The sequence below is a fragment of the Lynx rufus genome, unplaced genomic scaffold, assembly GCF_022079265.1.
Source record: "Lynx rufus isolate CCGP_SWC_20201006 ecotype Redwood Valley unplaced genomic scaffold, mLynRuf1.p SCAF_24, whole genome shotgun sequence".
NCBI lineage: Eukaryota > Metazoa > Chordata > Mammalia > Carnivora > Felidae > Lynx > Lynx rufus.
In genome coordinates this window covers 16,226,687-16,498,957 of record NW_025814839.1, presented here as the reverse complement: position 1 = coordinate 16,498,957, position 272,271 = coordinate 16,226,687, and the positions used below count along the sequence as shown (strand labels likewise).

General features: G+C 42.2%; 4 protein-coding genes, 1 long non-coding RNA gene and 1 pseudogene across 11 annotated transcripts; 3 read left to right on the top strand and 3 right to left on the bottom strand.

Annotated features, from left to right (window-relative positions):
• The first annotated feature begins 30,543 nt into the window (after positions 1-30,543).
• On the top strand, positions 30,544-54,203 carry DRG1 (developmentally regulated GTP binding protein 1). The gene is made up of 9 exons (XM_047087920.1): positions 30,544-30,665; positions 31,509-31,632; positions 33,541-33,716; positions 40,247-40,316; positions 43,831-44,000; positions 45,765-45,895; positions 47,581-47,748; positions 48,021-48,143; positions 53,757-54,203. Exons 1-9 carry the CDS (start codon positions 30,624-30,626, stop codon positions 53,854-53,856), a joined length of 1,104 nt encoding a protein of 367 aa, XP_046943876.1. The 5' UTR covers positions 30,544-30,623; the 3' UTR covers positions 53,857-54,203.
• Positions 54,204-59,713: 5,510 nt separating this feature from the next.
• EIF4ENIF1 (eukaryotic translation initiation factor 4E nuclear import factor 1) lies at positions 59,714-104,239 on the bottom strand. 4 transcript variants are annotated; one of them, XM_047087916.1, is made up of 19 exons: positions 104,148-104,239; positions 103,089-103,211; positions 90,927-91,000; positions 87,693-87,820; positions 84,670-84,956; positions 83,922-84,123; positions 79,070-79,245; positions 73,535-73,670; positions 73,142-73,321; positions 72,170-72,402; positions 69,245-69,316; positions 68,606-68,789; positions 67,553-67,632; positions 67,082-67,224; positions 64,315-64,399; positions 62,902-63,040; positions 61,479-61,823; positions 61,040-61,204; positions 59,714-60,468 (listed from the first exon to the last, which is right to left on the bottom strand). In XM_047087916.1, exons 2-19 carry the CDS (start codon positions 103,182-103,184, stop codon positions 60,227-60,229), a joined length of 2,967 nt encoding a protein of 988 aa, XP_046943872.1. In that variant the 5' UTR covers positions 103,185-103,211; positions 104,148-104,239; the 3' UTR covers positions 59,714-60,226. The 4 variants fall into 4 exon arrangements, with proteins under 4 accessions (XP_046943872.1, XP_046943874.1, XP_046943873.1 ...); XM_047087918.1 differs by having other exon boundaries at positions 67,082-67,221; XM_047087917.1 differs by lacking the exon at positions 104,148-104,239 and adding an exon at positions 103,851-103,929.
• Positions 104,240-108,737: 4,498 nt separating this feature from the next.
• SFI1 (SFI1 centrin binding protein) lies at positions 108,738-211,256 on the top strand. The gene is made up of 34 exons (XM_047088024.1): positions 108,738-108,860; positions 108,992-109,219; positions 117,907-118,030; positions 131,835-132,008; positions 133,902-133,973; positions 142,715-142,825; positions 147,478-147,572; positions 159,633-159,750; positions 162,035-162,137; positions 171,840-171,996; positions 173,360-173,521; positions 175,347-175,417; positions 176,736-176,828; positions 178,882-178,979; positions 180,425-180,491; positions 184,327-184,457; positions 196,980-197,061; positions 197,378-197,556; positions 198,324-198,399; positions 198,866-198,961; positions 199,158-199,270; positions 199,350-199,445; positions 200,453-200,555; positions 202,370-202,466; positions 205,363-205,523; positions 205,973-206,047; positions 206,918-206,992; positions 207,117-207,293; positions 207,371-207,630; positions 208,381-208,485; positions 208,583-208,814; positions 210,054-210,385; positions 210,862-210,973; positions 211,046-211,256. Exons 3-34 carry the CDS (start codon positions 117,933-117,935, stop codon positions 211,148-211,150), a joined length of 4,026 nt encoding a protein of 1,341 aa, XP_046943980.1. The 5' UTR covers positions 108,738-108,860; positions 108,992-109,219; positions 117,907-117,932; the 3' UTR covers positions 211,151-211,256.
• On the top strand, positions 132,080-132,871 carry LOC124518482 (60S ribosomal protein L32-like; annotated as a pseudogene).
• LOC124518191 (uncharacterized) lies at positions 196,869-199,949 on the bottom strand. The gene is made up of 2 exons (XR_006963636.1): positions 199,375-199,949; positions 196,869-197,545 (listed from the first exon to the last, which is right to left on the bottom strand). It is a non-coding gene; the product is annotated as an uncharacterized LOC124518191 (long non-coding RNA).
• PISD (phosphatidylserine decarboxylase) lies at positions 211,206-248,073 on the bottom strand. 4 transcript variants are annotated; one of them, XM_047088025.1, is made up of 8 exons: positions 247,998-248,073; positions 238,968-239,047; positions 235,243-235,418; positions 214,125-214,361; positions 213,820-213,958; positions 213,469-213,615; positions 213,088-213,248; positions 211,206-212,492 (listed from the first exon to the last, which is right to left on the bottom strand). In XM_047088025.1, the coding sequence occupies exons 1-8, from the start codon at positions 248,060-248,062 to the stop codon at positions 212,268-212,270; spliced, it is 1,230 nt and encodes a 409-aa protein (XP_046943981.1). In that variant the 5' UTR covers positions 248,063-248,073; the 3' UTR covers positions 211,206-212,267. The 4 variants fall into 4 exon arrangements, with proteins under 4 accessions (XP_046943981.1, XP_046943983.1, XP_046943982.1 ...); XM_047088027.1 differs by lacking the exons at positions 235,243-235,418; positions 247,998-248,073 and adding exons at positions 215,761-215,926; positions 217,470-217,718 and having other exon boundaries at positions 238,968-238,990; XM_047088026.1 differs by lacking the exons at positions 235,243-235,418; positions 238,968-239,047; positions 247,998-248,073 and adding exons at positions 215,761-215,926; positions 217,470-217,718; positions 221,922-222,006.
• Positions 248,074-272,271: the final 24,198 nt, after the last annotated feature.

The following is a 272,271-nucleotide window of genomic DNA, read 5'->3' as shown; positions in this document are numbered from 1 at the left end:
AAGGTCACACAGATCCAACCAGTTAACCTGAGTGTGCCCTTTCCATACCAGTGCCTCATGATCTAGGAACTGGCTCTCCAGTGCCTTGCTTAGAAGACCATTCTGTGACTGGCTTCATCCCAGAGGGTTTGCCCAGTGAAGATGGATTCACAGAGTGCGCTCAGGATGGACCCTCATCCACAGTGCAGTGAGGGTAACAGAAGATGCATCAGCCCCATTTGCAGATAGGAAGCCTGAGGTTCAGGGAGCTTGAGTGACTGGCCCAGGATCCCACCATGGAGAAATGGCCAGAGACAGATCAGATCTCAGTTCTGGCTCCAGCTGCATGTCACCTAGGCAGTAGAATTGTTAGGGGAGCACAGAGACTGTGATGATCTCTCAAATTAATCTCTAACTCGACCTTCGTTTTTGCCTATCTCTTTTAGGCTCCCTCCCAGGATTCCATTCTGTACTTCAGGCTACAAGGTGTGCTTAGAGAACATACTTTTTTTTTTTTTTTTTTGTAATTGAGGTGAAATTTACATAACAAAATCTACCCATTTTAAAGTGTGTAATTCAGTAGCACACATGATATTCAGTGTCCTACAACAATACCTCTATGAAGTTCCAAAACATTTTCATCACTCCAAGAGAAAATTCTGTACCCATTAGGCAGTCACTCCGCACTTCCAGCCCCTTTCAACCAGCAAGCTGCATTATGGATTTACCTGTTGTAGGTATTTAATATAAATGGAATCACACAATGTTTGATCTTTTGAACTGGGCTTTTTTTCACTTAGCATAATGTTTTTGAGGTTCATCCATGCTGTAGCATAAATCAGTACTTCATAATTTTTTATGGCTAAATTCCATTGTAGGGATATACTATCTTTATCCATTCATCCATTTATGGTCTTTTGGCGATTGTGAATAGTATTGCTATGAACATTCATGTACAAATAATTGTTTTAGTTCCAATTTTCAATTCTCTCGGATATATACCTACCAATGGAAGTGCTGGGACATAAATAAGATAATTCTACGTTTAACTTTTTGAGAAACCAAACTGTGTTCCACTGCTGTGGTACCGTTTTACATTCTTACCACACACATATGTTTATAAGTAATTTTACAGTTGGTCAAGCTTCCCATTTTATAAATGAACATGTTGAGGCTCAGACAGGTTAATCTCTCCAAGGTCACACAGCAGGGTCCAGACTAGAACCAAACTTTCCTGAGTCTCTAACCTTTCACCCACCAAGAGCCTCCCACCCTCTCTCAAAGGCCCAAACTACCATCCTGAGCATTCATTGATATATTTGACAAACCTGTCCAGTGAAGAACTAAGTTAACCGTATTTATGAAGCTCTTTCTCTTCTCTCAACATTTGTTGAAAGAGCCCACCACCATGTTCCCAATTTCCAGGCTGCACCTTGAAAAGATGCAGACCTTGCAATCCCTGCATCTGCCTCCTGCTGCTGGCCTGGCGGCCTCTCTTCTGTTGCCATGGAAACCACGCACCTCGGTTTTGGCAGTGCACCAGCTGGACAGGGAACTGAGAGCATCCTTGTCTCCCAGGCTAAGTGGAGCTGTCAAGGTTATTCGCTCACTAAGTCTGTATTTATTGAGCACCTACTAAGCACTAGGTTTTGGGGTTCTTTGTTTTAGACACTAGGGATATAGTTGTGGACAAGCTAGACCATGGATGGTGCTACCAAGGAGCTCACAGCCTCGGGGAGGAGACAGACAGAACACAAAGAAATAAAAAAGGCTTTTTCTGGCTCCTTTCCCCAGTTCTTCAAATTCTCCCATTTTTTCAAGCCCTGCTCAAATCCCATTTCCCCTGGGGCATCCTCCTCACAAGCTCAGATCCAAGTGATAGCTTCTCTCAGCTCTCACAGCGCTTTTTTTTTTTTTCTGATTGCAAGTGATATGTGCATTGCAGAAAATGTAGAAAAGACATGAAAACACAAAGAAAAATAAAGATCTCCTGAAATCTTACCACCAAGAGGTAAGCATTTCCTTCTGGTCTTTTCCCCTTTCTACATGTGTATAATATTTTTCGGGTTTATTTGTTGTTGTTGTTGTTTTTTAACAGAACTGGGTCCTATTTTAGTTATTGCTTTATAATCTTGTCTCCTAATAATATATTTTCTTCCCAGCACATTTTGAAGTTCCCCAAGGGCATGGACAGGGCATTGATAATAACAGAGAACATTTGTTGAACGCAAACTGTGCCAGCCACGGTACTGAGTGTATTACTTAGTGTACCCTCTGTAATTCTCAAAACACCCTTATGAGGTGTCTGCTCTGGGATTCTCATTTTACAAATGAAGAAACTCAGGACTTGGCCAGGTAAAGAAAGGAAAGTGATGGCCAAAAGCATGCATGAGACAGAGTGGTTCCTGGACCTTGATTTGCTCCTAGGGACTTCCTCATGAACCCCAGCTGCCAGTCTTTGTTGAATGATCGGCCATTAGCCAGGGACCCAATAGGAGGAGTTGATAGAATAAAGCACAGGAGAGAGGCACCCTTGTTTCTGCAGGACAACAAGAAGCCTCCCCACCTGCCTTTACTTCTTTTTTTAAGTTTTTAAATTTTTTTAGTAATCTCTACACCCAATGCAGGGCTTGAACTCACAACCCCAAGATCAAGAGTCCCCCGCTCTTCCAACTGAACCAGTCAGACACCCCCCACCGCCTACTTATCCTTATTGGGCTTGCTTAGAAGGCCTGTGAGGCCAACCCACCTCCTTCGATGACTCTCTTATGCTGCACTGTGTCTGGCTCTCTAATAACAATAAGCGACAAGATTATTCATGGAGTAATCACCTCCTGCGGGAGCAGAGCTCTGGGTTTGGAGCCAAACAGACATGAGTTCAATTCCAGCTCTGCCTCTTGCTAACAGTGTAGCTCTGGGTGAACTGGGCCAGTATACTTAGCTCCCCCAGTCTTTCTCTGAGACTAGAATGATTGCCCACTTTTTAGAGGTAACTGCAAAGTTAGGTGGTTCATCCAAGTCTGCACCGGTGAGGATGGGGTCCAAATTGAGTACAGCACCCCCTGACTCTGACAGCCAGGCTTTTTCCACTGAACCCTGGGCCTCTTTTCTTTCTGTTGACGATTGGGTTCCCTTTGTGACTGGAAAGAGTGTGCAAATCATCTGCCTGTTCTGTTCTTCCTGCTCTTTTAGCTTCACTAAGAATCATGCAAGAGGCACAGGCTCAGAAGCTCCTGCCTCCTGCCCCCACCAGGGTTATCTGGGGCCCTCTTGCTGTGGTCTTTGGGGGTGACAGTGCTCCTGTGGGCCATGGTTTATCATCTGCAGTCATTTCCTGCCTCTGGGTCACCAACAGGACCTTAACTCTTTTTCAGTTAATCAGGAACAAGAAAGGAAAAAAATCCTCATAAGCAATTGTTCTACATTTTCTGTATTCAAATTTATGAAGCCTCTCTTTTTTGTTCCTAATTAACTAAAGGACAGTGAAGGTGCTGTTGGTGACATGGGGGAAGGAAAACATGGCAGGTGGTAACCTGTGACAAACACGCCAATGGCAGAAAACTCTCTATGTATGTATGCATATATATGTATATATGTGTATATATATATATATATATATGTATATATGTGTGTATATATATATATATATATATATATGACAAAGAGTTAATCTCTTTAATGTAGATAGAGTTCTTAAAGATGGAGGGGCGCCTGGGTGGCTCAGTCGGTTAAGCGGCCGACTTCGGCTCAGGTCATGATCTTGCGGTCCATGAGTTCGAGCCCCGCGTCAGGCTCTGTGCTGACAGCTCGGAGCCTGGAGCCTGCTTCCGATTCTGTGTCTCCCTCTCTCTGACCCTCCCCCGTTCATGCTCTGTCTCTCTGTCTCAAAAATAAATAAACGTTGGGGCGCCTGGGTGGCGCAGTCGGTTAAGCGTGCGACTTCAGCCAGGTCACGATCTCGCGGTCTGTGGGTTCGAGCCCCGCATCAGGCTCTGGGCTGATGGCTCAGAGCCTGGAGCCTGTTTCCAATTCTGTGTCTCCCTCTCTCTCTGCCCCTCCCCTGTTCATGCTCTGTCTCTCTCTGTCCCAAAAATAAATAAACGTTGAAAAAAAAATTTAAAAAAAAAAAAAATAAAATAAATAAATAAATAAACGTTAAAAAAAATTTTTTTTTTAACAAGATGGATTTAAAAAAAAACTCAAGGTATTTTTTACTGTTTTTTAGACATTTTGTAAATTTGAAATTTTTGAAAATAAATTAATTATAAAAATTGTGAATGAACTTAAATGCCACAATGAACTTAAATGTACACTTTAAAATGGTTACAATGGTGGGGCCGCTTGGGTGGCTCTATCAGTTAGGCATTTTGACTCTTGATTTCAACTCGGGTCATGATCTCACAGTTCGAGAGTTCTAGCCCTGCCTCGGGCTCTGCACTGACAGTGCTAGGGATTCTCAATCTCTGCCCTTCCCCTGCTCTCCCTCTCAAAATAAATAAATAAACCTTATTGAAAATAATAAAAAAATAAAATAGTTACAATGGTGAATTTTATATATGCATATTACTTCAATTTAAATATTCTTTAAAACAAATTTTTTTTAATGTTTGTTTATTTTTGAGAAAAAGAGAGCACGAGCAGGGGAGGACCGGGAGAGAGGGAGACACAGAATCTGAAGCAGGCTCCAGGCTCTGAGCTGTCCGCACAGAGCCCAATGTGGGGCTCAAACTCACAAACCATGAGATCATAACCTGAGCCGAAGCTGGAAGCTTAACTGACTGAAACACCTAGGTGCCCCTCAATTTAAAATTTCTTTAAAAAAAAAATGCCCTGCTCAATCGGTTAAGCATCCAACTCTTGGTTTTGGCTCAGGTCATGATCTCACAGTCTGTGAGTTCAAGTCCCATATCAGGCTTGGGATTCTCTCTCTCTCTCTCTCTCTCTCTGCCCCTAGCCTGCTCATGTTCTCTCTCTCAAAATAAATAAATAAACTTAAAACAAAATAAAAGAATGCCCTAAAGGAAAAAAAAATGTGCAAAGGACACAAGTAGACAACTCCCCAAAGAGGAAATACAAATGGCCTATAAAAACTAAATATTAAGGACACCTGCATGGCTGAGTCCATTAAGCATCTGATTCTTGATCTCAGCTCAGGTCTTGATCTTAGGGTTGCGAGCTCAAGCCCTGCAGTGGGCTCCACGCGGGGCATGGAGCCTACTTAAAAAACAAAACAAGGGGCGCCTGGGTGGCTCAGTCGGTTAAGCGTCCGACTTCGGCTCAGGTCATGATCTCGCGGTCCGTGTGGTCCGTGAGTTCGAGCCCCGCGTCGGGCTCTGTGCTGACAGCTCAGAGCCTGGAGCCTGTTTCGGATTCTGTGTCTCCCTCTCTCTCTGACCCTCCCCCATTCATACTCTGTCTCTCTCTGTCTCAAAAATAAATAAACGTTAAGAAAAAAAAAAAAACAAAACTGAATACTATTTCCAACATACCAATTGGCCTCTGCAGCTTCCTCAAAGAGGCTGTCTCTCAGTTAAATCCTGTTACGTTTCCAACAGCGCCCTGAGCTTCCCCAACACTGACACCACTACTCTTTAAGGTAATAATTACCCCCTAAATTGGGTTCTCTCCCACTAGACTGAGTCTCCAAGGGCAAGGACTCTTACTATTTTGACCCCACAGCATCTCCATTGCTCAGTGGAGTCCATGGGTCTCATAAATTTTTGTTGGATCAATACATGGAAAATCATTTTTGGCTATCAAATTCTCAAATATTTTGCGACCTGCCACCATGGCTGGCAAGGGCCTAGAAGGATCCAGTGTTCTCATATCACACTGCTGGGAGGCTACACTGGGACAACTTTCTAGAAAGTGGTCTGGCGACACATTTTAAAAGCCTAGGAAATACACTTCCCCTTTGACCCAGCAATTTCACTTGTAGGAATCTGGTGAAATAAGCAGAGCTGTGCGTCATGATGTAGGTTCAAGGGTGTTCACTGGAGCACGGTTTTCAATAATGAAAACTGGATACCATTTAATGTCAACAGTAGGGGTCAGTTGCATGAACAAAGGTGATGGGGCTTGGACTGAGTTAGCTGAAGACTCGGGGTGATGTGTGATCCAACCAGCAGCCCCTTTTCGGCACTTTGTGTCAGCACAACCAGACTGTGAGAAGGCAGAATGGTCCCTTGGGTCCACTCTGACTCAGGAATTTGGAGTGTCAGTCCAAGCTGGTTAATGGTCAGTCACCTCAATCCTGGGTTGGGGACAAGGATACATAGGTGGCGATACAAGCAAAACTTTGTGATTCTTGGTTCACATTTACAAAAACATTGCCAAGCTCTTTGAGGTTCCTTCCTAGGGTGACTCCCAGCCCCCATCTGTGCAGACCTGACCTTTCAAGATTCACACAGAGAACCTGAAAAGTCAAGGTGATGGAGTAAACGCACATCTTCAGGCCTTCAGGTCTCATTTGGTTCTGACTTATAGCAACTGAGGTACAGAAAATAGGAAGAGCATCAGCTTCTTTTTTTTTTTAATTTTTAGATGTTTATTCATTTTTGAGAAAAAGAATGTGAGTGGGGGAGGGGCAGAGAGAGAAGGGGACAGAGGATCTGAAGCGGGCTCTGTGCTGACAGCAGCCAGCCCAATGCAGGGCTCTAACTCACAAAGCAGAGAGATCATGACCTGAGCTGAAGTCGGATATGCAACTGACTGAGCCACCCAGGCGCCCTGGAAAAGTATCAGTTTCTTGTCAGACAGAGGTCTGAACCCACTTCCAGCTGTGGGATTTGGGGTAAATTTACTTTACTTCCCAGAAGCTAGGGCATTCTTGTGGGAAATTAGTGAGAATATTATTATGCAGACTGCAAATGCAGAAGCAAATGGTAGCTATTTTGTTGTTATTGTTTTCAATTTAATGTTAAATGCTGTGATGAGGGAAGCACAGGATGAAAACTCATATCAAGGATGATGAAACCCAGTCTGGGGGAGCAGGGCAAGCTTCCTAAAGGATGCCGCCAACACATCCTGAATGGTAAAGGAGAAAGGCCCAGGGTATTTCTTTTCTGGCAGCTAGACCATTCTGAGAAAGAATGTACAATATTCTAATGCCAGGTGATTCCCAAACCTGGCTGGAGTAGGGGTGAGGAGGTGGAGGGTTTGGAGTAGCAGGTTATAGCAGGAACTGCTATTCCATTCTATGTGGGGCCCCTGGTATACAGTAGTCTTTTGACCTTCACTTCAGGCATGAGGATTCCTGCTTTTCTGGTCCATGGCTTATTCTCCAAAAGAAACAGAACTAGGAGTTGTACCCTGGAAAATAGTTGGAGTTTCCAGTCTTTGTGACCCCAGCTAAGTCCCTTCCTTTCTCTAGGATTCAGTTTCCTCACCTATAAAACAAGGTGGTCGACTCAGCTGAAGGGTCTCAAACTCACATTCCTCCGGGGTCCAAGTAACTTGGTGAAGTGTGGGGTCCATTGGGGACTTCAGGGCTGAGGAAGACACCACAGAAAGGGATGACCAGAGTCCAGCCAACAGTGGGAATGTGTTGTCAGTTCTTCCCAGTGTTGTCAGGACCCAGTGTTGTCAGGTCTTCCCATTTTTCATGAGAATCTAGAAACTTGAAAATCTCTCATTTTTAACAAGAGATTGGGTAACAGGTCCAACCTTTTTGCCAACATTCAGTAAAGTGGCCAGATGAAACAGGCCAGTGGGCCAGAGTGGGCTTCCAGCCCCCAATTTATCATCTCTGGGATGGCTCTTCTCAGAGGAGTCCTCTGACTCAGTTTGCCATTTTATGTGCCTGAAAATTGCTCCCAGAACTCCCCAATGGGCCTTTCTCTGCTATAGTATGTAATCTAAGACCTTGGACAGTGAGATCAAGTGCTTTGAGCCTGCAGGCTGTACCCCCACCATAGAAGCCCTCTGAGATGGGGCCTGGGCCTTCAGATAAGTCTCTGGTAGCCTCCCAGAAACTTATATCTTTCTTAGAAATCCCTAGAAACCTTGGCAGAGTCCCCCACCCTTGGAAGACTCATATAATCTACCCAGAGTGGCAGGCAAATTGTATCTCAGAACTTGGATTCACAGGAAGTAAGCCTGGACTGAGCCTTAGGTATCAACAAGTTCAATTCCATCACTTTATGGACCCAGAGTGGGAAGCAATCTGCCCCAAATCCAGGAGGTCCAGATCCCTGCAGAACGGATGGTGGTTACTAGTGAGCACTTAGAGGAGTCAGGTAGGCCCAGATTCAAATCCTGGCTTTGTCACTTGCCAGCTCCTGGTGTTAGCCCTTTTTCAAGATAAATAAGTTTGTTCCATAATCCACTTCTGTTTCTTGCCTCTACAGAGGCACTTTGCTTGAAATCCTACAGGAATTCCCCTTTTCCTACAGTGTTTTCTTCTAAAAAAAAAATCCTTCTTGTTTTTCAACAGTCAGCTCAGATTTCAACTGCTCTCTAAAGATATTCATCCATCTATTAGTTTGAATAGGTTATACATTCACAAACACACTCAAAATTCAAATGCAGCAAAGTCCTTCTTGATCTCTATCCTTTATCCCAGTAACTTTGACCTCTCCCACCATTAAGCCACTGCAGTATCCAGGATGGGGTCTTGCAGTGAAGGGGAAATGGTTGTGAAAATTAAGATTCAGCTCTGGGATGAAATCCTATGCAGCTGTTAAAAATGAGGTGAAAGAATTGTGGAAAATATTTACAAACTGTTCCTGAGTTAAAAGAGTAGGATTCTAATTTTATCAGGCAAAAAGAAGATAGAGAAAAAAAGGACCTTACCTATGGCATTTAGTCATGGGCAGAATTACAGGTGAATTTGTTTTCTACTTCCCTTTTCATGTTATTCTTTATTCAAAGTTTTCTACACAACTGGGGTACCTGGGTGGCTCAGTCGGTTAAGCAGCTGACTGACCCTTGATCACAGCTCAGGTCTTGATCTCAGGGTCATGAGTTCATGCCCCACATTGGGCTCTGCACTGGGTATGAAGCCTACTTAAGAAAAGAGGGGCACCTCGGTGGTTCAGTTAGTTGAGCGTCCGACTCTTAATTGCACCTCAGGTCACAAGCTCACAATTTGTGAGATTGAGCCCTGTATTCAGCTCTGTGTAACAGCATGGAAACAGCTTGGGACTCTCTCTCTTCCTCTCTCTCTGCCCCTCCCATCCCAAATAAGTAAATATACTTAAAAAAAAAGAATTTTCTTTATAACAATGTATGCACTTTGTAGTCATTATAAAATACCAGTTCTTTACATCATTGACTCTCTTATACTCTTTGATCACCGAACAATTCCAGTGATCAGTAAAGTAAGGACTATTATTCCCATTTTATAGATGCACAGACTAAGGTTCGGGGGGAACTAGGGCTTGCCCAAAGCCTAGAGCTAAGATGCAGAGCCAAGACTGAAACCCAGATCCTCCCAAGTCCTATTCTTTGCTTTCTTAAGGGAAATCCCCCAGTCACTTCCTGCATTCTCTTAGCTGTGCACATGTGGCATCTAAAGATTGTGCAGGGGACAGAGAGGCCAGTGAAAACAGTCATAAAGAGACATCCTGTACTAAGGCTGGGGGAGTTTTGTTCAATGTTGATTTCCACATACATATGGGCATATGTCCATACCTTCACTGTGTTGTTTCAGTCAAAGCTCCTTTGGAATCAAACAGCAAAGATCTAGTAAAGCTAGCTTAAGTAGGGGCACCTGGGTGGCTCAGTCGGCTAAGCGTCTAACTGGCTCAGGTTATGATCTTGCGGTTTGTGGGTTCAAGCCTCCAGTTGTGCTCTGTGCTGACAGCTCAGAGCCTGGAGCCTGCTTCGGATTCGGTGTCGCCCTCTCTCTCTCTCTGCCCCTCCCCAACTCACACTGTCTCTCTCTCTCTTTAAAATAACTAAACATTAGAGGCGCCTAGGTGGGTCAGTCAGTTAAGTGTCCAACTTCGGCTCAGGTCATGATCTTGCCTGTTGTGAGTTCTAGCCCTGCATCGGGCTCTGTGCTGACAGCTCAGAGCCTGGAGCCTGTGTCAGATTCTGTGTCTCCATCTCTCTCTCTGTCCCTCCCCTACTCGTGTTCTGTGTCTCTCTTTCTCAAAAATAAATAAACATCAAAAAAAAAACCCACTAAACATTAAAAAATTAAAAATAAATAAAAATTAAATAAACTAGCTTAAGTGAACAGAATATGAATTTACTGGAAGGGCACTGCCACATCTTGCCAAGCCCAAAAGTAATGGGCCCTCAGAGGCCTGCAATGAGACATTTCAGAAAGGAGTCAGGAGTCCTGAAAATCAGTTAGAGCTCTTTTGGGTACAGGTAATAAGGTCAGCTCAAACTCGGTAAAAGAGGACTTTATTCGAAAGACACCAGGTATCTCCTAGGACAAAACAGAAATGCCAGAACTTCCAGGAGAGAGAAGAGCACTTTGGGAACCAAGGAAGTCCTTTCTCTCCATTATTTGTCTCCAACATGTGCACCAGTTTCTCTGCTTCTCTGGTCTCTGTGGGGAATCCAATGTGCCTTGTTCCCCAGCATCCCAGTGTCATGTGTGTCATTCTAGCACACAAAAGACTGGACCTCTCACTAAATTCCTAGGGGAAAGACTAAGTGACCATACTTGGATCTGTTGCCACATGGGTCCAGTCAGCTCTGGTCACAGGCAGGATGGTACAAACAAAGCAGCCAGGAGCTGGCTCTTGTTTCTCCTTTCCCTGGAGCATCCTCACCCTCAAAGATTGGTTTCTCAAAAATTTTCTAAGTTTTGTTATGTTCCTCATCCCAGCCACACTAGACACAGGACTAGAACTGCTGAGCCCAATGCTGAATCCCTTGGGGAGAGAATTGGATGAGTCCCACTCAGATCTCAGTCCCTCAGGCTGACCGTGGTGCCAGTCTTTCTCCCCTAGGAGAAGGGGAGAGGTCTTGTCTTACCCCATAGCTGCCCTGACCCACACAGGGGGAGAAGGAAGTTCTCAGAAAATGTGGATTGTTATGAACTGGTCAGATACCTCACAAGATGAAGTTTCTTCCCAATCCAATTACATCATGTTGCACTGCTAAGCTTGAAAGCATCTTCATAAATGAGGCTCTCGCTTCATTATCTTCCATTGAAGCCCCAGAAAAACTAGGGCATCTTTTCATTTCAAAAACACCAGGGTTAGAAACCTTTGTGCACACCGACTAATTCAATTTGGCCAACATATTGAGCACCTACCTTGAGCTAGGCACTGTGCCAGGCCCTGACCATCCAAAGATAATGGAATATCATCTCTGCTCAGTAGATCCCTCCCCCTGCCCCCATTATTGTGTTTATATCAGTCAAGCTCATTTAGAAATCTGTTATTTCCGACCCAGCTGCTTTGGAACTTCCATCTGACTGCATTAGGAGGCACTAAATTGCATGAATTCATCTGAGAGTCAAGATCACAGGAACTAATAATGTACTTGATCTCCTTACTCTGAATCATCATTCTTTAAAACAAAAATATTATGAAGGCCATCGACAGTGGTGAAATTAATATCCGGTTGGGATTTCCCAAGCAGCCATGGAGGCCTGTCATTATGGAGTGGGATCTGGGCCAGACGCACTTGTGATGCTCTCTCTTCAATGTATGCCTTGGTTTGTTGTGGTATTAATGGTTCTGCTGAGGGCATGAGGGGAACACACTCAATATGAGAGGCATACCTATCTGGGTGTAAGTCCTGATTCCTCCATGTACTAGCTGGGATGGCTCACGTCCTCTCTCTGAGCCTCAGTTACCTCCTCTCTGGAAAAGGGCAGATTAGCTGCCGATTCTTCTGGGAGGAGTAGGAATTCCAGTGAGAAGCAAAAGGAAATTTTCTTTAAAAAAATTTTTTTTTTTACTGTTTATTTATTTTTGAGAGAGAGAGAGAGAGAGAGAGAGAGATAAAGCGCAAGCAGAAGAGGGGCAGAGAGAGAGAGAGGGAGACTCAGAATCTGAAGCAGGCTCCAGGCTCTGAGCTGTCAGCACAGAGCCCAAACCGGGGCTCCAACTCAGAATCGGCAAGATCATGACCTGAGCCCAAGTTGGATGCTTACCTAACCGAGCCATCCAGGCACCCCAAGGAAAATTTCATATATTACTTCATTAGATATTGTCTGAATGAACTATAGAGAGCTTGTGTTTCTGTTAAGATATTCAAAACAAATTTTAAAAATTCAGAGTAAAATAGACAAAGGTAAGTTAAAAAAAAAGTTGCATATGAGCTTTTTTCATTTTCTCATTAATCCAGCAGCATCCCATGTAGCAAGCAGAGAGATGCTCCCTACATATCAACTTTAACATGCCTAGGCACATATTACTGTTAATGTCACATTGTACTCAAGCCAAATAAATGGTGCTGCTGTCTCAGCTGGGGGTTTTTCTTTTACCGTGAGCACCTCATTCAAAGGCAGAGATCCTCAGATTTCTGGGATCTTGGCTGCCCCCGGGCTGGCTGAATAATCGGTAGGATCCCATGCAAAATGAAGATGCGGGGCCCCTTTTACAACAAGCAGAGAAGGGGCACCTGGGTAGCTCAGTCAGTTAAGTGTCCAACTCTTGATTTCGGCTCAGGTCACGATCTTATGGTTTGTGGGTTTGAGCCACGCATCGGCTCCACACTGACAGTGCAGAGCCTGCTTAAAATTCTCCCTCTCTCCCTCTCTCTCTCTCTGCTCCTCTCCTGCTTGTGCTGTCTCTCTCAAGATAAATAAATAAACTTTAAAAAAAAAACAAGCAGAAAAAAGTGCTGTTGAAAGTAATAACATGTTGGGGCGATTGGGTAGCTCAGTCAGTTAAGCATCTGACTTCGGCTCAGGTCATGATCTTGGGGTCCGTGAATTCGAGCCCCGTGTTGGGCTCTGTGCTGACAGCTCAGAGCCTGGAGCCAGCTTTCAGATTCTGTGTGTCCCTCTTCTGCTTGCACTCTGTCTCCCTCTCTCAAAAGTAAGTAAACATTTAAAAAAATTAAAAAAAAAAGTGATAATATGTAAAGCTTTTGCTTTCTTCTTGACTTGTTTTTTATTTGCTATATATTTGCTATTAATGTCTTTCTAAGGAAAGAAAAAATAAAATTTTAAGTTATTAGCATCAATATTACCATTTGGGTTTCTATTGTGCGATGCCAGTTTCCAATGCAAAAAATAGAATTTAACTCATGTGTGTGTGGAATCACCAAATTTACACAATAATATTTTATATCTTGTACACGCATTTGTGTTTTGTTCTTGCTATGACACTGGAAATCCTGCACAAAACAGACTCAACTGTTTTTCTTTCACTTCCTGATACATGTACATTCCATCAACACTCTCTCTCAGCTCACCAATGAGTAAAGAAAGACCGAAAGGGAAAGGAACTAAGCATTGTCCTATCTTTCCCTTTTTTTCTGGCATTTTCTGCATAAGTAGTCAGCTAATACAGAGAAGGCACATGAGTAAGAAAGACTACAATAGGGTTCATTTGTCATTCGTGTTTCTAAGAACGTTAGTGACTTCTAACTTTTTTTTTTATGTTATATTTACTTTGATGGGGGGATGGTGAGGGGCAGAGACAGGGGAGAGAATCCCAAGCAGGCTCCACGCTGTGCCGAGCCCAATGCAGGGCTTGACCCCAGGAACCATGAGATCATGACCTGAGCTGAAATCAAGAGTAGGATGCTCAACCGACTGAGCCACCCAGGACTGTGTTCTCTGTGTTCAAGCAAGTTCTGATTCAAATGGAAAACATGTCTTCCCAGGACTGTGCCCCCACTTACTCATTCTTAGAATACCCCATTTACCCTGTATTTGCTTTGAGTCTCCCTGAACTCCCATGCTCCATGGGCTCACTGGAATTCTGTGCTCATGGGGCATCAAGAATGCTATGACCTTTCTTGGGGTGCCTGAGTGGCTCAGTTGGTTAAGTGTCCGATTTCAACTCAGGTCATGATCTCATAGTCCATGAGTTTGAGCCCCATGTCAGGCTCTGTGCTGACAGCTCAGAGCCTGAAGCCTGCTTCAGACTCTGTCTCCCTTTCTCTCTGCCCCTCCCTGCTCCCACTCTCTCTCTGTCTCTCAAAAATAAATAAACATTTTAAAAAAATTTAAAAAGAATGCTATGACCATTCTTGACATATAAGTATATATAATTATATAAGTACACCCATATTGTACTTGTTTCATTTGGTCTGTTGTCCCATAGGACTTCAGTTACAAAATGTCATTTCAGAGGTAAGACTATTAAGAATTTCAAGACGGTGACAGCAGGGCATTACATTCCAAGCTCAAGGCCCTTCTTGTTTTTTTTTTTTAATGTTTATTTTTTAATATTTTAATTTTTTAATATTTATGTTGAGATAGAGACAGAGAGTAAGACCAAGGAAAGGGCAGAGAGAGAGGGAGAGAGAATCCCAAGCAGGCTCCACACTGTCAACACGGAGCATGATGCAGGGTTTGAACTCACAAACTGTAAGATCATGACCTGAGCCGAAATCAAGAGTCAGATGCTTAACCAACTGAGCCATCCAGGTGTCCCTCTTTCCTTTTCTTAAGTGACCTCTACATCCAATGTGGGGCTTGAATTCACGACCTTGAGATCAAGAGTTGCATGCTGTACTGACTGAGCCAGCCAGGTGCCCCTGTTTATTTTTTCTTTTTTAAATTGAAGTATAATTAATATACACTGTTATATTAGTTTCAGGTGTACAATATAATGGTTTAACAAGTCGATGCATCACTCAGTGCTCATCAGGATAAGTGTACTTTTGATACTCTTTATCTATATCACCCCTCACCCCGTGCCTCCTCTCTGGTATCCACAAATTTGTTCTTTGTTTTTAAGAGTCTGTTTTTTTCTGTCTCTTTTTTCTTTGTTTTGTTTCTTAAATGCCACATATGAGTAAAATCATATGGTATTTGTCTTTTTGTGATTGACTTATTTCACTTAAATTATACCCTGTAGGTCTGTCCATGTTGTTGCAAATGGCAAGATCTCATTCTTTTTTTTTTTTTTAATTTTTTTTTCAACGTTTATTTATTTTTGGGACAGAGAGAGACAGAGCATGAACAGGGGAGGGGCAGAGAGAGAGGGAGACACAGAATCGGAAACAGGCTCCAGGCTCTGAGCCATCAGCCCAGAGCCTGACGCGGGGCTCGAACTCACGGACTGTGAGATCGTGACCTGGCTGAAGTCGGACGCTTAACCGACTGCGCCACCCAGGCGCCCCAAGATCTCATTCTTTTTGTGGCTAAGTAATATTCCATTTTCCATTACACACACACACACACACACACACACACACACACACCCCACATCTTCTTTATCCATTCATCTATGGATGGAATGGACACTTGAGTTGCTTCCATATCTCAGCTACTGTAATTAACGCTGCAATAAATGTAAGGGTACATATATCTTTTCCAACTAGTGTGTTAGTTTTCTTTGGGTAAATACCCAGTAGTGAAATTACTGGATCATATGATAATTCTATTTTTAATTTTTTGAGGAACCTCTATACTGTTTTCCACACTGGTTATATCAATTTGTATTCCTACCAATAGTATACAAGGGTTCCTTTTTCTCTACATCCTTGCCAACACTTGTTGATTCTTTCTTTCTTTATTTTAAATGTTTTATTTATTTTTGAGAGAGAGAGAGAGAGAGAGAGCAAGCTGGGGAGAGGTAGAGAGAGAGAGGGAGACACAGAATCTGAAGCTGGCTCTAGGCTCTGAGGTGTCAGAACAGAGCCTGACATGGGACTTGAACTCTGAATGGCAAGATCACGACCTGAGCCAAAGTCAGACACTTAACCACCTGAGACACCCAGGCGCCCCATCATTTGTTGATTCTTGTGTTTTTTTATTTTAGCCATTCTGACAGAGGTAAGGTGACATCTCACTGTGGTTTTGATTTGCATTTTCCTGATGATAAATGATATTGAGCATCTTTTCAAGTGTTTGTTCACTGAGACCATTTTATTTTGTTATGTTTTGTTTTATTTTATTTTATTTAAGATTTTTTATTTTTAAGTAATCTCTACACCCAACGTCATGCTCGAACTCACAAACTTGATATCAAGAGTCTCACACTCCACTGACTGAGCCAGTCAGGAGGACCATGTTAGATTTACAGAAAATCTGAGGAGATAGTACAGAGAATTTCCGTATACTATACACCCAATTATTATTACACCCCTATTAATATACCTTTATTATTAACATATTACATTAGGATGGTACATTTATTACAATTAATGAGTAATATTGATACATTACTATTAACAAAGGTCCATAGTTTATTAAGATTTCCTTGGGTTTTTACCTAATATTCTAGATCCCATCCAGGATACCATGTTACATTTAATTGTCTTGCCTCCTTCGTTTCCTCTTGGCTGTTACAGTTTCTCAGACTTTCCATGGTTTTTTTTTTTCTTTATGTTTATTTTTGAGAGAGAGAGAGAGTGTGTGAACTGGGAAGGGGCAAAGAGAGAGGGAGATACAGAATCCCAAGCAGCCTCCAGGCTCTTAACCTCAGCACAGATCCCGACGAGCCAAGAGATCATGACCTGAGCTGAAGTTGGACGCTTAACAGACTGAACCACCCAGGGGCCCCTCAGACTTGCCATGTTTTTGATAACTTGACAGTTTTGAGGAGTACTTGTCAGGTATTTTATAGAATATCCCTCTATTGGGATTTGTCTGATGTTCTCCTCATAATCACACTGAGGTTATGGATTTGGAGGAGGAAGACTGCAGAGGTAAAGTATCATGTTCATCCTATCCTACCAAGGGCACATATTATGTACATGATTTAACACTGTTGATATTGACCTGAATCACCTGGCTACAATAGTGTTTGTCAGAGTTCTTTGCCAAGTTACTCCCCCCGACCTCCACCTCCATACATACTGTACTCTTTAGAAAAGTCACTATGTAGAGCCCACACTTATGTTCCCTTTCCTTGTTGAGGGAGTGTCTGTATAAATCATTTGGAATTCTACACAGATTTGTCTCTTCTTCCGATTGATGTATTTATTCAATTAATTATATCAGTATGGACTTGTGGACATATCTTACTTATGCTTTGGGTTATAATCCAATACTTCTATATTTATCTTGTTGCTCAAAGTGTTCCAGCTTTAGCCATTGGAAACTTGTATCTACAGGATTTTAGGTGAGGTTTTGTTTTGTATTTTTACAAAAATTAGGTAAACTGTACATATTAGTCTTAAATTGATTTTATATACTATATACAATGTCCATAACTCTTAGTAAAAATAATAAAGGTCTTACACATTCTTTTTTAGTAGTTATGTAACATATCATATTGTTCATATACATAATGGATTCTACTGTTGCCTTACTGATGGACATTGTTTTAGGATTTTTTCTTTTCTTTTCTTTTGTAGTCACAAACAATACAGCCATAAACATTCTTGTACTTATTCCCAAAGTGGGAACGTGGGGTCAAAGAGCACGTATGTTTTGCATTTTAGTAAATATTATCATTTCATTTCCCAAGAGGATTGTAACCATTCACCTTTCTAATTTTTTTTTCAACGTTTTTTAATTTATTTGGGACAGAGAGAGACAGAGCATGAATGGGGGAGGGGCAGAGAGAGAGGGAGACACAGAATCGGAAACAGGCTCCAGGCTCTGAGCCATCAGCCCAGAGCCCGACGCGGGGCTCGAACCCACGGACCGCGAGATCGTGACCTGGCCGAAGTTGGACGCTTAACCGACTGCGCCACCCAGGCGCCCCCCATTCACCTTTCTAATAGCAAGGAATGAAAGTGCCCTTTTTTCCACATTCTTGTTAGCAGTGGATATCATTTCTTTTTTTTTTTAAGATTTTATTTTTTTAAGTAATCTCTACACCCAATGTGGGGCTCGAAGTCACAACCCTGAGATCAAGAGTTACACACTTCAGGGGTGCCTGGGTGGCTCAGTCAGTTGAACATCTGACTTCAGCTCAGGTCATGATCTCACAGTTTGTCAGTTCAAGCCCTGCATTTGACTCTGTGCTGACAGCATGGAGCACGGAGCCTGGAGCCTGCTTCGGATTCTGTGTCACCCTCTCTCTCTGCCCCTCCCCTGCTCACACTCACACTCGCTCTCTCTCTCTTTCAAAAATAAATAAACATTAAATTTTTTTTTTAAAAAAAGAAAAGAGTTGCACGCTTCAGTGATTGAGCCAGCCAGGTGCCTTGGATGTCATTTCTGTATTTTTATTGATATGATGGCAGCAAAATGCTCTTTCATTGTTTCTTTAACTGGAATTTTCCTGATCAGTAGACAGGGTAAGGATTTTTTTATGTTTATTGGCCATTTGAGTTTCTTCTTGGAATTGCCTGTTCATATCCTTTGCTCACTTCTCCGTCAGATTGTTTAGCTTTTTTTTCACAATTTATAGAGGCTTTTTTGTATAGTAGTAATTGTAAATGTATGTCTTTCATATGTGTTGCAAATATTTTTTTACCAATTGGTCATTTATTTTTTACTTTGTTTTGGTGTTTTCTGCAGTCCAAAACTACATATTTTTTTTGGTAGTTAAATTTGCCAGTCATTTCCGTTAAGGCCTCTGGGTTTGCCTTATTTTAGAAGGTTTCTCTCACCCACGGTTTTATAAATGCTTTCTTATGGTTTCTTCTTATACTTTAAATTGTGGTCATTTAAAAAAGATTTAAGGGGCGCCTGGGTGGCTCAGTCAGTTAAGCATCTGACTTCGGCTCAGGTCATGAGCTCACAGTTTGTGAGTTCAAGCCCCACATTGGGCTTTGTGCTGATAGCTCAGAGCCTGGAGCTTGCTTGCTTCAGATTCTGTGTCTGCCTCGTTCTCTGCCCCTCCCCCATTCATACTCTCTCTCTCTCTCTCTCTCTCTCTCTCTCTCTCTCAAAAATACATAAACATTTTTAAAAAAGATTTAGTATTGTAGCATTTCATGTGAAATATAAGACTTATAACAATATATAGTTGACCGTTGAACAATGCAATGGTTAGGGATGCCAACCCTATGCCCAGCCAAAAATCCACGTATAACTTTTGACTACTCCAGAACTTACATATTCACCTATTGTTGATCAGAAGCTTTACCAATAACATAAACAGTTAATTAACACATATTTTGTATGTTGTATGTATTATATGCTGTATTCATACAATAAAGTAAGTTAAAGAAAATGTGATTAAATTCTACACCTGAAACTAATATTATACTGTATGTTAACTAACTGGAATTTATTTTATTAAAAAATTGTTTATTGTTTATTTTTAGTTTTGAGAGCGAGACAGAGTGCAAGGAGAGGAGTGGCAGAGAGAAGGGGAGACACAGAATCTAAAGCAGGCTCCAGGCTCTGAGCTATCAGCACAGAGCCCAATATGGGCCTCGAACTCATGAACTATAAGATCATGACCTGAGCCAAAAGACACTTAACTGACTGAGCCACCCAGGTGCCCCACTAACTGGAATTTAAATAAAAACTTGAAAAAAAAGAAAAAGAAAAAGTGTAAGAATATACATTTACAGTGCTGTACTGTATTTAGTGAAAAAAAATGATGTTTGAGTGGACCTGCTCCATTCAAACCCATGTTGCTCAAGGGTCAACTATAATTCCATTTACACCCCCAATATTTTCCTTTGTCCCATTGTAGTCTGATATTTCATGTATATATACAAACCTTGTAATACGATATTACTGTTTTTGCTTTAAACAATTGTCTTTTATTTTTTTGTTTTGTTTTTTGGGGTTTTTTTTGTGGAGAGAGAAAGAGAAAGAGCTCTTGAGCATGGGAGAGGGGCAGAAGGAGAGGAAGAGATAGAATCTTAAGCAGGCCCCACACCCAGTACAGAGCCTGACTCAGGGCTCCATCTCATGACTGAGATCATGACCTGAGCCAAAATCAAGAGTCAGAGGCTTAACCAATTGAGCTACCCAGGCGCACCTAACCAGTTGTCTTTTTTTTTTTTTTTAATGTTTGTTCAGTTTTGAGAGAGAGAGAGAGAGACAGAGACAGAGCAAGTGAGGGAGGGGCAGAGAGAAAGGGAGACACAGAATCCAAAGCAGGTTCCAGGCTCTGAGCTGTCAGCACAGAGCCCGATTCGGCGGAGCCCGAACTCACGAACTGCTAGATGGTGACCTGAGCCCAAATCAGACACTTAACCAACTGAGCCAGCCAGGCGCCCTTAAGCAGTTGTCTTTTAAAGAAATAAGAAAACAGGGGTGCCTGGCTGGCTCAGTTGGTAAAGTATGTGACTCTTGATCTCAGGTTGTGAGTTTGAGCCCCAAGTTGGGTGTAGAGATTACTTAAAAAAATAAGAAAATGTAAAAAACAAATTTTCCAGGTTCACTGAGATATATAGTTAACCTATAATTTAGAAGAAAACATTAAAAATATTTATCTATGTATTTATTATTTACAGTGCTCTTTTAAAAATTTTTTTGAAATGTTTATTTTTGAGAAAGAGAGACAGAGTGTGATCAGGGGAGGAGCAGACAGAGAGACACACAGAATCTGAAGCAGGCTCCAGGCTATCCGTGTAGAGCCTGACATGGGGCTTGAACTCAAGAACTATAAGATCATAACCTGAGCTGAAGTCAAGTGCTCAACCAACTGAGCCACCCAGGTGCCCCTTAAGATTTTGTTTTTAAGTGATCTATCTACCCAGAGTGGGACTCGACTTGAAACCACAACCCCAAGATCAAGAGTCACATGCTCTACCCGCTGAGCCAGCCAGGCACCCCCTAGTTCAGCAGTTTAAAGATATTGCTCTGATATCTTCTGGCATTTGCTACTGCTGAGAAGGGCGTTGTCACATTTATTCTTTTCTACCTATATGTAAATGTGTCTTTTCCCTTCTGGCTACTCCTTAGATTTTCTCTTTATCAGTGTTTTCAGTGCTTTGAATATTATGTTTTCAGGAGTGTGTTTGTATTTATCTTCCTTGAGGTTCGCTGAGCTTCTTAGATCTGTAGGATGATGTTTTCTGCCAAATTTGGGAAATTTGGGCCCTTCCTTCTTCACAAGGTTTTTCTATCCTTTTATCTCTTTTTTACATTTAAAAAAATTTTACATTTTTTACATATTATACATTTTTAATATTTTTTACATTTAAAAATTTTTTACATTTTAATATTTTTTACATTTTTAATATTTCTTATTACAGATATGTTACAGTTTGATATTACCCTATGGGACACTGAGACTCTTCATTTTTTTCTCAACTTTTTTCCCTTTGTTTTTCAATTTAGATCATTGTTATTGATCCTTCAAGCTTTACTCTGCACTTTTTAATCTTTTCATTTAATGATTTTTCATTTAATGATTGTACTTACCTATTCTATAGATCCCATTTTTTGTATCTTCCATTTCTCTGCTGGGTGGTTTCCTCATGTTTATAATAGTTGTGTTAAATCCTTTTACTAATTCCAACATCTGGGTCCTCTTGGGGTCTTTTTCCATTGACTTTCTGTAGATTGTGTGTCTTGTTTTCCTTCATCCTTGCAAAGGTAATAATTTTTTATTGTATAGTAGACATGAATGACACATTGTAGGGCATCTGAATTTTGTTGCATGCTTTTTAGTGGTTTGAGTTTTGTTCTGGTAGGTGGTTAAATTACTGGTGGAGCCTGTTGTACCTATCAGGTTTGGTTTTAAGTTTTCTTTGGGAGAGTCTCTTGGTATTGTCTTTGGTTCTAGGGCATGGCCCTTACTCTAGGACATAGTCCTTAGTCCCATCGCACGGCCTTTTGGAGTCTTAACTGAATGCCCAAGATGTTCAGCAGGCCTATTCTGGTTAGGTTTGAACTCTAACATGTTCCAACACTGAGCAAACTGTGGTATCTCTGATCAGCTCCCAGCCCTGAGCAGTTGTGCTCTGCTAATCCTCCCAGAGGCTCACTCTGTACACACATAGCCCACAGCCCAGCCTTCTTTGGTCAAAGACTCAAGAAGTCTGTGTAGACTTCTGCCTCCTCCTACTCCCTGTTGCATTATTCTCTGCTCTTCTGTACCCTGACCTGCAATTTCCTGCTGCTTCAGCATCTCTGAATACTGATTTCTGCCTCTTAAGCTTGGGAAGACCACTCCTTTGCTTGGGATTCACTGCAGTTGGGTAATTATCCCCAGGCAGAAAGCCAGGACAAATGTGGGACTCATCTAGTCTATTTCTCTTTTTCTCCAGAATCATAGTCTATGTTGCCTGTTTTCCAATGCCTGAAAACAATCCTCTCCAGTTTTAGAGTTGTTTAGTATTAGAGGATTAGCTCATCATCACTGGAGTGGAAGTTCTACTTAAAAAAAAATTTTTTTTTAAATGTTTATTTATTTTTGAGAAAGAGAGAGACAGAGTGTGAGCAGGGGAGGGGCAGAGAGGGAAGGAGACACAGAATCGGAAGCAGGCTCCAGGCTCCAAGCTGTCAGCACACAGCCTGATACAGGGCTTGAACTCATGAACTTTGAGATTGTGCCCTGAGATGAAGTTGGATGCTTAACCAACTGAGCCACCCAGGCATCCTACTTTCTTTTTGTAACATCTTTCTTGTCTTTTTGTAAACATCTTTTTAGAGGTATCATTGGCATACAATACATTGTATACATTTACTTATTTAAGTTTTATTTATTTATTTTGAGGCCAGGGGGAGGGACAGAGAATGAGGGAGAGAATCCCAAGCAGGCTCTGTAGTGTCAGCTCAGAGCCCAATGTGGAGCTCAAACCCACGAACTGTGAGAGCATGACTTGAGGCAAAATCAAGAGTCAGATGCTTAACTGACTGAGCTACCCAGGTGCCCCTACGTTGTACATGTTTAAAGTGTATAATTGATGCATTTTGATTTATGCATATACCCATGCAACCATCACCATAATGAAGAAATGAAGATAATGAACACATCTACTACCCCCAAGTTTCCTCTTGTTCTTTAAAACTGAAGACAGTTCAGTTGTAAAACCATCTGTACTTGGTGCTTCTAAGATGATTGATACTTATCTTTCCCATCTCTTTTATAGTTATTAATTTATTTAGGCCTTCTTTCTCTTCTTAGAGGAATTATAGGTTTTTGTTTTTTGGGGGTTTTTTTTTGGCCAGGATATATTTCCCCTAGATTTTCTAATTATCTGGCATAGAGCTACACATAATATCCTCTTTTAATTGCTATTATTGCTGGTTATATTTCCTTTCTCATTCACGATTACTGTTTATTATTGTTTTTTATATACTTTACCCTCTATTCAGGCTTGCCAAGATATTTTTTCTCTCCTATTTTATTGGTCCTTTCAAATTCTTTAAACTATTTTTGACAAATTGTTATTATGTTTAGTTATTTTTTAAAGTTTATTTATTTTGAGAGAGAGCAGGGGGAGGGGGCGGAGAGATAGAAGAGAGAACATCCCAAGCAGGCTCTGCACTGTCAGTAGGAGGCCCACGTGGGGCTCATATCTCACAAACCATGAGATCATGACCTGAGTCAAACTCAAGAGTCAGAGGCTTAACCTACTGAACCACCCAGGGGCCCCTATTTTGTTAATTTTAGATTTTAACTTTTTTGGAATTTTCTTTCCATTTTATTTGGGTTTACACAGTTCTTATACTAACTTTAAATTTTGAATATTTAATTCATTCATCTTTTTTTGAATAATAAAAACCTTTAAGACTCTAAAATTCACAGGGCACCTGGGTGGCTCAGTCAGTTAAGTGTCTGACTTCAACTCAGGTCATGATCCTGTGGTTGTGGGTTTGAGCCCCATGTTGGGCCCTGTGCTGACAGCTCAGAGCCTGAAGCCTGCTTCAGATTCTGTGTCTCCCTCTCTCTCTGCCCCTCCCCTGCTCACACTCTGTTTCTCTCTTGCTCTCAAAAATAAATAAAACGTTAAAAAAAAAAAAGACTCTACAATTGCCTGTGAGTACATCTTTAGCAGTATTCCTATGTCTGGTATGAAGTGTTTTATTCCATAAGATTACAGACAACTTGAAATTTCACTTTTTGATTTTACTTCTTTAGGAAAGTATTTCTTAATTTCCAAGTCGTTACATTTTCCTCCTATATTTGTTGCTGATATTTAGTTTTCCTGGATTATGTTCAGAGAATGCAGCCTATGTAATCTCTACTATTTGGAGTCTTTGAAAGATTTTTAAAAATATTCTTGTATTGGGGGACCTGGCTGGCTCAGTCACTGGAGCCTGAAGCTCTTGATCTGGGGGTCATGAGTTCAAGTCCCATTTTAGAGATAGAGATTACTTAAAAATAAAATCTTAAAATATGTATTCTTGCATTTTTTTACTACAGTGGTTTTTAGCACATTCACAAGGTTATGCAGCTATCATTACATTACATCATCACCTCAAAAATAAACTTCATACCCCTTAGCAGTTATTCCCCTCAGCCCTTACCCCCTAAAGTCCTAGGCAGCCACTAATCTACTTTCTGTCTCTATAGATTTGCTTATTCTGAACATTTCATACAAGTGGAATTATATAATATGTGGTATTTTTGGTTGGCTTTTTACATTCAACATAATATTTTTAAGTTTCAAGTATCTTGTAGCATGTATCAGTAATTCGTTCATTTTTTCATTGTTGCATAATGTTCTATTCATGGATATAACTACAGTTTATCCATTCATCAGTTGATACACATTTGGCTTATTTCTACTTTTTACCTATTATGAATAATGCCATTTGCTTTTTGTTTGCATTTATCTCACATATATATTTTAACATATTTTTAAATGTTTATTTATTTATTTATTTATTTATTTTGGGGGGGGCAGGCAGAGAGAGAGAGAGAGAGGGAGAGAGAGAATTCCAAGCAGACCCTACCCTGATGGTGCAGAGTTCGATATGGAGCTTGATACCATGACTGAGCCATCCAGGCGCCCCTATCTGGCATATATTTGACCATGTATAAATCTGTTTTCATTCATTCTTTTCTTTTAAGTAATCCACCCAACATGGAGCTCTGACTCATGTCCCTGAGATCAAGAGTCGCTTGCTCTATGGACCGAGCCAGTCAGGCACCCCCATTTGTTGAATTAATCAATCAATTAATTAATTAAAGTAAGCTTCACATCCAGTGCAGAGCCCAATGAGCTTGAACTCATGACCTCGAGATCAAGACCTGAGCTGAAATCAAGAGTCGGCCACTTAACCAACTGAGTCACCCGGGTGCCCCCCATTCATTTATTTATAACCTTTCGTTGTCACATTGTTTAGGCTAGTCTAAAAAAAAAAATCCAATTTAACAATATCTGTTTGAAAGGGGGAATTCAGCCTGTTTATTGTATAATAACAGATACATCGGATGTTATTCCTTTCGTTCTATTTTATGCTTACTATTTATTCTACTTTATGATTCCCTTTGTCCTTTTCCTTACTTTTATGCCTTAATCACATTTCCTTATCTCCCTGTTATGTTAGTAATCTATACACCCAAAGTGGGGCTCAAATTCACAACCCCAAGATCAAGAGTCACATGTTCTTCTGACCAAGCCAGCCAGGCACCCTACTCTCCCTGTTATTTTAGAAGCTCTACTATGCTATTTACTTCTACCATGGTTACCTTCCCATAACTGTATTTTTTTTATTAACATACTACAATTAAATAATGACTAAGTCTTTAGGGCACATTTATTTCTCTTTTCTTTCCCATTCTCAATGCCTCCATTTCGCTACACTAGATTGACATTTCTAGTCCAGGTTTTTTTGTTTGTTTTTTATATTCTACCATTTTAATTAGATTAATTAGATTTATCTTTAATTCATTTCTTTGTTGTTTTTTATTATTTTTTTAATTTTTAAATTTTTTTTTGTTTTTTAATTTTTAAAAAATTTTTAATGTTTATTCATTATTGAGAGACAGAAAGACAGAGCATGAGCATGGGAGGGGCAGAGAGAGGGGGAGACACAGAATCCAAAGCAGGCTCTGGGCTCTGAGCTGTCAGCACAGAGCCCGACATGGGGCTTGAACTCACAAACTGCAAGATCATGACCCAAGCCGAAGTCGGACATTTAACCGACTGAGCCACCCAGGTGCCCCATTTCTTTGTTTTTTAAAGAGAAGGGAAGATAATCTATTTTTTTTAATTAATTTATTTATTTTGAGGGAGAAAGAGACAGCACGAGTCAGGGTGGGGCAGAGAAAGAGACAGAGAGAGATTCCCAAGCAGGCTCCATGCTGCCGGCACAGAGCCCAATGCGGGGCTTGAACCCATGAAACCGGAAGATCATGACCTGTGCCAAAACCAAGAGTAGGATGCTTAACTGACTGAGCCACCCAGGCCCCCCCTACTAATTTTTTAATGTTTAGTTTTGAAAGAGAGAGCATGAACAGGGGTTGGGGAAGAGAAAGAGGATCTCTCAGAGGCAGAGGATCTGAAGCAGGCTCTGTAGGACTCGAACTCACTAACTCATTGAGTGAGATAATGACCCTAGCCAAAGTCATTGAAAAATTGAGCCACCCACGTGACTTTTCATTTCTTCCGTTTTGAACAAGTTTTTCTTTTCTTTTTAATTTTTTTTAAACGTTTATTTATTTTTGAGACTGAGAGAGACAGAGCATGAACGGGGGAGGGGCAGAGAGAGAGGGAGACACAGAATCGGAAGCAGGCTCCAGGCTCTGAGCCATCAGCCCAGAGCTCCACGCAGGGCTCAAACTCACGGACCGCAAGATCGTGACCTGAGCTGAAGTCGGACGCCTAACCGACTGAGCCACCCAGGTGCCCCTTGAACAAGTTTTTTAAACACTTTTACAACTTTCTCAGAAGGTGGCTAAAGAAGGAAAGTGAATTATCTTTTTTGACAAAGTAGTATTTTGCTTTTTACCAAAAAAAAAAAAAAAAAAAAAAGAAGAAGACTGCCTATGTGACCACAATGCCATCTCAGTTGGGTGAGCAGGATGTGTGTTGATGTTCAAGGATAATTTTCTGTTTGGGGAAGTCAGCATATACACTTACCCAGCCCAACAGTGCTCATGGAGAATACAGATGTGTGCTGTGCCTCCCTTTGCCCTGTACTTGTTCATCTGTCTGGAATGTTTCCTTTCTTCCACATCTGTTTCTATCTTCCCAGGCTCCTCTCTTTCAGAGCCCTTTTCTGACCCAAACCAGATGTGGGCACCTCCTTTGAAGCCCACAAGGTTCCTTGTTTATATCTCTTCTGATACTTACCTCATTCACTGGGCCTTGTATTACTGAGGTTTGAGTATTTTCATACCTTCACCTCTCCCCTCTTCTCTTTCTAGGAGAAAAACTACAAGGTATCTTGTCTTTGTATCCCCAGTGCACATAGTCCCTGGCACATAATACATGCTGAACTGAAATGACCAGAATGTATTATATGGGTCAAGGAATTGCCCACTTGGCAAGAAAAGAAAGAAAGAAAGAAAGAAAGAAAGAAAGAAAGAAAGAAAGAAAGAAAAAAAAAGAAAAAAACCAGACTTTGATTTAGTGAGAAGTCTTTTGTATTTTTATTATTTGCATCTAAGAGACAAAATGTTTGTAGAGAAGAATTGTCTTCATCATGCCTTAAATGAGCACATTCTCCAGAAACCCCCTTCTAGAAGCAAAACATTTATCATTCATTAATGATATGAATAACTATCCTTCATCAAGGGCTTCCTACTCTCTATTGCTACAGTATCCTGGGAATTTTGATCTGTTTAGAAAGTAGGCTTAAAAAAGTGGTAACATGGATTTTTCATGTGTCATTATCCTGTTACTTCTCATTCCATCAACTAGAACCAGGTGTTTAGCTCGTAATCACTATGGTGTCTGTAATGTTATAAATGCTCGTTTAGGGGAAAAAGGCATTTAAATATCTGTTCTGCTTCTTAAATTTTTTTTCTCTGTCTCTTTGTTCTTATTCTCATTTGTTTAATAAATATGTTTCAAGAGCTTGGTATAGCTGCCTCCATGCTGGTTCTGGAGATATACACTGCTTCTCCCTGTGGTCATGGGTTGGTGGGGAATCAGACAAGCAAACAAGCAGAGTGATTGCTCTTTGATGGGGTGGAGCCCTGTGACTGGAGAACCTGGAAGCGGACTCCTTACTAAGCCTTGAGTACCAAGGAAAGTTTCTCAAAGAGTTCAGAAGACTATGAGGTTGAGGAAGAGTTAGCTAGAAATGGGTGGTGGAAGAAGGAAAGGGTGGGAGAATAGGATACTGAGCAGGAAAAAAAAAATGCCAGCGAACCCCTGCACATTTGAAGAAGTGCAATTATTTCAGAATGGTTGGAGTGTCCTGGCAAGAGATGAAGCTTTTTTGTCTTTCTTCTGTTTCATTATATTTATTTATTTATTTATTTATTTATTTATTTATTTATTTATTTATTTTTAAAGAAATAGTTGGGGCGCCTGGGTGGCTCAGTCGGTTAAGCATCCGACTTCGGCTCAGGTCATGATCTCACAGTTCGTGGCTCAAGCCCTGTGTTGGGCTCTGGGCTGACAGCTCAGAGCCTGGAGCCTGCTTCAGATTCTGTGTCTCCCCCTCTCTCTGCCCCTCCCCTGCTCATGCTCTCTCTCTGTCTCAAAAATAAATAAAAACATTAAAAACATTTTTTTTCAATAATAATAATAAAAAAGAAATACAATGCCAAGGCACTGGTGGTTTAGCCATCTGGCAAAACAGGTCCTCTACTGCAGTTAGTACCAAGCTGACCTGAGTTAGCTATGGCTCTTAGGAGCTGAGCTTAAAGGCCTGGCCTTGGCCTCCTAACCTAGATACTTCTTAAGTGCAGAGACAGTGTCTGATTCACTTTGCTCTGTCCCCAGTTCTGGTACAGTGCCAGGCAGCAGTCAGACCTCAGTAAATATTAGTGGAATGAGTAAGACGGCCACCCAGAACCCTGGGGAAGATGAATATTACCCTTTGGCACACTTTTGACAGCTTGGGGCCCCCCAGGTGAGTCCTGGGGTGTCCTTGAGCAATGAGATTGTTAACTTAGTTGCAGGAGAACCTACTCACAGAGCAGCGATGCCCTTGATACTGTCAGCCAATTAATTCCTTAAGTACTTTGAGTTAGGAAAGACCTGCTGATTTGATTTTATCTGTCTTTTAAGACTGATCATCATATCCCATTCCAGCTGGACTTCCTCTCCTCTTCTTCCCTCCTCCATTACCAATGGTAGAAGATCTAATTACCTCATCACCCCTTAATTTATTTATGAAAAGGCTGAGGTTAAAAAAAAAGAATGAAACTACTAGGCCCTTTGGGGATCTAATGTAAAAGCTTTCCTTTCCCCATCCCCTCCCTTATGCCTAATAAAACCTCCTTTTCTGTCTCTGGCAAGTTGGACTTGTTCTTACTTACAAATTTATATAAATAAACTTCCCTCCCAGGGCTGAGTGGAGGCCAGCCTTGTGGGTTAAACCTAGCCCAGGGACTCCCAGTGGATAAACCAATCTATCAACAAGAATTCATTGATCCCACAGGAAGCTGCTTTCAAAACCAGCACTTAGCTCCTGGATGTCCTGACTTCCTCTGCACAAGACATTCAGGGAAGAGAATTGTCTTTTGCAATTTTTAATTTTATTATTACACAAGTAATACATGCATAACATTCATCTTTTTAAAAAATTCAAAAGATGTAGATGTAGAATAACAAGTTAAAGTCTTTCTTCCTCTCTCCTTGTATCCCATTCCACTGTTAGGAGCTTGAGACTGTATCCTTTTATTCAGACCTTTAAACAATGCACTTTCATACACGTATACCTATATAAACACCTCATTAAAAAAAATAACATAAATGGGATCACAACGTAGGTGGTTATTTATTCATTTTTAAACAGCATGTCCCGTACATCTTTCCAGTCAGACCTCACAGATCTATGTTTTAATGGCTCAAATAGTGTTTTACGTTATTTATCCATTTCCCTACTGATAGGCCTTTAACATAGTTTCATAGTTTTCAGTATTACAAGCTATGTTACAAACACTGGTACTGACATTTATCCATTCAACCATGCACTTATTGCAGGTTCACCATGTGCCACACACTGCACTCGGGGTTAGGGACAGACAAAACAGACACCTAAATATAGTTTTGAACGACTGAAAGGGGGCATTTTCTTTTTCCAAGAGGGCGAGACAGGCCGAAGATCAGTCTCTATTCAACCTAGGAGGCCGAGGGGTTCGCCGGGGACTGTCCCCAGCTGTGAAAAGGGGCCTCCGAACCCGTAGGTGCTGTTGAGGAAGAGAAGTAGATGGTTTGAGTGAGCTTTTCACTCACACCGGGCGTTGACGCCCAAGGTCGGAGGGCTGCGGCTCTGTCCGGCAGTAACCAGAAGCCACTATCACACACCAAGCGCGGGGGGCCGGGCGCGGAAGAGTACGTGGGCGCAGGTCCGGTGGGGCGGGGCCGAGCGGCGCGCGACCCTCCGCGCGCTCGGGGAGGTACAGACCAGGTCGGCCTCTCTGGCCCCCGCTCCCGCGGGCTCTATGACACCGCGCTGGCTCGCGGGACGGGGCGGGGTTGATTGAAGGGGAGGAGATTCCTCCAAGCTGTACATCTCGCGGTGAACCTTGCGCGAAGTCTCTCGCGAGAAGTAGGAAGTACCGCGCTTGCGCGCTGCAGTAACGCCTGGTGGCCTTAGCAGGTCCACAGGCGGCTGTGTGAGGGGAGGGAAGCTGTGTGCAGGCCACTACGCCCCCCGGTGACTCGCCGCCATGAGCAGCACCTTAGCCAAGATCGCGGAGATCGAAGCCGAGGTAATGGGCACAGCTGGCGCTTCACTCTCCCTCGGAGCGTTCCTTTTTCGGCAGTGTTGCCCTTGCCTGTACTCCCTTCAGCCGCGTCAGGACCGGGCCTGCGTTCTCCGACTCCTCTCAGCCCGGCCCCGTGTCCCCCCACTCCCCTCAGCCTCCGCCGGAGCCCCCCGACTCCCCTTAGCTCGGACCTTGCACCTTGGTCGGTACCCCGTTCCAGTGTTCGGCTCCTGTCCGAACATCGTTCCTCTCAGTCTTCCTTTTCTGTGGTCAACACCGAATCCTCTTCCTCTCTGTGGTCCAGCCCTGACCAGCTCACGTACTTCGTTCAGTATCTTTCTTCAGCGTTCAAAACCCTTCTCCCTTTCCCCCAATCTCTACTTGATGGCTGAATTTCCCAGAGTATTGCTCCCGGGAATGGATCTGGGATAACATCTGTGGTAGCTGTTGATTCCACACGAATTACTATGTGATTGTATTGTCTGAAGTGCTCAGAGCTCTTTAAAATCGGGAAAGTGGTGACCCTGTATCAGACGGTGCATATCAGGTACAAGCATTGGAAAAGGAATCCACAGCTCAGTTTTAGTCTGATCTGTGAATGCTAATTGTAATGACCTTGGTCGTGTCTTCTTTTTGGGCCTCAGTTGTTTGCTCTGTAGTGAGAATGGGCTGGGTGATGAAGAGAATGGATTTTTACACCCCCCCCTTTTTTAAGTCTGACTAAAATGGGTATACTGACAGTAGGATCTGGAAAAAAAATCATTCAGATTTGAGGGAGCATTCATTCTGGATATTTTAACCTGTGGGAACTGCTTCTGATTTATGACTGTGATTCCTCCCTTACAGATGGCTCGGACTCAAAAGAACAAGGCCACAGCACACCACCTAGGGCTCCTTAAGGCTCGCCTTGCTAAGCTTCGTAGAGAACTCATTACCCCCAAAGGTGGTGGTGGTGGTGGGCCAGGAGAAGGTTTGTGTTTTTCTTCAGCATTGGTTTGTTTTGTTTTGTTTTGTTTTTTGGTGTATTTTCTATCAAAATAATATAGCTGTATGGTTTAAAAATAATTAAAAAATTTCTATCAAAGTAGGTGCTTCTGGTTGGCTCAGTTAGTAGAGAATGTGACTCTTGATCTTGGGGTTGTGAGTTTGAGCTCCACATTGGGTGTAGAGATTACTTAAAAATAAAACCTTAGGGGTGCCTGGGTGGCTCAGTCAGTTGAACATCCGACTCTTGATTTCAGCTCAGGTCATGATCTCACGGTTTGTGGGTTCAAGCCCCACATCGGGCTCTGCGCCGACACTGCGGAGTCTGCTTGGGATTCTTTCTCTCCTCTCTGCTCCTCCCCTGCTTGCTCACTCTCCCTCTCAGAACAAACAAACAAATAAGTAATTAATTAAAACAAAAATCTTTAAAAAAGTCTATCAAGGTAGATTTGTATTTTCTAATTCTAAATTCTTGAGCTGTGCTTATTCAGTCTGCTGATTTCAAAGGCAAATGAGTATTTTCTAGGTAATGAACTAGGGTTCTATATATATCTTTTTTTATTTAAAAAATTTTTTTTATGTTTATTTCTGAGACAGAGAGAGAGCATGAGTGGGGGAGGGGCAGAGAAAGAGGGAGACACAGAATCAGAAGCAGGCTCCAGGCTCTGAGCTGTCAGCACAGAGCCTGACACGAGGCTTGAACTCACAAACCATGAGATCATGACCTGACCTGAAGTCGATTGCTCAACCGACTGAGCTACCCAGGCACCCCTATATATCTTTTTTTTTAAGTTTATTTATTTATGTTTGTAATCTCTACACCCAATGGGGCCCGAACTCACGACCCCAACATCAAGAATTGTATGCTTTTCTCAGAATGTAGGCATAACCTATGTCCCAGGAGTTCTACTTCTGGGGGCAAGCCTATCAAAAATGCATACATATAGTCATCAAAAGAAATGTACAGACTTGTTCTTAATCCCAAGCAGAAAAGTCCCAGATGACCATCAACAGCAGAATAGTTAAGTACATTGTGATATATTGTATTTATAAAATGGAATGCTGCACCAAAATGAGAAATCAAATGGGACTGATCTGTTGTCGTAGAAGTCAGAATGGCAGTTATTCTTTTGTCAGTAATAGCAGGATTGGGGGATGAGGGGGCTTCTGAAGATGGTGAATATGATTTCTTGTGGTGGATGCTGATTACTTAGCTGGTTTGCCTTGTGATAATCAGACACTTTTCTATGTGTATCTTTATGCTTCAATAAAAGGTTTAAAAAAAAAAAAAAGACAGCCAGACAGGAGCCCTTATGTATATCTTGTATTGATCCCAAAGAGGTTTTCGTTGGCTTACAGGAATATGTACATACATACATCAACAAAATAAAAAATAAGGATATTGGTGCAAAGGGAAATGTAAGTAGGAAGAATAAGTTGAAGCCAAGAGAGATAAGGTTGGGACCAAAAATAATGTCATAAAGTCTGTACACTTCCTAGAGGAGGGCCATAAATTTGCCTTTGAACTTGTTTGCAGCCATTACCAAAAAAAAAAAAAAAAAAAGCAAACCTAGTTAATCATACAGTTCTTAGAGTTTGTAAGACAAAAAAGAAACCCATTTTTTAGATCAATTATTATATAACCTTCGAGCCTAAAATACTATGGGTGCTAGAAATGTATATAACAGTGAAGAATAAAGTTTCTAAGTAAATATTCCATGTTAATTGCTCTAGGGAAAATTTTGTGTGCTTAAGTTCTGGAAAGGTAAACTGTAGAAAGCTGGAGAAATATGTCCTAGATGGATAGACTACTAGAATGTGAAAGGAATTACCTGAATCTCAACATTTTAAGAGATAACTTTCCTCTTCTTTTTGATATTTATTGATGTTTTAGGTTTTGATGTGGCCAAGACAGGTGATGCTCGAATTGGTTTTGTGGGTTTTCCATCAGTGGGGAAGTCAACACTACTTAGCAACCTGGCGGGAGTATATTCTGAGGTGGCAGCTTATGAGTTCACTACTCTGACCACTGTGCCTGGTGTCATCAGATACAAAGGTGCCAAGATCCAGGTGAGTCAGGCCTGCAGGCCACAGAAGGGAAGAAATCCAGTCTTTCGTTAATTTAAAAAGCACTTATGGGAAGCTGTGCGTATGCCAGGCCTAACCTTTGAACTACTAGGCCCTTTCTGTCTAGCAAGCATGATAGAGTAGTACATACAGACAGTAATACAGTGGGATAGTGCCTGTCAAAACGCATAGAAAGAAGGGACTGCTTTTTCACCTGAGTATATTGGGGGAAGGTCTGGTAGAACTAAAAAAGCTTCGTGTAGAAAATGACAATGGAGGAGTGTCTGGGTGGCTCAGTCGGTTGAGCGTCTGACTCTTGATTTTGGCTTAGGTCATGGTCTCATGGTTCGTAGGATTGAACCCCATGTTGGGCTCTGTGCCTTGGACTGACTGTCTCTCTCTTTCACAAAATAAATAAACGTTAAAAAAAAAAAAAAAAAGAAAAAGAAAATGACAGTGGAGGTGGGTCTTGAAGTTCAAGTAGAATTTTATCAGCCAGAGAAGGTGAAGGGCAATTTCAGGCAGCCATAATGGTAAATAGCTTGCTGTGGTACAAGCTTAGGTGTGGACAGGAGTGGTAGAAACTGAATCCGGAAAAGTAGGTTGGAGCTTAATTATGAAGGCCCTTGTGTGCCTGCTAAGGAAGTTGAATTTTATCTTATATGTAGCTAGGAACCATCAGAAGCTTTTAAAAAAATAAATAACATGATAAAATCCTTTTTGGAAGATAATTCTTATCCGTGAGGCCTGATGAAGTTAGTGTCCTGAGTTTTTCTTAGATGATAGATTTAGGGCTCCCAAATGAAGAGTTCCTTTGGGTATGAAAGAAGGTGTACTATAAATGTAAGATATAACGGAACATATTCTTGTTGGCTGCACAGCTAAGAAAGCAAGATTCTGATTTTTTTTTTTTAAGATTCTGAATTCTATGACATTTGAATCTAGGCTGGAGGTTCCCAGACTTGCTTGATTCACAGCACCCTTAGTGTCTTAGTAATTATTTCCTGACAACTTTTCTTCTCCCAGTAATTTTTCATGGCACTCCAGGCCAAAATAAATACCTCATGGTTCAGTTTGTTAGGTCCAAGCAACAACCTAAGTATTTATGTCCTTACAGCTACAGTTATTTATTAATGGGATGTGTGCACTGTTGGGTACCACATAACTTCTCAAACCATGGAATCAGATTGGATACCACCACATTTGTTTCCTTTTCCACATTGATTTTTGTGTGGTGCTTTTTATTATAGCCACTGATGAAAAATCTAACTTCCCAAAATTTCGATCTGACATAATTGAAAGCGGTGTAGTAGGCTGTAGTGTTGAAATTGTGAAGTATGTGGAGCTAGTAGTTTCCCCATTGTCTGACATATACCAAGAATTGCTGTTTCTCTTGAAAATTTAGAATATCCCATGGGACTCTGAGTTCTCTGTGGTGCCACAGAGTACCTTGGCTCATTGTTAGGGAACTCTTGGTATAAGCATTTGTTTTCCCTCTTGCTGAGCTATGCAGAGAGTTGTAAAGTGTATTCATACTTCTTTATTATAGAATCTGAAGTAGGAAGGGACCAGTATCTTGGTAATATCTTCTTTCCTTTTTTTTAATGTTTATTTATTAAAAAAAATTTTTTTTAACGTTTATTTATTTTTTGAGAGACAGAGAGAGACAGAGTATGAGCAGGGGAGGGGCAGAGAGAGAGAGGGAGTCACAGAATCTGAAGCAGGCTCCAAGCTCTGAGCTGTCAGCACAGAGCCCGACGCAGGGCTTGACTCACAAGCAGTGAGATCATGACCTGAGAGGAAGTTGGACGCTTAACCGACCGAGCCACCCAGGTGCCCCATAATGTTTATTTATTTTTGAGAGAGAGAGAGTGTGTGTATGCTAGCACTAGCTGGTGGGCGGGGAGGCCGGGTGGGGAGGCGGGTGCAGATCCAGAGGGAGACAGAAGATCCGAAGTAGGCTCTGACAGCTGACAGCAGAGAGCCCGATGCAGGGCATGAACTCATGAACCTTGAGATCATGACATGAACCTAAATTGACACTTAACTGAGCCACCCAGGAGTTCTACCTGGTAGTATTTTCAATGGCTTTTTTTTTTCCTGCTGGTTAGTTGCCCATGCAGATCTTTCTGGTACTCCATGTTCAAATGTATATAATAAGAGTGAGGATGCTTGGGCATATCTGGACCACTGCTTGATTGCATCTTGTTTCAGAGTCTTACTGATAATCACAGTTTTGGCAGCTCCTAGAATAACCTCTTCCCTGATGAGATGCCATTGACATCTCTTTTAGGGCTTCTGAGTGTATCAGAATAAAGAGTTACTTAGCCCCTTTCTTTACTTGTGTTTCCCACAAAGCATTCATTTCAGTGTCTTCTGACCTTTTAGGTGTTTTCCCCCTTTTTTGCATGGTGCTTTCTTTTCTGCCTGTGCACTCTCCTCTCTTTTTCCTTCCCTTCTGACTTTCTCCAGAAACCAAGTTAAGGAGTACACAACAGGATTAAGATGACTGCCCTCGAATGTGTTTTAAATGGTTGCTTTGTGGCAGAGCACTCATTATCTGTGACTTGGAAGGGAGAGGTGTACAAAATTAGAACCATTTACTACTAAGAATTATAAGGAGGGAGATTTCTGGGTTTTTTGTTAGGAAGGATGATGTTTTTTAATAGTAAAGGTGTCTAAAAATGGAATGGTATCTCCTGAGACAAAGAATTACTACGTCTGGAGGTGACTGAACCACCACTTACCAGGGATGTTATAAAGAAAATTGATGTATCACATAGGTGGAGATTAGCCTGCAGAGAGGATGTTCAGTTTTTAAAATTATGGGGCTTGTTTTCACCTTGCTAGTGTCCCTAGCACTCCTGTTATTCTATGTATATAATTGATTTGCATATTTAAGTTAGTTGCTTTAACCTCTAAAGGCATTTGAGTTTGAATTAGTTTAACATTGAATTCTTTTTTTTCAACGTTTATTTATTTTTGGGACAGAGAGAGACAGAGCATGAACGGGGGAGGGTCAGAGAGAGAGGGAGACACAGAATCGGAAACAGGCTCCAGGCTCTGAGCTGTCAGCCCAGAGCCCGACGCGGGGCTCGAACTCCCGGACCGCGAGGTCGTGACCTGGCTGAAGTCGGACGCTTAACCGACTGCGCCACCCAGGCGCCCCTAACATTGAATTCTTAAAATCCTACAGTTTCATGATTTAAACAAATATTTATTCTTTTCTTATCTCTTGGTTGTAATATGAAATTCAGATATGTTAAGCATGCGTTATTTTATTGAATGAAATTTGATTGCCACGTCTACAGCCATATCACCCTGAATGTGCCTTGATATTGTCTGAAATTTAGTTGCCACATTTAAATGGTTCATTCTAACCTTAAAGATATTTCCCTCTCAAGACAAGCTAAAATTAAGTTGTTTTTACTTTTCTAGGGCCTCAATAAATTTTCCCCTGCGTTTTAGTTGCCATAGGTAGAAAACTTGTGTTCTTTTCTCTCAGTGTAATATTCTCTTTCAGATGCTGTTTTATATGATATTATAGTCATATTCTATGTTTAAGAGTTTTAGATTATCCAGATGGATTTTCTTTTTGAGTTTTTGATAGCATCAGCGAGGTTCAGTGTATATAGTAAAGCCTTTTGCTTATGTTATGTATATACATATAATATATATATTATATTATACTTATATAATTATTATATAGAATATATATTGTGTAAAATATATAATTAGGTTATAATTATATAATTAAGTATAATATGTAATTATATATATTATATATATCATATATATATAGCAGAAAGAGATTTACTAAGTGTTAGATTATAGACTCTTTGGGAGAGTTGAAGTAGACTCTAGACTTAATTTCTAGGAACAACTGATGATGAACTTTTTGTTTTTTCAAACCTCTTTATTGAGGTGTAATTTACATACAATAGACTAGATAAAGTATAAAATTTAGTTAGTTTTGACATAACTATATACTGGTGAAAACATCACCACAATCAAGATCATGAACATACCAACCCCAGAAATTTCCAAATGCCCCCTCCCTCATGGTCCCCTTCATCTCCAAGCAATTACTTATTTATATTTTGTCATTGCAGATTAGTTTACAGGTTGAGTTGTGTATAAATAAGACCATTGTGTAAATATAAACGTACTCTCTTTTGGTTAGCTTCTTTCATTCAGCGTAATTATTTTGAGGTTCTCTTGTATCACTCATCTTGATGCCTCTTATGTTAATATTCTACATAATCACAGAAGAATTACTAGAGATAGATTAATATAGATGCAGTGATCACTAAACTACAGACTGCAGATTTTTACCAATTTTTCCACCAAATGCCTTCTCATTCCATGGTGCATTTAGTTCTTTTTTTTCATTCACCTGCTGTCTGTAATAATTACTCTGTCCTGTCCTTTAAGACCTTGACACTTAAAGAGTACTGAGTAATTGTTCTGTAGAATGTCCCTCAGTTTGGGTTTGTCTGATATTTTCTCATAATTAGACTGAGGTTTTAATATATTTTTGGTAAGAATGCCCTGAAGTGATGGTGTGTCCTTCTCAGTGCATCTTATCATGGGATTCATGATGTTACAGGTTTTAAATGCTGTTGCTGACCTGCATTGGTTGGTTAAATACATTAGTATCTATAGGATTTCTCTACTGTAAAGCTATTATCTTTCTTTTTTAAAAAGTTATTACCTTTCTTTTTGTAGTTAATAAGTATCTTGGGGGAGGTACTTTGAGAAGATGCAAATCCTGTTTCTCAAACTTGCCCACTCATTTTAGCGTTCATCTGTGGATCCTGTCTGCAGTAGTTATTACTCTGCTTCTGGCCTAATAGTGATTCTTTTTTTTTCTCTTTCCTACTACATGTTTTTAATTGGAATTCTGTTTGGAAGAATTTTTCTGTCTTATTTATTCAATAGTATGTATCAATGTAGGCTCATGGATATTTATTTTATGGGTTATAGTCCAGTACTGCCATTATTTTACTACTCGTATTGTTCCAGTTTTGACAATTAGGATCTCCTTCAGGTTGGCTCTTGTGTTCTTTTCCATAAGCCCCCATCTTTTTGAGAGTACTTATTTTTTGGCAAGACAATGCTAATCTTAGATTTTTTTCCCTGCTCTAGCCCTGAAGTCAACCACTTCTGAAGGAACTCTAGTTTCTTTTATTGGAGAATGATGTTTAGAAATCAAGATCTGGTGTGCTTATTACTTCCCATGTAGCCTTGTAAATCAGAGTAACTAAAGTTTCCAAGACAAGGTTGATGTATTCAACATGCATTATCTTTTGTGAAGAGAGAGGATTTTGTTGTGTTATATTAGTCTTAGAGAAGGTAACATTATTATGTAGTGAAGAATAGGGAGGAGATTTGAGTAGGTTCTTGAAAGGAAAAGTTGAACTGTTTAAACACCTTCTGAATTCTTTTTCATTGTGGTTTATTTAATGTGAAATATGTTTTTATAAGGTCAGATGGGCTTATAGCAAAAGCTAGTTTTAAATGATGTTTTGATGAGCTGCAACTCTGTTCCTTGTCCATTTATGTGGATAATTCAGTATTGGCCATGCAGTGGACCCTTGGTATTTTCAGATTTTGTATATGCTCTTAACTGTTTTCAGTGGACTCTTAAGGGCTTACGACTAATAGTTTGCAATTTTGCTGAGATGTGCATTTGATTTGTGTGCTATGAAGTTGGTTTTTATGTTCTTACTGTTAGGTATACACAGTAGGACTTCTCTGAAGTTTTACTTTACTGCATTTTCTGGGCATTTGAGCGGTCATTTTCAATTGGGAACACACATCAGAGTCACCCATGGAGCCTTTTGAAGTACATATCAATATGTGAACTTTGCTCTTCTAAATTAGAATTTGCAGGATGGGGCTCAGATATCTGCATTTAAAAAGGTTTTGCAGGTGACTATTCTGTGCTCACCAGCTTAAGAATGACTGCAGAAATTTTTGTGAATTGGGCAATTTGGAAGATTGGCAAGCTCTGAGTGTATCATGTGAATATCAAGATCTGGCTATTGTCTACAGTAAGGAATTGGTGTGGGGGGCTCAACCTTCTGAAAAGAAGGGGAATATTAGGGGAATACTAATGCAGAATAATGAGTTTGGCCCTCAAATGTGAGGGTTTTTTTTTTTTTTTTTTTTGATTTAAATTTTAGTTAGCCAACATACAGTGCAATATTGGTTTCAGAAAATTAAGATCTTACTTGATTTGGACTGTGATTTTGGGCAAATCACTTAACCTGTATGAACCTCAGCCAATATCCTGGTCTCAGGGTTGTTAGACATTTTAAACTAGATGTAAAGTATATAAAAAACTTGTAGCTGACATTTGGATGCATAGTAAAGTAATACACAGCTTATAAGGAAGATCAGATTTGAATCCTTTATATTTTGGATACTTGAAAAATAAATTATTCTATTTGATCTGTTTAGATTTATGACTGTTTTTTGTGTTGTTTTTTTTTTTTCCTTCTCTCCTTTCCCCATCCTTAATCTTGCAGCTCCTGGATCTTCCAGGTATCATTGAGGGTGCCAAGGATGGGAAAGGCAGAGGCCGTCAAGTCATTGCAGGTGAGTGGTCCAGGACTGCCATCATTCTGGGATATCATCCCTTTATCAGGTACTGTTGCTTTAGATGGGGACTGTTGGACTTAGAGATTTTACTACAATGAAGGGCATAGTTTTACTTGACTTCTTACTGGAATAGAATGTCAGAACCTGAAGGGACCTCAGAGAGTAACAATCCAGATCTCCATTTGAGGAGAAACATTAAGGACAGGAAAAGTGAAGTGCTTCAGTCCAGTGTAGCACTGTTTGTGGCAGATTCAGAAGGATTCAGAACTAGAACTCGGGTTTCCTGACTTCCACCCATGTCTTTCCTTCTTTTATGTAGAGTAAAATGTTACAGGGGTGCCTGGGTGGCTCAGTTGGTTAAGTGTCAACTTCTGCTCAGGTCATGATCTCGTGGTTTGTGAGTTCAAGGCCTGCTTCGGGCTTTATGCTGACAGCTTGGAGCCTGGAGCCTGCTTTGGATTCTGTGTCTCCCTCTGTCTTTGCCCCTCCCCTGCTTGTTTTCTCTCTCTCTCTCTCAAAAATAAATAAACATTTAAAAAAAAGTAAAAATGGGGGCACCTGGGTGGCGCAGTCGGTTAAGCGTCTGACTTCACCTCAGGTCACGATCTTGCGGTCCGTGAGTTCGAGCCCCGCGTCAGGCTCTCTGGGCTGATGGCTCAGAGCCTGGAGCCTGTTTCCGATTCTGTGTCTCCTTCTCTCTCTGCCCCTCCCCCCTTCATGCTCTGTCTCTCTCTGTCTCAAAAATAAATAAACGTTAAAAAAAAAAAATTAAAAAAAAAAAAGTAAAAATGTTATAAAAGGCCAGTCATAAATTGCAACAATCTGCTACTCCACCTCTCCTCACCTCCACCGTCATCCCCATTGGCAAATATTCAACGGTTCTTTCTGTTTTTTACCTTCATTTTTTTTTTTTAAAGTTCATTTATTTTGAGGGAGGGAGGGAGGGAGGGGGAGAGAGAGAGAGAGAGAGAGAGAGAGAGAGAGAGAGAGAGAGAGAGAGAACACACGTGTGAACTAGGGAGGGGCAGAGAGGGAATCCCTAGCAGACTCTGCACCAATAGCACAGAGCCTAATGTGGGGCTGAACTCAAGAACTGCGAGATCATGACCTGAGCTGAAATCAAGAGTTGGTTGACTGACTGAGCCACCCAGGCGCCCTTGCCTTCATATTTTTAAATATTATGCTTATGTTGCCATTTCATGATTAATTAATTAATTTTAGATATCATCTGTTGGTTTCATGTCATGGTTGAGAATTAGCTCTCTTATACTCCATATGACTTTTCCTATTTTTTTTTTTTAAGATTTTATTAAAAAATTTTTTTGTGTTTAATGTTTATTTGAGAGAGAGAGGTGCGCGTGTGAGCGGGAGAGCAGAGAGAGAGGGGAACAGAGTTTTCCGAGGCCAGTACTGCGCTGACAGCAGAGAGCCTGATATGGGGCCCTAACTCACGAACTGTGAGATCATGACCTGAGCTGAGTTGGATGCTCAACTGACTGAGCCACCCAAGGGCCCCAAGATTTTATTTTTAAGTAATCTCTACACCTATTTCGGGGCTTGAATTTATAACCCCAAGGTTAAGAGTCGCTTGCTTCACTGACTGAGCCAGCCAGGTCCCCACCTACCCCTTGTCTTTCAAAGATATTATATCACAGTTTGTAGTTAACTTATCAATTGTAATTTACATTATTATGTAATGAATATATAACTTTTGTTCAATGCTAAGATAAGTAGTGTGTTGTGACTTCGCTGCTTTTCTCTTGAATCTGTTTTTGAAATTTGTTTTTCATGGAGTAATTGTTTTGTTTTATTTACATTTCTGTGTTTGCTACTATTTTTCAAATATTCTAACAGATCAAATGCTTATCCATCAGTATTTTTCTAGATACTTAAATATAGCTCAAGAGTTACTGATTTCATTCTTTCCCCACAACCCTGACACTACTGTCCTGTACCCTGTCTTCCTTCTTTTTAATTTTATTGTCTTTTTTAAGTAGGCTCCACATGCAGGGTGGGGGTTGAACTCACAACCCGGAGATCAAGAGTCACATGCTCTACTGACTGAGCCAGCCAGGCACCCTGTCTTCTTGCTTTAATCTGGATTGGTTGCTTTCTAGATCAGCACTGTCCAGGAGTGCAATGTTCTGAATCTATGCTCTCCAGTATGGTAGCCCCTAAGCATGTGTGGTTGATGAGTGCTTTAAATGTGCCTAATGTGACTAAGGAACTGAATTTCAATTTTTTTTCACTTTAATTAGTTTAAATTTAAATAGCCCAGGTGGCTAGTGGAGTCTGTATTGGATAGTGCAGTGCTAAACTCTTTTGCATGGCTGTCATCCTGAGACTTTCTTCTGTGTTCTTGTGTGGAATCCTCTGTTTCCTAGAGTCGGTGTTCTTTTTGGGGGTCATTTTTGTTTTGCTGAAGCACATTCTTTAGTAAACTACCAGAAAAAAGATAAATTGATAGGTAAATTTTTCTGTTTTTTTCATGTTTGAAAGTGGTTTTTTTTTTTTTTTCAACGTTTATTTATTTTTTTTGGGGACAGAGAGAGACAAAGCATGAACAGGGGAGGGGCAGAGAGAGAGGGAGACACAGAATCGGAATCAGGCTCCAGGCTCTGAGCCATCAGCCCAGAGCCCGACGCGGGGCTCGAACTCACGGACCGCGAGATCGTGACCTGGCTGAAGTCGGACACTTAACCGACTGCGCCACCCAGGCGCCCCTGTTTGAAAGTGTTTTATTCTGCCTTTATATTGAATTACTAATTTTAACTATTTATAGAATCATATGTTAAAAGTTATTCGTGGATGAATATCAGAAACATTATGCTAAATTAAAACGGTCAGGAACAAAAGACTGTATTTTGTATTATTCCATGTATATGAAACTTTAAAAATTGCCAAACTAACCTATGTGACAGAAAGCAGATGAGTAGTTGAATGGGAATCAAGAGGAGGATTGATTTCAGAGGTGATGGAAATGTTCTGTATCCTGCTTGCTTATGGTGGCCATACAGGTATATATATTTGTCATTAAACTGTATGACATGGACACAGTTTATTTTTTTTTAATTACACTGATAATATATAATATATGTAATATATGTGTATATAATTATGCTGGTAATAAAGTTGACTAAAAATATGCTAAGCAGATGATCTTTTTTAGAATTCTTACTGTTTTAAATCTTTCTAAACTTTTTCAGGGATTTAGGTTATTGCCTGGTTCTTATCTTCATTCTGACTTGTTTTTCTGCTAGTGTATCTAGAAGTTAACACATCTTTTAGAGATACCAGGAGAAAACAAGGCATACATTGCAAATTGACTTCTGGGATAGAATTTGGTAACCTTAAGAACTTCATGTGTGTCTTTATATTAATAGGAAAAAAAAAAGTCCTTTGTTTCTAAATGGAATTCTACCCCTCTCAGTACTCCAGCTTTTGAGTATTTGGCTTAGTTAAGTCTTTAGTGACCTTTGCTTACATATAAATTATTTTTTCCATTCTTCAGTGGCCCGAACATGTAACTTGATCCTGATTGTTCTGGATGTCCTGAAACCTTTGGGGCATAAAAAGATAATTGAAAATGAGCTGGAAGGCTTTGGCATTCGTTTGAACAGCAAACCCCCTAACATTGGCTTTAAGAAGAAGGATAAAGGAGGCATTAATCTCACAGCCACCGTAAGTGGAGGTGACATGGGTGGGACAGGCTGCTGAAGGAACTAGGGTGGAAGGATGTTGACATTTGGAAGTTACCTGGCTTCTAGCACTAACTGAGGTAACACAACAACCTTGTAATGACTGACAGAGTAGGACAAGAATCAATCTCAGACTTACCTTTGCAACTTCATTTCTTCTTTTAGGTTATTTTTTGGTATGGTATGGGAGTATAGACCAGTCTTAATGCTTGCATAAAGTAGATGCCTACTAATATCAAGTGTTTTCATTCATTCAACACAGATTTATAGAGCGCCTACCATGGGCAAAATGTTGTTTTAGGCCCTTGTTGGGAAGGGAGGGAGGTTGGAAGAGGGAGCAAAATAGACAGAAATCTCTGTCCTTACATTCTGTGTGGAAAAGTAACGAACAAAATTAATGAGTCCATACAGTATATTAGATGATGATAAATCTAAAAATTAAACTAGGGAAAAGGGATGGAGAGTGTTGGTGGGGTTGTAACAGTGGGGGAGATAGAAGTGCTTGATTGTCAAAAGATTTTGGAAGTAGCTGGTAGGAATTACACCTGATTTGGATGTGTGTTGTGAGAGAGAGGACTATAAGATTTTTTCCTCAGCTGGAAAAATAGACTCTTATTATTAAAATGGTAGCACTTTGGGTAGGATAGGATTGGAGGGGAGGGGAAGATCAGGACATTCGGTTTGAGATGTTAGTGAGACATCCAAGTATTACCATCAAATAGGCATATGAGGAATAATCAAGGCTGGAGGTACAAATTTGCTGGTTAGCAACTGTAGAGCCATGGGCTTAGCTGAGATCACTAGGAAGTAAGTATAAATAGAAAAGAGGTTCAGGGATGGAGCTTCCTCCCCAACTCCCACCCCATGATTATAGATTGGGGAGATAGGAAGAACCAGCAAATAAGACTTCTTAGAGAAAGAAGGAGGAGAACCAGAAGAGTTTGAAATCTTGGAAGCCAAGTAAAGAAAATGTTTCATATTGGAGGAGTAATCAGTTTGCTCCATGCTGCTTGCTTCTAAGTCATATAATTGAGGTCTGAGAATTTCCTACAACATTTAACATTCTAGAGGTCCAGATAATATGACTAGCATAAAGTTAAGCTGTCCTGCCCAAAAGATCTTTCCCGTTATCCTGTCATAATTGAATTTGAACATTTCATATTATTTCTGAATTTTTTGCTAAGGCTGCCATAATAAACTGCTATATAGATTGGGTGGCTTAAACAACAGAAGTTTATTTTCTCTTAATTCTAGAGGTGCTGGGTATCTGAGATCAAGGTACGAGTAGGGTTGGTTTCTTCTGAGGCCCCTCCTTGGTTTGTAGATGGCTGTCTTCCCTTTTTGTCTTCAGATGGTCTTCCTTCTGTGTGTCTGTATCCTAATCTCCCTCTCTTGTAAGGATATCAGTCACATTGAATTAGGGCTCATTCATATGACCTCATTTTAACTTAGTTAACTCTTTCAAGACCCTGTCTTTAACCCTAAAGGTCACATTCTGAGATACTGCGGTTGGGACTTCAACATATGAATTTGGGTGGGAGTGATTCAGTCTATAGCACCTTCATTTGAGTTTAGAAAGATTATTAGTTTTCAAGTATTTGCTAATAAAAGTCATTTACTCTCATCCAGGATAACAGACTTCAGAAATGAACTTGCTCCTTAGCTAGAATTATTCGGGTACAATGATGGATACTCTTGGGAGATTTTTTTGCTCTGTGACCAGTTACTGTCTTCTGTGCTCATTTAGTGCCCTCAGAGTGAGCTGGATGCTGAAACTGTGAAAAGCATTTTGGCTGAATACAAAATTCACAATGCTGATGTGACTCTGCGTAGTGATGCCACAGCAGATGACCTTATTGATGTGGTGGAAGGAAACAGGTACTGACTACATGTACAGTCTGGTGCTTGAGTTTCAATTTAAGCCTTGTAGTGGAAACATTGGATTATGAATCTGGATATTCTAATTCTGGATATCTTGATTCTAACTCTAGCTGTGCTAGTATCTCAGATAAATAGTGGGCCTTGGTTTTGTTAGCTGTAAATTGATTTTGGTTTTTGTAAATTGAAATTGGTTTTGATTTCTAACATCCTTCTTTGCTCTTAAATTTGGTTATGATGGTTAAATTCCCCATTTCAGTTACTTGCTGTGAACTAGGTTGTCCCCTAAGCTGTGTCATACAATGGTGGAAGGGAGTAGTTCACAACCTGCTGTCCCAGAATTAATCCATCTGAGAAAGCCTGTAGGCTGTCCTATAGAACTCAACATGCTGGGCTGTATCTGTTCTCTCTAAGGGTAACCTAAGGGTATGTAGCTAAAGCCCTATTTCATGAAAAAGTACTATTATTAGTATTTTAAATTAATAATTTAAGCTACTGTAAAAATTTTTCCTGGCATTTGAGCATAGTATTTTTTATTTTTTATTATTTTTTATTTTATTATTATTTTTAAATTTTTATTTTTATTTTTATTTTTTCTTTTTATTTATTTTTTAAATATATGAAATTTATTGTCAAATTGGTTTCCATACAACACCCAGTGCTTATCCCAAAAGATGCCCTCTTCAATACCCATCACCCACTCTCCCCTCCCTCCCACCCCCCCATCAGCCCTCAGTTTATTCTCAGTTTTTTTTTTTATTATTTAAAAAAAAAATTTTTTTTTTTTAACGTTTATTTATTTTTGAGAGAGAGAGAGACAGAGCATGAACGGGGGAGGGGCAGAGAGAGAGGGAGACACAGAATCTGAAGCAGGCTCCAGGCTCTGAGCTGTCAGCACAGAGCCCGACGCGGGGCTCGAACTCACGGACCGTGAGATCATGACCTGAGCCGAAGTCGGACGCTTAACTGACTGAGCCACCCAGGCGCCCCTATTCTCAGTTTTTAAGAGTTTCTTATTGAGCATAATATTTTTTAGTTGCTTTCCTGTTCATTTGTTTCTATTTGTTGGATGGATTTATTTGATTTTCATTTGAAAACAAGCAAAGGCTAATTCTTTGAGTTAGGCCATTGTATAAGTGAGGCATTTGAAGCATGAGAAGTTGTGGCTTGCTATCAATAATTAGTAGCCTTGGCTGCCCTATTGATTGGACATTAGGATTGTGACTTTGCCAGATGTTATATTTTTTATTTAAAAAATTATCATGAAACATGTTATTAAAAGTTTATTTACATTTATAATTCATAAAACAACTTTGTAGGAAATTGACTCTGAGACTTTCCCAGGGACTTAACATCTAGGAAGTGACAAAGGTGGGAGTAGATTTAGTCTGTGTGACTCCAAAGCTTGTGTTTCTTCTATTGCAGTATGATCTCTCAGTAATTAGCTGCATGGCTCAGACTAGGGCCTGAGTTTTGTTACTTCTCAACCCATAGTTTACTTTTTCAGACATTTGACCTTATTTTGGTAGGAAGCCTTTCGTGGGGAGGGATTGAGGGGTTGATCTGCCTCTTGCGCCTCTTGAGAATCTCTGATTTGGGGTCCTGAGCAAGGAGATGCTAATAATCACACTGAGAGTTTTGTCAAAGGCTCCAGACTAATGTCTTATTTTATTCTATTTCTGTAGAGTTTATATCCCTTGTATTTATGTATTGAATAAGATCGATCAGATCTCCATTGAGGAATTGGATATCATCTATAAGGTGCCTCACTGTGTCCCCATTTCTGCCCATCACCGCTGGAATTTTGACGACCTATTGGAAAAGATCTGGGACTATCTGAAGCTAGTGAGGATGTAAGTCTTAGTGGAAAGGGTCATATTGCTGTAGGAATTAAACCAGACTGTCCTAAAATGATACTTCCTGGAACTCATTAACATAATTTGTCTCTTTTTGGGATACAAGTATATTAATTTCTATCATGTGCCAGGCCATATTGTGGGCACTTTCTTCCTCAAGTTGAAAGTTATCTGTGTCTGATCTTCTCAGGGGTGATGGAGGGTTGATTTGCATTTAACACATGAAACGTTCCAAGAAGTAAGCAACCTCTGCTCCCTCTCTGTCCTAGTTACACCAAACCCAAAGGCCAGTTGCCAGATTATACATCCCCAGTGGTACTGCCTTACTCTAGGACCACGGTGGAGGATTTCTGCATGAAGATTCACAAAAATCTTATCAAAGAATTTAAATAGTAAGTATCATGGGCATGTAGTGCCTTCTTTTCTATGGGAGCTACTGATTCCACTAAGTACCAATTCTTCGGGTAGCATTAAAGAAAACGGGCATCAGGGAGACTGCTGAAATGCTTGCTTGGTTAGAACTCTGCAATGTCTTCCTAAAACCATGCTAAGTTGGAGCAGGAAGAGCTCTAGAAGCCTCATCGGGTCAGGAGAGCTGACAGTACAAAGGGCTCTGACTTTATTCTGTTAATTCATATTCCTCTTGGCAAACACAAATGTGAATTCTTCTTGCCAGCATCATATTGGCCTCCAGTGGTTACTGAGACCCACTCTAAACCTTAAGCATGGGTAAATTTCCCTAAATCTCTTTCATATACTTTTCATTGCTGATACAGGCTGAAAAAAAAAATTCTAACAGGCTGAAAAAAAAAAAATTCTAACATTATATTTTGAGCTAAGTGAGCTAATTTTAGACTTACAGAAAAGTTGAAAAATTAGGTAAAGAGTTTCCTTATATCCCTCACCACTTTCTGATGTTACCAGCTCACATAACCATAGTACAGTTATCAGGAATAGAAATTAGCATTGGTATAGTATTAACTAATTTTTAGGCCTTATTTGAGATTTATTTATTTTTTTTATTTAAGTAATCCTACACCAAACATGGGGCTTGAACTCACAACCCTGAGATCAAGAGTCCCATGCTCTTCTTTTTTTTTTTTTAATTTTTTTTTTTTAATGTTTATTTTATTTTTGAGAGAGAAAGAATGCGAGTGGGTTAGGGCAGAGAGAAAGGAGACACAGAAGCAGAAGCAGGCTCCAGGCTCTGAGCTGTCAGCACAGAGCCCAATGCAGGGCTCGAACTCACGAGCCGTGAGATCATGGCCTGAGCCTGAGTTGGACGCTCAACCGACTGAGCCAGCCAGGTGCCCTTTATCTGAGTTTTAATACCTTTTCTACCAGTGTCCATTTTGTGTTTCAGGAATCTACGTGGCATATAGTTGTTACTTCTCCTTAGTCTTCCAGTTTTTCAGTCTCCCAGTAATATTTCTTTAGCCTTTCACTGTCTTTGATGACCTTGGCACATTGAAGAGTACTGGTCAGTTATTCTGTAGAATGTCCCTCTCACTTTGGGTTTGTTCAGTGTTCTCTCACGACTGAAGTGACATGCATTTTTGGTAAGAATATCACAAAAACTATGACATATCCTCAATGCATCCTATCACAAGAATCATGATGTCAGTATATCCTATTGATAGTGATATTTACTTTAATCACTTGGTGAAGTTGGTGTTGGTTCGGATTCTTTACTGTAAAAATAGTACTTTTCTTTCTTTGTATTTGATAAATATTTTGGGGGAGTTACTCTGAGACTATGCAAATCATGTTTCTCTTCTTGCTGATTTTAGTACCTATCAGTGGAGCTTGTTGGCAACTTTTATTGCAGTGTTGTTTGTCTAATGGTGATTCTTTATTTCCCTCTTTGATTTTACATTTATTTACTGGAGTTCTGTGAGTTAGAGCTATTGCTTCTCTCCTATTAATTTAATTCATAATTATATTGGTATGAGCTGTTGGGTATTTTTTCCATGGGCCATAATCCAGTACTACCATTATTTTGTTACTCAAAGTGTTCTAGGTTTGGCAGTTAGGAACTCCTTCAGTTGGCTCCTGTGTTCTTTTAGTAAACTGCCATTTTTTTTTTTTAAGCATTTCCTTACTTTTTGGCACTACTAGATGTTCCTGATTCATAATGATTTTTCCCTGCACCACCCCTGGAATCAGTCACTTCTCCAAGAAGCCCTGGTATACAAGATGTGTGTGCTAGGTGTGTTTGTTCATTGTTAGTGGGCTATCATTGTTTATAGGCCGTTTCAGCAGACAGCTAGGAAGTGTATGTATGGATACTAACCCATGCTTACATCTTTATTTCTGTGTCTCTCTTGTCCTTCCTATTTATCCATCTGTTTACCCACCCTCGCATCCTTATCTTAAAAACCATGAACTTAGGGACGCCTGGGTGGCTCAGTCAGTTAAGCATCCGATTCTCGTTTTTTGGCTCAGGTCGTGATCTCATGGTCGGAGATCAAGCCCTGCATTGGGCTCTGCACTGATGGTGCTTCTGTCTCCCTCTCTCTGCCCCTCCCCTGCTGATACACACACAAACACACACACACATTTTTTCTTTCTCTTTCATAAATAAATAAATAAGTACATGCATACATACATAAATACATAAATAAAAACCAAAAACCTGTGAGCTTATATGGTTACCTCTGATTCCAGTTCGACACCACAGGGTTTGTTTTAAAGCCTTTTCCTTTTTCTTATTTTTAACATCTTTCTTCAACCATGAGAAACCTGGCTATCATTACTTAATCTACTTATTTACTTAATTCTAGTGTGTGTGTGTGTGTGTGTGTGTGTGTGTGTGTGTGTGTATACACATATATATATGTAGTAGTTCAGAATTGCAACCTATAACCCTATGAGAAATATTTTAACTAACTGGATTATAGTATCTATGAATAGTTCTTTTCAACTCTATGGGCTGAAATTTAAAAAGTTGTTTTAAAATTGAAGAAAATAGAAAATCATTGTAGAAGATCTGGAAAATATGGAAATAATGACATTTTAAAAATACTTGTTTTTTGTCCATTGATTGATGAATGGATAAAGAAGATGTATACACACACATACATGCACTGGAATATTATTTGGCCATAAAAAGGAATGAAATCTTGCCATTTGCAATGATATGGATGAATCTAGAGAGTATAATGCTAAGTGAAATAAGAGAAAAACATACCATATGATTTCACTCGTGTGGAATTTAAGAAACAAAACCAATGAGAGAAACCAAGAAACAGATTCTTAATTATAAGAAACAAACTGATGGTTACCAAAGGGGAGGTGACTAGGAGGTGGGGGGATGAGTTAAATAGGTGATAGGGATTAAGGAGTGCACACTTGTCTTGTTGAGCACTGGGTGATGTATGAATTGTTGAATCACTATATTGTACATCTGAAACTAATATGACACTGTTAACTGACTGAAATTAAAATAAAACTTGGGGTGCCTGGGTGGCTCAGTTAGTTAAGCACCTGACTTCAGCTCAGGTCATGATCTCACGTTTTGTGGGTTTGAGCCCCATAGTGGGCTCTGTGCTAACAGCTCAGAGCCTGGAGCTTGCTTCAGATTCTGTGTCTCCCTCACTCTCTCTCCCCCTCCCCTGCTTGTACTCTGTCTCTCTCTGCCTCTCAAAAATAAATAAATGTAAAAGAATAAAAAAAAAAATATACGTAAAAAAATAAAAATACTTGGGGTGCCTGGTGGCTCAATTAAATGTCTGACTTCAGCTCAGGTCATGATCTCGCAGTTTACGAGTTTAAGCCCCATTCACCCTCTGTGCTGACAGGTCAGAGGCTGGAGCCTGACTCAGATTCTGTATCTTTCTCTCTCTCCCTCTCTCTTCCTTTCCCTGGCTCATGCTCTGTCTCTCTCTGAAAAATAAACAAAAAAAATAAAAATACTTGTTGCTGATCCTAAGAATATTAGAAGAGTGAAGACCTTTATTAAGCCTGACATTCCTTTAATCCAAAGTAACTAAATTCCATGTGCAGGTGCTAATTTTCACTATCCTCAAACCATTATATTTTAGCATATATTTCAATTAAGGCAGGAGAGTCTTGTGAAGTTAGATATTTTCCATTTTCAAATGTGATAGATTTCTAGGTAATTCTTACCTTCCATGGTGGCAGGACGCTGTTCTAAGCCTCTAGAGAACTGTGTTAGCCAGGGAATTAAATGAGGAGGGAGAAAAATATTTTGGAGAAGAGACCTATCAAAGCAAATAGAGGGGCACCTGGGTGGCTCAGCTGGTTAAGCATCTGACTTCAGCTCACGTCATGATCTCACAGTTTGTGAGTTTGAGCCCTGTATCAGGTTCTGTGCTGACAGCCTGGAACCTGCTTCGGATTCTGTATCTCCTTCTCTCTCTGCCCCTCCCCTGCTTGTGCTCTGTCTCTCTCTCCCTCAGAAATAAAATAAACATTTAAAAAATTAAAAAAAATTTTAAAAAAACCAAACAGAGTTTTGTTTGGTTGCTATTTTTCTGTTTTCTTTCTTTTTTTTAATTTTTAAAGTTAAAAAATTTTGTAGCACATGCACTGGGAAGGGGCAGAGAGAGAGGGAAAAAGCATCCCAAGCAGGCTCCAGGCTGTCAGTGCAGAGCCTGATGCGGGGCTCTATCTCACAAACCTTGAGATCATGATTTGAGCCGATATCAAGAGTTGGATGCTTAATGAACTGAGCCACCCAAGGCACCCATCTTTTTTTTTTTTGATGATTAAACAAAGAGCATTTTAACCATCTTAATAAAAATTCAGCTTTAGGCCTACTAATTATAACATTTGTCCTTGTTGCATTCTTTTTATGTCCTTGACCACATGTACATGTCCTTTGATCATTTACTACATGTTTTCTGTGTGTTGCAAGATTCACATCATTTTTATAACCATGTTTTTTGCATTTTTTGCTACTTTACATAGTTTTCTTGTCTTCATACACAGACCTTTCCCTTTTAATTACTTTAATCTAGGATTAGTAATAATATGGCCTTTGATATGTTTTGGTGCATTGCTCTCCAAAAGGGCTGAACCTGTTTACACTGCCATCAATAAAATAGGAGGCACTGATATTGCCGCAGGCATTGAATATGATTATTAAAAACTAGTTTTCTAGTTTAAGATTATAAAATGGTCACCTTGCATTTATCTTGCTTGTTAGTGCATTGAAAAATTTTACGTATATTTGTTTTACTAATGGTGTTGTATCTGTAACTGTCATTTATCTGTTTTCCACAAAGTGAAATCTCGTTCAGTGATTTCTTTTTGGAACATAGGTTTTTAAAGATGTTTTGTTGCAAAGACCATATAATAACAACATGGCCACCTTTTTCTATCGCTTGGTACAAGATTCTTAGCCTCTGTGAGGCAGGTCTTAATGTTTTGTTCAATTTCCGTTACTAGCACAACAAATTTTTAGTATTGGAGGCCTGTAGATAAAAATTATCTTCATAAATTCAAAAAATCAGGAGAACATACTAGTTACGGTGTCTTGGGAGGGAGGAAGAATTTTCCTAGCATGGCTGAGGAGGGAGGTGCTTTATGGTTTTAGTAGACCCAATAAAAACTGGTATTCAGTAATAGTCTGTAACTGACAGTATAAGAATCAGTTTTCAGTCTGAATTATTTCAGTGTATTTTTCTATAACCCTTATTTTTTCCTTTTAATTTTAAATTAGTCTTGTAACATTTCTCATTTGTGTTTTTTCTCTTTGACTTTCCTAAATTGGCTCTGGAAGAAGAGGAACCACACAACTTCCAAAATTTTTTGCCACTTTGTATCTGAAGGTGCCATTGTGCTATACTGCCGGGAAAGCTAATACCTCTGGGCTTTGAATTTGGTCCTTGACTCTGGAGAGGGGATTTTGGCTGTTGTAAGCCTATAGTTCTTAAGAGCTAGAATGCTAAATCTGAGCAGAAAGGTGGCATCCAGGTAAATAGGGTAGAAGCTAGGTGATTATTTACACTGACTATTTTTTTTATTTCCCTTCTCTACAGCGCTCTGGTCTGGGGTCTGTCTGTGAAACACAATCCTCAAAAAGTGGGTAAAGACCATACGTTGGAAGATGAGGATGTCATTCAGATTGTGAAGAAGTGAAACCTATCCCTCTGCCAGGCCAACCACAAGAGCTTTCCCCATGACTAAGCACCCTACCCAAGACCCCTTCTGGCTTTGGCAGCCAGTGGATCAGGATTCAGGGGAGGGAAATGGAGGCACCCAAACTGGAACTTTACTTATCTTAACTTGGTGTCACCTTGTAAATTCAACTGCATAAAGGACCTGGTAAGCCAGCCAGCTATATGCAGTTCACGTGTCATTGTCAGAATTTGTTTTGGGATGGACTGAATGAAGATGACTATGTACAGTGAGGCAGCTGCAGAAGGGGTTATTTGGGAGCTTGGTTTTGAGTGTGAAATGGATAAAAATGTGACTGCAACATCTTACTTGATGTTTAGTCATGGGAAACCCTTCCAACTGGATGTGGCCTTCACTCTTCTCAAGTGGCCTTTTGCAGATGATACTGGAAAGAGGAAGGACTTGATGTAAGTTAACTGATTATTCCCTGCAAGGCTAGCCCATGTGGGAGATGGTGTTATGTAGCAGTTGAGTAAAGTACTCTGACCAGACGCAAGATTTCGAATTGCACGGTTACTTCTAATTAGCTTTGAAACCCTGCATAAATTATACAACCTCTATAACCATCAGTTTCTTCATGTAACATGGAGATGGTAATAGCACTTGTGTTCTAGAGTGGAGATTGTTAGTATTAAGGGAGATAGTACTTGTCAAATACTTAGCACGGTATCTGGCATGTAAGTACTTAGTGAATGTTGGCTCTTATTGGTCTCTTTCCTTTACCTGAGCAGAGGTTTGTGTGTCCACATATGTGTATGTATGAAGGTGGGATGTTAGATGGAAAGGTGAGGTCAAGACTATTTAAGAGGGCACTAAGGGCATAATCAGAGGTTTTTGCTGGAAAGACAGGAATATAAAGGGATTTCCTTGAATATTGGGAAATTTATTGGCAAAAATTTTTGTGCAGTAGACTGGGTTAGTGAGAATAATGGCAAAGGGAAGGTGTGGGCATGTACGTACCGAGATTGACTTGCTCTGTGGAAGAAGAGAAGTCAAAGATTATTTCAGTATGGATTACAGGGGTGATAGAGAAGGGTAGTCCCTGAGAAAATTAGGAAGGGAAACAGATTTGCAGAAAGTTTGATTTTAGGTGAAGTGAGCTAGAGCTTCTAACAGGTTGTGGGGGCTGAGGATGTGGGATTATCCATATACTCAGCCTTTTCCAGTGCTTGTTACTTATGCTACCTGAGTGACAGTTGTTTCCCTGATAGTTTTCCTGGAGCTTGAGCTCACCTCTGTCCCCAGACATAGGAGATAAGCCCCTCAGGCCTGGTGTCCCAGTCACTTTGCAGGATATGGACCTTGATATCCCTGGTGCATTCATGATAGAGGCCATACTCTAGAGCCTACCCCAATTCTTTAGAGAAACATTGACTTTCTGAGCTGTGAGATTTCCAGCAAGGTTTGCTCTCCAACCAGAGCAAATACTGTGTTCCAGGGGAGTCCTCATGTTCAAATTCACATCATTGGGCAAGAATTTAGCATTGCTAGGATGTTGGGTAGGGAAGGTTGCTGAAATCCAGTTCATCCAGGGACTTCTGATGCGCTTTGAATAGGCCTTGCTTCCATCATTCAACATCCTCCCCTCCCTGCATCATTGGCCCCTTGATGCTTGAGGAGAACATTACCTTACCTTTTTCCTTTCTTCCTTTTTGGGCTCAGACTTGAGAGTTCTGGGAGAGGAGTATAGTTTTGTGTTAGAAATGCTGTCTGGGGTAGGGCTGCTAAGGAGAGGCATTCCCATAGTAAAGGCTTTCTCTTGAACTCCAAGACTACAGTGGTTTGGCTTTCAAAGCTTGAATTCCCTGTACAGTTACATACTCCATTTCTTTCCTGGTTTTTAAAAACATAATTTTGTTGTTGTTGTTGTTTATTTTTGAGAGGAGAGGCAGACTGCAAGCACAGGAGGGGCAGAGAGAGAGGGAGACACAGAATCCGAAGCAGGCTCTAGGTTCAGAGCTGTCAGCACAGAGCCCAATGCAGGGCCTACACCCACGAGCCGTGAGCTCATGACCTGAGCTGAAGTTGGATACTTAACCGACTGAGCCACCCAGGTGCCCCTTTAGTTTTTTTTTTTAAGTTTGAGAGAACTTGTGTGTGCATGCCCGTGGGGGAGGTGTAGAGAGAGAGGGAGATAGCGAGAATCCCAAGCAGGCTCTGCACTGTCAGTGCAGAGCCCCACGTGGGGCTTGAACTCGTGAACCGTGAGATCATGACCTGAGCCATAGTCAAAAGTTGGACACTTAACTGACTGACCCACCCCGGCACCCCTTAAGTTTATTTAAACAATCTCTACATCCAATCTGGAGCTTGAACTCACAACCCTGAGATCGAGAGTCACATACTCTAATGAGTGAGCCAGCCAGGCACCCCTTTCCTGATCTTTTTTATAGCACAGATAAGCAGACTCAGTGTCCTGTGCCTTTAATGTTAGAATGCGTTTAGTTGTATTTTACAGCAAATACTAACTAAACCAGCTGAAGTGGAAGGAAACTTGGTGTCTCACATAAGTTGTCTGGAACTCACTCAGATGGGCTCATGGCAGCTGTAATGCCATTGAGGATCCAGATTTTTTTTATCAATCTACTCTGTCCACTGTAGTTTGGGTTTGCTGAGCAGCTGGCTCCCCTCACAATCACAGAATACGATTTACATTGATGCTTTACATCAGCATCCAGAGGATACTAAAGAGGGCTGGTTTTTATCTTTTTTGGGAAGCTATTTCCCAGAAACTGCCCAATTTGTCCTGTGTCTTACGGCCTTAATTGGGTCACATGCCTATTACACAGGGTTTGAACCCACAGACCGTGAGATCATGACCTGAGCCAAAGTTGGACGCTCTACCAACTGAGCCACCCAGGCACCTCGCCTATCCTTGAATCTGTTGTTGGTAAAGGACATAGAATTATTGAAGAATCAGAGTATACACCTGTAAGTTATCTTCATTCCTGGAGTTTGTGCTCTTCTCTTTCATTTACAAAGAAGTCAGTGGACATGACTTCGGTTCAGTCTTAGAGTCTGGCTTATAAGGTATTCAACTATGTTTTGAAAAAGGGTTGGCTGTACTTGCCAATTTTTTCCCCCACTTCTCATTGCTTGCACTGACTTCCCAAGTACTGGCTGCTCAACCGCTTCCTTTTGGAGGCACTGTTCTTTCCTCCTACCTGACCACTCTCCTTAACAGTAGGTCTTCCATGAGGTTCTTTGTGGCCTTCTTCTGTTTTGCACTGAGGAGGCCTTCCATATTCCTTAGCTCTTAACCTTTTTTAAAATTTTTATTTTTGGGGCGCCTGGGTGGCTCAGTTGGTTAAAGCATCAGACTTCGGCTCAGGTCATGATCTCACGGTTTGTGGGTTTGAGCTCCACGTCGGGCTCTGTGCTGACAGCTCAGGGCCTGGAGCCTGCTTCGGATTCTGTGTCTCCCTCTCTCTCTGCCCCTCCCCTGCTGGCATGCTCTCTCTCAAAAAATAAACATTAAAAAAAATAAAAAATAAAAAAAATTTTTTTTTTTAAAGATTTTTGAGAGTGAGAGCACAAGTCGGGGAGGGGCAGAGAGGATAGAGGATCCGAAGTGGGCTCTGCACTGACAGCAGTGAGTCCAATGTGGAGCTTGAACTCACAAACTATGAGATCATGACCTGAGCTGAAGTAGGCCGCTCAACCTGCTGAGCCACCAGGTGCCTCTTAACCGTTTTGTTTTTTAAATTTAAGTATAGTTGACACACAATGTTACATTAGTTTCAGGTATACTACAGTGACCCAGAAAGTTTACATGTTATGCTATGCTCACAGTTGTAGCTGTCCCCATACAGCATCATTGCCTGTATTCCTTGTGCTATGTTTTATTCCCATGACTTCATAACCTCTGTGTTGCACATCCTTCTAATCCTGATTGCTTCTAATCTCATGCCTGCTAGACTTCCCAAAGTTGGTCCATTTAAGACCTCTCTCCTGTTAGCTTAGACATCACTTCCTCCTGCTCTAACCCTTTTATCAGGTTCTTAGCTCCTTAAAGACTGAATTAGCTTCCTGTTTTGCTTCCGCTCCCCCCACCCCAACACCAGAATAGTTTTGAAATCTGTAGGTCTACTTTGTAATGTGCTAGCGTTAGCAGCATTCCCTTATTTCCTTCTGGCTGTATCTTACCAATCAGTGGCTAATGGCTTTGCCTATGTTCATTTTGATCCCTACTAGCTTCTAGCCTGAAGAGAAACCCTTGGGGCGCCTGGGTGGCGCAGTCAGTTAAGCGTCCGACTTCAGCCAGGTCACGATCTCGTGGTCCGTGAGTTCGAGCCCCGCATCAGGCTCTGGGCTGATGGCTCAGAGCCTGGAGCCTGTTTCCGATTCTGTGTCTCCCTCTCTCTCTGCCCCTCCCCCGTTCATGCTCTGTCTCTCTCTGTCCCAAAAATAAACGTTGAAAAAAAAAAATTTAAAGAGAAACCCTTATTGGCAGCTCCAGCTGAATTCTTCCCACCCTACTTCTACAACTCTTGGTTCAACACCAAGGGGAAAAGAAGTCAAAGAGGACAACACAGGAAAGGTAGAACTGGATTCAGGCATCTGTGTTCTCCCATTGTTACTTGAGACTGCTTTCTAGCTTACACCTGTGGCATTTGTAAGAATTCTAAACATAGGATCTGTTTCTGAAGCTATGGCATCCCACTGAGTAAATCCCATGGGGGTTTGGGGAGCAGGAGGGTTAATGAAATACTTCCTAGGAAGACTTCATGCTCAATCCACAAAGCTAGGTTTAAGGCAACCTGTTTTCTTATATTCCTGGAAGTGATAGGGTGGACAGCTCCAGGTTTATAGGCAATGCGCCTAACACTGAAGACTCAGGCTGTTTTTTACCCTTGCAGTCAAAATCCAACTACCTAGCCCTTCACCTGTGAATCCAAGAACAGCCTCATTATTTGACCCTCTAGCATGAAGTCAAAGTAGTTTGATGGCCCTAAATGAACAAGTACTGAGAACTAGGGCAAATTAACTTGAGAAATAAGTTACCACCTCAGATCACCAGGACTGAAAAACCTTCAGTCAGGAAAGGGGACTCAAGACCATAGCTATAGTATTCTTGTAGAATCCTGTTCTCTAATGCTATGCATATAGTTAAGGTGAATAAAAATAATTGTGAGCTGAGGAATGAGATACAAAACACAAGGAGACTGCATCAGTCTTAAGGATAGTTTCGTATGGAAAAAGAATGGGTTGAATGAGAACTAGGAGGCCCTGTTTTTCTTTATAGGTGACTTTGAGCTGGAGAACAGGATGCCAACAGACTATTCAGTTCTGCCCTAGTAAATGTGGATTTGTTTGGGAAAAGCTACCATATGCATGATTACCCAATAAATTGTTTTCACTAGGTGGTTTTAATCTAAGATATTATACATTATAATCTGGTGTTAACCACAAGTCTTTCTATAGGGCCATTCCAGCCTAAGCTGTCCCATTAGAGTCTTCAAGGCCCAGAAAATGTGGACAATGTTTCCTCCTCCTAAATGAGATTGAGCTCAATTCTGAGTTTTAAAGGAAAATTAAGGGGCACCTAGGTGGCTCAGTCAGTTAAGGGTCCGACTTCAGCTCAGGTCATGATCTCGTGGTCTGTGAGTTTGAGCCCTGTGTTGGGCTTTGTGCTGACAGCTCAGAGCCTGGAGCCTGCTTCAGATTCTGTTTCTCTCTGTCCCTCCCCTGCTCACACTCTCTCAAAAATAAACATAAAAATTAAAACTTCAGGTTCCCTAAGGGAACTTACTGAACCTCATAGGTCAGCTGGTGGTAAATGAGAAGGAATGAATTGAAACACAACAGCGCCATTCACTTCATTCACACACTTAGCATATGCAACTTTAATTAACCAAAAGAAAAAGTCCCAAATGTACAAGTGAAAAAAATCCAAACTGTTGACACAGGCTTAACTAATACCAGCTACTTTTATATACAGCTGTATAAGTTCAAAAAAGCTATCCTATATGTATATACAAAAGTTGTTTATACACAAGTCTGTACATAGGGTCTATACATTTATTTCCTTAGAACCCTTAGGTGCCACCTCTTGGTGAAGACACCAACACTTCATTCACATATCTTACAAAAAAAAAAGACTATTTCCAGGACCGACAACACTGTGCATCCTATATTCAGACCATGTAGGCTCCATTCAATTGGTTAAGATCCTTCTGTCAATGCAGACCACACCAGGTGCCTGGGCTTCCCTAAACAGCTTTGCACAGAATGCTCCAAAGTAAAAGCCTGTAAATCAACCCAAGATGAAGCAGAATCCTGATCAGGGTACCACCATAGGTCCAGGCATAGGTGAGCCTGCCTGCCCTGTTCATTGTCGGTATTCCAATTCATCTACACTGATGACTTTGGCAGGCATGGAGGGTAGGGGCTGCTGTAGCACATCTGAGCCAAACCACTTGGCGAGGCCCACTGGGGAGCTGCTCCTCTGGCTGGGGCGGTGCTCCAGCTGAGAGTGCATGTGAGGCAGGCCTGATCGGGTGGGCACATTCTGAGGGTTTGTCTGAACGCTGACACCTGCTGCCTGGGAACCAGAGCCTGGGGGATGAAGAACTATGGGGATAAGAAAGAAGGGTTATCACTCAGCATGTAGGGGAAAGTAGTTCTGTATCAGAACTTGCCTTACTCAAATCCTATTCATAAAACTACAAATAGAATTTTTTACCAGAGGATTTATTATAGGGCTTAACTCCTTTACAAAATACCTTGGAAAGCAGGGCTATTCAGAAGTCATCCACATTGAGAAGCCATCCTAAATGGCACGTCCACTACTTACCATGACAAGCAATCATATCATAAAAGTACTAACATTAGATGGGGAGAAGGCATCTACTCTGTACAGTCCCTGTGCTGAACCTCTGTCAGGATTCTCAGCCTCCTCTCTTCAAGAGGCAAAGGACAAAAATGCCAGAGCATCATCAGCTCCCATTGTCTTTACAGGGACAGGAGTTCCAAATCCCACAGAAGTGGGTTCGTATTCTCTGATTATCCCCTTATCCCGATCTTGCTAGGATAAGTTTAAAGAATGAACTGTGTTAATTCATCCCCTCCACTGGAAACTGGTCCAAAAGCTTTAAGCCTGTTCAGCCCATCCCCAGCTCCCCTGGCCCATTCCTGAACCTACCTGAGCGCTGTAGCTGCTGTTGCATCATTGCCAGATGCAGAGGTGTCCCAGGACGAGGGTTTAGGAGAGGGTGACTAGCTGCAGGTAAAGGGTAGAAGGGTTGACCCAGGATTGGGCCTGATATTCCCTGTAAATGAGCCAGGTCCATCCCAGGAGGAAGCACACCTGTTGGACAGGGGGAAAAAAAGTGATGAGAAGTAATCTACCTGGAAATTTTCAAGCTTTGCTGATCTACAAGTTTAACAATGAACAGTGCTTAAGTTAGGTTCCTAATATTTTAATGGACTAAGGGATAGACTGGATTGGACCCACTGCCCACCAGTTAGATGGAAAAATCTAGCAACATCTTTCTAGAGATAAGAAACAAACAAAAAAACCTCTCATAGTACAGTACTTCATCCATTCTGGCAAATGCTGTCATGCCAGGTCAGAAACTTACCAGCTTGGAGCAAACTTGGAAGATGCTGTGGATGTACTCCCTGGGCCAGCATCCTTTGGACCAACCCTGGGTGAAGCTGGTGAGCAGGCCGAACGATTGGAACGTGGGGGACAAGGGGAACTTGGTGGACAGGGCGGAGAAAAGGTGTTCCTGGAACTGGGGATGCCAAGGTGGGTGTTTTTCTCCCAGTTGCTTTAGGTCGATAATCTTGCTCTTTGGTGTAACGGTTGGTCTGAGATAGTGGGGTAGAACATGAAGACCGCTGCAATGTTGACAGTTTGGGATTTGTAGTGGGAGAAGAGTCTCGATCAGCACTGGGCACAGAGTTGGAGGACACTAGGTTCTCTGTAAGGACCCAGACAGAGAATATTTTGGTACTGGCAAACTTCTCCCAAACATGCTGTCTTCCCAACGATCCAGTAAATCTCACTTCTTAGGAAGTTTACAATCTTATTTGATCTTACAAATTCAGAGGATTGTTTCATAGGAAACACCATGTACCTTATGAATAGGCCTAGTCAAGGACACAGGGGTAGTTTGTCAGGGACAGAGCTGGAACAAGACCACAAGTTTTCTAGTCTCCAAATACATTGCTGGAACAGAGTTTACCCTTCTAATCTTCCCAACCCAGGAATAGCTATGGGCAAGTGAATCTGGCTTATGGTCTGGTGGTCTAACTCAGGCACCTTGCTTGCCTGCCCATATGGTTGTGGTCTGGATCTGTGTGGGAGCTAGTACTATCCTAGATTAACATGCTTTTTTAGCCTAAGGGGAAAGTCAAGTGAAAGTAAAATTATGCAAATCCACTGCAATGGAAATTTAAATTACAGACTAGTGAAGAAATCTGAATTGCCTTTTAGTAGAACTGACAGGATTTTTTTTTCAGAAGCTTTCTCACAGGCAAAAAGCTCTCAGACCAAGACTCTAGACTTGTGTAAACCTATTAGAACCACTTCACCATGTCCTTGACAATCCCAACTGTGCAATTCCTAAAAGCCTTGCTCACATTTTCTATACACTTCTAAAAGGCTTTCCACACCTTATTATTCACCCATTGCACAGATTTTGTTGGATACTTAGTCTCTGTAGACCAGAGAGAATCTTTCAGAAGTAAAACTGCTTGTACCATGTTAATTTAATTTGCTGAATGTACTAATAATTCAACTATGAAGCCTCAATAAGGATTCTAAACGAAATCTCATTCTTCATCCTGTACCACTATTAGATTGGTCAGAATTTCAAGTGGTTAAGCAACCGTGAAGCTGGTTGAACACTTCTCATTGTCAAACACAGAACTGTGTATTCCAAAGCAGGCAGGGGTTTTGTGCAGGGATTTGCAGAAAATCAGGTCAGCTGATTAGCACTCAAGCCCGTGCTCTGTCACATACTCTTAGGCAGTACACCCTCAACAGCTCTGCAGTACCTTCACTGGCCTTCTGAGTGTCCTCTTTACTGTCACCAAGAGCTGCTGCTGCTTTTCCAGATGCTGGCTCCTCCTTGCTTTTCTCTTTGCTCTCATACATCTTACGGATCACTGAGGTAGGGGTGAAGGAAGGAGAAAGCTGCAGAGAAAAACAGTATTAGCACATTCTCTAACTGCCTTTCCTAATCAAGCCAGAGTTAATTGGTCAAACTGAAGAGTCCCCTTACTGGCTACACGTGCAGAGGCCAACTCCAATGTTCTGGTGTTTACCCGCTAGAGGAAAAGAAATAGATGGGCCATATGGGTGGTGTCCCAAGTGCATCATCCCTTGCTCACATCTCACTTTCACCAAAACCTAGACTTAGCTCTAGCACAAAGGTAGTTAAAGCATAGAACTTCAACCTACCTGTCTGTGTCTGTGTTGATAGGGACCTACCTATGCAACCTCTGCTTCAGCCATTTTCCCAGCCTGGGATTAGGCTGAGAACAGGGGAAGAACATGGCCAGAAGTATACTCTAGAGCAAGAGCCCTGTCAACTGGGAAAGGATAATTCAGAGACAACCTCAGAACCTAAATTCCTCTATAGTCTTAATTATATCCCATCTTAACTTGGCTACCAGGAAATTCACAATTATCTTAATAATCTCCTCAGGCCCTAGGACTCACCATTTGGGGTCATTTTTTTCCTCATCTCTTCACTGCCTGTTTTTACTTTGATGATTTTACTGTGCATGTGACTTTTCTCATTAACCCTAAATCCTTGATGGTAGGAGACAGGGCATGAATTATGAACACAAGAGCCCCTTCTAGTAATGCAGAGACCCATTTGGGGTCCGGAAGCAGAGTAATAGTTTTTCCCTTTGTCTATCAGCTTTAACTAGGTGATAAAGATCTTTGGGGGATAAAACTTAAAAAAAAAAAAAAATGCTGGTACATGAATGAGTCAGTGGTAAAATTAGATTTATCGTCATAAAGAAGCAAACTCCTTTGTCCTAGCCTTAATTCATATCACTGAGACCTGAATCTGAATTTGTGAAGTCTCCACTGTTTCACTGGACTCCTCATGATCCAACCCCATTCACCCCTCCATCTCACCTATCTTTGGCCCCTATCCTCCCCTACTCCCCAATCCAACTGTTCATTTGTTTGAACACACATTACCTTATATGTTATAGATCATACTCCTCTATCTGCTGGAACAAACTTTCCCCAATGTAGGGGCTTCACTAGAATCTTAAGAGTTAGACTGTATCCTGAAAGGGGAAGACCTAATAAATAAGCAAGCGTAAAAGACTGAGTCAGTTATTCCTATGGAAGGCACTCAAGGACACTTTGGGGCACAGAGTGATACAACATAGGTACAATTGAACGGAGAAGCCTTGAAGTTGTTCACAAAAGCAAATGTCACTGACCATGCTTGTGATGGAGGCAGCAGGGGCAGGGGAAGAGGAATTCCCTCGGTGCACGGGTGCTGGTGACTTGGTCACTCGTTGTTGCCTGTGAACAAACCAAGTATCAGTATGAGCTCCAAGCTGCTCCAACTCCAAATCCTAAAACCACAGAATACTCAAGACCAGCTTAGAACTTTAATATCCTGTTTCCCTCATCCATTTCAATTTCCCAAGCATTTATTAAGTGCCTAATATATGCAAAACCACGTGCTAAGTTCTAAGGGAAGACAAAAGATTAAACATGGTCCTGGGCCTTGCAGGAACTCTTTTGTCCACTGGGGAGACGCAAACCTAGGGGAAACTAAGGTATGTACATATTAGATACTAATAAGGTGTAATGGGAAAATGAGGTATAGAAGGAGTGACAGAATACTCCTACTGAAGGGACCATGGGAAGGAACTGCATTGAATTGGGTGTGACCAATGAGAAAGCTAGAAGATGGAGAACAATGATTCAGGTAGAAGGATCAGGTATACGGTCTTGGGAATGTAGTTATCCAGGGCTGGCATATACTTTACTTGTAGACTATGCCAGTGAGGTAGGCTAAGGAGGGCCTTCGTTCTGTGGTCCAGGTTGTGCTCCAGAGAGTAGGGAGCAATACTGATCAGCACAGGGCCTGGCACAGAATTGATGCTTCGTAAGACACTGGTTCAAATAGAGGGCCAAGAGCTTCAGCTATTTTAAGACCCAGTTACATGCAGCATTCCCCATCACTCTTGGTCCACACACAAAGTTGATCCCAAGTCTTCCAAATAAAGTTTAAAACAACAGACTTCTCTTTTCTCCCCGTTGTATCCATTCTCCCTTAACTTGGAGAAAACAGATGATGAAGATGTAAACAGGCTGAGAGAAAAATGAATTATATGAGCTCACTGGCTAATGAGAGTTTCACTGCATTTCAGCTGTCAGACCTTGTGCCATGAGGGCCAAAGCCTTAGTGATTCTGGAAATTCCTAAATCATAAAGATGAGAATGCTAAACCATGGCTTCTTTCCAGTCAGTACCAGATAAGCCCCACTGCTGCCACAGAGAATCTGAGCATGACAACAAAGAAGAAACAGATCAGTAGTACTCTGAGTGATCATGAGGAAAACCCCAAGTCTGGTGGTTCTGCACAACCTATCATATATTCCTTCTGATAAACATTTTTGTGCTAGAAACTGGGGTAAGTGCTGGCGATCCAGCAATAAACAAAACAGACAAAAAAAATCTCTGGCCTCATTACATTCTTTTGTTTGTAGGGCAGAAAAGTTACTATAGGCAGAGAAATAGACAAAACATAAATAGTAACCTGGAAGGTGATAAGCACAATAAGAAAAAATAGAGACAAGGAGAAAGGCATATCTGTTAGGGGACATAACTGTATACAGGGTGTTCAGGGAGGGCCTTAGAGGTTGACATTTGATCCAAACAACATAAAGGCTCTACTGACACTGACTTGGGTCTTCATTTTGAGTAACTTGCATTTTAAAAACCTAAGTTTCTGTATCTGTAAAATGCAGTTATTTACACCATCTACCTCAGGATTGTTGCCAAGAGCAAATAAAATTATGGATATCAAAAGTGCTTTGAAAGTCAATTAAATCAAGTCAATGAATTATTAAGAAACTACATTATATTACAGAGAGAAATCCAGTGACGGGTTCAATAGACCAGTCCTGAGATCTCCCTTTAGGGTGAGGGCTGCTATATATAGGATGCATTTATGCAAGAATACACAGTACTTCACTAAGTCTCAGTGTCTTCTGAAAGGGTCAACATATAAAAACAGATGAAGCCAGACAATGAGACACTGATACAATTTTAAGAAAAATACCAAAACACAAGTACCTCTTAACTACCAAGTATACTGTATGGGCAGGACTTAATGTTTCAGGGATAAACATTTTGGTGATAAAATTGAAGAAATGAAGGTGGCATTTCCTTTTATTTTTCTTCAATTTTTAAAAGTTTATTTTTTTAGTAATCTGTACACCCAACGTGGGGCTTGAACTCATGACCCTGAGATCAAGAGTCACATGCCCCTCCTACTGAGCCAGCCAGGTGCCCCAGTATTTACTTTTAAAGGCTGGATGGGATGACTTCTGAGGGAGGAAAGGGGTATTACTGGGACAGGGCACATAGCTTCTGGGTAGCTAACAAAGGATTTTCTTGTAATAAGCTGTACATTTGTTTAATGCAGTTTTCTGTTTTATTTTACAACAAAAAAGAACAATATTGCTAGCCCTTTCCCCCTAAGTAATGGCTTGTTTTACTACTTGTTGCAAATATCGGAAGGAACAGGAGGAGACTGAAGTCATTAATCATTTGTTAATAGCTTTGATCAACAAACCTTAACTCTGACCAACAAACCATGGATCAACAAACCTGCATCAAAGGACAGCTTGGTAACTCAACAAGGAATCTGTAGGGGAAGAACCTAGGTGGAGTTTTACTAAATTTTCATCATCTAACAATTATAAATAAGGAGCTATATTAGCTAGCTACATTTGTAAAAATGAATCCTTTAAATCAAGAATATAAAAATCCTATATAATGAAAAAAGCCTATGTCCCTGCAGAATTCAATCATATCGCTTCCTCTACTGAACACTTGGGAGACAGAATTCTCACCATATATTGTACAATGTAGCAGTGTGTATCACAGAATTTTACTATGGATAACCAATTTGCTAATCTGATGAAAATTAATATGCAAATCCCCACAAGGGCAGGATTAGTAACTTACCTGTTTCTGAATCCGTCTCTGGTTCTGTCCACCTGTGGTTTGCCAAAACCAGGCTGGTAGAAGTTTGCTGCCTGCACCGCAAGGTCATGTGGCAAGGCCAGCCCCTCCAAAGCTGCCTGTTGTAATTCTAGCTGGCTCATCTGCTGAGCAGAAGAGGCAGAGGAAGATCCGAGAAAAATGAGGACAGTCAATGCACTTTCTACAAAGGTCTCTCTTCACTCTTAGAAAGGTATGTTTATGCAGCAGCTGAGAGAAATTAGATACTGCAAACCTGACTAAACTGTGCTGCCACCCACCGAACAAGATTTTAACAAAGTGTGACTTTGTTCACCAATTTTCTGGCCTTCATTGAGCTTGGTTTATAGTTCAAACTCACTTCTAAGCATTGCAACAATTTAATTTTCCATCCCACAGTCAACAAGAAGGATGAAAAACAAGCGAAAAATTGAGTTAGAGAAAGTTCAGACTGACCTGGGCCGTGACTGGGCTCATGGGTTTGCGCATGCCTTGGAATGGATCTCCGAGTAGCTGCTGTGGTCCTGGTGTAAAACCTGATGGGAAAGTTGCAGATTCAATGAATGTCAAGAGAGCACACATCCATTAGAGAGACGTTATCACTAATGCATGCTGCTTCTTACTGAACACCATCTCTTTCAGGGAAGTGTTGACTTCCAGGCTGATGATGTCCCTCTTCTGTAGTCCACACTGGGTGATGTGGACCTTAATCAGAGCACTTAATGATCCAAACTGCTATATTCACATCTTCCCCACTAAGCTTCAGCTCTGTCCCTTCAGAGCTGAGAACTCTCAGAGAAGTGCTTTTTACTCAGTGATTTGGCTCCTTATCATGGAAACAGCTGACAACCAGAGTCCAGTGCTTTGAGGTTTACATTCTTTCCATTCTATCTTGCGAATTGTGGAAGGAAGATTACAAAAACTTACTCTCAAGGTATGACTGGCAGGGGCCAGAGTGGCCAGCAGCCTAATGTGGTCCAGGGTGACAGAAAACAATGAGATTTTGCTCAACACTTATGTTAGACCGCTTTCTAGAACTGCTTCTTCTATTTACATTCTGTATCAGCGCTCACAGTTAACTGCATACCAACTTCATTAGGTTGGTAGAGAGCCACTAGCCTGACTTCTACTCTATTAAGGAAAAACCTAGTAAGCCAAATTAACTTTTTTGGATTGAATTCCCAAAATAGGGAACAAGACTAAAGAGCTAGATCCAATTTATATAATTGTGATCAATCTTAGGAGAGAAAACTATAATATGAACATATTTATCTAGAAGGGCAGCCAGATAAACTATCTTCCAATTTTGTGCCTCACCATACCCCCCCCCAAAAAAAGCATAATAAATTCTCAGATTTCTTTTTAAATTCTTCAAGGATACCCATGAAAAAGACTTTGCCAGTTCTAGGGGACAAGTATAACCTTTGTGGTGGTTTAGGGGAGAATGGACAGACATCTGTGCACAGCAGCATTTACCACCCAGGCGCCCCAATGCACAGCAGCATTTACCAATTGGTGATGGTATTCTAGGACGAAGGTAGTCTGCTGAGGCTGCTCGCGTTTGAAACACCTGTGACAAGGGAGGAGAAGGTGCTCTTTGGCCTAATAAAGATGTTGTAGGCTCCAAACTCCCCATAAGGCCACTGAGAAGATTGGAAGAAGCCGGTCTCTGAACTGGTGGACCCAGAAGTTCCTAAAGGCAGAAAAAGTAATCCTTGTGAACAAGCCTATTTCTTTCTCCTAGTCAGAGGCTATGAATTATGGATTAACTTTTGGAAGCCAACGATGAATCTCTCTCATGCTCCACTGAAGGAATTGGCACATGTACATGCAACACATTTCTCTCATTGTTCAGCTAGCAACATTTGCTTTAAGTTAGTGCTACAAATATAGGTTAGATACATTAAATTTCTATAGACACTGCAAACCTGTAAACTGGAAGTCAAGAGCTTTGTCATCTTCAGCCACCTCCCCACCCCACAATGAGATGAACAGTGACACAGAACTATGCCAGGTAGCAACACTGTACCCTCAACTGTCAGACCACATGGATCATTCTCTAAGGCCCAAAGTTGGACCACTACACAAAACCAGTTCAGAGGACTAGTGTTCAGGACTCCGAGGCCATGATATAAGATGGTGAAGTACCTGCAGGATGTTCTTAGGGACAGGCTGGCCTGGAATCTCAGCAGGGGACATCAAATGGCTTTCAAGGTTTCGCTAAAAAAGTCAAAGGAAAACTTATTTTAACCTTCTTACACACACAACTTACAGATTAATTGGGGACCACAAGAAAGCATTAAAAACTCCCCAGGGAGTTGGCACTTAAGCAGAATGATGTCAAAAGCACAGAAATCTAAGTTAGATCAACCTGTTCCACTTGCTCATCACACACAGGTCCCAAAGATCTGGAAATGGAAAGAATCTGCACGTGTACATGCAAAGTCCACTCAGAGACCCTCAGATGGTCTTTTCCTCCCTGTGGTAACCCTAGTGCATTTCACTGTCTCTACTACTGTGACCCAAAGAAGAGAAAAAGGAAATGGTGAAATAGAGGAGCACCTAGTAAGAAGCAACAAGAAGGAAATTTTGATAATTTATAGATTTTAATTTTCAAGGCAACCTTTGCTACCCATTATCTTTGAAACAGGATTTATAGACTACAGATGGTAGTTAAAAACCTAGTAAGCAACATTAAAGGTTGGCCAGGATTGTTATATTTCAGAGTTTCACATTTCAGGAAATTTAAACTTTAGTATTTTTAATGAGCTGTTACAAAATGGGTCTCATATACAGGACAAAATTCAGATCCTCCACTTCTTGTGCTTTTAATGCAGCAGCAGTCATCCAAATGACATTACCTCCTGCACTTCAGGACATCCTTATGTCCATTTAGCTCTGCGTGAAGTGCTTTCTCTGGTACACAGTTTTCTTTTCTACTAGATGAAGCTGCCAAGGTCCACAGCAATGTCCTCAGGCATGACAAACAACCCAAAGATCTCCAAGTGTTTTATTGTTGGTTTTGGAATTGGGACTGCAGAGGATTTTAATAAGAGATCTCAAGAGTCATTTAATTCCATCTAACAAAAAAGGGCAACTTTATACTACATGGCTTACTGTATTTGGAGGATAGAGTCTCTACAATTCAATTTGAAATGGAGGTTAGATGGAACCAACATATCCTTTTTTGGTGATGAAACAATATGGTTGAACCTAGACAGATGGACGCGGATAATAGTATATACATAACACACACAGCCATAGTAATTGACTTGATTTTAAAATAGACCATGAGTTAACAACAACATGCAGCTCAAGCAATACGTTGGGATAATACCTGGTGTGCTAAACATTAGTTTCCTTGTTGCTTTCTTTTCTAGGTTAGGTTGAGTTTGTGTTACTTTTTGTGTAGCAACTTGAATTATATCATCCATCCCTTTACACAGGTGTTTGAGGCTCACTCCCTTGGCCAAATATTATTTCAGACCACTGAAACCCCAACATCAAACCAGTTACCCTCACAAGGCAGGGTCAACTGTGTCAATATCAAACCCTAGCATCACATCTGAAACGAAATGTTCAAAAGCATCAGGTAAACTTTTGAATCCTCCTGTTCCCACTTCTTTACTCATTTACACTAAAAGAAGGCACTTAACAAGACTTGACTCAAGCACTTGACTTATAAGCACACAATCACCGAGACACAGATGAATGAGAAAAGTATAGTTTGCAATCTTTTAATCTGGTGCTCATGTGAAAGCATCTGGATCTAGTAATTCTTTGTATGGACATAACTCTGAAGCAGTTTAAGAGAAAACATTCCCTATAACTGGCATGGTGTGGTCAGATACAAAGGAATGAGTCTACTTAAGATGATTTCTTCCCGAGGTAGTCAGTCCTGGCATTAAGGCCAGGAACAATGGCATCTCTGTTGGAATCTGTCAACTGCTGGTCAGATAAAAAAATTCCCACAATCAATTGCGCCTTCCCTTGGTACAAGGCACGATGAATCAAACAGTTACTGATACCATGACCAACTTGTAGTTCCCAGAAATGATGATGTTAGAAGAAAACAAGAGGCTGGGGCACCTGGGTGGCTCAGTCAGTTAAGTGTCTGACCAGCTCAGGTCATGATCTCACAGTCCGTGAGTTCGAACCCCATGTCGGGCTCTGTGCTGACAGCTCAGAGCCTGGAGCCTGTTTCAGATTCTGTGTCTCCCTCTCTCTCTGACCCTCCCCCATTCATGCTCTGTCTCTATCTCAAGGATAAATAAACGATAAAAAAAAAAGAAAAAAAGAAAACAAGAGGCAAAACTCAATTTAATAAATTTGCTGTAACTTAGCAACAAATCTATGTTTACGTTTTTATTGTTCATGTTTGCCCTGCTTCCCTTATCACGTTGTATCATCAAGGGACAGCAATACTGACACAGGCCATGGCTAAGAACCACCGCTAATGTGTTATGACAAAGACCAGTACGCACTATACACCTGCATCTGCTGGCATGCAGTCACTACCTAACCAACTTCATGCCCCAGGATGGTTTTACATGTCACAGCTTTTTCTAGTTAGTAAATTAACAGAATGCAATAATCTTGAAAAATCCATCTTAGATACTTTACAAGTTATTCATAGCACTGTCAATTGCCTGATCAAGAAAGCAGGTAATTCCCGGTGTATAGGAGTGATTAAAAAACGTAAAAAGAAAGATGTACTGTAAACATATGGTGAATTATTTTGGCTTAAGTAGCTGAATAAATAGGAAACTTTCTTTAGAGTACAATCCAAAAATATTTTTACACCTTTTTTTGGCAATGACTTAAAGTTATATCTGAATTTTTCTATCTTTATAAACTATCACCTATAAAAGATCCATCAACCACAAGCTGCTTTTTCTAGTAACAAATAGCACAGTGATAATTAAAGAACACACAAAAGCATCAAGGACCAAATGCCTATTAAAGAACTTCCAACTTAGAATACCATTTTTTTAAAAGTCCATTTATTATAGGGGGAAGTGGAACAGAAAGAAGGAATAGGAGAAAAGGCTTGGGTTTGTGCCAAATACTTACGCTGACTTTGGGCTGAGAAGGCAAAGTCCCACTTGCCTTCATGGTGCTCACTAGTTTGTTGAACGCGGTCATATCTCCATCTTTTTTGAGTTGTCGATTGCTGGTTACAGCACTCAGGGTCTCCTCTAAGTGTTCTGCCATGAAGGGAGTTGAATTCTTCACTTGCTGGTCCACCTTCAAGCCCTTGAGCCCTGCTTCTACCTCTTCTACTGACAGCACAACTCCTGAATGCGCTGAAACATTGAGAAAATCCAGATTAAGCCAAGTAAGGGAGTATGTGGTAGGAGTTCTCTGGGGCTATCATGATGGTTAAAGTGAAAATTTATTTCACAGTTGAAGTGAGGTTGCCAGAAAAGGTTGATGCCCTAAATGACAAACTGATAACCCTTAAAATCACAGCTGCACAGTGGAAATAAGGCCATAACTATGTACTCAGTACGAAATGGCATAAATAAACCTTAAGTGTTACAATGCTAGAAACGGGAGACCACTTGGGGTGTAATGCTTTAAGACTTGATAAGATCTTTAATGTGCATCTTGCAGGAGGACCTCTCATAATAAGTCTTCTGGAGACTTGTTATCAGGGACAAGAATCCCAGATAGCCTAACATCAGTAAGGTTGCTACCTTCGCTATGGTTATTTTATCATTAAGGTTTTATGTTGAGAGTGCATAACATAAGAAAATGGCAGACTGGGGCAAACGTGTGAGAAGCTGCCAAGTTATGCCCAGGAGAACTATAACATTAGTTGGAAGTGTTATGATCAGGATCCAGGTAATAAGGAAGACTTGGATGGAAAGTCTACTGACTACCAGATTCTCAAAGAGGTGGTACTGTTTGATAAAAAGTTTTTTGAAAAATATTAAATAGAACCCACTATCTGACTTTTGATGAAACAGCAGTATGTTAGAACCAACTGCCTGATATCCACACTTTTTCAAATGCCTAAAGCAGACTCTAATAAACACTTACAGCTCTCCTTAAGCTTTTCTTTATTTGCAGAAAGACTGGAAAGAAGAGGCTTTAAATCCACTTTGGCTTTCTGTAGCATTTCTAAAATATCCACTTTATTTTCAGCATGGTCTTCCAGTGGGATAGGAGCAAAATAATTCCCCGAGTTCTGTCCAGGAGAGAGGATGGCTTGTTCCAGACCTAATATTGCAAGTAAATACATTTATAATCAATTAGTCCCAATAAAACACAGAAACAGATCTTCAACAGTATTAAGAAGGCATAAACTGAAGGGGTTTTTAAGTATCCAGAGAGCCTTTAACCCTAATGGACCCTAACTAATGAAGACAAAATGAACCATTATCAGAGAAAGCTCCAATCTACATTCAAGGTCAGAATCTGAAGCCATTTTACCTGCTAGTCTCTCCAGTTCTTCATGTGGTGTTGACCCGAGACTGCTGGATCGGCTTCCTGATCGGCTCGGGTTAGAGAACCACCTACTGAACCGACTGGCAGAGACTGACCCTTCTCCCAAAACATCTTCTATCATCTAAAGGGAAAGACAAAAGGAGCTAAGATAACAGTTTCTAGGTGAAAGGGACAACAAGGTTCAAATTTTAAGAAAAGGTCACTTACTTTGAAGCTTCCTTTGATGCTGCTGACCTGAAGGTAAATACTCTCAGAAATTACGATTTTCAACATCTTTAATTTTTCTTCCCCTCCAAGGTCATTTGAGTAACCCAAAGGTAGGCGTTACTGATCATGTACTTTCTAAGCATATAACGAAAAATCTCTTGCCATATAATGTGTTTTGGATTTCTATCCTTTGCCTCATTAGAAACTCCATGAACTACTTAATGTTCTCAGAGGACATAGTTTCAAAATCAAAATTACCATAGTAAAGCATTCCATTGCCAAGCTGATGAGTGGTCTTCAACTAAATATTAAGTATAGAGAGATGATGACAGCCCTTACTTCAAACTTCAACTTTCTCAAGGCTGTAATGAACATCAGAAAATTCAATGGTGACAATTTCGGAAGCCAAAAGCTAAAAAGTAGAGCTCACAGAGATCATAATTGCAGTCAAAGTTTAGAATGTGTCAGGATGTGAAAGATTAACTTTTAACTGTCCTCTAATATTGGTTTATTTTTTTAAACGTTTATTTTTGAGACACAGCGCACGAGCAGGGGAGGGGCAGAGAGAGAGGGAGACACAGAATCCCAAGCAGGCTCCAAGCTCTGAGCTATCAGCGCAGAGCCCGACGTGGGGTTCAAACTCCCAAACTGTGATATCATGACCTGAGCTGAAGTCGGAAGCTTAACTGACTGAGCCACCCAGGTCCCCTTGTCGGCATGAATTTAATAGGGAGTTTGCAGGTGTTTGTTTTCTTTTAACCCCAATCTCAACAGTTTTCAGTTTAGTAAAAACAATTAAATGATGCATTATAATCAGAAATAATTTCTCAACACTATTTCATAATAATTTCCATGATCAATCCTTCTTAAAAACTAGACTGAAGCATTAAAAAAATGCATATTTTAATTCTATGCTATCATAAATCCAGTTAAATATCCAAACTGATCTTTATGCAGTGTTCTCATCCATATTTAGAAAAGACAAGGTAAAGCAAATGTCAATCCAAAAAATGAGGCACATCCTTGAAAGTAAGGCATAAACTTTCATTTCTATACCAATGATAAAGAGAAAACAGGTTTTCCCCAAAACTGGTACACGGATGGCAAAGTTAGTGACTCTGTTTCATCTAAGGCCTGGAACCCCCAATTTCCAAAGTGCAGCAACAGCAGGTTAGATTCTTTTATTCTCACCTGGGAGAATTTCCTTATAATGTACCCAAACTAAGCCACAGAGTACTTCTCTTGAACACAAGAATGAAGGATTTTAACTCATGACATTTATTATTTGTGGCACTTCTATTTTCTGATTCAATTTCAATCACACTTCACTTGTAAGACTCACACCCCTTCAATATTAATGCTGTCAAGTGTAAATTTTTTGCAATAATTAAAATATAAGAGAAACATTATTAAATATTTTTTCACTGAAAAATTGAAAATTATATCTAAAGTATAACCATGTCAGTGACAAATAGGAATTATTTTAAAACTAAAAGCTATAGCCATTAAAAATGTTATAATGTTGAAGAGTTTGACATTTTATAAATAGCAAAAATCTCTTTGCATTTTAATCCTTTTATTTCCTCTGACCATAGTGTATAGGAAAAAGGTCAGAAGATACACAGGAAGAACATGAAAAAGGACATGAATATAAAGTAACTGGACATTTTCTAAAGATACGACAGTAAGTGTTGAGAAAGTCATTTCCTTCCATACTTCGATCAATGACCAACTTTGTTTCTGTTAGAGTGGTTTTATTATAGCTAAAACATAAAAAGTAGAAACAAAGTTACTCATTCAATTAACTTTTATTTATTAAGTAGGCTCCATGCTCAAGGTGGGGCTTGAACTCATGACCCTGAGATGAGAGTCATGTGCTCTACCGACCGAGCCAGCCAGGCACCCCTGACACTAAGTTACTCTTACACACATTTATTGGAAATTCCACTTTCAGGAAAGTAAAGCATTTTAAACCCCAAAGGAATCCTGAGAGGATTCATCCAGGCAGTCATTATTACCACACAGCAAGCAAGGATGATCTAGCAGTAGTTAGATTTCCTGCACCTTGGTACAGGAAATGGAGAGCTGGACCCACTGCTCTGACTTCTTGGTTAAGACATCCTCTGTGAACATTCTTATCAGCTATCAGCTGTTCAAGAAGAGGAGCCTATAAATGTAATCTGGTAGGTTTCATCTGCTCTTTCTAGATTTTTAATAACCTTTCAAAGTAACTTATGACTGTTAGTCTGGTCCTTCAAACAAAAGTCATTTGATAAGTCTTATCTTAGGATTCGTATTATTCTGATCAGATACTGTAAAATATTTTCTTTGACAATGACTAGTAAATGATTAACATTTTTCTTTTTTTTTTATTAAATTTTTTTTTCAACGTTTTTTATTTATTTTTGGGACAGAGAGAGACAGAGCATGAACGGGGGAGGGGCAGAGAGAGAGGGAGACACAGAATCAGAAACAGGCTCCAGGCTCTGAGCCATCAGCCCAGAGCCCGACGCGGGGCTCGAACCCACGGACCGCGAGATCGTGACCTGGCTGAAGTCGGATGCTTAACTGACTGCGCCACCCAGGTGCCCCAACATTTTTCTTTTAGTACTTTCCACTTTTATGGAAATTTCTATATTTTTGTATTTGTTTCACTCTAGTTTGACTTTGGGGATTTGCAATTAATGTACCTAAGGCTATACCTTTTCTTCTGAGCATACTTCTGATCACACCACCAAGCGTTTTTTCTGTGTCATGGTCCTTGTTCATCACTCTAAATCATTTACGATTTCCACTTTGATTTCCTTTTTCTTCATTCAACATACATAATCACCTGTTACATGTCAGGCCCTATAGTAATAGTTGCATCATATCTAAAACAAACTTATTTTTAATTATTTAACTGAAATTACTTGCACATGTGATCCAAATTTTCAGTTTGCATAGATTTTTATGACTTTCAACTTCTAATGTGATGTAATCCCAGTAAATATAGCCTACAAATACAGGTATAATTCTATTTTTATCTATTAATACCTAACACTGGTAGAGCTTACTAAGTGCCATGCACTACTTCAAGCACTTTACATAACACTTGTCAACTGATGCTCAAATCCTATATAGTTCTTATTTTTCCGAATTGGTCATTTAATGAGCAAATATTAGAGTTATACAGCATAATCAGTATTTTTAACTGATCCCAGTTTTGCTTTTAAGTGAACCTATAGAATATACACCTTAATGAGCAGGACTTTCATGAAAAACATGGAGACCTCTTAGCCTAGTAGCAACTACTGCTCAGCTTTAGCCAAATTTTGGTTGAGGGTGAGGGCCAAATATAGTGTGAAGTTCCTATTCCTCCTTTTATACTTTAGAGGCAGTATAGTTACGGTGAACTGAAAACAAAGACTCTTAACTGAAACTGCATGAATCAAAATTCAGTTTCTACCACTTACTACATGTGTGACTTTGGGCAAGTTATTTAAACCTGTGCCTGTTTCCTCGTCTATAAAATGGAAACTGTAGTAATTAATTTATAAGGGTTTTGTGAGTATTAAATGACTTATTGTATGTAAAGCCTATAACAATCAGCACTCTATGCGTGTTACCTATTATCAGGTTTAGTTTTGGATTCTTCTTCTACGTAGGCACACGCGTTAAGCTTCACAGGTGCTCACATTTGGAGCCATAATACGCCTATAAATTTTTACCTTTTGCTGTGAAAACTTTTTATAGTAAGATTTCCACCTAAGAGAGTGAAGGGGGGGGGATGGGGAAGCCACTAACATCCCCTCAAAAGCTAAGAATTTTACACCAAAAAAATTAAGCTCACATCTGAATGCAACATTTCTGCTCACAGTGAGCCAAAGGACTACTACTGACTGGCTGACTGTAAGTGAGAACCAAACACACAGTTACCTGAAGAGTGCTCTAGACAAGTGTGTTCTTGGATCACATGGAGGTAAGTTGAGAGAATGAAAGTAAATGCTTAGAAACTGCAGCAATTTGGCACTGCTGTGACTTTTGTACTTTATACTCAAGTATTGGTTTTCAATGGACTGAAAATAGAACCTGGCCCCTCACCACAGAGAATTTAAGAGGTACTGCCCTAGAACTCACCTGCAGCCCCATACCTATTAGTGCTAGGCAGTGTCTGCTCACCTGTTCCAGGTGGCCATCTTTTGAGGACTGGGACCACAAATGACAAAGGAGACAAGCCAATATTCTTGGGTTCTGTCACACCCAGTTCTCTCTGCTCACGGGATAATCAAATAAGGAGCCATCATAGTTAGGAAGTACAGTCATTTAAATTCCATGAATAACCAATTTTAATTTTTTTTTTTTCAACGTTTATTTATTTTTTGGGACAGAGAGAGACAGAGCATGAACGGGGGAGGGGCAGAGAGAGAGGGAGACACAGAATCGGAAACATGCTCCAGGCTCTGAGCCATCAGCCCAGAGCCTGACGCGGGGCTCGAACTCACAGACCACGAGATCGTGACCTGGCTGATGTCGGACGCTTAACCGACTGCGCCACCCAGGCGCCCCGAATAACCAATTTTAAAGGACAGGTCAAATGTATTTGCTATTGTAAATGGGACCTCTAGAACATACAGATGCTTTTGGGCAAATGTTTTTAAAATTCTGTTTCATCATGGTTCTCTGCACTCTTTCAACAACCACAGAACAACTTCATTTCTGTGTGCACAGGTCAGAGTGCTATCTTTTCTCCAATTTGTTGAGGCTATAGTAATCCCTAAATGACCAAAGGGGCGAGGAGCAAAGGCAGCAGCAAGTGAGGATTTGGGATGCTTACTGATTCTACTTTGAAAGTTGAGAAAAACTGGACCTCAGTAGTTTAACAGCAACACTGAAAGTATTCCAAGTTGCTTTTCATTGAAGATTTTCAGAACCATCACACCACAAAGTTATCACCTAACAAGTCAACCTTACCCAAGGAATGTACATCAGCATGATACTAATCACCAATTATAAAAATCCACCTCTGCAGCAAGTCTAACAAACACTTAACTACCTAAAAATAAAAGCAATGTTCTTAACATCTAATGATTTCTTACTTCAATGCTACCAGACTAGAAAAAGAGGTAAGTGGTACAGAATTCTCAACTTGGTCATTTCCACTCAGACTCCCAAAACAAAGCCACAAAAACTCAAATAATATTTAAGAATAAAAGCCAAAATCCCCAAAACATCTGCCAGAACAATACTTTAAAAAGAGGTATCTGAGATACTTAGGTCAAATTTAACCATACAGTTGCTCCATCTCATTTATAAGCGTGCTGCTACACTCACCGAAGCCAAGCATGGCACCTTATCAAGGTTAAAGAACTCATTAAAGTCAAATTCTCCTGGGGACTGCTCAGGCAAGACGGCGTCCCTTGGCACTTCCTGATCAGCAGCAGGCTCCTGTGCCAGGATGACCTCCACCTCATCCTCTTCGGCCACTCCTCCATTGCACTCGACTATGCCTGAAAGCAAAACCAGGACAAAAACAGACTTGATCAAGTGAACTGCTCTAGACTTATTCTGTGGCCTCAGCCATCATCACACATGCAAAAGAGCCATAGCTAACTTTAAAGACAGACCTTAGGTGCCGATATAGTATTTACAACAGTAAAACCATTCGCTTCCTATGGGAGCTAGGAAAAAAGCCCTAGTAACAAGCCAGAACACCAACACAATGCAGGAAAGATTATGGTCCCTCCACCACCCATTCTTCAAGTTTTCCGTAATGCAGCAGGTTCTATTTCTAATGGCATTTTTTTTTTTTTAAAGATAGTTTTTTCAAGTCTCTTGCTGCTTAAAAATGGAACCAAATTAATTTGGCTCTGCCTTCACCCATGTAATCTATACCACTGCTTTAAGTCAGGGTTCAACAATCTAAGGTATTTATGTGAAATCTGGCATGAGGGCAATTTTCACTTGCCTACAGGTTGGTTGTAGCTCATCCTTCAAGGCAAACCTCAAATGGTACCTCTTCTGGGAAGGCTGACCTGCCTACCTATATTTACCCTGCCCAGAAAAATTAATCACTGCCTTCTCTATAATCCTTGTGTTGTCTCTCAAAGTGTCTACTGATACCGACCTTCCTGAAGGCAGGTAATCTGCTCTAATCAGTTTCGTCTTACTCTCAAGTGCCTGGTATATCTAAAACTTAGTATTGTTTGATTGTTGTTATTAGGATAAGAAGGTAGGGTCTAAATGAAACTACCAAGTGTTAACATTTGAGGAATCTAGTATCTTCGTTTTAGCTGGGATATGGGCAAAAGGCAAAATACTTAGGATAAAAAATTTTTCTTCTTTTAAAGAAATGCCCTGAGATATACTAGACATTCAACTTTTTAAAAAATGTTTATTTACTTATTTTGAGAAAGAGAGCATGAGTGGAGTAGGGGCAGAGAGAGGGGGAGAGAGAAAGAATCCCAAGTAGGCTCCATGCTGCCAGTGCAGAGCCCAATGTGGGGCTCAATCTCACCAACTGTGAGGTTATGACCTGAGCCAAAATGAGTCAGATGCTTAACCAACTGAGCCACCCAGGTGCCCCTAGACATTCAAATTTTTTTTTTTTTAACATTTATTTTTGAGACACAGAGACAGAGCACGAGCAGGGGAGGGGCAGAGAGAGAGGGAGACACAGAATGTGAAGCAGGCTCCAAGCTCTCAGCTGTCTGCACAGAGCCCGAAGTGGGGCTCAGACTCACGAACCATGAGATCATGACCTGAGCCAAAGTCAGACGCTTAACCGACTGAGCCACCCAGGCGCCCCATCAAACTTTTTAGTTTGAAGGACAGAACTCCCAAAGCCCCATGCTGCAAAAGTACCAATGTAAGAACTGCCTGTACTTTCAAGATCTACAGCAGACACGAAGCCTTCCCATTAAAAAAAAAAAAAAAAAAAAAAGCGCCAAATCTTGGACCCATCCCTTCTCAAAAGTCCCTAATAGTTACCTCAGTCTTGTTATTAATCAGACCAAGAGACACTAAATGCCATCAGCTGCTTTCATTCCAGTAATGCTTCAAACACTGCACAGCAAAGCAGGGAATTCAATAACTAAAGGGTTAAGTGGCTTGCTTACCCAAGGTCTCAATACTAGCCAAGTGGCAGAAGCTTTAACCCTAAGATGGCCACCGATACTCTACCACACCAAGCTCTGAGTATTACAGCAGCACTGCTCCTCCACAGGGGTGGCTGCCATCTAACTACCGTGAGCCTTCTGACAACCAGTGAAACAGACAAGGTTTGTGAGCCATCGATAAAGCAATCAGCAGTCTCTCCAGTGGGTTAGAACATACTTACTGAAAAGAGAAGCAAATACTATCCCTTAAAAACTGACATTTAAACTAAAATGACTATTTGGTGGAGGTATCCTCACTTTACAAAGAAAATGGGCCCTAGAAGAATTAACAATAGCCTAATCAATGCCCAGTTTGTGTCCTTTTCCATTAGAGCAGTGCTTCTGCCTGATCCATTTTGCTAAGCAGAACCTGCCAGCCCACCTCAGGATCACAAGTGATAATACATTTTGCTGTAGTTTTGGGTCCCAACTTAAGGATGAAAGCCAGAAACAAGAGTCTGTACTTGGTTCATACATTTACAAAAGAAATTTTAATATTTCTCCTATGTCTTTTATTTTGTGTTGAGATGAGAAGATCTCTTAACAGATAAATAGCTTTTGCAGATAACAAGAATGTTCCACATGCAATTTTATGCCAGTGTCAAGGTTTCTGGAAAGCAGACAGGGTCTGTCAACTGAGAATGGGTATGAGTGGGTAGGGATATGCATTAGTAGACAAACACAACTGGCCATTTATCATGGTAGACTCAAAAGGCAGAGGCCCAGAAAAGATAACTAGGGGCAAGTTTTACCACATTCAGAAGGACCACATACTTTCATTAGAGAGAAAAACTGAAATTTTCTTTTCTATCAATGGGGGGATTTAGCTATTTCTGACTTCTACATAATTTATTTTCTGGTTACAGGTGTAATGCACATTCAAATTGTTTCGTTAATATTACCATATATGCATCACCTAACTGTCTAAAGTGAGTACTCAATACACATCAATTTTAAAATCATACAGGCAGTGAACATGTTTGTCCTATTAACTGCTACACTGCCAGCACTAGTATGTGCCTGCAGAGAACTGCTACATAAAAAATTCAGGGGAGGGGGGCCTGGGTGGCTCAGTCAGTTAAGTGTCTGACTCTTGATTTCAGCTCAGGTCATGAACTCACAGTTGTTGAGGTGGGCTCCCCACTCAGCATGGAGCCTGCTTGGGGTTCTCTCTCGCCCTCTCTCTTTGCCCTCTCCGCTTGTGTGTGCATATGCACGTGCTCTCTCAAAATAAACATTAAACAAAAATTCAGGGTAAAGTTAGAATACAAATAAAAACTGGACTAAAAGGCACTCATCATCCCTCCCCTCATTTTTGTAGCCAAGATGAAATTACGGGGTACCTGTTTATCCTAAATACAGTGGTTAGGACAGCCTAGGGACCACTGGCAATTAACTACTGGGATGAGTGAGCTAGGGCTCCCGGATTCCACATGGGGCTCTGCCATGAAATCCATGTGACAGGGTCTTGGGTTGTCCCCTCTTCCAGGCCTGTCTCTCTCTGTATCTATAAAGTAAGGAGGTGATACTCTCACTCCTTTTGTTCATCCACTTGTTGATACAAGAATGGTTGAAATTCACATTGCAGTTGAGTTATGAAAACATGTGCTTCTTTTCCCCAGAAGCCTTATCTTTATCATTATGTGAAAAGACCACACTGGGCTGGTGCTCGTTAGCCTGAGAATGACACAAAGCCATGTCTCAAAGGTTATTTAAGAGCAAAGCTTTACAAGTTACCCACTGATGTCATGCATCACTCTAGGGAACAACATGTAACAGCATAAAGATAATGGTAATGTCTACTGTATTTTAAAGATATTACAAAAAAAAAAAAAGTGATTTCTCCCTTTCCTTTCTCTTAAATTCCACTAGCTCATTTTCTACGCAAATATATCTTAGCCTTATAATTTTAAGGTGGCACTACACATTTATGTATCAAAATAGCTTTCTTTCTTTCTTTTTTTTTAAGTAATCTCTACACCCAATGTGGGGCCTAAACTCATAATCCTGAGATCATGAGTGGCACACTTTACCAACTAAGCCAGCCAGGCACTTCTAAAATAGCTTTCCACTTTTGTTGCCTAGTAGCTGCCAAAAGGTATTTTCCAACCAAACGTGAAGGCTGAAGAGAACTGGAATTTACTGAAGAAGTGCCCACAAGAGGCTGAGCTCTGATGTTCACATTCAATCTTTAATGCTAAGAGTAACCCTTAAAGTTATAGAGTAGGCAGTCTTCACCTTACAAAGAAACAAGTCCACCTATAAAGAGTTTTATCAAAGATTATCCTTTTTGTAAGCAACTGCCCCAATACTCAAATCCAGGCTAGCCAGCCTGGCCACCTCAAAGCCAGGCTACCGGAAAATGACTAATGGGACCCCCCAACTCTGCACCAGGCACCTCTCACACTGTTAACTCTGGCTTTTCAGTTTAGTATGGGAGCTACCTGACCTTATCTCATAGTTGACTGAGTCTGGGAGAAGCCAAGTCAGAAACAATTGATGTAGGAAGTCTAACAGTATGGTGAAGAAGGTGGGCTCTGAAGTACAAAAGAAGTTGCTCAATTCCCAATTTCACTACTTACTTCGTTAGTGTCCACAGACAAGTCACTCAAGCCTTCAGTGCCTCCATTTGCTGATCCACAAGATGGGGAAACAAGTACCTACCTCATAGGGTTGTTAGAAGTAGGATTACACAGACAAAACACTTATCACTGGGTCTAGTGCTCAATGAATCAAACTCCTCCACTATTTTTACCACATTTCTTATCTCTGGGGAACCCTTTTATGTACACAGTACTCTTACAGGGGAATGTGAGACTTTTCTGTTTAGCACCACAGGCAGAACAAGTTGAGGATATAGTATCCACACCTAATAAATTCAAACTTAGCAGCTTCAAAATCAGGCTGCAATGTTAGAAACTTGCTACTTCCTTGCAATGGGTACAGTTGTTCCTAAGTGCACATTCAGGCCAATTACAAGCACATCTCATTTTAGAACAGTGAGCTCCCCTCTCAAAGTTTTTGCTGACCTTCCTTCACAGAGGTTGTCCGTCGCCTTGTTCTTTTTCTCCCCTTGTGATCTTCTTCCAGTATCTTATCATCAAAGCCAGTCAGCTCAATGGTTTCAGACTGACTTGTGGGTCCAGCTGAGAACCATTCTGGTTCTTCTTCTGTGTAGGAATCATTTCTTCTTCGCTCACCAAAGACACGTTTACTATCCCCAAACTCCCTCTGGAAAAGTACACAATCAAGATAAAAAAATAAGGTTCTAGTTAAGGCATTTCTACCTCAGTCAAGGTCTTGATGAATTAGGTAATGCTCAATAATGTAATGAAGATACTATGCTGCAGACTTGAAGCACCCCCACCCCCACCCCACCCCACCTCCAGCACTCTTTCTGCTCCTCTCTATCTGGCTTAAGAATGGGCTCTGTTCGGGGCGCCTGGGTGGCGCAGTCGGTTAAGCGTCCGACTTCAGCCAGGTCACGATCTCGCGGTCCGTGAGTTCGAGCCCCGCGTCAGGCTCTGGGCTGATGGCTCGGAGCCTGGAGCCTGTTTCCGATTCTGTGTCTCCCTCTCTCTCTGCCCCTCCCCCGTTCATGCTCTGTCTCTCTCTGTCCCAAAAATAAATAAACGTTGAAAAAAAAAAAAAAATTAAAAAAAAAAAAAAAAAAAAGAATGGGCTCTGTTCATCCAGCATCTCAAAATAACCTGGTATAAACAAACTGCATATCAAGTCCCTAAGCACATGAGGGGCCAGAGGATCTAGAAGACAAACCCTAAATCGCTTGTCCTTATAGTCCCTCTCTCGATCTCGGTCTCTCAAGTCCCGCAGGTCCTTATCACTGAGTCGGTGATCCTTCTCAAAGGTCCGAGCAGAGATTATTCTTCCACTGCCAATCCTTCGTCCGCCAAGCAGGCGAAGCCCATCACTGTCTTTTTCCAATGGACTTCCTGAGTGCCGGGAACTAACAGCGGCTGTCACATGGCAGCCCCCTCCAAAGCTTCGTCTCTGTGGGCTGAGAACAACATCTAAGTCATCTTCTTTCACACGCTCTCGTGGATCTGGAAAGGTGGCAGAAAGGGAAAGTTAAGCAAACCAGTAGGGTATTTTTATTTTCTCACTGGTATGTCCGTGACTAGTGGTGGTGAGAGTATTGGAAAAGAATTACCACTGAAATAGTTACAGAGTGATATGTACATTACATATTTAAATAAGACTGAGTCTTTTGCTTTTTCTCTTTGGAGCAATAAATGTACTTCATAATAATTTTCCAGGATTACTCTCCACAATCCCTAAGACCTTATGTATTAGAAAATATCTTGTCAATTAAAAAACTATATTAGGTGTCAGTATTTGAAAGAATAACTGAAAAGTTGAAGTGTTTCAAAAACAGGTTAAAGTGTTTCTTCAACAAATGGTATTTAATAGGTGTATACCCATATGAAGAACTTGAACTGATACCTGGTACCACATACAAAACACAAAATAGATCATAGATCTAAACTATCTAATGATAGAAAACTTCCAGAAGAAAATATAAGAGGAAATCTTTGTGACATTGGGTTAAGCAGAGTTTTCTCAGGCACAACACCAAGAGCACAACCCACTAAAAAGAAGAAAAAGCAGGGCGCCTGGGTGGCTCAGTCAGTTGGGCATCTGACTTCAGCTCAGGTCAAAATCTCACGGCTTGTGACTTTGAGCCCCACATTGGGCTCTGTGCTAACAGCTTGGAGCCTGGAGCCTGCTTCGGATTCTGTGTCTCTCTTTCTCTGTCCTTCCCACTTGTGCTTGGTCTCTGTCTCTCTCAAACATTTAATAAAAAAAAAAAAAAAAAAAAAAGATAGACTGGAGTTGATCAAAGTTTAAAACTTCTGCTCTTTGCAAGGTACTATTCTGAGAATGCAAAAACAAGCCACAGACTGGGAGAAAATATTTAGAAGTGTACATGTGATAAATGACAGACCTATATCCAGTACGTATAAAAACTCTTCAAATTTAAAACACAATCGGATTTAAAAATGGATAAATGCTTTGACCAAACATTAAAGAGGGTATCTGGATGGCAAATAAACATATGAAAAGATACTCAACATCATTAGTCATTAGGGAAATGCAAATTCAACCATAACGTGATACCACTACACATCTATTAGATTGGCTAAAGTCGCAAAGACTCATCATTCTAAGTGGTGACAAGAATGTGGAACAAACAGAACTCTCATACACTGCTGCCAGAAATGTAAGGTGGTATAGCCATGTTGGAAAACAGCTTGGCAGTTTCTCAAAACGTTAAACATACATTAACTATAGGACCCAGTCATTTTACTCTTAGGTATTTACCCAAGAAAAAAGTGTATGCCTATATAGAGAATTGTATATGAATGTACATAGTTTTGGTTAATTGTCAAAAACTGGAAACAACTCAAATGTTCACCAACAGATATATGGATAAACTGTGAATTCATACAATGGAATACAACTAGTCAATAAAAAGGAACTATACACCCAACATCACGACTGAATCTTAAAATAACTATTCTGAGTGAAAGAAGCTACCCAAAGAGTGTATACCGTAGAATTCTATTTATAATGAATTCTAGGAAATGTAAACTAATCTGTAGTGATAGAAAGCAAATCAGTGCTTGGCTGGAGGGGTGGGAAGTAGGAGTTGGGACTCACAGAGATACTAGAGAACTTTTGGGCATGATGGAAATGCTTATTCCTTTGATTGTGGTAATGGTTTCACAGGTGTATACACTGTCAAAACATCAAATTGTACACTTTATGTGCAGTCTATTGTAGGTCAATTATATCTCAATAAAGGTGTAAGAAAATCAAACATGTCACCACACTAAAATTCTTCCTAGAAAAACCAGAAAACCATAGTCCAAGTGAGGAAAAGCTCCTTTAATCTTCTCACCAGAAATAATACCTAAAATGGTATGTACTTCTCCAGAATTTCTGTGTAGTGTCTCCATGTTTTCCAAAAACCAGACACAGTATGGACAAGCTTCCAATTTACAGTTTAATACTCCTACATATGGATGTACCAAAGTTTACACAAACCATTTCTACCACTGGCCATTTAAGTTGTCTAGGAGTTTTCATCACTTAATAAAATCTCCATGCACATCTTTGATGATTCTCCTAAAATTCTGTTTGAGGGACATTACTGCACTAAGCATACTGTACAATTGTGTAGAAGGATCAAATATCTCAAGGTAGAGTCACCCCTATCTTCTTTGCCAGTTCCAAATTTGTTTTATGATGGTATTTCCACTTATCACAAAAGAAGCTCCCTCTGCAACAAGTTCCTTGACTAGTTTCTATACTGCCAGCCTCCATTTCACTCTTCAGTATCTTTTCTGGTTTAAATCGGTAAAGGTACGGAAAATCTAACTTCAGTCCAGTCTCAAACCATATCCAAACCCTGTATTAAAATTGTAATCTACTATTAAGAACTGCCAGACTGTTTAATACCTGAGGACTAGGTCTCATACATAAGACTAAGCAGAACCAGATTTCCAGCACAGCATTATGCTCACTACCCTTACTCAGTTACCCTATCGATGAAAAACATCAGTACTTTTAATTCCAAAAGCACATAGTCTAATACGGTCTACTTGTCACTGCTATATAGGAAGGCCAAGATTTTTCTCTGTTAATCAGGAAAAACCCAACTGATAAATCAGTTTCCTGATCATGACATTTTCCCTGAATAAAACTCTCCACTAAGAATGAAACTAGCAGCAAAGAACACTGTCTCCAAAATTGCTGCCCCACTTCTACATGCTCACCTACTATCCTGCGCACAAGGGAAGGCCGGTCTGAATCCAACTCTTTCTTCAGACTTTCCACTGGTGAGTTCCTCCCTGAAGCTGGATAGAGAGAGGCATGCCACTTTTCAGGGTCCCAGACGCCATCACTATAAGTCAAAGGGTACCAACAGTTAGCACTTACACCCATAGATTACATGTGTGGTCTGATTTCTAAACTTCTTCAGGCAGTAAGTCATGGAAACCCCTTTCCAATTTAAAACTTCATGGATACCATTAGAATGGTTAGCTCTTTTAAGATGGAAACAAAAACAGCTACAGACAGTCCCTGTGGTTCACCTAAAGATGGTTCCATTTTTCAATGGTACACATTCAGTAGAAACTGTGCTTTGAATTTTGAAGTTTGATCTTTTCCCAGGCTAGCAACATGTGATCCAATAACCTCTTGTGATGCTGTGTACCAGCAGTAAGCCACAACTCCTAGTCAGCCAACGTGAGTACAAGAGTAAACCACACCATTCTGTACCCAACCATTCCGTTTTTTACTTTCAGTATTTGTATATATATATTTTTAATTTTTTTAAATGTTTTTATTTTTGAGAGAGAGAAACAGAGTGCAAGCAGGAGAGGGGCAGAGAAAGGGAGACACAGAATCTGAAGCAGGCTCCAGGCTTTGAGCTGTCGGCGCAGAGCCTGATGAGGGGCTCGAACTCACAAGCTATGAGATGATGACCTGAGCTGAAGTCAGACATTTAACTGACTGAGCCATCCAGGAGCCCCTCAGTACAGTATTCAATAAATTATATGAGATATTTAACACTGCATTATAAAATAGGCTTTGTGTTCGATGACTGCCCAACTGTAGGCTAGTGTAAGTGTTCTGAGCACTTTTAAGGCAGACTAGAGTAAGCTATGATGTTTAGTAGGTGAGGTGTATTAAATGCATTTTCGACTAATAATATTTTCAACTTATGATGGGTTTATTTATTTAAAAAAAATCTTTTTTAATGTTTTTTTATTTATTTTTGAGACAGAGAGAGACAGAGCATGAGCAGGGGAGGGGCACAGAGAGAGGGAGACACAGAATCTGAAGCAGGCTCCAGGCTCTGAGCTGTCAGCACAGAGCCTGACACGGGGCTTGAACTCATGGACTGTGAGATCATGACCTGAGCCGAAGTCGGACGCTTAACCAACTGAGCCACCCGGGTTCCCCTCCCTAAAGGCTCTTAATAACGTAAAGTGTGTGCTTTGGGTTCTATTCTGTTACTCCCTAATGATAAGGTGGCAGTTGGTACAGCGTGCAAAGCAGAAACGTTACAGCCCAATGATTTGGGATCAAATTCTAGTTTTGCCATTACCACCATGGACCTCCAGGACAAGTTAATAAGCTATGCCCTTCACTATTCTTTTGAAAGGACTTCCCAAACCCCAGACTAGACCAGGCTGTGCTATACACTAGCAGGGTACTCTGCACTTGTCCTTCACAGTCTATAATGGTGGTAATGATAAACTCTTGAGTATCTGACTGTATCCTTCCATGGACCAATGTTCCATTAAGGCAATTTCTGATAGTACCTGACATAGTATTTGCCACCTAACAGGTTCCAACTGAACATCTCTTGAATAAGTGAGTCAACCTCTCAATCTCTAACACCTCACAATAAAGGAAATATCACATATCTTCTGGTATGTTGTGAGGATTATTTGGAGTTTAAGAATCAAACAAATTTTAATTCTGAGAAGAGAAATACCAGGATGACAAGCTCTTTCCTCTTTCTCTCTTATTTTCATTACTATTACTAGCACATCTTTACTTAAAATAAAAGTGAGTAGGGGCGCCAGGGTGGCTCAGTCAGTTAAGCGTCTGACTTTGGCTCAGATCATGATCTCACGGTTTGTGGATTTGAGCCCTGTGCTGACAGCTCAGAGTCTAGCTTCAGATTCTGTATCTCCCTCTCTCTTTGCCCCTCCCATTTGCGCTCTCTCATTTTCTCTCAAAAATAAATATTAAAAAAAAATATTTAAAAAATTTAGAATAAAAGTATGTGGACCATAATTTTATTTTATGCCAAGAAGAAATAGATCTAAGAAAATTCAACTTGAGGCATAAAAAAGATTGACAGCTTTAATGAAGGAAAAAACCCAAACAACAGCTTATCTGAGACTTATCAAAAAATCCTAACCAACTGGAACCGCCTTTATTCAAGTATCATCTTCATCAGCAGAAAATGGTGAGGAGTCCAGACTTAGCAACCTTCTGAGGAGTAGATATACAAATAAAAACAGTATGCCCTATTCAACAAAGAAACTAAACATAATATATACTTTATATGTTAAAAATGTGGGCCATATGAACCATTTACCTTGATATTTAAGAAGTGACCTTATAGTCTTAAGATGACCATAACAAGTGCAATGTAGGGTGATTGTAAACATTTTCAGACCGTAATTTGGCTCTAGTCTTCTCAAACCAAAGCGTTCTGCTTATGAAGCAGCCCAAGATGCAAAAGGGCTCGTCTGAGTGGCTGAATGGTTTTTTCGTTTGGGAACAGGAAGGATGGGGTAATGCTACATGGCTCAGAGTCCTCCTGATCAGCTTTCTCTGGGCAGGCCCTTGAAGGACCCCCAAAGTACAGTGTGAAAACCACCACTGACAGAAGACCCTGGAGAGGACTCATGTGTTTAAGTCTTAAAATTGCTTTCTCACTATTGTCTCTGACCAAGTCATTTTCTAACTTTAGTTTCATTATCAGTTTGTTGAAAGGAAATTGGGTCGGTTGTCCTTAGAGTCCTGTAAAGCTCAAAAAAATTTTTTTAATGTTTATTTAGAGAGCACGTGTATGAGAGAGTGCACGCACAGAAGCAGTAAGGGGAAAAGAGACAGGGAGACCGAGAATCCCAAGCAGGCTCTGTGCTGTCAGCACACAGCCCAATACAGGGCTTGATCCTACAACTGTGAGATCATGATCTGAGCTGAAATCAAAAGTTAGACAACTGACTGAGCCACCCAGGCATCCCCTCAAATTTTTGAATAGTTTAAAGCTAATTAATAATGAAACCAATGAGGACAATGCAGGAAACTATTTAGTTCATAACTTATCTAGGATATATTTGTGTAGAAGCCCTAAATCATTATCCCTGAAGTCTCCCCCACTCATCATTCTACCAAAAAACTCCAAAACAATTCTTAAATTACCATGTTTGGTAAACAAGACGTTGACTAGGAGGAGCACTCCGCTCCCCCTTCACCCATACCTGTCATATTTTTCAGAGAGGCATGATGGCCTCTGTTTGGAATGAGGGCGTTCTTTTATATCCAAGAGCTCCTCCTGGAAAGAGAAACCAAATGGTGATTTTGAGTAATATTTCTCATGCCACATATTTTCAACTTATATTTGTTCTCAGTAATGACTGGAGTGCCTATCTTAAGCATGTCACACAGTTCTTATTTTTTTATGCCTTGACTTATTCCAGAAAGGACTGGAGTTAGCTCAAGATTCTTACAAGAAGATGCTCAAGCAGAATTGGCAAATAATAGTGATTAGCTTTTTTCTAAAACAATTTTCTCACAAATTGCCATCCAATTACATAGTTATAGTCGACCACACTGAATGTTCATCAAGGTACGGAAGCTTCAGGCTTAAATAAAATTTCCAGTTAATTTTTCTACTCTTAAATGTATTAGAGGCCAACTTACAAGTAGATAGTTTTAACATAAATTTGCAGAGAAAAAAAAGCACAAAGCACACACCCATTTACCATTTATCTGATCTGCCTGTTAACATTTTACTTTAGCATTTGGGTTCTCCACACCTTTTTTTGTTTTTGTTTTTGTTTTAAACCATATAAGTGTTACTCCTCAATACTTCAGTGCTTATTTCCTAAGAATGAGGATACTCTTTCATAGTCTCTTATCTGGTTCCATGAGAAAATTAAGCCTTATAAAAAATAATTTGAGTGACTAGTTTTACCATTCTCCCAAGGATTATGCTTGGCCTGTATCATTGCAGATGCCTAAGAGAGAGGCAAATCCATTACAAACAACACATGCCTGAGGGCCTAAGGGCTTACTTCTGAAGAACCTAGTTAAAAAGGGCTGTCAGTTTTATACAATTATAAATGATACTTTTATCTAACCTACCCCTCCAGATTCCAATTTGTCAATTGACCCAACAAGGTCCTTTATATTGTTTTACCCTCCAACACAGGACCCAGTCTAGAATCAGATATTGGTTGTCCTATTTCTTTGGAACATTTCTACAACTGGAACATCTCTACAACTTTTGTCTTCGATGACACTGACATTTCTACAGAGTGCAGCCTTTTTTTTTTTTTCTAAGAGAACATTATTCATTTTGGATTTATCTACTGTTTCCTCATGATTAGATTGAGGTTAAGTATCCAAAGAAGAGAATACTGACCCCAGAGATGTTGTGTCCATCTCAGAGCATCACCTCTGGACACCTGTGATGTCCATCTGCTGCTTAGTAGTGGCAGTATGCAGTCTGTAGGGAGACTGCAAATATCCTGGTCTTCATCAAAATTTCCCCCTAAATTTAGCATCTATTGATGAATCTTGCCCAAATTGATCGTGATTTCCCAACTCTAGGCCTCTCTCCATATTGACCAGTCAGCACTTGGCATTTCACTGGTAGGGCAAACACTAATCCTCCCCTTTCCCCTCCCTGTGTGTTTACCTATTATTGGCATGGGCTCACAGATACCTAATTTTTCCAATGGTCTATAATTCATTAATACCCTTAATTGTTCAGGGGCTCAAATTAGGAGCCTCTTCAAGTTGGTTCCTGGGTCCTCTGTACATTCCCCATCATTTTCTAAAAAGCCCTTCCTTACTTTCTGTCTTATCTTGTACCATCCTAGCCCTAGTGTCAGCCATTTTCTCTGAGAAATCTGAGTTCCTTTAAGTGAAGCATGGTATCAGAAACCAAGGTCTGGGAACTAAATATTCCCATTTGCTTCTCGGTTCTCTCAGAACTAGGAAACATGTGCAATTACACATGCACACATATACCTATGTGTTAATGCACACACATTTGCTCATACACCTGCATATACACAAAAACCCACGGCCTTTTTATTTACATTTCAATACTTTTACGATAAAGTAAAAAAGGCAATTCCCAACCTTTCACTACCAGTAAAACGCTACAACTACCTTGCAAAAAAGTATATACATACCACTGTGCCGGGGCCTCTGCAAGCCTCACAATAGAATGCTTGCTGTTGCTCTGATCACTGCTTCCCATATCTTGGGGTAAATATGGGGGAAGAGACTTACTCTTTCAGCCTATAGGAATCATTGCACGTAAGCATGCCATGAGTTCACTCAGTGTCTTCAGACACTTGAAGCATCTAAATATTTTCTCCATGATCGCAAAATGCCCTATGCCCAGATGACATTTTAATTTTTAAAACCAGACTATCAATCATGCATTTGCATTGTTTTAGGATTTATGAATTATAAACAAATAATTTGGGAAGAAATACCTAGAAAAATGAAGAAGTCTGAGATAAACAAAATTCCAAATATAAGAAAGTATCTAGAGAAGGCCCCAAATTCTGAAAAAATTGTCAAAGCAACGACCTACAACCTAGAAATCATCAGTAATGACTCAAGTCCAGTGAAATCTACAGGGCAAGCGCGGTGTCAGTGGCGCAGGGTGACACAAATTTGGCAGTGGGTGGAGGAAGGGTGGATGGACCAATAGTAGTTACAATGAAGTAAATATTACAAGAAAGAAATCCTGAGGACAGGAAGGCTTAAAACATTTTCCAGCAGAAACAGGAAAGATCTTACAATACAGGAAATACTTATACGTATACTACAGGAAAAAATATTGCAAAGCAATTTTCTGTTATTAGAAGCAACCCAAAGATTATTTCATATTCCCTTACTCCACCACCCTCAAATACAAATATTGAACTGAACCCTAGTATACTATTAAACTAAGGGCAATATATTTTATACTTAAATATGTATGCTTCATGTACTCAAATTTCTAAACAATAAGGCTTTGTTTGAAACTTTTAATCCCCAAAGGTAACAGGGAGCCCAAGTGATAGGCGTTTTCTATTACTACAGCTGTCTGCTGAAACTCATGATTTTACTGATTTATTTAGGAGTCAACTGGAAAAGATTTAACATTTTAACATAGCCACAAAACATGCTGGAGGACCAAATGTTCTATTTGTGGGGAATCAAAAAAAATATTTTCACAAAGGTAACAAACAGTCTTACAAAAGGGAAATGGGGAGACTAAGGAGAGAGGATGACAAATTGAATGTGGAATCCCAGATGGGATCCTGGGACAGAAAAAGGACATTAGATAAAATAAAGGACAGGTAAGTAAAGCATGGACTCTAGTTAATAACATGTATCAGCATTGTTAATTGTAACAAATAGACCATACTAACATATTAACAGGGAAAACTCTACTATATTCCCAGTTTTTCCATAAATCTCAAACTGTTCTAAAAGATAAAGTTTACTTCCTTCTACCTCATACCATATACAAAAATGAACTCAAAATATATCAAAGACATAGATATAAGAGCTATAATTATAAAACTCTTTGAAGAAAATGCAGGTGTAAAAAGTTCATGACCTTGGATTAAGCAATGTTCCTCTAGCTGGGACACTGAAAAAGGGTAAGCAACCAAAGGAAAAAACATATAAATTGGATTTTAAGTTTAGGAACTTTTGCGCTTCAGATGACTATCAAGAAAGTAAAAAGGCAATGCACAGAACAGGAAAAAATATTTACAAATCATGGATCTGATAAGGGTCTAGGGTCCAGAATACAGAGAGAACATGTAAAATTTAACAACAAAGGGGCACCTGGGTGGTTCAGTCAGTTGAGCTTTTGACTCCAGCTCGGTGATGATCTCGCAGTCGTGGGATTGAGCCCTGTGTTGGGCTCCACACTGGGCATGAAACCTGCTTGGAATTCTCTGTCTCCCTCTCTGTCCCTTCCCAGCCCATGTTCTCTTTAAATAAAACAGATAAAAGATTTCAATAGATTTTTCTCCAAAGAAGATACATAAATGACCAACAAGCACATGAAAGATGTTCAAAATCATTTGTCATTAAGGAAATGCAAGTCAAAACCATAGTGAGATACCACTTCACGTGTACTAAGTTGGCTATTAAAAAAGAAAAATGGGAAAATAACAAGATTGACAAGGATGTGGAGAAACTACAGCTGCCAGTGCAGCTGCTCTGGCAAACAGTGGCCGTCTCTCCAAAAGTTACAGTTACTATATGACGCAGCAATTACAGTCCTAAGTATATACCAAAAGGAACTGAAAAAATTATGTCCACACAAAAACTTGTACACAAATGCTCACAGCAGCATTATTTACAATAGCAAAAAAAATAGAAAGCCGTATGCCCATCAACTGATGAATGGATAAACAAAATGTGGTAAATCCATACAATGGAATATTATTTGGCAATAAAAAGGAATGAAGTACTGATACATGCTATAACACAAACCTTGGAAACATTACGTTAACTGAAAGAATCCAGGCAAAAAAGGCCACATGTGGTAGGATTCTGTTTATATGCAATGTTTAGAATAGGTAAATCCATGGTCAGAAAGTAGATTAAGGCTTGCCAGGGTCTGGGGAAAAGGGATAATGAGAGTGACTACTAATGGGGGTACAGAGTTTCTGTTTGGGGTCATGAAAATATTAATAGTGATGGTTGTACAACTCTGAATTTACTGAAGACCACTGAATGGTACACCTTTAAAGGGGTGAATTTTATGTTAATTATATCTCAAAAAAATATTTTATTTTGAGAGAGAGGAGGAAGTGGGGAGGGGCAGAGAGAGAGAGATGAAGGGAGAGAGAGATTCCCAAGCAGGTTCCAAACCCTCAGTGCAGAGCCTGATGCAGGGCTTGAACTCCCGAGCCGTGAGATCATAACCTGAGCGGAAATCAAGGTTGGATGCTTAACTGAGTCACCCAGGCACCACTCGATAAAAAATATTTTTAAGTAAATGAAACTAAGGTGTTCAGTTACCCAGAGGTTAATATTTTATTTAATTTCTTTCTTACAGACTTACTGCTCTAACCACAGACTGATAAATGCCAACTATCCTCAGATGAGAGTTGCTTAGGTTGGTAAAAATGTTTTAATTTTCCTTCCCAAGTTATTCCAGTTTTCTTTGTTGACTTTATATGCTTAACATATACTAGGTGTTAATAAATATTCCAGGGACTGATTATACAACTTGACAGGCCTATAAGAGCACAGGGTAGAGCAGTGAGCCAGCTGTATACACTGGCATTAACCATGCCAGCAGCACAAATGGTGCTGCTGACCAAGTGCAATGGCTAAAACATCGCCCACCTGTCTATAGAGGATGAAGAGCCATTTTGTTTAACAGGCTGATAACTGGGAAAACAAAATGGTTCTTGGATTGTAAAAGCTGCTGGGAATAACTTTAAACATCTAGATAAAGTTCTACTTACTGTTCTTGAAAGCAGGGCTTCTTAAACCAATTTCATGGCCTCAAGGAAACCATATGCAACACTGCATTTGTGCAATTTCTGCAGTGAGTACTCACACCTTCAAAAGATTTCCGATGGGCCCCAAAGAAGTTAAGAAGTGGTACTTTAAATGGTTGTTTCTGAAAATGTGGCCCAAAGTGCACTTGGACATTTAGGGACAATGAGAGCTCCTCCTCGTGGGGTTTAGAGAGTTAGATCTGTTATACCTTCCACCAACATCTTAAGTGGCATCAGATGGTATCCCAGACTAAGAAGGTTCCCCATTAAGGTGGGGAGGGGAGAAAACATGAGCTAATTCAATACAAAAATTGCTTTTTTCATAGCTGTACACAGAACATTTCCTGCGTACCAGGCTTAGTATCTAGAATACACAGATGACCCTTGGCCCTGACCCCATAGCTCTCCAGTTTCTCAAGAGAAGTGTTCTTGAACTTGCCATTTCATCAAGAGCCCTTTAAGAGCAATATTCCAGAAAAGGCAAACTCTTTGGGATATTTTCAAAGAAAACCTTCAACTTTGGCTAAAGGCAAAATACGTGGAAAGTGTTCTCTGAGCTGGGAATGCTCCTTCCCTAAGAATATTTCAGGGGGTAATGGGAGATTACCCTTTTGCAGACTCCTACGAACCCACAGGAATTTACTAATTATAAACAAATTCACGGGGCGCCTGGGTGGCTCAGTCAGGTAAGCGTCCGACTTCGGCTCAGGTCATGATCTCGCGGTCCATGAGTTCGAGACCCACGTCAGGCTCCGTGCTGACGGCTCAGAGCCTAGAGCCTGGAGCCTGTTTCGGATTCTGTGTCTCCCTCTCTCTGACCCGCCCTCGTTCATGCTCTCTCTCTGTCTCAAAAATAAATAAACGTTAAAAAAAAAATTTTTTTTTATAAACAAATTCACTACAATTACCATCTGGACAAGAGAACAGTTAATATGTGAGACCTTACTTTTTGCACAGGTTTTAAAACCTGACTAGGCAAGAATAAGCTGCTAACTGCCCAACAGCCATTTTCTTAGTTTTAGCAGCTAAACTAACATTTTCCTTAAAGAAAATGTCAAGCTTCCCAAAACAATTTGAGAAGTACTAATATGGGCACCCACTTTTAGTGATCAATATTAAAGTAAAAAGCAAATGAATGTGAATATAAGCCCAAAACAACAGTGGTTAAAATCCACATCCAGTTTCTTGTTGCAGAAATCTCATGCAGAAGCAGCTGCAGGTTCCGATGACATTCTTATGTTCTAGAAGAATGTCACATGAGTCACTGACATAAGATGAAAGGGGAAATATTTACCTTTGTGAGTTGAATTCAATTCACAAGAGCAAAAAGCTCAACTTTTAAAATATTAAGAGATATTTTATAAAAAACCCAAAGTTTTATTTCATTGTTAATGGTCAAAGCACTGTAGAAGTGACCCAGTACCTTATTAGTGTGTGTGTGCCTGGCTCTTCCTAAAGAGGCTCTGCCTAAAGAAGGCAAATGTCCCCAGAACAGTGTTTATAGGTTGGGTCATCTGCCTTTGACCTTCTCTCCCAGTCCCCACCCTCAATACAACCACTAGCACTGGGACTGGTCATCGGGCTCTTAGATGGTTGCTGACTGACCAGATATTCGTTCTGTTGAGTCAGATGACTTTTCTGAAAGGATTAGAAACCTGTTAAAAATAGATCACAACGAGGTAATGGTACCCACAGATGATAGCCGGGGCAACGGTGAAGTAACAACATAGGGAACACATGGGATACATTCCACCATCCACCATTTATGAAGTTTGTTGCTGTGGGCACCATTTATAACAGTTCTTACAGGTAGGTCAGAATTCAAAGGATCCTGCAGAGCTGTTAAGCAGGACCTCAGACCTGGATTCATCCAAGCATCTAATGGTGGCTGATCTGATGCAAAGACTTTCGCCTACTGAAGGATTTGAAACTAAGAAAATGCGAATGGGGGAAAAAAACCCACCAAAGTCTGTTTTCTCCATTAATCTGGCCAACACAAAAAAATTAATCTTGGCTTTTAAATGTGTTTATACAATGGATAAAAAACAATATAAAATGTTAAGTAGGTAAATACTAGAAGAAAACTTAAAACCATTTTTAGGGTAGTGACATTACATCTTCAATAGGGCTTTCTGGTTTCATATTAAACTGGAAATAGTTACTGTGACATTTAAAAATTAAGCATCTTGATCTGAAGTTGGTATCTAAAGAAGATATCTTTTAATACCCTCCTTATTACATCCTAAAGAGTTTTTAGCACTTACTGTGCGTCAGCCACTTTTCTAAACACTTGACGTGCATTTTCTCATTTACTCCCCACAAAAATCCTATGAAGTAGATACTATTCCACTTGCATTTTACAGAGGAAAAGGATGAGAACCAGAGAAGCTAAGTACGTGACTGAAGGCCACACCAGGTAAGTAAGTGGTGATCCTAAATCAGGCAGTGGGGCTCAATGCCCCTGATCCTCTTGTCTTCACTGCTTCTCTGGGGAGGACAAGGAAGGTGCATGACACCTCCCAGCAGCTGCCACTCAGTGTTGGGTTTGTCCCCGTCCAGCGGGACTACCAGGAACCCTGAGCCAAACTGCCACATCCTTGGGTAGGCTTTCCTTAAGTCAGCCTCCCTTCATAGCATCCTTCACTGAATCAAAGGCCCAACCCACAAATCTTAATGTTAACAGTTCCAATTGTAAAATGACCGGTTTCTTATCTAGCTAGAAGTTCCCACTGTGAGCAAGGAGGAAAGTATACTCATGGGGGCAAGAGCCCTGAATCCCCACTTTTCAAGATGACTTAGAATTGGAACAGGTAAGAAAGAACAACCATAAGACAGTATCTATGGTGTTGCCAGCTGACCCCCTGTAAGAACTTGTAGTTACCTAGTTTTCTGAACAGCTGAAACATTAAGATTGTATGATTTTTCATACCATAATTCCCCAATATAAACAAATATCCTTAACTTTTATATTAGCTTAAGTTTGTAGCTAAGTATGTCACTGAAATGCGACCTGTTAGAGGTTACTTCTCAACTTGGTTTATGAAAGGTATCTACGAAGTTATCAAATTAGATATCTAAAAATTAGATCAGGTATAGTTAAACCTGATCATCTGACTACCGATTTCAAGCTAGGACTTAAATCATAGCCCCTCTTTTCTCAGAGGCTGGACTTCAAGTCTTATAACTGATTCTCTCCAAGAAGGCTAGGAGAATTACTCAAATTAGTCCACTTCTGGTGCCTTTTTTTTTACCGGTTTAAATTTTTTTTTTTTTTATATTTATTCTTCAGACAGAGAGACAGAGCATGAGCTGGGGAGGGGCAGAGAGAGGGAGGAACACAGAATCTGAGGCAGGCTCCAGGCTCAGAGCTGTCAGCGCAGCTGTCAGGGTTCAAACTCACGAGCCGCAAGATCATGACCTGAGCTGAAGTCGGACGCTCAACCGACTGAGCCACCCAGACGCCCCTTTTAAATGGTTTTAAAGCAAAGATATAAACATGGCTGTATCACGGTGATTAAGTGCCCATCAGCCACAAATCAGGGTGGAGTGCCTCCTCTGAAGATCCCTACAGACACCAAAATGGTGCCAAGGCAATGAGCACACATGAAATTAAACTCAGTAAAATCCAATCCCTACTTTTTTTAGCTGGTAGATTGGACAGGTATGATTAACACTGGGCAGTACTAAGCTGAATGTTAGCAGTGCCCCTGCTTTTATACCCTGTTCAACTGGCAGGTGATAAAATTTGATAAGGAATCAGTGACAAGACACAGGAGCAGAGAAGGAGCAGCACCAAATATGTACATCCTAAAATCAGTCTGTCTACTCAAAGAAAAAGAACATGGATCTGAATAGTGGAACAGTCCAAAGCATTTCCACTTTGTGTTTGAAGCAGAAGATGGTGTCACCAAGAGCAGGTACCACACCTCAAGAACTAGTAAACAACAAGGACCTCTGATGAAGGTAAGAAAAACTTGAATAGGCCTCAAAGTCTTTCCATTAATAAGCATGACCACCTTATCTTGTTTTCCTAAACCAACAGTTCTCAAACTTGAATCAGAGTCAGAATTCCCTGAAAGACTTGTTATATGTGGACAAGGCCCTATCCCTAGAATCTGATTCAATACCACTGAAATGGGGCTTGAGGTTTTATATTTCTAAGAGGTTACCAGTTGGTGCTAAACACTAGTTCAGAGACCACTGTTTGAGAACCACTGTCTAAAAACACTTTTAATCCATGACTTTGAGGGGGAGATCCCACTGTGTAACCTCCAAAAGCCCTTCAACATAATTCAAACACTTTATACATGCACATTTAAGTGTTACCAAAACATAGCTTTTGGTCTTGGGAATCTGGCCTAGCGAAACGGACCTGAGTGAGCTTATAGCTTATAAATTAAGGGCTCAAGATTCCCAGAATAACAGGTGCATATGATACATCCACTTATAACCATTCCAGTTAATCATCACTGAGGCTTAGGGGTAGGCCTGAAAGTACCTAATGTGATTCTTAACTTGACTTCCTAATACATTCATGGAAACACAATGGACACCAACAGAACCCTAGGGAGTAATTATGCATCTGACTTGCTTGACAACATCAAGACCATATATCAAGTTCTCCAAGGAAGACTAAAGACTTGCTATTCAAAGCATGGTCAGTGGACCTGCAGTAAGGGCACCACCTGGGAGGTTAAAAAGCCAAAATTTGAAGCCCACTCCTAACCTAACAGAATTCACACTTTATAAGGGTTCATAGGTAATCCCCAGACAAACCAACATTTAGGAAGCAAGATGGACAATATAGCACAGGAGACTCTGATATGTTACTTTTAAAAGCACTAGGACAAATATCTGGACTTCTCCACCTTCATGGAAAAAACTCTAGAATTCTGAACAGACTACTAACATCATCTCATAAAACAAATGAATGCTAAACTAAGAAGGGTCAAAGTTTAAGAAGCCCTCTCATCTAGCCAATATGTTTTTTAGTCTTGTAGTTAACATTCCACATTTACAAGTTCTCACAAACACATCACCTATAAAAATCACTGAGGACAGTTTCCTTCTATTGCTTCTAAACTTTCTAGCCCATGCAGAAACATTACTATATGCTTTATTCCAACAGTTTGATCTCAGTATGTAGGTAAGGAGTAGGATGGCTGAAGTATTATTCCAGTTGTGCAAAAACAGACCACTTACTATAGTTCTCAGAACACAGGATTGTTTCAAGCTTTCTTCAAAGGAGAAAGGCTTAGTTTGCCTCAAGGACTAGATTAAGTAGACTGTGAGAAACACATATGCATGAAACCACTACCCTAACACTGCCTAAACATGATCCTAAAACTGCCATGAACTAAATCTTCTCGAATGGAATGGACAGTAAGCCAATTTCCAATCAATTTTGGTAGAGAAGACCATTAAATCTAAGATTCACTGTCATTAACCTAAAAAATGTTCTTAATCAGGGGCGCCTGGGTGGCGCAGTCGGTTAAGCGTCCGACTTCAGCCAGGTCACGATCTCGCGGTCCGTGAGTTCGAGCCCCGCGTCAGGCTCTGGGCTGATGGCTCAGAGCCTGGAGCCTGTTTCTAATTCTGTGTCTCCCTCTCTCTCTGCCCCTTCCCCGTTCATGCTCTCTCTCTGTCCCAAAAAAAAAAAAAAAAAAAAAAAATGTTCTTAATCATTTCTTTGAGGCACATTTATCTAAGTATGACAAAATTCTAAGACTATATTATCAAAAGTGGGCAAGACTGACCTTCTTTATCTTTACTGTAGACACACACAAGTTCTAGCCTAAGAGAGATCAATAATACCTTCCCTAAAAATGACTTAAGCCTAAATATGGATATACATATAAAGATGGTCTATACATGCCACCCTTTGATCATTATGAAAGTGATTCAAAAGCCTCTCTGCCTGGATTCTACAAGTAGAATACCAATTAAGAACTTTTATTCAAAAAGTGCTAGGAAAGTTGAAGTCACGTAAGCATATAAAATAAGCAGTTCAAATCAGTTTCTCTTCATTTAATAAGATTTTCTGCATTTGGAATTCAACTATCAACATTTTAGATAATGAATTTAAATTGTGAAACATGGCTTCAGCACTTTCAGGTTTGAGAAAAACTACATTTGGGAAGACCAAATCTGAATGAAAAAATGAAATGCTTTCAGATTTTAATACTAAAAATGAATATTACTCTAACAGCACTTGATACTTTACCAAGTAGTGGCACCAGTACACAAACAAGGCCTGACTTCAAAATATTAATCATTATCCTGGAAAGTCAGGGATAATAACCACATCAGAACCCTTGATTGGGTCCATACTTAGGAAATACAGATATGGGACCAACTAGAACATGACTCTTCCTGTCAACAGTCCCAAGCACATTTTTTGTACTCCGGCCAATACATTTCAGGGAACGAAAAATGAATTCACAGCTGAGTCCTGTCAACCTCTTCAGAAACATTTAGGAGCCAGTAAGATACTGAGCAGTAGCTTTAACAAGTACAGAACCTTGAGTGATTTGCATGCAAAACTGGAATCCTTACTCTACAGTATATAAATCAGTAATATACCAGTTATGGTTGTTATAGAACATTTGAGCCAACATACACTGATCCACAAATTCATATGCCATCTAAGCCAATATTCCCTTCACGTGAAAACTACTCAGAAGCAAATTCTAGTTTAAATTGCGTATTCACACTTCCAGAAAAAAATTCAAAGAAATGCTTTACTAAATTTAGTAATATTTAGTCCATATAGTGAGTCAGAATGAGACTCCCACTTTTGATAATACTAATGGAATATCTACACAATGTTACCAACCTCCCCCACCTATAAAGAAACACTATTTCATTAGTAACAAAGCTTACTTTTGTATAGCGATGGGGGGATTTGGAGGCTGGTTGCTTCTTCAGGTCAAGAAAGGCATCTCCGTTTTCTGTTTCTCCCACACTTCTCCTATCCATGGCTCCTTGGTCTACAATTCTTTGCACCTGGAAGATAAATCAGCAAAACTGTTACAGAGAACACTATGTTTTCAGAAGACTGTTTGAAACTCTTTTATCTCTTAAAATGACTACCTTTTAAAAACAAAGTCTCATTCAACAACTATTCCATAAACCAGAACCCACTTGGAAATAGAACGACTGGTACTTAGCTCTTCTAGTTAAGTGTTCTAAGCATCAAAGGGGTAAGGAAAGCATAAGTAGAAGGTGCCCAAATCAGGGTACAGCCTTCAAGCAGCTTTAAAACAAAAAGAAACCAAAATTAGTCACTGCCACCCATGAGGACCTTTCAGACAGCAGTGGGGAAGTTTTCCGAGTGGGGGCAGGTAGGAGACTAGTTGGGGCTAGGGATCCGGGAAGTCGGACTGTGGTAAAGTGCCTGTCACTTGCCAATGGACGGCGCCAGCTGCCCCTTGTTATCCAGAGGCCAGGGGCTGGGGCCCGAGCGCCCCCCACCCGGCCGGCGGCACCTGTGGCCATGTCAGGGCCGCCCGTAGCAAGGAAGGGGCGAGATCCGGCTTCAGCTCCGAAACTCGGCTTTCCCGGGCCGCGACCCCAACCACCGGCCCCTCGCGCAGGCCGCGGCCCAGCGGCCTCCTTCGGAGGAAGGGCGGGGACTGTACTCACGGAGGGGAAGCGGGCCGAAGGGAGCGGGGAGACCGAATCCCCCGGCCCGGCCGCTCCAAGCTGGAGCCGGCGCAGGCCCGCCGCCGTCCGCCCCGGCCCGGCGGCTCGGGCCCCGCCAGCCCGCCAGCCCGCTGTCCGCCGGCCGCCCCGCTGGCCTCGCGTCCCTGCCCGCCCCCCGCGCGCGCCCCGGCGCTCGCGCTCACGCACGCGACCCCGGGAGCAGCGCGCCCGCGCCCCTGCCCTTCCTGCGGCCCTTGGCGCGCGGCGCCTCGGCTCCCGCCGCCACCAGGCCCTTACTCTGTGCCTCCGCCGCTCGGCGGCCCTTCGCCTCGGCCGCCGCTCCCCTCCCTACTGCCCGCGCCGGTCAGAGGGCTGCTCCGCGCGGCCTTCGCTCTCGCCCCCCCCTCCCCCCGCCAGCTCGGACTGTCTCTCTTCAGCCGCCGTAACCACGGCCCAGCCCTCCGCCCCTCCTCCCGGGCCCCCTCCCCCTTAATAACTCCCTCCACGCACCCGGGCCCCAGCACCGCCTTCGCCGCCGCGCGCCCGGATGTGAGGTGGCCGCGGCAGTGCCGGGCGGAAAAGAGAAACATCTCGGCGCGCTCCTGGGGCGCCGGCCCTTGCGTGTGTCCGGCGGCGGGGAAGCGGAGGCGCGGAGGAGATGGCGGCGGCGGGGAGCGGGAGGCGGCGGGGACGGCAGAAGCCCTTACCGGTGCACACAGGCGGTCGTCCTGGGCAGCCCTGAGGAGGACTCTGCGTTCCCACGCGCGCTTCGGGGCGGAGCAGAACGGGCGGGCGGTGCTGGGAGGCCGAGGCCAGAGGCTGGCAGTTCTCCCTGGAAGGCGGTGGCACCAGCGAAGTGGGCCGGGGTCTGCGGCCTGGTGCGACTTGGGAGCGCGTCGACTTCGACGTTCGCACAGTTCGCAACGGCGGAGAAGCCTGGGGCTTCGGCAGTGGCAGTCTGAGGAGAACCTGGGGGCTTTTGAGCTTCCCAGTTGTGGGCCCGAATCTCAAGTTTTTCATTAGTGGGTGTAATGTTGGGCAAAGCCCGAACAACTTTTGAGTTTTCGCTCTCCTTTCTAAAACGGCCCCTTTCTATAAATTTATGAGATTGTGCGTTGTTGCATTAACAAACTTGCCGCGACTGCTTTCGATTGAGCGAAGGGCGACTGACAGATTCATTGAAAGGGTTTTTTCCCCCATCATAACTCGAACCTTTCCATAGCTTGCACAGGAAGGGGAAGGGCGAGTGTCAAGCGCTTAGCACAGTGGCGAGACTGCAAATGGGAACACAGATGCAAACATAATTTCCCTACTCTGAGACATAAGAGTAACTGCCGTGCTTGGGAGGAGCGATCAGTAAAGGTATGACGGTGATCACCTGTGAGCCTGATCTGCGGTAATATCACGAGCCCCAGTCTCTGTCCCTTGCGACCGCCTGGGGTTGATGTGAAATGATGTGTGGGCGTAGATTGGGATTGGGCATTGAGTGATCACTAAATTCCCTTCCTAGGAGTCTTGCCAACCGAGAAAATTATGAAAACGTTTTTCATCTGGAACACGGAATAAAGTGTATACTATCTTTGCAGGCAAGAGGCAGAGGGAAACGTTTGCAAATTAGGCCTGAGTTCACATCCCAGCTCTACCACACACTACAGGCTGGGGAGAATTAGGCCATTTATTTATCCTTAGCCTTGGTTTTGTAGTCTGTAAAATTGGAAAGATAATCCACTCACAGGGGCTGTTGTCAAGATTAAAAAGGTTAAGGTGGTTAAAAAGCCTGATACTGGTTTTGTGTGTGTATGTGTGTTTTAAGCCTATTGAGAGACACATTGTAAGTAATGAAACATTGTTCGTCTTAATATTTTAGAAATCAAGCTGCTTTTGGAATCCAGGTTCTTCAGAAGACTGAGGAACTGGTCTAATCCCATTGCTCTCAGGAGTAGTGAAGAAGGCCTATTCTTTCAAGCTCTTAAATCCTGGCTCTGCCACTTAGTGTGAAACCTAAGTCAGTCATTTCACCTTCCTGAACCTGTTTACTCCTCTGTCAAAAAGGGACAGCAGTACCTATTTTTCAGGCTTATAGTGGGAATTAGAGATAACATTAAAAAAATTGCTCTAGTCAAGTATGGCTGTATAATCAACCATCCCCAAACTCCAGTGGCTTAGCTCAATACTTATTTGGTACCCAAACCTTCAATTTAGGCCAGTTCTACTGGGGACAGCTAGAACTAAATGGTCTCTGCTCCATTTAATAGGTGGAAAGCTTGGGGCTAGGATCATTTAGTGGCTCGCTTACTCACATATTTGGTGTTTGATGGTGGCTGTCAGCTGGGACTACTGGAGCAGTTGGATGGAAGTTTACACATGGCTTCTCTCTGTGACCTGAGCTTTTCTTACAACATAGTGCCAGGATTCCGAGGGCAGCCAGTTGCTGAATTGTCTTTTCTAATCTAGCCTTAGAGCCACTCGCTGTTCTGCCACAAGAAACTATCTGCTCCTTAGATAGAAGTCACCAAGGGGAGGGGACTTAGACTACTTTTATATGGGAGAAGTGTCAAAGAATTAGTGGGCATATTTTCAAATTACCACAAATACACACAAAATCTGCTCGAGGCAATGTAGCTACCATGATAGAGGCCTGGTGCTAATTTTCTGGGCCCTCTGGTCTAGTTGGGATGCAGTCTTCCACCAGGCTCTTCTTCAGTACCTTGTAGAACCTTGGTCTTAACTCCCTTATCTTTCAGAGACTCAATTTGTCCTTGTGAAAAGAGAAGCAAATTAGTACCTGGGAATAAAGGTAATAAATAAAGGAGGGCATCTATAAATGTCTTTCACCTGTGCCATGCAAAAGCTAGATGCTTGCAAGTCCTTGTTGCATTGTAGCTTTCAAGTATCATTCTCCTTGGTAAGAATGATAGTTTGTAATTCTACAGTGCCCCTCTTTGCAGTTAATAATGAATTTTCAAATATCAGTATGAGAAGCCTCTTTGAGAGAATAAGAGAAATTACTCTTGTTCTTTAATACATATTTGTAAGGTCTTAGTTTAGGTTCAATTGTTGGCTCAGTTTGGCATAAGGGGACTCAAAAGGTCAGTCTGTTGGGGAAATTAGCAGTCCAAGGGCAGTAGAGAAGCACATGAAAATACTAAAAACCTGGTAATTTTGAGAGCAGCCTCATCTCAGTTGGGATTACACCTCAACTACCCAGCACCTCTCTAAGTGGGCTTTTCTTGTTCATTTTTTCCTGCTCCAAGGGTAATCCCTGGTTCCAAGAAAATAAAATTTCAAGTTTCACAGGTATGTGGCATCATGTACTCAGGTTAAAGACCATAAAGAAATTAAGGGACTTTTAGAAGACCACACAACAGGGGCACCTGCATGGCTCAGTTGGTTGAGCATCCAACATAGGCTCAGGTCATGACCTCACAGTTCTGAGTTTGAGCTCCGTGACTGACTCTGTGTTGACAACTCAAAGCCTGGAGTCTGCTTCAGATTCTGTGCCTCCCTCTCTCTCTCCCCCACTCACATTCTGTCTCTCTCTCAAAAATAAACATTAAAAAAAAGAAAAAAGACCACACAACAAATTCTTTGCAGAGCCTCTACCATTTCTGGGACTTTATATCTTTGATTTTATTTATGGGAAGTACTTAAAACAGAAACGGATGAAATCATGCAAGTGCTACCGCACTATTATTCTATACAGTTATGTTCTAATCTTTCATGGCAGGAGTAATTATATGCATCATAATAACTCAAATGAAAATAACCCTTCCTAAGTTAGAGTTGTTGGTAGTAAAGGCACATGACAGGAATAAAGTATCCACAAATCATCTAGAAAGTATAAAGTACTCATAGGACTAATTTTAGTAAATGTTAGTGTTAATTAGGACTTTGAAACTCACTCAATTAGTCATCCCTAAAAGATTGGTTTCACGTGTCCAGCTAAAGTGGAACGTCTTTTAAACAACTTGTTTTTGGCAACAAAAATTAGCACACGTAAAAAGCAGAGCAGAAATGCAAATTACCTGCGTGATTCTAATCCAGGGATATTCAACAAGTTATTTTACCTCATGTTTGTAATATATAATCTTCCAAGCATTTAAGTACAAAATGCTAGCCTTTGCTCTCTCCACCAGAAATCTCATGTGCTTTCAAATGTTTTATAAAGCATAGGAGAAAAGCATACAAAGATGCCCCACCTACTTTCTCTCACCCCTATTTTTAAAAGATCGGAATAGACTCATTTAAAAAAATTTAACGACTGTTTACTAACAATTAGTGATTGCTAATTACAATTTTAAAGGAAGAGTTAAGAGAAGATACCAGCTGGGGATAAATTAAATTCGGGGGCTGCGGAAAGACATCTCCCTCCCTCACCCTTCCAGATTGACTTCGTCCCTGGTCCACGCGTGCGCGTCCTAGTCCTTAGGAGCTGGCTCGCACTCCCTGGGAACGCACCGTGGAGAACCAAGAGCCAGAGAGGCTCACGCGGTAGCCTGAAGGTGGGGGGGTGGGGGGAGGAGAACCTTCGTCATCGTGGGCCACCAGACGGGAACCTCATACCTAGTGCTTGCCGCACGAGGCGTAGCTCCGAGATCCGCTTCGAAACAGCTCCTACCCTTGTCTAAAAGTAGCTGTAGGAAGCTGAGCTGTAAAAGAAGCGAATGGGCCAGGAGGCCGAAAACTCTCCTTGGGGTTGCCCAAACGATGCATTCCTCCCCACACCTTGGGACCAGCTCGGCATTGCAGGTGCCCCTCGACTGCCAGAGGGAGGCGTGTCATCTACCGGACGGAGGCTGCGCGAACTACAGGGTCCCAGATGGGGCGTCTCACACGCTTGCCGCGTCACCGTGGAGACGGGGGCGGGGCCGGCGCAAGACTCCAGAGCAGAGGCGCGGGAAGCGCCAAAGGCCGGCGGTGGCCGCGGGGGGCTAGAGCAGCGCCAGCTACGTCTGCCCACTCCCGCCGGGGCTTCTGGAGGCGCGAGGCCTGAGGGCTCGGCTTGTCCAGGTATGAGGCTGGATCGAATCGTCCCCAGCTTGTGAGTGGCTCGGCCTCCTCGGTTGGGCGGCGAGAGCATGTCCCTCCGAGTTGGGCCCAGTAACCTACTCTCCTCTCTGAGCCTCCGCTTCCTTCCCTAGAAGTAAGTGCAAGCGGTGCTGCCTACCCACTGACTGTGATTCGAGTGTGGAAGAGGTGTGAAGAGAGCGCGTAGGAGTCGCGGAATCCGCCTTTCTCGCCCAGCGCGGAGCTCGCGTCCTTCTCGTCCGGGGCTGCTTCCGGTCAGCGACTTTTTGCTCAGGCCCCGGGGCGCCGCATCCTCCCGCGATTCTGGTGCGCTGAAGGCGGGTGCGGGTGCGTGCGTCCGGGTAAGGCTCTTTAGCTTGCGCGGTTCCCTGCTGCGTGGCCGGGCCAGGGACTTCTGTGCACAGACCTCGGGTCCCCGTCTGATCCCCGAAGGGCCTAACAGAGCAAAAACAGTGAAGCCTCTCCAGCAGTGGGAGACCAGTGCTTCGTTTTTATTTCATAAGAGGCTAGTCAGGTTTCCTGTCAACCTCTGTGTAGATGCAGTCAATGTTGAACGGATGGTGTTAGGGACCTGAGTACCAGCCCTACAGCTTAGCTAGTTACCTCAATTAGATACTTCGTTGGTAAAATGAAATGGCTACCGCCCGTTCAGGTGGTTGTTAAAAAGCAGGTAATTAATGAAAAATGCTTAGTACCATCTATACTTGGCACAGAGTACCCGCTTCATTAGTGGTGTTTTGTTTTGTTTTGTTTTTGGTCTATTCGTTTTAGATTTAGTGGTACCCGCCTAACTAAGTGCGTTGAAGGTATGAGACTTCTAATGTCAGAGAAGCCTTCCTGGAAGAAGTAGTTGAAACTTATTCTGGGGCTTAAGATATAAACATAGGCCTTTCATCGCTTTTCTTTCGTAGGATCACTCATTTCTCATTGTCAGCAGTCACAAAATACTGTAGAAACTTCTTTTTTTTAATTGTTTCTTTTTTTTTAACGTTTTTATTTATTTTTGAGACAGAGAGAGACAGAGCATGAATGGGGGAGGGGCAGAGAGAGAAGGAGACACAGAATCAGAAGCAGGCTCCAGGCTCTGAGCCATCAGCCCGGAGCCCAACGTGGGGCTCGAACTCACGGACCGTGAGATCGTGACCTGAGCTGGAGTCGGATGCTTAACCGACTGAGCCACCCAGGCGCCCCTAGAAACTTCTTTAAGAAGTTAACTTCGTCGGAAGGACATGCTCTCGCCGCTCAACCGAGGAGGCCGAGCCCTCAGGCCTCGCACCTGGAGAAGACCCGCCGGCAGTGGGCAAATATACGTGATTTTTAAAAACTAATATTAAAAGTTTGTAATAGAAAATAGCCCTATTCCCCAGTTATAATTTCCATTCTGCTAGCTCTTTCTCTGGCTCTTCTAGAAGTTGGAAGTAAATATCCTTATGGGTGATATTTCCTGATTTTTTGGTTTTACACATAAAGTATTGACTGCTTCTTGTGGAAGATAAGTGCTTAGCTCAGTTTTCCTTCCATCTTATCGCCATTGTGGTTATGTGTTAATTTAATGTTAAATTAATGGTCGGGGCTCCGGGGTGGCTCAGTTGGTTAAGCATCTGACTCTTAGTTTTGGACTCAGGTCTGATCTCATGGTTGGTGAGTTTGAGCCCCGCATCAGGCTCTGCACTGATGGTGAGGAGCCTGCTTGGGATTCTCTTTATCTCCCTCTCTCTCTCTGCCCCTCCCCCGCTCAGGTGTGCACGCACACGCTCTCTTTCTCTCTCTCTCTCAATAAATAAATAAACTTAGCAAAAAAATTTTTTTAAATTAATGATCAATGTTCTATAACATTTCATAGCTAAATCAAGTAGAGTACTGCAACTCTTTCTTGTCCATCCCATTATTTTTTCTGAGAATTAATAATTATCTTCTTTTCTCATTTGCCTGGTATTCCATACACAGATCATTAATTTTTTTTTTCTGAGTGATTCAGCATTTCTTTTATGCCTATCAGTAATTTTCTGCAAAATTACTCTAAAAATGGTCAATTTCCTCTCTTTCTTGGAGATCCTCCTCTTCTCTAATCTGAACTGGTTGCTCTGCGCCTGCTGTACTCAGTTCTAATCTGGAGACTTCTTTTCACATCTATCCTGGGATTTTCTTCTTTTTGATATTGTATTGAATTCATTCTTGCCTGTATTCCTGTTTTTTCCCCCCTTAATTTGCTTCCTTGGTTTTTGGGATACCTTTTCCTGTAATAACTGCTACTTCTACTTCCTCCTTCTCTTTTTCTTCCTTAAACAGCTTTATTGTGATGTAAGTCGCATATGATACAATTCACTAATTGAAAGTGTTCAGTATTTTTTAAATCTATTGTTATGCCACCATCTCACCATACTCAATTTTAGAACATTTTCACCATCCAAAAAAGAAACCCTTATTTGTTAGTAGTAATTCCCTTTTCCCTTCAATCCTCCCAGCCCTAGACAGCCAGGAATTTACTTTATGACTCATCGATTTATCTGTTCTGGACATTTCATATAAGTGGAATTGTATGATGTTATAGGTCTTTGTAATTGGCTTCTTTCACTTAGCATGTTTTAGCATGCAACCATATTTTAACATGTAACAGTACTGTGTTTCTTTTTATGGTTGCATAATATTTCATGGTATGGTTATACCATATTTTGTTTGCCCATCCATGAGTTGATGGACATTTGGGTTTTCACTTTTTTGGCTATTATTAATGTCGCCGTGAACATTCATGTACAAGTTTTTGTATAGACGTTTGTTTTGAGTTCTTTTGGCTATGTACATAGGAATGGAACTGCTGGATCAAATGGTAACTCTGTTTATCTTTTAGAGGAACTGCCAGTTTTCCAAAGTGGCTTGCACCTTTTTATATTATCACCATCAGTGTATGAGGGTTTCACTTTCTCTACATCCTCACCAACACTTATTATCTTTTTGTCTTTTTATTTTGAAGTTTAATCTCTACACCCAACATGGGACTTGAATTCAAGACCCTGAGATCACATTGCTCCCTCCAACTAAGCCAGCCAGGTGCCCTAATCTTTGTCTTTTTGATTACAGCCATCCTAATGGTTATCTTATTTGATTTGCATTTTCCTGATGGCTAATAATGTTGAACATCTGTAATGTGCTTATTGGCCATTTATGTATTTTCTTTGGAGAAATGTCTATTCATATCCCTTGTCCATTTTTAAATTGGGTTTTTTTATGGAGTTGTAGGAATTTTTAAAAATATAAACTAGATGTGTCTCTTAGCAGATTTGCAAATATTTTCTCCCATTCAGTGAGTGGTGTTTCCACTTCCTTGATGGTGTCCTTTGGAACACAACTGTTTTTAATTTTGACAATGTCTAGTTTTCCTGTAACTTCTCAAGAACCGGGTAGCCTAAGCTTTTTCTCCCTGCACGTGGGAAAAAGTGTTTGATCTACTCTGACATTTAGCCTCTGTGCGGGACCTCTCATCTGAGGATTTATTTCAATTTTGAGAGACTTTCTTCTCATTTCTTTGATCATTTCTTCCTCTTTCACTCTCATCTCTCTCTGGAATACCTGCTAGTTGCATATCTGATCCCCTGGATTGAGCCTCTGATTTTCTAACTTTTTTTTCCTTTTGTCATTCCCCCCTCCCTTTCTCTTTCTGGGACATTTCTTCAATGTTATCAGCCACCTCCTAATGTTTTAGCTCTCCTGTTTCTTGCTCTTCTTTTGTTTTCTTTTAAATAACCCTTATTTTATTCAATGGATTATATTATTCTATAGTATGTACTCTTTATGTTTTTGAGGATATTAACTATAAGAGTTGTCTTTTTGTTGTTGTTGGTTTTTTCTTGTGTTCCCCATATTGTCTTTGTTTCATCCAGAATTTTAAGAAACATTTTGTTATGAAATGTTTCAAGCACTTATAATATGTACCCATCACAGAGAACCCCCCCCATATACCTTTATCCACGTTTACTACTTTCCCTCCCATTTTAAAAAGTCTTTTCCTTCATGATGGTTGCAAGATGGGGTTTTTCCAACCCTACCTCTTCCACATTTCTCAGTGAGCATTCTGTGTATGGATGAGCGCTCCCTTCTCCCACATGTATCTGTCTCTTCATTTGTTTATTTTCAGCCCTGACTCATGAATAGCCATTTTATTCTATGGGTTTTATTACTGTCCTTAACAATTTTAGTGCTCAAATTTATCCTATCTTATCTGTAATTTTTTTGGTATATTCTGTAAAAGATGAGGTGCTGTTTTAAAAAACAACCAACACTGCTATCACAGTAAAAACCTTAATGGTAATTCCTTAATAACTTATTAAAATATTTTTTAGTGTAGAAAAAGTTTAGGGGTGCCTGGTTGGCTCAGTCAGTTAAGCTTCTAACTTTGGTTCAGGCTATGATCTTATGGTTAGTGAGTTCGGACCCTGCATCAGGCTCTCAGCTGTCAGCACAGAGCCTGCTTCAAATCCTCTGTTCCCCTCTGTCTCTGCCCCTCCCCTGCTCACATGTTCTCTCTCTCTCAAAAAAAAAAAAAAAAAAAGTTTAAATGTCCCTGATTGTTCCATGTTTTTTTAAGTTTATTTTTCTTTTTTCTTTTTTAAAGTAGGCTTCTTGCCCAGTGTGGAGCCCAAAGTGGGGCTTGAACTCATAACCCTGAGTTCAAGACCTGAGCCGAATTAAGAGTTGGATGCTTAACCAGTGGACCCACTCAGGTGCCCCCAAAGTTTATTTATTTATTTTTAGTAATCTCTACACCCAGCGTCGGGCTCGGACTCACAACCCCAGGATCAAGGGTCACACACTCTTCCAACTGAGCCAGCCAGGCATCCCTGTTTCATGTTTTTTGTCTGACAGTTGGTTTGTAGTTAGATTGTTAAAATCAAGGTCAAAAATCAAGATCCAAAGTCAAAGTCCATATGTTGCATTTGGTTGCTATGCATCTTAAGTGTCTTTTTTTAATTTTTAAAGTAATCTCTACACCCACTGTGGGGCTTGAACTCACAATCCAAGATTGAGTCACATGTTCCCCTGACTGAGCCAGCGAGGCACCCCTTTAGTGTCTTTTAATGTATAAGTTTCCCTCTCTTTCCTTTGCTGTTCACTTATTGAAGGAACTGGTTGTTAGTCTTGTGGTTTCCTACATCATTGATTTTGCAGATTGCAGAATCATTTTTATTTGTTCCCTCCATTTTTTATAAGTTGGTACTTCATTGTAGATGAGGCTTGTTGATATTTAGATTCAAGTTCTTGGCAGGAATACGTCATAGGTTGTGGCACTTACTCAGATTCCTGTTTTTGGAATTGGAGGTCACATCTTATTGGAGGTCACATCTACATGTCTTGTGATTCTTGATTGTCCATTCGTACTTAAGTGTCAGCAACTGAGAAATGATTTGGAAGCTCCTAGTGTCTGAGCAGGACTTGTAGGTTTGTGAGCTTTTCTCTAAGGGCAAGCCTACGTTTTCACTGAGGGAGGTGGGCACAAGTATGAGAATCTTCAGGGCTGTTCGTTCTTAGCATCTTCTGCAAAAATTCTTCCCATCTCCCATCTCTCCTGACTCCTTCCCATCTTCCCATCTCCTCCCTGATTGGGAGGTACCAGTCTAGCTGCCAGAATTCTGGAAGCAGAGTGTGGAGAAGGTGTTGGATACCCTGTCTGGCAGGGGTTGGGAGGAGACCAGGGCCCCCAAATGCTCACCATATAGACTTTCATTCAGTCCCCTCATTTGTGGCCTATAGCTATGATTGTGGGAGCCATTCCTTATTCCTTCTAGTTCTCAGCTCTTCTGGGATTCTATGGGCCTGCTGTCTTTTGTATCCCACACTGTAGATATTCACTTCTCAAAATGTTAGGCCAGTTAATTTTCCTCCTTTTTCTTGCAAAGATTTGTGGAAATCTTTTCTATGATCTCTTCTCCTATCTCTTGGACCTTAGGGTTTATACCCTTTTATCCTTTACTATCATCTTAGGATGTCAATATATAGGTTTAACTGGGAGTCCACACTTACTAATCTTGTTTTTCTTGGATTATCTTTTGTATTTGGTTGTTATGTGTATTCCAACTCAGGAGCGAGTTCATATTCATACATACCCTTACTGAGATCTGTCTGGGTCTTTCCAGTATTTATATATCTCATCTGTCAAGTTCCAGACATTGCTTTAGATATTGGAGATTATAGTGGTAAGAAGGTCAGATATGTTTCTGTTTTCCTGTTTTCATGGGATTTATATTCTAGTAGGGAAAGCAGATAGTCACAAGTAGTTGGAATGTTGGCACAGAGTATATAACAAAAGGGAATCTTTGACTGCAGATAACATTCCATGGAACCATTATAACAAGACATATACCCAAGGCAATGACCCATTTATTATAACAGTATTTAGCCAAAAATCCCTATTTGATTATCCTTTAATTTACAGAAATAGTTGCTAATGGTGACCTTTGTTACTTGGAATGTGATACTAGAAAGAGTAGGAGGACAAACGTTTGATGTCAGTAAGGACTATTTTTTGTACAGATTAACTCTCTTCTCTAGCTAATTCCTTTTCTGATTGTCATTGAAATATATGACCTTGATTATAAGGGTGATTTTATTCTTTTAGAATGAATGTCTTTTTACGAATGCCTCACAATTACTCGACATAGGACAAGTCCGCCCTATTAGCTTTCCTCCACCATGTACTTAAATCTTACTCCTTTGTCTTACCACTTGAATTAGTTTCCAAAGGCTGCTGTGACAAAATGGTATACACTGGGTGGCTTAAAAACAACAGAAATGTATTGTCTCATAGTTCTGGAAGCCAGAAATCTGAAATCAAGATGTCAACAGGGCCATCCTCTTTCTGAAGGCTCTGGAAGAGGGTCTGTTCCATGTGCTTTTCTTAGCCCTTGGTGTTCCTTGCCAGCAGCCCTTGGTGTTCCTTGGCTTATGGACACATCATTCCAGTCTCTGCTTTCATCATCATATGCTGTTCTCCCTGTGTGTCTGTATTCACATGGCATTCTCCTTTTGTGTATATCTGTCCCTGTTTCTCATCTTTGTTTATAAGGATGCCAATCATATTGGATTAAGGGCCCACCTTATTCCAGTGTGATCTCATCTGAATTACATCTGCAAAGATTCTATTTCCAAATCAGGTCACATTCATAGGTACTAGGGGTTGGGACTCTAGCATATCTTTGGGGAGGACGCAATCCAACCCACAACATGGCTATTCTTTGCATCAAGAAATAAATATGGGGTGCCTGGGTGGCTCAGTCGGTTGAGCGGCTGACTTAGACTCAGGTCATGATCTCATGGTTTGTGAGTTCAAGCCCCATGTCGGGCTCTGTGCTGACAGCTCAGAGCCTGGAGCCTGCTTCACATTCTGCCTCCGTCTTTTTCCCTCTGCCCCTCCTCTGCTCTCTGTCTCTCTCTCCTATAAATAAACATTAAAGAAAAAAAGAAATAAATAAAAACATGTTATTTAGTTTGTAATGAATATAACTAGTAGAAATTATCACCCACTGAAAATGGGGACTGTATATAGTAATTTACTATTGACCAAAAACTGCCTGGAGATTCTTTTTTTTAAAAATTTATTTAAATTTATTTTTTATTTTAACTTGTTTTATTTTTTATTATTTTTTTAAATTTACATCCAAATTAGTTAGCATATAGTGCAACAATGATTTCAGGAGTAGATTCCTTAGTGCCCCTCACCCATTTAGCCCATCCGCCATCCCACAACCCCCCCCATAACCCTCAGTTTGTTTTCCATATTTATGAGTCTCTTATGTTTTGTCCCCCTCCCTGTTTTTATATTATTTTTGTTTTCCTTCCCTTACGTTCATCTGTTGTGTCTCTTAAAGTCCTCATATGAATGAAGTCATATGATTTTTGTCTTTCTCTGACTGACTAATTTCACTTAGCATAATACCTTCCAGTTCCATCCACCTAGTTGCAAATGGCAAGATTTCATTCTTTTTGATTGCTAAGTGATACTCCAGCATTTTCTTTATCCATTCATCCATCGATGGACATTTGGGCTCTTTCCATACTTTGGCTATTTTTGATAGTGCTGCTATAAACATGGGGGTGCATGTGTCCCTTCAAAACAGCACCCCTGTATCCCTTGGATAAATACTTAGTAGTGCAATTGCTGGGTCATAAGGTAGTTCTATTTTTAGTTTTTTGAGGAACCTCCATACTGTTTTCCACAGTGGCTGCACCAGCTTGCATTCCCAGCCTGGAGATTCTTAAAAAAATTTTTTAATGTTTATTTATTTTTGAGAGAGAGAAACAGAGTGTGAATAGGGGAGGGGCAGAGAGAGAGGGAGACACAGAATCTGAAGTAGGCTCCAGGCTCTAAGCTGTCATTACAGAGCCTGACATAGGGCTCAAACTCACGAACCACGAGATCATGACCTGAGCCGAAGTTGGACACTTAACAAACTGAGCCACCTAGACGCCCTTCCGGCTTGGAGATTCTTATACGTAACAACCAAAAGAATTAGTCTAGGCAAAAAATAAGAAATCTTGTCTTCTGCTGGTGTTCTTATGAAGGGAAGTTGGAGGTCTTGTAACCACCTGGACAGGAAGAATGAGCCACTTATAGCCTTTTTTTTTTTTAATGTTTATTTATTTAGAGAGAGCAAGCATGAGTTGGGGAGGGGCAGAGAGGGAGGGTGAGAGAATCCCAAGCAGGCTCTGCACTGACAGCATGGAGCTCGACCCTGGGCTTGATCTCAGGAGCCATGAGATTATGACCTGAGCCAAAATCAAGAGTTGGATGCTTAACTGGCTGAGCCATCCAGGGGTGCTGCCAGTTATAGCCTTTTGGTGTCATTTTCTCTCCTCCCAGTTTCCTTTCTTATAACTTTTCAAAAATGCAAGTAAAAAAAATTCAGACTTGCTATGTTCATCTGTTGTTGAGTTAAGGGAGGGCAGGAGATTAGAAGCTGGCATGTACCTGTTCAGAAATGTGGCTGCTAATAGGCTTCAGGTAATTTACTCTCCTTTTCCTTCTTTTTCTTAAAAGGGGAAGATAAAAGACTTTTTTGATTCATGAAGAATCTGCTCACTAAGAAGCATATATCAAGCCGCTGGTCAAATTTCCATACAAAAGGAATTAAGCAGAGAATGCAGAGGAAGGTGGACTCTAGGTGAGTAATAGGACTTGACAAAAAAAAAAAAAAAGATAACTGAAATTATGGCCCGTATAAAAACCTGTAAACATTTTGTCTATAAAAATAATAAATAATAAATAAGTAGTTTTTTTTCCCTAAATCATGAATGGTGAGAAAGGAACTTCAGGTAAGGATTTTTTTGTTGTTTTAGGTTTCTCATCTAGAATGTAGAGTATAATGCACATTTCATACTTTATGTTACAGTTCAAAACCATTTTGAGTGTGTGAAAATATCTGTCATTAAAATTTTTATTTTGAGCAAGAATGACGATTTTCCCGTGGAAGTTATCCACCCCCCCCTCCACACACACAAGTGCTTTATTGAATTCAATTGTAGACTGACATGTATATAAAATGCTGTGGAAGGAGTGAGAGCCTCAGGCTATTGGCAGCTGCTGATAGCTTCTGTAATGTTTTATGATCTCTGAAATTGCTTCGAAAATTGTCAGTGAGCCAGTGGCGAAAGTAATAATGTATTGTAATGGTCAGAAGGAGGCCCAAGCCCAGGACCCAGATGTTCAGGCACTTGGTGGTGGAGGTGTAGACCTGGGCCCCAGCATCACCCGCCATCTTTCGGTACTTAGACTTCATGAAGTAGGTGAATGCCATGAAGGCCAGGCAGCACAAGTTCATGAAGATTGTGTTGAACAGGGACCAGACAATGTGGACGGGCACCTATGTCTTGATGTGAATCACAGTAGTTGCCACAGGACCTGAGCTCTGGGGCACCCTGAGTACAGCCACCTTATGCTTCATCTTGAACATCTCATGTGTTGTGGGGACACTGGTGTGAGTGCCAGGGAAGAAGGGCTGGGAATTGCTGTTTGTGGTGCAAGACGGAGCAGCTGTGGTCCGGATGCTGGATGGTGCTCTGGGCCCTCCCTTTCCCCAGGAGTTTTGATTTCTCTTAACATTCCTTTTTTGGTGTTTGGGGAATCCTGAGGTTAGAAGTTCTAACATCAAGGCTCACTGGCTGTTGTATCTTTCTCCTACTTCTTACCATGGTTGCTTATAGCCTATACTAAGGTTCTTTTGATTCCAAATAGCAGAATCAGCTCTGGCTAACCTTGATGAAAGGAAGGAATTTACGAGAAAGACTGCGGTTTACTAACCAAGCTGAGCCGCCCAGGGTCTCCTCCTTTATAATTCTTTTAATTTATGAGAAGTCAGTGGTAATGCCCTCTCTTTTATTCCTACTTTTAGTGATCTATATCTTCTCTCTCTCTCTTTTTTTCCCTAGCTTGTCAATTTTGTTGAAGGGTTGTTACGGTTATACTCTTTTTTCCTTAAGCTAATTTGAACTGGGTTTTTACTGCTTGTAGCCTATGATGCTAACTAACCTGTAGAAATTTTTTATAGAATCTATTAGGCCTTGGGGGCAAGGTAGAAGCCAGGGTATAATGGGAGGAACCTATTCAGCAGTGGTTTGGACCCTTCCTCTGAGTGGTCCTTATTGGTACTTCAGCCTCCAAAGCCTGTTCAGTCTGTATCTCAGCTCAAAATTCAGTCCTGGGAGAATGAATCTGGTTGGTCCAGTGTGACTCAGGTTTCTTCTTCTGTCCTAATCCACTGGGACTTGGAGGAGGGTCACAAGAGTTCCAGCATAGCTGCTGAGGTCTGCCCTTCCTGATCCCACAGAAAAGGGATCCAGCACCCTGACTGTGTTTACTGTATAATTTGTAGAGTACTCTGCAGGCCTGCCTTATTTCATCCTCTGAAGCAAGTTAACCATGGCTTAAAATGAAGTTCTGTGACCTCTAACTCTTGTTTAGTTTCGCTAATTACTGTACTGCTTTAGATGTGGGACCTTGAGAAGGGAATATGTTTGCTTAAAAAAAAAATTAAACTGTTAGATATAACACAGGTGCAGAAAGGTGCATAAAATGTACTGTTAATTATATAATTTTGAAATAAACATGTAATCATCATCCTCCACCCCGGGTAAAGAAATAGCATATTGTCAATACCTCAGAAGTCACTTTTACGTATCCTTTCCTTTTTTTTTTTTTTTTAAAAAAAATAAGTAGTGATTTTTTTTTTTTACATATCCTTTCCTAATCACACCCACTCCTTCTTTCCTAGAGTAATCCACTGTCCTACCTTAATAGTAATCATTTTCTCAAATTTGTTTACATTTTTACCAGTTAAGTTGCATTACCAAACAATATAGTTTAGTTTGGCCTCTGCCTTTATATAAATGAAATTGTATGTATTCTTTTGTGTCTCGAATTTTTTCTCTCAAGATTTTTTTTTAATGTTGATTTATTTATTTTGAGAGAGAGAGAGTAAGGGGAGCAGGGGAGGGGCAGAGAGAGAATCCCAAGCAGCCTCTGCCCTGACAGTGCAGAGCCCAGTGTTGGGCTTGAACTCACAAACCACGAAACCATGACCTGAGCTGAAATTGAGTCACACCCTTAATCGACTGAGCCACTCACCCAGGTACCTCTCTCAAGGTTTCAAGATTCCTTCATGTTATTGTCTATAGTTGTAGCTTGCTCATTTTTCTTGTTCTAGAATACCACATTATAAGAATATTCCACAATTTATCCATTCTGTTGATGGGCATTTGGGCTGTTTCCAGTTTTTGAACGTGATGAACACTCTCATATGCATAGTTTAGCACACAGTGGTTCTCAAGTTTGAGCCTGCATCAGAATGCCATGGTGGGCTTGGTAAACAGGATTGCCGGATTCTACCATCACTTTCTGATTCAGTAGGTCTGGAGTCATGCTCAATTTGTATTTCAGGTAAGTTCTCGGTTGATGCTGTTGGTCCAGGGGTCACACTCTGATAACCATTATTTTAGGTATATAATTGGGAACAGGTTGCTGGTCAAAAGATAAGAGAATCTTCCATTTTGTGAAGTAATGGCTTTGTAAATTGGTTGTACTAGTTTGTGCTCTCACTGACCATGTTTGGATTTGTTACCCCACATCTCACCAACACTGTGCTTTGTGGTGGGGGTGTAGTCATAGCTCACTGTGCTTTATATTTATATTTCCTAATTCCTGTTGCTGTTTAGGACCTATTTTGAGGCATCTGTATCTTCTCCCTCTTTGTGGCTCACTTTTTTCACTCTGGTATCTTTTGATGAATTACAGTGTTTTAAACTTTAACTTAGTAAAAATGATCAGTCTTTTTTATATGTCTTTTCTGTCGTGTTTTAAGGGATCTTTTCATTTCCTGAGGTCATGAAGATACTCTGTATTGCCTTCACTGCTTTATTATTTTGCCATTCATACTTCTTTCTCTAGACCATTTGAAAGTGATTTTTGTGTGTCATGTGAGTTTCTTTTTTTTTTTTTTTTTCCATGTGGATATCCAGTTGTGCCAGCACAGTTTACTGGAAGGACTTCTCTGTATCCTCACCTTTATCATTCATCAAGGGTCCATTTAAGCTAAGGTCTGTTTCTGGGCTTCTACTTTGTGCCTGTGGTTGATTTGTCCCTGCTACAAAATCACTGTGTCCTGATTATATAGCTTGACAGTAAAGCCTGAGATTTAAATTTAAGTAAGGTCTCACCTAGTAATTTTTTTAATTTTTTTTTTCCTGAGAGAGAGCATGCCTGAGCAAAGGAGGGGCAGAGGAAGAGAGAGAATCCTAAGCTCTCCACACTGGGTGTGGACCCTGATGTGGGGGTCAGTCTCATTGATTGTGAGACCATGAGACCAGGACCAGAGCCTTTTTTTTTTTTAAGTTTATTTATTTATTTTTGAGAGAGAGCAAGCAGGGGAGGGGTAGAGAGAGAAGGAGAGAGAGAATCCAAAGCAGGCTCCACACTGTCAGCACAGAGCCTGACATGGGGCTCGGATTTACAAACCATGAGATCATGACCTGAGTTGGATGCTTAACCAACAGCTACCAGGCACCCTGAGCCTTTTTGTATTTTTCAGTTTTTTTAAATGTTTGTTCGTTTGTTTAAGTTTTAACTTTATTTATTTTTAATTTACATCCAAATTAGTTAGCATATAGTGCAACAATGATTTCAGGAGTAGATTCCTTGGTGTGCCTTACCCATTTAGCCCATCCGCCCTCCCACACCTCCTCCTGTAACTCTCTGTTTGTTCTCCATATTTATGAGTCTCTTATGTTTTGTCCCCCTCCCTGTTTTTATATTATTTTTGTTTCCCTTCCCTTATGTTCGTTTGTTGTGTCTCTTAAAGTTCTCATATGAGTGAAGTCATATGATATTTGTCTTTCTCTAATTTCCCTTAGTATAATACCCTCCAGTTCCATCCACATAGTTGCAGATGGCAAGATTTCATTCGTTTTGATTGCTGAGTAATACTCCATTGTATATATATATATACCACATCTTCTTTATCCATTCATCCATCAGTGGACATTTGGGCTCTTTCCATACTTTGGCTATTGTCTGTAGTGCTGCTATAAACGTGGGAGTGCATGTGTCCCTTCGAAACAGCACCCCTATATCCCTTGGATAAATACCTAGTAGTGCAATTGCTGGGTCATAAGGTAGTTCTATGTTTAGTTTTTTGAGGAACCTCCATACTGTTTTCCACAGTGACTGTACCAGCTTGCATTGCCACCAACAATGCAAAAGAGATCCTCTTTCTCCGCATCTTCACCAACATCTGTTGTTGCCTGAGTTGTTAATGTTAGCCATTCTGACAGGTGTAAGGTCGTATCTCATTGTGGTTTTGATTTGTATTTTCCTGATGATGAGTGAAGTTGAGCATTTTTTCATGTGTCAGTTGGCCATCTGGATGTCTTCTATGGAGAAATGTCTGTTCATGCCTTTTGCCCATTTCTTCACTGGATTATTTATTTTTTGGATGTTGAGTTTGATAAGTTCTTTATAGACTTTGGATATTAACCCTTTATCTGATATGTCATTTGCAAATATCTTCTCCCATTCTGACGGTTGCCTTTTATTTTTGCTGATGGTTTCCTTCACTAGGCAGAAGCTTTTTATTTTGATGAGGTCCCAGTAGTTCATTTTTGCTTTTGTCTCCCTTGCCTCTGGAGACATGTTGAGTAAGAAGTTGCTGCGGCGAAGATCAAAGAGGTTTTTGCCTACTTTCCCCTCAAGGATTTTGATGGCTTCCTGTCTTACATTTAGGTCTTTCATCCATTTTGAGTTTATTTTTGTGATGGTGTAAGAAAGTGGTCCAGGTTCATTCTTCTGCATGTCACTGTCCAGTTTTCCCAGCACCACTTGCTGAAGAGACTGTCTTTATTCCATTGGATATTTTTTCATGCTTTGTCAAAGATTAGTTGGCTACACGTTTGTGGGTCCATTTCTGGGTTCTCTATTCTGTTCCATTGATCTGAGTGTCTGTTCTTGTGCCAGTACCATAGTGTCTTGATGATTATAGCTTTGTAGTATAGTTTGAAGTCTGGGATTGTGGTTACCTCCTGCTTTGGTTTTCTTTTTCAAGATTGCTTTGACTATTTGGGGTCTTTTCTGGTTCCATACAAATTTTAGGATTGTTTGTTATAGCTCTGTGAAGAATGCTGGTGTTATTTTGATAGGGATTGCATTGAATATGTAGATTGCTTTGGGTAGTATTGACATTTTAACAATATTTGTTATTCCAATCCATGAGGATGGAATCTTTTTCCATTTTTTTGTGTCGTCTTCAATTTCTTTCATAAGCTTTCTATAGTTTTCAGCATATAGATTTTTCACCTCTTTGGTTAGATTTATTCCTAAGTATTTTATAGTTTTTGGTGCAATTGTAAATGGGATCGATTCCTTGATTTCTCTTTCTGTTGCTTCATCGTTGATATATAGGAATGCAACCGATTTCTGTGCATTGATTTTATATCCTGTCACTTTGCTGAATTCATGAATCAGTTCTGGCAGTCTTTTGGTGGAATTTTTAGGGTTTTCCGTACAGAGTATCATGTCATCTGCGAAGAGTGAAAGTTTGACCTCCTCCTAGCCAATTTGGATGCGTTTTATTTCTTTGTGTTGTCTGATTGCACAGGCTAAGACTTCCAATACTATGTTGAATAACAGTGGCGAGAGTGGACATCCCTGTCTTGTTCCTGACCTTAGGGGGAAAGCTCTCAGTTTTTCTCCATTGAGAATGATATTAGCGTTGGGTCGTTCATATATGGCTTTTATGATCTCGAGGTATGATCCTTTTATCCCTACTTTCTTGAGGGTTTTTATCAAGAAAGGATGCCGTATTTTGTCAAATGCTTTCTCTGCATCTGTTTAGAGGATCATTATGGTTCTTGTCCTTTCTTTTATTGATATGATGAATCACATTGTTTTGTGGATATTGAACCAACCCTGGGATTTGTATCCCAGGTATAAATCCCATTTGGTTGTGGTGAATAATTTTTTTAATGTGATGTTGGAGCCAGTTGGCTAATATCTTGTTGAGGGTTTTTGCCTCCATGTTCATCAGGGAAATTGGTCTATAGTTCTCCTTTTTGTGGGGTCTCTGTCTGGTTTTGGAATCAAGGTAATGCTGGCTTCGTAGAATGAGTTTGGAAGTTTTTTCCTTCCATTTCTATTTTTTGGGACAGCTTCAAGAGAATAGGTGTTAATTCTTCCTTAGATGTTTGGTAGAATTCCCCTGGAAAGTCATCTGGCCCTGGTCTCTTGTTTTTTGGGAGATTTTTGATTACTAATTCGATTTCCTTACTGATTATGGGTCTGTTCAAATTTTCTATTTCTCCCTGTTTTAGTTTTGGTGTTGTGTATGTTTCTAGGAAGTTGTCCATTTCTTCCAGATTGCCCATTTTATTGGCATATAATTTCTCATAATATTCTCTTATTATTGTTTTTATTTCTGCTGTGTTCGTTGTGATCTCTCCTCTTTCATTCTTGATTTTATTTATTTGGGTCCTTTCCTTTTTCTTTTTGATCAGACTGCCTAGTGGTTTATCAATTTTGTTAATTCTCTTAAAGGACCAGTTTCTGGTTTCATTGATCTGTTCTATTGTTGTTTTTTTGTTTGTTTTTATTTTTTTGGTTTCGATAGCATTGATTTTTGCTCTTTATTATATCCTGTCTTCTGCTGGTTTGTGGTATGTTTATTTATTTTTGAGAGAGGGTGCATGCATGAGTGGGGGAGGGGAAGAGAGAGAGAGAGGGAGACAGAGGATCTGAAGTGGACTCTGCGCTGACAGCAGAGAGCCCCATGTGGGGCTTGAACTCATAAACCATGAGGTCATGACCTGAGCCGAAGTCAGATGTTTAACCGACTGAGTCACCCAGGAGCCCTCCTAACCTAGTATTTTTAAAAGACTGTCTGTAAGCTATTCTTGATCTTTGCAATTATATATAAGCTTCAGAATCAACTTTCAAGTCTTTTCCCCTTCACACAAAACAAAAACTGTTGGGGTTTTAATTGGGATTACTTTGAAGATATAGATCAGATTGGGAAAAATAATTGTATTTTGGTGAGTCCTAAAATTTTCCCTGTAAGAATGTTTATAACCTTACCCCCCCCCCCCGTAATCACTACACCCAACATGGGGCTTAAAATCATAACCCCAAGATCAAGAGTCACGTGCTCTACCAACTGAACCAGCCAGGTGCCCCAAATGTTTACAACTTTCGTTAGATTTACTCCTGTGCTTGGTGTTTATGGTTTGAAAACAGTATATAAATCTAAATAGTTTTATTTTTGTTAGTTTATAGAAATACACAGATTCTGAATTTCTGAATTCACATAATCTCCAAAATTTCTTTTCCCCTAAATCTCTTGGTGTTTTCTCAGCACTCTCAGAGTCATTCTGAGACATGTGTAGAGCCTTATAAAATTTGACTTGCTCAACAGGCACATTCTCTACTGAGATGGTACAAGGAATGCTTTGCCCTTTCTTTTCCTTTGTTTTTATTGAGGTATAATTGATGTACAACATTATGTTAGTTTCAGGTATACAGCATAATGATTTCTGTGTTTGTATATATTGCAAAATGCTCACTACAGTGTCTAGTTAACATCTTTCATCATACATAATTACAGAATTTTTTTGTGATGAGAACTTTTAAGATTTACTCTCTTAGCAACTTTCAAATATGCAGTCTAGTGTTATTAACCATAGTCACCATGCTGTACATTATATCCCCATGACTTATTTATTTTATAACTAGCAGTTTGTAGCTTTTGACTCCCGACACCTGTTTTGACCACCCACCCCACCTCTGGCAACCACCAATCTGTTCTGTGTATCTGTGAGCTTGTTATTTTGTTTTTTGTTTTAAGATTCCACATATAAGCAAAATCATATGGCATTTGTCTTTCTCTGTGTGACTTGTTTCACTTAGCACAATGCCCTCAAGGCCACTGATATTGCAAACGGCAGGATTCCATTCTTTTTTATGACTGAAGAATATCCTATTGTATATATTATTACCACAATTTCTTTGGTCATTTACCTGCCAGTGGACACAAGTTATTTCCGTCTTATTCCTTTATAATATATGCTATATATATATACATATGTATATGCTATAGTGAACATGGGGTTGTGTATATCTTTTAAATTTTTTTTTTAACGTTTATTTATTTTTGGGACAGAGAGAGACAGAGCATGAACAGGGGAGGGTCAGAGAGAGAGGGAGACACAGGATCTGAAACAGGCTCCAGGCTCTGAGCGGTCAGCCCAGAGCCTGACACGGGGCTCGAACTCACGGACCGCGAGATCATGACCTGAGCCGAAGTCGGACGCTTAACCAACTGAGCCACCCAGGTGCCCCATGTGTATATCTTTTAGAGTTACTTCAGATAAATCCTCAGAAGTGGAATTGCTAGATCATATGGCAGGTCTATTTTTAATTTTTCTTTTACCTTATAATCAATTTATTAAAAAGGTTGATTTAAGCATCTGTAATGGTGATGTCAACCTCAATTCCTGGCTCAATACTGATGGAAGTAATCTGTTTAAAAATCTCAGAAGGATTGTGCAAATCAGTGAGTCGCTTATGGATCCTCATATGAAAACGACCTCAAGTCTTAGAACCGTCACCACAAGGAGTTTCTCTTGTAATGATTCTGAGAGTCTTGGTAGGCATCCAAACTGGTCCTTTCACTTTTCTTTTGTGCCTCTGATCAAGTCAGCACGTACCTTCTCCAAAGATTTTACATTGTGGCTGGTTATAGTAATTCTAATTTGGAGAATTGCCACCTCTTGTTCCATGGGTGTCTTCCTGGTGTCTTTAGAAGCCATGGCTGCATCATGGCTTCCTGAACGACTTCTTCCTCAATAAGACAAACAGCGATGAGTCAGGAGCAGTCTATCTTAAATTTTTTGAGGAACTTCCATATTGTGTTCCACAGTGGCTCCTGGAGTTTGCATTTCCACCAATAGTGTACAAGGGTGTTGTTTTCTCCACATCCTCACCAACGGTTATTATTTCTTATATTTTTGATACAGCTGTTCTCACAAGTGTGAGGTGGTATCTCATTGTGGGTTTTTAAAAAGTTTATTTATTTAGAGAGAGAGAGAGAAAGTGTGCACGAGTGCAAGGGAAGGGCAAAAGAGAGGGAGAGTCCTAAGAAGGCTCTGCACTGAGAGCAGGCTCTGCACTCAGCGCAGAGCCCAATGTGGGTCTCAGTTTCACAACTATGAGATCATGAGCTGAGATGAAACTAAGAGTCAATCACTTAACATACTGAGCCACCCAGGCACCACTCATTGTGGTTTTGATGTGCATTACCCTGATGATTAGGTATGTTGAGCATCTTTTCATGTACCTGTCCACCATTTGTATGTCTTCTTTGGACACATGTCTATTGAGATTCTCTGCCTGTTGTAAACTAGGAGTCTGGAGTTCTCTCTTGTCCAGCAAGAGAGTGGATGCAGAATTGAATAAGAGAAAGGCTAATGTCTGGGAGGAGACAAGAGCCCCGAATGGGATTTCGTCTCTGTATTTATTGAGCTCTCATGATCTTACACATGTGGTGACGTGAAGAAAATAGTCAGGTAGTAATCATTAACTTGTGTGTGTAAAAAGCAAGGGCCTGGGTGGCAAGTGGCATTTGTGATCGGAGCACAATAGTATATTGGTGCCAGATGGAAAGTAGTTTACTATAACGAGTTACTTGTGATCCCATTATAATATCTTGCTAACTAACCTTGAGCACTTTCACCCTGTGGTGGCGACTTTCAGCCTTAAGCTTTTTTAACTCATTTATGTAAGTATAAGGAATTCTTGAACCTGTTTCCCCACATCTGCCCATTTGTAAATTGGATTGTTTTGTTTTTTTTATTTTTATTTTTTGCTGTTGAGTTGTAGGAGTTCTTTATATACTTTGGGTATTAACCCCTTATCAGACATATGATTTGCAAATATTTTTTTTCATTCAGTAGATTGTTTTTGCATTTTGATTATTTCAGTTGCTGTGCAGAAGGTTTTTAGTTTGATTTAGTCCCATGTGTTGATTTTTGCTTTTGTTGCTTTTGCTTTTGGTGTCAAATCCAAAAAAATCAGTACTGAGACCAGTGTCAAGGAGCTTACCATTTATGTTTTCTTCTAGGAGTTTTATAGTTCCATGTCTTATGTTCACGTCTTTAATTCATTTTGAGTAATTTTTTGTGTATGGTGTAAGATAGTGGTCCAGCTTTATTCTTTTGCATGTAGCTGTCCAGTTTTCCCAACATCATTTATTAAAGAAACTTTCCTCCACTGTATATATTCTTGGTTCCTTTGTCATAAATTAATTGACTATATATGCATGAGTTTATTTCTGGGCTCTCTATTCTGTTTCATTGTTCTGTATGTCTGTTTTTATGCCAATGCCATACTGTTTTGATAACTATAGGTTTGTAATATAGTTTGAAATCAGGGACCAGGGGGTCTCCAGCTTTGTTCTTTTTTCTCAGGATTGCTTTGACTACAAGGTCTTTCTTGGTTCCATACACATTTTAGGATTATTTGTTCTATTTCTGTGAAAAATGCCACTGGAATTTTCATAAGGATTGCATTGAATCTGTAGATGGCTTTGGGTAGTAAAGATATTTTAACAATATTGATTCTTCTGACCCATGTCATGGAGCGTTTGAGGTGACTTGATAGAATACTGCAAGTAACAAGAATCGACTGTATATACATTTTTGATATTGACTTTGTATCAAATAGTCTTGACAGATTCTTATAAATTTTAGTAATATACCTGTAGGTTTTTTGGGGTTTTCTACATGCATAATCATGTCATATGCAAAATGACACTCTATTGCCCCCTCTCTAATCTTTATGACTATAGTTTCTCTTTTGTGCCTTAGTCTGCCAGCCAGGACCTCCAGTACAATGTTGTACAGAAATGGTATTGGTCTTACTTGTCATATTCATAATCTCCAAGGGAAAGCTGTCAATGTTTCACCTTAAGTATGGTATCTGCATAAGTTTTTCTTAGATAGCCCGTAGTAGATTAAGGCTAGTGTAAGATTTTTGTCATGAATGGATATTGAAAATTTTTTAGTCAACTCTGTTTTCTGCATCTATTGAAATGACTATATGATTGTCTTTTCTTTTTTAAATCTTTATTTAATGTTTAATGTTTATTTTGAGAGGGAGAGTATGTGTGCAAGCAGTGGAGGGGCAGAGAGAGAGGGAGATCCCAAACAGGCTATGTGCTGTCACCAAAGAGACTGACACAGGACTCAAACTCATGAACCATGAACCATGAGCCATGAGATCGTGACCTGAGCTGAAACCAAGAGATGGATCCTTAACCAACTGAGCCACCCTATATGATTGTCCCCTATATGATTATCTTAATGGTTGATTTTTCTTTTCTTTTCTTTTTTTTAAGGTTTTATTTTTAAGCAGTCTCCACACCCAGTGTGGGGCTTGACCTCACAACCCTGAGAGCAAGAGTTGCACTCTCCACCCACTGAGCCAGCCAGGCTCCCCTTCATGGTTGAATTTTCTAATATTAATTAACCTTCTCTCTTTCTGGAATTAATCCTCCCTCATATTATATTATCCTTTTTCTATGTTGCTGACTTAAGTTGGCTGCTATTTTGTTTAGATTTTTATGTATATATTCATTAATGAGATTGATATAAATTTTTCTTTCTTCAAATGTCCTTGTTAGGTTTTGTGTTAAGGTTATGGCTAGTCTCCTAAAACCACCTAATTTTATATAGATTTTGGGTGGGTAGTGTTCCTTTTTTAAAAAAGAGTTCTCAGAGTAGTTTATGTGAGATTGGCGTGAATTTTTCCTTAAATTTTGACAACAAATCATCTAGGCCTAGAGTTTTCTTTGTGGGAAGGTTTTTATTACTGTTTATTGTTGCTAATGGTTATTGGACTGTTCATATTTTATACTTCTTGTGTGGTTTTGATAACTTTTTTTTTGTAGCTGTCTATCCATTTTACCTGCATCTTCATATTATTTGTATCAAGTTGTTTACAAGTATATTCTTAGGATCTGTAATGATGTTTCCTTTTTCCCCCTAATATTGATTTATTTGGCTTTTTCTCTATCTTCTTGACCAGTTTAATTGACTATTTGTCAATTTTATTAGTGTTTTTGAAGAACTAACTTTTCTTTTTGACCTTCTCTATTTTTGTTTTCTATCTATGCAAAAAAGAATTAACATCGCAGGCTGGAGACTGCTATTCTTAGAAAGTCCTGCTTGCAGGGGTACCTGGGTGGCTCAGCCAGTTAAGCGTCTGACTCTTGATCTCAGCTCGGGTCATGATCTCAGGGTTGTGAGTTCAAGTCCTATATTGAAAAAAACGTAAGATAAAAGAGGGGAGCCTGGGTGACTCAGTCAGTTGAGGGTCTGACTTCTCTTCAGGTTATGATCTTGTGGTTCAGGAGTTCAAGTCTCACATCAGGCTCCCTGCTGTCAGTGTGGAGCCCACTTCAGATCCACTGTCTCCCTCTCTGTGCTCTTTCTCTCTCCAAACAATGTAAACATTTAAAAAAAAGAAAAAAGAAAAGAATGTCCTGCTTACAAGGTTGGCCCCTGACGTGTCTAGAAACTTAGATTTGAAGACGGTTCTCACCAATCCCCAACTGATAAGGATAGTTAACTGTGCCTGAACTGTTTGTGCAAACAATGTGGTATATGCTGAATACCTGCTCTCCTTCTAGGAGTCTAGAATTTTGGTATGTGATCGGTAGAGGGTGCCTGTAGGACCAGCACCCAGTAAAAACTTCGGGCATTGAGTCTCTAAAAAGCTTCCCTGATAGACAATACTTCACACATGTTCACACAGTTCGATGCTGGGGGAATTAAAGGTATCCTATGTGACTAACCTGGCAGAGGACTCTTGGAAGCATGCATTTGATTTCTAGCAGCCTTTGCCCCATTCCCCTTTTCTCTTTTCTGATTTTGCTTTGTGTCCTCTTGCGGTAATAAATCATAGCTATGAGTATAACTATATGCAAGTACTGAGTCCTTTTTTTTTTTTAATGTTTGTTAATTTTTGAAGGAGAGAGATAGAGCGTGATGGGGGGAAGCTAGAGAGAGAGAGGGAGACAGAATCCAAAGTAAGCTCCAGGCTCTGAGCTGTCAGCACAGAGCCCAATGCGGGGCTCGAATTCACAAACTGAGAGATCATGACCAAAGTCGGACGCTTAACTGACTAAGCCACTCAGGTTCCCCCTCTGAGTCCTTCTTTCTAATCATCACTGAACCTAGGGTAGCCTTGGGGATGTTTGACACACCATTGTGAATGGCAGGTATTTCTATCTGAGATTGGGCTACTTATTGTCCATATTTATCAGTCTGTCTCATTGAGCTTATCTATTTAATTTCACTTGTGCATTAAAAGAGATTTGCATCACATACAGAGATAATTTGTATCCCTTTTCCCCGTTACTCTTCAAATTTAAGGTCTTTTAGGGATGGTGCAGTTAAGAAACCTTATCCTCCAAAGATACTGGCCAACAAGAAGTCGTCTGCCTTCTCTGGGATCCAGAGAGAGCTACCTAGTGCTGGTCATCCAGTGCAGTATCATGCCTCACATGGTTGGACCCGAAGGAACCAGTTACGAGAATTGCGCATCAGGTGAGCTTGTGAGTGGTCATCTGCCTGCAATGATGTTTCCATTGTTCTCCCTTCTTGGTTAAAATGAGGGAATGATTCTTCTTTTCGTATCTCAGTTATTTAGGTGGGGACTTTGATGCCTGCTCTTTGTGGCAGAATGTTCAGGAGAAAAGGACATTTAGGAATCTGCAGACTTAAAATCTGTCATTCTGTGTTTTCATTCACATTCTCTAGTTGGGCCCCACAATGTGTTAAGCTATAAGGAGTCTCCAGAAAAAGTCTAAACATAGTCTGAGAGAAATTAGTGTTTTCCACTACTCTTGATTAGGTCTACCAAAGGCATTCATTTATTCATTTAACAAAAATTTATCAGGCCTTCTCTTCCTTGGCGCTGTCTGTGACAGCCATTTCCGGTTGGCATCATAGCTGCCCTCGGACCTCTGGTGAAGCCCAAGGTCATTTAAAAGAGGACCAAGAAGTTTATCTGGCACCAGTTAGACCAGTATGTCAAAATTAAGCGCAACTGGCAGAAACCTAGAGTCATTGACAATAGGGTGTGCAGGAGATTCAAGGGCCAGATCTTGATGCCCAGAATTGGTTACAAGAGCAACAAGAAAACAAAGCACATGCTGCCCAGTGGCTCCCAGAAGTTCCTAGTCCACGGTGTCAAGGAGCTTGAAGTGCTGCTGATGTACAGTAAATCTTACTGTGCAGAAATTGCTCACAGTGTCTTCTCCAAGAACTGCAAAGCCGTTGTGGAAAGAGCAGCCCAGCTGGCCCTCAGAGTCACCAATCCCAATGCCAGGCTGCACGGCGAAAAAAATGAATAGACAGCTTATGTGCACATCATATTTGGGTTAATAAAACCATAAAACTACAAAAAAGATTTGTCAGGTACCTATTTAGCCAGGTGGTGGGCTAGATGCTGAGCATACAAGATGAATAAGACATTCCTGGTCCACGACCTCATGAAAGCTTAAAATCATGTGGGCTTGACAGACTGTTAAACAAGTCACAACAAAGCATGGTAAGTGCCATAAGAGGATGTGGCACTGCGTGCCACGTGGTTATAACAGTTCCACTGGTGTAGCCAGCAGGAACTTCCCAGAGGAAGTGGGGTTTAAGTCAAGTCCTAAAGGATAATGTAAGAATAAGCTGGATAAAGGGCAGAAGGAAAAAGAGTGTTCCAAGCCAAACCTGGAGACTAACTGGCCAAGACAAGCCAACTTTTTTTGTGTATACCAGGTACTGTGCTGGGTACTTGGGATGCTATAAGACATGGTCCCTGCTCTCAGGGGCTCACAGTCCAGAGCCAACAACAGGCACCCTGTGAGCCCATTACAGTGATTTGGTGTCATAACTTTACATTATACTAAGGGTTGAAACAGAGTTTTGAGGGTGTAAAGCTATTCACTATGTTTGGTTTGGGGAAGGTCCAGGAAGGCTTCACATAGGAGCAAGCATTGAAGATGAGCCTTGATAGGTAAGTGGGCATTTGCTAGGTATTTTAGGCAATAAGAAAAACATGAATAAAAGTATTATCATGTACTTCCTTTTCCTCAACTCTGAAGTTTCATTGACAAAATACTTTGTATTGAAAATATTTTTTGAAAATAATCTGCTTGGGGTGCCTGGCTGGCTCAGTAGGTAGAGCATGCAACTCTTGATCTCAGGGTTGTGAATTCGAGCCCCACAGTGGAGGTAGAGACTACTTAAAAAAACTGCTTGATCTTGGTTTTATAAGTCTGTCCCATCCTATGCTCTATTTGCTACAAGATCAGCTATGATTCACCTTTTGACTCATGCTAGCATCTCTCCCCCTGGGACCTTAGTTTCCTTCTGCTTTCCAGAAAGTTGATAACATAAGTCAAATGGAGTTTTAAAATGTGTATATCCTTTCTTTGCTTCTTTCAGATGCGTGGCCAGAAAGTTCTTATATTTGTGGATTCGAGTAACTTTTGGAAGAGTATTTCCCTCTAAAGCCAGGTAGTATTAGCTCAGAACACCAAACTTCTCTGAGTTTGTTCTAGGTTTTATTTTATATTAAGCTCATGTGTAACCTTTGTTATGGCATGTGTTACATTCTTCTCCTGCTGCCCTCCAGTGTCCAGCAGGCATCTGATATAATGGTGACCTAGCAGAGAGTAGTTTGAATGCATGTGTGAAGCAATCGGAAATAAACCAAGATAGCTAAGACCCTCTGTGAAAAGGTATTCTGAGTATTTGCCCAGAAATAAACAAGTTCCTTCAGGACACTGTTGAGACTGACCACATTGACATGATCTAGGACAGGACCTGGGGGAAAAGTTGCATTGGCAAGGGGAGTGAAATTTTAGTCAAGAGAATGTCCCTGTGCCGCACCTTCCCTCTGTATGGGCCACTGCCCCCTGCTACAGGTTTTGGTTAAAATTGCTTTAACTGCAGTACCCAGAATGGATTGCTAGGGGGAGCCACCAGCATCAGGGACACATGCAAGAGGTAGTGGGGTTGGAGAGAAGGGGCCAGTGTATGGTATATTTCAGAGGAAGAATTGGCAGCTGTTGAGATGTAAGCATTTAAAAAAAAAAAAAAACTGGAATGTTGTGGGTTCTTAACCTCTCTATTCTTCCCTTATCACAACCTTTCGTTTCATTTTTCTGACATTGTCACTTTACTAATATGAAACGTCATCCAAATTTTTTGATTCAAACTCCTTTAAGCAAATTTGGCCTGTGGGTGTTCTCTGAAATCTTTTTTTTTTCACTTTTTTTATTTCACTTTCATTTTTGAAGGATATTTCACTCCATAGAGAAATCTAGGTTGCCAGTTTCCCCTCCAGCATTTTGAAGATATTTCATTGTCTTATGGCTTCCATTTGTAAGTTGTTAGTCTAATTATTGCTGTTTTGAAGATTCATTATCTTATTTTTCAAAGTTTTAATATGATATGCCTAGGTATGGATTCATTTTCTTAAAGTCTTAGCTCATGCTGACATAATATGTCACAGGGTTTTGGTTTTTTGCTTTGTTTTATGTACACATCTTCCTGGCATACTTTCTTTGTCCAAAGTCATGTTATTCTCCTTTTCCTTTCTCTTACAATCACTTGCATGAGATTTGACCTCAGATACTTTGTTGCTCTTTTTATTTTTCTTATTTTTTAATGTTTATTTTTGAGACCAAGAGAGTGAGAGAGAGCGAGAGACAGAGAGAGAGAGAGAGAGCGCATGAGAGTGGGAGAGGGCCAGAAAGGGGAGACAGAGAATCAGAAGCAGGCTCAGCACAATGAGCACAGAGCCTGGTGCAGGGCTTGAAACCAAGAGTCGGACGCTTAACTGACTGAGCCACCCAGGCGCCCCGTTGCTTTTTTTATTTAAAAAAAAATTTTTTTTTAACGTTTACTTATTTTTGAGACAGAGAGAGACAGAGCATTAACGGGGGAGGGTCAGAGAGAGGGAGACACAGAATCTGAAACAGGCTCCAGGCTCTGAGCTGTCAGCACAGAGCTCAATGCGGGGCTCGAACTCACGGACCGCAAGATCATGACCTGAGCCGAAGTCGGACGCTTAACCGACTGAGCCACCCAGGCGCCCCCCCCCCCCCCGTTGCTTTTTATGTGGAATTAATCTCTCTGAACTTCTAGAGTGAGGCAAGGTCAGTTAACTTTCCTGATTTCACAGAGATGTCTCATTTGTAGTATTAAAAAAAATCATGCTGTCTTGCTCTATAGGATATCCTGGTTCTGTTCTCCTAAAATACTTGGTCTGATCCTCTCTTTCCTCTTCTCGATTGTCCCTCTCCTCAATTTCTATTCTACTCCCCGCAGCTTTTTCTCAGTATGAAGCTCTGTCCTAAAAGGGAGCCTGGCATGTTGGGTCTGAGACTATAGGCACTGGACTGCTCCAGCTCTTTCGGTTCTTTCTACATGAGCCGTGGTAACTGAGGGGACAGAGTTCCTCTCAGGTTCAGCTGCTAGTCTCAAATTGGGCCTCTGCATTTTGCAGTGACTGCTTATTGGTGTTTGGAGGTTTTCCCATTCTCCAGCTCCTTAGATGCCATCCTCATTGTTCTTTCTTCCTCCTGTAGAAATATTAATACTATGCAGGTCTTTTGACTGTGGATGGTTTGTCCCTGTCTGCTTGCATTTTGGATTTATGGCGATACCTTGTCACCTGGTTTTGTTGTAACTGATACATGAATTTTTGGTTTTGCTACGTGGTTGCCATGTGTGTTTTACAGGGATTCAGAGACAGGAAAACTATGTTGCGCCCTCTACTATCTTCACCAAATTCTTTTCCTACTTAATTTTACTTTACTTAATATTTGACCCATATTTAAGTGGAAACCTTTTTTTTCAAGTAATACTCATTTATATTCCAAATACTTGGGAAATGCTGATTATATCAGTTAGAAATGCATTATAGGGCCCCTGGGTGGCTCAGTCTGTTAAACATCGGACTTCGGCTCAGGTCATGATCTCGCAGGTTGAGAATTTGATCCTGGAGTTGGGCTCTGTGCTGACAGCTCAGAGTGTGGACCCTACTTCAGATTCTGTGTCTCCCTCTCTCTCTGCCGCTCCCTCTACTCACGCTGTCTCTCCCTCTCTCTCTCAAAAAAATAAACATTAAAAAAAAAGAAATGTATTTGATTCTAAATAAGAGAAACTCTGGCAATAGCTTTAACAAATTGGGATTTGCTTTTTCTCATAAGCAGTCTGGAGGATGGTGTTGGTTTAGCTGTTCAGTGATGCCATCAGAGACTCAGGCTTTTAGTACCTTTCAAGTTCACCATTCTTAATATATTGCCCCTTTGTTCTCAGAGATGACACTGCATAGTTGCAAAATGAGTGTTCTATTTTACACAGGAAGGAATAAGGGAAGGGTGGTGTCAGCTAGATCTGTCTCTTACGCAGGAAAACAAAACTTTCCTGAAAGCCCTCAGCTGCATTCTGCTTCTGCCTCATTGGCCAGCAAAAAAGCTGGCTACCTTTTGCTGCAAATCAGGCTGGGAAAGAAACCTTTCCAGCCTCTGCAGTTGGATGCCTGTGAGGAAGCAAAGGCTTGACTCTGGATGTTGGGTTAGCCAGTGACAGATGTTGGCCATACTGCTTTGAAATGATCACATTATTATACTCTTTACTTTCTTTGCTCTTGAATAGTAAGGGTATGGAGGAAAGAATACTGGACTGGAATTGGGGAGACCCAAGTTTTGGTCCTAGCCCAGATCCTAGGTAATTGTTTGGTCTAGGATAAGTTATGGCTCTGGGCCTTCTCAAATTGTAAAAAGAGAGAGTGAGAATGCTATTTGTTGTCTAAGCATCTATCAGAGTTAGTATACTGATACTGTGTTTCCATTGACTTAGAAATTTGTGATTTTTTTTTTTTTCAAGTTGTAATCTCTCTTTAAATCAAGTGGGTTGTTATTTGGGGGAAAATTTTACATACTGATCTTTGCTTTTTTTGTTATTGTTTTGGTCTTTTTCCATGTTATTTATTCCTCACTTTTAGGAATATTAGAGAATTATTTCATACCAGAAAATGCAGAATAATGCCTTTATATTCTTGGAAATTTTTTTAACTTTTATAAACTGGCATTGTTTTGTCATTAATAAACTGAATCAAAATGATCATTGAATTAGTAGGATGAAAATAATGCAGTATATGTCCATTTATAAGGTAGTCATAAATATGAGGTAGTTAGCTATTTTTCTGAAGAGGAGATCTAAATAAAAATTTTTGGCTAACTTGGGAAGTAGGTAAAATGCTCTTGTCTATTTATAGTATTTATTTATTTTCTAAGTTTATTTATTTATTTTGAGAGAGAACAAGTGGGTGAGGAGCAGAGAGAGAGGGAGAGAGAGAGAATCTCAAGCAGGCACTGCAGTGTCAGTGCAGAGCCCAACACAGGGCTTGAAGTCACAAACTGTGAAATCATGACCTGAGCCAAAACCGAGTTGGACACTTAACCAACTGAGCCACCCCAGCACCCCTATTGTATTTATTTATTTTTATTTACAATATTTAATTCATCAATATTTCTTTCTCATTCTTAGCTAATGGCCTTGCTTCCTATTTTCTTGATAGAAACAACAGAAGAGACTTGCACAAGCTCCCTCCACCACATCCACCCACTCACCGTGAGCATCTATCACCATGCAACTTGCTTTCCCTACTGTTAGGCCAGTGACCTGTCCTTGCTCTCATCTGCGGCAAAATTTTTGGCTTCTGCATTCGGTTGCCTTTGTGCCTATTCAAGGCCATCACCCTAGCAATTTTTTTTTCTCTTTTCTGCATTATCAATGTTTTGCTCTCTACTGGATCATTTGCACCAGCATATAATACCCTTTATTTCTCTTATCCTGAAAAAAATAAAATCTCTTTGGCTGTAGGTCCTCCTGCAGCTAGCACTCTGTATCTTTGCTCCCCTTTACATCAACTCCCCTGGCCAGACTCAGTGTGTCCAACATGTCTTGTAATCTACCCTTAAATCTATCCCACTAGGCTTTAGATTCTACTCCTCCACCAAAACTATATTTGTTAAGGTCATTGCATTTGCCAAAATTAGTGGTAAATTCTGAAACTTCCTCTTACTTGGCCTACCAGGAAGCGAGACAGTCTGTCATTCCCTTCTCTGAGAAGCCCTTTCTTCTTGCACCTTCCAGGTTACCATCCTTTCATGGTTTCCCTTTTCCCTCTTTGACTGCTCCATCTTTCTTTTGTGGATTCCTCCTCACCTAAATACCCAGTGCCACATCTTTGTGCTGCTTCTGTGTACCTCACAATCGTGATAATCTCATCAACTCTCAGGATGATTCCCAAATATATACACCCCACCCAGACCTCTCTCTTGTCCAGATGCTATGTATGTGACAGTTCCACTGTGTGTCTAATAGATGTCACAACTTAACTGTGTCCAAACCTGAAATCTAGAGCATCCCCACAAACCTCTCTGCTGAGCCTTCTCCCTCTCCGTTAATGGAAACTCCCATATTTCCAGGGACTTGGGTCAGAAACCCGGGAGTCACCTTTGACATCTCTCTCTCATACCCCAGTTTACAATGCCAAATGCCCAAATTGTGTTGACATAACTTTCAAGATGTATTCAGACTCCACCTCTCTTCAGCACTTCCAGCACCACCCTGGTCCAAGCCATCATCATGTCTCCCCCTGAATGACTGCAGTAACTTCACTGGTCTCCTATTTCCAGCCCTAGTCCCAGTCCGTCTTTTCACAACTGGTATTCTGAGTAAATCAAGTCATGTCCCTCCTCTGCTCAGATGGCTTCCCTTCTGGCCAAGAGTAAAAGCCATAGTCCTTATGGTGCCCTATAAAGCCAATTGACTTTTTTGTTACCTATCTATGGATTTTTTAAAAATTTCTGCTGTCATATTTAAAATTCCCAACATCTCTTTTTTGTTCTCTGAATATTCCTTTTTTTTTTTAAGAAATAGCATCCTGTAGGTTCATAATCTTTTGAAGTTAATGTAGCTATTTGTTTTTAGGATTTTTGCTTATATTGTCTGTTTCTTCTGAGCCCTTTTTTTCTCTGTGCTTTTGGTCATTGTCTCATATTGGAGCCTTTCCTCAAATATCAAAACGTCCTTTCATTGTCTATTCATATTTAAGAGTTAGGCACTAAAATGCTAATTTTGGAATCCTTTCTATGTATGCATAAGGACTTATAAACTGAAGGCTTCACTTTAGGCTTTTGAGGTAGAGACTGGACAGTTTCACTGAGGAACCTTCAGCTGTCACTATCCAGAAGCCTTTTCTGTTAGGTGGTTGATCATGTTCCCCAGAGGAGAGGAATCCTCCAAATTCTTTCTGGGCTGGAGTGGCTTGGAGGTGGGTGGTAGTGATTATACACTTGGAATGTGGATCTCACTGTGAGTATGTGGACTCTCCATTTAAGACCCTCTCCAGATCTCTGCTGATATTCTGCAGTCCAGTGTTCCTCTGTTGAGCTTCTCCAGAGATAAACCCAAGTCTCTGCTTGGGTGAATAAAAGGATGGAGGGGCCTAATTGCTGCTTATGCCCAGGCTTGCAAACAATCCTGTGTTTTCATCTCCACCCAGGGCTCCCTCATTCCTGATGCCTCATGTTCCCATGCCTCTCTGAGGTCTGTGCCACCAGCTGGTTGCTTCTTGACTCCCACAGGACAAGATACTTAGTACTCTCTTGGCTTTCTCTGATATGGTATGATATGTTGATTCAGTTCTCTGATATGGTGATTCAGTTTCCTGCGCTGTCATTTAAAATATGTTGACATCTTGGGGCGCCTGGGTGGCTCAGTCGGTTGAGCATCTGACATCGGCTCAGGTCACGATCTCACGGTTCGTGGGTTCGAGCCCCGCGTCGGGCTCTGGGCTGATGGCTCAGAGCCTGGAGCCTGCTTCCGATTCTGTGTCTCCCTCTCTCTCTGCACCTCCCCCATTCATGCTCTGTCTCTCTCTGTCTCAGAAATGAATAAACATTAAAAAAAAATAAAAAAATAAATTTGTTGACATCTCTAATCTATCATTGTTGCTCCTATTCTCTTTGTGAGTTTACACCTTTTGAAATGTATGTGCTGTTATTTTAGTGGGGTTTAGGAAGAGAAGGAGGTTGATGGATAGTAGTAGATGATGGAAGGAAGTACGTGTGCACATGGAAGTGGTTCTTTTCCATGAAATTTTTTAAAAATTGTGATCAAAGTTGTTGTTTAAAAATTCTTCAGGGGCACCTGGGTGGCTCAGTCAGTTAAGCGATCGACTCTTGATTTCAGCTCAGGTGATAATCTCACCGTTTGTGAGACTAAGCCTTGCATCAGGCTCTGTGCTGTGAGCTTGGGATTCTTTCTCTGCCCTTCCCCCAGTCATGCTTTCTTTCTCTCAAAATAAACAAACATTAAAAAAAAATTTTTTTTTAACTATAGACACATGTAATAGGAAACACTAGTCTTCTGTAATCTTCCTGAGAGAAAACCACTGGTAATAGTTTGGTATTGTGGAGATGTTTTCAGGCTTTTAATATGTATAATATAATTATTTTTATGTATGCAGAGTACATGCATATATAGATGTATATGTTTTTATGTATGTCTACAAATATGTATGTGTGTGCATACATTATATATGTGTAAATATATACAAATTTGTATGCATTCTAACATAGGAGTAGTGGAAATACAAAAAAAATGTAACTTTAGAGGTGCCTGAGTGGCTCAGTCGGTTAAGTGTCCGATTTTGGTTTGGGTCAGGATCTCATGGTTTGTGAGTTCAAGCCCCACATTGGGCTCTCTGGTGTCAGTGCAGAGCCTGCTCCTGATCCTCTGCCTCCTTCTCTCTCTGCCCCTCCCCCATTTGTTCATGCTGTCTCTCAAAAATAAATAAACATGAAAAAAATTAACTTTAGAAAATGGTGTCATACATACTATGAGGTAGCTTTATTTTTTCACCTAACCACTTCTCTGGAACATCTCATTTCAGTATCTTTAGCTCCACTTCACAAAAAATGACTAGGTGAAGTTAGTTGAATTTAACCTATCCATCCCTTTGAGGGACATTTGTTGACTTTTATCCTCTTTTATTATGAACAAGAGCGAAGTGAATTTCCCTATGAATATTTTTGCTAGCTAGTTTTTTAAAAACTGTGAGTGGTGAGGAGGAAGCACATGGTAATAAGCTGCAGAACTATGAAAAGAAATTCAAAGTGACTGACAGGCACAGAGTTCTTGAATTATCAGTCACCTCCACAGTGCCTGTTAGCATCAACACAATCTGCCATTGCTCTTGTTTTCTTTCTTATTACCTTTGTCCCCTCTTTATTGCCTCTACATATCTTCTGCTGTGTTTATAACTCTCCTGGACAGATTTCAGTGAAACTAGTATGCTCTGTTCTTATTAAGTACTAGGAATAACATTAAGTATTTGCTTATTTTATAACTTTTAATCTCCTCTATACATAAATGTGAAGTGTAGTTACTACTTTAAAAATATTTTTTAGGGCCACCTGGGTGGCTCAGTTGAGCATCTGACTTTGGCTTAGGTCATGATCTTGTGGTTTGTGAGTTTGAGCCCCACATAGGGCTCGCTGCTGACAGAGCCCGCTTTGGATCATCTGTCCTGCTCTCTTTGCCCCTCCCCTGGTTGTGCTCTCCCCAAAATAAATAAATATTAAAAAAATAATAAGAAGAAAAACATTTTTTTAGTCTGATGAAGAAAAAAATGAATAATTTTCAACTCATGGTATTTGAAAAGTCAGATTTTTATTTTACTTTAACCTCCTCAATTGGTAAGATCTGTAGTATAACATTTTTAGCTTTTTTCCTAGTTTAAGTACTTTTTTTCCCTAGTTTAAATACTTCTAATACTTTATTTTTTTTTTCAACGTTTATTTATTTTTGGGACAGAGAGAGACAGAGCATGAACGGGGGAGGGGCAGAGAGAGAGGGAGACACAGAATCGGAAACAGGCTCCAGGCTCTGAGCCATCAGCCCAGAGCCTGATGCGGGGCTCAAACTCACGGACCGCGAGATCGTGACCTGGTTGAAGTCGGACGCTTAACCGACTGCGCCACCCAGGCGCCATCCTAGTTTAAATACTTCTAAATATTTGATCTGAAAATATGTTTTTATTCTATTCTGGTGTTATCAAATAATGAGCCATGCTTTTCTATGAGAATGTAACAGCAATATGAAACTAATTTGGGAACAAATACCAGCTCCCACATCATCATGGATTTTTCTCTGATTTTTGTTCATTGCCAAAGGTGTTACTATGAGCAGAGAATACTACGGAAGGTCTTTGAAGAATGGAAAGAAGAGTGGTGGGTTTTCCAGCGAGAGTGGAAACTCTGTGTTCGAGCAGACTGCCACTATAGGTCAGGTTTCATGTTATATTACTTTAATTTTGCTGATTCACATTATGAAATAGTTATCTGTTGGCATATTTCTGGTCAAAAGGAGAAAGTTTTTTTGTCCCCCAGTTTTATTGAGATATAACTGACATATAACTATGAGTTTCAGGTATACAGCATAGAGGTTTGACTTACATATATTGTGAAATGATTACCACAATAAGTGTAGTTAACATCCATTGTCTCATAAAGATACAATAAAAAGAAATGGAAAAAAAAAGAAACAAGCTTTTTTTAGTTATAATGAAAAGTCTTAGGATTTATTCTCTTAACTTTTACATATATCATACAGTAGTGGTAACTATAGTTATCATGTTGTACCTTTCATCCTCAGGACTTATCTATTTTATAATTGGAAGTTTGTACCTTTTGACTACTTTCCTCCAATTCCTTCTCCCCCTACTCTCCCACCCCCACCTCTGGTAACCACAAATCTGATCTTTTTCTATGAGTTTTTTTGGTTCGTTTTTAGATTCCACAGGTGAGTGAGATCATACAGTATTTATCTTTGTCTGACTTAATCATTCAATATAATGCCCTTAAGGTTCATCCATGTTGTCACAAATGGCAAAATTTCTTTGTTTTTTATTCCATTGTATATATAGACCACAACTTTATCCATTCATCCATCATGGACAATTAGGTGGTTTCCATATCTTAGCTATTGTAAATAATACTGCTATGAACATAAGGGTGAAAATATCTTTGCAAGTTAGTGTTTTTGTTTACATTAGATATATTCCCAGAAGTGAAATTGCTGGATTATATGGTAGTTCTACTTTTAATTTTTAAGGATCCTCCATATTGTTTTTCATAGTGGCTGTAGCAATTTACAGTCTCCACATTCACACCAGCATTTGTTATCTTTTGTCTTTTTGATAATGGTCATTCTAACAAGTATGAGGTGATAGCTCATTGTGGTTTTTCATTTCCCTGATGACTAGTGATGTTGAGCATCTTTTCATGAACCTGTTGACCTTACATAGACCTTCTTTGGAAAAATGTCTATTCAGGATCTTTGCCTATTTTTTTTAAAATGGGCTCCATGCCCAGCGTAGGCCTTTGACTCATGACTTCAAGATCAAGAGTTGCAGGCTCTACCAACTGAGCCAGCCAGGTACCCCTTTGCCTATTTTTAAGTTAGATTATTTGGGGGGTTTGCTCTTAAGTTGTATAAGTTCTGTATATATTTTGGATATTAACCCTTTATCAGAATTATGGTTTGCAAGTATTTTTTCCCATTCCACAGGTTATCTTTTTCACTTTCTTGATTGTTTCTTTTGCTGTATAGAAGTTTTTTAGTTTGATGTAGTCCTACTTGTTTATGTTTATTTCATTGCTTGTGCTTTAGGTGTCATACCAAAAAAATCATTTCTAAGATGTGAAGGTGCTTTTTCCCTATATTTTCCTTTAGAAATTTCATGGTTTCAGATCTTATATTTAAGTCTTTAATCCACTGCAAGTTAATTTTTTGCGAGTGGTTTAAGATATGTGTCTGGTATCATTCCTTTACATGTGAATATCCAGTTTTCCCAACACCATTTATTGAAGAGATTGTCTTTTCTCCACTGAGTAGTCTTGGCTCCTTTTTCAAATATTAGTTGACCATATATACTTGGGTTTATTTCTGGGCTTTTGATTCTGTTCCATTGGTCTGTTTGTTTTCATGCCAGTACCATATGCTTTAATTACTATAGCTTTACAACATAGCTTTAAATCAGGAAGTGTGATGCCTCCTGCTTTGTTCTTCTTTCTCAGAATTGCTTTGGATATGTGGAGTCTTTTGTGATTCCATAGAAATTTTAGGATTGTTCTGCTTCTGTAGAAAATGCCATTGGAATCTTGATAGGCTTACATTGAATCTGTAGATGGCTTTTGGTAGTATTACTTTAATAATTTTAATAATATTTTATTAGTTAACACTTAATTACATAATTAATTAAATTACATAATGTAATATAATTTTAATAATATTCTTTTAATCCACGAATGGAATGGATACCTTTACATTTCTCTTTTTTAATGTTTATTATTTTGAGAGAGAGAGTGTGCACATGTGTATTCACACAAAGGGGAGAGGTAGAGAGAGAAGGAGGGAGAGAGTCCCAAGTAGGCTCTGCATTGTCAGTGCAGAGCCCTACATGGGGTTCAGTCTCACGAACTGTGAGATTTTCACCTGAGCCAAAATCAAGAGTCAGACACTTAACTGACTGAGTTACCCAGGTGTCCCTACCTTTCCATTTCTTTGTGTCTTTTTTGATTTCTTTTGTCAATGTTTTGTAGTTTTCAGAATAGAGATCTGTCATTTCCTTGCTTAAATTTATTACAAAGTATTTTATTGTTTTTGATGTATTGTAAGTGGAATTGATTTATTTCTTTTTTAGATAATTCACTGTTAGTGTACAGAAATGCTACTGATGTGTGTGTTGATTTTGTATTCTGCAAAGTTTAATGAATTTATTTATTAAATATAATAGTTTTGAGGCCGAGTCTCTAGAATTTTCTATGTATAAAATACATAGAAACTGCAAATAGGCAGTTTTACTGCTTCCTTTCCAATTCTGATGCCTTTTACTTTTTCTTGACTGCTTGCTCTGACTAGGACTTCCAGTACTATGTTGAATAGGAGTGGTGAGAGTGGACACTTTTGTCTTGTTCCTCATCTTAGGGGAAAAGCTCTCAGGTTTTCTCCATTGGGTATGATGTTAACTGTGGACTTGTCATGTATGGCCTTCATTATATTGAGATATGTTTGGTCTATGCCTAATTTGTTAAATGTCTTTATGATGAGTGGTTGTTGAATTTTGTCAAATGCTTTTTCTGTGTCTACTGAGATGATCCTATAATTCTTTTCTTTTATTCTGTTAATGTGATATATCACATTGATTTGGAGAAAAGTTTTGAATCATATTCTGTTTTGCTTCAAAATATTTTTAGAGTAAGTAAGATCAAATTCCTAAATTAAACCCAAGCACATGTGCATGTGGGCACACACACACACAGACACCTTTTTAATGTAAGTTACCATTATGTGTTGGTAATGTTCATGATTTCAATAGTGTTTTCTCACTGACACTTCTGTATAATTTCTAATTCTGAGAATATTCTGTTTTTTAAACTAATAAGTTGATTTCATTTTTATTGATTATGGGAGACAATATATGCCCAATAGCAGACAGTAAAAAAATAGAAATGGGAAGGAAAAAAAAACTCTAAATCTTGATGTTGGTCAAGGGATAAGTAGAGGAAAATGTAAAAATGGGAATTATATTAAATACACATTTTTATACTTGTTTAATTTATTTTTTTTAATGTTTATTTAGTTTTGAGAGAGAGACAGAGCATGAGTGGGGAAGGGGTAGAGAGAGAAGGAGACACAGAATCTGAAGCATGCTTCAGGCTCCAAGCTGTCAGCACAGAGCCAGATGCAGGGCCCAAACTCACAAAACATGAGGTCATGACCTGAACTGAAGTCAGACACTCAACCAACTGAGCCACCTAGGCACCCTTTTTATTATACCTTTTCTAATAAAAGATTAATGTACCTTATACATCATACCTTCTTAAAATAGTATTCACTCTCATAATCTTCTTTATTTAGGTTCTTTGGGTCAGAGTTTCTGATTTATAGATATTTCAGATAAAATATAGACAATGTTGAATCATTCTAATAAGGTGGTAGAGTATGAAATCAAGTCTTAGTCGGGGCGCCTGGGTGGCTCAGTCGGTTAAGTGTCCAACTCTTGGTTTCAGCTCAGATCGTGAACTCAAGGTTTTGTGAGTTCAAGCCCCACGTTGAGCTCTGTGCTGACAGCACAGAGCCTGCTTGGGATTTTCTCTCTCTGTCTCTCTCTCTCTCTCTGCGCCCCTCCCTGCTCATGCTGTCTCTGTCTCTCTCAAAAAAATAAATAAATAAACTTAAAAAAAAATCAAATCTTAGGACATGAGATAGTGAAAATATGGAAGGGCTGATAGTCTTTCTTTTTAAAAAAAAAAATGTTTATTCATTTTGAGAGAGAGAATGCAGGCATGAGCAGGAAAAGGGCAGAGAGAGAAGAAGAGAGGGAATCCCAAGGAGGCTCCGAGCTGTCAGTGCAGAGCCCTATGTGGGACTCAGTCTCCTGAATTGTGAGATCATGACCTGAACCAAAATCAAGAGTCAGAGACCCCCAAATGAGCCACCCAGGTGTCCCAGGACTGACAGTCTTAATGGGTACAGTGTATGTCTTGAGAAGGAAAAGACAAAGGAAAAGTGTCATTGACCATGTTTTAGTGCAGAGGAAAGGTGTAATGTTTTATATAATGTGGATGATTAAGGTGATAATATTACTGTCATTCACAGCTTTGTGAATGCTGAAGGTGAAGTTATTCTTGGATAATTCCAGCCTATTTTTCCTTAATGATTCTATGTGGTGAGGAGAATGACTCTGCATTAAGGAGAATAGGTTTCACTTTGATTGTGGGAAATGAAATTTTTAGCTTAAGAGATAGGTGAGACTTTTTTATATCAGAATCATCCATGTTAATATCTCCTGAGTACAGAACGGATTTGGTATATTGAGTTAGGAGTTTTTTTGGTTTAAAGAAATACCATTTGCTTTTTTTCACCTCCTCAGATATTACTTGTACAATCTGATGTTCCAGACCTGGAGGACCTATGTGCATCAGCGGCAAGAGATGAGGAACAAGTACATGAGAGCTGAGAATCATGGTGAGAAAAGGAAGTACATGTCTAAAAAAATTCCTTCATTTATTTGATTTTTTTTAATGAAGACTTAATTTTTTAGAGCAGTTTTAGTTAGGTTCATAACAAAATTGAGAGGAAGATTACCCAGTGATTACCCATTTATCCCCTTCCTACCATATGCATAGTCTCTCCCACTATCATCATCACTCACCAGAGTGGTACATTTGTTACAATGAATCTGCATCCACACATCGTTATCACTCAAAGTCCATAGACCTCAGGGTTCACTCTTGGTGTTACACATTCTATGGACATGTATCTCATTACGGCATCAAACAGAATATTGTCACTGGTCTGAAAATCTTCTGTGCTCTGCCTGTTTAGTTCATTTCCTCCCCCTTGCAACTTTTAACTGTCTTCATAGTTTTGCCTCTTCCAAAATGTCATATAATTGAAATCATCTAGTATGGATGTAGCCTTTTCAGATTGGCTTCTTTTACTTGGTAATATGCACTTAAGGTTCCTCCATATCTTTTATGTCTTGATAGCTCATTTCTTTTTAGTGCTGAATAATATTCCAATGTCTGGATGTACCACAGTTTATCCATTTCTAAGAAGGACATCCTGGTTGCTTCCAAAGTTTGGCAATTATGAATAAAGCTTCTGTAAATCTCCATGTGCAAGTTTTTGTGTAGATGTAAGTTTTCAACTCCGTTGGGTAAATACTAAGGATTGCAGTTGCTGATCATATGGTAAGAGTATGTTTAATTTTGTAAGAAACTGCCAAACTGTCTTCCAGAGTGTCTGTACTGTTTTGCATTCCCACCAGCAATGAATGAGAATATCTCTTGTTCCACATCCTCACCAGCATTTGGTGTTGTCAGTGTTTTGGATTTTGGCCGTTCTAATAGGTTCGTGTAGTGGTATCTTGTTTTAATTTGTATTCCCTGATGACATATGATGTGGAACATCTTTTCATATGCTTATTTGACATTTGTGTATTTTTGCTGAGGTATCTGTTAAGGTCTTTCGCCCATTATTAAAATTGGATTGTTTGTTTTCTTGTTGAGTTTTAAGAGTTCGTTGTATATTTGGGATAACAATTTTTTTTTATCAGATGTGTCGTTTGCAAATATTTTCTCCCAGTCTGTGACTTGTTTCCTCATTCTCTTTACATTGTCTTTTGCAAAGCAAAAGTTTTTAATTTTAATGAAGTCCAGCTCCTCAAATTTTTCTTTCATGGAAGATGCTTTTAGTGTTGTATCATACCCAAGGTTATCTGAGATTTCTCCTATGTTATTGTCTAGGGGTTTTCTAGTTTTGTGTTTTACATTTAGGTCTGTAGTCCACTTTGAGTTACTGTTTATGAAGAATGTAAGGTCTGTGTCTAGATTCTTTTTTTGTTTTTTGGTTTTTTTGCATTTTTAAATCGAATTTTTTCCGCACCATTTGTTGAAAAGACTGTCTTTACTCCATTGTAATGCCCTGCTACTTTGTCAAAGATAAGTTGGCTGTATTTACATGGGTCTGTTTCTGGACCTTCTGTTCCATTGAAGTGTTTGTCAGTTCTTTTACCAATATCACTTTGTTTTGACTACTGTAACTTTATAGTTAAGTCTTGAAGTCAGGTAGTGTCATTCCTCCAACTTTCTTCTTCTTCTTTAATATTGTGTTGGCTATTCTAGGTCTTTTGCCACCTATAAACTTTAGAATCTGTTGATTTTGGTTGGAATTGCACTGAGTATGTAGATCAAGTTGGGAAGATCTGACATCTTGACAATATTGAGTCTCCCTATCCATGATAATGGGATATCCCTCCATTTATTTAGTTCATTGATTTCGTTCATCAGAGTTTTTCAGTTTTCCTCACACTGACATTGTATATATTTTGTTAGATTTATACCTATTTCATTTTTTGGGGTGCTAATGTAGATTCTATGGGATTTTCTATGTAGATAGTTAAGCCGTTTGTGAACAGAGACCGTTTTATTCCTTCCTTTCCAAATTATTTTTATTACACTGGCTAGAGCTTCCAGTAAGACATGAAATAGGAGTGGTGAGAGTGGACACCCTTGCCTTGTTCCTGATTTTAAGGGAAAAGCATTCAGTCTTTAACCATTAAATATGACGTTAGCTGTAGGGGTTTTTTTTGGTAGATGTCCTTTATCAATTAAGGAAGTTATTTTTTATTCCTAGTTTTCTGAACACTTTTATCATTAAGAGGTATTGAATTTTGTTGGATGATTTTTCTGTATCTATTGAGATGATTCACGCTTTTCTTTTTTAGTCCTTTAATATGGTGAAACACATAGAGCAATTTTCTAATTTTGAACCATTCTTACATTCCTGAGATTAATGCCATTCTTTATATATTCCTGGGTTCAGTTTACCAACTGTTTTATTGAAGATTTTTACATCATGTTCATGATGATATTGGTCTATAGTTTTCTCTTGTTGTAATGTCTTTGTCTGGTTTTAGTTAAGCGGTAATCCTGGCCTCATAAAATGAGTTGGGAAGTGTTTCCTCGTCTTCTATTTTCTAAAAAGGATTTGTAGAATTGGTATTATTTCTTCCTTCAATATTTGGTAAAATTCTTTAGTGAACTCATCCGGGCCTGGAGTTTTCCTTGTTGGAGAATTTTGAAGTTTGAATTCAAGTTTTTGAGTAGATGGAAGACTATTTAGGTTACCTATGAAGCAGTTTTGGTAATTTGTCTTTCAAGGAATTAGTCCATTTTAAATATGTTGTTTAATTTATGGCATAGAGTCATTTGAAGTACTCCATTATTATAATGTTAATGTCTGCAGGGTCTGTAGTGATAGCTCCTCTCTCATTCCTAATATTGATCATTTATATCTTTAACCTTTTATTCTTGGTTAGTGTGACTAGAGCTTTATCAGTTTTATCCGTCTTTCAAATAACCAGCTTTTACATTCATTCTGTTTTTCTGTTTTCAAGTTCCTTGATTTCTGCTCCTGTCTTTATTATTACCTCACTTCTGTAAGGTTTGGTTTCAATTTGCTTCCCCCCCCTCCCCAGTTTCTTAAGATGTAAGCTGAGATTACTGATTTGAGGCTTTTCCTTTTTTCTAACACAAGCATTTATGGTAATAAAGCTTCCCTTAAGCATCGTTTTAACTGCACCCCCCCCCTGATTTTAATATTTGCAGTTCTGTTTTCATTCAATGAGAAATGTTTTCTAACTTCTGTGATGACTTCCTTTTTGACCCACAAGTTATCTAAAAGTGGGTTTAGTCCTATATTGGAGATTTTCTAATACCTTTCTATATTTATAGAGATAGTTAAAAATAGGAGAGGAGTTAAGATGGCGGAGTAGTATGGGGACCCTGAGCTTGTCTCATCCCTGAAATGCAGCTAGATCAGCATCAAGCCATTTTGAACACCTAGGAAATTGATCTGAGGATTAATGCAACAGTCTGCATGATTTGAGCCAGAGAACTTGGCAGGTATGCAGTGTGGAGAAGTGAATTGGGGGAGAGAAAAGCCATGGGGCTGCTGAGGGTTGAGAGCCATTTTGACGGAGAGAGGACAGAGAAAGAGAAAGGAGGAAAGTGTAGTGTATCAAGATCACACACAAAAAAGCACTCTACCCTAAAGTAGCTGGAGAGAGAGAAAGGGTGAGAACACTCACGGGGGACTGGACAAGAAATCTGTTCCCCAAAACCATTGATGAAGAGAAAGGAGAGGGTTTCAATATCTCCAGGATTCTATAAACAGTCGAGCACAGAGTTTGAAGTTTCAGAGCTCCAGTGAGGAAGATGGGCCAATCCCCAGGAGGAGGCAGTGTGATCTGAGGGGTCCATGTGCCACATGGAGAAAAGTAGTTCCCCTACTTGGAAAGCATTTGGTAGAGGCTATATAGCCTTCCCTGTGGGCAAAAATCCAGCAGACCCCAGAGAGCTGTAAAGCTTACTGATATTGGAACAAAAACACCAGAGTGCGGCAAGACCTGGTGGTGGCTGTGTGTTGTTATTTACTATAAACTCTGAGTCTCTGCCACCATCCAATCATGCAAACGTTTTCTGGGGCAAGTCAATACCTGGCCATTTCTCCACTAGACACTCCCCCAGAGAATCACCGTGGGTCCAAGCCATGGGGTCTCTGAAGTATGGGATTTTGAAACATCCCCATTTGAGATAAAACTCTGAAGGGAGGTGCCACCTGGCTGGCAGACAGCTTGGACACAGACAGGGTAAAGGAGGGGGGAAGACAGATGCCTGAGACAAAGGAGAAGTGCTTGATCATGTGTTTGTGAGGGCACGAAATTCCTGCACCAGAGACTAGAGAGCTGGGTGAAGCCATTTTCACCTCTAGCACACACACAGATCAATCCCAGTGAGCTAAGCAGCACCACCAAGTGGAGAACAGAGCCATCATGCCAAGCCCCACCCACTTGTGCCCTCCAGGCACATCCCCCAGAATAGGAGCACAAATCCCTTCCACCTTCTTAATCTAGGGACTATAATGTGCAGAGTTTCAATTCTAGGGGAAACTGGATGTAATTTCATCCAGATTTCATTCTGTTGGCTTGTTCGTTTTTGTTGCTTCTGTTTCTGCTTATGTTGTTTGCTTTTTTCTTTCTCTTTCTTGGATACAGAAAGAGCAAATTAATTTTTTGGTTTTTTATTCTAGTTTATTTTACTCCATTTTATTTAAAAATTTATTGGGGCGCCTGGGTGGCTCAGTCGGTTAAGCGTCCGACTTCAGCTCAGGTCACGATCTCACGGTCCGTGAGTTTGAGCCCCGCGTCGGGCTCTGGGCTGATGGCTCAGAGCCTGGAGCCTGCTTCTGATTCTGTGCCTCCCTCTCTCTCTGCCCCTCCCCCATTCATGCTCTGTCTCTCAGTCTCAAAAATAAACATTAAAAAAAATTTTTTTTTAATTTATTTAAACTTTTTTTTTTTGTCTATTTTTTCTCTTTTTTATCAAGCTTCTTTCAACAATCAGACCAAAACACATCTAGGATCTAGATTCATTTATTTGATTTTCTGCTTTGTTTTTTATTTAAAAATTTTTATTTTTTATTAATTTTTTTCTTCCTCCAAAATGACAAGATGGAAGAATTCATCCCAAAAGAAAGAACAGGAAGAAATGATGGACAGAAATTTAACCAACACAGATATAAGTAAAATATCTGAGCTAGAATTTAAAACCATCATTATAAGAATACTAGCTGGGGTTGAAAAAAAAAAAGCATAGAAGACACCAGAGAATCTCTTTCTGCAGAGATAAAATAAATAAAATCTAGTCAGGCTGAAATTAAAAATGCTGTAACTGAGATGCAATCTCTGATGGATGCCATGATGGTAAGGATGGATGAAGCAGAGCAGTGAATCAGTGATACAGAAGATAAAATCATGGAAAATAATAAAGCAGGAAAAAAGAGGGAAAGAAAGGCAAAAGGTCACAATACAAGACTTTTTTTGGTCGTTTATTTATTTTTGAGAGAGAGACAGAGCATGAGTGGGGGAAGAGCAGAGAGAAGGAGACACAGAATCCAAAGCAGGTGTTAGCACAGAGCCCAACATGGGGCTCGAACTCATGAACTGCAAGATCATTACCTGAACTGAAGTCAGACTGAGCCACCCAGGTGCCCCAATCACAATACCAGACTTACAGAACTCAGTGACTTATTAAAGAGGAATAACATGTGTATCATAGGAGTCCCAGAAGATGAAGAGAGAGAAAAAGGGGCAGAAGGTTTATGTGAGCAAATTATAGCTGAAAAACTTTCCTGATCTGAGGAAGGACACAGACATCAAAATCCATGAAGCACAGAGAACTGCCATTAGATTCAACAAAAACCGACCATCACCAAGGCATATCATACTCAAATTCATAACACACACAGACAGGGAAAGAATCATGAAAGCAGCAAGGGGAAAAAAGTCCTTAGCCTACAAGGGAAGACAGATCAGGTGCACAGCAGTTTTGCCCTCAAATACATGGCAGGCCAGAAAGGAGTGGTGGGATATATTCAGTGTGCCCAGTGGGAAAAATATGCAGCCAAGAATTCTTTATCCAGCAAGGCTGTCATTCAAAATAGAAGGAGAGATAAAGTTTCCCAGACAAACAAAATCTAAAGGAGTTTGTGACCATTAAACCAGCCCTGCCAGAAATCTTAAGGGGGACTCTGACTGGAGAAACAAACAAAACAAAACACCAAAACAAAACAGACCAAAAGCAACAAAGACTAGAAAGGACCAGAGGACATCACCAGAAACATCAACTCTACAAGCCACACAATGGCACTAAATTCATATCTTTCAATAATCACTCTAAATGTAAATGAATTAAATGTTCCAATCAAGACAGGATATCAGAATGGATTAAAAAAAATAAGACCCATCTAAATGCTGCCTATAGGAGACTCATTTTAGACCTAAAGACGTGCAGATTGAAAGTAGGGGGATGGAGAACCATCTATCATGCTAATGGACATCAGAAGAGAGCTGGAGTAGCTGTACGTCTATCAGAAAAACTAGATTTTAAAATAAAGACTGTAACAAGTTGAAGGACATAATATCGTAATTAAAGAAGAGCTAACAATCATAAATACTTATGCCCCCAACTCGAAATCACCCAAATATATAAACCAATTAATCATAAATATAAACTCATTAATAAAATGCAATAGTAGGAGACTTTAACACCCCACTTACAGCAATGGACAGATCATCTCAGCAGAAAATCAACACAGAAACAGTGGCTTTGAATGATAAATTGGACTGTATGGACTTAACAGATATATTCAGAACATTTCATCCTAAAGCAGCAAATACCCATTCTTCTCGAGTGCACATGGAACATTATCCAGAATAAATCACATACTGAGTCACAAAATCAGCCCTCAAGAAGTACAAAAAGATTGATATCATACCATGCATATTTTCAGACCACAGTACTATGAAACTTGAAATCAACCACAAGAAAAAATATAGAAAGACCACAAATACTTGGAGGTTAAAGAATATCTTATTAAAGAATGAACGTGCTAACCAGGAAATTAAAGAGGAAATTAAAAAGTACATGGAAGCCAATGAAAATGAACACATGACAGTCCAAAACCTTTGGGATGCAGCAAAGGCAGTCATAAGAGGGAAATACATAGCAATCCAGGCCTTCCTAAAGAAGGAAGAAATGTCTCAAATACACAACCTAACCTTATACCTAAAGGAGCTGGAAAAAGAACAGCAAATAAAGCCCAAAACCAGCAGAAAACGGGAAATATAAAGATTAGAGCAGAAATCAATGATATAGTAAAAAAAAACAAACAAACAACAGAGCAGATCCACAAAACCAGGAGCTGGTTCTTTGATAGAATTAACAAAATTGATAAACCCCCAGCCAGATTTATCAAAGAGAAAAAGGAAAGGACCCAAATAAATAAAATCACGAATGAAAGAGGAGAGATCACAACCAGCACCACAGAAATACAAACAATAATAAGCGAATATTATGAGCAATTACATGCCAACAAATTGAGGAATCTGGAAGAAATGGATAAATTCCTAGAAACATATAAACTACCAAAACTGAAACAGGAAGAAATAGAAAATTTGAACAGACCCATGACCAGAAAGGAATTGAATCGGTAATCAAAAATCTCTCAACAAATGAGTCCAGGGCTGGATGGCTTCCCAGGGGAATTCTACCAGACATTTAAAGAACAGTTAATACCTATTCTTTTGAAGCTGTTCCAAAAAATAGAAATGGAACGAAAACTTCCAAACTTATTCTATGAGGTCAACTTTACCTTGATTCCAAAACCAGACAGACCTCACTAAAAAGGAGAATTACAGACCAATTTCCCTAATGGACATGGATGCAAAAATTCTCAGCAAGATGCTAGCAAACCAAATCCAACAATATATTAAAAGAATTATTCACCACGATCAAGTGGGATTTATTCCTGGGCTGCAGGGGTGGTTCAGTGTCCACAAATCAATCAATATGATTCATCACATTAATAAAAGAAAGGATAAGAACAACATGATCCTCTCAATAGATGCAGAAAAAGCACTTAACAAAAAATAGCCTACTTTATTGATAAAAACCCTTAAGAAAGTAGGAGTAGAGGGAACATACCTCAACATCATAAAGACTATATATGAAAGACTCACCACTAATATCATCCTCAATGGGTAAAAATTGAGAGCTTTCTCTCTAAGGTCAGGACCCGTGACAGGGATGGCCACTCTCACCACTGTTGTTCAACATAGTACTGGAAGTCCTAGCCTCAACAATCAGACAACACAAAGAAATGAAAGGCATCCAAATTGGCAAGGAAGAAGTCAAACTTGCACTCTTGCAGATGACATGATACTCTATGTGGAAAACCCAAAAGACTCCACCAGACAACTCCAGAACTGATAACATGAGTTCAGCAAAGTCACAGAGTATAAAATCAACATACAGAAATCAGTTGCATTTCTATATGCCAATAATGAAGCAGCAGAAAGAGAAATCAAGGAATCGATTCTATTTACAATTGCACCAAAACCCATAAGATACCTAGGAGTGAACCTAACCAAAGAGGTAAAAGATCTGTATGCTAAAAACTATAGAAAGCTTAAGAAGTTGAAGAAGACACAAAGAAATGGAAAAACATTCCATGCTCATGGATTAGAAGAACAGTTATTGTTAAAGTACCTACACTACCCAAAGCACTCTACACATTCAATGCAACCCCTGGCAAAATAACACCAGTATTCTTCACAGAACTAGAACAAACAATCCTAAAATTTTTATGGAACCAGAAAAGACCCCAAATAGCCAAAATAATGATGAAAAAGAAAACCAAAGCTGGAGGCATCACAATTCCAGACTTCATGCTATATTACAAAGCTGTTATCATCAAGACAGTATGGTACTGGCACAAAAACAGACATATAGGTCAGTAGAACAGAATAGAGAACCCAGAAATGGACCCACAAATGTATGGGAAACTAATCTTTGACAAAGCAGGAAAGAATATCCAATGGAAGAAAGACAGTCTCCTTAGCAAATGGTGTTGGGAAAACTGGAGTGACATGCAGAAGAATGAACCTGGACCACTTTTTTACACCATACATAAAAATAAACTCAAAATGGATGAAAGACCAAAATGAAACACAGGAAACCATGAAAATCCTAGAGGAGAACACAGGCAACAACCTCTTTGACCTCGTCCACAGCAACTTTTTAACTAGACATAGCTCCAGAGGCAAGGGAAACAAAAGCAAAAATGAACTATTGGGACCTCATCAAGATAAAAAGCTTCTACACAGTGAAAGAAACAGTCAACGTAACTGAAAGGCAACCAACAGAATGGGAGAAGATATTTGCAAATGAAATATCGGATAAAGGGTAAGTATTCAAAATCTATAAAGAACTTCTCAAACAACACCCCCAAAACCAAATAATCCAGGGAAGAAATGGGCAAAAGACATGAACACTTTTCCAAAGAAGACATCCAGATGGCTAACAGACACATGAAAAGATGCTCAACATCATCACTCATCATCAGGGAAATACAAATCAAAACCACAATGAGATAAATACCTCATACCTATCAGAATGGCTAAAATTAACAACTCTGGAAACAACAAATGTTGGCGAGGATGCAGAGAAAGGGGAACACTTTGGCACTGTTGGTGGGAATGCAAACTGGTGCAGCCACTTTGGAAAACAGTATGGAGGTTCCTCAAAAAATCAAAAATAGAGCTACCCTGTAATTCAGCAATTACACTACCTAGGTATTTATCTGAAGGATACAGAAATGCTGATTTGAAGGGGTACATGCACCCCAATGTTTATAGCAGTACTATTAATAGTAGCCTGAGTATGGAAAGAGCCCAAATGTACATTGATGGATGAATGGATAAAGACGATGTGGTATATTTTATACGATGGAATATTAGTGATCAAAAAGAATGAAATCTTGCCATTTGCAACAACGTGGATGGAACTAGAATGTATTATGCTGAGTGAAATAAGTCAGAGAAATATATGATTTCACTCATATGTGGAATTTAAGAAACAAACAAATGAACATAGGGGAAGGGAAGGGAAAATAAGACAAAAACAGAGAGGCAAACCGTAAGAGACTCTTTTTAAAAAAAAAAACATTTTTTTAGGTTTACTTGTTTATTTTGAGAGAGGGAGAGGGAGGGAGGGAAGAGGAGGGGGGGATGGGTGGGGGGAGGGGCAGAGGAGAGAGAGAATCCCAAGTAGGCTCAACACTGACAAAGCAGGGCTTGAACCCATGAACTGTGAGATCATGAGTTAGACACTTAACCAACTGAGCCACCCAGGCCCCCCAATAAGAGACTCTTAAATACAGAGAATAAACTGAGGGTTGCTGGAGGGGTGTTGGGTAGGGGGATGGGCTAAATGGGTGATGGACATTAAGGAGGGCACTTGTTGGGATGAGCACTGGGTGTTGTATGTAAGCCAGTTTGACAATAAATTATATAAATAAATAAATGTATGTATGTAAGTGATGTAAGTGATGAATCACCAAATTCTGTTCCTGCAAACATTATTACACTATATGTTAACTAACTTGGATTTAAATAAAATGAAAAATATGAAGAAATATTCAAAATATCTTTATTGATGTTCTAATTTACTTCATTATGATCAGAGAACTTAGTATGACTTCAGTTCTGTTACATTTGTTCAGGTTTGTTTTATTTTGTTTCAGAACATGCTTTGTCTTGTGAATATTCTATCTTTGAGGAATGTGCATTCTTCTGTCTCATATTATTTAAAATTATAATGAATACAGCTATATTATGGGGTAGAAAGAAAAGTCACTTGAATTCTTCAGATAAAAAGAGTTGTTTCTGACCTATGACAGTTGTCTCAGGCTATGCCCACAGACCTCAGGGAGTATCTTTTCACTCTCATACTGTTAAGTAAAAAAGTAACAAGTACTTTTAGGCCTTTGGGAAGTGTGGTTCTCTAAATTGTCTAGAATCATGGCAGAGACCATTAATGCAGATTCTTGTATACCACCCTCAGGAAAATAACAGCTTGCGTTTATTGGAGACACTTTTCATAGATGATCTCATTTACCCTTGGCAAACATACCTTTAAAGAAGGCGCCATTTTATAGATGAGGAACTTGTATGATGTTACTCAGCCCAGTGATAAGCTCAGTATTCACACCTGGTGTGTCTTACTCAGGAACCCAAACTCTAAACCACAGCAGCATTGCCCGAGGGGCCTAAGGAAGCTACACGTTGTATTCTCTGTGTTTTGACTTGATTGGTTAATTGCTATGAAATAGAAATAAAGCTCTTGTCTTAACACATTTTGAGAAAGTCTTGAACACGGTTGACATAATTTTGTTTTCTCCTTTGTGTTCTGAAAAGAACAGAAATTAACTTCATTAGTGATGGCTTTCATAATGAAAATGGCATTACTTCAAAGGGAGACCTATGGACCTTTACACTTCCTGTATTTATTAAATTCTCTTTCTTCCAGGAACACTACTGGTCCTTTTTATTCTGTTTTCCAAGCAGATACAGATAGTATCCTTTTCTTTTGTCTTGCTTATTCTACTTTACAATTATTATTTCAAGCAGCAAGTTTTAGAACATAATTTTTTCTCCTTTAACTTTATTCTGTGGGAAGTTTTAAATGTCTACAAAATTGGAAGATGAAATAATGAACCTCCATGTACCTGTCACTCAGCTTCATCAGTTACCAACTCATACCAGTCTCACTTCTCTGCTTTTTTGTGTTATTCACATTATTTCATCTGTAAATATCACAGAATATATATCTAGAAAGAATGTCGTTTAAAACAGAAGATTTCTGAACAGTGTAGTATATTTATTTTCCTTTAAGTGGTTTGTAAATGTCATCACTTGTATAGCCATTCTTCACCTGTCCTTTTGTCTTTATTCATTTTGTAGATTTTCACAACTTTTCCACCAGGGGGCACTTGAAGGCTGGATGAATTTAGATATTCAAAAGGAGGGTGAATACAGAGAGCCCATGAGCTTCTCGATAACCCAGAAGTACTCTGTTATCTTTCCCTACTCCTTTTTGAAAATCTTTTTGATGCATCTAGATGCAAAGCAAAAGATGCGGCAGGCCTGGAAGTCCTGGATGATCTACGTGGTTTTTCGTAGAACCAAACTTCAGATGCAGACCACTGCCCTGGAGTTTAGGCAGCGGAGTATTTTATGGTGAGTGTGTTCAATTGCTCTGCAAATCAGCAGCTGTCATTTGACCTCTGTTTTGTATTATGCACATAAATACCCACCTTAGGGGTGCCTGGGTGGCTCAGGTGGTTAAGCATCTGACTCTCAATTTTTTCAGCTCAGGTCATGATCTCACCGTTTGTGAGATCCAGCCCCCTGTTGGGCTCTGCACTAACAGCATGATGCCTGCTTGGGATTCTCTCTTTCCCTGTCTCTCTGCCCCTCCCTTGCTCGCTCTCTGTCTTTCTCAGAATAAAAAAAACATTTTTCTAAAAACCCACTGCAGGGTGTCTGGGTGGCTCATTCAGTTAAGTGTCTGAATTCAGCTCAGGTCATGATCTCACAGTTCAAGGGTTTGGGCCCTGCATTGGACTTCACGCTGGTGGTGTGGAGATTGCTTGGGGTTCTCTCTTTCTTCCTCTCTCTCTGCCCCCTCTCAACTCATGCTTTCTCTTTCTCAAAAATAAATTAATTTTTTTAAAAACCACCTTAAAACAGTGTTTCAAACATAGTTGACCCTTAAATAAATATTTATTGACAACTTGTTCAACTACACTATCAGGTTTTCACATAATCAGCAGTAACAGTAATTGAGTACTTACTGTGTTTGAGTAAACACTGTTGTTTGTGTGTGTTAATTTTTTAATGTAAAGTCTCATTTCGTCATCACCATAAACTAAAATAAGTACTTTTTTTGTAAATATTAAGATACACAGAGTCCAAGGGCACCTGGGTGGTTCAGTCATTTGAGTGTCTGACTCTTGATTTTGGCTCAGGTCATGATATCACAGTTTGTGGGTTTGAATTCCACGTCGGGCTCTGCACTGACAGCATGGAACCTACTTGGGATTCTCTCTCTCCCTCTCTCTTCTCTTTCTCCACTTGTGTGCACACCTGCATTCTCTCTCAAAGTAAATACATAAACTTTAAAAAAAAAAAAAAAGATAACACAAAGGGTCTCAGAAAGGTTGAGTAATTTGCCCGAGCCCATATAAGTTGTAATTGGTAAAATAGGGCTCAGCTACCCTACCCATCTTTCTGATGCTAAAGCCCATTTTCATAACTGCCCTATACAGCATTTCATCAGCATTGTCCACACCTTGGAGGGACATGAATTAGTTGACTTTGAAAACCAGACATGTGTAACAATGAGCTGCTTTTATAGTGGGACTGATCCCACTGAATGTTGTCTCTGGTTGGTCCTTTAGGTGTCCTGAATGGCAGCATATTAAAAGCTCAAAAGAGGTGGACCTTCTGATATAGATAAGAGCAGAAGCTTTGCAGCTAGACTGACTTGTGCTCAAATCCATGTTCCCACATGTATAGTTGTGTCCTTTCACCTCCACATTTCACTTTCCTCACTTGTGAAATAGGTACACCTTGAAATGTCTTTCAGGGTTGTCATGGGAGATAAATATGATGACATCCGAAGTATTTAGCATGATATCCAGAACATCAGTACACCTAAAAATTCTTTTTTGTTTTAAATAACCTCTTTAAGTTATTTAAAATTTATTTGGCAAATATTTTTGAATGCTTAATAAGTGTACATTTCTATCAGAGTCTATGGGGGATGTTTTTACATAATTTTACTTATTTACGGGGCTTAAAATGTTCCTAGTCCTGTACTGGCTGCTGGGACTGAATTCAGGCAACTTGTAATCCCCTAAGTGCTTATAAAGGTAAGTAGTAATGTAAGATAGCTTGAGATTTTGAAGTCAGTGATGCTGCTAAGCATGGCCCAGGTTAGGACGACATAAAGATTTTGCTAGGTTAGAGTGACCAAAGTGAGTGCTTCTGTAAAAAGCAGAGGTTGCAAACTCTCATTTCCTCATTACTGTTTTCCTACAGCTAATTAGAAAATAAGCAGAAAGGACGCCAAGACTGGAGATCTAAAAGCCATGTTTTTTGTAATTTGTTTTGTGAAATCTCCTGATTTTTTTGTATGTTGGCAATAATTCATATTTTTAAATGTGTGTAGTTCCAAATAGAGCATGTCTGGAGTTTCTAAGACTGGAGCTGACCTTAGGAACCATCAGTTTCCAGCCCTAAATTAGCTGTTCTAGGACTGCTTCTCGTTTTTTTTTGTTGTTGTTGTTGTTTTATTTTTTTATTTTTTTCAGCAGTGGCTCCAACAGATGTCAGTCGAGATGGTACAGTGAGGGAATAGAGACTTGAGACAAGGGTCCAAGGCCCAGCCCTCATTGACCTTCTCTTTTCTGGGTGGCTTTTTTTTGACTGGTTCTATCTTTGGTTTGTTCTTTGACAGGGTGTGGTGGAGCCACTGGAGGCAGCAGCTGGGATGGGTCCGTGTGGGCCATGCCCTCCATGCATCAGCTGTGAAGCACAGGGCCCTGAGCCTCCAGCTGCAGGTGAGCGCAGCAGACTTTGGCATAGGTGTCTTCTGTCCATGTTGTCAAACCCCACAGCCACAGAGGGCAGGGTTGGATTCCCAAGAAGGCTGGCCATCATGCTGCTCCCTCTCTCCTAGGCCCTCCCTGCAGCTAAGGGGGTCAGGGGCGGTGGGCGGGGGTGGAGGGCAGAAGCAATATGGAAGGCTGGGTTCAATGGATAGAGGCTGCTATTAGGAATATGCTAGGGTCATCTGGGTGGCTCAGTCAGTTAAACATCCGACTTTGGCTCAGGTCATGATCTTGTAGTTGGTGAGTTCAAGCTGCACACCAGGCTATGTGCTGACAGCACGGAGCCTGGAGCTGCTTCAATCCTGTCTTCCATCTCTACCCCCACCCTCCCACTCAGGTGCACAGGCACACATGCACTCTCTCCCTCTTTCAAAAATAAAATAAAAAACATTTAAAAAATATGCTTAAATGTGATTACCAATGGTTTGTATGGTGCATTTGCTAATCATGGAGCTGGAAAGGCATTTATGAATTAGTTACAAATATGATTAAAGAAACAACAGTATATTCTTTATTTCTTTATTGCTGTTTTCCTATAGCAAGTTAGAAAATAATGAGGGCAGAAAAGAAACTGAGACTGTAAAGAAAACCTGGCTTCTAAATACAATTTTGCTTATATTGAGGTTTCTTTTGAGGATGCCACTAGCTTTTGGTCAGTAATAAAGGCCTAACATCTGTACTAAGACTATGCTGTGGTGAAGCTTTCTTATGACCTTTGATAGACTCTGAGTTTCTCTCAGTTCTTTGGTCTGCTGAGTACTTCTAGGGCTGCCATGTCAGTTATAGAGAATAGAACAGGGAATAGGGAAAAAAAAGAAGTGACCTTTACTATATATAGGAGTAAATCTCTTTTTAATCTGACAACATGTTACATCGTCAGTGCAAAGGTGTGCAGTATATGGAAATCACATGCAAATAGCATATATAATCATCTAGGTCAGGGGTCCACAGAGTGGCCCACTGTCATATTTGGCCTACAGTCTGTTGTAAATAAAGTTTTATTGGGATGCAGTTATACCTGCATTGTCCAAGGTTGCTTTCAGGCTACAAGGGCAGAGTTGAGTAGTTCCCACAGAGACTGTGTGTCATGCAAGTCTAAAATAGTTATTAATTGACTTTGAAGAAAAAATTTGCTCAGGGCACCTGGTTGGCTCAGTTGGTTAAGTGTCAAACTTCGGCTCAGGTCATGATCTCTTGGATCGTGAGTTTGAGCCCCATGTTGGGCTCTGTGCTGACAGCACAGAGCCTCTGTGTCCCCCACTCTCTCTGCCCCTCCTCCTCTCACCTTTCTCCCAAAGAGCCACTCCGAGAGCCTATAAACCCATTCTGCTGGTGCTATTGCTCAGAACACTTCAGAATTGTCTTTTGATTGTTGTCTTCAAAGCTTGCAACGACAGATTTGACTGAATAATTTTAGTGAGAGCAGGTTTTCATGGTTAGTGGTTGGATTTAACATATAAAACAACCCAAGGTCATTCAGAGTCAAATTCAGTGAAAATTATGAATCATCAAGATCATATTAGTATATACGGGGCACGGGGTGTCTGGGTGGCTCAGTCAGTTGAGCATCTAACTCTTGATTTCAGTTTGGGTCATGATTCCACAGTTTAACAGGCTCTGCACTGATACTGTACAGCCTGCTTGGGATTCTCTCTTTCTAAATAAATAAATGAACTTAAAAAAAAAGATATTGATATGGACCAAAAGCTGTGTGAAACTCTAAGACCAGATTTTATTATGCAGATTATGAGTAATAGTGCATTATGTCTAGTAAGTACCATATGGTTTACCAAGAATTATACTTAAGTCATTTCTTTTAAGCCTCATGACATCTCTGAACTAGGCAGCATAGACATCATGAGATATGTGAAATTAAAAAAATGTTTTTTATCAATTTGTGTACCTCAAACATAGAAACACTGAATATAAAACCTTTATAAAAACATGAGCAGATACCCAAGTAACCACTACCCAGATTTAGAAGGTGTTCGCATTTTCCATACTTGTTCAAACACTGCTCAAGCCCTGCTCTTCCTCCATTCTGCCACCATCCATCCTCAGAGATGTCCCCTGCACTGATACAAGGTTATCATTCCCTTGTGTTCTTTTTCACTTGTAGAAATGTGTGCATACATACCACAAAGAAGAAATGTTCTGGTTTTGTGTAGTTAGGAAATTGATGAATGGTGTCATACTGGGCATTACTATGCAGCTTGCTTTTTTTATGCAACAGTATATTTTTGAGGTGTATCCTTGTAGGTATGTAGAGATCTATTAACCGTACACTATGCCATTGTATGAATAAGGTACAGTTTATCTGCTTCAATAGTAGTCAGTATTTATGCTAATGATGGACTATTGATTACTTCTACATATTTTCAATTACAAATGGTTCTGCAGAGAGCATTTTTAAACATATATTATTGTGCAAGAGTCTGAAAGATTCTATATTCTGGTTCCTGGAAATGACCTTGTTGGTTCATTGGGTATTCATCTCTCTGTCTTTATTAAGGATTGCCTAGTTGCTTTCCAGTGTTGTGCCGATTTAAGTGCTAACGTTTCAGTTCTCATTTCTTTCTGCCTCCTTAGCACTGTGCATTGCCAGACTTGGTCATCTTCACCAATTTGATAGGTATGGAACAGTAATTCACTGTTGCTTTAATTTGTGTTTCACTGATTCCTGGTGAGGCCCAGCATCTTTTCAGATGTTTGTTTGCATTTGGGTTTCTGCTTTTGAGCTTGTTTACATTCCTCACTCTTTATTATGTTGGGTTATTTGACCTTTTTTTTTTTTTAATTTTTTAATGTTTATTTTTAAGAGAGAGAGAAGGAGATAAATAAAGCATGAGCAGAGGAGGGACAGAGAGAGAGGGAGACACAGAATCCTAAGCAGGCTCCAGGCTGCTCAACGCGGGGCTCAAACTCATGAGCTGTGAGATCATGACCTAAGCCAAAGTCTGATGCTTAACTAAGCCACCCAGGCACCACCCCCCCTTTTTTTAAATACTGATTTGTGGACATTGTTTTAGACTCTGCTTACTAATCTTTTGATGTTAGGGGTGCCTGGGTGGCTCAGTTGGTTAAATGTCTGACTCTTGATTTCGGCTCAGGTCATGATCTCACGATTTGTGAGTTTGATCCCCATGTCAGGCTCTGTGCTGAAAGTGTGGAGCCTGCTTGGGGTTCATTCATTCATATTGTCTCTCTCTCTCTCTCTCTCTCTCTCTCTCTCTGTCTCCCTCCCTCCCTCCCTCTCATCTTCCTTCTCCCTCCCCCCTCAAGAATAAATAAATAAATTTAAAACAATAAAAACCAAAAGCTAATCTTTTGAGTGTTATATACTTTACACGTACTTTTTTCCAGTCTATAGCTTTTTAAAAAAATTTTTTTGCTTTGCTTATGATGCCTTTTTTTCCATACAGATATTATTAATTTCACCGTAGCCTAATTTATTGTTGTATCTTATGGTTTGGTCTTTAATATATTTTGGGTTTAATTTTATAAATTGTGTGAAAACGGTCTTAATTTGTCATTTTCCATATGGATAATGAATTGCTGCAGCACTATTTGCTGATTCATCCATCCTTTATCTTTTTTTTTTTTTTTAAGTTTACTTATTTATTTTGAGGCAGGGAGGGGCAGAGAGAGAGAGAGGGAGAGAGAGAGACTCCCAAGCAGGCTCTGCATGGGGCTTGATCTCACAAATTGTGAGATCATGATCTGAACCAAAATCAAGAGTCAGATGCTTAACTGATTAAGCCACCTAGGTGCCCCTGTCCTTTATCTTTTTTATATGATTATTAATCTACTTTCACTATAAAGTCCCAGTTATTCATGGGTCTGTTCTGGGCTCTTCATTCCATTGGTCTGTATTTCTCTCTCTGAGCCAATACCACACTATTAATTGTGATTGAATAAAGCAGGTAAGAAAGACTACCTAGGTTTCCACCTCAATCACCTATTTGCTTTGTACCTTTTAATGAGTTACCTACCCTCCCTGTACCTTAGATTTTTTTTATCTGTAAGTAGATAATAATAGTGCCTACCTCATAGGTTTGTTGAAGATTAAGTGTGATGATACATGTACTAGGCTTAGAGCAATACCTAGAATATGGAAAGCTCAGTAAGTGTTAGCTGTTTATTACTGTTTCTACTTTTACGAGCTATCTCTTGTCTTTATACATGAAAAAGGATGACCTGTTTTATTCTCGATCTTTGTAAAATCACCTTACCTATTCTTTTTACTCTTTCTTACTAATTTTAGGATCAACTGTCAAGTTCCACCTCTAAGCCTACTAGGATTTTTACTATAACGCACTGACTTTTTACATTAGATTGGGGAAAATTGTCATGTTTATGATACTGAGTCATCCCGTCCATGAACTTGATCCATCTTGTGATATGTTGATGAGCATGAGAGGGAGAGTAAGAAGGATTAGGTCATGAAGTACATAAGGAGGCAGAGACTGTAGGTAACGTCTTGCAGGCTACGCCCATGAAGGCTTTGGTTCTTATTCCAGTGGAGGTAAGAAGCTGCTGTCTTTGAGCGAGGGTGATATGATCACACTTACTTCTTAATGGGATCCCTTTGGTTCATCATGTGCTGCCTTTTGGGAAGAAAGAGAGGTGTGTGTGTGTGTGTGTGTGTGTGTGTGTGTGTGTGTACACACGTGTGTTTATATTTTTGAGAAGAACTAAGGGAAAAATAAGCCCAAAACTAACAAAAAGTGGTTTGTTAGTGGTAGGGGGTTGCAGGGAATAGTGTGGAAACAAAATATTTCTGTGATTTTACTTTCTTATACAATTTTAACTTTGAACCGTGTAGATATTTTATATAATTAAAAAAAAAACACTCAAGTGAATCAAAAAGGAAAAAAAGCAATCCCTAGAATTTTGAGGCACACTAAAACAAACTTAAATTTGTAGCCATGACTATACAGAGAAAATAATTACTTCAAATAACTTTAAAATAGAATATTTTGACTGTTCATCCCTAGTGGGATGCATTCTAAGGACACAAAGAACTTCTAGGAAATCCAAAACCCGCATTCAGTAGTCTTATTGTTCATGGCAGGTTTAGAAACTATTATAGCTACATTGTGAAATAGAGCAAATGACTATGGCAGTGGCATTGGGAATCATGATTTTCAGTTTAAAAGAAAAGATTACAAATATAAACGAAATTAACTAAAAAGCCCTGTCATCTGAGATTGGAAATGTAAATATCAATATGGACTTAAGATGTTTTTTAACTTAAAAAATGTATTTCTAGTTCTGTTTACTGAAAAATTAGAAGTAATGAGTAGCAAGAATGTACGGCATTTAGCATTCCCAGTGCCCAAGTTATGGTCTCTGTTATGTCCTGGCTGAAAGGAACTGAGGCTTTTTGGAGAAATGGCTGATTCCAGGTCTAGAGCAGGATATGGACATCATAAGCCCAGGATATAGTCTGCTGGAAAGTGAGGAAATTAGCAAAGGCTAATGGAATTGTGTCAGAACTCAGCCAAAAGACTCATAGACTTACGATAGAACAATTGGGACCTTAGAAAGTAATGACTGCAGTGAATGAAAACACATCAAATATATAAAAATCCATGCATGTATAATGGGGGAGGAGGAACTCACTGGTCACATATTTGGGTTGTTAGAGCATTTACTCAATTAGAAAATTAATGAAAGCCTAGGTGGCTCAGTTGGTTAAGCATCCGAGTCTTGATTTCAACTCAGATCATGAGTGAGTCCCATGTTAGGCCGAGCACTGGGCATGGAGCCTGCTTGGGATATATTCATTCTCTCTTTCTCTCTCTCTCTCAAAAAAAAATAAAATTAATGAAAGCAAAAAATCAAGCATTTTCCCTGCCTTTCCTGTATAAACTATATCTTTGCAAAACCAGAGGGTAGGCCTCTTTACAAAATTCCAGTTAGTAGATGCAGAAGGATTACTAGAATCAGAAAATCAGTTTTGCCACCCCTAATGAGAAAATGGATCTAAGCAGCAACCACTGACTGAGAAGACCATGAGGAAAAGTAATGGAGGGATCAGGCTAACTTCATCTGAAGCCACTGACAGTCTTGACATGGCTAAAACTGGGGCAGCCAGCCATGATGTGCCTCATGATGCGAGGTAGTGGGAGGCCCCAGCACCACTTGAGAAATGTTCTTGCCTAAAAATTTGAACATGACTCCAACCAAGTCTAACATGAATCTAACTATCAGTTCCCAGGAAATAGAGGGATCAAGGAGAAAAGTCAAAGACCCTTGCTGAGACAATCAGCCAAATCTAAAATGTGGGACATGTTTAGTGTCTCTGAAAAATTGGTGGCATGAAAGAGGAAAAGAGGCAGGGAAGAAAACTGTCCCATAAAAAGGAGAGATTTAAGTGACATAACCAAAATAAACCAAAAAGGATCGCTCTGGCTATGTAACCAAACCACACAAGTGTTCATCCATCCAATGCACAGCAAGCCAATAAAAGCTGATACCAAACTTTTGCTGTGAAGAAAGATAGGCTACTTATTAGCGTGGCACCACCCAGGAGAACGAGAAGGTAATGTTCAAAAGTCCCAAACTGTTTTGGGCACCTGAGTGGCTCAGTTGGTTAAGCATCCGACTTCAGCTCTCTGGGCTCTCTGCCGTCCGTGCAGAGCCCACTTTGGATCCTCTGTCCCCCCTCTCTCTGACCCTCCCCTGCCTGTGCTCACTTGCTCTCTCTCTCAAAAATAAACATTAAAAATAAATAAATGAAACAAAAGTCCCAAACTCTCTAATGGCTTTAAAGCAGGGGTTTTTAAAGGGTGAAAATTCAGGGTAAGGGTCTCAGGGTCTTGGATCACACTTGATTAGAGTTAGGTCAGCTATCACATTTCCTTCCTTGATCATCTTGTCCCTTTTGGCATCTCCCAGTCTGGTTTCAGTGTGATTGTAGTGAGATGGTCGTTCTGCTTCAGGGACCCGGTTGTTCTGCATTATGGGCCTGGAACTGCAAAACATTCATAGGGATTGCATTAGTGATGTCATCTCTAGAGTACAAAGGCAAAAGTTCTACATCCTGTGACTATCACTAAGCTGCAAATTATTATTTTTTTTTCTGGCAAACACAGCACATTGTTTTTGTTATCTCAGGCAGAACAGCATCCCACAGAGTTGTTGAGAGGCAAGTTTATGTTACTCCCTGAGGCATCTTTACAGGTTTTTTTAAATAGTAAGTAGGGGCTACGTGACTCTGGTCAGAGGCAGCTAGAAGCCATATGTCTAAATTGTGGGTTCCAGGGAGGCTTGCATCCCTGGTTTCAGCTGTTGTGTTAAGAATAGACCATAAAAGATCAAGAATGAAAGCAGGGAGAGCAGTTAAGAAGCTATTACAAAATCCCAGGTGGGATTCTAGACAAGGATGATAGCAAGATGGTGTTGGATTCTGGGTATACCTTGAAGGTAATGCTGACAAGACTCGCTAATAGATGGTTAAGACGTAAAGCTTCAGAGAAAGAGTCCAAGGTGACTCCCAGGTTTCTGGCCTAAGTAACTGGAACAGTGGAGTTGCCATTTAGTAAAATGGGGAAGATGGAGGGGAGTTAGCTCCATTCTGAGCTTTGTGTCTTCAGCCTATATTATAGGCCTTTTGAACATCCTCAAGGAAATGTGAAGGAAGCAGTTGAATATATGTGGAGTATGGAGGACAGGTCCAGACCTGAGATGTAAATTTGGGAGTTCTTGGCATGCAGTTGGTATTTAGTCATGAAACTGCATCAAAGGACAAAGGGAGTGAGTATAGCTTGGGGGGTCGGGGGGGGGGGGGGGAGGGCGATTAGTCCCAGGACTGAGCCTGGGAGGAATAAAGGCGAAGGTAGCCTGGAGAATCTGCAGGCCTGATTGGCCATGTCAGATGCTTCTGGCAGGTCAGGGAAGGTGAGGAGTGGAATTTGACCTTTGGATTGAGCAACGCGGAGATCATTGATGCTCTTGGTAAGAGCAGTTTCAGTGAGCTTGATGGGGAGAGGATTCATGAAGGCCTTCCTGGGAAAAGAGAAATTAGAAAATAGACCCTTCTTTTGAGGAGTTTGGAAAGAAAAGAACTCCAGTGTTAGCTGGATGGCAAAGTGGTGGTTTGCTTAGGAATCTGATTTATTCCTTTCGGGTAGTGTTTTTTGTGACAGTAATCTCTTCCCCACAGCTTTTTATTTTTGACAAACACCAAATGACAGATACTGTATTCTCTTCACTGGTTTATCCTATTGCTAACATCTTCCTACATTTGCTTTCTCTAAGTATATCAATATATTTCTTTATATTTTCTGAGTAGCTTAAAGTTGCAGACATAAAAGTTTACACTAAATACTTCAGCTTCTATCTCCTAAAAATAAGGATGTTCTTCTATATAATCACAATATCATTATCATATCTAAGACATTCAATATTAATATGGTAATATCTACAATACAATTCATATTTAAACCGTAGATTATTGCTATTTTAGTGTCAGGTCCAGGGTCCAATCAGAGGTCATCTGTTGTTTTCGATTGTCATATCCCTGAAAGGATTTGCGTTTTAGGATTGGAGAAATAATAGCACATTCATACGCTGATTTTAAAAACTTAGTAGAGGGTGAAAACCAATGATGCAGAAGGAGGGGAAATTGCTAGTGATGAACCTGAGAAGGTGAGAGACATGGGATGTATCCATAGTGGGGGGTGAACTTCTGATGGAAGGGAGTATGGATACTTTATTCAGAGTAGCCAGAGAGAAGGCAGAGCCTGTGGGCAGGTGGGTAGGTAGATGTGAGAGAAGCTTGAGAAAATTCTCTTTTGATAGCTTTTATTTTCTTGGTGAAATAGGAAGAATGGTATTCAGCTGAGAGGAAGGAAAGGAGAATAGGTGTTACAGGTTTAAGAAAAGAAGGTATGAAGTTGTCATCTGAGACTGTCATCTTCAAACTAGGGCATGCATATAGCTAGGCACACATGAAGACTTTGCTAAGGGTGCACAATTATGGATAGTCTTGAGGGAATCCTTTTGTAGACCCTCAACTTCTGCAGGTCACACTTCCCAGAAGCTAATGTGCCTGAGACGATAGGCTTCCTCCCACTTGGGAGAGAAAGGCAGACCCTCGCCTATCCCAAATCTGAATTAAATATATCACCCCTTGGATTGTCACAGCTTCTTGTCTGTTCGTTGATTTTATTATTCCTCTTTTTCCTTGTTGTTCTTTTAAAAAAATTTTTTTAATGTTTATTTTGAGAGAGAGAGAGAGAGAGACAGAGCATGAGTGGGGGAGGGGCAGAGAGAGAGGGAGACACAGAATCTGAACCAGGCTTCAGGTTCTGATTCTGAGCTGTCAGCACAGAGACTGACATGGGGCTCGAACCCACAACTGTGAGATCATGACCTGAGCCATAGTCGGACCCTTAACCCACTGAGCCACCCAGGCACCCCTCCTTGTTCTTAATCCAGAAAATAAATTACTTTCTGGAAGTAGAATGTCCTTCTTAAAGAGCCTTTCACTGCAAATTTCTATAGCTCATGATCCTGCTTGGGAGTTGTTACTTCCTTGTTTCTAGTTTTAGCTTTGTATCTCAGTTTCTCTTTTCCCTCACCAGTACTTCACCTCTGTTTTCCTGCCTCTCCTTTGATTGTTGCCTTTTCTCTGGTTTTCAGGCTTGGTCACAGTGGCAGGAACAGCTCCTGTATGTCCAGAAGGAGAGACAGAAGATGGTCTCCGCAGTGAAACACCATCAGCACTGGCAAAAGTGGAAATCCCTGAAGGCCTGGCTTGGATACCTGCAGGTCCGCAGAGTGAAGAGACAGCAGAAGGGTGAGCAGGAAGTCCCAGGCTCCAGAGACAGAGGATCATGTCACAATTTACAGTTTTCTGCCAGTGGTGCTGCTCTTTATTAGGAGAGATATATCCAAAGGAAAAAAAAAATAGAGATAACCACATTATGCCACAAATTTTGGAAAAAAGAGATTGAGGAGGAACATACATCATCTTCAATTCACATTTAAGTTATTTCCTTCTGGCCTTTTCCACTAAAAATATTTTTTTTTCAACAGGGTTTAATTATTACATAAATACTGTGATTATTTATGATTAATAGGATACATACAACTTTGTATCTTTTTCTACACAACTAAACATTTTCCTATGTCTTTCAGTATTCTTCATAAATGTTATTTTTTTAATGATTGTCTGCATTTTGTAGGATGGCTTACCTTAATCTATTTAGCCACTCTTGTATCTATAGATATTTGGATTGTTTCTACTTCTCCCCAAATTATGCAACCCATGTGATATAGGATATTGAGGGTTTTTTTAACCACTATTCTCATGGTTTAGTTTCCCAATTAGAGTTCAGAAGTAATAACACACTGATCATGATCGTTGGTACTTTCTGTACTTTGGTTTCTGGAGCCCACACAGAAGTGAGTCAAGCAGCGTGCTAGACGTGGCTGGCTTTCACCCAGGCCTCCCTCCTGGGCTGCCAGGCCAGCACTGCCTTTTGGGAGAGTTTGAATGTGTCTGTCTGAGGATAATGAAGGAGACCCACTGTCTGGTTGCCCAAGCCTGGAAGGTGAAGGCATGAAGCTATTTAGCATGATAAGCTGTTACTTAGGCACTGACTAATGTGCCCCTCTTTACAGCATTTGAATTCCAGGACCAATTCCCTTCCACTTCCTGGACTTCAGTTCATCAGGCCATTAGCTAATTAGTGTTAAAAGCAGGTGACTGGCAGCCAGGATCAGTCTGGCTAAAAGCTCGAAAAACACCTTTGCCAGCATGGTGACCAAGTTGTGTCATTGAGTCAATCCCTGAAGTCCCACCCAGGAGACATCAGTAAAGAGGCAAATGTGAAAGAGTCTTCTTTGAAAGCAGCCGCCACCATTCCTGGTCATCAGTAGTTAAGTGGAAGCCTCAACTCTTTAATAGAACTGATTTTGTAACATCCTCCTCCCTAAAATTACAGGCCTTTTCTCTTTCCTTGGAGAGAAGAAGTGTAGCTAAGGGCTTCCAAATTACCCTCCCCTGCCTAAAAAAAACTTTTATTTTAGAATTCTTTGTAAAAACATCCTCGAATCCCTGCTGTCTGCCAGTAGTAGGGTGCAGCTTATCTTAAAGATGCTTCCAGCTCATCTCTCAACCTTGCAGGGGCAGCACGTAGTTACTTTCTTTGTTGCAGACATGGCTGAGCGATTCCACCGGGTCACTGTGCTCCAGACACACTTCTGTGATTGGCAGTGGGCCTGGGAGCGGAAGGAGAGCTTGTATGCTGTGCACGCTCGCGTGGAAGGGCTGGCCAGGAAGATGGCAATGCGGCGGGCCTTTACTCATTGGAAACACTGTATCCTTTTCAGTCACCCAGCCCTATCCATCACCACAGCCAGGGCATCATGAGCTCAGCAGCCTTTGAGACAAAGGGCAGGAGATATTTGGAAAACAATTACTGACAATATAAGGTGGTCCTGATCTCTGTTTTCTTTTTAAAAAATTTTTCACTGGACATGTGCTTACAAAAGAGTATGTGTAGTACACATTAACAGTTTAATGAATGGTATTAAAATACCTATGTACCCACTACCCAACTTAAAAATTAGAACCTTGCTGGGGCACCTGGGTGGCTCGGTCAGTTAATTGTCCGACTTCGGCTCAGGTCATGATCTCACGGTTTGTGAGTTTGAGCCCCGCATCAGACTCTGTGCTGACAGCCTGGAGCCTGCTTTGGATTCTGTGTCTCCGTCTCTCTCTGCCCTTCCCCCACTCGTGGTCTGTCTCTCTCTCTTTCTCTCTCTCTCAAAAATAAATAATAAAAAAACATGAAAAAAAAATTAGAACCCTGCCAATTTGCTAACACTGTTCATCCTTGATTGCATTCCCTTTCCTCCCCCTCAGTGGTAATCCCACTATCCTGAATTTTATGTTGCCATTTCATTGCTTTTCTTTACCCACTAGGTGGTGGAAATAGCCATGGCTGTGTGTTTCTTGGCAGCCCTAACATTATGATCATAGTTTCCATTTATTGGGCTTTACCATGTACAGACTATGCATTATCTGTTTAACCCTCATAGCAACCCTGTGGAGTAGATGTCAGTATTTCCATTTTATAGATGAGGAAACCCAGATTCAAGGGGGCTCAATTATTGTCAAAGTCACAGCATATCATTGAGCAGAGCCAGGAGCTTTTAACCCAGGCATTTGACTCCGGTGCTTTGACTCCTGTGCACATGTCCATAATCACTGCCCTCATTGCAATATGTGCCCAGATGTGCAGATTCAGTCAAGGAGGTGGGGCTTGAGCTGACTTTGTCCTTAAAGGATCACAAGGTCACCTAGCAAAGTCGGGAAGAGTGTTTCAGGTGGAAGGAATGGCGTTTGTTTACACATAGATGAAGAAAAGATCCAAGGGCAGTGACAGGGATCTGTTACAGAGCTGTGGGGGTATGGATGGCAGTAGGGCAGTGCAGGTAGATGCAGGCTAGGGAACAGCTTGTAGAGCCCTGGATGCAGCGGTCAGGAATTTGGGCTTTCTCCTGATGGCACTGGGGATCCTCTGGAGGTGTTTAAGAAGAGAAGTGATGGAGCAGGTTTGTACTTGAGAGGTCTGGATTACAGGGCAAAGCTGGCACGAGGAGAGCAGTTACATGAGACTCTCGCCAGTCTATGTTAGGAGCAAGTCAGATGCACTGCAGGGCATCAGGGGTGGGAACAGAAAAGCAGGAGAGATTTCAGAGGAGACCAGATGGACTTGGCAGCCCAGTAGATGGAGAGAGTGGGAGGAGAAGGTTTGAAAATAACTCCAAGGTTTTTAGCTGAAACATCTGACTGGGGTTTTGGTGCCAAAACAAAGGATGCAGGAAGACAGGAGAGCTTTAGATAAGGTTACTTGCAAATGTTTACTGTAATTCGTGGCAATTTATCTCAACTGTTCTTGCCTGTCATCAAATGGGCATCAGAAGGGAGAACGGCAAGGCCAACTGTTTGATAAGCAACTCACACAGTTTCCCTTTGCCTCCTCCTCTTCCTGGGATCATCAGGAGGAGGCAGAGGTGGACATAGGCCACCTGGCATGCCTGTTTTCCCTCAAGCCAGGACCCTCCCGATGGGTCACTGGGTTGCAGTGTGCTGGGGTGGGAACACTTTTGAGATGAAAGGCCTTAACTCCCTGGCGGATGTGCTGCTGTGCACTGAAGAAGCGGCCCAGTGGAAGGCGGCAGAAGATCACAGCAGACACAGCTTGCTGGTGAGAACACGGAAGCCTCTCAAGGCCTTTTTTTTTTTTTTCTTCTTCAGGAACTGCCAAAGTTTTAGTGTTTAATATTTAACAGCACAACTGACCAAGGTCCAAGATGTGACATTACCATGTTTAAAAAACTCTATAAACTAATTATAAAAACTATAAACTATATAGTATGTGATAAGAAGAAAGCACACTTTATAATAGAAAGCTTATCTACACATAGGAGTTGCTTCAAAACCATAGTTACCAACCCTGCTTAACCATCCACTTTTGGGGAACCCAGGCCCACATAATGCTCTTCAAGTATATCTGGTTGTGGGATTAGCTTCACTCAAGAAGCTCTGTTCCATTGTACGTGTCCCTGTTTTCATTTTGGATAAGAAATGGTAATGGTGTGGGGTCAGAGGGTCTGGAGCTGTAAGGGAAACTTGGAGGTGATCTAGTACTGCACTTTTTTACATGGTGGGCCCTCTTTTTCTTCTTTTGTTTTTAAGTACTCTCTACTACACCCAATATGTGACTTGAACTCACGACCCCAAGGGCGGGCCCTCTTTTTAATTGTGGGAACCTAGTCTGTGAAATCAATCAACGCAGAAATTCTGCAGATGAAGCAGGGTCTGGGGAGTAGTCCCTCTTCTGCTGTTCTCCCCAACCCTCACCACATAAGGAGATCTTCAGACACTTACAGGAGCCTCTGGGGTTCCACAGACCACAATATGAAAACCCCTAAACGCTTCACTTCTGTCTCAGAAAACTGGAGCCCAGGGCATTGGAGAATAGGCTTTGCTTAGGTGACATGTGAGGCAGTATTGCTGGAGCTGGAGCCAGTCTTGCGTCTTGCCCCTACCCCAGCCCCCCTACTCACCAAGGCTTCCCTCTCCTCCTTTGATTCTATTCTACAAAACTACTTTCTAATTGTATAAGTGTGCATGTTGACACCCCCTCCACACACACATGGCTTGAAAAAAACACACCATAAGCTAAAAGTCTGTCTCTTTTTCTGAGAGGCAAAGTTGATGTTTTTAACCTTTGTCTGTAGTGTTCCCTCTGGGCCATGGTATCTCTCCTGGTCAGAGGTGAGGGTGTGTTTGTTCTTGTGCAGTAACAGTGGACAGCGGAGGATCAGTTAGACAGCTATTTATTAAGTGCCTACTGTGTGGGCTGGCTTGTATCAGACTCCCAACTGAATCTCAAAGCAGAAAGGATCCCAGGGACATGGGAGCAGCTGTGAATATCCACGACTGAGCCTCTGGCTTAGCTGCTCTTACTTTTACAGATGCTGCTGATTTGTAACTAGTTGTGTCCTTCCTTCTATTCACAGCACTTCTGTTTTCGAGCCCTAAAAGACAATGTGACCCACGCCCGTCTCCAGCAAATAAAAAGGAACCTCGCTCACCAGCAGCATGACATAATGGTGAGGGTCATCTGTATGAAGGGACCTCTGATGGCCATTGTAGAGTTTTGTCCAGACTTTTTAGACTCCAAAACCTTAGTGTCCATTTTCTCTAGTTAGCTATACTGGCTAACTCTTGGTTTTCCCTAATCTCATTTTTTATCTGTTTGCTCAGAAACTTGATAGCAGACTCAGAGGTCAGGCTCCTGATCTAGGGAATACACTTTGAGTCTTGCATTCCAGGTGGTGTTTGCACTGGGAATCTGTTGTCTTCAGTGGTTGGTTTACCTGAGGGCAACAAACATCCTATCTCTACTTATAGATCGTGTTTCTGGGTTTAGGAGGATGGGGTTTTTTGGTTTTGTTTTTCATTATGAAATGTTCAAACATACAGAAAAATATAAAGAACAGTATAATGAACATTTATATACTTACAATCTAAATTCAAATATTAGCTGATTATTAATATTTACATTTTTTGCTGAATCATTTTAAAGTAAATTACAGACAACATGAAACATTACGCCTAAACTTTTCGGCATGTATCGCCCAAAAATAACATTTTCCTTCATAACCACAATATCATTGTCATCCTTAATAAAATGAACAGTAATTCCCTAATTTGATCCAATGCCCAGCCCATATTCAGATCTTCACAGTTGCCCTCAAAATGTCTTTATAGATGTTTTTTTCAAACCAGGATCCAATAAAGGGTTGGTGACTCACTATATTTGGTTATATCTTTAAGCCTCTTAATAACAGCTCTCCTCCTTCTACTTCTTTTGTTTAACATGTTTATCTTGTAATTGTAGTAAAAAAAAAAACAAAATTTATCATCTTAACCACTGTCAAGAGTACAATTCAGTGACATTGAGCACATTCCCATTATTGTGCAACCATCACTGCCATCCATCTCCAGAACTTTTTTCATCTTGAAAAACTAAAATTCTGTCTCCATCAAACACTAACTTCCCATTCTCCTCCCCCCTCCACCCCCAGCACCTGACAACCACCTTTCTCCTTTCTGTCTCTATGAATTTGACTACTGTAGGAACCTCATATTTACAGTACATGCCCTTTGTTTGTTTGTTTTAGCATTTATTTTTGAGAATCGGAGACTGAGCATGAGCAGGGGAGGGGCAGAGAGAGAGGGAGACACAGAATCTGAAGCAGGCTCCAGGCTCTGAGCGGTCAGCACAGCTGAGATTATGACATGAGCCAAAGTCAGATGCTTAGCTGAGCCACTCAGGTGCCCCCAGTACATACCCTTTTGTGACTGACTTAGTTCACTTAGCATAAGGTGTACTTTTTTTTTTTCAATCACACTGATTTTTGGAAAAGAAGGGCCAACTATTTTGTACAATATTCCATACTCTCGATTTATCGGTTTCCTTTTGATGCCATTTCATCTTTCTTTTTTTAAAATATTGTTCGTGTAAACTAACGGTTAGATTTAAGGGCTTGATTAGATTGAAGTTAAACTTTTTTTCTTTTTTTTTTTTTGGCAAGCCTATTTCATAGGCAGTAATATCTGATAAGATCAGTTTTAACTTTTAAAATGGCATTGTTGGGGCACCTGGGTGGCTCAGTTAAGCATCCGACTTCAGCTCAGGTCATGATCCCATGGTTCATGAGTTTGAGCCCCACATCAGGCTCTGTGCTGACAGCTCAGAGCCTGGAGCCTGCTTCGGATTCTGTGTCTCCCTCTCCCTATCTCTCTCTCTGCCTGTGTGCCCCTCTTCTCTCTCTCTCTCAAAAATAAAACAAACAAAAAAAGATAAAATGCCATTGTCTTCTATGAGGCCCAGATGAGGAATAGCTTCAGCTTCTTCATTCTGATTTCCATAAACTGGAAAATCCATCTTTTTGCCTTTTATGTTGGCCCACAATAGCTCTGTATAGCTTAGCTGTAAATATTTTGTAAACTTGTTATATGTTGGGTACTCCCGGCTAAGGTAATTCCTGCTTTGGGGGAACTTGCAGTCTTTTGGGGTAAGGATTTGCTAATAGATTAAGAGAGATCATTTTGCCTTTTGGCTTAATAAACCTCTGTTTCCTTCCTGTTTTACTTCAGCTGCTGCACAGGTTCTGGAACCTCTGGCAGTCTCGAATTGAGCAGAGGGAAGAGAGGGAGCAGCTCCCCTCACTGCGTGCTGCCTGGGACCACTGCAGGTAGGAACTCTGGCCTTCTCCTGGGGCTCTCTGGGGACTGACTCGCTGCACTCCAGAAGTGAGCACTTACTGTCCCTGCATGACTAGGCAGATTCAGAAAGGCCCTGCTATAAACCAGCAGTTCCTGAGCTTGCATTTTCCTTTTAGCTCATCAGATGAGAGGTGGAGTGAAGATGTTTGTGTTGGTTCTTGGTCACCATAGTTTAAAGTATGTACCTGCTGGTTCTCTGCCTCAATCCTTCAGGCTGCAGTGACGTTCACATCTTAGAATTCATGCATTGATAGTGTTAAAGAGAAGGCTTAGGCGAGTGAGTATTTGTGGCTTGGTCTTGAAGAATGCAGAGAGTGTCTTGAGTTTTTTGGAGTTAATTATTCAATTAAAATAAATAAGCACTACATGTCAGTGAGGAAGGCAGGTATAAAGTGAAAACTGAAAGCTCTCTGAATCCCTCCAATTCCTAAGTCCAATTCATTAGGTTCTTCAGAGGGAACCACTGTTCACTTTCTTGCTGCCAGAAATGTTCAACGTGCCCTCCTCCCCAGTAGTATAATCAACTTGATTCGCATAGTTGTAGGTCCCATTTTGGAGCATTTTTTTAATGGGTTGTTGAGAATCTCATTATTTAACTAAACTTGGAGTTATCAGGGTCTGTCATTGCTCTAAATCCTGGTTTACAGAACTGAATGTGGTTCTCACTCTTAGTACCACTTTTGTGAAAGGAGCTTGTTACAGACCCAGGTGGTCCTACAAGCCCCAGACTAGTCATAAAACCAGAAAGTTCAGGATAGTTAGGGGATTTCATATGTATTACTCAAGTTCCAGAGACACTGTGCTTGGTGATCTACTTAGGTTTGTAAGAAAGTTGTCAAAATTTGGGGACAAGCCACAGCCCAAAATCGGGTTGACAGATTTCATGTTGAATAATAGGTTCTTATTTCTCTCTCTCCCAGAGTGAAACCCATGGGGTGCCTTTAATGCTAAGATGTAACCACACCCAGACTTTCCAGTCTTAAAAAAACAAGCAACATTTATTTTTATTTTATTTTATTTTATTTTATTTTATTTTATTTTATTTTATTTTATTTTAATTTTATTTTATTTCATTTTAATATTTCATTTCATTTCATTTCATTTCAATTTCATTTCCATTTCATTTCATTTCATTTCATTTCATTTCATTTCATTTCAATTTCCTTACGAGAGTGAGTGTGCATGGGAGCAGGGGCAGAGCAGAGGGAGAAAAAGATTCTTAAGCAGGCTCCATGCTCAGCACGGAGCCCGATGCAGGACTTGATCTCACAATTGTGAGATCGTGATCTGAGCTGAAATCAAGAGTCAGACGCTTAACCAACTGAGCCACTCAGGTGCCCCCAAACAGCATTTTTAAGACCCAAAGCCTGAAAGTGCAATAGGCAATACCTTGGTGTTATGTGTTTTATTTCAGAATAACGTTGCTATGCAAGTGTATCAAATTGTGGTTACGGTATACTCAGAAGAGACGATACAAGCAGGTATGGAGTACTTCATAGTAGATAATTCCACTGGGTTACATTCTTGGGTCCATTTGCTTTGGAAAGATTCTTGGAAAAGACCTATACTAAGGGGTCTTAGTGTTCTGATTTGGAAGAGGGGTTGCTGTAAAAAGCTCAAAGGTATTTCCCCCAGATCCCTCTAGTGACATTGGAAAGTTTGCTTAAGCCCCATTCCTTCATCTGCTGGGAAAACGCACATGCTGAGAGTGATGAGCTCTTAACCAGCCATTCCATTCACATCATTACTCACTTATTATATTAGGTGGCCAACCTTCAGGAAGTACTGGAAAAGGTACAGAACATAAGTGCTGTGTCTGAGCACTAAACAGTGTGAGACCAGTACCCACAGCAGGTGGGAGGATGTGAGGGTCAGGCTGGCAAATTAGTAAAGGTAGATTGAGAAAGGATTCAGTTCCATTTTTTTAAAGTTTTATTTAAGTAATCTCTACACCTGACGTGGGGCTCAAACTCACAACCCCGAGATGAAGAGTTGCATGCTCTTCTAACTGAGCCAGCCAGGCACCCTCTAATCAGTTCCATTTAAGAAAGACTCATTTAGCATCTGCTGTACCTCAGACACTGCTAAGCACTGAGAATACAGTTGTGATACAAACCAAGTAAAATTCCTGCTCCCGCAGGCCTTGTAATTTAGCACCAGGGTGGCAAATTAGCTGTAATGATGGGAGCAGCTGTTGAGAGTGCTGAACCAAGGATTTCAAGGCCACCTTTAGGCTTGGGGGAATTTGTGTTCAACTGATAATGTCTGCATGGGCATTGCAGTAGTAAGTGGTGCTGCCCATGGCTCTTTTTGGCCATCCATGGTGAATTGGAGGAAGACACAAACCAAACTCCTGCCAGTTGTTTTTCTGCTGCCTTCTCCACCCCCACCACCATCTGCTTCTAAAGTCTAACACATGAATCTGAAGAATTTGGCTGTTTCCTCATAGTGTTGAGATAGAATCTGAATTTTCTAACAAGGTGTACAAACTCCTTTGGGAGCTGGTCTCTGGCTGTTTCTCTGCCCTTTCCTATTACCACTCTGTTCCTTCATAACAGCTAAGCTGCAAGTCCTTCCCTGAATGTGCTTCTCACTGTACCTGCACTTTTTTTCTTAAGTTTACTTATTTATTTTGAGAGAGAGAGATGGCAGGGGAGTGGCAGAGACAGGGAGAGAGAATCACAAGCAGGCTCCTTGTTGTCAGCACAGAGCTCAGTGTGGGGCTTGATCTCACAAACCATAAGATCATGACCTGAGCCAAAATCAAGAGCTGGTCGCTTAACCAGCTGAGCCACCCAGGCATCTCTGTACCTGCACTTCCCTGTCCCTCCTACCTGTTCAGCTCAGGTGCTACCTCTTTCCCCAGCGCCACACCATGTGTGGTTTTACCAGCATATTCATCATATCATTATGTTGGTGTCTACATGCCTCTCTCCTGCCAGACTGTGAGCTACTTGAGGGTAGACCCTGTCTCTTTCTTCTCAGCTCGACAGTGTTGACAAAGGGAAGGTGCCAACTAATGTTTAGACAAATGAATGAACAAACAAGTGAACAGACAGACTGCCATTGGTTGCTTTGGAGTTTTTCCTAAAGATCATCCCAATTCTTGCTCTTTGGGTGGTACCAGCCTAGGGCATCGTTTGCCTTCCACACCTGGAAAATGCTTAGAGTTGCTGCATTATTTGACATTCCTTTGGATGATGTGGCTGTTTCTGAAAGGATGTTGCCACTTGGTCTCTTAAGCTCATTTAATGCAAGCTCACCAGAAGATAGAGACCTTTTAGAAAAAGAATCTGCTTGCTAGGGTTGAAAAGTGTTTATTTAAGGTGGAAAAGAAACAGAGTCTCCTATTTTCCTCCTGGAAAAAGAGAGCCCCTGGACACTGGGACCCAGCATTGGTGGAAAGGTCAAGGCAAGTGTCAGTGTTCTTATCTCTCACACTGCTCTTACATGGCCTGCATAATATAGAAGGTCTGAAAAATAGTAAGAGACCTTGCTTAGTTGCTGTTGGATTTTTTTTTTTTTTTTCAAATCTTTAGCTAACAATCTGAACGTCATCTAAGGAGATGACATCAGAGAACATCAAGTTCTTTAGGGAGAACATCAGTTCTTTCTATTTCAGGCAAAGATAAAAATATTATTCATTGTGGGTTTCTTTCTTTTTAAAAAGTAATACGTAAAGAATGGCAAAATGTTTGCTGATTGTTGGTGCTAGATGGTAAGTTCATGGGGATTCATTATAGTATTGCTTCTACTTCTGTTTACATTTGAAAATGTAAATGCCCTTAAGCAATATATAGACATTATAATTTGAGAAGTGTAGGAATACATAAAAGAAAAAAAAAATAAAACACCCATAGTCTTAAGATAATATTTGGTGAGTAAGTCTGGTATCTTTTTTCCTCCGTGTGTGTGGGAGTATGTATATCATATATTCACACACACACACATATGCTTACTGTTCAGTTATCTGTTGCTATGTGAAAAATCACCCCAAACCCAGTGGCTTAAAAAAACAACCATTTTGGGGCGCCTGGGAGGCTCAGTCGGTTAAGCGTCCGACTTCGGCTCAGGCCACGATCTCGCGGTCCGTGAGTTTGAGCCCCGCGTCGGGCCCTGTGCTGACTGCTCAGAGCCTGGAGCCTGTTTCAGATTCTGTGTTTCCCTCTCTCTCTGACCCTCCCCCATTCATGCTCTGTCTCTCTCTGTCTCAAAAATAAATAAACATTAAAAAAAAATTAAAAAAAAAAACCCAACCATTTTATTATGCCTATGGATTCTGTGGGTCAAAAATTGAAAGAAGACATAACAAAGATGGTTGGTCTTTGCTCCATGATTACTGGGGCCTCAGCTGGGAAGTCTGATGGCAGGGCATTAGGATCATCTAGAAGTTTCTTTACTCACATGGCTGGTTCCTGGACTTGAATAACTCGAAGACTGAGCTCATCTGGGATTGTTAACCAGAGCACCTACATCAGGCCTCTCTGAGAGGCTTGGATTGCCTCACGCATGATGATGGTGACCTCAGCGCGGTCAGACTTCCTGTGTCGCTGCTCACTCCAAAAGTGTCACAGTGAACCAGACACAAGCTGTGTGGCCTTTCATGACCTAGCCTCTGAAGTCACATGTTGATATTGTCACCATTCTCTGTTGATCAAAGCAGTCACTATCCTGCCCAGATTGAAGGGGATGGGACTTTTCAGTAAAGGAAGACCCAAGAATTTGAGGTCCTGTTTTAAAATCTACCACATGTTTTATCCCAAAGTTTTGGATCATGAAGGCATATGTATTTTTTTATGTTGGTTTTCTGTCTTCCTACTGATATTTAGTGATACAGTAGTAGCCTTTCATAATTACATAAAAATTTAAAGAATCTGTATTGCAAATAAACATCATAAAATCAAAAGATATATTACAGGGTGGGAACAGTGTTGTTAACACACATGACAAAGAACTGATAAATTTCGTAAGGTTCAAAAAGCCCATTTATATCACTGAGGTAAGCACTGGCAGATGTAAAACAGGCAATGGTATGAACACTTAGTACATAGGACAAAACATTTAGATATATGCATGTATATATGCACACACACACAAATGTGTGAAGAGATGCTCAACCTGTTTTTAAAGTAAAAATCTCTTCCTTCTCATATTTCATTCTTCACCTATTGTGTTGACAAAGATTAAAAATAATTATCTTAATCTTTTTCTCAATTTTGTGTAGAAAGCAACCATCCCTCTAGAGTGTGACCCTGAAAGGTCATTTTTTTTAATAATATAAAGTACAAATAAAGGCCATTCATTGTTTTACTGTAGCGGCTGCAGTCCAGAGCAGACAGTCACTTCCAGCAGACAGCCCTGCCTGTGGCCTTTCACGCATGGAGAAAACTCTGGCGATGGCACCAGCAGGAAAGTGTCCTCAATGCAAGAGCAGCACTCTTTCACAGGTATGCTGTGCAGCTCCTGTCTGTGCAGGCTTCTCAGGTCTAATTCTGCTGCCCCCACTGCCATTTGTGTTGTTTTTCTGCTTCCTAGGCCCCTAGGCCCTGGTTCTTCCTGGTTTTTCAATTAGGTGGGCTCATTGATTTCATGGAGCAGGAAAAGACAGCCACTATTTCTCCTGGGAAAGCTTTTGCTCATCTTTATTGCAAATGCTTTCAAAACAGCCCGAGTTTTATGCCCCTTTCCTCATTGCAAGCCAGTGTGAGCTCCATTAGAGCTGCCCATTAGCTTTCTGGATCAGAGTGTGGTTGGACCTTGCTTTGCCTTGGCAGGCATTCTTGAGTGTGATTTCCCTGAAATGCTTGCTTCCTGTTCTGCTAGACCTGACTTTCTGAAGTTTGAAATATAGTCGTCAACAAAATTAGGATGGGCAAAGAGCAGAGAGCTATGTCCTTTTAGCTCCCACAGAGGTAAAATTTGCCCATAGCAGATCCTTGCTGCATTCTGGCAGAATATAACAAAGAACTTAATAATCACTGACTGTGTGTCTACACTGTGGTGGGTGTGGTGTAATGGGAGAAAGGAAACATATATAAGCTCATTCACCTGTGACATCACCAACTTCATTAATAATTTTCCTTCTCACAGCAGTCCTAAGAGAACAGGCTCAAAATGACAAATGACTCCCCCATGTAAAACAACCAGTAAGTGGCAGAGCCAGGTTTCAGTTCAGGTCTCCTTGACTCCAGGAACTTTGTGCTAGATCAAAAGGAAGATCTTTTTGATGACTTTGTAGAAACTTTCAATCTTTGTGAGGAGGTAAGACTGATACACAAGAAACAATTGAGGAACCATTCCAGAGAATAGATCCATGTGTCCTCAATTATGTCAGCCCCGAGTTCTTCTAGAGCTCAGAGCTGGTGCTGAGGGAAGTCCCTGGGGGAAGCATGCTATGAGCTGAGGCGTGAGGATGGATGGCAGGAGTGGGCAAGATGAGGAGGACCAGACCCAGGGGATCACCCAGGCCCATAGAAAGATAACAGATGTTTAAGCAGGTGCATGTAACTAGTAAAGTGATAGTTGTGGAGATTGCCCTGAGAAAAGTGTATATCAATTTAGGACAGAGAGACCAAGAGGCAGGGATGTAGGAGAAGTTACAATGATTTTGACTTTGAAGGACTCTGAATGCTAGTCTGAGGGGATCAGCCAGAAATCTGAGTCCTTAGCACAATGTTCAAGGAGAAGATTATTAGGGGGAAGCCCTGAGAAATTAGAGGCTGACAAGGGGACAGCACTTACCTTTTCCCCTTCTGCAGACCATGGCTTCACCTTTACCTAGTTCCTGTATTGATGTCTGATATAAGATTCCTTTGAAAAATGTCATTAATATTTAACACACACACACACACACACACACCCACACACACACACACACACCCTTTGTTTCTTTTACAAAGTCATGATTTATTCTGTTGCTTTTTTGTATTTTGGCATGCTGCAGAGACTTTCACATTTTGAGAGTACTTTCAAAATAGCCAAGAGGAGGGGTACCTAGGTGGCTCAGTCAGTTAAGTGTCCAACTTCAGCTCATGTCATGATCTCACAGCTCATGAGTTCAAGCCCCGAATTGGGCTCTGTGCTGACAGTTCAGAGCCTGGAGCCTGCTTTGAATTCTGTGTCTCCCTCTCTCTCTGCCCCTCCCCCGCTCATACTCTGTCTCTCTCAAAAACAAATAAACATTAAACACACACACACACACACACACACACACACACACACACACAATAGCCAAGAGGAGTTTCTAAAAGAATTTTTGTTGAGGCACCTGGGTGGCTCACTCGGTTAAGCATCTGACTCTTGGTTTCAGCTCAGGTCCTGATCTCAGAGTTTCATGGGTTCGAGCCCCACATTGGGCTCCATGCTAACCATGTGGAACCTGCTTGGGATTCTCTGTCTTCCTCTCTCTCTCTCTTTGCCCCTTCCCCACTTGTACGGTCTCTGTCTCTCTCAAAATAAATAAATAAACTTAAAAAAAAGTAGAAGTTTTAAAAAAAATTTTAATTAAAGGATTTTTGTTGGGGATCAGTCTTGGGTGATTTTACAGTTATCATTCTTGAGACAAAAAGGTGGAGGGTGAATTGGAGACAGGGAAGTAGCCAGAAGGCTTGGAAGATAACCAAGGCCTGATGTGGATTTAGCCTGATCTGGATTTTATCTTGTTTTAGTTTAGTTGGATCTTTTTAGAAAACTTAGTTTTTTAGGTTCCTGCCTTTCTGATCATGAGGGAGCAAAGTGATGGAGAGCCTGGCTTGGAAGCTAGACAGGCCCGAGTTCAGACCCTATCTTATAGGGTTGTCATGAAAAGTAGTGAGATAATCCATGTGGAATACAAGCAGAATGTCAGCACAAAATATCAACCTTCCTCCTAACCCCTAGAATTGATTTGTGATTCAAATACAAATCATCTCAATTTGTGATTCAAATACAGCAAATGAATATTCGTAGGTTTCATAAGGAGTTTAGCAAATCAGAGTTCCCCCAAAATATGTATGTTCTATTTTTCCATAATTCTTAGGGTATTTTTTGAATATCTTAGGAATATGGACAGAATTTATAGTAGGAGCTCATGAATGGCAACTAAAAATTGTCGTTTCTTAACCTACCAGTGAAATACTATTCTGAGAATGAGACAAGACTGGTTTGTCTTTTTTTTTTTTTTTAATTGAGCTAAAATTAATAGTGAAAGGCACATATGTGAAGTAAATAGTTTGATGAGTTTTCACAAATTGTATACCTGGATAATCAACAACCCAGTCAAGATCCACAACATTTCCATCACCTCAGAAAGTTCCCTCATTTCCTTCCAGTTAATTCCTAACCCTCACATGTAACTATCATCCCAGGTTAATTTTGCATGTTTTTGAACTTTATATAATGGGATCATACAGTGTATGTTCTGTTGTTTCTGGATTTTATTATTTATCTTTTGAGAGAGAGAGAGAGAGAGAGAGAGAGAGAAGGGAAGGACAGAGGGAGAGAGAGAGAATCTTAAGCAGGCTCCATGCCCAGCACAGAGCTGACATGGGGCTTGATCTCACAACAGTGAGATCATCCCCTGAGCTGAAATCAAGAGTCAGATGCTTAATCCATTGAGCCACCCAGGCGCGCCAGTGTCTGACTTGTTTTAAAGTTCAATGTAATGTTTTTGAGGTTGAGCCATGTTTCTTGTTTACTGAGTAGTATTGTATGAATATAAGACAATATTTTGATCCATTTAAACATATGAGTTGTTGCCAGTTTGAGGCCATTATGAATAAATCTGCTGTGAACTTTTAGGTGGATGGTGTTGTCATTTCTCTTGAGTAGATACTAGAAGCCGACTTCTGGATCACAGGGTAGAGATATGCTTAATCTTAATCCTACAGGGGGTCGTGTCATTATACACCCACCAGCCTGGTTGTTCCACATCCTCATCAACATTTGGTTTTGACAGTGTTTTTAATTGAGCCACTCTGGTTGATGTGGAGTGCTGTCTTGTTTCCCTGTCAACTAATAATGCTGAGCATCTTTTTAAAGCCTCATCAGCCAGGATCAAGTCAGATTGATTGCCTTTGAAGGAGGGAATTCCAGAGGAATTCTGGAATGGTGCTGTTTCTGAGGGAAAGGAATTTGTAAGGTTTGTGTTCCCACTAAAGGATTCTGAAGAGGGAAAAGAGAAACAGGGATTAGTTTTGGATTGTTCACTATTTCTTTCTTTCTTGTTTGTTTTTTTTTTTTTTATGTTTATTTTTGAGAGAGAGCAAGCAGGAGAGGGGCAGAGACAGAGGGAGACAGAGGATCCTAAGCAGGCTCTGTGCTAAGAGCAGACAGCTGATGTGGGGCCCGAGCTCACGAACTGTGAGATCATGACCTGAGCCAAAGTAGGACACTCAACTGAGCCACTCAGGTGCCCTGGATTGTTTGCTGTTTCTGAGGCAAAATTAGGAGGGATGAGCAGTGGGGTTTACTAGGGAGTACTGTTATGTGTGCCCTCAGGAATAAATGAAAACAGCAAAGCTTGTCTGGAGCATCATTGGTAAGGAAGAAATCACCACTCAGAGTAAAGAAGCCCTTGTGGCATTTTACAACTAACTGCTGCATACCTTGGGAGAAACCATTTCCTTGCAGCTGGCTTTATGAATTAACAGTATTTTTTTTGATGAGCAAGCCTGTTTAATTTTGTTACAGTCCAGTTCATCAAATTTTTTCTTTTATAATTACTGATTTTTGGGTTTTCTCTAAAAAAATATTTACCTATACCCAAGATCTTAAAAGATATTTTCCTACATTTCCCCTGGAAGGTTTATAGTTTTAGCATTTCATGTAGGTCTGTGATCATCTTGAACTTTTTTCTGTATATGGTCTGAGGTAGGAGCCAAGAATTAACTTTTTTCTGTTTTTCAGGTTTTTCCAGTACTATTTGTTGAAAAGACTTTTCATTCCTGAATTGAATTACCTTGACACCTTTGTTGAAAATCGGTTTGCATCTATTTCTGGACTTTCTCTTCTGTTCCATTTATTTACTCATTTATCCTTATGCTGTTACCATACTGTCTTGATTATTGTATCTTTATAGCAAGTTTTGAAATCAGTTCTTCAATTTTGTTTTTCCTGGGATTTTTTTTATTTGGGATTGCACTGAATCTATATAGATCAATTTAGGAGAGATTGGACGTCTTAAACATATTGATACTTCCAATAAGTGAACATGAGAATGTCTCTATTTATATAGCTTTTCTTTGTTTTCTCAATGTTTTGTAACTTTGCATAGGAGTTTTGTATGTATATTATAAAATTTATTCCTAAATGCCTTTTTTATGATACTGTGAATAGAATTATTTTAAAAATTCATTTCCAATTGTTTGTCCTACAGTATAGAAATACAACTGATACCTTGTGCTTTGTGACCTTTCTAGATTCATTTACTGATTTGAGTCTGTCGTGAGATGAAGCCCCATGTCAGCTCTGTGCTGGGCATGGAGCCTGCTTAAGATTCTCTCTGTCTCCCTCTTTCTCCCTCTGCCCCTCTCTTCTTCTTTCTCTCTAAAAAATAAATAAAAGCCAGATACAACAGAACACATACTGTATGATCCCATTATATAAAGTCTTGTCTTATTGCACTACTAGCATCTCCAGTAAAGTCTTGAGCAGAGGTAATGAGAGGATACATAATTGTCTTTTTCCTACCTTGGGAAAACAAAAACAGTTTTCACCATTGAGTATTTTTATAGATACCCTTTATTAGATTGACAGTGTTCCCTTTTGTTTATTTAGAGTTTTTATTATGAATGGTGGTTAAATTTTTCCAGATGCTTTTTCTTTATTTATTGAGATGATCATATGGTTTTCCTGATTTCTATATTAAATCAACCCATATTCCTGAGATATAGAACCCCCTTAGCCATGATATATTATCTTTTCCACATGCTGTTGATTTTTTAAAAATATTGTAAAAGTTTTTGTTTATTTGTTTTGAGAGAGAGAGAGTTAGGGGGAGGGGGCACAGGGAGAGAGAGAGATTGAGAGAGATTGAGAGAGAGAGAGAGAGAGAGAGAGAGAGAGAGAGAGAGAATCCCAAGTAGGCTCCACATCCCAAGCAGGCTCCACATCCCAAGCAGGCTCCGCATGCAGGGCTCGAACTCACAAGCCATGAGATCGTGACCTGAGCCGAAATCAGGTGTCACATGCTTAACCAATTGAGCCACCCAGGTGTCCCTCACATGCTGTTGATTTTGGTCTGTTAATGTTTTATTTGAAAATTTTACATGTACTTTCATGAGGGATATTGGTCTGTAGTTTTCTTGTAATGTTTGTCTTTCTTATTTCTTTCAAATTTTTGTAGAATTTAATAGTGAAATTATCTGGACCTAGAGTTTCCTTTATGGATATGTTTTTGGTTACAGATTTAATTTTGAAAATAGATACAGAGCTACTAAGTTTCTTTTCGTGTTAGTTTTGATGAGCTCTGTTTTTCAAGGAATTTTTCGTTCTATCCAAGGTGTCACATTTAGTGGCAGAAAGCTGTTCATAAAAGTGTCTTTTGACTCTTTTAATGTCTGTAGAATTAATGATGATACTACCCTGTTCATTCCTGATTTGGGTAATTTGTATTTTTTCTCTTTTTTTCTTGATTAGTCTCACTAGGAATTATCAGGTTGTGTTTTTTTTTTAACTTTTGCTTTACTGATTTTCTTATTGTATATTTTTCTTACGTTGATTCCAGCTCTTCATTTTGCTTCTCTTTCTACTTACTTCAGATTTAATTTGCCCTCTTTTTTTTTTTTTCTTAACCTTAAGATGGAAGCACAAATCACGGTTTTGGGTTTTTTTTTTTTAATTTTATTTATTTTTTAGCAATCTCTACACCAGCATGGGGGCTCGAACTTATAGCCCCAAGATCAAGAATCGCATGCTCCGTCAACTGAGCCAGCCATTCACCCCCACCTTTTCTTTTTGTTGTTGTTCGGTTATCCATTTTAAATGTTCAAATAGGAATTTTCAATTTCAATAGGAATGTTCAAATAGGAATTTTCTTGATATATTGTGTTTTTTTTGTTTTTGTTTTTATTTATTTTTGAGGGGGGGGAAAGCACAAGTGGGAGAGGGGCACAGAGAGGGAGATGCAGAATCCAAAGCAGGATCAGAGCCCAGTGTGCGGCTTGAACCCACAAACCCCGAGATCATGACCTGAGTCACAGTTGGACACTTAATCAACTAAGCCACCCAGGTACCCCGATATACTACTGTTTTTAATTATTAATTTAATTCCATTGTGGTAGAGAACATACCTTGTGTAACTTCAGTTTTTGACTGTTTTGACATGTTTTATGGTTGCATATATGTGGTCTCTTTTGGTGAACTTTTGTTTTTTCCCATGTGCACTTTAAAAGAATGTTTATACTACAGTTGTTGGGTATAGTATTCTATAAATGTCTATTAGGATGATTTGGTTGGTAATCATCTTCAAATTTTTATATCCTTATGGGTGTTTTGTTTGTCTACTTGTTCTCTCAATTACTACAGAGGAGTGTTAAACATCTCTAGCTATGGGATGTCTGGGTGGCTCAGCTGGTTAAGCATCTGACTCTTGATTTCAGCTCAGGTCGTGATCTCATGGTCATATACAATCAAGCCCCGTGTCAGGCTTTGTGCTGGGCATGGAGCCTCCTTGGGATTCTGTCTCTCCCTCTCCTTCTGCCCCTCTCCCACTTGTGTGAGCATGCTCTCTCTCTCTCTCTCTCTCTCTCTCTCTTTCTCTAAAGAAAAAAAAAATCTCTAGTTATGATTATGGATTTGTCTATTTCTCCTAGTAATACTAACAGTTTTGCTTCATGTTTTTGGAAGCTCTGTTATTTGGTCCATGTACAGTTATGATTGTTATGTTTTCCTCATAAATTGCCCTTGTATCATTTTGAAATGAACCTCCTTATTTTTGGTACTAGTTCTTTTCTCAAAGTCTACTTTGACTTAAAATATTCTCACCAGCTTTTTTTATATTTACAGTTTACATGGTTTACCCTTCCTACTCTTACTTTCAGTTTATCTGTTTGTCTTCCTATTTAATAAAGCATGTCTCCTGTAAACAGCATATAGTTGAAGTTAATTTTTTATCCAGTCTGACAATTTCTGCTTTTTAATTAGTGTGTGGTTCATTTATATTTAATGTAATTGTTGATATGGTTGGGCTGGAGCCTATGTCTGGTTTTTGTTTCTCTGTTCCTTCTTTTCTGCCTTATTCATTTAAAAAAAAATTTAATTGTTCATTTAAATTTTAATTTACATTAAAAGTAAATTAAAATTTACATTTTATTTCCTATATTGACTCTTTAGCCCTATTCCTTTTATATTTTTAAAATTGTCTTTCTAGGGATGCCTGGGTGGCTCAATTGGTTGAGTGGCTGACTCTTGATATTGGTTCAGGTCATGATCTCACAGTTTTATGGGTTTGGGCCTTGTGGTGGGCTCCGTGCTGACAGCACAGAGCCTGCTTGGGATCCTCTTTTTCTCTCTGCCCCTCTCTTGCTCATACATCCTCCCACACGTACTCTCTCTCTCTCTCAAAATAAATAAACTTAAAAAAAATAAAAAATAAAATTGTCATTCCAGGAATTATAATATGCATCGTTAATTTATTACCTATTTAGTTCTATCATACCACTTCATGTTAAGTGTAAGAATATAAAAACAGTAGAATTCCTTTCCTCTCTATCCTTGATGGTATTTGTTGTCCTACATTTTACCCATGTAATGTTACTATTTTTGCTTTAAACAGAATTCTTTTTAAAAATTAACAGGAGAAAAAAGACAGTCTTTTATACTTACTCACATATTTTCCATATTTAATATTCTTTGTTTCTTCCTATAAATCTGAGTTTTCATCTGTATGCTTTCATCTTTTCAGCCTGAAGAAGATCTTTTAGCATTTTTATAGTATAAGTCAGCTGGAGATGAATTATCTCTGCTTTTGTTGATGGTTCTTTCACTCTCACTTTCATTTTTAAAGGACCTTTTCCTGGCAGTGCCTGGGTGGCTCAGTCCATTAAGTGTCCAACTCTTAGTTTCAGCTCAGGCCACGGTGTCCCAGTTCCTGGGTTTGAGCCCCGTGTCAGGCTCCATGCTAACAATACAGAGCCTGCTTGGATTCTCTCTTTTTGCTCCTCCCCTGCTCATGCTCTCTCTTGCTTACTCACTCTGTCTCAAAATAAATAAGTAAACTTAAAAAAAACAAAAAAGGACCTTTTCCTAGATATGGAACAATGAGTTGATTTCTCCACCCCTCACTCCTGAGTTATTTATTTACTTAAAAAAATTTTTTTTAATGTTTATTTATTTCTGAGACAGAGACAGAGCATGAGTGGGGGAGGGGCAGAGAGAGAGGGAGACACAGAATCAGAGGCAGGCTCCAGGCTCTGAGCTGTCAGCACAGAGCCCGACGTGGGGCTTGAACTCACAAACCATGAGATCATGATCTGAGCTGAAGTCGGTCGCTCAATCGACTGAGCCACCCAGGAGCCCCCCAAGTCTTTTAAAGACATCTTCCCTTGTCTTCTGGCCTCCATTATTTATGTTGTAAAGTCACCCATCATTTGTATTGTTCTTCCCCTGGATGTAATCTGTCTCTCTTCCTTTGCCTTTAAGATGTTTTTATTAAGCTTTGGTTTTCAACAGTTTGGAGTGTGATATGTTTTAAGTGTAGTTTTCTTGTGTTTATCCTGCTTGGGGTTGGTTGAGCTAACTTGAATCTGAGGTGTTTCCCCCTCCACCACCACCACCACCAAATTTGGAAAGTCTTTTACCATTATTTCTTTAAATAATTTATCTATCCTATATCCTTTCTTCCCTCTTTCTATGACTCTATAATTACACAATGTTAGACTATGTGATGTTGTCCCACAGGTCACTGAGGCTCTGTTTGTTTTTTTTTCTTTTTCTCTCTTTTTCAGATTGGGTACTTTCTATTGATCTTCCAATAGAAAGTCTTTAGTGGTCTCTTTCCTTCACTTTCTCATTTGTAGCTCATCCAGTGGTTTTTCTCCTTCAGATATGGTACTTTTCAGGTCTAGAATTTTCTTTCTTCCTTTCTTTTTTCCCAATTCTGGTAAAACATAACATAAAACTTACCATATTGGTAATTTTTAAGTACACAATTCAGTGGCATTAAGCACATTTGCAATATTATATAGCCATCACCACTATCCATTTCCAGAGCATTTTCATCATCCCAGACAAATTCTGTATCCATTAAAAATTAACTTCCCATTTCCATCTACTCCTAGCCCCTGGGAACCTCTCATCTACTTTCTGTCTCTGAATTTGCCTATTCTAAGTATCTCATTTACATGGAATTGTGTAATAGTAAACCTTTTGTGTCTGGCTTATTTTACTTAGCATAATGTTTTCAAGGCTTATCCATGTCGTAACATGTATAAGAATTTCATTCCTTTTTATGGTTGAATAATGTTCCATTGTATATACCACAGTTTGTGTATGCATCCGTATGTTCATAGACACTTGGATTATTTCTACCTTTTAGCTATTGTGGATAATGCTGCTGTGAGCATCGTTGTACATACATATGTTTGGGTCCCTGCTTTTAGTTCTTTTGGTTTTATATACCTGGAAGTGGAATGCACCAAATCATATGGTAATTCTACATTTACTTTTTGAGGAGCCACCACAGCATTTGATTCTTTTTTGTACTTTCTATTTTTCTGTCAAGATTCCTTGTCTGTTAACTAATTTTGTTCATCTCTTAAGTACACAAACTTGGGGCACCTGGGTGGCTCAGTCATTTGGGTATCAGACTCGATTTTGGCTCAGGTCATGATCTCCCAGTTCGTGAGTTCAAGCCCCGCATTGGGCTCTGTGCTGACAGTGCAGAGCCGGCTTGGGATTCTCTCTTTCCTTCTCTCTCTGCCCCTCTCCTGCTCTCATTCTTTCTCTCTCAAAATAAATAAATAAAAAATTTTTAAAAAAGTACACAAACTTATTTATAATAACTTTTTAAGTGTTTGCTGATACCAACATTTGGGTCATTGTCTTGTTGACAGCTATTTTTCCTTTAAAGGGTTTTGCATTTTATTCTGGCAGGCAATAGTTGCTGTTTCTTCTGGTGGTTCCTGTTGATCGTATCAAGTATGATTCTATTCTTCATTTGTGTGGGTCTGTGTGTGTGGGTCTGCGTGTGTGTGTGTGTGTGTGTGTGTGTGTGTGTAAGATTTTATTTATTTTTTTTTAATTTTTTTTGTTAACGTTTATTTATTTTTGAGACAGAGAGAGACAGAGCATGAACGGGGGAGGGTCAGAGAGAGGGAGACACAGAATCCGAAACAGGCTCCAGGCTCTGAGCTGTCAGCACAGAGCCCGACGCGGGGCTCGAACTCACAGACCGCGAGATCATGACCTGAGCCGAAGTCGGACATCCAACCAACTGAGCCACCCAGGCGCCCCAAGATTTTACTTTTTAAGTAATGTCTATACCCAGCATGGTACTTGAACTTACCACACTGAGATCAAGAGTTGCATGTTCTATCAACCGAGCCAGCCAGGCACCTCATGTGGAAGCTCTTTAAATGTTGTCTTCAGTGTTAGAGCATAGCTCTTGTTACTGAGGCTTAGCCTTTCTGAATTCTGATGTTCTCAGCAAAGTCTCTCCATTCAGGCTGGGTCAGAACTCCATCTCCCAGCCCTTTCCAACCTCTGGTCATCTCCATCCAGCTGTCAGCCCTGATATCAGCTATCAGCCTCACAGAGCCTACCTGTACAGTGTTATATGTAGATGGAGCAGACTCACATGGAAGTTTGGGTGTTCCCCTTATGGAGTGTGCAAGGTGTCTGTGAGCATGCCTCTGGGGCAGGGCAAGTTCTCTACCTGCCCAGGTTCAGGAAGGCCACATGTGTCCATACAGTCTTTCACCTGCAGTTTTGAACTCTAGTCTCTGCCTCAACTCTGTGAAACTGTCCTCTGCTTGGATTCCCTCCCCCTGCCCCCATGGTTCAGAACATGCCCTCGGGCAGAAAGTCTGGGCAGCCAGAGAGCTCACCTTACTTGTTTCTGGTCTCTAAGTATCACAGTCTGTGTTGCCTGCTGTCCAGGGCTGAAAACAGTTGCATTATATATTTTGTTCCATGGTTTTACCAATGCACAGCTCCTAGTGGCCATTGACCAGTTGTCCCAGTGCTGCTTTTGCAGGATTTGACGTCATTATGGTGAGTAGGGAGTCCTAGGCAGAGGTGACGAAGCAGTGGTTCTCAAACCTGTCTCCTTGTCTGTCTGACTTGGAACACTTGTTTTAAACATCATTTCTAGGGGCCCACTTCAGACCTACCATTTCCTGGGGCCACAGTAATTCCCGGAGGCCTGGAATCTGTTTTCAACCACTTCCCACAGGGATTTATGTAGCAGCAACCTGGCTGGTCAGAATGAACTAGAAAGGCTTTCACTAATGATCATTGAGCACTGTTAGTAATGCAGTGTGGAACTGAACTGATGAAGAGACAGGGTCTCAAAGTCAGTCTTTTTCGTACTGTGTGAATGCTTCGCTGACACCAGAAATCACTTGGAGAGTATTGGGTTGTCTGTGGGGCTTTTTGGTTACTGTTGTTTGCTTTCCTGTCTTTCTCTTTCCTTCCCCCCCATATCAACTTATTCACCTTTTTTTTTAATGTTTATTTATTTATTTTTGAGAGAGAGAGAGAGACAGAGCACGAGCAGGGGAAGGGCAGAGAGAAAGGGAGACACAGAATCTGAAGTAGGCTCCAGGCTCCAAGCTGTCAGCACAGAGCCTGACTTGGGGCTCGAACCCACGAACCATGAGATCATGACCTGAGCCAAAGTCAGATGCTCAACCAACTGAGCCACCCAGGCGTGCCATCAACTTATTCAATAGCATAAGAGGAAAAATCCAATTATTTGGAACTTCTCATTCTTTTTTATAGTTGCTTTGTTTTAAGTCCATTATTATGATGATGATGTTTGCCATTTTTAGGGAAATGTTGGAGAGGAAAGTATTTGCTGTGTGGTGGCAGAAGATGTTTCAGCATCGAGAAAACCGCCTGGCAGAGAGAATGGTAAGTGGCCATCCCTGAGGAGGCAGGACCTGTTTCAAGTCTTTGCATTTGCTGCCTCTTCTGCTCTGGATGTTGCCTGGAACCCAGACCCACACTGAGGGGTGTTCTGCCTGTGACCAGGACTCACGAGACAGGGCACGGCGTGGGGTGCCTATTGACTTTGTCAGCAGAGTCTATATGTGGCTTCTAGGCCAGGGCAGCTTGTTAAAGCCCATTTCTTTGGCCTTGGTCATTATTTTTGGCCTGTAGATTCTTCTTGGCTCCTGTACCCATGCTACCTGACCCGCTCTGTTCTTTCCCTGCTGTCCTGCCCCAGGCCATCCTTCATTCAGAGCGGCAGCTTCTGCGAAGGTCCTGGTCCACGTGGCACCAACAGGCAGCAGCTTGTCACCAGGAGCGGCAGCAGCAAGCAGTGGCCTGTGCCCACCACCACCACAGACAGCTCAGGAAGGCTTTCTGCATCTGGAGGGAGAGTGCCCGAGGGCTGAGAACAGTGTGAGGGGCTGCTTCTGGCCCAGACGCTCTGCCATCTCAGGCCAGCTTTGACCATAGTGGCAGTGCCATCAGCTCTGAATGCCCATCGGAGAATCCTGTTAGCCTAGACTCTGGTTTTAAGTTCCAGAAATTCTACCTGATACAGTCTGTGCAAAACCAGGGCTCAAGTGAAAGTATCCTGGGGTACCTCCTGGGGCTCCCAGCCTTAGGAACTCAACTAGGGACAGACATGCTCTGTGGATCTGAGGTCCTATCCATTGGATGCATCCTACTCACTGGTTGGGGCCCATTCAAAGTGACCGTGGCCAGGGACTAGACTGATGAGCCCATTTCAGGGTAGCTGACCTCCCCCAGGACCAGCGGCTACAGCCTGGGGACAGGTTGTGGCAGTTTTTACCACACTGTGTGGTCAGAGAGAGCTGGGGCAGACAGCCCACGTGGATACTGCAGACACTGTCCTGCTTTGATGCCTTTCTGCACCCACTTTGTGCTGTGAGGATCTCCCCCACTCTCAAATTCTGGCCACATTTAACCTCCTAAGTTGCCTTCACATGAACGTGCTTCACTGGTACTTGAGCCCTTTAGTTGTATGCAAAAATTTGACTAGGTGCTCACTTTCCTGAGGTGAGAGCCCACATCCTTTGGCAGCTCTTCAGAGAAGGTCTTGGTCCCCTTCTCCTCCAATTTAACAACCACTAGGTAGGGGCCAGGGACCGTGAGGGGTGCCCAGGTCCAGGCTGCCATGCTGACTCCAACCCTCCCCATAGGAAGATGGGCCTAATGCTGGCTGCAGAATTCCACTCGGTACGGCTCCTCCACTGGGCCTGGAACAGGTGGAGGGAGGTAAGGCTTTGGCATAGACGCCCCCGCATGTGGTTGTGGCCAGGCGGAGCTGTGTGTCAGCGTGACTCAGAGCAGACATATGGCTTCTCTACAGCCTCTCGGCAAGCACCTGCCTCTGAGCATAGGGGAGAGGCCGGGCAGCAGAGGAGGAAACGCTAACCTGGTTTTGTGAGATGATTGGCTCAAAGTCCCTAATATTCTTTTAGGTTCTTGCCTGAACCCACTGAACATAAAATTCCTGGTCTAACCATTTATAAGCATCCTACTTGGGGTAAAAAGTGTTTAGACCATCACCATTGCTTGAGCATTTACCCCGAGTCAGGCACTTGCCCCACCTGATCCTCACAAAGCCCCCAAAAGATATCTATTCAGAGATGAGGACTCAGGCCCTAGTACCCAGGCTGGGTGTAAGACAGAGGCACAGCTGAGCCACCCCTGGGCCCCTGGCCCTTCTTTCTGTCCACAGTGCCTGGCCCTGCGTGATGCCGAGCAGCGGGAGCTGACGCGTGCCAACCTGCATCACCGGCACACGTTGCTGCACAGGGCGCTGCACGCCTGGGGGGTAGGGGCTGCTGCTTTCCTCCATGTCCTGCCTCGCCGGGGGCGGGGGGGGGATGGTGGTTGCTGGAGACTTGGCTTCCCTTCCTTGTTCTCCCTGCCCCTGCTGGAGCGAGTAATTCCACAAGCCTCACAAAGAGCAAGGTACCTGGGCTGTGGGTCTTACAACCACAGGGCTGAGCTCTTTGATCCTCCCTCAGCAAAGTAAAAACAAGTGCTGCTGGAGGTACCAGCCTTACCGTCCAAGTGGCCTATTGTCCGGGCACTCTTCTGACCTTGGGACTCTGGGCTCTTGGCCTCTGCCCCCTCTGTGGTGAGTGCTCTGGGCATCACAGCACCTGTGAGGCCTGCCTAGATATAGGGAGTGGTGTGGGCCCACAGCTGGCTCCTAGTCCTCTTGGTCTCCCACAGACTTACCAGAGCCAGGTGCAGAGCATCCTACGGGAGGTGGCGGCCAGGGAGAGCCAGCACAAGAGGCAGCTGCTATGGTGAGTCTCTCGGCATCTCTGGGCCCAGCCCGAGGAATGGGGCGCAGACTCCAGAGCCGGGCCAGACGCTCACAGCGTGGCTTTGGCGTTTCCACAGCAAGCACCCCATTCATTGGTTCATCTCCTGTCTCGAATTCCTGCTATGTGCAGAGTGGGGTCTCGAGGAGGCAGCCGTCACTTGGACATTTGCGAGAACTCCCACTTGTCTTGCTCCTCTCAACACGGCTCCCTCCCCTGCAAGATTGAGCACCTCCTGCTCCAGGGCTGCAGTCGCTCCCTTGGCCTCAGCCCCGCCTCACCTGCCTTCCCGCTTGGTCCTCCAGGCCTTTCACTGATTCCAGAGGCATCTCTCACACCCTTCAGTCACTTGCTCTCTCAGCTCCAGCTCTGTCATGAGTCCACCCTCCAGCTCTTGCTAAACCAGGCTGTGTACTCCCTGCTTCCTGGCAGACCTCCCTCATTCTGCTCTTTATTTTCCTTCCTCTGGATTTGTTCAGCATATCATATTCCAGACTGCTTGTTGGTGGTGGGTCTTGTGGACTTAACATCTCCACCCTCCAGGGAAGTGCCCGTCCAGCTCTTTAGATAGAATGAGGAAGAGGGAGTCCCTGAACTAACTCAGCAGCATGCATGGTGATGGGGCTCCAGTGCCCTTATGCCATCTCTATCTGTGCCTCTCTTATGGCATGACTCACCTACACTGTCACCGTTCTGTGTGCCCTGCAGCACATTAACGTGTGTGGATGTCGTATTTGGTCTTGTTCACCATGGTGTCCCCAGTGCTCCCCCAGTGCCTGGCACAGGGCAGGTGCTCACCGGCCATGTGTTGAGTGTCTGTGTCAGCATAAACATGGCTGCCAGTGAGACCAATATTGTTAGGGACAAGGAGTCCAAGGTACCTTGTACCTCGACTGAGGAATGAGTGGAAGAACCAGAAACGGCTCACAGAAACCTTGTACTGTCTCCACACTGGTGTCACCCCCATCTCCCCGGCCTGTGTCCTACAGGAATGTGTTCCATCGTTGGAGAGAGAACACCATGGCCCGTGTGAATGAAGCAAAGAAAACCTCCCAAGCAAGTGCTCACTATAGGCGGACCTTGTGTTTCAAGGTGAGGCATGAGGAGACCAGCTGGTCACCCAGGAGGGTTTGGAACTGTGCTTCTGCGAGGGGGTGGCACCAAAGATTTGCACTGAACGTGGAACCTGGGAAATGGGCTAACACCCTCCTCTATGCATACATAACAGCTGTGTGAGCATTTAGTTGGGTTTTATTTATTAATTTTTTTTTTTACTGAATTAATAACCAATATCCATTAAAACAAAAACATAGTGAGCAAACTGGTTCTTACCAGAACCAGTATTTCCTACACATGTGGAATTTTCCACTGGGACAAACTAAGCATGCTTCTGTCTTTTTATCAGAAGAGGTTGCTCACTCATTGTGGCTGGTTTTGTGGCTGCAGAGGCTTTCTGGAAAGCATAGAGCACCCCAGGAATGTGAGATTGTTGGTCATCATCCGTGGGAAGTGGCCCCCAAATGCTATGTGTGGGGCCTGTCCCCCGTGCTAGAGGAGGGAGGGCATGCCAGGATGCAGCTGTAGGAAGAAGGCATGTTACAGATGGGGAGGAATGACAGAAGTGGTCCCTGGACTTGGGGATGTTTTAGAAAAAAGCAGTTTGCCAGGAACCCAGAACAGCAGTGGTTCACCTGCTTGAAGGCTAGGAGGCACTGGTACTGGTCCTGACAACTCTGAAGCCTCCGGAGGATGAAGAGTAACACAAAGTCAAGGCCCAATCTGTTGTCAGAAAAGCTCCAAGGCCAGCCCTGGAAGGAGGGTCAGGACTCTGCTTCAGGGCATGGAAGGGAGAAGGCCTTTTTGCGGGGAATGGCATTCATGCCTGGGCAGCAAGTGTCCCCTGGATGCTTGACTTCTTTGTAAAGTGTTCTGTTAGTGTGATTTCGTGTGTGTCTCAGTGTGAAAGATTTGCATGCAGGGGCACCTGGGTGGCTCAGTTGGTTGAGTGTCTTGACTTTTGATTTTGGCATAGGTCACAGTTCATGAGATTGAGCCCCATGTTGGCTTCTGTGCTGACAGCATGGAGCCTGCTTGGGATGCTCTCTTGCGTGCTCTCTCTCTCTCACCCCTCCCCCATTCGTGCTCTGGTGCATGCTCTCTCTTTCAAAAATAAACTTAGGGCACCTGGGTGGCTCAGTTGGTTAATCGTCTGACTCGATTTTGGCTCAAGTCATGATCTCACTGTTTGTGGGTTCAAGCCCCACATCAGGCTCTGCACTGACAGTGCAGAGCCCACTTGGGATTCTCTTTCTCTCCCTCTCTCTCTGCCCCTCCCCTGGTTGTGCACTCGCTCGTGCTCTCTCTCTCTCCCTCTCTGTCTCTCAAATAACTAGGGGTGCCTGGGTGGCTCAGTTGGTTAAGCATCCGACTTTGGCTCAGGTCACGATCTCACGGTTTGTGAGCTCAAGCCCTGCGTTGGGCTCTGTGCTGACAGCTCAGAGCCTGGAGCCTGCTTCGGATTCTGTGTCTCCCCCTCTCTCTCTGCCCCTTCCCTGCTCATGCTCTGTCTCTCAAAAATAAATAAACATTAAAAAATTTTCAAAATAAATAACTAAACTTAAAAAAACTTGCATGCATATAACATATAGCTTCATTTAACAAGTAATAATAGAACAAAAACCCACATAATGACTTTTTGATGGCCGGTAGGAAGTTTATAGTTCTTCTATAGAATAGTCCCATCACCTGAGATACTGGGCTTCCTGTGGGGACTGGGGGTTTGGTCATTGCCTGTGTGGCTGGCTGGCGTTTCCCAAAATGTGCATGTGTGCCGTGTTCCCAGCTGGTGTGTCCTGGGAAGTCAGGATGTGCCATGATCACATCTCTGCTCTTCATCTGCCCCTTAGGTCCTGGTCCAGTGGCGGGAGGCTGCATCAGTGCAGATATACTACCGACAGCAGGAGGACTATGCCATTAAGGAGGCCCAGAAGGTGCTGGATAGGGGTAAGCAGAGTTCCTGGAAGCTGGGGAGAGGATTGTGAAGGACACAGAACTGTCTTGTGTTCCATTTGCTTCCCCTCAGTCTTTGTATTCTTCTCCTGTAGGTGTGTTTCCTGATGCTAAAGTACCTTAGGCTAGGAAGTTTAAAACATCAGAAAATTGTTCTCTCAGTGTTCTGGAGGCCCGATCCGAAATCAGGGTATTGGCAGGGCCATGATTCCTGTGAAGGCTGGAAGGGAAAGTCCTTCCTGGCCTCTTCCAGCCTCTGATAGCCCCGGTGGTCCTTGGTGTTTGTGGCTTATAGACTCATTACTCCAGCCTCAGCCTCTGTGTGCACAAGGCTCTCTCCCCTGTGTCTCTTCTTAGAAGGACACCAGTCCTACTGTATCAAGAGGTCCACTCTACTACAGGATGGGGTCAGTTAATTGTGCTGACCCCCTTGCTAAATAATACACCAACCCTGAGGTTCCAGGATGAACATAAACGTGGGAAGGGGTAACTGTTCAACCTAGTACATCATAGCATTCTGTTCCCAACCAATCCCAGCCAAACACTTTGTGTTCATTTTTTTTAATGTTTATTTTTAAGAGAAAGAGAGTGTTTGTGGGGGTGGGCAGAGAGGGAGAGAGAGAATCCCAAGGAAGCTCTGAACTGTCAGTGAAGAGCCTGACGCAGGAGTCAAACTCACAAACCATGAGATCATAAACCGAGATCAGATGCTTAACTAACTGAGCCACTCTGGTGTCCCAACCAGTTTATGTTCAAATGCAAGACCAAGGCTTAAAATCTAATTCTTTTTTTTTTAAGTTTATTATTTATTTTGAGAGAGGGAGGGGGAGAGGGGAGGAGGAGCAGAGAAAGAGGGAGAGTGAGAGAATCCCAAGCAGGCTCCACATTGTCAGTACAGAGCCCAACGCAGGGCTCAAACTCACGAAGCATGAGATCCTGACCTGAGCTGAAATCAAGAGTTGGATGCTTAACTGACTGAGCCATCCAGGTACCCAAAAATCTAATTCTTAAAGAGGGGTCAAAGGTGGGGTGGTTTCAATTGGAAAGTCCTTCCAGGGGCTGGCTGCTTCTCAGGTCAGCCCCATCACATAGGATCCTGCTTCCTTGTATGTTTAGGGAGCAGTGGCCTTGGGCAGTCTGAATACCTTCTATAAAAAGCCTGGAGTAGATGGTCCAGACAGAAGCAGAGATGAGATGCAGGGAAACTGAGATCCATGTCCCTGAAGTGGGGTATCCAGCACTCTGAGGGGAAAACCAGTGCTTAGAGTAAATGAAGATACAACTGGAAGTGAAAACAAATGGAAATGGTTTAAATCAGACCATAGGGAAAACAGATCAAGTTGTTAGTTTGCTCCAGGACAAAAATTGATCAACTTTGGTTGGGTTCTGACTTTGGTTGTGTTGATAAACACAGATCTCTGCTTTCCTCTGGGCAGAACCCTGGGGTCAAACATCCCACACCTGCTCCACCCCTAATGTGCTTTTCTATGTCCTCACGCTGCCCTTCACCCCAGAAACCAGTGCTGCGTTTCCAGTTCACTCCAAAAAAGAAGCTGAGGGGCTCAGCTCATCCCTTGGCCTCTATTTGGACAGAGCTTTGGCATCAAGGGCTGCAGAGGCCTTGTCAGTGCCAGTGTGGGTCAGGCATCCACACTCGGCCCAGGTGGTCACGGTGGGTGTTAGAGGTGACAGGCATGGGGTGCAGCCTGAAGCTGCTTCTCTGCAGGGCCAAGGGGCAGGCAGTTTCCGTAGAAGGGAGTGACACCGTGTGGTGGGCCCTGCGTGGGGCCATTACAGGTGGTACAAAGGATTTGGGAGGCCACGTGACAAGACGCTGTGCTCTCAGCAAACTGCAGATGCACACAGTACCTGTGGAACCATTTTTGGGCTTAGTTAAGGCCTCGGGTCTCAGGCACACCTTGGCAGCCCAAGGATGGGGCCCAGTGCTGGGGGAGGATGAACTCAGGGCAAGGCGTCATAAAACACATTCAACAGAATGCCTAGTACAGGCGGGGTCAGATGCTGGCTGTGTGACCTCGCCAAGTATTCTTTGAGCCTCAGTTTCTCCATCTGTAAAATGGGAGTAATAGTACCTGCCTCTTGGGGTGGTCCTGTGGGTTCAGTGAGACACAATAGGCACACTTGAAGCAGTACCCAGCACGTATCAGCACTTGGTACTAATGCTCACCTCCAGGCGTGTGAATCCTCCTTCCCTGCCCTCTCCAGCAAGTCCCAGAGGACACCCCATCTTGGCATCAGTTCCCTGGTACCAACCCTCTTCTGTTGTCTCTAAAAGAAACTTCTCTCAGGGCCTAAGAAAAGGGAAAAACCTGAAAGAAAAAAATAAAAACAAAAAACAGAAGAAAGTGCTTGCTCCCTCAAGGGAGAATCTGGTGACATAAACAGAATGCATTATGTAGCCTCTGCCTGCCTGCAGTGCCCACAGTGGCAGAGGACATGGCCCAGCAGACACTGTGCCTGGCTTGAGCTGCCTGGACCAAGCCTTTGTTTCCTCCCGGGCAAAATCGAGTCATGGCACCCCACTCCCTCAGACCAAGGCAAAGGTCTTATCCACACCCCCGGCAGCATCCTGAGGACACTCCGCAGGGGTGCTGCAGACCCGTGGCTGCTGTGGACAGGCTGGTGGCTCTGGAAGGCCCTTGCAGTAAACAGCAGACCTGGTTCCGGCCTCCAGGGTGCTCACAGCCACTGAAGGTGGCCAGAGCTGTCCTCAGAGTGGCCACTGTCTGCATGTGGAGGTTTTACTGAGTGCAGCTGACGCCCCAGTTCCACCCCCACACGACCTTTTCTGCTCTCTGAATTTCCACCATTGCAGAGTTGTCCGTAGAAACCCTCCAAAAGAGCAAACTCTGACTCAGATCTGCCTTAGGATGTCTCAGGACCTGGTTTCAGCGCTGGCGGGACCGAGGCCAGAGGGCAGCCCAGCGGAGAGCCCAGCTCGAGAGGGCAGCTGGGCATCACCACCGGTGGCTGCTGCTGCAGGCCATGGCCCAGTGGAAGGTGCACCATCTGGGCTGTGTCAGGAAGCGGGTGAGGCAGGCGGCAGCTCCCCACGTGCCGCTGTACAGAGGGGGTGCTCCAGGCTGGGAGACAACCATCTGGGGAAAAGGAGGGCCTTTCTGTAGAACCCACGACCACCAGGATGGGTGCTGGGTAGTTGGGATCCTGTAGGTGCAAGATTACCAGAGCCTTTCTGAGAAGACTGAGGGAAACCAGTTTCAGGGTCGGGTCTCCCCCAGGCAGAAGATAGCCCAGCAGAGAGATCTGATTCATTCTGAAACACGGGATATCAGAGCTGGGAGACCTCCAGAGTCCCATAGACACCCATGCCTGGTATGGGAGGCCCTTGGCTTCCTCCAGAACTCCTCTTCCTGGGGATGGGAGGACAATTCACTTCGGCCCAGAGCCTTTCACCCTCTGGCTGCACCCAGGTGTTTGTGATACAGGGCCCTGATTGCTTTTGTCTGCTCTCTTCCCAGCTGCTGCAGAGGCAGGGTGCCCAGCTCCTGGCCCAGACTCTTAGCCGGGCCTACTTCCGCCAATGGAAACAACAGGTGGGAGCCAGCAAGAAGCCCCTTCCCCTTCCCACTGCCTCCCAAGCCCATGTTTAACTTTTTTTAAATTATTATTTTCATTTAAGTAATCTGTACACCCAATGTGGGGCTTGAACTCATGACCCTGAGATCAAGAGTTGCGTGCTCCGAGGTGCCTGGGTGCCTGGGTTAAGCATCCGACTTCAGCTCAGGTCTTGATCTTGCATTTCGTGAGTTTGAGCCCCGCATCGGGCTCTGTGTTGACAGCTCAGAGCCTGGGACCTGCTTCAGATTCTTTCTCCCTCTCTGTCTGCCCCTCTCCCACTTGCACTCTGTTTCTCTCTCAAAAAAAATATTAACAGCATTAAAAAAAATTAAAAAAGAGTCTCACACTCTACTGACTGGAGCCAGCTGGGCACCCCCACGTTTAACATTTTTAATTCCACCCTCGTCCTAGGGCCCCCCCAACCTTAATCATTTCCTAGCACTGCCACTTCTTCTACCTGTGACCTGTACGAGCTCAAGTCACTTCAGGGCCTGATTTCTACAGTGTCACATTAGAAAATATTTCAGGGGTAATATCCAAAAAATTAACATGAAATGCATGTCTTTCCCAAGGACTTGATAAAACACCAGGCAGGATTGCATCATGCCCAGCAAACCTTCATGTGCAGGTGTCTGGTGAGCCCAGCACACCGCCCCAAGCTGCTCCCTTCCCTAGGAGCTTTTTGCCTTTGTTCTTCCCAAAGGATCACTCCTTGGCCCACCAGCACTGGGCCCTTTCTAATGGAAGGAGGGCAGCGAGAAAAGGGTCTCAGAGTGACCAGGACGCTGTGGTCAGGGCAGCTTCCTTAAAGGCTAAACTTCCATAGTCCTCTTTTTGACCCCTAGCTGGCGAACAGGAAGCGAGAGCAGCGGGGCACGGCCCGGGCCTTGTGGTTCTGGTCCTTCTCACTACAGGCAAAGGTAAGGGGGGCTCCACACCCCACTGCCCCTGCCTCTCCAGGAGAGGGCCATGCCTCAAAGGAGGGCACACCTCCAGGGGGAGGCTTAAGCAAGGTGATCTGGGCCTCATCTCCTTTCCCTGGAGGTGTGGGCCGCGTGGCTGGGCTTGGTACTGGAAAGGAGGAGAAAGAAGGCGCGACTGGAGCGAGCTGTTCAGGCCTACCACCAGCAGCTCCTTCAGGAAGGTGCCACACGCCTCTTACGGTTTGCAGCCAGCATGCAGGCCTTCCGGCAGCAGCTGCATGCCCAGCAGCAGGTGCAGGTGAGCCCTGGGTCCTCCACCCCTTCTCCTGGGGAACAGGCAGGACCAGGCATGACCTGACCAGAGGCCTGTTGCAGGCGGCCCACAGTCTCCACCGTGTGGTCCATCGCTGTGCCATGCTGTGGAAACAGAAGGTTCTGGGCCAGGGCAGGGAGCCTCAGCCCCTGACATCCACCATGCCCAGCAGGAGAGTGACATTTGACAGTCCCCTTTCCACCTGTGTTGCTGCTGGGGCTGGGGATGCCGCCCTGGAGGCCAAGAGGACACAAGATCCTCAGTCACGGGGAGCTCTGGGCAGCTTGGCCCTGGCTGCTGGAGACTCCCAACTTCTAGAGCTGTGAGTAGCCCAACCCTCACCTCGTCCTCCTTTCTTCCTGTCTGGGCAGAGGCTTGGACTGTACAGGAGGGAGGTCATGGCTGAGCTGCTTGGACCCCTCTCCAGTAGAATCCTGTCACATCCCTCCCATTCCCATTGGGTCCCAACTGACAGGACCGCATCCTCTGTTCCTGCAGAGCATGGGGGAGAAAACATGTAGTTTTAGGAAAAGGAATATAGGCTGTAGGGCAGCCCCGCCCTTGTGCCCCCAGACCTTCCAGTCTCCCTGCTTCTCCACGTACAGCTGAGAAATGGGCTCCCTCTCGGAAACCCTACTGCTTGTGACCTGGCCCATTCCTGCACACCAGCTCCAAGTGACCAGCACTACCTGAGCCTGGCAGAGAGGTTACCTGTGGTGGGGGTGAGGGGGGGGTTTTGGGTACTGGACTGGGCCTCAGTCCTCTCTGCCTCCCTTACCCCCAGCCCTGATAGGGTCTGACCATGATGAGCCTGCTCCCACTCTGATGTGGGAGGAGCACCAGGTTGCTATAGAGGTCAAGTGAGATGATGTGGGTGAGGCATCCCCACGTCGCCAGGCTCACTTCATTGGAATTACTGGAAGTACTATATGGCCCAGGATCACTTCCGGTTCACCGCTTAACCTTGGGCAAGAGCCTCTCCTTCTCTGGCCCTCAGTCTCCCTGTAAGATTGGAGGGGTCAGACTGGGTGCCCCAAGCAGCCTAGAGGAACAGGACTGTGTTTCTTCCCAGCAATGCTGCCCGCTTGGCAAGAAAGCAGCCTCGACGCCCACATTTCCTGCTGGAGCCCATGCAGAGCCAGGGGCCCCTGGGATGTCGCACCCTTGGGAGACCAGGGTATGTTTTATGGTCCTAGGGTGAGTGGCCCCCTTTCCCTCCTGGTCCTCAGGAGGGTACTGTGGCCTGACCACCTCCTGCCCCTCCCTCTGCGTAGGCCTGAGGCACCGTGGGAGTGTAATCCAGGTGTGACCCAGCCAGCGGGCCCTTCCCTGATGACGCCTTGCCTGCCAGAGGCCTGGACAGCACTGGTCCCAGGCAGCCCCCTGCCCCAGCCCAAGACCCTACCAAGTCACCCTGGCCCAAAGTTGCCCCCCACATTGAATATGGGCCCAGAACTGCTGCCCCCTTCCTCCTTCATGCCATGTGGGGTGGAAGCACCTGCCAGGGTAAGTCCTCCTGGTCACCTGGGGTCTCATTCTTTGGTCTGGCCTTCAGTGCTCTTCCTCATGTGCTCGGTGCTGTAGCCGGAGCTGTACTCACTGCTTCCAGAGCACTGCCAGCTCAGGAGGATGCAGCGAGGCCACTCATGCATTCACCAGGTGTAGGTGTCCCTGTCCTAGGGACACAGTATGGAAAGGCTGCTAAGGCCCCCCTTGTGAAGCTTCTATCCTAGAGGTAGAGACCAAAGAGCCCCAGACATAGATGAAGACACTGCAGATCATGGAGGGTCCTGCAGGCCCTGGGGGAATGTCTGGATTTTAAGGAAAGTAGGAAATGGTGGGGGCCTTTTGGCTGCTGTGTTCCCGTGGCCCAGCGGAAGGTGCTGGGAAACAAGATCAGGTGGTGGCTGTGGGCAGAGCCCATCGTGGGAGGCAGACTAGGCAGGACCTGCTCTGATGCTCCGATGGGTTTGATAAGGGTGAGGAGGGAATCCAGGATGGCTCCTGGGTTTCTGGCTTGAGTAACTCCAGGAAAAACGAGTTCTTTTACTGAAAGAGGGAAATGGGGGTAGGGAGCCCATTTGGGGTAAAGCCTGAAGAGTTTATCTTAAACCTGTCAAATCTGAGATAAAGCAACAAGATTCTGGGTGTGGTCAGGGCTGGAGAGCAAAACTCAGTCCACATAAGGTGAAGGTAAACCCTTGGGACCTAAAGAGGTCACCTGGGAGGAAAGGGGCAGAGGCTCCTGAGGGCATGTGACATACAAGTGAAGAGTCTGGGCAGGGATGGCCAGGTGGTAGAGAAGGTCCCAGTGCTTGGTAACGGAGGAGACGGCAGCAGGGTTGGGACACCCCCAGAGTTGGTGCCCGAAGAGAGCTGGTCAGTCGTCACCAGAAAGGAACGGAAGGTGTGGGGTTTGACGAGGATAGTTGCCTTTGACCACTTTTCTCCCTGAAGCACAGGATCGCCGCTCAGAGTGAGGTGAGGGTAAAACGGCTGCTTGGGGAGGTAAAGAGCCAGGCTCTGGGGAAGGGGTGGGACTGGCCTGCACAGGTGTGGAGTGTTCCTTGAGCTGCTTGTGGGACGTCCTCCTATCAGGTCCTGAAGAAAGGGGCAGAGCCAGGGCCAGACTAGGTGAGCCGGCTAGGTCAAGTCCTGTGGCCTCACCTCCCCATACCCCTGCAGTGGGTAGCCTGGGTGCCCCTCCCCAGCCTGCCTTCCTGCTCATCTGTCCTCCCTTTACAGGCATCTACACAGCCCATCACCCCTGGGCTTGTGCCCCAGGCCTCTCCATCTGCAGCCAGTGTCCCCCACCCCCACCTGCTGCTTCCTGGGGACTTCACAGGCACTGGGCCCGGGCCAGGCTCTGCAGGCACAGGTGTGTGCCTAAGGCCTGTCCACACTGTGAGCGCTCAGGCCCCTGCCCGGAATCCCTCCATCCAGCCGTGGCGTAGCCGGGAGGGTAACCAAGATCAAGCTTATTCTCCTGTTACCATGGGCCATACTGACCTGGAGGCCGAGCTTGAGGGCATCCAGCAGCAACTGCAGGACTACCAGACCATGAAGCAGAACCTCTCGTAAGACCCAGAAAAACCCCAGCCGTGTCCCCAGAACTGGCTGCCAGGTTCCTTGGGGTGTTTTGCCTGTGCCCACCCCCCACACGTGGCACATTTGTCCCTCAGTCCAGCTCAGGTCTGCCTCACCTGTGGGACAGAGGATAAAGGGGAGCAAAACTTTCCACCTAAGTCAAGTGCGAGGCCAGCGGTCCAGTGACTGTGCACGATGAAGGTGCAGAAAAGACAGGCCTGTGCACAGGGGGCTGTCCTGTCTTGTCTGTGATCCAGGTCCAGAGCCTGTCTCCCCCCATGCCCAGGAACAGGGACGGGGAGGAGTTCCACCAGGGCCCACCTGAGTTGCCTGAGCTGGTGGTGGAAGCTGACAGAGGAACAGAACCCTCCCTGCCCCAACCAGAAGTAGCAGATGTGCTGCTTCCCTAGCTGGAGGCACTGCCAAGGGCCTGGCCGGGCTGGCAGCAGATGTCTCACTCCCTCAGGTCCTGCCAGCGGCAAGCCAGAAGCCTGCGCCGGTGGCTGGAACTGAGCCAGGAGGAGCCCAGGCCTGAGGACCATGAAGCAGAGCAGCAGGTGCAGGAAGAACTGCAGGAGGTGAGACCCCAGGCAGCCCTGGGACAGCTCCCTTGGCTGTGCTTTGTCTCAGCTCAGCCTCCCGTCCCCCAGGTGGAGTTGCAGATCCAGCAGCTGGCCTCTGAGCTCCAGGCCCAACGCCAACCCATTCGTTCCTGCATCGCCCGCGTCCAGGCCCTGCGGCGGGCTCTGTGCTAGTCATTGCCCCAGGGAGGCCTCAGCCCACCTCCAGGAACAGAACGCAAAGCTGCAATGAGTTTTATTTTTTATTTCAAAATGTTGCAATTAAATGAATTACTGTTCAGAAGTCTCCCACTTTTCATACAAAAATACTGTGCTACTGATACAGTTGAAAGAGTTCAAATGGCTTCTCCTGCAGGAGAAATTCACAGCGTCCCCAGGAAACCTGAACCCTGGTCCCACTGTCGGTGGCTCCCTAAGGATTGTGTACCTGTTACCTGGGGACAGGTGTGGTAGGCACGGACCCGCCCCCTCCCAATACACCAAGGCTCCTCCTCTGCTTCCAACACAAGCCCCTGAATCAACAGCAGCAACTTACCATGTTTTATGTGGGTCTGGATATGAGTGGGGGACAAGCTCTCCCCTGGCCCCCATAGGTCACCCCTGCCTGCCTGTCCATTCACTTTGGACACCGTTCAGGGGATTCAGTAACTGGTCTTGCTTACTGGAAAGAGGACTTGCCAGCTCCGGAAGGTCACTCAATGGGACCTGCTAAGCGCCATGCCATTAGACCCCCTCAGAAGACGCTGGCAGAGTCCAGGATGATGCATTCAGCCACAAGTGCAGAGAGACAGCTTTTCCCAAACAAGCAGGGTGGGATGAATTGGGAACAGAAAGCAGTTGTGTTAAAGGCCACATGGCCCTGCTCTGGGGGCAGCACAGCCCAGTCAGTGCAGGAAAGGCAGAAGGGGAGGCCAAAAAGCAGTGCTGGGGATACATAACCACTTCTGTCTTACAACAGAAATCAAGACCAACTGAACACCCAGCCAGGAGACATAGGGTCTCCAGTTTATACAGATTAAAAAAATCTCCAAAAGGGAATTTGAGATCATCTTGGCCTACATGTTCTTTCTCTTTAGAGTGGGAAGAAGGGACCACATAGGTCCAGGGTCAACAGGGGCTCTGACCTCATCTACATCTCTGGGACAGCAGAAACTAGTCACCCAGGTCCTGCCTGGTCAGACTCCACAGCCCTGAGACCCCTCCCTGACCAGCCGCGGAGGCTCCCCTCTAAAAGACCCTCCTGTTTCTGTTTGAAAAAGCTCCCACAGTAGCCACCACCAGGAGAGAGGCTCTAGAGGGAGCCCAGAGCCTCCCCAAACCGAATCTTCTGTCCAGCTTTCAGCTTAAAGTTGAAGTCCTTGGGGGCCTCGAAGATGAGCACGATGGTAGAGCCCAGGTTGAACTCGCCCAGGTGCTCTCCCTTGCGCATGGGGATGCCCTCCTTGTTGGCATGCGTCACGAAGCTGAAGTCATTGTAGGAACCCTTGCTGTAGCGCGGGCTATTTGTGTGCAGGTCCTGTGGGAGGCCAGAGTCATAGCATGTGGAGTCTGCTCCTGGACTCGGAACATACCTCTGCTGCCTGTCCCCAACCCAGACTGGAAAGGGAGCTAGGGACAGTGACTTGATGGGCCAGGTCTAACCACAGTCCCCAGTATCAGCTGTGAACTGGGACCCAGAAAGACACAGAGGAATCAGACCCAACTCTCCTCCAGCATCCAGGGTGGGTGAGGCGGTCACAAGCTGACACCAAGAAAGGCAGCTCCCGGGGAAGGACAGGCAGTGGCCACCCTCTCACATGCTCAGCCTCCAAGCAGCACGCCTCACCCTGAGCTCAATGTTCTTGCTGGGTTCCCAGCAGAAGCAAAGTGCGGGCTGGGAGGTTAACCCCCTCCCTCTCTAACCACCTCCAGACGAGCAACTGGCAGCACATCTGGGGTTGGGGCTGGCAGAGCAGGAGCCCAGGACCCAGCCCCTCCTCAGGGCAGCTGCTCAGCAGAGCCAGGCCTAGCAGGGGCCCATCTAGAACTTACAGTCCCAATAGATCTGGCTGCATGGAAGAGGAGGTGAGGGAACTCCAAGTGGCCCAGCCCTTGGGCCTGGCTCTGCTTACCCGGTCAAAGTAGATGCGTATAGAGCCCACATTGGTGGCCCCCACGGCCGTCAGCGAGAAGAAGCCGTGTTTCCAGTCCCCGGTGAGGACCACCCGTTCATTGTGGCAAAAGAGCTCTTTGATCCAGCGGGCCATGCCGGGGTTCACGGACATCAGGGAGCCTGTGGGGGTAGGGACACTGTTATTCCCCACCCAGCAAGAAGACCAGCCTCCCAGAGTCCCATGTCCACCCATATCATTCCAAATGCAGAATGGGCTAGACCCCAGGCTGCACCTTGCTGCCCACATCCGGCCAGACTAAAGCAGTCACCACCCCACCTCAGCACCCCAAATGTGGAGCCCCGGTGTCTTGACACCAAAAAGCGGGAGGCTCTGGCCAACCTGGGAAGTGGCGCCGGTGGGAAACGGTCCAGTCAGTGGGAGAATGGAAGCAGTGGTAGTCCCCGGGGGCCAGGTAGATGACACAGTGGTAGAGCTCATTGCCTTCTCGAGTGACCAGCTGGTTCCTGAAGGAGCCGCAGGGGGTAGCTGTGGGGGGCAGACACGAGGGCCAGGCTCTCAGACAAGCACCTGAGCCTGTGTAGTCTAGACGTGGGCTCCAGGGATGCCATGAAGCTCCACACAGTGATTCCTGGCCCTTCCCTCCCCAACCCATTCACGTCCTTCTCCCAGACACCCAGCCCAGCACTGCTGCAGCAGGGCTGTGGGGGCCACCACCAGGCACCAACCTACCTGGAGGGAAGGGCAGGTCCTCTGTGGAGATGCGTGGACCCAGGAACGACTCCAGCGAGTAGGTGACCCCCTTCACCTGCTCCACTTCGCAGTTCTTCACCTGCCCAAAGTTCAGGATCTTCCCATCTGATGGGCTGATCTGAAAGGGCAGAGAAAGGCTTTCCACTAAGGGAGGCAGGGGGACTCCCCCAGCCTGACAGGAGTAACCATGGGCCACCAGTGGAGGCTGCCGGGACTGGTTCCCAAAGACACAGGTGACAATCCCGTTTCTGGAGGGAGGAGTGGAGGGCAGGATTGGGCCTCACCACGCTGTGCAGGCCACACACGGGCCGGGCCTGCGGCTTCAGCTTGCGCCGGAAGAACTCGCTGAGGTTGCGGTAGTGGTGCAGGTCCTCCACGGCGGCCTCCTTCATGTTTACCCCGAAGGTCCAGATATACAGGCTGTACACAGGCCTGCGCAGCCAGTGCGGCAGCTCCACCTGGTTGAGGCGGCCCCAGGCCCGCGACAGCAGGCGCGTCGGCACTGACTTGTACAGGGCCACCTGCAGGCCACAGACAGGCAGATGAGTGGGCCGCCCTGCATGCCCCCTGCCACCCCCCAGTCAGCCACCACCTCTGGCCACCTGGGCACCCACGATGGCTTTGTGATGTGGTTGTTTCCTACTAGGAACCAGACTGAGCTTTCCAAATACTCTCACAGACCAAATACTGGCCGAGACTGTGATACAGTGACCTAAACTCAGTATTTCAGTCATTTTATACACAGGTCTAACAGCAACTGCCCTGGTCCCCAGGAGAGACTGGCCAGCACAGTCTCACTTCTTAAGGAAAGGAGGGGCATAAATGGCTCTGATACCTGCACAGAGACGCTGTGGCAGAAAGGGGCAGGACCCTGGGTGCAGGCGAAAGTTCACAGCCCAAAGCACACATTCTGGTCCAAACAGAAAGCGGAGGGAATATGGCCCGCACAAGGTCGGGGACTTTCATATGAAGATGCACTGTATCACTGTCACCCCCACCCCAGCCGGCAAGCACCCCTGGACACAGCTGCGCCCTACCCAGCCTGCCTGAGCTCCGAGGCACTCTACTGTGAGAGACTGGTCCACAAAGCTGTCTGCACCTGGGGCTGCTACCCCAAGGCACAGGGGAATCGGCCCCAGCTGTCTCTGTTGGCACCGCGCGCCAAACTCCCAGGGCCAGGCGACCTGGAGGGGGAGCGCCTCTTAAACCCCAGGTGCTGCTGCCACAGTGGGACCTGCCTCTAATTGGCAGCTGCTGCCTGTCAGCCCGACCTAGACACCAAGTCCCCGCGGTGTAAGTATAATTTCATTCCAACTTTAAACACCTCTACAGTGCACTGAGCTAATGGCTCCCCAAACTCCTCACAGCTGACGTGCCCATCTCAGCATAGGGTGCCCTACTTGGGGTCAGCCTGCCCAGAGAGCCCAGGGCAAGGGAGCCGGCCCTCTAGGGAATGGTGGCCAGGTCGCTCCCTCATCCAGCTCTGCCTGGGCTCCCACATCCTCAAAGGCATCCACACCCTAAGGGGCCCAGACAGGCACCAGCCTTCCTGAATCACCCTCTGGCATCCTGGAATTGATTCACATTCTTCTCAAAATCACCTCTGAGCTCTCTTCTACCTGAACCCAGGGAATCAGACACCATTTTCTGAATGCCCAGTGTGGGTTCCTCTCAGAAACAGAGCCCCTAAATGGCACAAATGCAGGCAAGGAAAACAGGCAGTGCACAGCAAGCCCTCAGGGCCACCAACCAGCCTGGCCTTCCCAACCAACTCGCCTGTCAAGATGACCAACCAGGGGGCTCAGCACCTACACCATCACCTCTAATCTGACAACTGTTTCCTTCTCTGTTTCCGTGTCCTGGGTCCCAACCTCAGGCCTGCGCCCAGGACGGCCGGGCCAGCAGTCTGTGCACACTTACCCTGCTCACGGGCCTCCATCCCACCCGGCTGAGCGGTCTGAGGGCACCGAAGGGCAGGAGGTAGTAGAGGACCGTCAGGGGCCAGGAGCGCAGTTTCAGGGCAGGTCTGGACATACAGCTCAACTGTCCCAGCCTCCGCCTCAGTGCCAGCTGGGGGAAGTGCAACCTGCAGAGCAGATGTCCGCGCACAGCCAGGTCAGCAGTCAGGGTCTGGGAGGCCCCACCCCACCCTCAGCAAGCCTGCCTCTCTATGGAGTCCAGCAGCACTGCCATGGCCCCTCAACACAAGCCCATTCTGAGTTGGGGGCTCAGCTGCCTCTGGTCGGCAGACTCACATCCCAGTCTCACCCACCTGCCTACCAGCTTAGGAGGACTAGGAATCAGGGGCAGCATGGGGAAGACGGGGTGCACAGCCTGCCTCACAGCCCCCAACTCCTGGGGCCAGCTCTGCCCACAGAGGCGCCAGGAAGACAGTCTGATCTGGAGCCCCAACAGTGCAGAAGCACAGAGCAGCGGGGAGCTACGGCTACCATTGCACTGCAGGATCTGGGAAAATCTCTTCAAGGCTCTGGGCTTCTTGTTTCCTCATCAGATAAATTAAGGGATTGGGCCTGGCAAGACCCCAAAAGAAAACACCCATGAACGTGTACCTGCACACACGCACACCCCTAACAGCTACAGCTCCATCCACCTGCCTGGTCTTTCTACATCACATCAGGTTCTCCAAAACAGACCCAGAGGTTGGTGGGGGGAACCTCCCCAGAAACCCTGAGACCACCTCCCAGGTCTGCCGGGGTCACACACCTCAGCCAAACCCCTCCTTTCAGCAAAGCCAAATTCAGTGCATTCAGCACAGGCTCAGCCTTGCAGGGATCTGAGGCTGGGTGGGCCTTTTCACCAGAACCCTGGCCTCCTGAGACACAACAGGGACACCCAAGTCCCCTGGTCTCATGCCTAAGCACTAGAAAATGTTCCTGAAGCCCCAGTGCAGCCATCAGAAGACCACCTTCACACCCGCTCTGAGAATGTCCCCAGGCCTAAGTTTCCTCATTTGCAAAAAGACTGCATTCAACTGGATAATCTAAGGCTCCCATCCACTCTCAGAGAAGCCATGTCCTCTGCCCCCACTTGCTGAACAAACCAAGGAACAAAGAGGCATCTCAGCTGATACCAAAAAGAAAAAAATGGAGAGCCAAGCTGATGGCTGGGCACCTGCTATTCAATGATGGCAATGGAAGATGCTTCTTTCCACAGCTCACCAGACTCCCTGCGTTCATTCTCTCCCAACCCACCCCACCCCACTGTGTTTTCAAAAGGTTCAGGAAGGTAGTAGGGGCCAAACAAAGCTGAACAAACTCCTGCTGTCCCCAGGGCTTCCCCCACCCGCCCTGATCACTGCAGAAGCCCAGGGACCAATCCTAGAAGAGTGGCACCTCTCCAGAGCAGGGTGGGGAGCGCCTGGGGGTGGGGGCCTGGGAGCAGCAATTAGGGAGCAGCAGACACTAGGCCACCAGCCCGCTCGGCCTCCCCAGGTACCTGAAGCGGGATCTCCGACTCAGGCCCCCCGGGCCGGGCCCCTCCAGCCTCGGGGGCTGATCCCCCTGCCCCCTGCCGCCACCTCCACCTCGGGGCCGCTGGACGTGAACTCTGACCTTCCGGAGGTCGTGGCGGGGCACAGTGAGGTTAGGACGCGGCCGGCAGCATCTCACCATTTCGCTGCTCGGAGCTCCGGTCCTCGCCGAGCCTCTGACTGACACATGGTGGGCGGCGCCAGGCACACTCGCCTTTGTTTCTCCTCCTTCCTCCCTTCCCCCCAGCCAGGAGCTCCTGCGCTGTCACCACTCCTCGGGCTGGCCGCCTCGTGGCTGGTGGGCCGCTTCCCAGCTCAGTTGGGTCCTGTGGCTCACTGGGCGCAGCTTAGAAGTTGGGGCTATCGTGAAGACAGGCACTGGTCACACCTGCTTGGGAAGCAGTGGGGGCCTGAGGCCTCGGACACAAGCCCCTGCCCTCCACCCACTCTGTCCCCAGGCTGGGCCACCTGCCCCCTCCAGCGCAGCGAGCTAATGCCAGAGAAGGGACCAGGCGCCTGTGGGCGCAAGAAGCACAAGCTTGGAATCTGAGCCCTGTGCTCCAGGCGGGCACCCAGCGTCGGCCTGTCTGCAGCTCGAGCAGCCCCTCCCTCACCAGGACCTGACCCATTTTCCATTCAGGTGACAAAACAGCATCTGAGGAATGAGGGAGTGAGCGGGAAGACAAGAGAGACACGGTGGGTGGGGGTCAGACGCTGGAAACCTGACCTGCTCCAGCTCTCTCACCAGCCCCCCACAGCCAGGCGTCAGAGCCTCCCATCCCGGCACAGACCCCGCCAAGGCCTCCTCAGCAGATTAGCACACTCATGACGTGATCTGAGGGAAAACCAACCAGGACTGAAGCCCAAACCAGCCCCTCACTCCGATCTTTGCTGTGGACAGCACTCTGGCCCTGCCTGGTGATCTGGGAGGACACGCCCACAGGCCCTCACAGATAATAGGAAAGGAGAGCAAACATTCCACAGTCGTTGCTGTCTGAGCCCAGGGATAGTCAAGGACCCAACCAGCCTGGCCTCCAATCCCAACTGCGGGCTACAGAGGACAGGCACTTGCCACCATCTTTAGACGCAGAGATGCAGGCCCTGAGAGAAGCTCCCAAGGCAGAAAGCTGACCCAGCAGAGGTCAGCTGGTGGCTGGTGGGCTGCTTCCCAGCTCAGTTGGGTCCTGTGGCTCACTGGGCGCAGCTTAGAGGTTGGGGCTATCGTGAAAATAGGCACTGGTCACACCTGCTTGGGAAGCAGTGGGGGTCTGAGGCTTCGGACACAGGCCCCTGCCCTCCACCCACTCTGTCCCCAAGCTGGGCCACCTGCCTGCTCCAGCGCAGTCCCAGGCCAAATGCTGACCCCCGCACAGCCAACTGACTCACAACAGAACAAGAGGCCCCACTCAGACCCGGCTCCACCCACACAAGGGTGAATGTCTGATGCCCTGGCAAAGGCACCTCAGCCAGAGGTGAAAATGCCAGTCCCTGGCGAGTCAAATCCCTGGGAGTGTAGTGTGCAGTGGGAGCCGGCACAGGTTGAGTAACATCCGAAAGTAAGCATGGATTTCCAGCCCTGACCAAGGAAGTGGCAAGGCCTGGCCACCCCGGACCCAGACCCCTCCAGCAGAGATCATCCCCAGGCCACTCACCTGAGTGGCAGGACAGCTCACTATGGGTGGGCACCTGGTCTCAGCCAGAAGCGGATACGCACAGGAGCCTCCTCTGACCTAAGGGCCAGGCCCTGGGACCCATGGACACCACTGTGTCTATCCCTCACCCATGCTGAGCCTCCTAACTTTCCCATCTGTGACAGGTCACTTCAACTATATCACCCATGTACTGAGCACACACCCCACCCCTCCATGGCCCACCAGGCAATGGGGCCCCACAATGGCCTCCTGTCAGCTCCCCAGGCCCAAAGGGGTGACAGGCAGTCAGGACTAGGCACAGTGCTTGAAGTGCTTGACTTCTAGGACAAGGCTCTTGCCCCCACTCGAGAAAGCTCAGACTGAGTGCACACCTGGGATTTCCGGTGAGGCCAGTGAGGCCTTGTGGAAGAGGATGGGCACCCCAGTCTCAACCTGCCTATTTCCCCCACTATGTTACCAGATGGGGCAGTGACCACTGCAGCATGCTGCCAGAAAGGCACATGCTGGAGCCCACAGACAAACCTAGCTAGACCCAAAACCTCAGGTCCTCAAAAACAGATTCCTGTGTATGCCTCTGCCATTTCATTTACCCCAGGGCCCCCAGTGCAGGGACTTGGCCAGGCCTCATGGCCCACCACAGTAAACTGGGCCTTCACCCTTCCTCCTGCAGTGCAGGGTGCTCAAGGGGGCCAGTTCAGGTTGCTGCTATCCTAGACTCTAAGAAACTGCCCCCACAGGGCCAGGAGGATGTCCTGAGCCCTCAGTCCTACCTCCACCACCACTCTACCTCCTCTTCCGAAATGGGTCAGGGACCAGACTGTCAAGTTTCTTCCAAATCACCATGCATGGGCCCCAAAAGGTCCCCAGGGAGCAGACATGAATTCACCTGTCCCCAGAAAACAGGCTTGGCACCCTCTGTCTAGCTCAAAGCTGCAGGATGGAGGAAAGGGGCTCCCCTAAGGCTCATTCCTTTCTGCTTCCCAAAGGCAGAGCCACTTCCTAGGCCAACAGTGCTCCTGGCCTCCCCATTATGGTGCCCCACTTGCCCTCCATTCCTGAGATGACCCTTGGAGCCCAAGCCAAAATTTTCTTACTCTCTGGCTCCTTGGAGCCAGGCCCAGATGAGGAACCCAAAAGCAGGACTCCCTGAAGCAAGGGAAGTACAGTTACATTCCCTCTCTCCTCCATCTCAAGGACACTCTGTGGAGAAGAGTTGTGAGCTGTGACTAGTAGGAGTTTAAAGTTATCACAAGGCCTAAGGACCAGCCATACTGAACAGGGGAACTCAGAAGCTAGGCTTTGGTGGGGGAGGGGGACAATCCAGTTACTGCAATCCTGGCTGCCCTACCCTGAGAGCTGGGAGAGGCCTTGCAAGTCACAGGTGCTCTGTGGCTATCAGTTTGGCTATCTGGAAATGGGAAGGGTCACTCCTCCTGCTCACCCCCTCGAGGCTCAGATCATAGTAGCAACACTGGTCCAGAACTCTGCTCTGCTCAGAAACACCATGCCTCACTTTCACCCGAGACCTGGTGTCATCTCATCCCCTAGACCTGACTCCCAACACCCCACCTCCGTTTCCAAACCCAAACTCTGGGAGCACCGAGGTATGCTCCCACTGGCAAGAGAGCAGGGACAGGGTGGAGTCAGTAGTTCTGAAAGAGCCCAAATCACACGGACACTTGCTATCCCTATGAGAAGATTTGACGGCCCAACAGGACCGGGTAGGGGGTCACCTTTGTCTGGACGTGCTATTCTGGGTATTCACACCCGACCAGTGCTGCCATGTCCCCTCACAACCTGTAATGAAGGCAACAATAACCCCCTCAGTGGAATGGAACGTTCCAACTGAAGTCAGATGGACGAACCCAGGCCAGTTACCAGTTACTACAGGTGTGGGGGCAGGGAGCCATGCTCCTGACTGGTTCCCTTGGACTTTGATGGATTCAGGTTTGAGTCTGGACAAGGTCAGGAAGGCAGGGACGGAGTCAGACTGTCTGTCCCCCGCCCCCCAATGAGCTCTCCCTGAGCACCAAGGGCCTTGCAGCCAGGCACACAACCTGCCAGAGACAACCTAAGAAATTTGTTCTTGTTCCCTGAGCAGAACTCTCACTGGGTGCCAGGGTCACTCCCCCTGAAGCCGCAGCAGAAAGCCTCAGTGTCCCCGTTTCCCCAAATTCTGTGTCCATCTGCTTGACTTTCTGGGCCCGCTTCCACCTTGGAAGGCAGGGCCACTACCCGACACCCCCAGCCCCCCACCCAGCTCACCTGAAGCATGACACAAACAGCTGTGTCTAGGTGGGACCACCAACCCTTCCTCCCTGTGTTCCAGGACTAGAAGCAGACAAAACTTCAAAAACAGAGAACAGGGAAAATGGATTCTCCCCAGGTGAGCCATCTTGGGGAAGCCTTGGGCAAGAGAAGAGGAAGGAAAGAGAAGGACCCAGAGATACTTCTTTCAAGCCAGCAGCCAGGGAAGGGTGGTTGGAGGTGGGGACAGTCCTCCCCGCAGCACGGGACTTCTAAGAAATTTAAGAATCCCAGAAAGGAAAAGAACCTTCCTTTGGGGATAGGGCTCTGTGAAGGGCAGCTTGTCACCCCCCTCTCTGCCCCTCAGGTGAGACCCTGGGGACACCTACAGGTCCCACTGAGAACAGGGCAGCTTTCTTCCCTAACTGGCGCCAGTCACTGAGGAAATCTTTCGGAGCAAGAGGGGACTTGGAGCCCCAGCATTTTCCCTTTCCCGGCCGGCTGAGGGCCAGGAGATGCTGCCCGGCCTGGCGGAAGTGAGCTCATCCAGGACAGCCCGTGACCCACCATGTGGGCAGGAGAAGCCCGAGAAGGGATGAAGACTGTGGGGTGGGCTCTCCAGCCGAGGGCCCCGCAGCTCCAAGGGGCGACCGGCACCCAGGGCGGCCCCGCTACGGGCTCCGCTCACTCACCAGCAGGTAGTCCGGTCTCGCTGGGTGTCAGGCGCCGACGCCCAAGGAGGCGCCACTCGGAGAGGAAGCCCCGGCAGGCAGGCGGGGGCTTGGCTCTGGCCACTCGGACCACCCAGGGCGGGGATGGAGGGCGGACACCAGAAGCAGTCACGCTCCGCCCTCGGGCCAGACCCAGCCACCGGGCCCAGGGCCCCTTTAAGAGGAGGGGCTGCGGCCAGGGAACCAGCCCCGCCCGGTCACGGGATTTCCCGGCGACACCTCCGGGGCCTGGGGGCCATTCTTCCTCCTCACTCCAAACTGGGCAGTCCCAGGCTTCAACGTGTGGCTGACCTCACCCAGGGCCAGCTTCCTGGGACTGAACAGAAAGCCAGCTACCTTTTCTAGCCCTCGAAAAGGCATCTAAGTCCTTGGCTCTTTCCCACACCCCACCTGGAAGGCACAGGATGCCCCCACCTCCACACCCCCCCCTCCTCCAGGCAGACACACTCCTACCATACAAATCCCCTGCCACACAAAATCTGGGATAGACCCCCAAAGAGACCAGACTCAGTAAAAGCAAACTTCCCCTCTGGCCCCAGGCTGTGAAGTGATTCATGCAGTGTCCTTCTACCCCAGTAGATGGCAGGGCCCAGCCAGGGGGGGGGGGGGGGGGGGGTCAGCACCTTACACCCCATGCCTGCAAGCACTCGCTCCACATAGGATGAAGAGACATTTTCTTTTTTTTTTTTTTTTTTAAATTTCTTTTTTTTTCAACGTTTATTTATTTTTGGGACAGAGAGAGACAGAGCATGAATGGGGGAGGGGCAGAGAGAGAGGGAGACACAGAATCGGAAACAGGCTCCAGGCTCTGAGCCATCAGCCCAGAGCCCGACGCGGGGCTCGAACTCACGGACCGTGAGATCGTGACCTGGCTGAAGTCGGACGCTTAACCGACTGCGCCACCCAGGCGCCCCTGAAGAGACATTTTCTAGGTGAGATAGAGTGAACGGGGAACACCAAAAAAACCCCAAAAAACAAACAAATGGTGAAATTCAGCAGTCAGACTGCCTCAGAAGGCTCAATCTTCATGCTCTAGGCCACTGAACAAGGGTACAACCCTAGCTCCTTCTGATCACTGAAAATTTAATTTTTTTTTAATATCTATTTATTTTTGAGAGCGAGCAGGCATGAGTCGGGGAGGGTAAGAGAGAGAGGGACAGAGGATCCAAAGGCAGCAAGCCTGATGTGGGGCTCAAACTCACAAACCGTGAGATAGTACCCGAGCTGAAATCACTCAACCGAATAAGCCACCCAGGCGCCCTGAGAATCTGATTTCTAAAGCAACATTTGGAACAGGAAGAAAGAGCCTTTAGGCTTTCGGAGAGATGGGCAGCTGAGCCCAGGCAGCCTGGAGCAGGACATGGTGGCATACAAAGCCCCAAACACCTGTTCTCATCTGGATCCACTCTGCAAGTGCTCTGTGACAAGCTACAGACCTGGGATGCCACAGCGGGGATAGGGGCAGAAGACGGGCAGGGTCCTTCCTTGTGGACTTCCATAATGCTGGATACTTCCAATACACAGCAGGAATAGGGCAGCAGGGGTGCACTATGTAGAGTTCCAGCCCTCTAGGGCTCAGGTTCCAGCACAGGGGCTGCACCTTGCAGTCTCCCAGCCTAGGCCCACAGCATTCTCTGAGCCTCAGTGAGACTTAAGACCCCTTCTCACCCCAGAGCTCTAAGCAAGCACACCGTGAAATGGGATAAAAAGTAGTGAAAGCACAGGAAGATAACAGAATCCTGGCAACACTAAATTCCAGAACCAGAAAGATCCTGGAGGACCATTCTGACTTCCCCAAAGCCTCCAGTACTTCCAGACCAGGCCTTGTCCAAGTTACACTTAGGGGAGGAAAACAAAAGCCCAGGTTCTCATTTGCTGAGCAGCCTCTGAAACACCAATGCTCTCCCAGTAAAATGAACAACAGGGACACTCCAGGTCTACCAGGGTTCCTCTGTAATCATTTTAAGCCTCTCAAGAAGACTGGTGTTTAGAAAACTCATAAACCACCCCACAGGTCTGTCCTGAGATTAGCCTTCTAACCTGACTTCCACCACGTATGTTTCAGTAAGGAAATGCCTTCTAGATTCCAGATAATGGTTAACAAATGATTTCTGGGAAAAACAAAAGTTTATGTTCCCACCCTGAACGAGGTCCCTTCCAGCCACACTGGGTCCTCCTACCTTGTTGGTACTCCCCTGGGTGGGAGTGCCACCTAGCGCCACCGCAAGGCTCTGCAGGCCCCAGGCCTCTTGGCCTCCAGCACCCGTGGACAGGTGTCCCACGTCACTCATGCCACTGTAGTTCCCTGCCTAGTGAATTTCATGCACTACTGTACAAGGGGATGAAGGTAGCAGTAGGGCAGGGGTGGAGGTGCTTTCTGCTAATTCTCATTCCCTGGGGGCTGGCAGAAGCCTCCTGAGGAAGACCAGTGATGGCTGGTGTCTCAGGGCTGGTGGCTGGTGGCTGGTGCAAGAAGCCACGGGCAAGTTAGCAGCCTCACAAACGTGCCCTCAGGCTATTTCTTCATCTGAAACCTTCTCCCAGCCCTACCCCCTTGCATTTGCCAGCGTTTCTCAGCAATCCCACCAGCAGCTCCTGGAGGAGGGGGCACGGAGCAGGGGTGGTCTGCAGCACAATAAAGGAAACCGTGATTTGTGGCAGAACAGCCTGGCAGAAAGCTCCACACAGGGCCCTAAAGGTTTCTGAGTCAGCCACCCTGGACTCCTTCCAGACCCAGAGCTCAGCTTTATCTTGTTCCTCATCTTCTTCAGGCAGTCCTCAGCTCTTCCACACACCACTCAGCGTTGTCCCTGGGCTGGGGCAAGCAGGGAAGAGGCAAAGCACAGCCTGAGTGACCTGGGGGTGTGGCCGCCACAGTTCCTCCCAGATAGGGGCCCTGAGGCCCCTGAGATGCCCTCTTGACCTTGAATGAGCCCAAGATTCTCTGAGGATAGAGTTGGGCAGTTAGTAAACGACACCTGAGCAGACAAGTGGGATCTACTTCCCTGCCAACTTGACTGCTCACTTTAACATCCACCTTTCCTAACACCTATTAGGTAGGAAGTAAAACAGTACAGGCATACCTCAAAGATATTGCTGGTTTGGTTCCAGCATACTGCAATAAAGCAAATATTGCAATAAAGCAGTATGCCTGGGGGGTTCAATCAGTTAAGCATCCAACTCTTGATTTCAGCTCAGGTCATTATCTCACGGTCCTTGAACTTGAGCCCCACATCATGCTCTGCACAAATAATAGGGAGCCTGCTTGGGGTTCTCTCTCTCTCCCCCTCTCTCTCTCTCTCTGTCCCTACCCGTGCATTCTCTCTCTCTCTAAAGAAATAAACTTTTAAAAAATGCAAGTCAAATGAATTTTTTTGATTTCCCAGTGCCCTTTCCCCGCTCATGCTCTCTCAAAATAAAACTTTTTTAAAAATCCTTTTTAAAAAAAGCAATGTATGTAATTAAAACACACTTTATTGCTAAAAAATGTTAACCATCATCTGAGCTTTCAGCAAGTCGTAGTCACTAATCACAGATCACCATAACAAACAGAAAGAAAACGTTGAAATACTGCGACAATTACCAAAATATGACACAGAGACACAAAGTGAGTAAACACTGTTAGAAAAATGGTGCTGACAGACTCACTAGATGCAAGGTTGTCACCAACCTTCAATTTGTAAAAAATAAAATAAAATAAAAAACAAAAAAATGCAATTACCTTCAAAGCACAATAAAGCAAAAGCACAATAAAATGAAGTGTGCCTGTATTTACTGAATTTCTACACCCTGCCAGCATAGAGCGAGGTATTTACACATACATCATTCTCATTTAACAACCTTATGAGGGAGTTTATAGTAGCCTGTTTACAGATAAGAAGAAGAGAGTTATAGTAATTATATAAAGTTGTAAAAAAAAAGTGCAGAACATGTTCAATACTGTCCAGCGTCATAGGCACCACAGCACAGAGGGGTATGCTGAATGCAGGCAAATGGAGCTCTAGGCGGGTGGGCAGGAAAAAGGACATAGGGTGATATGTGGGCACAGGCTGATCTGTCCTCCCTCATTCCTTTTAATGAATTGGAATGTTGCACCATACATTTTTTAAGTTCTAAACTGAGGCTGGAAATAAATCGTTGCTAATGCAGGGAGTGAACATGGATGTGGGCCCAGCTGCTCTTGACTGAGGCCTACTGTCTACGCCACTGGTCCCTGAACACCTCACACCTTGCCACAGGACCCCATGGCTAGGTCAAAAACGAACAACAAAACCAAGTTGTTATACTCAGATGCGTACTAAAGTTTTTAGAGGTGAAGTTTTGTAATGACTGCAACATACTTTCAAATGATTCAGAGAATAAAAGATATATATACACATGAAGATAAAGCAGGTATAATAAAACATTAACTGTTCAATCAAGAGGTGTGTAACTCTATTCTCTTGACTTTTCTACTCTATTCACAATTTAAGAGTTGGAAGTTTGCTTTAAACCACAGAAAATTCCCTAAATTCTATTACTGGGTGGGGGGAAAAACCCAAGACCAGATTCCACATACAGAGCATCTCCTGCTGATAGGTGAGGCAGAACAAGTCAGGCCTGTTCTCAGCACCCGCTGCTGCTGCTTCACATGGAGGGACTCAGGGCTGAACTTTTTTTTTAATTTTTTTTTTTCAACGTTTTTTATTTATTTTTGGGACAGAGAGAGACAGAGCATGAACGGGGGAGGGGCAGAGAGAGAGGGAGACACAGAATCGGAAACAGGCTCCAGGCTCTGAGCCATCAGCCCAGAGCCCGACGCGGGGCTCGAACCCACAGACCGCGAGATCGTGACCTGGCTGAAGTCGGACGCTTAACCGACTGCGCCACCCAGGCGCCCCATGGGCTGAACTTTTTATATGCTGTCCACTCAGCCAGATATGTTCAGCACCCGAAGTGCCTGGCTCCAGGCTGGGTGCCTCCAGGCTAGGTGCAGGTGTTCAAGTGAGAGCCCTTTGCACCTGATAAGAAAGGCCAGCTGCCAATCCCCACTTGCTCTGCAGTCATAGGCCCACCTCTGTCTGTGGATCACCTCTGGAGGCTGGCAGGAAGAGAGACAGGAGGACTGCTTCCTCCCCAAAGAGTCCACCATTTCCAGCAGGCCAGCTTTCCTACCAGATGCATCTCTGTTCTCAGGTCCAGCAGTCAAGAAAAAAAGGACACCCTGGAAATGCCAGAGACCAAAGGAGTCTGCCACCAGATGTCATCCTGCATGGAACTCAAATCACCTAGGTGTTCACAGGAAGCCTTGGAGTCACTATGCTGCACAGGTGTGCACTGTACACTTTAGGTTTACAGATGCGACACACTTCGACCCCTCTTGTTAAGAAATGCCTATGAAGGTTTTGGTTCCCTTTTTGACAATGAGGACAAAAGGACAATGAGGACACAAGGACAGCATATCTGGAATCACAACTGCCACACAAACCCAGAACATGTGACAGCTGCAGGCACACCTGGTTGTCTTCTATCCCCTGTGCTATTCATGCAAAGCCAGCTCTCTGCAGAGAGATGCCAGTGTCAAGCACCCTCCTTTCTAAGGCCAAACACCAGGCCTTGAGCAGCCTAACTGAACAGGCAGTTTGACCACAAACCCAGAACTTGTCCATGACATCATGGGTTCCTGAGAAGAAACTCCTGAAAGCAGCTCCTCAACTCTCGGCTCCTGCTCTAAGGCCAAGGGCATCCTCAAAGTAGCACAAAATGTACCAAAAACCTAAACAGAAGACCTACAATTTTTCTTAAAAAAAAAAAAAAAAAAAGAGAGAAAGTCCTAATTTTTCTTAGAAGAGAATCTTCACAATACTGGATTCAGAATGACTTCTTGGATAGGACAACAAAAACATAAGCAATAAAGGTAAAAATAGATAAACGAGACTTAATCAAAATTAAAAAATATTGTGTATCAAAACATGTTATCAAGAGAGTGAAAATACAATCCACAGAATAGAGTATTTGCAAATACATGTATCTGGTAAGGGTCTAGTATCCAGAATATATAAAGAACTCCTGCAACCCAACAACAAAAAACAAACCACCCAATGTAAAATGGACAAAGGTCTTGAATAGACATTCCTTCAAAGAAGATATATAGGGGCACCTGGGGGGGCCTCAGTCGGTTAATTATCGGACTTCAGCTCAGGACATGATCTCATGGTCCGGGAATTCAAGCCCCACATCGGGCTCTGTGCTGACAGCTCAGAGCTTGGAGCCTGCTTCAGATTCTCTCTCCCTCTCTCTCTGCCCCTCCCCCACTCATGCTCTGTCTCTATCTCAATAAAATAAAATAAAAACATTCAAAAAAAATTTTTTTTTCAACGTTTATTTATTTTTTTGGGGACAGAGAGAGACAAAGCATGAACGGGGGAGGGGCAGAGAGAGAGGGAGACACAGAATCGGAAACAGGCTCCAGGCTCTGAGCCATCAGCCCAGAGCCTGACGCGGGGCTCGAACTCCCGGACCGCGAGATCGTGACCTGGCTGAAGTCGGACGCTTAACCGACTGTGCCACCCAGGCGCCCCTCAAAAAAATTTTTTAATAAAAAATAAAAGAGAGGGGCGCCTGGGCGGTTCAGTCGGTTGAGCATCCGACTTCAGCTCAGGTCATGATCTCACCGCTCGTGAGTTCAAGCCCCGCGTCAGGCTCTGTGCTGACGGCTCAGAGCCTGGAGCCTACTTCCAATTCTGTGTATGTCTCTCTCTCCGCCCCTACCCTGCTCACACTCTGTATCTCTCTCAAGAATGAATAAACGTTAAAAAATTTTTAAAAATAAAAATAAGAAAGCAACAATGAACTGTATACTTAAAAAGGGTATGTTTTATTGCAAGTAAATGACAATACATGAGTAAAAGTGACTTAAAAATGAAATCATCATGGCAGCATTATTTACAATGGCCAAGACATGGAAACAACCTAGTGTCCAATGGATAAACTAGTTGTGGTGTATATGTATGTCTGTGTGTGTGTACATACATACATCATACATACATACATTGGAATCTTTTTCAGCCAGAAAAAAAATGAAGAAATCCTACCACCTGCAACAACATGGATGAACCCTGAAGGCATTATGCTAAGTTCATTAAGTGAGCCAGAGAAAGACAAATACTGCATGATCTCACTTATATATAAGTGGAATCTAAAAAAATGAATAAAAGGGAAAAAAAAAGAAAAACCAAACTCAAGAGGAAAAGGGATCAGACTATAGGGGGTGGAGCAGAGGGAGACAGGGAATTGGAAGAAGGTCAAAAGGTATAAACTTCCAGTTATAAGAGAGATAAGGACTAGGGATGTAATATACAAAATGATGCCTATAGCTAACACTGCTGTACATCACATAGGAAAGTAAAGAGAATTAATCCTAAGAGTTCTCATCACAGGAAAAAATGTTTTCTTTTTTCCTTTTTAAAAATGTTTTCTATAGAGATGATGGATGTTAGCTGTTATTCTGGCAATCATTTCACGATATATGTAAATCAAACCATCATGCTGTATACCTTAAACTTACATAAGTGATGTATGTCGATTATTTCTCAATTAAACGGAAAAAAATTAAGTCACCTTTGAGTAGCCAAAATATATGTAAGTAGGGAGAGACATTCTGGAAAGATACAGTAACGTTAAAAACACTTGCATGCTTAGGGGCGCCTGGGTGGCCCAGTCAGTTAAGCGTCTGACTTTGGCTCAGGTCGTGATCTCACAGCTCGTGAGTTCGAGCCCCATGCTCGGTGCTCACAGCTCAGAGCCTGGAGCCTGCTTCCGAATCTGTGTCTCCATTCTCTGCCCCTCCCCCGTGCACTCTCTCGCACTCTATCTCAAAAATAAATTAAAAAAAAAAAAGCTTGCATGCTTCTGGAGAGTAGGGATGGGATTAGTAGATGGGGCAGAAAATGGAAGATATTTTTATGTAAACCCTTCGGTAGTATTTGAATTTTTATATAATCATGTTTTATTTAAAAAATTTTAAACATTTCGGGGCTCCTGGATGGCTCAATTGGTTAAATGTCCAACTTTGGCTCAGGTCATGATCTCACAGTTTGTGAGTTCAAGCCCCATGTCAGGCTCTGAACTGATGGTGTGGGGCCTGCTTGGGATTCTTTCTCTTTCTCTCTCTCTCCCTCCCCCTCCCTGCCCCTCCCCTACTCATGTACTCTCTCGAAATAAATAAACTTAAAAAAATTTTTAAACTATCTCATTAAAAATTAACTCGGGTGCCTGGGTGGCTCAGTCAGTTGAGCGTCCAATTCTTGATTTCAGCTCAGGTCATAATCTCTCGGTTAGTGAGCTCGAGTCCCACATTGGGCTCTGTGATGGTGGTGCAGAGCCTGCTTGGGATTCTCTATCTCCCTCTCTCTGCCCCCACCCTTAGAATAAATAAACATTTTTTAAAAATTAAAATTAAAATACATATTCCTAAACATCTAAAAGCCCGGAAGGGCTAAGTTCCCCAAAATGTGAACTGTGGTTTCCTGTGCACTGTGGGATGGTGGGTCACTACTGTTTTCATTTTCATATTTTGTAATGTTTTCTGATTTTTTAAAAAATGAACATTTACCTTTACAAGCAGGTAAATGACCAAATTATTTGGTCTCAACAGGCTACTTACTTTGCTGCTAGTTGCAGAATTCCCTTAATCACATAAAACAAACACACAGGTTTCATTTCTACTCAGCCAACTACATGTGCTTCTTTTCCTACCATGAAAAGAATAGGACTCTCAAAGCAGGCAAAGAGGCTAGAAACATTTTCTTAAATGTGAAAAACAGAACACATGAAAATGAAACACACTCAAGACCCACAGCTGAGTTCAAGTCTCCTTAAATCACATCCAACACCCACCTCCCCTCTGCAAGAGCCATGCCCTCTCCCCGCACCCCAGAGTAGAGCTTGCAGTGAGTGAGATGGCACACATTTTGGAGCAATGGTTTCTTCTATACTGTTAGGGAGGAGAAAGGGCAGGGGGATGGACAGGAAGAACTGAAATAAAGGAAAGATATGTATATAAATTCTTCAAGAGTATTATGATGGGGGATGGGTGGCATAATATGAATTCTCACATGTAACTACAGACAACTTTTCAAGTCAGTATACTCAATTCACCTCATAATTTAAACAGGCGGAGCCCTCACAAAATGGAGGTACCTTGAGTACACAGCAAGCCCCAGTGGGCAGGTTAAAGCTCACATCCATCTCTTGCTATCACTGTCTAAATTCTGTACTAACAGCACCTTTTATTGGCAACATGGTATTGTTTTAAAGAGTATGGGATTGGGCATCGAAAGATCTCTGTTCTGGAACCCACTCTGCTACCAAATGGTCTTTCTTTTTGTAAAATGGCTCTAACACCGGCCTTTGCCACCTCAGTGAGCTGTTATAAATAAATGGATTCAGAAAAAATGTGAGGTGCTGGGGTACGTGGGTGTCTCAGTCAGTTGAGTGTCTGACTCTTGACATCAGCTGAGGTCGTGATTTCATGGTCATGGCATGGATCCCCACATTGGGCTCCATGCTTATTGTAGAGCCTGCTTGAGATTCCCTCTCTCCTCCTCTTTCTGCCCCTCCCCTGCTCATGCATGCACACACGCGCACGGTGCGCTCTCTCACTCTCAAAATAAATAAACTTTAAAAACAGAAAGAAAGAAAAACTGTGACGTGCTATTCAACCTAAAGTATTACAAACATGCTCTTAAGAGTTTTGATACAGGGGGGTACCTGGTTGGCTCTGCCAGTAGAGCTTGTGATTCTTTTTTTTTTTTTTTTTTTGATTTATTTTTTGAGAGAGAGCACAAGCAAGGGAGGGGCAGAGAGAGAGGGGAACAAAGGATCCAAGGCTAGCTTCGAGCTGACAGGCTGACAGCAGCAAGCCCGATGGAGGGCTCGAACCCACAACTGCAAGATCATGACCTGAGCCAAAGTCAGACACTCAACCAACTGAGTCACCCTAGCACCCCTAGAGCATGTGACTCTGGATCTTGGAGTCATGAGTTCAAGCCCCATGTTGGGCACAGAACTTACTTAAAAAATAAAAAATTACCAAATTACAAAAGTTTTGGGGTATTTGGATGGCTCAGTCGGTTGAGCGTCCAACCCCTGATCTTGGCTCAGGTCATGATCTCACAGGTTCATGAGTTTGAGCCCCTCACAGGGCTCTACACTGTCAGTGTGGAGCCTGTTTGGGATTTCTCTCTCTCTGCCCCTTCCCTGCTCATGCACGCATTATCTTTCTTGTTCTCTCTCTCAGAAAAATAAACAAACATTTTAATTTTTTTTTACTTTTTTTTTTTTAACGTTTATTTATTGTTGAGAGAGACAGAGTGTGAGTTGGGGAGGGGCAAAGAGAGAGGAAGACACAGAATCTGAAGCAGGCTCCAGGCTCTGAGCTGTCAGCACAGAGCCCAATGCGGGGCTTGAACTGACAAACTGTGAGATCATGACCTGAGCTGAAGTCAGACGCTTAACCGACTGAGCCACCCAGGAGCCCCAAAACAAACATTTTTAAAATATTTTAAAGTTTTGATAGAGAGGGATGCCCAGATATTTCTTCAACACAAGAGAAACTTACAGGATGGGAAAGGGGAACAAAAGCTTCCTGCTGGCACACTGACCAACAGGAGCTAGCAGGACTGCTTCATGTGTGGGGAAGGCTACATTGCCCCTAGACCCATGTCTATCTCCTGGAAATCCAGAAAATGCTATTGGTAAAACAAAATCACCCAGTCACCTCAACTGTGCCACTGACCCCAGGAGCTCATCTCAGCCTAACTACCAGCCTGTCTTCTCTTAAGCTCTGGAGATGCCTGACTTGACCCAAGGATATGAAGAGATTATATTCCAGCAAAATCACCCACAGAAATTTTCATTTGCCACTTAAAAACAGAGCCCTGAAGGGAACCTTACAGCTCATCTGCCCATGGTTCCTACATTATCATCAGAATCCTCAAAGGGGCTTTTTAAAAACAAAGATCTCGAGTCTTGCTCAAACTTTCTAAATCTCCAGGGATAAGAACAAAGAATTCATAGTTTTAAAGCTCCCCAACAATTCTGATGATTGACCAGATTGGGGTACTCTCATTTTTCATGAGATGACAGGAATTAGGTGGGGCAGGGGTAGGACTAGGATCCAGCCCATGACTCCTAGTCAGCACTCTCCCTTCTCACGACCTGCTGCCTCTCCGGAAATCCTACAATATCTGGTCAGAGTCCAGACCATTTCCCTTTCATAAAGTGAAATGCTGGAGTCCTGCCTGTAAATCCAGCAGTCCTATGGCCATTTTACTCAGTCAAAAGAATCTAACAGTATCTAACTTAAACCCAGCTCTGAACCAATAGGGGCTTCAGACCTTGTGCAGCACTGAGCCACTCTGATCCAGTATTCTGTTACTGTCCAGGCCCTAGAACTTATAAGCCAATCAACCCTGTCCTCTTTACAAACGGTCATCTTTCAGACATTGACTCACATATGGCAGTAGTTACAATTATACAAATGGTGAATGCTAAAAAATATGACTGACATTAGTCTTTTATGATTTTAGAAGTCACAGATTTCTTCCAAATGTAGATTCTCTTGGAAGACCTTTTTTTTTTTTTATTTTATTTTTTTTTTTTCAACATTTATTTATTTTTTGGGACAGAGAGAGACAGAGCATGAACGGGGGAGGGGCAGAGAGAGAGGGAGACACAGAATCGGAAACAGGCTCCAGGCTCTGAGCCATCAGCCCAGAGCCCGACGTGGGGCTCGAACTCGCGGACTGCGAGATCGTGACCTGGCTGAAGTCGGACGCTTAACCGACTGCGCCACCCAGGCGCCCCTTGGAAGACCTTTGAAATGGGTCTCGAACTCATCGCAGGGTGACTCAGCCTGACAAATGCTTGGGGTCAGAGAGAAACCATCTTGAGTGGGGTCATTGATCCCAGTCTTACAAGTATCAGCCTAAACAAGAAGGTACGTTTACAGAGGAAACCATCAATGTCATGGGAAATAGAGTACAGCAAAATTTCAAAGTGTGACTCACATACTACACAATTACCCTTCGCCAAAAGGACTTTGTCATATACTACCAGAAAACAGAAAGCCTTTTTTTTTCTTGGTCTGAGATAGGCTATTATGAAGCCCAAGGTGTATGAATAGGCCAGAAAAAGGACACACGGGCAAGCAGGTATCTCCTTGGGTAACAGCCACATCTGGATCTGTATGACCAGCTGAATAAGTCACAGTTTTATAGGACTGGTGGAAATCAGGTGAAATCTTTACATAGATTCTACTGGAGGAAGAGGGTCAAAACCAAAATTCAAAACAGGATTTTAGGAGGAAGCCTATAATGTAGCATGTAATGCCAATGCCAACAAATATTCCTAGATAAACTATGCTAGACCTGGAAGAAATCTCGAGTTGGGTTCCAATCCAACCTATTTTATAGTTGTTTATGACATTGTCACACAGAGAACCAAATGGCAAGTGACACGTTCACGTTCACACAGCTACTGAGGAACATGGATGGAACTCGCCTTTAAGACCCACATGCCTTGGTCAGTGGATTCAGCAGAGCTGGATTACTGATAGGGAACGGCTCATGAGGAAACCCAAGAGCATCATCTAAATACCATAAAGTCTCTACTCTCACCCCCCCACCCCCGCTTTTACCCACTGGTTCTACTAATATTTCAGATTTTTTATTTGCTAAATTATGGCTGAGAAGACATTTTTAAGCTTGCATCTTAATACTCAGTTCCAAATTTACTGACTGTCTACTCTAAGTTACCAATCATTCTGGGCCACTGGAGCACAGATGAATAAGACAGTTCTATCGTACATCATTCATGGTTCAACAACATTGAAGCCTGCCCCTACTGAAAGGTCCTATTGTCAGGGAAGCATTTTGAGCAATAAAAATAAAGGAAATTTTATTATTTCAGTCTGGTTCCTGGTGAGAACTTATCCACATCCCAAAAGTCCAACTGTTTCAGCTTATCCTCAGAGAAGGGCAAGAACTCTGAGGATTTCAACAGCAGGTAATAAATTTCTCCTCAGAGCTGTTGGGGAGATTAGGAGTAAGTGTGGACACAGAAGGGAATCCCAACATGACACCAAAGGTATAATGTCTGTGTCTGGCCAAAAACCCACTGGAGACATGAGCTCCAAAAAAGAACATTGCACTTTTTCAAACATTTCAACTTTGGGGCAATTTAAAAAGTGTCAGATAGTTGTGTTAAATGAGAATTCACGGTGACTGCACCTTAGTCCTACCTCCCAGGGACCAGCAAGTTTGGGTGGAATCTCCAAGCCCAGCTTCTCCAGCTCTCGCTCCCTGTACTTCTCATACTGCCGGTAACCTGCATACCCGCTGCCTGTCACCAACAGAATGGGCAGGGGGCGCAGCAGGAACAAGGTTCGAGCCGGGGCAGTGTGGACTCTTCTGGCATCTGTTAACAAAAAAATAGAAAATTCTGAGACTGGGAGAAGGGACAGGGATGAGTCATGCAAACAGCACCAAAAGGAGGCCCAGGAAAAGTCACGCATCTTAGAAGCCTTCAGTAGGGGTGCCTGGGTGGCTCAGTCAGTTAAGCATCTGACTTTGGCTCAGGTCACGACCTCACAGTTTGTGGGTTCGAGCCCCACATTGGACTCTGTGCTGACAGCTCAGAGCCTGGAGCCTGCTTCCAATTCTGTGTCTCCCTCTCTCTCTGTCCCTCCCCCATTCGTACTCTGTCTCTCTCTCTTTCTCAAAAATAAATAAAAACATTAAAAAAAAAAAAAAAAGAAGCCTTCAGTAAAGGTTACAGGACCCTAAAGGGGTATGATAAGCAGGTGCAACCTTGAGTCACTAGTAAGACCCTTCTGTCTCCAAATCTTACCAATAAGTAAGGGACAAGCATCTTTCCTGTGAAACTACAATGCACCTCAACTGCCACCATAGCCAGAGAATTTAACATGAAAACACTGAATCACAAAAGAGATCAAGAAACAAAACTAATCAAAGTTGCCTGGCAAGACACCACCAGGTCCCCAACTGGGAGTCAGGTATCACTTCTCATCCAGCACTCTCTGACCTTACTTTTACAATCCAGGCCCAATTCTGACTGGACACTAGTATACTACAATGCAAACTCTCATAAATTCTTACAATTTGATAATAAAAAAGACAACCCAATTAAAAAATGTACAAAGGATTTGAATAAACATTTCTCCAAAGAAGATATACATATGACCAATAAGCACATGAAAAGATGCTAAACATCTATTATGGGTTGAACTGTGTCCCCCCAAAATTCGTATGCTGAGTCCTAATTCCCAGTACCCCAGAATGTGACTTTACTTGGATACAGGGTCTCTAGAGAGGTAAACAAGATGAAATAAGGTCATCATGGTGGGCCATAATCCAATATGACTGGTGTCCTTATAAAAAGGTAAAATCTGGAGACAGACACGCTTATAGGGAGAATGCTATGTGAAGATGAAGGCAGAGACCAGGATGATGCTTCTACAAGCCAAAGACCACAGGCAAACCATTAGAAGCTAGACACGAGGCATGGAACAGATTCTCTCTCATGACCATCAGAAGGAAGCAATCCTGTGACACCTTGATCTCAAACCTCTAGTCTCAGGACTTGAGTAAGTTTTCTACTGTGTAAACCACTCAGTTTGTGGTACTTTGTTACAACAGCTGTAACAAACCAATACAACATCATTAGTGATCAGGGAAATGCAAATCAAAACCAAACTGAGCCTACAACTTCACACCCACTAGGATGGTTATAATCAAAGACAATTCAGGGGCACCTGGGTGGCTTAGTCGGTTAAGTGCCTGACCCTTGATTTTGGCTCGGGTCATGATGTCAGGGTTGTGAGATCAAGCCCAGTGCGGAGGCTGCTTGGGATGCTCTCTCTTCCTCTCCCTCTGCCCCTCTCGTGCGCACTCTCTCTCAAAAAAATTTTTTAGTTTAAAAAAAAAAAAAAAGACAACTCAGTATTGGCAAGGATGTGGAGAAACTTGAACCCCCGTACACTGCTGGTGGGATTTTATAAAGTGGGGCAGCCACTTTGAAAAAGAGTTTGTCAGTTCCTCAAAATGTTAAACATAAAATTACCATACGACCCAGCAATTCTGTTCTTAGGGATATTCCTGAGAGAAAAGAAAGATACATCTACACAAAAATTTGTGCAAGAATGTCCAACACCAGCCAAAAAACAGAAACAATCCAAATGGCCTTCAATTGGTAAATGAATAAACAAAATGAGGTATATCCATATAATAGAATATTATTTGATAATAAAAAAGGAATGAAGTATTGACACATGATATAACATGAACCTTGAAAACAATACATGAAAGAAGCCAGCCACAAAAGGCTGCATACTGTAGAATTTCTTTCACATGAACCGTCCAGTATAGGAAACATACTACAGAGACATAAAGTAGATTAGTGGCTGCAAGGGACTGCAGGTTTGGGGCGGGGTGGGGGCGTGCTGAGGCACAGTGAGGAGGGAATGAAAATGTTCTAAAGTTAAATAGTGGAGGGGCACCTCTGCCCTTCTCCCGCTTCTGCGCTCGCACACTCTCTCTCTCTCAAAATAAATAAACTTAAAAAAAACTTTTTTCTTAAATAAATAGGAGCGCCTGAGTGACTTAGTTGGTTGAGTGGCTGACTTCAGCTCAGGTCATGACTTCATGGTCTGTGAGTTCAAGCCCCACATCAGGCTCTGTGCGGACAGCTCGGGGCATGGAGCCTGCTTGGATTCTATGTCTCTCTCTTTATCCCTTTCCTGCTCACACTCTCTCTTTCTCAAAAATAAACAAACATTTTAAATAAATAAATAAATAAATAAATAAATAAATAAATAAATAAATGTTTTGCTCTCGCTCTCATCAACCATCTCATTTTATCCCCAAGATATTCTCACTGGACAGTTCAAAATGGCTTCTGATATGATAGAATAAAAAGGATACCTAGGTGGTGCCTGGGTGGCTCAGCTGGTTAAACACCCAACTCTCAATTTTGGCTCAGGTCATAATCTCACAGTTTGTGAGATGGAGCCCCACATCAGGCTCTGCACTAACAGCACAGAGCCTGCTTAGGATTCTCTCTCTCTTTCTCTCTCTCATTCTCTCTCTCTCTCTCTCTCTCTCCCTCCCTCCCTCCCTCTCTCTCTCTGCTCCTCCCCTGCTCACACATTCTCTCTCTCTCAAAATAAGTAAACTTAAAAAAATGGTATCTAAATAGTAAAGACAAGACACATTCTTGTACAAGTTCAAATGGCTGCTTACAATATCAAAAAGTTCACAATCCACAGTTTTGATGAGGGTGTGGGAAACTAACACATTCACGAGCACCTCCTACTCAAACACATATAAAGTGGAACAATCCTCTTTGAAGAGCAATTTGGCCTAAATACCAACTTGCAAAACACATAAATCTTCTGATTCAGCAAGTCTAACTCTACAAATTTATCCTGAAGCTACACAAAGATATATTACCACAGAAATATATAGTAGAGAGGTCCTTGGGTGGCTCAGTCAGTTGAGCGTCTGATATCAGCTCAGGTCACAATCTCACAGTTTGTGGGCTCGAGCCCCACATCCAGCTTATTGCTGTTAGTGCAAAACCCACTTCAGATCCTCTGTCCCCACTCTCTGACCCTCCCCTGCTCGTGCTCTCTCTTAATAATAAACATTAAGGAGAAAAGAATAAGTATATAGTAGAAAAAGCCTAGAAACAATTTAAATGTCTAACACCAAATGGTACAGTCATTCAATGGAATACTATGCAGCCAGTAAAAATGATCAGGTCACAATCACTAGTGCTTCAGTAATAACTATATGCCTGGTACTCTAAGCACTCCACAGATATAAGGTCATTTAATTTTAATTTAATTCTAATAATTTCCCTATGAAATAGGACCTGTTTATCCCAGTATACTGATAAGCAAACTGAAGCACAGAGAGGCCAGCACTACCTATAATTGCTACTTACTTGTATAAAAGGCTCTGACAGGCAGCTTCCTTAAGGACTGTAGGAAATGGCTCAGAACAGTGTTCTCACGGTGGAGGAGGCTATAAGCAAACAGAAATGAACTGTTAAACATTTACCTTAAAATTTTTAAAAAATTAGTGGAGCAACTGGCAAAACTTGAATACAATCTATAGATTCACTAACAATCTTATATGAATGTTAATTTCCTGGTTTTGACCACCGCTGTGGTTGTGTGAGAAAAATGTTCTTGTAGGAAAAAGGCTGAAATGGTTCAAAGTAAAGGAATATCAAATCTGTAATTTTCTCTCAAGTGTTTTGGAAAAATATATATATACACACACACATACACCTGAAGAGGGGACAGGGAGGGAGAATAGTAAAGCAAATACAGTCGACATCTGGGGAATCTGGGTAAAGAGTATTTGGGAATTCTATTTTAACTTCTGAAACTATTTCACAATAAAGTTATTTTCTTAATTAAGCATAATATCATAACAGGCAGTAAAGCCAGCACTCTTCCACAAAGCCGTATGTTTCTGTACCACAAAAGAACTCTACACAGCCTTGTAAACATCTAACCCCCAGGGGAGGCCAGGTGGCTCAGTCGGTTGGGCGTCCGACTTCGGCTCAGGTCATGATCTCACGGTCCGTGAGTTCGAGCCCTACATCGGGCTCTGTGCTGTCAGTTCAGAGCCTGGAGCCTGCTTCGGATTCTGTGTCTCCCTCTCTCTCTGCCCCTACCCCACTCATGCTCTGTCTCTCTCTCTCTCTGTCAAAAATAAATAAACATTAAAAAAAAATTTTTGTTTTTAAAACATCTAACCCCTACGCATTAAAGAATCTAACACATTTTAAATTTTAAAAATCTGTCCTGGAAAAAAAATGACACAAACCATGTGTAACTATTCTAATCTACTTCAAGTCTAGAAAGCTCAATTAATTTAGAATTTCTGGATTATCTTTTGTGGCTACTTTGCTACTTTGTCAAGCTATGCTGACAGATTGAACACGTTTCAGGCCTCCTGAGAAAAAAAATTACCAAGGATAGCTTTCCACTCTAAGAAAACATTATTTCTTTTTTTTTTTTAATGTTTACTTATTATTGAGAGACATAGAGAGACAGAGTGAGCAGGGGAGGGGCAGAGGGAGACACAGAATCTGAAGCAGGTTCCAGGCTCTGAGCTGTCAGCACAGAGCCCAACATGGGTCTCGAACTCCCAAACCGCGAGATCATGACCTAGCTGAAGTCGGACGCTTAACCAACTGAGCCACCCAGGTGCCCCTAAGAAAACATTATTTTTGACTCAGTTTGTTTCTCTTTCACCTTCACCCAAGGAAACTGGACATTTTCCCAGTGGCAATAAATGACTGCCAGCACGGAAAGCATTTGTGAATTTTCATTTCCCCTAATCAAAGAGCACACATCTCATTGTCAATTCAGATAGCACTTCGGTTTCCCCAAATTTTGACCTGAAATCTAAAGTAAAGAAATTAGTAAAAAAATAGTAAAATAAAGAAAATAGTCCTTGTCAGTAAGCATTTCTTTTTCTGCTGAGGCCTTTTATGTGAGATGTAATAATTTATTACAAATGTCTACATTGCTACTTTTATGGAAAATAAAACTACATTTATGACCTTCATACAATAATATACATTTTCATGGATATTTAGTAGTTATGTCTTATATAGATAGCCTGCAAACATGATCAGATTTAGGCACCTTTTTTTTTCTTTTACTTGAAATTGACTTAAAAACACCGTCACAGCATGGTGCTAATAAGTGGGAGAATCTGATTCTCCCACAGGCAAGTCAGGTTAGTATAGAGAAAAAGTATGGAATCATGATAATCATCACCACTAAGGCCAGAGAGATGTACAGCTATTAACACAAAGGGTATGTTTCAGTATACGAATGTTCTTTCAGCAGTGAACAATGCTCGTCTCTAAGACTGGAAACTCCCACTACAAAAGCTAAAAGCCTCAAACCCTGCTTTCCAAACAGAATTAGAACAAGAAGTGTAAAAACTGACTAAAGGTACATTGTTGTTTTCTGTACACTGCTGTATTGTGTTCCAGAATGAATGCTGAACCCCCCAACTAAAAGAATGTTTGCAGACTGCTGAATAAGGCTTTTCTTCCCTTGGCTGGGGAGGTACAAATGGGAGATAATGGTCTATCCACTGTAACCAGACACACAGCACTCAGGTGGTTTGTCTTGCATATGGGCCTTCACCTCAGCACACCTGCCCAAGAACACAGAGCTCAGTTCTCTCATACACCTCTGTAACCCCGGCTCCTGGAAAAAAATGCCTGGCAAATACCCCATTACACTAGTTAGTCTTTTATAACTGGATCATTCGTATCCTGAGATAAATGCTGTATGTTCTCCAATCTTACATAAACACTGTCTACCATGGGCCCTTCTCTAGCTTCCACCCCACTTTTCTTCTCTCCTTCATAACAAGCTCTTAAAAAAGAGCTACGTGCACTGTCAACTGTAAAAATCCTAGAACACAGGCAGTAACTTCTCTGACATTGGCTGTAGCAACTTGGTTCTAGATAGGACCCCTGAGGCAAGGGAAACAAAAGCAAAAACAAACTATTGGGACTACATCAAAATAAAAAGCTGCACAGCAAAGGAAACAAAACTAAAAGGCAACCTATGGAATGGAAGAAGATGATATATCCAATAAAGTTTAGTATCCAAAAAATATTAAAGAACTTAAAAACTCAACACCCAAAAAAACCAATAATCCAAATAAAAATGGGCAGAAGACAGGAGCAGACGTTTCTCCAAAGAAGATATACAGATGGCTAACAGTCACGTGAAAAGGCACTCATCATCACTCATCATCAGGCAAATCAAAACTACAAAGCAATATCGCCTCACACCTGTCAGAATGGCTAAAATCAAAAACACAAGAAACAACAGGTGTTGGCAAGGCTGTGAAGAAAATGAAACTGTCTTGTACTGCTGGTGGGAATGCAAACTGGTACAGCAACTGTAGATAACAGTATGGAGGTTCCTCAAAAGTTAAAAATAGAACTTACAATCCAGGAATTACACTACTGGGTATTTACCCAAAGAATACAAAAACACTAATTCAAAGGGATACATGCAGCCCTATGTTTATAGTAACATTATTTACAATAGCCAAGATATGGAAGCAGACCAAATGTCCATTGACTGATGAATGGTTAAAGAATATATGGTATACATATACAATGGAATAGTATTTGGCCCTCAGAGGAATGAAATCTTCCCATTTACAATGACACAAACGGAGCGAGAGAGTATAATGCTAAGCGAAATAAGTCAGAGGAAGACAAATAACAAATGATTTCACTTACATATGGAATTTAAGAAACAAAACATTAAGAGAACTGGTTGTTACCAGAGGGAGGTGTGTAGGGGACAGATTAAACGGGTGATGGGGATTAAGGAGTGCACTTGTCATGAAGCACCTGGGTGGCTCAATTGGTTGAGTGTCCAACTCGATTTTGGTTCATGATCCCAAGGTCTGTGAGTTCGAGCCCCACATCAGGCCCTGCCCTGGGAGATCCTCTGTTTGGGATCTTTGGGATCCTCTCTCTTGCTCTCTCTCTGCTCCTTCCCGACTCACCCGCACACTCTCTCTCAAAAATTAATAAGCAAACTTAAAAAAAAAAAGAGGGGGCACCTGGGTGGCTCAGTCAGTTAAGCATCTGACTCTTGGTTTCAGCTCAGGTCATGATCTCATAGTTTGTGGATTTGAGCCTCGTGTCAGGCTGTGCTGACAATGCAGAGCCTGCTTGAGATTCTCTCTCTCCCTCTCTGTCCCTCCCCCTCTCTCAAAAAATAAATATTTAGGGGCGCCTGGGTGGCTCAGTCGGTTAAGCGTCCGACTTCAGCTCAGGTCACGATCTCGCGGTCCGTGAGTTCGAGCCCCGCGTCGGGCTCTGGGCTGATGGCTCAGAGCCTGGAGCCTGCTTCCGATTCTGTGTCTCCCTCTCTCTCTGCCCCTCCCCTGTTCATGTTCTGTCTCTCTCTGTCTCAAAAATAAATAAAACGTTAAAAAAAATTAAAAAATAAAATAAAATAAATAAATAAATAAATAAATATTTAAAAAATTAAAAAGAAAAAAAAAACAGTGCACTTGTCACATGATGAGCAGCATGTGTTGTTTGGAAGTGTTGAATCACTGTACATCTGAAACTAATATAACATTGTACATTAACTGGAATTAAAATAAAAAGTAAAGAAAAAAAAAGAGCTATGTTCACTGGCACTACTTCCTCACCTCTAACCCTCTCTTAATCCTGCTCAACCAAGCTTTTGTTTCAACCATGTCACCTCTTGTCAAGGTCACTAACAACTTCCAGGTTGCCAACACCAATGCATATTTCTTGAGTCTCGTGTTATTTGACCTCTCACAGAGCATCTGCCACAACTGACCCCTTTCTCTCTTTTTTACTGAGGTATAATCGACATAAAACATTGTTAGTTTCAGGTGTACAACATAAATCAATATGTATATATACTGTGAAAAGATCACCACAATAAGTCTGGTTAACATCTGTCACCATACAGTTAACAAAATTATTTTCTTCTGATGAGAACTTTTTTTAAGATTTTTTTTTTCAAACGTTTATTTTTGAGAGAGAGAGCCAGAGAGCAAGCAGGGGAGGGGCAGAAAGAGAGGGAGAAAGAATTGCAAGCAGGCTCCATGCTGTCAGCACAAAACCCCATGTGGGGCTTGAACTCACAGACCATGAGATCATGACCTGAGCCAAAATCAAGAGTAAGATGCTTAACCAACTGAGCTACCCAGGTGCCCCAAGACATAAACTTTCACTGTGTTAAGTCACTGAGATGCTGGGGTTTACCTGTTACCATAGCAGCATTACTATAATATACCATTTCAGCAAAAGGCACCCTTTACACAGCTACACAAGTCAAAACCCTGAGACTCATTCATATAGAAGACGTTTCTCTCTCATTATCCACATTCAATCCACTGGCAAGACAGGAAGACTCTACCTTTAAAATATATTTATCTGTCTAGGAGCACCTGGCTGGCTCAGCTGGAAGAGCATGCGACTTGTTCTCGGGGTCATGAATTCGAGCCCCATGTTGGGTGTAGAGATTACTAAAAAAAAAAAAAAAATGTAAAAAAAAATTATACACACACATGCATAGATATAAAGATATATAGATGTATATAAATGTATCTATTTCTCATTGCCACCACTACTCACACCCTAACCCAAGACACCTGATTCTCTTAACAAGTGATTGAGAAAGTCTGTTCTCCACTTTCCACTCTTGGCCCTCTATATCCTATTCACCACAAAACACCCAGAGTGACCTTTTCAAAACAGAAAAGACCAGACCCCATGTACTTGGTCCTTGCTGGATTCTCAGATATCCTACTGCTTTCTGTCTCCTCCTTACTCATTCCAGTTGCCACTCCTAGTATTCACCACACCTTTGCCTCTTTCCACACCCTTGCATTTGCTGTTTGTTCTAATGGGCACACCCTTCTATGTGGCCCACTCCCTCATCATTCAGTTCTCTGTGAAATGTTCCCTTCTCAGTTTGTCTTACCTGACTACCATGTGCCCTTTAATCACCTTCCTTTATTTTTTTCATGGCACTTCTCACTATCTGGAACGAAAAGATTGTGTGTGTGTGTGTGTGTTTATGTATGTATGTATGTGTGTGTGTGTGTGTGTGTGTATATATATATATATATATATATATATATATATATATATATCACCTATTTGTTTACTTTGCCTGCCTTCCCACTGAACTCCAATCTCAATGGTGAGATTAAACCCCAGAAGGATGAATGGATAAATTCAATCAGCTGACTCTTCTAGGTGGTGACTCAAGTGGGCATGCTGCAAGCAGGTGATTAAAGCCCATGAGTGAGCACATAAGTCTGAATGCATGACTTACTACCACTCATTAGCAATGTGACTTTAGGAAACTCAATTAATTCTACGCCTCAATTTCCCCACCTGTAAAAACAGGATCCCATTGACACTACATGAGACAATCATAAAAAACCAGCACCTAGCTACATATTACTACTTTTTAAATGTTTATTTATGTTAGAGAGAGAGAGGGAAGGAGCCCGAGCATGAGCAGGGGAGAGGCAGAGAGGGAGAGAGAGAATCCCAAGCAGGCTTCACACTGACAGCAGGAGCACAATCTCACGAACCAAGAGATGCATGACCTGGGCCAAAATCAAGAGCTGGACGCTTAACCCACTGAGACCCCCAGGTGCACCCCTATTACTATTTTTTAAAGTAACAGAGTTTATGTTCAGCTGGCACACAATGAGATGGCTATATCAACTGTCTATGACCAGGGGCCCATGGCTAGCTCAGTCAGTGGAGCAAGCAACTCTTGGTCTTGGGGTCATGAGTTTAAGCCCCACGTTGCGGGAGTAGACATTACTTTAAAAAAAAAAAACTGCCTATGACGAGTATCCACACTGACTGGTCTATGGCCATATTGTCATGGTTAAAAAACACTTTTGGGGCACCTGGGTGGCTCAGTCGATTAAGCATCCAGCTTCAGCTGAGGTCATGATCTCATGGTTTGTGAGTTCAAGCCCCACATCAGGCTCTGCTCTGGGACCATGGAGCCTGCTTCAGATCCTGTCTCCCTCTCTGTGCCCATCCCTCATGTGCTCTCTTTCTCTCTCCAAAATAAAAAAAAATAATAATTAAAAAAATAGAATTAAAGTCATGTAAACTTAAAATCTTCTAACATCATCCCTGGTGGTGACATTTTAACTATAATCCTTCTATCTCTCCTGCCCCCCCCTTTTTTTTTTTTAACATTCATTCATTTTTGAGAGACAGAAAGAGACAGGGCATGAGTGCTGACAGCTCAGAGCCTGACGCAGGCTTGAACTCTCGGACCGTGAGATCATGACCTAAGCTGAGTAGGAGCTGAACCAACTGAGCCACCGAGGCGCCCCCATTTTTTTAAAAAAATTTTTTTTAGCATTTATTCATTCTTGAGAGACAGAGACATAGCATGAGTGGGGGAGGAGCAGAGAGAGGGAGAATTGCTCCTGCTTTCTGAACATACGAAGCTTTGAACTGGCAGACCTCCTGAAGGCCTTATTCCACATTCTATCTTGTGTTAGTGTTTAGTTGAGTGTTTTCTCTCTTCTACTAGACTGCAAAATTCTTTAAACAAAAAGCCCATTCCAAATGCTGTATCTTTTAATTCCTGTCTTCGTTGTTCCTTTCCCCCATGGTCCCTGGCGCTATGGTTTGCAGTGGTAGGAATGTCAATATTTCTGAATGAAAGCCTTGTACAAGCCAACCACTCCTTAGGTACTAAGGAGTCAGTGTATGCTTGCCTGAACCTAAGAGTCATCTAAGACACCTGCAGTCCCAAGCTACTACACCTAGTAAATCTGAATTTGGCAGCAGGATGGGGATATATCTGGGAATCTCAATTTCTAATAAATACCTACCCTATTATTTTATCAAACAAATTTGGGAAACATGGCCCTTAATTACCCAAGACGTTGTTTTCTCTTTGTTCTATCACCTGCCACACGTCACCCAGTAACTGTAAAACTCCCCTGCAATATGAGGTTTTCATCTGTATGTCTCACAGCCATGCTTTACTTAAAGCCTATGAAAATGCTGTTTTGGTATTTGTTATCAACAATATATAATACCTTTGAAAATTAAAAGCTCTTATTGTACCCAAATCCTCATCCTTTCCAACCACTGCACCTAAATCCAATCTCATTTATCTATATTGATACTAAAGTAGGACTCCCCACCTCCAACCCTTTTTTTTTAATGATGGTGAGCGAGTAAATCTTCCTCCTCATCTAAAAAAATATTTTAGGAATGCCATTTTTTAGTCATTCTAACTCATGACACAGTTTAGGTGAATTCACGGCTGACGGATAAACAGCACATCTGGTATTAATATCGAAAGCAGAGACCCTCCTTTCCAAATCCCAACTGTTACCACACATTGCAGAGCCCCCTCCTGAGAAAACTACACCATTTCTGAAATAGTCCATGATAGGAGAGTAAAGCTTTGATGGTAAGGACAATCAGTTTCTGCTCACTTTCAGTCCAAATCCAGTATCCTTTTACTTCCCCAAATCACAGTGATAGGTCACCTCTGGTCACAGAGCAAGTTTTGGTCAATGCTGACAAAATTAACCCTGCCAGAAAAACAAAAATCACTATGCGTCTCCAAACCTTCTCACTTTGAAATGACACCAAGCAGCCGACTCTGAGTCATAGCTACCCACATTTTAATCCATTTTCTGAGAGTCCAAATGGTCCCTAGCTATTTGTGGATAATAAATGCCCTCATGGTGGACAGCCTAAGGGAAAGCTCCTTGAGTGAGAGACAGAGGTAGCCTGGTCGGGGTCGGGACTCTGCTACTAATTGGCTGGGTAAAACTGAGCAAGTCCCTCCCTCTTTCAAGGCCTCAATTTCCACAATTCCAAAAACAGCTGGATTTAGATGACCTCTCACGTCTCTTCCAACTCTAAGAACTTAACAGTTGGGAGTCAACCACAGTAACCAAGACCTAATTTCTTAACAGACTATTTGCGATTACTGAATCCAACCTCTTCGCTTCAAACACCAAGAATCCAAAGTAAAGACCCCAACTTCCAGTCCAAAGCTCTTCCCACATCTTGTCGCCCTTCCAGGAACACAAATCCCGAAAGAAGCGTTCAGTCCAGCCTCGACTCTAGTGGCGGGCAGGCAACCATCTGTTTTGTTTGGTTTTCTTGTTTTTCTCCCTTCTGGACTTCCACTTAGCTGTAAAAGGCAAAGCGAGAGCGCTCAGGCCAGCCCCTAACTAAACCCGGACCTCCCTACACGCCGGGAGTCCCACCTGATTGAGGTGAAGGTGGATGGCGCCGTCTCCACCCGACCCCTCCTCAGGTCGAGCCCGTAATAGGGAAACGACTCCTCCCTCCCGACTCCGGTTCGGTCTAAGCTGCCTCCGGCCCTGAGGCAACCTCCCCAAGCAGCTATACCTGCTCCGCCACGACGTGACACCGCGCAGCAACCTCAGGCACCGCGGCCCCACGGACGTCGCCATCTTGTCTCCTCCTTCTCGGTGGGCCACGCCCCCTTTTCCACACTCGTGGCGCACACGTGTGACGTCACCAGTTATAGAGCTCACGGGGCCAATAAGGAAAACGGTGGGGTGTGGGCGGAGACGGGTAAGCCCCTCCCCTTGGCCGTTGCCCGCCCCATCAGCCTGGCTCTTGGGTCGCCTCCAGAGCCAGGTGGGTAGTTACCTGCTGTGCTAAATCCGGGCCTGGGCGCAGAGTCACCAGGCTTCTTTCTTTCCTCTGGCTTCCGTTTCCCCGTGCGCCTGGAAAATGAATCACCCAAGGTCCGAGAATGGACCAACTTAGCCAATTCCCTTATTTACAGACGGGGAAGTTAAGAGGGTCCACCGCTCAGTTACCATTTATTCCGCGCTTCCTAAGTGCCAGGGTCTGTTCTGAGCACTTTGAGTGCCCACTGTCTCCTTTTTTCCCAAACTGGAGAAATACACCTCCACTTTTTCCTCCCCTATTCTGCTAATTATAGTTGCTTTCAGACATTTGACACAAGAGGAATGTATTGCCTGGTGCCTGCAATTATTTCTGTGTGGTTATTTAAGCTCAACTAGAACACAACCAACCCTTCCATGGAGCCTAACAGGCATCAGATTTCCTGTTGGAGGGGAGACACCTCCCTCTATGAGCCTTAAAAGACTGAGAAAAAAAGAAGTATACAATTGGTTTTACTATTCAATTGAGAGTAGTAACTCAGAAGGAGGGGGCGGGGTTGTTTCAAAATTTAGGACAACAAATATCCACATGCAAATGAAGTGGACCCTTACCTTATAACATATACAAAAAGTAACTCAAAATGATTTGAAGACCTAAACTTAAGAACTAAAACTATAAACCTCTTAAAACATAAAGGAAATCTTCATGATATTGGATTCGGCAGTAATTTCTTGAATATAACACCAAAACGCAGGCAACAACAACAAAATAAATCAATTGGACTTCATCAAAACTAAAAACTTTTGTGCACCAAAGAACACTATCAAGAGAAATCAAAGACAACCCACAGAATTCAAGAAAATATTTGTAAATCCTGTATCTATCTGATAAGCATCTAGTATCCAGAATATATAAAGAACTCCTAAAACTCGATAATAAAAAACAAACATGGTGCCTGGGTGGCTCAATTGGTTAAGTGTCTGACTCTTGATTTCAGCTCAAGTCATGATCTCACAGTTAGTTAGATTGAGCCCCGTCAGGCTCTTCAAGGAGCCTGCTTGGGATTCTCTCTCTTTCTCTCTCTCTTTCTCTCTCTGCCCCTCCCCCATGTGCGTGCTCTCTCTCTCTCTCTCTCTCTCTCTCTCTCAAAATAAATAAATAAACTTGAAAAAATAATAATAAAAAACAAAACGACTCAGATCAAAAATGGACAAAAAACTTGAACAGATATTTCTCCAAAGATGTTATACAAATGGCTAATAAGATCCTCAACATCACTAGTCATTAGGGAAATGCACATCAAAGCCCCAATAAGATACCAACTTCACATCCAATAGAATGGCTATCATAATTTTTTTTAATGGAAAATAACAAGTGTTGGTAAGGATGTGGAAAAATTAGTATCCTTGTGCATTGCTGGTGATAAGGTAAAATGGTACAGCTGCTATGGAAAACAATTTGGTGATTCCTCAAAAAGTTAAACATAGAATTATCATATGATCCAGCAATCTCACGCCTATATATATATATACTCAAAAGAATTGAAAGCAGGGACTCAAATACTTGTACAGCAACATTCCTAGCAGCATTATCACAAGAGCCAGAAAGCAGATTAATAAATGAATGGATAAACAAAATGCGATATATCCATATAATGAAATATATAAACTTTAATTACATTATGGTAAGTAAAATTAGTCAGACACAAAGAAACAAATATTGTATGATGCCACATGAAGTACCTAGAATAGGCAAATTTATAAACAGAAAGTAGAATAGAGGTTACCCAAGAGGTTGAGAGGAGGGGAGATTAGGGAGTTAATGGATACAGAGTTTCTGTTTGGGATGATGGAAAAGTTCTGGAAATAGTGGCAATTGTTGACTAACATTGTGAATATACTTAATATCACTGAATTACACACTTAAAAATATTATGTATACTTTATCACAGTTTGTTTAAATCAGCTGATAACAAATGTTGATAAGGATATAATGCAGAGAAATCACAAACTTCATCCTCCACTGGTAGGAATGTAAAAAGATGCAGCCTCTTTGGAAGACAATCTAGCAGTTCCTTGATTAAATATAGAGTCGCTGCAGTATGTCCCAGCAATTCCATTTGTAGGAATATACCCAAGAGAAATGAAAATGTAAAAACCTGTCCACAAAGGTTTTTGTGCTGTGTAGAAACAGCACAAATGTCCATCAAACTGACATAGATATGGAACAGATTAACAAAATATGATACATTCATACAATGGAATATTATTTATTTGGCTGTAAGAAGGAATGAAGAACCAATACATGTCATAACATTGGTGAACCTTGAAAATATGATGCTAAGTGAAAGAAGCCATGCACAAAGACCACATATTGTATTATTCCATTCATATGAAATATCCAGAATGGAGAAATCTACAGAGACAGAAAGCAGAATAGTGATTGCCTAGGGCTGGGGAAAAGGGACTGAGAGGATGGGGGATAACGAAGAGTATGAGATTTTTAAGGGGTAGATGAAAATGTTCTAAAATTGACTGTGGTGATGATATACATAAGTGTGAATATGCTAAACACCATTGAATTGTCAACTTAAAATGGGTGAATTATATGGTATGTGGACTACATCTCAATAAAGATGCTTAAAGTTTTTTATTTCTATTTATTGCTGGATACAGAAATATACTTGATATTTATATTTGAGCTTATATCTAATAAGATGTTTGGTGTAGGTGTTTATAGTAGATATTTTTCTGATTAAAAGTCTTCCCTTCTGGGGTGCCTGGGTGGCTCAGCTGGTTAAGCGTCCGACTCTTGATTTCTTCGACTCAGGTCATGATCTCACAGTTTCTGAGTTAGAGCCCCATGTTGGGCTCTGTGCTGACAGTGCTGAGCCTACTTGAGATTCTCTCTCTCTCTCTCTCTCTCTCTCTCTCTCTCTGCCCTTCCCCCGCACATGTGCACACACTCTCTCTCAAAATAAATAAATAAATAAACTTAAAAAAAAAAGTCTTCCCTTTTAGGGGCACCTGGGTGGCTCAGTTGGTTAAGCGTCCAACTTCGGCTCAGATTATGATCTCACCATTTGTGAGTGTGAGCCCCATGTCGGGCTCTATGCTGACAGCTCAGAGCCTGAAGACCACTTCAGATTCTGTGTCTCCCTCTCTCTCTCTGCCTCTCCCCACTTGCACTCTGTCTCTCTCTCTCTCGAAAATAAACACTAAAAAAAAAAAAAAAAGGCCTTCCCTTTTATTCTTAGCACGTGCAAAATGCTTATTATGAGTGTATACAAATGTACATTTGGGCATTTTTTAGGATTACCATATATTGTTGGGCTTTTTTGCTACTAAATTCTGTTAATGTGGTAAATTAGATTGATTTTCTTTTATTTTTTAAAACAAATGTACCAAAATATAAATTCACATGTTACAATTCACCCATTTTAAGTGTATAACTCAATGGTTTCTAGTATATTCACAGGTATAGTGTGGTTCACCATAATGAATTACACTTTCATCACCCCAAAAAGAAAGCCCACACTTTTTAGCTATCACTGTCATGCCCCCATTCTCACCTCCCCAGACCTAAGCAATAAGAAATCTACTTTTTGTCTCTATAGATTTTCCTATTTTGGATTTTCATATGAATAGAATCAAATAATATTTGAACTTTTGTAACTGGCTTCTTTCACTTAGCATAATGTTTTCTTTCTTTCTTTCTTTCTTTCTTTCTTTCTTTCTTTCTTTCTTTCTTTCAAGTTTATTTATTTTAAGAGAGACAGCGAGCACAGGAGAGAAAGAGAGAGAGAAAGAGAGGGAGAGAGAGAATCCCAAGCAGGCTCCCGGATGTCAGCACAGAGCTCAACTCAGGGCTCAACCTTACAAATTGTGAATCATGACCTGAGCCAAAATCAGGAGTAGAATGCCGAACTTGATAGGAGGTTACCCAGGCACCCCATAGCACAATGTTTTCTAGGTTCATCCATGTTGTAACATCTGTCAGTACTTCATTTCTTTTTATTGCCAAACAATAATCCATTGTATGGATATACCACATTTGTTTATCCATTCATTGTTGATGGACATTTGGGCCATTTCTCTTTTGGAAATCGTGAATAATGCTGCTACAAACATTCATATATAATTTATTGTATGAACATATATTTTCAAATATTTTAAATATTTTCAATGTTTTCTCTTGTGTATATACCTAGGAGTAGAATTGCTGTCTTGTATGTTAACTCTATTGTTAATTGCATGAGGAACTGCCAGATTGTTTGCCAAGATGGTTGCGTTTTACATACCCACAAGCAGTGTATGAGGGTTTCAATTTCTCCACAGCCTCGCCAACACTTGCTATTTTGTCTTTTTAAAATTATTATCATGTCCATCTTAATGAGTATGAAGTGGTATCTCATTATGGTTTTGATTTGCATTTCCCTGGTGACTAATGATGTTGAGCATCTTTTCATGTGTTTATTAGCTATTTACACATCTCCCTTGGAGAAATGTCTATTTAGATCCTTTTCCATTTTTAAATTGGGTTGCCTTTTTATTACTGAGTTGTAAGAGTTCTTTATATATTCTAGATACAAATCCTTTATCAGATATATGATGTTTTCTCCCATTCTATGGGTTGTATCTTCATTTTTTGATGGTGTCCTTTGAAGCATGAAAGTTTTTAATTTTGAAGAAGTCTGATTTATCTACTTTTTCTTTTGTTGCTTATGTTTTTGACGTCATATCTAAGAAACATTTGCCAAAACCAAGCTCATGAAGATTTACACCTATGTTTTCTTCTGAGTTTTTTTTTTTAAATGTTATTTATTTTTGAGAGAGAGTGACAGAGTGCGAGGGGGGAGGGGAGAGAGAGAGAGAGAGACAGAGTGCAAGCAGGGGAGGGGCAGAGAGAGAGGGAGACAAAGAATCCAAAAAGTCTCCAGGCTCTGAGCTGTCAGCACAGAGCCCCATGTGGGGCTCGAACTCATGGACCGTGAGATCATGGCCTGAGCCGAAGTTAGATGTTTAACCGGCTAAGCCACCCAGGTGCCCCTAAGAGTTTTATAGTTTAAGCTCTCACATTTAAGACTTTGGTTGTTTTTTTTTTTTTTTTTTTTTTATGTTTTTCTTTATTTTGAGAGAGAGAGCAAGTGAGCAGGGGAGGTGCAGAGAGAGGGAGAGAGAGACAATCACAAGCAGGCTCCGAGCTGTCAGTGCAGAGCCTAACATGCGGCTCAAATCCACAAACCGAGAGATCATGATCTGAGCCAAAAACAAGGGTTGGACACCTAACTGACTGAGCTACCCAGGCACCCCAAGACTTTGATTCATTTTAAGTTAAGGTTTTTTTGTATATATATTTTTAGTGTTTACTTCTTTTTTGAGAGAAAGAGACAGAGCACAAGCAGGGGAGGGGCAGAGAGACAGGGAGACACAGAATCCAAAGCAGAGCTGTCAGCACAGAGCCCGATGCAGGGCTCGAACCCACGAACCATGAGATGATGACCTGAGCCAAAGTCAAATGCTTAACTGACTGAGCCACCCAGGCTAACCCCCCCGCCCAACTTTTTAAAATAATTTTTTTATGAGTTAAGTTTTGTACATGGTGTGAGGTAAGGATCCAACTTCATTCTTTTGCCTGTGGTTGTTCATTTGTCTATTGATTTTCATAGTTAAATCAACCTTGCATTGCTGGTCATGGTGTATTATCATCTTTTATATATCACTAGATTCAATTTGCTAATATTTTGTTTAGGTTTTTTGCATCTACTTTGTGAGAGAGAATGGACTGTTATTTTCTTTCTTTCTTTCCTCTTCCTTTCCTCCTTCCTTTCTTTCTTCGTTCCTCCCTCCCTCCCTCTCTCTCACTTTCTTTCTTTCTTTCTTTCTTTCTTTCTTTCTTTCTTTCTTTCTTGTTATACCCTTGTCATGTTTTTGTTATCATAAATGAATGTACACTTCTCTTTTTCAATTCTCTGGAAAGTATAAGATTGGTGTTACATCCTCCTTAAAATTTGGAAGAATTCATTAGCAAAGCTATGTGGGTATGGAGGGCAGACTCAATTACAGATTGAATAAGTTTCAAGATGTGGAGTGTCTGGCTGGTTCAGTCAGAGAAGCACAAGACTCTTGATCTCCGGGTCATGAGTTCAAGCCCCACATTGGGTGTAGAGATTAGTTAAAATAAAATCTTAAAAAAAATAATATAAATAAATAAATACATAAATAAACAAATAAATAAAATCTTAAACAAAAACAAAAACAAAAAACCTTTATGGGATGCTTGGGTGGCTCAGTCGGTTTAGCGCTGACTCTTAATTTTGGCTCAGATCATGACCTTGTAGTTTGTAGGTTCGAACCCCACATCGGGCTCTGCACTGATGGTGTGGAGCCTGCTTAGGATTCTGTCTCCTTCTCTATCTACCTCTCCTCTGCTTGCTCTTTGTACCTTTCTCAAATATAAATAAAAATTTTTTAAAAACTTTAATAGATGGGTATTTGTTCAGATTTTCTATTCTTGTGTCAGTTTGGTAAATTGTCTTTTTTCCTAGGAATTTATTCATTTTATCTAAAATTTCAGTTAATTGGGGGCGCCTGGGTGGCTCAGTCAGTTGAGCAACCGACTTTGGCTCAAGTCGTGATCTCACAGTTTGTGAGTTCGAGCCCTGCATCAGGCTCCGTGCTGACAGCTCAGGGCCTGGAGCCTGCTTCGGATTCTGTGTCTCCCTCTCTCTCTCTGCCCCTCCCCCATTCATGCTCAGTCTCTGTCTCAGAAATAAATAAACATTAAAAAATAATAAAATAAAATAAAATAAAATTTCAGTTAATTGGCATAAACTTAACATTCTTTTATATTCTTTTTGATGTCTATAGGATTTTTAGTGAGGTACTTATGTTCTTTCCTGACATTGGTGAATTTATGAAGTTTCTTCCTTTTTTTTCCTCCTCATGATCAGTCTTGCTAAAAGTTTATTAATGTTATTATTTTCTCAAAGAACACATTTTAACTTTGGTTATTTGCTCTATTGTACATTTGTTTTTTTATTTTATTTTATTAATAACAGCTTAGCTATGTTACTTCTTATTACTTTCTTTGGGTTCAATGTGCTGTCCTTTTCTTTCTTTGTTTTTAATTATTTATTTTGGGGGGGAGAGCACAAGCAAGGAAGGGGCAGAGAGAGGGGAACAGAGGATCCAAAGCAGGTTCTGTGCTGACAGGCTGACAGCAGTGAGCCCGATGTGAGGCTTGAATTCACGAACTGTGAGATCATGACCTAAGCTGAAGTCAGATGCTCAACTGACTGAGTCACCCAGGTGCCCGTCTGTTTTTTAAATATTTATTTATTTTGAGAGAGAGAAAGAGAGCACACACGAGAGAGGCACAGAGAGAATCCCAAGCAGGCTCCTTGCTGTCAGTGCAGAGCCCGACTCGGGGCTCAATTCCACAAACTGTGAGATCATGAACCGAGCTGAAACCAAGCGTTGGATCCTTAACTGACTAAGCCACCCTATGCTGTCTGAGAAAACTTTTTTATTATTATTATTTTTTTAATTTACATCCGAGTTAGTTAGCATACAGTGCAACAATGATTTCAGGAGTAGATTCCTTAATGCCCCTTACCCATTTAGCCCATCCCCCCTCCCACAACCCCTCCAGTAACCCTCTGTTTGTTCTCTATATTTAAGAGTCTCATGTTTTGTCCCCCTCCTTGTTTTTATATTATTTTTGCTTCCCTTCCCTTATTCTGTATGTATCTTAAATTCCTCATATGAGTGAAGTCATATGATATTTGTCTTTCTCTGACTAATTTCACTTAGCATAATACCTTCTAGTTCCATCCACATAGTTGCAAATGGCAAGATTTCATTCTTTTTGATTGCCGAGTAATACTCCATTGTATATATGTACCACATCTTCTTTATCTATTCATCCATCGATGGACAATTTCTGAGAGTACTTTGAGCATTTGTTTTTCAGGATTCTTTTCTAATATATACATTTTAGTCTATAACTTCTTTCTTTTTTTAATGTTTATTTATTTTTAAGAGAGAGAGAGAGAGAGAGAGAGAGAGACAGAATATGAGCAGGGGAGGGGCAGAGAGGGAAGGAGACACAGAATAGGAAGCAGGATCCAGGCTCTGAGCTGTCAGTACAGAGCCAGATGTGGGACTCAAACTCACAGACGGTGAGATCATGACCAGAGCTGAAGTCAAGCGTTTAACCGACTGAGCCACCCAGTATAATAGGTGCCCCTATAACTTCTTTCTGAGTACAGGCAGAGAGCCTCATCTCTGCTGTCCTGCACACCACTCTGTTGTGGTCTATTCAGTAAACTTCTATCTCCTCTAAAACAAAACAAACCAACAAAAACCCAGTTATTTCTAAGTACAGGCTTAGCTATACCTTCTCTTTTGAGCTATCATATTTTCAATATTATTCAGCTCAAAATGCATTTTTTTAAGATTTTATTTTTAAGCAATCTCTGCAACCCAACGTGGGGCTGGAACTCTCAACCCTGAGATCAAGACTTGCACACTACCCACTGAGCCAGCCAGGTGTCTCCCAAATACCTTTTTTAAAAAGTTTTTAATTATTTTATTTATGTATTTATTTTGAGAGAGTGAGTGCGTGCACACAAGTGGGGGAGGGGCAGAGAGAGAGAGAATCCCAATCAGGTTCCACACCATCAGTGCAGAGACCGATGTGGGGCTCAAACCCACAAATTGCTAAGATCATGACCTGAGCCAAAGTCGGACACTTAACCTACTGAGCCACCCAGGCACCCCAGATTTTATTTATTTTTATTTGAAGCATGGTTCACACATTACATTAGTTTCAGGTATACAACACAGTAATTCAACAAGTCTATATGTATTCATCTCAATATATTAAAGTACATTGTGAGGGCACTGGCTGGCTCAGTTGGTGGAGCATGCAACTCTTGATCTCAAGGTTGTGAGCTCGAGCCCTACATTGGGTATAAAGATTACTTAACAATAAAATCTGAAACAAAACAAATAAGGTACGCTGTGATTTCTTCTTTGACCCTTAGGATAAATATGTATTGCTTAATTTATTTTTTTTTAATTTTTTTTAATGTTTATTTATTTTTGAGACAGAGAGAGACAGAGCATGAACAGGGGAGGGTCAGAGAGAGAGGGAGACACAGAATCTGAAGCAGGCTCCAGGCTCTGAGCTGTCAGCACAGAGCCCGACGCGGGGCTCGAACTCACAGAGTGTGAGGTCATGACCTGAGCCGAAGTCGGACGCTCAACCGACTGAGCCACCCAGGCGCCCCGTGTTGCTTAATTTAAAAAGCCTTTGGATTTGTCGTGGTTTTTAAAAATTTTTTTTAATTTAATGTTTTTTATTTATTTTTGAGAGACAGAGAAAGACAGAGTGTGAAAGGGGGAGGGGCAGAGAGAGAAGGAGAACCAGAATCCCAAGCAGGCTCCAGGCTCTGAGGTGTCAGCACAGAGCCCAATACGGTCTCAACCCATGAACCATGAGATCATGACCCGGGCTACAATGGAACGCTTAACCGACTGAGCCACCCAGGTGTCCCTATCTAGTTTTGTTTTTATTTGTAATTAATATTTAACATAACTCCACTGTGTTCAGAAAACACACTTGGAATTTCGATCCTTTGTATTTGTTGAGATCATTTTGGTGGCTCAAATAAGGTTAATTTTAAGATATATTTCAATTAAGTTAAACTGATTAATCAGGTTTTCAGATCTTCTATAACCTACTAATTTTTATTTACTTGTTCTATCAGTTGAGAGACACATGTTCATATCTTCAAACTGTAATACAAATTTGTCTATTTTTCCTTTTAGTTCTGTTTTTACTTAACATTATTTCTGGGGTGTTTGGGTGGCTCAGTCGGTTGAGCGTCCAACTCTTGATTTCGGCTCAGGTCATGATCCCAGTGTCGTGAGATGGAGCCCTTCTTCAGGCTCTGCCCTGAGCATGGAGCCTACTTGAGATTCTCTCTCTCTCTCTCTCTCTCTCTCTCTCTCTGCCCCTCCCCACTCTCTAAAACAAATAAAATGAAAAAAAATTAAAAACCCATTATTTCAATGTTTATACAAATTTTAGATTGGGGGGCACCTGGGTGGCTCAGGTAATGATCTCACAGCTCGTGAGTTCGAGCCCCGTGTCGGGCTCGGTGCTGGCAGCTCAAAGCCTGAAGCCTGCTTCAGATTCTGTCTCCCCCTCTCTCTGCCCCTCCCCTGATCACACTGTATCTCTCTCTCTCTCTAACATAAATAAACATTTAAAAAAAATTTTTTAGATTGGTATGTCTTCCTGCTGAATTCCCCCCCCCCTTTTTTTTAACCATTAGGAACGTCCCTATTTGTCTCTAGTAATGCTATTTGTCTTGAAGTCTAGCCCTAGCTGATATTAATCACCTTTGCCATGCTTTTTGCTTTTGGTTTAGTGTTTGCATAGTACATCTTTATCCATCATTACGTCTTCAAACTCTGTGTCCTTATATAGTGTGTCTCTTGTAAGCAGCATATTATTAGCTCCTGTTTTTTAATTTAGTCTGACAATATTTATCTTTCAATTGGGGTTTTTAGTCCATCAATTAAATTATCAATACGTTTGGATTTAAATAGACTCTAGTTTCTATTTGGCCAAATGATCTCTATTCTCTTTTCTCTTTTTTTCCTCACCTACTTGTGGATACATTGTTTGTTAGTTACTCCACTCTTTCCCTTGTGTTAACTGATAGTTATTTCTGTACTAGTCTTTCAATGATTACACGAGAGATTAAAACATGTATATTTGCCTTTTTTTATTTACGTAAAATTTACATACACAGAAATGCAAAAATCTTCAATACAACTCGAGCCACACAACCACTAACCCAGTCAGGATATAGAACATTACCATTATCTCAGAATGTTCCTTCAATCTCTTCCACACAATCTCTGCTACCTGTAGGCAATTACAGTTCTGTCTTCTAGCACTATATTACTGTAGCCTGTTCTTGAACTTCACATAAAAATGGGATCATTCTGAGGTGCCTGGCTGGCTCAGTCAGTAGAATATGTAACTCTTGATCTCCAGGTAGTAAGTTCAAGCCCCATGTTGTGGGTAGAGATGACTTAAAAAAATAAAATCTTTAGGGGTGCCTGGGTTGCTCAGTCAGTTGAGCATCCAATTCTTGATTTTGGCTCAGGTCATGATCTCATGGTCATGTGATCAAGCCCCACATCGGGCTTTGCACTGTCCTGGAGCCTCTCTCTCTGTCCCTCCCCCACCCTCAAAAATAATAAAATCTTAAACATTTTTTTAACTTAAATTTAAAAAAAATTATTTTAGACAGAGAGAGAGAGAGAGAGAGAGAGAGCATGCGAGTGGGGGAGAGGGACAGAGTGGGAGAGAGAGAGAATTTTGGCTCAGTGCAACATCTGGCTCAGTGCAGAGCCCCATGCAGGACTTGATCCCACCATCCTGGGATCATGGCCTGAGCTGAAATCAAAAGTCCGACACTCAACTGACTGAGATACCCAGGCACCCCATAAATTTTTTAAAATTTAAACAAATGGAATCAATCATTCAGTGCATTCGGTCTCCTCTGCTTAAATAGTGTTTTTGAGATTCGAGCACGTTGTTGTACTGGTTCTGTCATTTTTACCACCAAGTAATATTCGATTATATAAACACACCACAGTTTGCCCCTTCTCCTATTGATAGGCATTTGAGTTCTGGTTTCGAGTTATTATGAATAAGACTGCTGTAAACTTACTTGTACAAGTATTTTTGTGAACAGAAGTTTTCGTTTTTCTTGGAGCTGGAATTCCTGCATTGTGCTTAATTTTATAAGAACTTGCCAAAAAAGGGGCGCCTGGATGGCTCAGTCGGTTAAGCGTTGGACTTCAGCTCAAGTCGTAATGTCACGGTTCATGAGTTTGAGCCCCCCATCAGGCTCTGTGCTGACAGCTCAAAGCCTGGCGCCTGCTTCGGATTCTGTGTCTTCCTCTCTTTCTTCCCCTCCCCCACTCGCACTCTGTCCCTCTCTCTTTCAAAAATATATAAACATTAAAAAAAATTTTTAAATAAATAAACTTAAAAAAAAACTTGCCAAAAAGTTTTCCAAAGTGGTTGTATCACTTTACATTCCTACCATCAATGTGTCAGTTCTGGTTGCTCCACATTTTCACCAACATTAATTTTAGCCATTCTAATGGATGTGATGTGATATCTCATTATGGTTTATTTTGTATTTTTCAGGAGATTAATAATGTTGAACACTTTTTTATGTGCTTACTGACCATTCATATATCTTCATTTGTAAAATGTCTGCTCAAGTCTTTTTCCCATTTAAAAAATTAGGTTGTTTGAATTTTTATTATTTTTTTAAATGTTTATATTTGAGAGAGATTGGGGGAGAAGCGAAGAGAGGTGGGGACAGAGGATCCAAAGTGGGCTCCACGCTGACAAAGAGAGCCAGCCGGATGCGTGGGGCTCAAACCCACAAACTGCAAGATCATGACCTGAGCTAAAGTCAGATGCTCAACTGACTGAGCCACCCAGGTACCCCTGAGGGAGAGGGAGCCCCGCTTCTAGCTCTGTACTGACAGTGTGGAGCCTGTGTGGGATTCTCTTTCTCTTTCCATCTCTCTCTGTCCATTGCTCACTCGTGCCCTCTCTCTGTCCTAAACAAATAAATAAATAAATAATCCCAGTACAGGGGCGCCCAGCTGGCTCAGTCAGAAAAGCATGTGACTCTTGATCTTGGGGTCATGAGTTTGAGCCCCACATTGAGTGTAGAGATTACTAAAAATAAATAAATAAACTTAAAAAGAAACAGAAATCCTGGCACAATTTTTCAGGTGAGGGTAATTATTACAACACTTTTCCGGAGTGAGCAACAATGACAACAAAATTGAAAGACACCAATATATGACCTCTTCCATTTTAAGAATGCACACACACACACACACACACACACACACACACACACAAATTCCAGCCCTCCTAAGTTTTAAGTACACATATATGTTTATATATGTGTATATACATAGCTAAGGACATATAAACGTGTGTGTGTGAAATCTTTACGTGTAAAATCTTTAAGGCCTCCTTCCACCTATGAAGTTCTATGATTTTAAGGCAAATTTGCATGATTTGGGATCCTGTTCCATAAAATTTTCAAATAATGAACAAGTTCTAGATTGTGTCTCTTTAATGGGGAGAAGAGAAAGGGACTGGACGCGGGAGAGAGAGGGAAGAGATGTAGAGAGAACAAGGCAGATGTGGCATTAGAAACAAACAGGCCCATAATGAGCTGCGAATAGGAAAAGGGGACTAGAGGAGGGCAGGTAGGTGCCCGGACCTCTCCTCCACCTCCTGGCCTCCTAGGGAACATTATTACAGTTCTTTCAAAGCCGTGTTGCCGACCTAAACGTGGAGCGTGACCTGCCGGCAGGTCAGTGGAGCCAAGTTTACTGTAGGCCATCTTCACTGTCCCAGAAAAAGCTGTCTTCATGCAGTAGGTGCAGAGGAGCAAATAATAGATGGCAGTAGCTTATTTACCTGAAATAGGGTATGTGCAGATTGCATGCTGCAGCCAAAATGAAGGAATTACCCCTAAAGTAGCTTCTGGGGGACTCTTGGACAACAGTAACCCAATTCTAGTCCTTCCAAGTTGCCATTGATAACTCCTGAAAGCATCATCTCTACTGTAATGTGGGTGAGTGAGAGAGAGAGCCTACTTTTTCAAGCTTGAGGGAAAGAAAGAAATGGCTAACAGAATGGTTTAAGTAAGAGGCAATCCCAAACTCTGAAACACGCTCCCTGTCAATCAGTGCTTGCCCTCACCGTTCCTCCCTCAGTAGGGAAAGGCTCCTATATCTAGGAGGGGTGAGGCACCCAGTGCCTTAATTTCAGAGAGGCTGGTGGTGTGTGAGTAGATGTGATTCCAAAGAGCTGTGAATGAGGCAGCCCAGTCAAATCCCTTCTCTAATTTGAAAATGCAACCTCCTTAGAAGACTGCATTTAAAGACAATCCCCGTCATAGCCCTAAGCACAGTGTCTGGCTCCAAAGAAATGCAGACAGCATGAAAGATGCTGACCATGTAAAACTCTCCAAATATTCTGCTCTGTCTCCAAACTGGAAAACCTGGAGCACTACTGTAATTCTTACCACCGGGAGAGCTCATCTCAACAATGGGAAATCCAGATAAACTGGGTTCTCCATAGTGTTGCGCCACAGCTGGAGACCAATGCTCCATAGGGTCATGTGACCCTAGCTAAATGCTTTAAAGTACCCTGAATCTCATTGACTTATCTGGACACTGGATATCATTTACTACATGGGATTGTGAGGATGAAACCATATAGCACAATTTCAAAGCTCCTGGTGGGGTGCCCAGCAGCTACTGGGCATTTGTTTCTTCCAAAATTTCCCTACCACCACTAGGTGGCAGAGCTGACCTAGGATTTAAGAACAAATTTGCAATTCCCTGATATTCAATTTTCTTTTTTTTTTAATTTTTTTTAAATTTTTAAAATTTTATTTCTGAGACAGAGACAGAACATGAGTGGGAGAGAGGCAGAGAGAGAGAGAGACACAGAATCTGAAGTAGGCTCCAGGCCCTGAGATGTCAGCACAGAGCCCGATGTGGGGCTCAAACTCACGGACCATGAGATCACGACCTGAGCCAAAGTCGGATACTTAACCGACTGAGCCACTCAGGCGCCCCATCAATTTTCAATTTTTAAAGCTGTTTTGCAAACTGTGCATGGTGGTAGCTAGGCTATCTTATAGCTTTTGTTGCCTTAATGGACCCCTTCCTTGTAAAAAAATATTAAAAATTGCAATATATAACTTTGTTGATATAAAATCAATGGAATCCATGCCTTGTTTGTTGCTATAATTGTATTCTTTTTCTCCTTATTTTAATTTAAAAACATTTTTCAAACACTTATTCATTTTTGAGAGAGAGAGAAAGAGCATGAGCCAGGGAGGGGCAGAGAGAGAGATGGAGACACAGATTCCGAACCAGGCTCCAGGCTCTGAGCTGTCAGCACAGAGCCGGACACGGGGCTCGAACTCACAAATGGTGATCATGACCTGAGCCGAAGTCACATCTTAACTAACTGAGCTACCTAGGCGCCCCAAAATTTCTTCTTCTTATAAAAACACCCCTCAGAATGGATTAGAGCCCACCCTAACAATCTCTACACTCAGTGTGGGGCTTGGACTGATGACCCGAGATTAAGAGTCACATGCTCTTCCAACTGAGCCAGACAGGCAGCCCTAACAGTTTCATTTTAACTGAGTCACCTCTTTAATCACCCTATCTCTAAAGGTAGTCACATTCTGAAGGTCCTGGGGGGACACAATTCAGCCCATAATACATTGTCATCTTGAGCAGTTGGTTAATGTCTTCAAAGTCTGCCCCTCCATCTGTTAACATGGGGCAACACCGGTGACTGCTTATGCACATTATTGTATTTTGGGGTGATGAAAATGTTCCCGAATTAAGTAGAGAGGATGGTTGTACAACACTGTGAATGTATTAAATGCCACTGAATTCTTCACTTTGAAATGGTTGGTTTTAACAACCAAAAAAACAAACAACCCAATTTCAAGATTGGCAAAGGACTTAAACACCACTTCATAACCATTAGGATGGCTATAATTTTTAAAAACCAAATAAAAAGAAAATAACAAGTGTTAGGATGAAGAGAAATTGGAACACCTGTACCATGCCGATGGAAATGTAAAATGATGTAGCTGCTGTGGAAACTAGTTTGGCAGTTCTTCAAAGAGCTCAAACACAGAATTACCTTTTGATTCAACAGTTTCACTCCTAGGCATCTACCCAAAGTAACTGAAAGCAGGAACTCGAACAGGTACTTGTACCCTTACTCTAACAGTAACCCTAATGCTAACCTTTCAGTTTGATCTGGGTGGGCATGCTGCAGCTCATAGGTGTTGGAGAAGCTACCGGTTTGGAATCACACCCCCCTGCCTGCTTTCAATGACACTATGTTCTAATGGCACCTCTGATGTCACTTTATTCCTTCTTCTGTTTTATCATTCTTCATAGGCCCCCTCACTACCTGACATGACATCAGGTAGATCATCTGCTTATTATGCATATTTCCCACTAGAAAATAAATTCTATAACAGGAAAAGATATTTATTAAGTGGATGCCAAGATTTCTTGTCTCCATATGCGGCATACTTAAGGGCCAGGGCTGCAGTCAAATGCAACCCTCTGTTTAGGTGTGAAAAATTCTGGCCTATTCAGATATTTGGCCTCACAATCAGTATATATTTATATATTCATGTATATATATATATATACATGTATATATATATATATACACACACATATATATACGTGTATATATATATACACACATATGTATGTACATACATATATATATATATTCTTTTTCAATTTTTTAAATGCTTAATTTTATTTTTGAGAAAGAGAGTGCAAGCAGGGGAGGGACAGAGAGGGGGACAGAAAATCTGAAGCAGGTTCCGAGCTGAGAGCAGCAAGCCTGATGTGGTGTTCCAACTCACGAACTGTGAGATCATGACCTGAGCTGAAGTCAGAGGCTCAATTGACTGAGCCACCCAAGCACCTGTATATATTTTCTTTTTTATGTAATAAGGGAAGGAAGCACTTAAGAGTCAGAACCCACAGTAGGGGCGCCTGAATGGCTCAGTTGGTTATGTGTCCAACTTTGGCTCAGGTCATGATCTCACCATTCCTGAGTTCTAGCCCTATGTCAGGCTCTGTGCTAACCTCTCAGAACCTGGAGCCTGCTTCGAATTCTGTGTCTCCCTCTCTCTCTGCCCTTCCTCTGCTCGCACACTGTCACTCCCTCTCTCTCATAAATAAATAAACATTAAAACAATTTTTTTTTAAGAGTCAGAAACCATATTAGATACTGGGGAGAGAAAAATTAATTCAAATCAACAAGGGTAATCAGCATGTATAATTTGAGTTCAGTAGACTTTTTGGTTCAAAAGCAAAGGCCATTTAATTTTTTTTTGAATATTTATTTTGAGAGATGGGGGGAAGAGAGAGAGAGAGAGCAAGTGGGGGAAGGGCAGAGTGAGAAGGAGAGAGAATCCTAAGCAGGTTCTGTGCTGTCAGCACAGAGCCCGATGCCGGGCTCAAATTCACGAACCATAAGATAATGACCTAAGCTGATATCAGGAGTCGGATGCTTAACCGACTGAGCCACCCAGGCGCCCCAAGCAGAAGCTATTTAGATTGAAACTATATCAATTGCTAGCTGTGATGAAGAGCCAAAAACCAATTTTAAACATGTTTGAGTAACCCGAGTTTAACTGTCTAACTCTATGAGCAAACTTCTGTTTCTCGACATCACATTCAACACTTACTACAGTAACTTGGCGGCTTGTGAGAGGCTTTATCAACTCCCTGTAGTTTCCTTCCTAGCACTCATCAGTTTGTCATTGTATATCTACTTATTACAATGTAAAAATTACTACTTATCTCTGTCTCTTTCCTCCAGAAGGCAGAATTCACACCTCTATTTGCTCATTAAGTCCATAGCACCTGCTGCAATGAGACATGGGACATGGGACATGCTGAACAAATACTTGTAGAATGAATGATTCAAAGCAGTTTGGACGTCACTGCAGTGTGCAGAACCAAGTGATTCTAAACTGGGGCCCAGGTGCTGGGAAAGGCTAAACAACTTCTTAGAGCCATGCTTTTGGATATTAGTCCATTGAACACGCGGAATTCATCCCATTTCTGCTGCTACTTGGCTTCCTAGCAGTCTTTCTTTAAGGTCTCCTGACACTACCCTCACTTAAGACAGCTCCTGAGGTCAAGGGAAGGACTGGAGAAGCGGACGCCCCTTCGTTCATTCAAAGACAGCTTCTTCAGAAACCCAGGACTGTTGGATCGAGAAGGCTTCCCTGGATACCCTCTACTCCCACCCACTGCAGCAGGCACCCCAATGAGCAGCCCACCCATCTCACCTATATTGATTCCTCCCCAACCAGGATAGTTCTTCAAACCATATCTGGGCATAGATATAATACAAAAAGACTGAAAGGTAGACAGAGGCAGACTGACTAGGTAACTCAGAGTACAAGTAACAACATAGTGGTAATTTCCCTGGGTTTTCTTTTTGTCTCATATACCCCAGACTTGGAGCTGAAAATGTTGGCAACCAGAAAATGCCAGTGAGCATAGACACCTCCCCCCAAAAAAAACAAAGCCCCAACAAAAGCCTGCAATCTCTAGCCAAAGTACCAGGAAAGGGGTAGACTTTCAGAACAGAATAGATAATAGCCATTCTACTCCAGCCAAACACCATAAAAGAACTGTGGCTACACCCCCACCAGCAAAGGCTGAATGGGGTGCCTAGACTTCCATCTTTAGCAGACTGTAATGAAGCCCCTCAACCTTCCCACCTGGGGTGGTGTCAGAGAAGGCCAAGTGGGGAGCCGGGACTTCCATTTGCATCCATAGGTGACCAAGCTCACTCTCTTCACCGCCACAGTATCAGTGCAGACCACACTGGGGAACCTAATCTTCACCTACCTGAGAGGATCAAGGTGTCCCACTGGGGTGGTGTCAGATGAGACTTGATGGAGAGTCAGAACTCACACCATTGACCAGCAATAACAAGGCAACCCCCTCGCCCAAACTCTGTGGTGTCAGTGGAGGCCCCGTGGGGAGCCAGAATTCTCACCTCAATCCACTAGTGGGAGGAAGACCACCCCAGGTAGTAACAGAGGTGGGTGAGTGGGAAACCTGGCCTTCTACCCTTAACTGGCAGTAATGAGACAGCACCACCACTTCATCTGCCTTAGGGGTATCACTAGAAATTAGCTAAGATCACCTGGGTGGCTCAGTCAATTAAGCGTCTGACTTCGGCTCAGGGCATGATCTTGCCATTTGTGGGTTCGAGCCTCACATCAGGCTCTGTGCTGACAGTGCGGAGCCTGCTTGGAATTCTCTTGCTCTCTCTCTCTCTCTCTCTCTTTCTTTACCCTTCCCCTGCCTGTGCTTTCTCTCTCTCTTATTAATAAATAACCTACACACACACACACACAAAAGTAAAAACAAGAAAGAAAGGGGCGTCTGGGTGGCTCAGTTGGTTGAGCGTCAAACTTTGGCTCAGGTCGTGATTTCATGGTTCATGAATTCAAGCCCCACATCAGGCTCTGTGCTGACAGCTCAGAGCCTAGAACCTACTTCAGATTCTGTGTCTCCCTCTTTCTCTGCTCCTCCCCTGCTCATGTTCTGTCTCTCAAAAATGAATAAAGATTTTTAAAAAATTGAAAAAAGAAATTTTATTAAAATATATGTATTTAAATGTTTATTTTTGAAGGAGTGAGAGAGCATGAGCGGGGGAGGGGCAGAGAGAGAGGGAGACACAGAATCCGAAGCAGGCTCCGGGCTCTGAGCTGTCAGCACAGAGCCTGACACGGGGCTCAAACTCACTGGTTGTGAGATCATGACCCGAGCTGAAGTTGGACGCTTAACCGACTGAGCCACCCATGTGCCCCAAACATTAAAATATTTTAAAAGCTATCATCATAAAAATGTTTCAGTGAACAAACACATTTGAAACAAATGAAGAAAATAGTAACTTCTCCTCAAAACAAAATAGAAAATCCTAGCAGAGACACAGAAAATACAAAGAACTGGGGCATCTGGGTGGCTCAGTCAGTTAAGTGCCCAACTTCAGCTCAGGTCATGATCTCATGGTCTGTGAGCTGTGATGACAGCTCAGAGCCTGGAGCCTGCCTCACATTCTGTGTCTCCCTCTCTCTCTCTGGCCCTCCCCTGTTCATACTCTCTCTCTCTCAAAAATAAATAAACATTAAAAAAAATTAAAAAAAAGAAAATACAAAGAACCAAATAAACATTTTAGAACAAAAAAATACACTAACTGAAAAAAACAAAAAACACTCAGTGCATGGGCTCAACAGCAGAATGGAGGGACAGAGGCAACAATCAGTGAACTTGAAGATAGAACAATAGAAATTACCCAATCTGAAAGAAATATACTGTATCCTGATAGAAATTGTCTTGTCTGTTCAAGTGGCTATAGCAAAATACCACAGATTGGGTAATTTATAAACAACATAAATTTATTTCCTATAGTTCTGGGTGCTGGTAAGTCCAAGATCAAGATGCCAGCTTGGTCAAGGTCAAGTGAAGGTCTTCTTCTGGGGTTCACACTTCCAGTTGTATCCTCACATGGTGGAAGGGGCTAGGGATCTCTCTGGAGCCTCTTTTATAAGGCACTAATCCCATTCATGAAGTCTACCTTCATAATTTAAGCAGCTTTCCAAAGCCCCACCTCCTAATATCGCTATCTTTAGGGTTAGTTACTTCAACATATGAATTTGGGGGGGTGGGGGTGGGGGACACATTCAGTCCATAGCAGAAATGTACTGTTATCTTGACTGTATCAATGTCAATATTGTTGTGATACTGTATAGTTCGGCAAGATGTTACCATTGGCGGAAACTGGCTACTCTGTATTATTTCTTGCAGAATGTGCATGTGGATCTACAGTTATCTTAAAATCAAAATGTTTTTTTTTTAACGTTTATTTTTGAGAGAGAGATAGGGCATGAGTGTACACACAAGTGGGGGAGGGACAGAAAGAGAGAGGGAAACAAAGAATCGGAAGCTGGCTCCAGGCTCCGAGCTGTAAAGCACAGAACCCGATGCGGGGCTGGAATCCATGAACCATGAGATTGTGGCCTGAGCTGAAGTGAGATGCTCAACTGACTGAGCCACCCAGGTGCCCCTAAAATAAAAATATTTTACTTAAAATAATTTTTTAAAATGTTTTATTTTTGAGAGAGAGAAAGAGAGAGAGAGAACGAGCCAGGGATGGGCAGAGAGAGGGAGACACAGAATCCAAAGCAGGCTCCAGGCTCTGAGCTGTCAGCACAGTCTGATGTAGGGCTCAAACTCATGAATGGCAAGATTATGACCTGAGCCGAAGTTGGATGCTTAACTGACTGAGCCACCCAGGCACCCTTCAAAATGTTTTATTCAAAAAAAATCTCAGGGGTGCCTGGGTGGCTCAGTCGGTTGAGCGTCCGACTTCAGCTCAGGTCACGATCTCGTGGTCCATGAGTTCGAGCCCCGCGTCAGGCTCTGGACTGATGGCTCAGAGCCTGGAGCCTGCTTCTGATTCTGTGTCTCCCTCTCTCTGCCCCTCCCCCGTTCATGCTCTGTCTCTCTCTGTCTCAAAAATAAATAAATGTTAAAAAAAAAATTAAATAAAAAAAAAATCTCAGATGGGGCTCCTGGGTGGCTCAGTTGGTTAAGCAGCCAGCTCTTGATCTCAGCTCAGGTCATGATCTCACCTTTCGTGAGTTCCAGCCCCTTGTGGGGGCTCTGTGCTGACAGTGCAGAGCCTATTTGGGATTCTCTTTCTCCTTTTCCTCCTCCCCTGCTTACGTGTGCTCTCTTCCTCTCTACCTCAAAAATAAATAAACTTAAAAAAAAAATTTTGGGGGTGCCTGGGTGGCTCAGTCACTTGAGTGTCCAACTTTGGCTCAGGTCACGATTCCACGGTCATTGAGGTTGTGAGTTCGAGCCTCGTGTCAGGCTCTGTGCTGACAGTGCAGAGCCTGGAGCCTGCTTCAAATTCTGTGTCTCCTTTTCTCTCTGCCCTTCCCCCACTTGTGCTCTGTGTCTCTCTCTCTCAAAAATAAATTTTCTCTTCAAAAAAATTTTTTAAGTGACCAACTCTTGATCTTAGCTCAGGTCTTGATCTCAGAGTTGTGAGTTCAAGCACTGTGTTGGTCTCTGCGCTGGTTGTGAAGCCTACTTTAAACAAACAAACAAATAATGAATGAATGAATGAATGAATGAATGAATGAATAAATACATAAATATCTCATTCCATAGGCACCTGGTTGGCTCAGTCTGTAGAGTGTGCAACTCTTGATCTAGGGGTAATGAATTTGAGCTGCATGTTGGGCATGGACTTAACTTAAAAAACAAATAATAAAGGGGTGCCTGGGTGGCTCAGTCGGTTAAGCGTCTGATTTCCACTCAGGTCGTGATCTCGAGGTTTGTCAGTTGGAAGCCCTGCATGGGGCTCTGTGCTTATAGCTCAGAGTCTGGACCCTGCTTCACTTCTGTGTCTCCTTCTCTCTCTGCCCCTTCCTGCTTGTGCACATTCTCTCTCTCTCTCTCTCTCTCTCTCTCTCTCTCAAAAATAAATATTTAAAAAATTTTTTTAAATAAATAATAAAAATAAAGATTAAAAAAATTTATCATTCTGGACAGATTTGAGTCAACCTTCTGTGCTTTCATTCAGCTGCCTCTGGAATAAACCCTTTCTTTGATGCATTAAAAAAAAATCTCATTCTGACTGCTTTGTACAGTTGGACTGAGGGAAAGCAAGAGTGGTTGATCAAGTCTTTCATTTTAAAGAGGTCATGTGACTTTCTAAGATTCATAGGGTCAGTAAGTGAAATGGCTGGGCTATTACACCCAGATTATCCAGCAATTTTTCGGGGTGACTTTTTATGATTTCTGCCTTCCAAAGAATACTGGGACAGTGTGGGTTCCGAAGGGTAACAAAGGAACTGTTGCTGGTAACCAAATCCAGAGCTAAGGTGGAGAGGGGGTAGTGTGTGAGGAATGCCAAAGGCATTTAACCCCATTCATCAAACACAAGTTTTGTTACATTGTTGTGAGAGTTTTAACATCTGAGTGATTTGCAGCACACAGTCCCAGAAAGAAATTCCAAGGGTCCCTCCCTGCTAAGATTTTCATTTCTGTGACTTTGAAGTTGGGGCAACCCCCCCCCAAAACAAACAAACAAACAAACAAAAAAACCTGGCAAAAACTTGTTTGGCAAAGCAGACATTTTTGCTGTTCATAAGATCGTATCTCAGGTAGAGCAAGTGTTTGGCTACTTCCGTCCATAATTGCTATCAATTTTGTTTTCTTATTTACACTCTGGTAGATTGAATTATTGACCATTTGTCCCAGTTCTTCACACCTACCTGTATTAAAATATTCATGTTCTTTCCTATATGGCTTTATGATTCTTCCTATTATGGGTAGAATATTTTCTTCTGTTCTGCTGATGTTGAGGTTGGCCATATGATGTTGCGGTTGCTCCACAGAGCAAGGAATGATATGAGGAGAGCAGAGGCCTTAAATGTGTTTGTGTGGTCTGGCTAGGCTTTCTTGCTTTGGGGAGCTATTGGTGCAAGGAGTGTGAGAGATCCTAAACGAAACTGAACTAGAACCTAAACTATGGCGAAGCCCACCTGACCTGAAGTTTGAAGCAGAACCACTGAACTGAGCCCATTCTAGATCAGCCAAACCACAGTTAATCGACAGCCCCATGAGCATGATAGTAAATGCTCACTGTTGCTTTCCACTAAATTTAGGGTGGTTTGTTATGCAGCAATATCGCAACAATGGTTCACTAATACACCCTAGGAATGAATGTCTAATTTAGATTTCGTACATACAATGTATTCAATTCAAGTTTATATAGTATTTTTACGATTTTTCTTTCCAAAGGAGTTCTTTCAAAACCTGTAACTTTTTATCTTGCTCATTTTTATTTCAGCCTTAATCTTGCCAAAAATCTTAACATTCTGGAATGGCCGGTTTGTTTTGTTTTGAGTTTTGAGTTTTGATGGGGATTTATTTTTGAGAGAGATACAGAAAGTGTGCATGCATGTGGTGGGGGAGGGGCAGAGAGAGGGAGACAGAGACTCCCAAGCAGTCTCAGTAATGTCAGCGCAGAGCCCAAAGTGGGCCTCAATGCTCAATGTCACAAACTGTGAGATCGTGACCTGAGCCAAAATCGAGGGTTAGATGCTTAACCAGTTGAGCCACCTGGGGCCCCTGAGATGGCCAGTTCTTTAAAAGAAATCTTCCTCTGAGTTTTGGAGATGACAGATGTATCACATTTCATCACACCCACCTGGAGCGTCACAGAGAAATGAGTCAATCTGCTAAATGAGGAGGTAGTCTCTTACTTTGAAAGTTCTTTTTCT

Coding starts and splice junctions, on each gene's coding strand:
- DRG1 (XM_047087920.1), top strand. CDS start 30,624: ATGAGCAGCACCTTAGCCAAGATCGCGGAGATCGAAGCCGAG. Junction 30,666..31,508: donor TCGCGGAGATCGAAGCCGAG/GTAATGGGCACA, acceptor CCTCCCTTACAG/ATGGCTCGGACTCAAAAGAA. Junction 45,896..47,580: donor GATGTGGTGGAAGGAAACAG/GTACTGACTACA, acceptor CTATTTCTGTAG/AGTTTATATCCCTTGTATTT.
- EIF4ENIF1 (XM_047087916.1), bottom strand. CDS start 103,184: ATGGATAGGAGAAGTGTGGGAGAAACAGAAAACGGAGATGCCTTTCTT. Junction 91,001..103,088: donor CCCCCCATCGCTATACAAAA/GTAAGCTTTGTT, acceptor TTCTCTTTCCAG/GAGGAGCTCTTGGATATAAA. Junction 64,400..67,081: donor AGAGACGGATTCAGAAACAG/GTAAGTTACTAA, acceptor GTTTGTTCACAG/GCAACAACGAGTGACCAAGT.
- SFI1 (XM_047088024.1), top strand. CDS start 117,933: ATGAAGAATCTGCTCACTAAGAAGCATATATCAAGCCGCTGGTCAAAT. Junction 199,446..200,452: donor CACAAGAGGCAGCTGCTATG/GTGAGTCTCTCG, acceptor TGTGTCCTACAG/GAATGTGTTCCATCGTTGGA. Junction 207,294..207,370: donor ATGCCCAGCAGCAGGTGCAG/GTGAGCCCTGGG, acceptor GGCCTGTTGCAG/GCGGCCCACAGTCTCCACCG.
- PISD (XM_047088025.1), bottom strand. CDS start 248,062: ATGGCGACGTCCGTGGGGCCGCGGTGCCTGAGGTTGCTGCGCGGTGTC. Junction 239,048..247,997: donor GTCACGTCGTGGCGGAGCAG/GTATAGCTGCTT, acceptor GTTTGCTTATAG/CCTCCTCCACCGTGAGAACA. Junction 213,616..213,819: donor GGACCTGCCCTTCCCTCCAG/GTAGGTTGGTGC, acceptor TGCCCCCCACAG/CTACCCCCTGCGGCTCCTTC.